Here is a 260,131-nt window from a genome sequence, read left to right on the forward strand (position 1 = left end):
ATAGGTTTTATTAGCCAAAAAAGCCTCCTTCTGTACTCAAGAAGCAATCTCCCAGCCTCCCCCCCGACTTCTTATCTGTGCATTATCAGGCAAACACGTCTTCATTACAGAGAAGCCAGGGAAGACGGGTTCTGCTCTCTCCATTGTAAGCCTATGAAGGGGGGAGGGGCTGAGGGAGATGAGGGAGCAGGAAGAGGTGACATGAAGGTCAGCTGTCTGTAGACTCTCTGGGCAGCTAAAACGCTTAAGGCCCTATTCCACCAACAGATCTGATGACAGATTATCTGCCAAAGATTTGAAGCCAAACCTAGGAGTGGATTTGAAAAGAGGAGAAATCCAGTCTTTCCTTTATGACCTGTTCTCTGATTATAGTCTGTTTCTGGGTTTGGCTTCAAATCTTTGGCAGATAATCTGTCGTCAGATCTGTTGGTGGAATAGGGCCTTTGATTCAGGAGTCAGAAAGGTCAGTGCTTATCTATGAACTTACTGAGAGAAGATTGCAGGGTGTTGTGCTTTGCAAGACTGCTCCGTGCTCAGTCACTCCTCACAGCCCCTCCCCTCTCCATAGCCACATCATGGACACAGAAATCCTGCTTCATCTGAAGTGAGGGGGGAGGCTGGGAGATTGCTTTTTCAGTACAGAAGGAAACTCTTTTAGTACATAAAACCTATTACAGAGTTTCTTAAAATCACTTGTACTGTTGATATTTAATGTTTTCAAAAAAATGACCCTGAAATGACAGTTACGCTTTAAGCTTTCACACTCCACATTATATGGATTTAATTTTTTCCCCTTACAGTCCTTAGCTGACAGGGAGCCCCACCCCGCGAATGTAAACCCCGCCCCCTTTACCGTCCACGGTCCCCCTTCCTTACTGGTGCAGGTGCAGTGCCAGAACAGTCTGACTCCCAGGGGATTAAGTCCCTGGGAGCCAGACTGTAACTCCCATGCCCATGCTGGAGGTCACCCAGCTTTCCCAGCATCCTGTAAGGTTAACCCTTACAGGATCCTGGGAAAGCTGGGTGACCTCCAGCGTGGGCATGGGAGTTACAGTCTGGCTCCCAGGGACTTAACCCCTTACTTGCTGTTTGTTTTTGTGTTTTTTCTTTTTGTTTTTCAGATACTGGTATGCAGAGGGTTACGTTGGATTCGTTTGGACTACGTCGATGCCCAGCCTTCTTTTTCTTTCATTAATTTACAGACTTGGTAGTGGAAGCTGGACAGAATCCATTACTAAGTCGGGACTTAGCCGGTATAAAATGGCTAACACTAACCCCCCCTCCATTATTACCCCAATACCCAATGCCACCAGGGGTACTGGAAAGAGCCGGGTGCCAGTGGTCCGGGAGCGTCACAAATTGGCGCTCCTGGACTGGGCGGTAGCAGGCTGGTATTATTAGGCTGTGGAGGGCCAAAATAAATAGCCCTTTCCACCTTGGCCCTACTAGGCTGCTGCTGCAGCTTGGTTTTTAACCTGGCTGGTTATGGAAAGAGGGGGGATCCTATGAGTTTTTATTTTTTTCTTAATTATTTAAAAAAAAAACAAAAAAAAAACAAAAAAAAAACAACGCATAGGATCCCCCCTCCTTCCATAACCAGCCAGGTTAACAACCAAGCAGCATCTTAGTAGTGCCAAGGTGGAAAGGGCCATTTATTTTGGCCTGCCCCAGCCTAATAATACCAGTCTGCTGCCGCCCAGTCCAGGAGCGGCAATATTTGAAACTCCGGGACAACTGGCATGCGGCTCTTCCCAGTACCCCTGGTGGCATTGGGTACTGGGGTAATAATGGGGGGGGGGTAGTGTTAGCCATTTTTTAACGGCTAACACTATGGGGGACATTTATCAATGGTTTTTTGCGCCTAATTTTTTGTGAATTAATGCATTTTTCACCCATTTTTGGTCTAAGTTCTATTTATGAACCAGTATTCGACAGGTGAATATTTTTTAGATGCGACTTTTCTTTAATCTGCCTGTTTTAAGTATTCACTCAAAAGTTTGCATAATCTGGGATTAGCGCCCAATTTATCATTTGCGAATTTTTAAAAAGTCGCTTAAATAGGCGCAGGCTTACATCTGGTCAGTACCAGGTGAATAAAAATAAAACTGCGCAATTTGTTCATATTTGCGCCTTTTCTGTGCCTTTTTAATTAGATACTATTAGATTTACTATGGCAGTGCTACATTTTAATGAATCAGTCACAAGATATTTTAACAAAATACACACCAATCCTCATTAGAATAGTTGCACACATTAGACTCCTTAATAAATGTCCTCCCAAGTCCCGATCTATCAGATGGCTTCCACTACTAAGTCTGTAAATGAATGAAAGAAAACATAACACACCTAGAAATTTTTGTATTCAAATAAAACCCCCCACACCTTTCGTTGACCATTTTATTGAACATTAAAGTCTGCTGGTCATCAACGTAATCCTCTGCATGTGGGTATCTGAAAAAGAGAGGGACAAGAAAGTTAACATTTATTATGTTAATGTGTTTTCCCTTAGTCCCATTGGCAGCACAACAGATGGGGTGTCTCCGCCCCTGTGAGCTCGCAGGTCGATAGGAATATTTAATAATTAAACTAACATAGCTCCTCCCCATCAGGGCATATTTAGCCTCCCCAGCCCCCGGCTCAGTGAGTTAATACAAAGAAAAAAACAATAAAACAAACCTATTATACGACAGGACGCTTGTGCTGCCAATGGGACTAAGGGAAAACACATTAACATAATAAATGTTAATTTCCCTGTCGTCCCATAGGCAGCACAACAGATGGAGAGTTATCAAGAAGAACTCCCATAGGGAGGGCCCTCCGTTAGTACAGAACTTAGGACTGACCTGCAGAATGCGGTCTGTCTACTTAAAAAAAGAATTAAGCCTATAGTGCTTTACAAAGGTCTGTGGAGTAGACCATGTTGCAGAATGACAAATCTGCACTAAGGGTATATTACATCTTTCAGCCCAAGTCGTGGAAATAGCTCTTGTTGAGTGAGCCCTGGTAAATTCTGGCCTCTGTACTCCTGCCATTGAATAGCAGGTATGAATACAATCACAAATCCATTGAGAGATTGATGGTTTTGATGCCTTCCTTCCACAACTGTTACATTGAAAGCATACAAGAAGATTCTCATCTCTTCTGAACTGCTGGGTTCCCTGAATGTAGATCCTTAGACATCTCACCACATCTAGTATTGTAGAGTTTTCACCATCCACAGAAGTCTCTGGAAGTACAATGGATGTGGGTGATCTCCACTTACCCCCAAAAGACTCCTGGTCTTTTTTCCCTGCTACACTGTTTGGCGTTCCTTCGAACAGTCCGCATCACTGAGGAATGTCACTTCCGGTGCGCCGGGACTCCATTAAGATGGCGGCACCCATGCGCGGGGACACGACATCCCATTCGGGCGCCGACGGCTAAAGCATTCCTGCTTCGCAACTGAGCCCCGTAGCGGATCCATTGTCAGAAGGGGTCCACACCTGACAGCCGAGCAGCGCGGCTCTCAGGGTAAGATACAGAATACACCCTACACCTGACCTAGAGAGCGGGAGGAGGGGGGGGATGACAGTAGGGGGATCAGTAAACGGCACCTCAGAAATACCCTTAGTTACCATGAGTTACCATAACACCAAATCTTCAAGCTAATGAAAAGATTCGGCAACCAAACACCCGTCCTTGGTGCATCATCTGCGGGCCCAAGGACAAAAAAAAACCTCACTGAGCCGGGGGGCTGGGGAGACTACATATGCCCTGACGGGGAGGAGCTATGCTAATTTAAGTATTAAATATTCCTATCGTCCTGCGGGCTCACAGGGGTGCAGACACCCCATCTGTTGTGCTGCCTATGGGACGACAGGGAAATGCTCATTACCCAGGAGGCAAACCAGGGCCAATGAGACTATTTAGAGACAATTCTGAGACAAACAAATCTGCAACACAGAAATTAGACCAGGCTTATCCCTGATAGGAAATTGCACTTTAAATAGACCAGTCTATTCTTTCCAAAGCAGAAATAGACCACATCTAGAAAAATCCCCTGTTGATAAATCTCCCCCAATATATCTTTATGTCTTAGTCACTTCCTAATTTCTGTAAACTAGTTTCCTTTTTATTGTGTTATAAGGCCAGAAAAGGGGGAGATTTAGATCCAATGAAAATGTGTCCAGACATAACAATAATTTTGGTAATATAGGCCATGGAGGTTTTCCTGGTGGAACAGCTCTAGTTAGGACTATACCCTTTAAACAGCATACTATTTTTAACTGTTATCTCCCCCCAAATCTTCAGTGATCCTACTCTGTAAAGGTTGCATGGTTTGAATGTTTTACTACTACTTCTCAGAACCTTATACATCGTATAGTCTATACTTAAATGGGCACTGTCATTACCAATAAATGATGTTAAATCAGCAGGGGAGGTGATAAACTACATCTTTGAAATTTACTTCATAAACTTTTTGCCTGTTTTCTAAATGAAATACATTTCTATAAAGTCGGCCACTAGGTGTCTCACAATTAAAAACTGCAGTCGAGGCTCTGTTACTAAGACCATTTAGACTGGCCCAGTGAAGATGACTGCAGCTCTACGTGCCCCTGTGCACTGCTGCAGCTAAGCAGACTAAGACACTACACTGTAAGCCTTGCTCCCTGAGCCCATACACGGCTTGATTATCATTCCACAAGGGCTGCCCGCTCTTGCTTTGGTGTAGAAATAATAAAGAGATGTAGTTACCTTTCGAGGCTCCCCCGCTGTCCTCCAGCCTTCCCTGAGGTGTTCGCAGATTACCACAGCCAGCTCAGGGACTTCTCATCCCGTCTCTGATTGGCCACTTAGCCAATCACTGGACAATGCTGTGACAAATGATTGGCTAAGCAGCCTGTCACTTCAGAGACAGGTTCGCAGGTCCCATAGGCAGCTACTATGAGTGGAGAACATAGGAACAAGGCTGCAAGACACCAGGGGTGCCTGGACAGGTAAGTATAATCTTAATTTTTCTTCTCAACGCCAGCATTAGCCATCGGGCACCCATCACTATTACACATAGAGATGCGCGGCCAGCAGCTGATGATTTTTAAACATGCTTAGAGTGAAATGCAAAAGCATGAGCAGCACAATGGGGCACTAAACAGACTGGTGGAGCCATGATATTAATATCAAAATGGACAACATACAGTACATAAGGCAGGCATTCATGGGAAACTATATCCCTATAGGGATGAAGGTACTTTTCTTACCTTGATCGAGAGCACCTCAGTTTTTTTGATATTAGTCAGCCCACCCCTTCTAATGAATATTGGGGTGGTGCTCTACAGTGATGTCACTCCGGAGTTCATTACTGCTGCCTGGGGTGGATCGGTGCACTGAGATTGATCCCAGAAAAGTCACTAAGGATCAAGGTAAGAAAATTATCTTTATCCATAGCACCCCCTGCACTATAGGGACACAGCAGGTTAGATGCTATTATCTTCTATGTAAAATCCACATACGAAGTTCTGTGTAAATCACTGTATGGAAATACAAAGGTATGTGTAGTCCAGATGAAATGTATTACCAACATCCGGAATATAATAATACAGATCCCAAATACAGTTCAGTGTAGTAGACTTAACATGTAAAAACTTCAGAAGATTGGCCAATAGTCTCAATTATTCTCTGGTATATGCGGATGCCATAGTAGGTTTATAATTTTTTTTAATGGTATACCTGCCCAGCAGAGGCCAAAAGGTCATTCAGGCTTCCATCAAATGATCGTGGCTTATGGTTATGTTTGACATATATGATATATGATGATGTATATGAGAAGCACAGCACAGCTCTGTAACCTATTATAGTAACCAAGGCACATTATTATAGATTACACATCTGTGTAAATTTACATATAGAAAAATAATCAAACAGGAATATTTGAACACCAGCGCTGGTGGCCGCATCCTGCTGCTCCGTTCCCCGGACACTTCCTAGTGTGAGCAGGGACCCGGGTCGTGATGTGTGAGGTCTGCTTAGCAAGTCAGCGGCCATGATGGGGTCCCACCTCATCCACTCACTGGCTGAGTGGACCTCACACGTCACAACCCGGGCCCCTGCTTAGACCAGGAAGCGGCCACCAGCGCTGGAGCCAGGGGTGGGGTAAGAGCACTTTATTTCTTTTATCCTCCCCCTCCCAACCACTTGCTCGAAAAAATGGGTCTGGTCGGACTTTTGCTTTAATTCTAGGGAAAATTATGACCTTATGTGTTCTTTATAAACAAGAAGAATTAGTAAGTATGTGTCCTGCAATGAATGTCCTATCCCTCCATGGCCTGAGCTATCTCTTGGATGTAGACACTAAAATCAGTAAAACAGAAATCCAGATATTGCGCAAACAGCAGCTTGCTTCCTGGAAGTTCATTCATGTTTCGTGCAGTTAGTAACCATAGAAAACTAAAGACAAACACTGAGTCGGTCAGGACATGAGGCAGATTCTGATGCATAATGCTGTGATACATCATCCCCGAATATAAGACAAATTGCACAATATATCAGACTCAGATTGTGGTCTGCTTGTTAAAACTAGAAATGCCGCATGTACCATGGGTCTTTATTTGCAAAATGTGGCATTACATGATACATGTAATGGGTCTTAGGCAAATCAAGAATGGCACTAACATTACCCTAACTGCTATCTACTATCTACTGCTTAACAATAAGTAGGTAAGCAGATACAGGACCGCCATCAGGAATTTCGGGGCCCCATACAACCAAAGTGTCTGGGCCCCCCACATTAATAAAAAAAAAAAAAAAATTGTGTGTTCGACCCACACCTTGCTGGGAGGTATAATTTGGTTCAGATCAATTCTAGAGAACTGGCTCATATACCCCATTTTTCCCAGTGGCTTAAAATTTAACCTCTGTTATACAGTTATAAAATTGTAGAAACTAAATGTGAACAAGGTGCAATTTAAATATCACCATACAGACACTTACTTGTATAGCTGCCTCTTGTGCTCTGTATGCAGTGCATTATATTCACCCCTGCAACGTACAATTTATAGCGTGTCTACAAGCCCAGCGGGGCTCATTATGATGGAGACTAAAACTTATATAAGAGTGGGGTAGGGGTTCCCCTGTATTCAGAATGAGTACTAGGCAATGCCCCGTTTGGGGTTATTGAATTTCGAGGCTCTGGGGGGCTGTTTTATTTGTATATGTTCACCAATATCCCCCCCCGGTATGCTCACTAACATAGAATATGTTGATAAGGCTAATATAATGAGTCTGTTCCATGTTAGTGAGCATATACAAATCACACAGCCCCCCAGGCAGACTAGTTTAGTTCACCCAAGACAGTGATAGCGAATACATGGCGGTGAAAACGCTTTCTAGGAGATCCTGTTTGTGCAGCAGAGGTGTCTTTATCCTGCTCTGCATAGACCCTCGAAATTCAATAATCCCAGACGGGGCATTGCCTAGCACTCAACAGCATTCTGAATACAGGGGAACCCCTACCCCACTCTTGTATAAGTTTTAGTCTCCATCATAATGAGCCCCGCTGGGCTTGTAGACACGCTATAAATTGTACGTTGCAAGGGTGAATATAATGCACTGCATACAGAGCACAAGAGACAGCTATACAAGTAAGTGTCTATTTGAATTGCACCTTGTTCACATTTAGGTTCTACAATTTAATAACTGTATAACAGAGGTTACATTTTAAGCCACTGGGGAAAATGGGATATATGAGCCAGTTCTCTAGAATTGATCTCACACACAAACACCAGCACACATGTATACAGACACCAGCACACATGTATACAGACACCAGCACACATGTATACAGACACCAGCACACATGTATACACACATACAGACACCAGCACACATGTGTACAGACACCAGCACACCAGGGCACGATGAAGTTTGAACTTCTGCAACCTGGAGAAATCACCTGATATCACCTGCAGTCCTATGTAACACCACATAACACAGTGGTATCTCTGAGTACAGATAATGTAGTAGATTTCACCTGCAGTCCTATGTAACAGCACAGATAACACAGTGATATCCCTCTGAGTACAGATAATGTAGATGTCACCTGCAGTTCTATGTAACACCACAGATAACACAGTGATATATCTGAGTACAGATAATGTAGTAGCTGTCACCTCGGGGCACCCCTACTAAATGATGTTCTACAAAATAAGAAAAGTGTCATACAGTGACTCACAGGTGACGTCTTCTTTGATCTGAGGCGTCACTTTCCCTTTTCCTCTCCATCTGGCCCAGTCCGCCATAATGATTTCTTCCAGATATGTTTCATCTTTTCAGAACCTGCGAGACAAACAATTTAGGCTCCACACATTTCTAGCAACTTCCTTTCCTTTCTCCCTCCTGTCGGCTCCCATAGTAACTGCGCTGTTTGGTGTTATGTGCAGTAAAGCGAGTAGGAATGTGGGATGCCCCCTGTATGTAGGATCCCCTGCTGTGCCCCCTGTAAGTAGGATTCCCTGCTGTGCCCCCATGAGCTAATAATGCCCCTAGAGGTGGCCCCCATGAACTAATAATGCCCCCAGAGGTACCCCCATGAGCTAATAATGCCCCTAGAGGTGGCCCCCATGAACTAATAATGCCCCCAGAGGTGCCCCCATATACTAATAATGCCCCCAGAGGTGCCCCCATATACTAATAATGCCCCCAGGATGCCCCCATGAACTAATAATGCCCCCAGAGGTACCCCCATATACTAATAGTGCCCCCAGAGGTGCCCCCATATACTAATAATGCCCCCAGAAGTGCCCCCATGAACTAATAATGCCCCCAGAGGTGCCCCCATATACTAATAATGCCCGCGGAGGTGCCAGTCCGCCATAATGATTTCTTCCAGATATGTTTCATCTTTTCAGAACCTGCGAGACAAACAATTTAGGCTCCGCACATTTCTAGCAACTTCCTTTCCTTTCTCCCTTCTGTAGGCTCCCATAGTAACTGCGCTGTTTGGTGTTATGTGCAGTAAAGCGAGTAAGAATGTGGGATGCCCTCTGTATGTAGGATCCCCTGCTGTGCCCCCTGTAAGTAGGATTCCCTGCTGTGCCCCCATGAGCTAATAATGCCCCTAGAGGTGGCCCCCGTGAACTAATAATGCCCCCAGAGGTACCCCCATGAGCTAATAATGCCCCTAGAGGTGGCCCCCATGAACTAATAATGCCCCCAGAGGTACCCCCATGAGCTAATAATGCCCCCAGAGGTGCCCCCATGAACTAATAATGCCCCCAGAGGTGGCCCCCATGAACTAATAATGCCCCTAGAGGTACCCCCATACACTAATAATGCCCCCAGAGATGCCCCCATGAGTTAATAATGCCCCCAGAGGTGCCCCATGAACTAATAATGCCCCCAGAGGTGCCCCCATATACTAATAATACCCCCAGAGGTGCCCCCATACACTAATAATGCCCCCAGAGGTGCCCCATATACTAATAATGCCCCCAGAGGTGCCCCCATACACTAATAGTGCCCCCATACACTAATAATGCCCCCAGAGGTGCCCCCATACACTAATAATGCCCCCAGAGGTGCCCCCCATGAACTAATAATGCCCCCAGAGGTGCCCCCCATGAACTAATAATGCCCCCAGAGGTGCCCCCATGAACTAATAATGCCCCCAGAGGTGCCCCCATATACTAATAATGCCCCGAGAGGTGCCCCCATATACTAATAATACCCCCAGAGGTGCCCCCATATACTAATAATGCACCCAGATGTGCCCCCATACACTAATAATGCCCCCAGAGGTTCCCCCATGAACTAATAATGCCCCCAGAGGTGCCCCCCATGAGCTAATAATGCCCCCAGAGGTGCCCCCATATACTAATAATGCCCCCAGAGGTGCCCCCATGAACTAATAATTCTCCCAGAGGTGCCCCCATGAACTAATAATGCCCCCAGATGTGCCCCCATGAACTAATAATGCCCCCAGAGGTGCCCCCATGAACTAATAATGCCCCCAGAGGTGCCCCCATATACTAATAATGCCCCCAGAGGTGCCCCCATACACTAATAATGCCCCCAGAGGTTCCCCCATGAACTAATAATGCCCCCAGAGGTGCCCCCCATAAGCTAATAATGCCCCCAGAGGTTCCCCCATGAACTAATAATGCCCCCAGAGGTGCCCCCCATAAGCTAATAATGCCCCCAGAGGTGCCCCCATATACTAATAATGCCCCCAGAGGTGCCCCCATGAACTAATAATTCTCCCAGAGGTGCCCCCATGAACTAATAATGCCCCCAGAGGTGCCCCCATGAACTAATAATGCCCCCAGAGGTGCCCCCATATACTAATAATGCCCCCAGAGGTGCCCCTATATACTAATAATGCCCCCATACACTAATAATGCCCCCAGAGGTGCCCACATATACTAATAATGCCCCCAAAGGTGCCCACATATACTAATAATTCCCCCAAAGGTGCCCACATATACTAATAATGCCCCCAGAGGTGCCCCCCATGAACTAATAATGCCCCCAGAGGTGCCCCTAAAAAAACAAACATCCTACTCACCTAATCCGCGTTGTGCAGGCAGCAGCTCTTCCTCCTCTTCGGGCTCCATCTTGCGAGCCGCAGGGATGGGACTTCCGGCAGGCGTGATGACGTCACATCATCACGCCTGCCTCTTCGGCCCGGTCACGGCCCGGCCTCCCATAGGCTGCTGGTATGAAGTGCCGGCAGCCTATGGGAGAGAATACAGGAGTAGGACGCTGCCAGGTCCTGCTCCTGTATTCTGATCGCTTTAATGTTCCGCCCGCTCAATGTGCGGGCGGAACATCAAAGCGATCAGTGCATCCCGAGAAGCTGCGCGGCCGCAGCTTCTCGGGATGCTCAAAAACAGGTGGCAAGGGGGGCCGTGCGGGCCCCCCTAGCGTAGCGGAAGGGGGGTGGCGACCGGCGGGCCCCCTCCCCATGTCTCTTAGGGTCCGGGCCCCATACGGCAGTACCAGTTGTACTGCCCTATCGGCGGCCCTGAGCAGATACAATGCATATAATGTATTATCATCATTACTTTCAGCCATCACCGCAAGGAAGCGATTGCACCCTCCAAAAGACAATGAATATTCCAGCCCCTACATGTAAGGAATGGTCACAGCCACTCCACTGGCAAAAAAAAAACACAGCAAGTAGTTGGCAGAATTGGATGGAACTTTATACTGTATGTGTTACCGTTATGATGACCTACATGTATGTTAAAGATAACAACCTTAGAGGGACAGGATAAGTTTATTGAGGAAAAGTGTAAAATTCCAAGGAGGTTCCAATACCCTGTTGGGTTACATAAGGTTGGGCATGGAGGTATACAGGGTCTGTCTGCCATCCTGTGCACATTTGCCCACAGATCCTGATCCTGAACACACTGAGCCATCCCAAGTGGTGCCATAAATGCTCGAAGGAAGTATTGTAATTTGGCGGAGACTTTTCTAGAAACCCTTGCTGTGTGTGGGATAGCATTATCCTGCTGAAACATGCTATATGGAAGCCCTGCCATTAGAAGCAACACATACTGCTGCCTGATGTCCTACACTTATCACTGAGCTGTCAGTGTCCCTCGTATCACTACTGGGGGTAACTGACTGTCTTATGCGATGGCTCCCATATTGTCACACCAACAGTTGGTTAAGCTAAAACTATTCAATAAAAGTTAGCTCTGCCCAACAAATTCCAACATTAGATGCAGATGAAAAAGTTAAAATGTTTATTGTAAAAATGCACAATGTTGATCGATCGATCGATCCTCCGTATGGGTGGTCTGTATGGGCTGTCTATAGCCCATAGTTTGCTGTGTGTGTGTGTCCTCACATAACCACTGCTCCCAACAGTTTAGTCCCAACAGCCGAGATGGTGGGAATTTTGTCAAAATAACCATACTGCATCCTTCAGTTTATTGATGCAACCATTGGCCAAAATGGAGCACTCCAAAGAGGCATATCTAGCAGTCAGTGATCTCTCACTAGGAGGTACACTACCCAAAAATAGCCTGTAAGAGACTTTTTATAGGGCAGCAGGTGCACCTCCTTGTGTCAAGGCCTAGACTGTGAGACAACTTGATAAATCTCCTTCCATATATCTTATCATGCCACACCTATAATCATGTACAGTATATATCTGCCAGAGACATAACTGCATGTCGAGTTTTGCAGCAAGGTGACATTTCTATCTAGGTGGGGGTTTTTTTTGTCAATGAGTGTATTTCTAACGTGAATTAGTACGTGACCTAAAGGGTTCTTTCTTTATTCTAGTAAGACTGGAATGCTAGTTATCACTGACAGTCCCATCTGGGACATTTGTACTGGAAGTTGCATTTTTTTGCAGCTATTCTCTAGCTGGAAGTTACAACGAAAAGCTCAGCCAGATTCATTTACTGTATAGAAAAACTTTGTCATTATAAGGGTCCATTCACACGTACACTGTTCACAGCGGATTTCATGCTGTTAGTCTTGCAGTGAAATCGACTGCAATACCGATTACCGATTAAAGTGTATGACACTCCATTCTCACAGCAGATTTTGATTCCACTGCGAGAATACAGCTCCATAGCCTTGTAAAAGATAACTATTTAGCTGCTGTGATCTTAAAAATAATATATAGGTAGATCATGCTCACCTATCTGCGCTCCCCTGATACCCTCCTACTTGCTTTTCCAGGTTCCCCAATCAGTGACGACCTGCTTAGCCAATCCCTAGCTGTAAATAATAATCCTTATTTTTACACCCTAAATTACAGCTGTTTTTTACATAATTTATGTGCAATTTCCAATTGACTTCAATGGAGCACAATATTACATATGAAAATATGAATATATTTATACCTCTAAATTACAGTGGTATTTTGTTTTTATTTTACTTTGTGTGAAAATAGCCTAAAACTGGTAATATGTGTGGATATATCCTATTCACCAATTGCCATGCGATGTTGCCGGAATTATTGTCAACATTGTGCGGCTATTGGTGAACAAATGGGGAAGGGGGTGTTGTTTTGGTTGCATGTTTTCCTCTGTAATTGGAAGTTTTCAGTGGAAACAATGAATAGGATTATAAAATTCCCAAGGTTATGTTCACACACCATCAAAATAACAGCCGTTTTTATTGGACGGCTGTTATTTAATGACCCATAATGGCCGTTATTTTATGCAATTTTTATAGGGGTCACAACGTGTATAATTGACAATGTATGTTCATATACTAAGATTCATAATGAATAATATAATAATAGATCTGATTATAAGGGAAAGGAGGCAAGACTATTCAGGTGCATGTAGGACTGAATTATAATACAGAGAAATTCAATGGAGGTATTTCTCTCACAGAGCCGTGTAATCCTAACATATGGTTAACATGCCACTTATATGCTCTGGGGACTGATGTTGTATTTGGTTTCCAGAACAGGCAAAACAGTTGGCTCCAATGGAAAGTGGAGACGTCTTGGTATGATTTCCTAAAGGTCTCTTTGTGTAAATCTGGCTGGGCTTGGAAACCCTTTGTTCACAATGAACTGTGCTAGTTTTGTACAAGTGCAAGACCTGAAACTTAGTTTCCAGCTTCAGAAAACCTGGCTTGTTACAGAGTACCTTTATAAATGACATTGTGTTCCACAAGTTAATACTTTTTAGGCCTGTGTTTTAAATACTGTAAGAAACTCCATCCAGAGACTCTATTGGTAGTTCCATCAGATATGATGGGAAGTATAGCACTTTAAGCAGTATAATTCTGTCTGTCAAAGTCATGGACGCTACAGTGGAACCCAGCAAACCCCATTCTAAGTCAAGGGTGTCCATCATGCACCTTTGGTGTATGTTGTTTGAAGGGTCTGGCACTGCTATTGTGTGTTCCTGTCTAACAGTAACCATTACGCAGTGTAACCAGCCTTACATACCATTTATCAATCACATATGTTTTATTGAGAATACCAGAATTACTATCATTATACATGATATTAAAAGTTTTAGTATTTTTTTTTCAATCCTCCTGTATGTATGGGGTCTACTCTATACTATACTGGGTGGTATAATACTGAGGCTCTGAATGGTGCTTTGGGCACTTTACAATGACAACGGACTGGGTGACTGCTGAGGATGGGTTGGGGAATGGGAATTATTTGGGCTTTTTGTTATTGCTATTTCCTTCTTTCTGGATGGCCATGATCTGAAGTCACTTGGTGTGCGTGACCAACTGGGAACTAGGGGCAGGGAGGGCCATGCCCATGAATACCCGTCGTACATTCGGCCCAGGCCAAAGCTCTTAGGACTAATGGTGATTTTGTGATCACTTGTGCCGGGGATTTTTGTGTCTGCCTTATAGCCTGATTGGCCAATAATAATTTCTATGTCTGCATACTACTTTGGAATGTTTCTGTATTTGCCTGGCATTCTTTTAAAAATATATTTTTGAAAAAATATGCTTGAAAAAAAAAAAAAATATATATATATATATTAGTGTAACCAGACAGATTTAGTGTTACAGAGTCTGGAAGGGCAGAATGACAACCCCTGTGTTGTTATGGGACAGAATGTTGTGAAGTGTGTAGCGTGTTCCCTGCCACACAGAGGAACAAATGGGAGAGCTTTAATTTACATTCTTGTTTGGTTTATCTTTCTCCATCTAAAGCTGTAATTTTGGTTTATAGTAGGTCTCCACTTTCATCTTAAAAAAGATGGATTAAGATCAACCAAGGCCTCTGGCAGTGAATATGACTGCACCACCCACAAACATTTGCAGCTGCAATATCCATACTACACATCAGCTGTACAGGAAAAGGATAACAACACAGTATGGCAGATCATTTTAAGGAACAAAAGAAAGAGGAAAATGAGCATAAAGTTCATTGAACTAAGGTCAGCTTTGTATATGTGGACCCTTGGAGTCGTACTGGGAACCTTATGTAACCAATTAAGTACTCATTAAGCATTATGTTACCATAGACTGATGGTGCGTTTACACAGACAGATTTATCTGACAGATCTTTGAAGCCAAAACCAGGAACAGAATATAAACAGGGATCAGGTCATAAAGGAAAGACTGGGATCTATCCTCTTTTCAAATCCATTCCTGGCTTTGGCTTCCAAAATCTGTCAGATAAATCTTTCTGTGTAAACGCACCATAACATAAATGCCAAAACTGACCACAAAACATAATTAGCTTGCCAATGATTGCTACTTCTTCGTTTTTTTATTTTTTTTTTACTGCCCTCCAATTCTGATGAGTTTTTATCTAGCATGCACTGTATGTAAACTAAGGGTAACTAGTCATTGGGGTGGACACCTGCTTACAACTAGTCATGCATTAACCTGTGCACTCCCTGCTATCAGCAGCACTTCACAGGGCGAGCACTGTCCTCTGTATGATCTACTTCTCTGCTTGACAAAGGGCATTCAGACAAAAATGTTTCAGTTGTAGGAAAGAACCAAACAAAGCTTGTGTAAATGTGGCATCACCATACAAGAACAGCATGCCCAGTGGTTTTCAGGTGTTTTTTGGATCTGGCAGTACCTGTATGGCAACCATCCAACAAAGGGATGTGAAGCTTATTTGCTGTTTTCTGATCAGTCACTACTATAATGAATTTTTTTGGGGGGCAGGATCAACAAGCTAGACTGTGCCTACATCATCCTTTATGCCACTTCTCTATTACACTGGGGAAGCTGCCACTAGGAGAGAGAAGGATAAAGTGGGCACAGGCTGACTTTCTAATCATGCATCATTAAGTGTTATTACAGCCGTAACTAGATGACTGGCTCCTGAAAGGTAGTCTAGTGACTCTAGAATCTAGTGACTACCTAAACTTAATGTACATACAGTATAGCACATGGCAGATCAAAACTTCATTTTCTACAAAAATTACAATCAGAAGGCAGTAACAAGAGCAAGCTCGTACCCACTGGCTAACTACTTAATATGTGTTCTATCAGGTTTTAGTGCAATATTCAAGCCACTTTAAAGGAAAGGTCTGGTCAAGATGACAAATCAGCTGCCTTACCAGTGACCAACACATATCGGTCTCAACCTGGGCTTAGGAATGCCAGCTCAGCCAGTCAGTGACTCGGGCAGGACACCACTGGCTGGCTGAGTGCACCCTTCTCGCATGGTTGTGACGACAGTGGGACAAGGGAGCCCAGTGGTGGTCATGGAGCCTGTGACGCAGTGCTGCAGAGGAACAGTGACAGGTAAGCAGAGCTTCTTTATTATGTTTTCACACACCCTTGCTCCACCATTTTGGCTGAAGTTCCTCCTTTAAGGGGTTATCCGGCATTAGACAATTTTTTATATAATGCTGCCCTATTAGGAAACATAATAAACATTGTAGGCTTACCTGTCTACACTCCCCTGGTGTGTTGCTGCAGTGTCTCCTGTTCCTCCCGCTAAATGCAGCCCAACCACTTCTGAGATGGATTCATCTCAGTAGTGACATACTGCTCAACCAATGACTGAATGAGACGGTACAGCATGGTGCACAGTGATTGGCTGAGCGGGCTGTCAATCCCGAGATGAGTCCATCTCGGAAGTGATGGGGCTACATTCAGCGGGGTACACTGCAGACACCGCAGCAGGACAGTTGAGGAATGCAGACAGGTAAGTATAACATATTTGTTATATAAAAAAGTATAACACCAGATAACCTCTTTAAGCTAGATGGGGCCTAACATCTGCTATGGTTTACTTGGTGCTGATGCTGGAAAATTTTAAATATTGAGAAACTCATTTAAGTTGATCAATTGCTATGGACAACAAGGTTTTGGTGGCAACATTTTTCTTTGCTTATCACCCCTTCCAAGAACCATAAATGATTCTGATGACATAACCCAATAACAGTGTGTTTTTTAATGGGATTAAGTATTCTACCATGTAGCTACAACTCACATCTCAGGCACAAGAAGAACCCCTATTAAATCCCAAAAGGAAGCTCAAGCAATGGTTTCTCCTCCTATCTCACTTATTTCTTTGCTAAGGGCAATGCTCTTTCATTTTGGATAAACTTTAAAGGCAAAATAGTTTAAACTATTTGGCTCCATCTCACGCCAAGAATGTATTTACCATGATTTTTAATGAATTGGCAAGCAAAGTGCTATGAAATGTCATTACATAAAGTTTGTTCATATTTTATATAAGTCATTGCCCTGTATTTAAACAGAATATACCAACTAATGATTGTGTTGTTGGACATTAGTCTAAATGTCATAGTTCAAAAGAATCTTATCAAGAATAAGTGTTCTGTAAATGATATTAAATTATAAAAACAATAACTAATCCAAAACATGAACAGTAAGTAACTTAAAGGGAAACGTTCAGTTTTGTTTCCAGAAAAATCATGGCTTTTCAAATTGTTTTCAAAACCACTGCAGCCAGATGGAATATGGGAGTTAAAGGGAACCAATCGTCCCAATTGGTTCCCTGCATCGCTATATAAAGCTGCTGTGCAGCTCGCAGCACGTACCGTCCGCATCTGCAGTAGCAGCTTCATATGGGAGAAAATGAAGGTTTAATCCTCGGGCGTGCTGTAGGCAGAGACCTGCCCGGTTGTCATCTGGGCATCTCCCCGCCACTGTGTAGTCACCGCTCTCTGCCTATCAGCTCACCCGGGATTATTGACAGGCAGAGATCACCACTTAGGTATACTGGTTGTGTTCTAGTGGCCTTTATTGCAATATAATTATGTTCCCTGAATGGTTCCCTCCTATATATTAAGCTATGTGACTATCCTGTGTGTATACATTATTTTAACTTCTTTCTGTGGTATTTTTTATGTATTTGTTTGATTTTATTTTATTTAGACTAATAAATAATTGATTGCGTTTCTGTAGTATTGTGTTGCCTTTAGATAGAACTAGTGTAGATAGGGTGATCTAGCAGGCCTTGGTCATTGCAGGATTATATACCCCCTTATATACATGTCACTGAATTATAAAAATGCAGCCATTTATTTTTAGAATTTACCCCACAGTGTCCATGCAGGGCTTTCTTGGTTCACGGACATCATCAATGTTTCTATCCGAAGAGAAAATTCTCCATGCTTTAATATTATCACATGCAAGAATACTTTTTTACTTGTACACTGAAAAAAGGGATCACAGGAATTGACATATAAAGTGTATGTTAGTAAAAAAAAATTAGTAGTGCCAGGCGACCCCTTTAATGTTAACACATACTATTATTATAATTCATGTTTTCCGAATTTAATTTCTGCTTCAAAATAGGGACACAGAGTTTGTTTGGAAAAGACATGGTAACCTTAAAAAGAATGCAGTGCTACAGTGTTTCCCATGCTAAATATCAGCTTTTCTCATGCTCTATTACAAAACCACAGAGTGATGACCTGCTATAACAGTACAACTTGTAGCAAGTAAGTGAGATAAGTAGCTGGGTAAATAGAGCGGAGAGGACGTCTTAACTAAATTATATGTTTAGTATCAAAATTAATAGAAAATGTGAGTGTTTATTCTTAGACCTTGACACTTATCCTTCAGTGGCAAATAGTTCCCAACTAGGATATTTGGCTAATAGGGTGCCCTCTCTAATAGTTTATGTGGTATTGTAAAAAGTACACTATATGGTCAAATGTACAGTATGTGGTTACTTGATCTTCTTATCTAAAAGGGCTTGTCACAAAACTACAGGCAAAAATGTGGACCTGGGCCCCATTATTTGTAACTGTACAGTTTCAGCTTTTCTGAGTGTGTAAGCGGGAATTTGTGCCATCAGTGATATCAGACACTGAAATGGGAAATGACAGTTTGGCTGGCACTCAGTGTTCCGCTTCACTCTAAAGGTGTTCCGGTAAGTAGCATTCTTGAAGCATCTGACAAATCCCGATCTGTCCATCATAGAGAGAAGCACGTTTCATCACTTCAGAGAGCTTGTTTCCACTATTTCAGAGTTCCCTGGTACTGTGTGTTACACCATCCAATTCAAGTCTCACTTGACATAGCATTCATATAATTTGCACCTGATGGAATCCAATGTGTCCTCTATCAAGTTTCATGGGTAGGTAGGATATGGTTTTGTCTTTATATGGTTAGATGGTCATATTAAATTTGTTTCTCTTTCTCAGTAGTATGCTACATTGGACAACACTGTGTATGGTGACACCAGTTTTCTTATCTAAGATGTTTAATGGACCTGTAGTTAACCTGCATGCCATTTGAGAGGCATAACAAGGAACCATGGGACTCCAGTCCATTATGAAGACAGAAAGTGAGCTCAGGACATGAACACATGTTCACATGGAACTCTTCTCCACTTTGGCCTTCAAAGTTCTCATATGAATATTTACTACTACTATTTTGGTCTCCATTGTGTTTCTAGGTAAAACCTGCTTTTCTGAGATTTATGGGAATTGTTCAGAGGAATTAATAACTACACAGTATCTGGATGCATGCAGTCCCCATAGCAGACGCTTTGTCTTCTACATCAATAGTTACACAAATATTGCCTGTCAACAACGGTTTTTTGAGTCCAAAATGACGTCCGTTATTTTAAGGATTGGCCACCCTTCAGTGCAATGACGGCTGTTGGTACATTATTCTAGTTTGGGTTACTATCCGCTCCTTGAGAAAGGTCTAACAAAACTCGTTGGAGGGTGAGGTGGGGGCGGCGCTGCATTGTTGTCGGACATTTGCTGGTATAGATTCGGTAAGGGCAGACATGCTGGGACAGAGTGGATGATTTCCTCACATGTCCAACCCCTAGAAAATTGGGTATTTGGTAGAGTATGAATTAGCACTTTATATTTATTATGGTGATGAATTACGGGTCATACAGCATTTATGTATTACATATATGAATTGTGAAATTGCCTGACATGATGAATGTGATGTGACATGAAATTTTTGAATAGCCCCTCCACTTTTTGTTTTTTTGCTTTGTTTTAATTGTCTAATGTGTATATGGTTTTTTATGGGTGATTTGGGAAGCGTTTAATAAAGATGACATATGATTGAAAATTATTTACAGTATTTTGGTCTATATGGTTTTTTTTGGTTGATCCATACAATTCTGTAGTGCTAGATTGGTGATTCAGTTTTCATGGCAGCCAGAGGCCTTCTGAGGATCTTTGTGGCTGCTGTGAGAGATCAGCTAATACAACCTGCACTGCTCAATCACTATTTACCTAGAAAAGGCTCCCCTGTATCTCTCTAGAATGATCACTCTCAAAAGCGGCAGCAGCATAGAGGACATTATAACACTTATGCACCTCCCTCCTCTCCTAATTCTATATAGACTTTTATTGGGCATCATGTAACTAAATCTGTCATTGAGGTGATCCATTTTAAGATTTTAGCAGTTTTTCAGAATAAATTATGGGGGGGGGTTAGAAGAGTAGCTCGATAGCTGTCAAAAAATATTTTATGCAAATAAGTTATATTGCACAGTTTTTTATGTCTATATTATTGATTTCTGCATAGTTTAGAAAGTTAGTGACTATTTAAATTTAATAATTGTGCATAGCCTATCATGCAGGGATGGCTCACAACAGTAAATAGTAGGCAGCACCAATGGATATCAATAAGATTTTCCACTTAGTTTACATGTACAAGAACAAAATTGAAATAGATTAACATAACCTATTGCAAACATCTGCTTACATGTTTCAGGCATGCATGCTTCCGATCATGGCATGAGTAGGGCGTTGCTAGGAGTAAATACATTCTGTGTGTGAACACAGCAGCAGACTGTTGTGGTAATTGGATCATGTTGTGGTAACTTGTTTCATTCTTGTGCAATAAAATGGAAGATTTTAATGATGCTGGACTCCTCTATTCTCGTCCATTTCATCCCAATGTCCCTGAACCACCCATGCACAGAGGGTTCAGTGACTGGTAACACAGACTTGTGATTGTAAAGCCATCATATTAGTTCCCAGGGAGAAAAATATTGGATATAATTTTTCGTATTTATAAGGATAATTTATGTTCAATGGAGACTGAAGGGGTGTAAAATAAAATAAGAGAAAGCTAATTCTTTTGAGTTCAGTTTGTGTTTCCAAATGAGCTGTTTATTTATTCTTTTAAAACTGCACATAAACTGTTATAGTCAGAAAATACATACTGCAATTATACATTGAAGCGCTATTATTCTTAGGATTTTTGAGAGAATCTGCAAGGGGAAAAAAAATGTCCAGCACTCCAATACCACTGTTCAGACTATTCAGGTTCTACGCTGCCCGGGCTTATATACAGACAAAAACAGGAAAGTGGGACAGCAACCGACAAGTGCAAGGACATAATCCCTCCTGTCATACATGCAATATTAAACTTCTCTAAAGATTTTTTTTATGAGGTTCTTAGCAAATCATTTGAAATAGAGTGTACCATCTTACCACGTTAAGGTGACCTCAGAGAGATGGTTCCTAACACTGGCCTCTCTTGGGCTTACATTAAGCTTATAAAACTGGGAATGAAGGATCCAACTGAATCTGCAATGGTGACACCTAATACATATGTTAACATAGCCTTAGAAGTGTCATCACCATTAAAAGGTACAGGGCAGATGCATGAGAATTGATAGATTTTGCATAGAGGCCGAGGTGCCTCAAGCTCTAAAATCAGAGTTAAAAACATTAAAAAGAGCATTAAGAACTTTACTTGTCATCTCTCCACCCAACCCTTTGGCAAAGGACAATCATCAGAGTTTAGGAATGAGTTTTCTTCCAAGCTGGCAGGATGCACTTCTTTGGCAGCTCACTTGCACTGCTGGGCTGATATCTTACATATCTTACAGTGTCAGGCTGGGTTCACACTACGTATATTTCAGTCAGTATTGTGGTCCTCATATTGCAACCAAAACCAGGAGTGGATTAAAAACACAGAAAGGATCTGTTCACACAATGTTGAAATTGAGTGGATGGCCGCCATATAACAGTAAATAACTGCCATTATTTCAATATAACAGCCGTTGTTTTAAAATAACAGCAAATATTTGACATTAAATGGCGGCCATCCACTCAATTTCAACATTGTGTGATCAGATCCTTTCTGTGTTTTTAAACCACTCCTGGTTTTGGTTGCAATATGAGGACCACAATATTGACTGAAATATACGTAGTGTGAACCCAGCCTCAGGCTGTGATTCCTTGGATCTAAAAGGGGGAATTATTCTGAGAACTGATCCTCCATCTATATGGAACATGTGCATGTCTATGTTTTATTATATTGTAAACTTTGTTGCTGCCGCACACCAATCATATTTCTTCAATCTAATCAGCTATTTGTGTGTTAACCCATAAGCAATAGTGACAAGTGATTGGCTACTAAGCTGGCTTCAATAGTGTTGTTTTCTGCTAGACCTCTGGGTCTACTGTCATGTCATGATCCTCTATGGGCCAGTATTACACTGTGATACATTGGCAGAATGGAGGCTGGACTGTTACATATGTGCATGCATTGGGACACATAATCCTCAAGCTTTATCCCTGTATAAATGTAATACTATGTAAGAACCTCCAACTTAGTAACAGTATAATGTAACACTAATAATCCAGCATTTAGGCAAACTAGAATATGGCACCAATGGTCATGGCCCAGTCGAGAGGTCCACACAATGCAAAAAAAAATAAGAAACAACAGCAGTCTAATATGAATCAAAAAAGTAAAAACATGACTTCTTCACCCATGCTGAAAATACTCACAAGTGATTTGACATCCTAGAATCAGCGCACATATCTATGCTATGAGTTAATGAATTTCAGCGCAATAGTTTACTAAACAGATGCACATCTTGGAAAGTGACTCACTGTAAGTGAGTGTTCGCTTATACGCAGATATTACCTGTCAACAAGTAATGACTAGATAATAAATAAAGACTTTAGTGAATGACTACAAACTGAGTTTTTTTCTAAGATTGCTTAAAATTATTCATAAGTCTGCAGGAGAGGGTTAATTCTGCATTCCATGGGCATTTCTCAAAAAGGAAGATGCAAGTGGGAGGTTTGGGAGGAGGAAGGAGTAAAGAGTGTGTGTGAGTCATTCTGGCAGGACTCTTAAAGGCTTGCAGAGAGAACCAAGAGCAAAGGAGACTAAGTCACCAGGACTTGTACAAAGAGAACAACTTCAGGATGCTGCTGTTCCCTTTGCTGGGGGCTCTGGCCCTCTCGGCTTATGCTGCTACATTGATTGACCCCACCACTGAAGAAGAAGCTTTGGTAAGACCACTGACATTTCTTGTTTCCACTGATGTAAAGAGTAATGTGGTGCACTAAAATTCTGCAAACACCTTTGGTGTCCCTGAAAAGAGAGAATATCTAATGCTTTATCAAAATTTTTATGTAGGAAAATTGATGCATATGTTAAATATGAAATGTAATCATGTGTACTGTCCCATGTTTTCTTACTATATAAAATTCATTGCAAGTAGAGAGTAAATTGTATGGGGATTTACTCATATATGCACTATATAATGGACTCATATCTACATGGAGCATATCTGCACTGTCCTATATACTATATAAAACTCATTGCAAGTAGAGAGTAAATTGTATGGGGATTTACTCAGATATGCACTATATAACTTGTAGCATATGTGCACTTTCTCATAATTTCTTACTATGTGAATGGCATCTCAAGAAGACAGTAAAATTTGTGCAAATATACTCATTTCTTATGGGATGTAGTAATCACGTTATTCCTGACATGATCATTGTTTGCAGAGGCTTACAGGATATGCTCAATATTAGGCTATTCTATATTAATAGAGGAAGGGGTTTCCTTGTTCTGGATCCTTATTGGTTCACTAAAATGCAGAGTGGCTACAAAGGGAATCTCTCTCTGGGGTACCCAAAACATAAGTGCCTTAGGACACAGATAACCCATTGGCTACAATAGGCACCATGTAATGCTTCATTTATCCTGTGGTGGTGCTGCATGTGAATTGAATACTTGGTTACAGTTAATGGTCGCACAAACTGTAACCAGCTTATTGTTAGAGAACCCTTTTCAACAAAAATGGACTCTATTGTGTATGGCAGTGAGTGATTTCACATTTTGTAGTCTAACTTTAAATTTTACATGGTATATGACAGCACGGCATATGGCAGACAAATACAAATACATGCAATCTCCAACACCTAGTGTAGGTCCACTTCTGAGAGAACTGAGGTGAGAGTTAGTTTTTTATGTGTTACACAATACAATTAATTATAAAAGCGCCTTTTTCCTTCATCAAAAAAATGCAGTGATTTCTTATATATACAGTATGCAGTGTATTGTACTGTATATTTATGTCCAGGGTTGTCCAGAGATGAAGTGTTATAGAAAGGATATACAGCGGGAGATTTATCAAACATGGTGTAAAGTGAAACTGGCTCAGTTGCCCCTAGCAACCAATCAGATTCCACCTTTCATTCCTCACAGACCCTTTGGAAAATGAAAGCTAGAATCTGATTGGTTGCTAGGGGCAACTGAGACGGTTCTATTTTACACCAGTTTCATAAATCTCCCCCAAAGTGTTTTAAAATACAAAATAAAGCATATTTACCTGCCCGATCTTGTTGCTGATGGCTCCAGTCACTGGTGGTTTTTGCTTTTACCTCCTTTCCATTATAGGGTGGGTTCACACTGAGGAATTCTCGCGGATAAATTCCACGGAATTCCGTCGGCTGTACGCGCTCGCGGCCGCGCGCCTCTCTGCCCATGCCATAGACACATTCTATGCATGGGCAGATTCCGCATTCCGCCGAAAGAATTGACACGTCAATTCTTTCCGTGGAATCAGCCGGCCCATAGAATGGTGTCTATTGAGCCAGTGGAAAGGCGCGCGGCCGTGCACACGTACAGCCGACGGAATTCTGCGGAATTTATCCGCAAGAATTCCTCAGTGTGAACCTACCCATATACTGAGCAACCAGCCAATCAGTGGCAGGATCCCAGCTCGGACAGATATTGGCATTTCCTGCAGGGTCATCATGTCAGCAGAGCCGGTAGGAAATGGGCACCAGCGCATGGGAGCAGTAGAACAGCAGCAGCAGAGATTTGGGGCAGAGAAGAATGTTTTATTTTTAATTTTGCAACAGCCAGGGCCTATTTTGCTACAAGTTTTGCTCTATAATATCTTCTGTAGAAGTTTTGTAAAGCTTTAGGCTGCAGTTAGTCTTTAGCTTTAGGTGTAATTATGTCTGAGTGTTTTCTGTGACTCAGGGTACGTTACATCTGGTAAAGGATATATGTTCTCAAAATCAAGTTTATAAAGCTTAAATTAAAAACTATTTTATGTTTATTTCACACCTAACGATTTTGAAAAAAATTTAAAGGGGTACTCTGGTGAAAATCTTTTTCTTACAAATCAACTGGTTTCAGAAAGTTATATAGATTTGTAATTTACTTCTATTAAAAAAAATCTCATGTCTTCCAGTATTTATCAGCTGCTGTATGTACTGCAGGAAGTGGTGTTTTCTTTTCAGTTTGATACTGTGCTCTCTGCTGACATCTCTTTCGGAGACAGGAACTGCCCAGAGCAGTAGAGTTTTTCTATGGGGATTTGCTACTGCTCTGGACAGTTCCTGTCTTAGACAGGGTTGGCAGCAGAAAGCACAGTATGAGACTGAGAAGAAAACACCACTTCCTGTAGGACATATAGCATCTGATAAGTACTGGAAGACTTGAGATTTTTAAATAGAAGTAAATTACAAATCTATTTAACTTTCTGAAACCAGTTGATTTGAAAGAAAAAGATTTTCACCGGAATGCCCCTTTAGTTTTTTGTTGCCTTTTCCCTGGCACTTTCCACTAACAAAAAAAACACAGTGGTAAGATGTTTGTTGAAAGCCAAATGTAAGATCTAAAACACATCACTTTACATTTGTTATTTGTTTATGATGTTTTTTTTTCTTTTTTGGGGGGGATCATACTATTTTTCCCTAAGATTATACATGCTGTAGCTAATAATATAATCACTTAGGGGGCATTCACATGTTCCATAATTACAGTCCTTGTACAGACAATGTGCAAACTCCAATACTGTTTGAATCCTCACAAATAGATCTGCAAAATAGTAGTGCAAGAAAGAAGGCACTCAACATTACATTTTATCTTTATTTTCAACCATTTAAAATCTTCATGCAGGTGAATGCAGCATGTGGGGATGCCAGAATCTAGCTGATTGCAGAACACGTGACAGCTGTTTCACGCGATAGTTGCGCTCTTTCTTGTACTTCTATTTTGCGGATATATATTTTTGCCACTGTTTTTTTTTATAGAGTGAGCAACCTGTATTAAGCAATTTTTTTGCTGTTACTCCTGTCCTTCCGTAATTAAAATATGGTTTTCCAGTAGTGCCGATCGCTGTTCCTTTTTTACACAATGTTTGAATCTTCACACTACTGTACTGACATACTGTGTCAGTACAGTAGCGTGAAGATTTAAACAGTTTCAGAGCTCCTGGAGCTAGGGTTAACATGATCCCTGACTCAACAATTGTGTCAGGGAGCTATGCTAAGTCAATTAGAGTGTTGAGTTAAAGGTGTCATTGTGGTAGAAAATGGCGTTGGCACCTGTAGTTTATGGCTCGCCGCAATAGGATGACATCAGAGGGTTTCTTTATAAAATGGAGATTTATTGCTTCTTCTTTAAAAGTAGTGGAAGTTACAGAAATGAATATAAAAGAATATCAGAGCTTACAGTCTTTAGTGTCTAGTGTCCATAGTTCATATATCCTTTGAAGTGAAGGGTTTGTCTTACAAATCGTCACGAGCTTCAGGCAGCTGTTGCTTCACTCAAGCATCCTGGGAGACATTCCTTCCTTCACGCTTCCATCATGGATTCCTCACGCTTACATCACAACCTTCTCCTTGAAGGCTCTGGATCCTTCTTGTGACATAGGGCTCATACCTTCTGTACAGCCCTGATCCAACCAACCTCCATCTTGGTAACTACCATCTTATATAGGTTCATGACTCACTGTCAATGTCATGTGTGGGTGTGTTCATTATACTTGAGTGTTTGTGTCTGCACATATATGACCATAACAAATATAGAACTCTTTCTCTATACATCAGCATAACCTGTTTCCACTCATGGATGTATAGTTATCGTGCTGTGTACAGCCTTAACACCCTACATAGTCATGGATCCGTGAATAGTGCTGTGTACACTTATGTATCTATTTCCAACTTATACACGTCTCCTTAGTATAGAATATGATATTATGATGTCAGTATTACAATTACTTTATACAGTGAATAGTGTTGTGCTATTATGGTGAGGTCAGCAGTATATATATATGACTTACATTATATTATACCAAGATATTGTTCATTGTAAAACACATCATATTTAACATTTCCCCCTCTTGAGGATGAAATACATTGTATTGACTCCTCAATGTATCAAGACTTTCCAATGAACAATACCTTTTATACATTAGAGATCACGGAATCTTCTTTCTTCATTCTTCTTGTAAACACACAGACAACGTCTATCACTTTAATAACAAGTCTATGGAAATTATCACTTTACCCATAATAGATTTGTAGCATTTAAATTATTATGTTATGAGAAACTGTGATTTGATTTTATAAAAAGATAGAATTCTAGCTAGGCCTAGTCTAAAAAATGTATCTTCTTGTCTTCATCTGGATCCATGGAAACCTGGTAGTTCAGATGACTTTACTCTTCTTGGTGTAGCAAAGTCTTTAGGTTATACATACTTTGTTGTTAATTAATCAGAATTTGATTGCCAAAGTCTTTTGAAAAATAATTCCTTCGCTGAAAAAGTAAACAACAAAATGAATGTCTTGATATTATCCCTCATGCAATAATCCATCTTTTTTCCTTTGCATGGTAAAGAGTCATTGAGTCTTTGTCTCTCTGGAATTGAAGCTGTCAGCTGACACCTGCTAGGCTACTGAAAAAAACACATAAAGAGTTAGCACTTCTTGACCCCCCTTGTTTGTGCAAACGACTTCCTCATTTCATCTGACTTCTGTAGTCTTTACAAGGGTCTTCTTTAACTCTGTAATGTCAGTACCTAGAGCAGACATCTTGTAACATAACACAGTCATTTCTCATCCAGATTGTGGAGATAAAGATTTAGTTTATAGCACAAAGTCCATTGTTCTCAGACTTTAGGAGCAATCTTTTCCCAACAACTCGCTGAGGATGATAGAATCTTGTATAACTTACACTTGATAAAAGCATAGTCCAGCAACCATCACTTATATATGCCATCTTTTGTCCTTTGCCATCATGACCACTGGAGGAGATTTAATGAAATGAACAAAGTCTTTTAAACTCACTTGTAGACTTGCTGCTAGCAGAAGAGGATTGTGCAGACTTTTAAGCTTCCCTCACATTCTGCCCACTCGACTTCCGGTCATGGCATCTGTAGTTGGCTTGACATAGTTAAAAATGTAACAAACAAAAGAATGTCAATCATGAAGATACTTTAGCATAGTCCCAGGATAGATCACCTGAAGAAAGTTCAATAGCCATCTAGAAGCTTGTAGTACTAGAAGCCTCAGCATGCCAGTTGATCAAAGAAAAGAATAGTAAAACAGTCCTTGATTTATCTGTTCCCTTCAAGTGCTTTACTTGGATAAGAATTAAAGCTCAGTCTCTTTCTCTGGCTACTGATCAACGCTGGAAAAAATCAAAAATCTATACAAAAATTCTAGGCTTTGATGTCTTGATTGAAGATCTAGTTTTTCTTCCCTATCCTACACCAAAAACTTGGTGATTATTACTATCCTATGATAATCACAGTGTACCATAGCATATCACTCTATTTTACCTTAACTATTCCCATATCTTTTTTACTCAAAAACCTCATTTACTAGAATGTTCATGTATGTATTCAGTAAGAATAGAATATGGTCTTGCAATAGTTAGATCACTTTAAATTATCTTAAGCATGAAATGACTTAGTGTGCTTATACCCAAAGATGTTTTCAACATTATTCGGATAGAATAAATAACAGAATGTTTCATTCAATGAATATGTCACCAAGATAATACTATCAAAAGTCCAGACTATTGTAACCATATTCAGTGAAGAAGCATTACCACAATTTACCAAAAATATAGTTTGAATGTTTTTACCTTTAAAAAACACAATTCCTAATCAATGAAACAATATTATTGTTATAGACCTTGTTTTGTTAAAAGTCAGTGTGCTTTCACATGTTCTTATATTATATACTACTTCCTTTATTTACTGGAACACTATCACCACATGTATTTGCTATATTTATAAATAATACCGCAATATAATATTATTGACCTTCCATAACCACCATATTTGTATGAGTGAATGAAATATTTTATGTGATATGTCTTGCTATTCTTGGCAGACAGTTATCTTCTTGTAACCTGAGGCAGACATCAGTAGTATCGTAGTTCTAATGAGAACACATTAAAAATAAACATACCCAAATGAAACATAAAATTGTGTGTATATATGTGTGTGTATATATTCATACTGTTATCAAACACATATGCTCATAGATATATGCACACACTGTGTGTTCACACATTTGTATTTGTGTATTGGACTTCTCAACTGAAAGAACTGAAATGACACCATCAAATAGTCCTGTAAGAAACTGAAACAACATTTGTTAAAGAATGAACTTAACCTTCTGATAATAACATATTTATAATGACATGATTAAATATAACCCCTAAACCATAATGTATCGCTGAAAATGTGTCTTTGTATATTATTTGGATAAACATCAAATATATATATATATATATATATCAGTGTTCTTATGATGATACCCAGGATAAAATATTGTACACTTAATATTTCTCCTAATATTATCTCATGTTTAACCTTCTTAACAAATAAGACACTTTACCTTAGTAACATGATACATCCCATCACACACACACGCGCGGTACCATACACATACTGAGCAGCTGCTATAACACATGTCACACATCACTTATACCTGACATGTGTACATTCATTCATCTCAGAGGATTTTCACATTTAGTCTCTTCTTAAAAAATAATGCGCATAAAAACCTTAAGTATATTCCTAGGATACTTCTAAAAAATAGATGTTTAATGGATCCAACAAGTCTTGGTGTATTGGTTGTACCTCAATATACCGATTCTTCCATGTTGAAGAAAAATATAGGCCTTTCTTTAAAATATTGTTTTCACAGACGAAAACATATAGACATGAAACACGAGAGGGAGAGAGAGAAAACATATATCTGTATTTATCTCTTATAACTCTACGGACATTCCAGGCCCTCCTGTTCCCATCAATCACTTATCCAAACACATGCCTATACATGCACTGAATGAGAATAACATGCAACAGTACAATACATTGTTTAATCTTAGCAAATGCAATTCCTCTTATATTAGTGACAGATTCTGTTATGACAAATTAGCTACATCATTAAAAAGCATTGCAGGCTAACACAAAACTATTACTTTACATTCCATCATTAACCACAAAAATGCTCATACTCTTTTTTGTAAAGATTCTATAATGAGAGAAAATATCATTAGAATCACATATCATACATTTAAGAATTTAGCCATTGGGAGTGATTCCTGAAATTAACTACTAAAGTTAATAACAAATGGAAAGGTAATAGGTACAATACAGAATCCCTGTACATACATATCCTGACCTCTGAGAAGTAATCCATACACTTATTAATAGCCTCTGACATTTAAAAAGAATTCCTAGGGGGAGAAAGGTTATTAGCTTAAACCATATACACTGTATATATCTATACCAGTTACACTTTTAAAACTGTCATTAATTCCCTTTCTATGTTCTCAGGATCTAAACTATGATTATAAGTGCTACGGAATCTGCTGGTGCTATAAAAATAAAAATTATTATTCTTATTATTATCCTTATTATGTATTAATTTGCATTACATTATACATATTAATAATATCTCATATATTACTAATAATACATAATTACTACTTTTATTCCGTAATTAAATAACTCAAGTCCTTAGTACAAAGCCGGGTCCGTTACCAGTAATTAATATCTTTCACATATCATATGAAACATCTAGCCAATCCCTATTCCAGGTCTGAACACTTCATGATTTAGAAAATCATTGACTATATGAAATGCATTTCTCAAATATTGAGGTTCTCCTAATTTATGCATTTTCCTGATCTTGTTATTTATGAGTGCAAGCATGTCAGTTTTGGAACCATTTGGTACCAATCTGTCTGTGCTTGACAGCTCTGTGACAGGCCGAGGATCACGTATCCTTGGTCTCTCCCTACTTTTAGGTGTCTGAACAGCTGTCACACTCACTCCTGAATCATTTACTTTTGACATTGTCTCAAAGTAAGATTTGGGTTTTACATGAATCTTTTTACGTCTCTCTAAATAAATTTCATCATTGAAATATGTCTTAGAGATGCATGGCTGTTTTGACATTTTAATCTCTTTTTGTGGGATTTCTCTGTGGGACTTTGACTTACTCTGCCACTCCTGCCGTCTGGCGATATCGATTACCTTGGCAGCTTCCAAAATAGATTCCTTGTCAGATGCCAATACTCTGGTTACAGGATCTAAGAAATTGAACTTCTGTATAAAGTTATCTTTTAAATTGAACAAGTTAGAACAAATTGCTTTATATGCTCTTTGGTAAATAGACATGAATGTAAAAGTACATTCGTTCCAGCCAATTCTTAATTTATTCAAAATGTCCAAAGTAAGAACCTCTGTAGCACTGCAGAGTAACCTTAACCGTCCTACGTCATCAAAATGTAACCATTCATCATTGTCAAAACACTTTTTTACTTCTAGGCATCTACTTATATTTACTGGTAGCCAAAGTCTAAACAATTGGTTTTTTTGCTCATTCGATAGATCAAATTTCTCAGCAAAACTCTCAAAAAGCTCTGAGTTTCTGCATACATGCACTGTTTCATCATATGCAGGTAAATCCTTACTTAGGTTTATCAAGTACCCTTGTAACTTCAGTTTTAAGCTGGCTTCCTTTATATTTAAAAGTTTCTTCTGAAAAGAACTGTATTCAGCATGGCCCATTGACACATTCTCTTTAGAAATACTACACTGCGTAGCTGTGTCTATTTTTGGATCAGTTACAGTCGTTACACTAGGATCCATACATTGTTCAACAAAAGAATGATAAACATTCACCAAATGTGCAATGTTTCTTAATTTTAAATCTTCATCTAAGTTTCTATTCATAGCACTACATTGTGAATACAAATGCATCCATGCTATACTTAAATCTGGCTTATCACTAGACTTTACTGTACATTCTACAGTACATTTCCCAATAGAAGATAAAGTTTCCATACTTACAAACTTGTTTGTGATCATCAGCACAGTCACGTGTCTGGATTCCCGTTGTCCTTCCTACTGTCCTTAGGTTCTCCGTGTTCCGAAAGCTTGAAACGTATGTCTCTGGGGTCTCGACTCTTCCCCCCTGTTCAAGCTAAAGGAGCTTGGTATGGCTGGCACGCCAACTGTAGAAAATGGCGTTGGCACCTGTAGTTTATGGCTCGCCGCAATAGGATGACATCAGAGGGTTTCTTTATAAAATGGAGATTTATTGCTTCTTCTTTAAAAGTAGTGGAAGTTACAGAAATGAATATAAAAGAATATCAGAGCTTACAGTCTTTAGTGTCTAGTGTCCATAGTTCATATATCCTTTGAAGTGAAGGGTTTGTCTTACAAATCGTCACGAGCTTCAGGCAGCTGTTGCTTCACTCAAGCATCCTGGGAGACATTCCTTCCTTCACGCTTCCATCATGGATTCCTCACGCTTACATCACAACCTTCTCCTTGAAGGCTCTGGATCCTTCTTGTGACATAGGACTCATACCTTCTGTACAGCCCTGATCCAACCAACCTCCATCTTGGTAACTACCATCTTATATAGGTTCATGACTCACTGTCAATGTCATGTGTGGGTGTGTTCATTATACTTGAGTGTTTGTGTCTGCACATATATGACCATAACAAATATAGAACTCTTTCTCTATACATCAGCATAACCTGTTTCCACTCATGGATGTATAGTTATCGTGCTGTGTACAGCCTTAACACCCTACATAGTCATGGATCCGTGAATAGTGCTGTGTACACTTATGTATCTATTTCCAACTTATACACGTCTCCTTAGTATAGAATATGATATTATGATGTCAGTATTACAATTACTTTATACAGTGAATAGTGTTGTGCTATTATGGTGAGGTCAGCAGTATATATATATGACTTACATTATATTATACCAAGATATTGTTCATTGTAAAACACATCATATTTAACACCCTGGCTACATCTGTACATGATGATGCCGAGAACTCCAAATTCTGTTCCGTAGTACATCATCCGTGTTTATGGACCATGCACAGGATGTGTGAATGCTTCCTTGAAGATGAGACCTTATCTGTTATGGTATTTCATTGGAACTTTCTGCTCTCTTTACAGAAATACCTAAAGCAGTTTGGATATTTACAGAAGCCACTTGAGAGTGACAGTGAAGAATTCAGTCCAGAGGAAATTAAGGAAGCTGTACGGTATGGTGCCTTATGGAATAAGAAAAACCTGGCTACTTTCTTCCAAAAATAGACTTACTTTTTTCATGGGTTGTATTTAGTATTAGAGCTCAGCACCTTTCATGAGGATTAAAGGGGTTGTCCGGCGATAAAAAAATTATTCACAGCCATCAGCTGCTCAGCCGCGATTGGCTGAGCACAGTTATGCTCAGCCAATCGCGGCTGAGCTTCGGATGACGCTGCAGAGGGCGGCCGGCACTCGGGAAGATCCGCTGGCCTCCCGAAGAAGACGTCACTGCTGAGGATCGGAGACCGTGGTCGGCACGTGACAGGTAATGTATAGCGCACCACACTTCCGGGTACACGGGTGGGGGTGGTGGGACACGGGGAAGGGGGCCATTCACAGACATAACATACATTACAAAGTTGTATAACTTTGTAATGTGTGTTATTCTGTGAATAATTTTTTATTGCCGGACAACCCCTTTAATTGATTAGTTGTAGAGTTGAGCGAACCTCGAGCATGCTCGAGTCCATCTGAACCCGAACTTTCGGCATTTCATTAGCGGTGGCTGCTGAAGTTGGATAAAGCCCTAAGGCTATGTGGAAATCATGGATATAGTCATTGGCTGTATCCATGTATAGTCATTGGCTGTATCCATGTTTTTCAGACAACCTTAGAGCTTTATCCAACTTCAGCAGCCACCGCTAATCAAATGCCGAACGATCGGGTTCGGATGGACTCGAGCATGCTTGAGGTTCGCTCATCTCTAATCAGTTGTGATCATCATAATGCACTAATAATACCATTATACACTTTGAGGCCTCAAGAACATCTGGAGACAGATTAGCTCTCTGAAGTACTGCCCAAATAATGCAACAGGGAAATGGGTGCTAAGGAGTGAAGGAGGACGTGGTTGGAGAGAGACAGAAAGAAAACAGTGACACTGCAGAGCAGTAGTATTATACACTCACCAACCACTTTATTAGGTACACCATGCTAGTAACGGGTGGTTGTCTGCTGCTGTAGCCCATCTGCCTCAAAGTTCGACGTACTGTGCGTTCAGAGATGCTCTTCTGCCTACCTTGGTTGTAACGGTTGGCTATTTGAGTCACTGTTGCCTTTCTATCAGCTCGGACCAGTCTGCCCATTCTCCTCTGACCTCTGGCATCAACAAGGCATTTCCGCCCACAGAACTGCCGCTCACTGGATGTTTTTTCTTTTTCGGACCATTCTCTGTAAACCGTAGAGATGGTTGTGCGTGAAAATCCCAGTAGATCAGCAGTTTCTGAAATACTCAGACCAGCCCTTCTGGCACCAACAACCATGCCACGTTCAAAGGCACTCAAATCACCTTTCTTCCCCATACTGATGCTCGGTTTGAACTGCAGGAGATTGTCTTGACCATGTCTACATGCCTAAATGCACTGAGTTGCCGCCATGTGATTGGCTGATTAGAAATTAAGTGGTAACGTGCAGTTGGACAGGTGTACCTAATAAAGTGGCCGGTGAGTGTATTTCACCCCAGGGTTTGATTTAAAGTTTACACTGCACAGTACTGCTCTAGAATGTCCTCTATGCTGCTAATGCTGCCTCTGTGGGTGTGCTATGCAGATATAGGGGGCAGTATCCCCTCTTCTGTGTGTGTTCATTTATGGAAGCCATCACATCAGCTAGCTATATAGCACTATATAAGCCCACAAAGTAGAAATCCGGTAAAAAATGCTATTAAAAAAAAAAAATAATAATAATAATAAAAAAAAATATATATATATATATATATATATATATATATATATATATAGGCCAGAAATCCTAATGTACACACAACAAACATTTCAACCCAAATTCTATGTTGTTTCTTTTTCTAAATTATCATATAGGGTAGATATACGGTATAATATATTTTCTGTTTTCAATACTAATAATGTTAGAAGAAATTCCTGGTCGAGACTATAAGGAAGGGGGTTGCCTTCTTGTACCTTACCAAACTGAGCATGAAAAACACAAAGGAATTCTTCAATGGTAACAGTAAAGAATATGGTGCTCTTATTACTCCTCTAATTGTGCTCTCAACTTACTTTCTCATACAGAATCTTCCAGCTGGCTTCTCAGCTACCTGGAACAGGGGTCCTGGACAATGAGACACTGGAGAAGATGAAGGAGCCACGGTGTGGATTAGAAGACCCATTTAACCAGAAAACACTGCGATATTTGCTATTAGGTACACTATTCAGGGGATGTTGGAGGAGCGATAAAGGGTGCACATTTGTATAGTTTCCTTTTCTAACACATAATAAACATATATCAATTTGAGGATAAGAAATTACATATCTTGTTAAACTATGTGCTAGTTTGGGCTTTTCTGGTCCATAATATGGACTCTAAAATGTGACCGTGTGAAACTGGCAGCAGGCTGAAAAATTTGGACATGTCAAGAATGAAAATGAAGTTAAAACTTGGGCACTGACTTGGCTTTGATCACAGGATGACTGATAAAGTTTGTGACTACAGTTAATGTTTTAAATATATTATTATCTAAAATATTTCTTCAAGGGTTTAGTGCCTTATACCTTGGACTGTAAAAAATAAGTATGGACAAAAATGTTGGCACACACCACACAAAAGTATTGGCACAGATAACCAAAGGAGTTATACAGCAATAGAAAAAGCACAGCGACTCTCCTGCAGAAAAAGTGCCACCCCTGTCCTTAGGCTGTGTGTGGTATTACAACTGCTGCAACAAGTCAGTTTTGGAAATTTCTTTCTTACTGAATCTTCCACAATCGTCTGTGAGTTGTATTATAAAGTAGAAGCATTTAAAGGGGTAATCGAGCGAAAACTTTTTTCTTTCAACTCAACTGGTGGCAGAAAGTGGCAGAAATTAGTAATTTGTAATTTTAAAAAATCTCAAGTCTTCCAGTACTTATCAGCTGCTGTATTTAATGCAGGAAGTGGTTATTCTTTCCAGTCTGGAGAGCAGGAGAGGTTTTCTATAGGGATGTGTTACTGCTCTAAACAGTTCCTGTCAGACTGGAAAGAACACACCACTTCCTGCAGGACATAGAGTAGCTGATAAGTTCTGGAAGTTAATTACAAATCTCTAGCACTTTCTGTTACCAGTTGATTTGAAAGGAAAACAAATTGCTGGCGTACCCCTCTACGAACCTCAGCTACACAGCCACAAAGTGGAGACCATGTAAAGTTGCAGGATGGGTTGCTGAGTACTGAGGTGCATTGTGCATACAAATCCCCAATGCTCTGCTAACTCAATAATTGCAGAATTCCAACTGTATCTGGCAATAAAGTCACCCCAAAAACTGTGCATTAGGAGCTTCATGGCATGGGTTTCCATGGTTGTGCAGCTACATACCATTCTTACATCACCAAACCTAATATTGTCATATATATCACCTTGACAGTCTACTCCCACTGACAACAAACATGGCACAATCTGTATGGTATCTGTATGTATTGTGTATCTTGGGTAGTAAGTTGCACTAACATGCTTTTCACAACTTATCAGGTCGATGGAGAAAAAAGAACTTGACTTATCGCATATATAATTATACACCGGACATGACAAAAGATGAGGTGAGGACGGCCATTAAATCTGCTTTCAAATACTGGAGTAATGTCACCCCCCTGAAATTCAAGGAAATCACATATGGAAGAGCAGACATAAGAATTTCATTTCACAGAAAAGGCGAGAGCTGTTCACGTCCATTCGATGGCCCGGGTATGCATTATTTTAAACGTGTACTTTCAGATGTATCTTTAAAAATGCTTTTTTTTCCAAAGAGAACATATCGGCAGCAGCCTCTTCGATGTGAAGCTGCTGGCACTGTGATGTTTGTCATTAAATACCCATACTCTACATGTGTGTGATATGTGTGCCTGAGTTACATGTTTTTATATATTTAACCGTGTTAACTTACATGTCACACATGAAACAAAGTACCTGGAGTCATTGGGGTGTTATACAGCATCTATGAATCAGGGAGTCATCTCTCTGCACTCCTCTCTCCCCCTGCTGCAAGCCCATATTCTGCTTCATGAGTGACAGGCCTCTATGATGTGATATCAACTGTCAATCATCTGGCAGGAGGCGTGCTTGCAGCAGAGGGAGAAAGGAGTGCGGGGGGGTGAATCCTTGATTCAGAGATGCTCTGTAACACCCCACTGACTCCAGGTACTTCATTTACATGCCACACATGAAACAAACAAGGTTAAATAAAAACATATAACTCAGGTACACATATAATGCACATGTAGAAAATGGATATTAAATGGCCTACATCACATTGCCACTAGCTTCCCTTTAAAAAGTTGCTTAAAAGTTCCCTCTTAACAGTTAACCTTGATATGTAAAATAAGTCTGTTGTGTAGATTGAGTGTACGATGGTGCTTGGGGTAAGAGTTTGATATTTCTCTTTATAAAGATGGTGCCAAGCACCAGTAGTATCCATTGTACTTTGCAATATGGAAGCACCAAGTAGGGGGGGAACAACTGGCTCTTAGATATATCTATTTTGCTCAATATGTGTTAGAAAGGACATGTATGCATGTGTATGCATAGAAAGGTTTTTGCTGTCAGCTTCCATAAGAATCAGGAAAAAAAGAAGAATATTGTAGTATGCCCCATCTGATGGAATCTTATGGACTTAATGTTATTGGGAAAAAGCGCTTCAAGGGGAGAAAAACCTTGTGATACAGGAATGCCCAGAGCACCATACAAAGCCTAACCACTGAAAAATGATGCACAGTCGTTCCCTATTGTGGTTATTATTGTTATATGGACAACAAGGACCTTTCTCCTGGACACTTTAGCTGCATTAGGTCCTCTGTGTAATTGTAGAGTCATCTATATGTGTGATGGAAGAATACAGTGTTCCTAGTAAATACCATAGTGTGCTAATACTCCAGCCTTAAAAAGGACAAAAACTGTTCTGCCATTGTTCAGAGACCCTGAAACCTGTCTGTACACAGCGCCTTTTCTGGAGACAGCCCAGCATTATCTTTACTCATTCCGGTCAGGCAGCAGCTTGTATATTAACAGTCTAATACAATGGTATGATTGCTAATTGGTGCTGTATGTTACTGGAGGTAAACCAGTACATTCTGTATAACAACAACAGATGAGGTAATACACAGGAAGGGAATATGTGTGGGGCACATAAACTCTTTTTAGATTTTTGGAGGTTACTTAAAAGGGTAATGTCACTTTCCCAGTTTTGTATTTCAGTAGGTTTACCATTATGCTAGATATAATAAATAAATAATAATAATCATAGCAAAGGTATTTTTTATATTGTATGCCCTCTAAGTACCCACTAAAGAATGAAAAGTACAGGTTGCTTTAAAGGAACCTGTCAGCTATAGACATTAGAGATGAGCGAACCTCGAGCTCATCTCTAGAGTTCATCCGAACCCGATCGTTCGGCATTTGATTAGCAGTGGCTGCTGAAGTGTGAAAAAGCCCTTAGGCTATGTAGAAAACATGGATATAGTCATTGGCTGTATCCATGTTTTCCACATAGCCTTAGGGCTTTATCCAAGCTTTAGGGCTTTATTCAGCAGCCGAACGATCGGGTTCGGATAGACTCGAGCATGCTTGAGGTTCGCTCATCTCTAATAGACATCCAAAACGTAGCTGTAATCATCTAAAACAAAATGTTTTATTGACACTCTAATATGTAAAATAGTTTATATTTATAGTATTTATAGTAATATAGTTCAGTGTATAATATAAGTAAATGTTCTCACAGCACTTACTGACAGCAACTCCCTGTATACCTCATAGAGCTAAAATCAGGCTCCTCTCCTCCAGGCTGGTGCCCTGTTCTGTGGTAAGTCTGTCCATAAGATAGCCGACCTAGAGGAGCATGTGACTATGCCCTGCCCCCAGTGTCTTCCATAGGCATATACAGGCTCTGTGGTGGATACTGGGGGGTGGGGCATGGTCACATGCTCCTTCATCTTATGGACAGAATCACCACAGAGCAGGACAGCCCAGCCAGGAGGAGGGAAGTCTGATCTAGCTCTATGCGCTATTGGGATGGGTGCGGCGTTTCAGTAGACAAATAACGTGGTACTTTGTAAGATGGACCTGCTGACATGAGGGAGACTAGACTAAGGGTCCTATTCCACGGGCCGAGGAGGGCCCGATCAACGATGCAAACTGGGCCTATTCCACTGTCCGATGATCGTTGAGCGAGGGCTGCAAGGACATTGTTACCGATGTCCTTGCAGCCCTTGCAGCATCATACATTACCTGTCCAGGCTTCTTCTGCGCACTGTCTTCGTCCCCGGGTCCCGCGCGCTCTATCTTCAAAATGGCCGGTCAGCTGACAGGCCACACTCAGCCAATCACAGGCCGCGGCGGTAGATAGAGCGCGCGGGACTCGGGGATGAAGACAGCGCGGAGAAGAAGCCTGGACAGGTAATGTATGATGCTGCTGCTGCTTGTCAAAACGTCGGTCGCCTGCCACGCACTGCAATTCAACCGTAGCAATGCGCGGTGGGGGAACTATGATTTTAGGTCTGGCCCTAAATGAACAATCAGCCGATGACACGATCATCGGCTGATCGTTGTCTCTATTTCACCGAACGATAATTGGCCGAATCGGGCCAAATGGGGCCGATCCGGACGATTATCGTTACTGTGGAATAGGGCCCTAAAACTGGTAAATTTGGCACTTGGCTTTTTTTTAGGGGGGGTCAAAAACGCTGCAGCCAAATGGTAGCTGAGAGTTAATTCGGAAAAATTAAACATGCTTTACCTGCAGGATTTTTTTCTTCGGTGTCGTTAAGGGCAGTTTGATGTTTTTCATTGCATTTGCAGGTCTGTGAAATCTTTGTAGGCTCTGCATTCTTTGTTCTTCCATAGAAATGTTGGTGTTTTTCCCCTACACTAAAATAAGAGAAATAGGAGAAATAGCTAACAATTTTTGGGGTCTCTTTTTTAGCACAAAGAATGCTGTGCAAAATTTGTGTCTGAGGGAAGCCTAAGCCTGGCACCTTGGTGTCAGGCATTCAAATAATCACGGAGTGTTTCTTTGAGTTAAGCCATTTCATAGGAAAATATTATTAAAAGTACAAAAAAGTTTTTAAATCAAATTTCAAAATGTGTAAACATCTTCTTCTTCTTCTTTTTCATGCTATGAATACTGTGTGTTGGTCTTACAGGGAAAGTCCTAGCACATGCGGATATCCCTGAGCTTGGCACGGTACACTTTGATGAAGATGAGTATTGGACTGAAGGCACATACCTTGGAGTCAATCTACGCATCATTGCTGCACATGAACTAGGACATGCCTTAGGCCTTGGCCACTCTCGCTTTACTAGTGCACTGATGGCACCTGTGTATGCTGGATATAGAGCTAACTTTCGCCTCCATGACGATGATGTAAAAGGGATTCAGGCTTTGTATGGTAAGTAAAAACTGTTCATAAAAAAAAAAGCAACAAAGAATCATATGCAGACCTGACTGTCTGTAATGCTTCTGCGCCTTAAAGGGTTTATCCAGCAAAAATCTTTTTGTTTCAAATCAACTGGTGTCAGAAAGTTATATAGATTTGTAATTTACTTCTATTTAAAAATTCCCATACTTATCAACTGCTGTATGTCCTGCAGGAAATGTTGTTTTCTTTTCAGTCTGACACAGTGCTCTCTGCTGACAACTCTGTCCAAGACAGGAACTGTCCAAAGCAGCAGTAAATCCCCAAAGAAACCCTTTCCTGGTCTGGGCAGTTCCTGTCTCCGCCAGAGATGTCAGCAGAGAGCACTGTGTCAGACTGAAAATAAAACATTTCCTGCAGGACATACAGCAGCTAATAAGTATGGGAAGACTTGACATTTTTAAATAGAAGTAAATTACAAATATATATAACTTTCTCACACCAGTTGATTTGAAAGAAAAAGATTTTCACTGGTTTAAAGGGAACCAATTACACCGAAAATTGCCCTAATGCTAAGGAAACGTGCTGGCACATCACCCCGCAGGCTTCCTAAACATCCCCCTGTACTCTCCGTGACCCCATCTATTAGACCTTATTCTTACTTTTATGAAGTCCTGCGCTGTATGTAAATTACGGGCAAGTAGTCACGGTGTGCGTATCTAGTCAAGGTTCTGGGCGTATCTAGTCACAGTCCTGGGCGGTTGAATTGCTGTAATCACGCCCAGAGGGGCGTGATTCAAAGACCTGTGTTCCGCTGACGTCACCCGGGGCCTGTGTTCCACGTCGGCGGCGTGCCGACGTATTCAGGACGCCGCACATGTGCAGTTCGTCAGCATCTTCTCCCGCCATACAGCACATGCGCGGTGTGCTAAAGATGTCGCCACGCTGCTCACGTGGAACACAGGCCCTGGGTGACATCAGTCCATCTGGACGTGATTACAGCAATTCAACCGCCCAGGACCGTGACTAGATCAGCCCACCGTGACTACTTGCCCGCAATTTACATACAGTGTGGGACATCATAAAAGTTAGAATACAGTCTAATCATTAGGGCAATTTTCGGCGTGATTGGTTCCCTTTAAACATGCTGCACTTTTACATAAATTCAGATGAAACTTACTTCTCAATATGTTCAAAACCATTTTATTGGGCCATGCATGGGCCAGGAACCTGTATGGCAGTACACTGCTCCTGTGTACTGACGTATGGCTTCATTATTTGCATTATGCAGTTATTCTTTTTGAGTAATGCATCTATGGGCTAGACCCTCCATATATTTGGAGTCTGAGGGAGCAGGTTTTATTTTTTTTTTTCAGAACAAAAAGGGATATGGAGCTGTTTCTAATACTTCTACATATAATATATGATACAGCTGTGTCCAAGAACTATTCAATTTTCATCATCATAATTGCAGTGGTCATAGTAATGACCAGGAATTACATGACACATGCTTATTTCGTCTATCAAGTCCATTTTACAAAGCACAACACTGCTACAGTAAAACTTTCTAAGAACTAGCTGTATCCGGATGTTTATAATGAATCCCAGCCTTGCCTACATTTGCTCTGATCACGAAAGAAACTGAAGTTTTAGCTTAGAATTAGAGGAGCAGCAGGGAAATAACTTAACTCTTCCGCTGCCTTGCTTAAAAATAACTTGGTTGCTATTGATGGGCAGCAATACACACATTAATTTCCTGCATGTTTCCTGTCCTGAATCTGAAACAGAAGTGCAGACAATGAAAGGAAGAGATGACTCCCTGAATGGAAATAGAATTTGCACAACAATGTAAAAAAATATAGAGTAAAATATACATATTTTTTAAACTTTAAAGTATCTAAAATCATAGATAAGGAAATTTTTATACAGTAATTATTTAAATGTATGTCTATCCTAATGTAAGAATGTAGAGAACTTACATATCTGAATATATTCCAAGGTAAAAACAGTGAAATAGAAGATGACAAAGAAGAACATGTCACAACGGTTGCACCTACTGTCTCTCCAACTCCCACCAGTCCAATGCCAGACCCATGCCAGGACAATCTAGATGCCATGATACTCGGTGAGTGCTCATCATACTCTACACATGTGCCCATTCTTCATCAAGAATATGCAGCTATATGATTCACATTTCAGTTACTGCAACAGGTCATAACATTTCTTGTCTTCCTTGTAGGTCCTTATGGAAAAACCTATGCCTTTAAAGGAAACTATGTGTGGACGGTCACTGATTATGGCATTGGTCCTCTTATGAAAATACAGTCCCTATGGAAAGGACTACCAGGAAACTTGGATGCCGCTGTTCACTCGAAACGCACCAAGCGAACATATTTCTTTAAAGGTGAGATACGTCTGTTTTCTGAAGTTAGATTGCCATGGTAATAACTACGTTCATGCAACGTTAAGCTGATACAGTGTCAGTAATGTACTGTCTGCATTATAAAGTTTTTGGCAGGTTACAATAAGATATTTTACAAGTATATGTAGAAAGAATATTTTTATATAATCCAGCATGATAACATCAGTTGTGTATTTCCTTTATAGGTGACAAATTATGGAGATACAACGACTTTAAATTGAACTATGGATACCCTAAAGTATTAACTAGGGTCCCACCAAACATAGGAGCAGCCTTATACTGGGAAGGAAACCAGAAGATATTCCTGTTTAAGGTAACTGTCTACCTAATACTACAGTAACATATGTACACAACCTATCATGTAAAAAATAAAGGACCCTTATTATGTGAAAATAAGAGCCCTATTTATTAGGCCAAGAAATCAGCTAACAAACAAGTGCTTGTCATTGGCTGATTACAGCATGTGAAAAAAATCCTCAATTATTGGCCACACATCCCCCTAGGTAAGAGAGGATGTGTGGCTGAGGAATAATAGAAGTAAATGGCCAAATGAACGATTGTTCATTGTTGGCAATTGTTAGTGAGTTCCTGCCCGCCTGCGTTACTATTAACCTGTATTAAGGCTCATTAACCATGCATCGATCAATGAGATCTGTCACCCAGTCACCTCATTCGTCACAAGTCAAGTGGTTAACATTGCAGCCAGTGGCCTACTAAAGGCCTGAGGACCGTCATGTTGCTACTTCTATTACAACCTGGCAGAGGCAGGGTGTAACACGATCATGATTACAGCACTATACATTACCATCCATTAGTGTATAGTACTACCAGCCATTGCAGTGTATTGTACAAGCAATTGTGCTCCCTCCCCAAAAAATGGCAATGCGAGGCAAATAAAAAAAGATTATATCGCAAAACAATGAAAACTATATAAACTGGGTATTGATGTCATCATTCTGAATTGTGCATAGAGACTCTTTTTTTTAGGAGGGAGCCCAAAGGCATGAATAAGATGAATGCACTTTAAGTATGTTCAGGTTTGTCTAAACCTGAACTCTCTGTATTGGATTACTGGTGGCTGAAGAAGTTGGACAAAGCTTTATGGCTGCCTGGAAAACATGAATATAGCCATAGGCATGGATAGAGCCATAGACTCCCTAGGACTGCATCCAACTTCTTTAGCTATCGGTAAGCAAATGCAGAGAGTTCAGGTTCAGAAAAACCCACATGTACTCGGAAGTTCACTAATCTCCAGTTTAAACTCATGGTTATAGTGGTTTCTCAACTTACAATGGCCTCAGGTTGCAATATCTTCAACATAAAATGGTCCTTTCCAGACCATTGTAACTTGAGACCAGACTCAACATACAATGCTACAGACAGTCAGGATCTGCGGAACATGTAAATAACTCGATAATCTACCAATAAAAGTGGCCATTTTACTGGTAGAACCCCAGTATTACTGAAGGGCATGCAGTGACTGGCTGTCTAGTAGCGGCTCGCTATAGTACAGTGTGATACTACACGTCCTGTGCTGCTCTTTACCAGTGCCAGGATGAGTTGCTCCTTTGGGCACCAGGTGAGGGCATCTTCATTTTATTTTTCTGGGACCCTGAACTGTGCAAAATCCTGAAAATGCTCCAGTCCTCTACATAGAAAGTAATTTACAGCTTCCAGTTGTATGTAAGGACTTGCTTTATCCATATTAGTTACGTGCTTATTTTCCTTTAAAGCCATGTTCACACTGGGTAAGAACAGCGGCCGATGTTTGACATGGCCATGTCAAACAACGGCAACTGTCTTACATGTTCACCAGATGAACATCACTTGATTTTAATTGGAATATGGAACTATTAGGTGTGCCCGCACTCCAATTTACCATTGACCAGAGTGGAAAGTACAGCCGGGAGACGTACTCTACTCTGTGTGCACAGCCTATTTTCTATGGCCGCTGTTCAATGAACTGTCAATTATTTTCTGCAGCCGCAGTGAACAACGGCCTTAGTGTATACCTGCAACAATGGCCATATTTTACTACCAAATACATTGTGTGAACTTGGCCTAAATGTTCATTTTCTTTTCTTATTTGGGGATGACATTTTAGGGGGTTCAGAACCAGTTACCAGTTTTTCATAGAGTTTTGGTCTCAAGATACAATATTTTCAACACACAATGGTCGTTCTAAAACCAATTAACATTGTATCTTGAGGGACCACTGTATATTCATTTGCACTGCTATTGCATCTGTATAATCTGTACTCTTTGTTCTCTGCAGGGCGATGAGTACTGGCAGTGGGATGAGTTGGCCTGGAGTCAACTATATCCCAAGAAAATCACTAGTCTGTTCTCTGGTGTCCCTGGTAAGTTGGATGCAGCGCTGACCTGGAAGAATGGAAAAATTTACTTCTTTAAAGGAGACAAGTATTGGAGAGTGAACAAGCAGCTGCGCGTGGATCGTGGCTACCCACTGAGTAAAGCGGAGAGGTGGATGCAGTGCTACCACATGGATTAATGATACCCAGAAGAAAAACAGGCCTAATTCTGTTATACACATTGCCATAAGGAAAAAAGACTACAGATGGATATACCTTCTGCTCTGAGACATGCTCCTGAGTAGTGATCTCATAATCCGTGAGACAGTGATGACATGAAAGACGTTTGTGAAGTATTGTTAAAACCTACAGTGTTAAAAAAAATAACCATTTCTAATGTAAGGACACTTTATTCAGCAAACAGTACTTCTCTCCTTCCCAAGAGATATTGCTGTTACTAATTGCTGGGTCAGATACTGGACCAATAGAATGTGACAACTGCAACACTGCCACCTATGGACAAACATCAATACTGCAATGTACTTCAAGGTTTTGAACTATGTATAGGTCGATATTTCTGCAACTTCAGTTTGTAAAAAATCAGCCATTACTCATAAATATTTATATAAAATATTGTATATTTATCAAATTTCAGGAGGTTTTGCATACAGCTTTTTGTGGCAGTTTTTCATTCTGTTATTTTGGGGGCAAGGCCAGACGTGGATTCAAAAGCAATGCAAAATATAAAGGAAAGAATTATAGTTCACATTCCTACCGAATCCAGTTTAGGGTTTGGCAAAATTTGCCCCCAAAAAGCTGTCTATGCCCCCCCCCCCCATAAATGGTCTGGAGGACTAAGGATGTTACCCCATGAGGGAAACAAACAGCAGATGGTGCTATACTAACATTGGGCAGCTTTAGAGTGTTACTAACATTCCTCAGCCCCATAGTATTATAATGGAGCTGCCTGGATGAAGTTTGCTGCAAGCCGCTTCTCAGTGCTCAATCTCCGAGACTGAGGGGCCTGTGACAAGTCAAAAGTTTTTTGTTTTTTTTTTGTTTTTTTTTTATATAACAGTGCTCATTCAACTATAAAAGATTTTCCTAATGGGGCAAACCCTTTGAACAGGGACACGGTTACATGTTCCCAGCTTGGGTATTAAAAAAGAAAAGAAAAAAAGGCAATAAAGTATATATTTACTTTGGAATCCAGTCAAATTTTAGCAAAAGCAATAAAACCTTCTTGGGCATTTAAAGGAAACTTGTCATCACTTTCATGCTGCATGAACCATGAGTGATTAGGCCACACTAGCCCCAATTGATCACTCCCTGTTTGTGTATAAGGAGAGGTCTATCAGTTTAGGCCAGCAAGGCAGGCAGAAGCCTCCGAGGCTCCAGGACTTGTGGTTCTGGAAGCATGGGGAAAGACAGGTTCAAAGGTTCTTCAGGTTGTCTAGGATTAGATTAAAAAAAAGTGAATCATGTCTATAGGTTGTACAGTATATTGTATTACAGTTTTAGACCATTGTCTATCCTTACAACCCCTTTAAAGGTGGAATATTGGCATCTAAGCTATTTGCCAGACAATTTACATTAAAATTTTGGCTCACATTTAGATGTGTTTGCTGTTCTGCTACTTATACATAAAGATTGCCTTGTAGACTCGCAGCTACATGATCTCTGCTTGTACAATAAGGTGCTTGCTCTGGAAAATCCTCCTTAACAAATGAGGAGGACTGAAGTGCCTCCTGCTGGCAGGTGACACAAATTACATTCAAATAAATCAAAGCTGGTAACATTATTTTCTGTGTGAAGTTATTGTTGAATACAGTGGTCTCTCCATACTCAACCACAATCTGTTCTGGAAGGTTGGTTGAGTACTTAGTAATCTGAGAACCAAGCAGTTTTTTTTCCCTATAAGAAGTAATGTAATATGTTTAATTTGTTCCAGCATCTATCAACAGCTAGCCAACAATAACTACTGTACTTGTATGTTTTATTGATAATTTATCATTTCATCTACAGTACAATACATGTAAAACAAAATAATGCACACAGGGACCTTCACACCTCATTCTTTATAGTGAAGGCATTTGGTGTCAGTGGGAGACTCCAGACAGTACAAACAATACAATAGAGGGGAAGGACTGGAGGAGGTGACTAAGGCGGGTGTCATACAAGAAGCAATAAAGAGACACCAACAGTACCTGCACTGTGTCAGTGTCACTGCAGCAAAAAAACTTTAAGACGCACCTCTGATTTAAACAACTGAGAACAGGGGGAAAAAAAACATTTCATGCTAATTAAATTTTCCTAGTGGTCTAGTGTAGCATAGGAGTCCAAGTTTATTGAAACGATAGAGCCACTTTAACACTCTCCATGGGAGTACATTACCCACACATACAGAGTTTTTGTAGCATGCACAATACACACTCAGCTCTGCTATATCACACACACCCATCTCTGTTACATAAAAAACACAGTTCTGCTACATAAACAAGCAGACACAAAAAGCTACACAACATCCTGCACATAGTGACAAACACACATACAAATTTTGATACGGATTGGGGAAGATTTATAAAACTGGTGTAAAGTGAAACTGGCTCAGTTGCCTCTAGCAACCAATCAGATTCCACCTTTTTTCAAAGAATCTGATTGGTTGCTAGGGGCAACTAAGACAATTCTTATTTACACCAGTTTGATAAATATCCCTCAGTGTCCCTACTTACAGATGGATTTATTAACTGCATTGCTCCCACCGAGCCAGAATCCTGCTCTACACTGATGAGGGGCAACACCTTGAAACAGCTGTATGTGGATGGATACCTGACCTTGGGTTTTCCCTTGCCATTACATTGACTTATGGGGCCACTTAATATGGTGGTTTTGCTGGGTTCCCTACAGGAGCCACCCCTCAGCTGGGTTCTTCCCAGAGGGATATCTGGCTAGTCCTGTGTTTTTGCAGAATAAGTAAAATGTCCAAGTGAAAGTTCCAGTCACCAATGAGCCCCATTGGGTTAATGTGCATCCATGACAGAAAATAAAATGTGTGACAGAAATCTAAACCTATCCTCAGAATTTATATTCTATAGCACACAGCATATTTTTCCCCTTGGGAGAAAGATTGACATACCTTTATGCTTTCTAAATTACATCTGTCTCATGACACGCACATTTGCCTTTATCTAAAAACTGATATTTCCAACCATTTAGTTTTTATACAATGACTTTGAAAAATACCTCACAGTTTTACCTGTTACAGTTTTAGTGGCTTTTGGAGCAGCTGCCTGACACTGATATTAGACCGTTTTAAAGGTTAAAAGTTTATAGTACTCTCCAGTACTTGCTTTATAAATTGGGGAAGTATCAAGGGTGTGTACATCTGGTCTGGATGAGGTCATTTTTAACCTAAAAACTGCTTTGTGTGATTTGAGCCAAGTCCCTTTTCTTACAACTGAAACAAGAATAACTAGGAAATTACCATTTTTTTTAATAATAGGTGGATTTTACTTAAGGTGGCAAACAAAGAACATATTCACAAGAGGCAGATTTTATGTAATAATTTGTATGAATCCAATCAATAAATCTAATATCTATCTATCATCCATCGAAGTATCTACTACATATTTACAGACCGGTAAGCTTGCACATAGCAGATACACTCCTTCAGTCGGTATATGGATATGATACTGATGGATATAGAGACTTTAAATTGAACTGGGGCTGATGTGGACTTGCCAGGAGCATATGCATTTTCTTATTCAGACAAATTATGTTGATAGGATACTTGGAAAATTGAGGGACATTCTATGTTTTTGGATACACCCTTTGACTTATAGAGAAATTATGAGTATCCAAGACGGCTGTGATTTTACAACTACACATCTTGACACTTGGATAACACCATAAAATTGCACCGCATACTTAAGGGGATGAGATCTCATCTCAAACCCAATATGTTGCTTAACCCCTTAAGGTCAAAGCCAATTTTCGTTTTTGCGCTTTTGCTTTTTCCATTTTATGTTTAAAAGTCCATAGCGCTTGCATTTTTTCACCTAGAGACTTATATGAGTGCTTATTTTTTGCGAAACCAATTGTACTTTGCAATTACAGGCATAATTTTTCCATAAAATATGTTGTGAAACCGGAAAAAAATCATTTGCGCTGTCAAATTAAAAAAAAAAACGAATTTGTTTTGATTTCGGGGAGTTTTGCATTTACGCCGTTCGCCCTATGGTAAAACTGACTTGTTATGCATGTTCCTCAAGTCGTTACGATTACTATGATATATAACATGTATAACTTATATTGTATCGGATGGCCTGTAAAAAATTCAAACCGTTGTTAACAAATATATGTCACTTAAAATCGCTCCATTCCCAGGCTTATAGCGCTTTTATCCTTTGGTCTATGGGGCTGTGTGAGGTGTCAGTTTTTGCGCCATGATGTGTTCTTTCTACCGGTACCTTGATTGCGCATATACAACTTTTTGATCGCTTTTTATTACATTTTTTCTGGATTTGATGCGACCAAAAATGCGCAATTTTGCACTTTGGGATTTTTTTGCGCTTACGCCGTTTACCGTGCGAGATCAGGAATGTGATTAATTAATAGTTCGGGCGATTACGCGCGCGGCGATACTAAATATGTTTATTTATTTAATTTATATTTATAAAATGGGAAAAGGGGGGTGATTTGGACTTTTATTAGGGGAGGGGATTTTTTATTAATAAAAACACGTTTTTACTTTTTTTTTTTTACATGGACTAGAAGCACCCCTGGGGGGCTTGTATATACATAGCACTGATCTGTCATAGAGATCAATGCTGTGTATATACACAGCAAAGATCCATGAGATCGGTCATAGATTGCTATGGCCTGCTGCAGGCCATAGCAATCTACTGCCGAGCCGGGATCAGCGTCATTCCGACGCTGAGGCTCGGCACGGCCAGAAGAACGGATCTCCCCCCCCGCGATCGCATCACGGGGGGGAGATCCGTCCCATTAGACACCAGGGATGTTGTGCATAAAGCACTTCAATGCAGCTGTCAGGTTTGACAGCTGCATTGAAGTGCTTAATTAGCCGGCGCGGCAACGGGACCCGCGCCGGCTAACAGAGGCACTGCCCGGCTGCACATGTCAGCCGGGATCAGCGCCGTTCAGAGCGGGGTCCCGGCGGGACCCCGCTCTGAACACCCCCCGCGGCGCCATGACGTATCCGATACGTCATGGGTCGCTAAGGGGTTAAAGGGGTTATCAAGTGCTATAAAAACATGGCTACTTTTCCCCCACTCTTGTCTCCTGATTGGGTGTGGTTTGAAACTCAGCTCCATTGAAGTAAATGGAGCTTAAAGGGGTTATCCAGCGCTACAAAAACATGGCCACTTTTCCCCTACTGTTGTCTCCAGTTTGGGTGGGGTTTTGAAACTCATTTCCATTTAAGTAAATGGAGGTTAATTACAAACCACACCTGAACTGGAGACAACAGTAGGGGGAAAAGTGGCTATGTTTTTGTAGCGCTGGATAACCCCTTTAATTGCAAACCACACCTGACCTGGAGACGAGAGAGGGGGAAAAGGGGCCATGTTTTTGTACCACTGGATAACCTCTTTAACCCTTAGACGACCCTGGACGTACCCGTACGTCCAGGGCCGCCTCCCCGCGTTCAGACACCTCACACAGCCCCATAGACCAAAGGATAAAAACGCTATAAGCCTGGGAATGGAGCGATTTTAAGTGACATATATTTGTTAACAATGGTTTGAATTTTTTACAGGCCATCAGATACAATGAAAGTTATACATGTTATATATCGTTTTAATCGTAACGACTTGAGGAACATATTAACAAGTCAGTTTTACCCCAGGGCGAACGGCGTAAAAACACAAATCCCCCAAATAAAAGAAATGCGTTTTTTTTTTTCAATTTCACCACACTTTGAATTTTTTTCGCAGTGTACTTAATGCAAAAATTTAGCCGGTAATTGCAAAGTACAATTAGTGGCGTAAAAAATAAGGGCTCATGTGGGTTTCTAGGTGAAAAAAATGCAAGTGCTATGACCTTTTAAACACAAGGAGGAAAAAACGAAAATGCAAAAATTTAAATTGGCAGAGTCCTCTAAGGGTTAATGACAGTGAGTTCAGGAAAAAAATTAAACTTATAATCAAATATGAATTGGACTTGATCTTACTTCACACTGAATGCATGCAGAAGCAGAGCCAGGTGTCACAAACCAAATTAGCAGCAGCTGAGACCACATTGAAAGACACTCTGACGGCTGATGAACTTTCTAAGTTTAAGATTAAACTGACCATTTTTTTGGACAAATTAAGATCGGACCTACAGGAGGAGAAGAAGCCCAATTCCCCGGAAGCCAGTACCTGGAGAAAAGGATGGATAGTGACAAATTGGTAAATGTTTCTTCACATTTATTAACTGTAGATCAAATATAACTATGAACTATTTGTTATCTAAGGAACTATATTTCTGTCCCAGTCACTCTGTTGACTGGTTTCAACTAGATTTGGACATTATACAATTTATCATATGGTTAAATCTTAAAATTTGGTTTAAAGGGTTGTCCTGGATAATTTGATACTTGAGGATCCTGCCGGGGACATGTGAGTAATGTATACTTACCTCTCCTTCTCCCCAGTCACTGATGGATCTTGCCGTCCGTTCTCTGATGCTGTTAGTGTTTTGGACACATCTGATGACGTCCTGCTCCCTGAAGGCCGGTCAGCACAGTTCCTATACGATCTATGCTGACTGTCCATTTCTGAAGGGAGCTATACACATTCTGGGCCTGAAACTAAGCTGAGCCTTTCTGTTCTGTTCTGACTGTGATGATAGGGAGATGGCTGCCAAAGTGATCTGTATTGCATTAGAGTAAAAAGGTGGCACCAGTAGACAGAGAAGACAATGTATAATGTTTATAGATCAGCCTCCCACTCTCTCTGGAATGACCTCAGATCACAGATTATGCCCACTAACATTCCCATTCATGTCAATGGGACATGGGATTTGGTCTATTGTTGCCATGGGGCTTGCTGTAATTCATTTCTCTAAATGCAGTTAACACAGCTCTGTCAAGATAGTTGCCTCCATAATAATGTGCATAAAATTAGAGTACATAGAAACGGACAAAAAAGAAAAGAACACATTGCAGTATCTAGTTAAAAAATATCTAGGCAATACTTTCCCTTTAAGAAATAAATAATTGAGCACAACAGAGTCAACAACTGGTGTCAGATACACAATACATATTACAATTATAAAAGGAGAGCAATGTTCTGCAACATCCTAATCCGAGCCACTGTTCTTCTTTTCCATAAATAACAGAAGGCATCTTAATGGAACATAAAACATTTACAATGAAATCATCATATTCACGTTCAGTTCATGTTCAAAAGTGCTTGGGGAATGATAGTTAGACAAGGTCTTTGCAGGGTAATCAGATCAATAGAAGCCTCTGAACATGTCCAGTTCATAATACAGAAATGCTTTCGAAAGGCCAGAGACAATGAATCAGTTATTTATCACTGCATTTGGCCACAGTGTCATCACACAGGCTTTCAAGATGACTGGATGGAGCAGCCATTACCAGAAACAACTGTTAAATGACTAGAAGCAAGTCACTGGGTCACTACAAGTCTAAAAGAGAAGCTCCATTCCTTCCATATGTATCTGAATAATGCTGTTGTCTTCGTATTATTTTTAGACAATACACGTACAATGCATGGCGGTGTGGGTAATCTCCTCCTTACCAAGGGGCTCACATTGCACCATACTTTACATTGCAGCTTTGTTTATTCAAATTGACGAGTAAGACAGAATGATGTAGATTTAAAGTGTACTTGTCCTTTCAAGTTGTGTTTTTTTTTTGTTTTTTTTTTAAACTGAATGTTTTTGTTGAATTACCCCTTCAGAGTGGTGGCAATGTAATTTTAGCCTCTCGCTGCTGTTATTGAACCCCTGGGAATCCCCTGCATGGTAGACAACTTTCTCATTCTCTACATTTAAATATGTATTTAATTTTTTTGGGGTGCACAGCGGAATCTGCCAGAGCATTGAATGGAGCCTATGGGACAATCGCATTTTCAAGGGGAGGGGGGGGGGGGGGGGGTTGGGTGCAGGGTCGAAATTACTCTAATTTCTTAGCTCAGAATCCGTAGAGGGCAGGACCAGAGATGGACTGTTTGTCGGTAGGACACAATTTACCTTACTTATTTTCTGGTGAGAGTCACACACTGTGCTGGGCTGATGATTTACACAATAGACAACTCGATGCTATGTTGTAGGTGAAGGGGTTACTAATGCACTGGGTTTGCAAGGTGCTATGTCAGCAGAAAGAAAAGCAGCAGCGACAGAATCACAGCAAGCTAAGGGCTCGAACGAAGCTAAATGGGGGGAGGTTTAAACTGCAGCTATGTCAGCGTACAGCAGTAGGTACACTGGTATTTGTGCAAGTGACAGCTGCCCACAGCCTTTATGGGTGGTCAGAGATGAGAGAGAACAGTGTGGATTATCTCTAGCAGGCAGGCAGATAGGCTACTAAACTTTCATAGTATGCCCCCATCCCACTCCTTTGTTTTGTCCTGCTCTGTCTGTTACTACAGAAAGATTTCCCCTGCCAACAGGCAGAAGACAAAAGATTTCATATAAGCAAGAGACCTAGTGGCCAAGGCTCCATACTCACCTCGTGTCCTCCTGTGGCATTTCTGGGTGCCATGCTAACCATTGCCACTCCTGCAGACTAACAGCCCGTTCAGTGAATCATTGGCTGTAGCACTATTCCGTCCTACCGAGATGAGTTAGTCTGCAGAAGTGGCAGCGGTCAGTGTGGGACCCAGAGACGCAGCGGGACGACACTGGGGGAGCACGGAAAAAAGGTGTTTATTATGTTTTATATAAGGGCAGCAATATATCAAAAGTTTTTAAGTACTGGATAATCTCGTGTCCCCTTTATTACTTATACAGGCTAAGCAACTGATGCTTCTTGTACTACAGTTTGTCAACCAGCCTTTAAATTGTACCAATTGCCAAGAGTCCTGGAAAATATCCACTCAATGTTATTGTCTTGGAGAATCTGTTGGACAGTTCTAAACAATGTAACTAATCAAAGTGGAAGGTAGAGTTAAAGCACGTTCACAGGAATACGGTACCTCGAGAACTGCTGCTTGTGATCAGAGTATTTAATATATGCAAAGTAACCAGCAATGCCTGCAAGGCACGGAACTTATTCCCTAAGGAGCCCAGCATATCCATATCACTGCTTGCCTCCTTCTACTGCAAGCAACCCACTGGGGAATGAGCTCTGTTGCATTTTTCTACACTCACTGAGTACATAATTATGTCTGTCCAATATTACATTAAATTCTAAAGTTATTCCAGAGAAAGGACAAGATGTTATTACAAAAAAGAATAGCCTCAATAAAAACAGCATCACAAAGTGCGCAGGAGCAGCATCTCTATGCACAAACATTTTACAGTGAATTACCCTATAATCTAGAGCAGTCATGTCACATTGTGGCCTGCAGTGCCATTATTTTTGGCCAGCTGAGCTTTTCCATTGCTGTATTAAATCTGGCCGGCCTGACATTGCAGCAGATTATAATATGGGTGGTCCGGACAGCCGCTCGGAGTGGCTACTATATAAGAGACTATTTGGAGGGCTAGCTTCTACATGAGAGTATTGGGGAGAGCTGGTTACTATATAAGGGCCTATTGGGGAGGGCTGGCTTCTACATAAGACACTATTGGGGAGAGCTGGCTAAATTATAACAACCGCTCGGAGTGGCTACTATATAAAAGACTATTGGGAGATCTGGCTACTATATAAGACTATTGGAGAGAACTGACTATTATATAAAACTATGGGGGAGGCATGGTATTGTATAAGAGACTATTTTAGGGACTGACTTCTAAATAAACTATTGGGGAGGGCTGGCTTCTACATAAGATCGTATTGGGGAGAGCTGGCTAATTTATAGAGACTATTGGAGAGAGCTGGCTATTATATAAAACTATGGGGGAGGGATGGCTACTATATAAGAGACTATTTTAGGGAATGGCTTCTATATGAGACTATTGGGAGGACTGGCTACTAGATAAGAGACTATTTGGAGGGCTGGCTACTAGATAAGACACTATTGGGAGATCTGGCCACTATATAAGACTATTGGAGAGAACTGACTATTATATAAAACTATGGGGGAGGCGTGGTATTGTATAAGAGACTATTTTAGGGACTGACTTCTAAATAAGAGACTATTGGGGAGGGCTGGCTACTATATAAGACACTATTGGGAGGGCTGGCTACTATATAAGACACTATTGGGAGGGCTGGCTACTATATTGGGCACTCTTGGAAGGGCTGACTACTATATAAAACACTATTGGAAGGGCTGGCTACTATATAAAACATTATTGGAAGGGCTGGCTACTATGTGGGGCTCCGATACTAGGCCTGGCTAGTGGGGCACTATGGGGGGGGGGCTACTACATGGGGCACAATTACCTACTGCTTGAGGGATAATAATATAATGGGTATCTACCATGTGGGGACATTTACTGTAGGATACACAGTGCCGGGAACGTTGCACGTTGCTCTGACAGTGCCAGAAACTATGCATGCATTAAATATCATGGTTGGCCCACGACTTTCTCCAATTTTTTAATTTTGGCCCACTGTGCATTTGAGTTTGACACACCTGGTCTAGAGAATCAATACATGAAAACGGACATATTCACATTTCAACACCATTTTGTATATAAAAGTGCTATACCTAATCTTGTACTGATCCAGAGTTTACAGTCCACAGCTGCATTCTACCTTTTACAGGCTTCAGAGCTGAAATCTGCAACTTTTGCATCTGCATAGAGCTTGCTTTGGCATTTTGTATTCTGGATGTATCACTTTTATACCAGGTATTGTATTGTAGTTTCTGACAGAAAAAAAACAACCACTAATAGGATTCTAACTAAATAGTTTTGGATGTGTTTGTCGACTGCTGCAATATCAACCAGCAGAACTGTGAAAATGCGGCTGGAATTTCATATACAACTTTTGATGTTGGCATTTAGCTAAAAAAGAGTGGGTCATAGAGGAAGGAAAAACATTAAGAAAATACTTACATTTTATTTATAATCACCCATAGAAGCTTTGGCTTGGATAAAATAAGAGGAATATACAAATCAAAAGCAAATGTAAAAATGGTGTTCAAACATATGCTTCAGGCAAATACAGTGTGGTACTTCAGAGCAAAAAATGTAAATTAAAGTTTTCAAGATTTAGGCATCAAGCTTAGAGTGAAATACTATGAATTCTGCTATGACCACAAGGGGGAGACAACACAGCTGGTAATAAGCTAGGCTGGGCATCTGGTAAGTATTAACTATATATATCCTCCCAACACAATGGAAAAATAATTAAAACAGAAAGAAGATGTAATCACAGTGTTTCACTATTTGTTCCTGAAGAGTTTCCAATACATTAGTAATCTATTTAGTGGGTCTGTCAAAGAGACACAGCAAATACAGTACATAGGCTTTATTATTTAAAGCACATTTGGAAATGATCATTGAGGACATTAGAAGATTAGGCTAATAGATAACACAGGCCGAGACTGCACATGGATATATAAATGGATCATCGGGCTGGTATTCTACTTTTAAAGAAATGTATTCCTTTAGAGAAAAGCATTGAGAGCTATAAGATTATGAAAAACACAAGTGAGCGAAAAGTGAATATCTTGGCCAGTAACAGGAACCAGACAACCCATTACTGGGGGGTTGATGGTGTACCAGTGAGCTGGCTCCTACTATTCTTATGTGACTGGTTCAGTTATGTCCCCGTAACTTCATCAGGAGTTAGTATAGGCAGGTTATGATGTACAGTACTGCATATTTATATCTGTACAAATGCTGAATACCTTTTGCGGGTTCCAGAGGCCATTGGAACACACTCAGTTGGAACACTGCAGAACCGGAAATGAGGTCACACCCGTCTTGTGCTCAGGTGAACTATGGCAAGTCATAAGAAGCACTAGATTGTGCATGTGCATCTATAATAATAGATGCACACTCTGTGCGCTAAATGCGCATCTGCGCACTCTAGTGCTTTCTATGACTTGCCGAAGTTCACCCAATGTGACCTCATTTCCAGTTTCACTGTGTTCCAACAGCCACCGGGACTTGTAAAAGGTATTCAGTATTTGTGCAATTATAGTCAGATATAAATATGCAGTACATCATAACCTGCTATACTAACTCCTGATGAAGTTATGGGGACATAACAGAACGTGTAGGGTGTACAGTAGGTGATAATACATCAGAATTATATCTGCTACTGTGATTTATTGTGTACAGCATTGGGCACTTTGTGTGTTTGCACATTCTCTGTGTTTTTCATCCAGCATCTCTCTGATGCATTTTTTTATAACCTTTTTTCTGTTTCAAACATTTTTATTGAGTTTATAGATTAACAGTGACAAAACAGATGTCACATAAGAAAATACAAATAGTAAACAACATCCATTATTGTGCCAGTTTTGTTCTGTATTATTGTCATAGTAAGATCCTTTAGGGCATATTGGTAGCCCTTCCCGGTGTTTTTCAGGTCACTCTGCATATTGCAGGAGTACAGTACATGTGGTTACATTATGGTAGTCAGTGGTCTCTAATTTTAAAGGTTTGTATCTTTGTTGTCATGTGCATGCAATAATAAAGATGACAAATTTCTTAATATTTGTGAGTGTGTGGCTCTCTATATAGCTTGGTCACTTTTTTTCTTCTAATCATAATGGTTGGCTAGCTGTTTGCACTTCTCTTTCTTTATTATTTACTGTGCCCACCACCATTCTCTCTTGATCGTAACCAGTGTCGTATACTAAACTAGAACTAACTCTCATACAGGTAACAGTTATTTGCATATATTGGAACTCCGCTTCAGGAACCCAGAAGTGCGTGAAAACCTATATGATCTAAATGCTGGTCAGCAGAGTCTTAACATTCTTTGAGACTTGATATGACAACTGCTATACAGTACTTTACAAGTAGATATGCCACCTGCAAATGTACGCCTAACACTGGAGAGGCGATGACCACCAGAACAAAAGCCTGGATTTTTGTTTTAAAATGGCAGATAATTTGGCAGAAGTTACTGGCAGGGACATGTAGTCATGCTGCCAAATGTCTGTTCTAATAAGCACAGTGTCCATGATTTCTAAATGCTGTAAAACTATGTGGAGAAGAAAAAGTGGACCTGACTGCCTCATTGCAGATGGACAGCGCATGTAATGGATTTAGCTCTAAATGAATGTTCCTGTCAGTCCGTCACCAGGAGCTGACAGAGTTCAGTACAGTGCTCTAGTGCTTCTTCGTGACTTTACCACCCACTTGTATAAATAGCCATTCTGTGTGGAGCCAATAGCCTAGAAATAGCACAGATACATAGACACTATAGACACTGACTCTTTGGATTTCAAAGCATAGTTTCACTCAGTGACCGATGCAGCCTCTTAATCTTTAGGCTTCGGCTAAATGCACACACAGTAAAAATGCTGCAGGATTTCCCATGGACAATCCATATTACGCAAGAGAGGGAAATATGTTAAATGCTGCATATCAGTTATTTCTTTTTTTTGTGTTGTGGTAAAGTAACAGATTTGTAGTCTAAAGATTAAAGACTGAAAGATCACATTGGACTTAGTGGGTCAAATTTATTTGTTGAACAGCAGAAATTTGTGCAATTATGACTTCATGTGCTCCACCCCCCCACCCCCCCACCCCCAAAAAAATATATATATATATACACACACATATCTCATATATTAGACTCCAAATTGAAATGTGGAATAATTTTGCAAAGTAAATAAAGAGTCATCTGAGCTACCTGACCCATTGGAGCAAGGTCTACAATGTTTTAACACATGCTTGGGTTCACCTGGCCAATAGAATTTTGTAGTACCAAGTACTTCTTGTACATAACACACATGGTAGATTAAAGGGAATGTAATCTGTCAGCTCTACATAAGGTTGTTTAGCTGTAAACGGTAAAAAAAAAACCAAAAAAAAAAAAACATAGTACCTTTGCCGGAGCTGACTGTGCTTCCAAAAACTTATCAAATAGCTTTTTCGTCTGTATAAGTGTCGAGAGGGTGCACCAAGCTGCTTAAGTGCTGCAGCCTACCACTCGTCAGCTTACAGTACTGAGCCCTGTTTGCAAATCTCACACCTGTGCCGCTATTTGTACCCACTGCACAAGACTGGCTAACAGGGCGCTGTAAGAAGTACATCAAGAACAGCCAGAAAAGGGGAGGGAAGCGACTTGGTATGCTAGTCTGCAGCACTTCAGTAGTTTGGCACAACTTCTTTGACACTTTAATATAGCTGAAAAATTCTGTTTTATGACCTTTTGAAGCTTGGTCAAATCCAGCAAAGGTAAAACATTTAATTTTTCCCCATAACAATTGTACAACATTGTCTGCACTCTTAACTGACCGCCCTGGCAGTGATAGTTACAAGCTACACATGCCGTTGATATGTAGAGCCAATACTGTGTTCATTGAATGTGGTTTTACTGTGTGTAACAGGGCTCAGCAATGTTTCACGTTGCAGGTGCATCAGTTCCAACGGACATACAGCTGGCTTGTATGAATCCACCAGTCACTATAAAACAGTGCTTGGACTGTTTAATTGTATATATGGTTAAAAGTCAAGCAATATTGCCCTCAGCACTGGTAATACAGTAGCCAAAAGAACTCAATGTCACTACCAGGGCATTTTATAGTCACATTCTATCAAAAATTTAATTTGACACTATCCATTGCAGAGCTGGCAAAGCATTAAACATTTTTTTTTCCACAACAGTGGCTGGAAAACTGAGCTACAATGGGATTGGGTATGTGCGACATAAAGAAGAGCAGACTGCTTGCCTTATGGGTTCATTGTTTGGCAGGATACTAAGCTGGGTTTAGAGAACTCACCTGTTTAACTACAGCTCTATTCAAACAATGACTTCAGTCGTTCCTGCGTGTAGAACTGTTTTTGTCCTTTTTATTCCAAATAATTTGGACAGAAGTCATATGGTGGTCAGGTTGTGTACAATGCATACATAAAACTAAGACATGGCTTATATAGTAGGTTCAATATGTTACATACATACATTTGTACAGAGCTCTTCATATATTAAAGTGCTATAAAACAGTGTAATACATTGCAGTGGTTTCATTTTTTTGCCCTCTCTAAAACTATGTTTATTTCAATTTCACATAAATGTATATAAACTACCCTATATCACAGCTGTTATCATAGGAGTCAATAAGACCCCTAAAAGGTATGACCTGACAGATGTTATGCAGAGGAGCACTAAGCTTAAAGTAAAAAGCATATAAACAAGAATACTTTATAGGACTGGAGATACACAAGGTAAAGTAGTTATCGGCATTGACAGGTATAATATATTATATTGAATAGAGATGAGCGAACCTCAAGCACCCTCGGGTTCTGCTTTTTATTACCGGTTGCAGATGTTGCATGCAGCACTAAGGCTGTATCCATGTTTCTCAGGACTCCCTAAGGCTGCATCAAACTTCTTCAGCCACTGGCAATAAAATGCAGGACGAACCCAAGCATCCTCGAGGTTCGCTCATCGCTACTATTAAAGTGTGCAGCAAAGAAAAAAAGATAAAACTGAGATTTCTTATAATTTCTGCACACCTGACAAATGCAAAGAAAAGCTAAACCAGTTAACAAACCACATTAGAAAATGCAACCATTGGTGACCATAAGTCATCTGCTCTGAATTTCATTGACACTAGATTTCTCGCCACCCTTTTGTGAGACTGTGGGCATGTACCTTACCAATAAATAGGGAAGACTTACAAAATGGATGTCTCATTAGGGGGGGGGGGGGGGGGAGGCACAAATTTAGCACTAGGATTAAAGACTACTGGTCTGTTATGTGTAGATGTTTCTTTATACAATGGTTTAGTCTCCTCTTCTTTTTGCACTAGTACTTTACAGGTAAGTAATGCCCTAGTAGCTTCTGGAGACTCATGTTTGCTCATCCATTGGGCAGAATTACATCTAGTTATAGAAAACTATCCATACCTATCAATGATACAGTATTTAGACAGGTAAAACTCTTCAAACTGCCAACAACTTCTCAGTTCCCTCCGTTCGAGAGTCCACAGCATTAAGGAGATGAGAGTTGTAGCCCGGGCAAATAGAGGTGCGAGATGTACCAGAAGTCAGTACACAAGGCACAACAACTTGGCCTATAAACTTGAATCAGATGCAGATTTATACCCTGGCTGCAAGAGGAGGTTGGAGGACACTTCAAACCCGAATGACAGGAGTAGTGGCAGTAAGGGGAACGGTAGATCCACATTCATAGTCCATGTCTACAATTGTCTGCATGTTGGCGTTTAGGCTGCTCATGGATGTGCCAGTGCCAGTCTGGCGCTCTCGTAAACTCTGCAAGTAACTCTGCAAGAGAAATCCATAAAAGAAAAGTTTAAAAGAAATTGCTATCAGAAAACGTGCAACGCCTTTACTCATCTCTATGTGACTTGTAATGCACTTGTTATAGTAATCGCTATTGATATAGAAGGGAATTGTTTGGGTGAAATGCCACACAAGTAATACAGTAATGAACTATTCAAGACTCTAGTGTTGTAACTAAAGATTTTTTAACAATACTATTTTCATGGACAGCCATAATGACTGTACCTATATCAAAGCAATGTGACCCTATTTACTTACTTCCCAAGCACTCTAATCCTCTATAGCTTAAACCGTATAACTGCTGAATATTAAAGGAATTAACATTCCTACAAAGGAGCAAAAAATACAGACACTATAATGCATTCACTCACCTAACTAGCTGTGATTGTACCATAATCATGTTTGACGACCTTGCTTAAAATCTCACACAAATACCCAAACCACGTTTTTATTTCTAGTGCCTATGTCAAATCTTCAAGCCAAAATCTAAGGTGACAGCTCTAAAGCTTTAACACATGGTGGCATTTTCTACTCATTCAAACAAAATCCTGTGGGCAAAGGACACCTAAACATAAAGTAATAAGTATATAAGGTAAATAGTGGTCTCACTGCCCACAAGAATGATATAAAAGAATCAGACATAGTCCTACAGACTCTTACTGGCGCAAGGATGTCCCCAGTGTATCTCTTTATAGGGTTGGCCTTCCGCCGATAAGTCCCTTCTTGAGCAGCCACACTCTGGCGTTTTTTGGCCTCTTTCTGGCGGATTCTCAGAAGCTGGAGGCGCTTCTGCCGTCTGCTTATGATCACTGTCAAATTATGTAAGAATAACATACACAGAGTGAGCTTTGAAAAAGGTGAAACATAAAGCAGACAAGGTAGAGAAGTTAAGTCACACAATTGTGTCAGGACACATTAAAAAGCACACAATATTGAGCAGGGCAAGTAGTAAGAAATTATGGCAACAATCTTATCTGACAATAAGACGAGGAGTTCATAATACAGGTTAGTATAGTTCTAAAACATTTTCATTCATATCCTAAAGAACACGGAGGAACGTTGATGCAGGGCCTGTCTTTGTAGTCTCACTAATGGCCTGGGCATGTGGAGCTTGCACCTATGACTCCACATTTAGGTTGAGGAGTATATTTTGTTATTTTAGTGCAGTTCGGTATACTGCTGATATGGTGAGGCGGACGGAAGCTTCAGACTATTCCTGACTATGTTCTGTGGTCTGATAATACTATTCATGTTTCTGTTCAATAACTAAATGCAAAGGAGGAAAAAAGAGAAACAAAAAGGTTTTATGTTTAGAAAAGGGAATAGAACAAAAATGGTCTCTTGGTCTCACGACATATACACATGGCCGTAGCTCTGGAGCAGATCTCGCAGTTACAATGTCCTCCTAGTAACAGCTGCATTTTATGCACCGCAAGAATCGCTGCAGACACAGAACTTGTGAGGTCTTCGGTCCACAGTAACCTTAGAGCAGGAAGTCACAATATATTTCCAACCTTTTCCATTAACCTTTGCCCCCTGTTAACCTCAATACACAATCCTGAGCATCACACTGTTGGTAGCAGTCCAGTAAATGGGCTCTATGACTTGAAACTAAATACATGTACACTAATATTCTTCACATTACCCTGTGAAATATTGCTCCACTATGTACATATATCCTCCAGGGAGTCTTTATTTTTATATGGATTTAGTTCTGTAAACATAAAGTTATATGTAAAAAGATAGTTAACCAGTGTACGACATTTATTGACTGTGAAGAAAGTTCCACCTATTATCTCTTACTCAGGACAGATAGGTCTCTACAGGACAGTATTGCAGAATATGAATTCCCTGAGGCTTTATGCTATGTATGCCACGTGCTAGTTATGATGCTCCATCAGATTGCTTCCAAGGCAGAAAACTTGTGTAATATAGCATTTGACACAGCATGTTACAATTTTTTTTTCCAGGATAGGCCATCAATATCTGATCAGCAAGGCATATAAGCTGTGTTTCCAGCATATACACAATGAACAGGGTCGGAAGCACATAATGCCATTCATTGTGTAGGAGCGGTGTGGGCTCCGATTCAGCTCTCATTTTCTAGCTGCGCTGTAGTAACCTGAAATCTAATTATTACATATATTAGTGCTACCTTATAGCTCGGCCATCACTGGAATCAGTCCGTGCACCAATTAGGGCTCTCAATCTTAATTCACATCTCTGACAAACAGCTCTGGTGGGGGTGTGGAGTGTTGGCACCCCTCCGATCAGACATGGATGGCCAACCCTTAGCTAGGCAATTAATGTAAAATGTCTGGAAGACTCTAATAACCTTTTAGGCAAGACACTTAATTTTCTTGTATATATTAAGTTTAGGACTGAGCTCCATTTTGCTCTATAGTCAATATAACTGAGCATCGTGTAATGCTGCTCTCTTCACTTTTTTTACAGTATGGTTAAATTGTAGAGTCAAAACTATAGAAACCATAACAGAATGGTACAACAGATCTGATACAGAGTTGTGGCATTACAAATGAAAGCCCCAATGCAGATGTGAACAGCACTTAAAAGACTAACTATCAGCAGGTAAGACAAATTTGTTCTCCACATCATCCCTAGGCTTTAATGCTGCACATTCAATATATACCTGTATAAAACCTTGGATAGGGGAAAAATTTTCCTGGAATACCTCTGAGGTTTCCATTGCCTTTACGCAAAATAAAACAATGCTAATTTGTTTGAGTTATTGGTTTAAAGCTTACCTGTGCTTAAAGAGACTGTCAGTAGGCTTATGCTGTCCTTACTAAGGGAAGCATAAACTAGTGACAGAAAAGCTGAACAGAACGATGTATCACTTAGATTGTTCTGTGCAGCTGACTCAGAGATATCCTCCTGAATAACATGGACAATAAGTAGTCCTCTCCATTATGTGCATGAGCCCAGTAGTTCTGGTTATTAAAGGGGTACTCCGGGCAAAATTTATTTTTAATGTTATTACCAAAGAAAAAGTTATACAAATCCCTAATATACACTAATTATGGGAAATGCATATATGGTGCCATTTTCCCTCAACTAAGTAAATCAGGCAGGCTCACTTCCTCTAAAAAAAAAGGTGACGTCGCATCTCAAGTGCCGGGTCCAGCAGAGGGCACATGAATGCATCTATGTGGATGTATCAGTGCCTTCTCCCTCTCTGTGCTGGCTGACACTGACCCCGCTGTGGAGGCCCCTCCCCCCAACTAGCTCACCCTGCCGCCCGGTCAGCGCTCCCCCAACTAGCTCTGAGCCCACCCGTCCTGTGCAGGAGCGCTCATCCGCCTCTCGTTCCTGGCAGGGTAAGCGCTCCTGTACCTCCCCATCCAGCCGCCCGTGCTCTGAGCCGCCCGCTCCCTTGCAGGAGCGCTCACATGCCTCTTGTTCCTGGCGGGGTAAGCGCTCCTGTACCTCCCCATCCAGTCGCCCGTGCTCTGAGCCGCCCGCGGTGCTGTGAGCGTTTCTACACCTCCGTATGCATCAACCTGTCCCCTCTCAGATACCCACAGCGCAGGAGCAGGAGTAGGGGTAATCGCTGAGGCGAAGCGAGCACAGCCTCCGTGCCCCACTGTGCCTCAGCGCTCACCCCGACACCCGCGCTGTGGGTATCTGAGAGGGGACAGGTTGATTCATACGGAGGTGCAGGAGCGCTCACAGCACCGCCACCAGGCGGCAGGTGAGCGCTCCTGCAAGGGACCAGGTGGCTAGATGAGGAAGTACAGGAGCGCTCACCTTGCCCGGAAGGAGTGGTTCAGAGCACGGGCGGCTGGATATGGAGGTACAGGAGCGCTCACCCTGCCAGGATTGAGTGGCGGGAGAGCACTCCAGCACAGGACGGGTGGGGTCAGAGCTAGTTGGGGGAACACTGACCAGGCGGCAGGGTGAGCTAGTTGTGGGGAGGGGCCTCCACAGTGGGGTCAGTGTCAGCCAGCACAGAGAGGGAGAAGGCACTGATACATCTACATAGATGCATACATGCGCCCCCTGCTGGACCCGGCACTTGAGACGTGACGTCACCTTTTTTAGAGGAAGTGAGCCTGCCTGATCTACTAAGTTGACGAAAAATAGCACCATATGTGCATTTCCCATAATTAGTGTATATTAGGGATTTGAATAACTTTTCTTTTGAAATAACATTAAAAATAAATTTTGCCCGGAGTACCCCTTTAATTTGAAGCAGATAACTCCGCCCACCAGCTGCTGATTGGCAGTTATCTATCCATGCTGTGTATAGGTAGTCAACTGTCAATCAGCAGCTGGAAGGCGGGGGGAGGGGTGTGGCAAGAATCATATCTTCCTGCATATTAGGAGAACAGCTGAACAGAATGATGTAAGTAATACTCCAATCTGTTCAGCATTTCTGTCACAATTTTATACTGTCTTCATTTAAGGTGGCATAAGCCTAGTGACAGATTACCTTAACACACCCAGAGTGATGACATGATGATTTTAGTTATGTAACTGCTGTTACTGAGCTCATGAGAGCCCCCTCCATGGTGCACAGCTATTTTTATTCTCTCCGTTTCGGGGGTGGAACCAGAGCTGGATTGTTTGCCAGTAATACTTGCATGTATTATGATAAATGGCTAGATGACACGCATGGAGTTTGCACAGCGCTATGTGAGCAGACAATGAAACTTCAGCAGCACAGCAAGGAAGGTGTTACACTGAGCAAAGGACTTCTGCTGCTGATAACACCTGCAACTTTGAAAGGGTACTCCGGCTCTTTCAAATCATCCGGTGTCAGAAAGTTATATAGATTTGATTTTTAGTTCTATTTTAAAATATCATGTCTTTCAGTACTTATCAGCTGCTATATGTCCTGCAGAAAGTGGTGGATTCTTTTCATTCTGACACAGAGCTCTCTTCTACCACCTCTGTCAGTGACAGGAACTGTCCAGATCAGTATCAAGTTTCCATTAGAAAAAAACTGACACCAGTTGATTTGAAAGGATTTTTTTTTTCCCCCAGAGGACTTTAAGAGAGATTACATTCAGGTAGCAGCGCTGTGTACACACATTGGTAAAAGTTGTTGCTTTTTCTGTAACGCTGCAGAAGATTTTACAGCAAGTGTTTACAGCAAGATGGGGAGCCCAGTTTGCTGGGGAAAATGTGTACATACATCTGAACACCCAGACCCTGATTGATTAAAACTTTTGATATCTCTCTATGACAGCAAAAGTTTTTTTCACATGACAAGAAAACTTTAAGTCACTTTTTTTTTTTAATCTAAGTATACTGTAACAACTGTACTCACCGTCAGTATGTGAGAATCCTTCAGCTGTAAGCTTCCACTGGACTATAATCCCCAGAATGCTTAGCACTGGCCAGATGCCAAGAACTACCCAACTGAACCAGCAGAGGGGATGCGACACTTCAAGACGAAGACGGTCATAGACATACTGCACCAGCAGCATCATTTCAATGAAATAATCTGTGCACACACTCAATATAGCAGCTCCAAATGTGGCAGTGGAGATCACAGTGAAAAGCTTTTGCCACTGCAGCGTCAATACAGCAAAGAGCATAGCAGAGCCCATCATTACCCCTATAGGAATCCAGGCTGTGGGTGGATGGTAGAACTGCTCCAAGCCCACAAGACAAGCTATGGCCACCAGAAGTCCAAGAATCAGGCCAGTCATAAACAGGCCCACGCTGTGAACAAGCATAGTGACCAGTCCACAAAGTAGGCCAATGCCCAAGGCAATGCCTGCACTTAACTCCAGGCTCAGCTGAGTTTCCAGGATTCGCTCTTTGTAACAAAGTAAAAAAATGACCGCTGATCCAGCCAGCAGGCCTGATAGAAACATAATGGCTTTGAAGCACCTGTAACCTGCAAAGAAAAATGACAAACTTTTATTAAACAATTTATACACCCACAGGAAATACAGCCTATTTGTCCGAGGTTTCGAATACATCGGCCTTCAGATTTCTGCTGTGGAAATACACCTTTGACTTGAAAGTGACATGAACATACCCTAAAGAAGCTATGTACCAAAATATATTAGATTAAAATAAAAGTATTTTTTTAATGCAGCCCGAAGATGGGAAATAGTTTCCCCTTCCTGTCAGCATAGGCCTAAAGCTGAGGCTACACTACATGTAACCCACCACCCCATGTACTCTGCTGGGACCCTGTTCTGTATAGCACTGTTTGGCAGCACTAGAATGGAGTAGGGGGATCAGGAATTGCAAGCCTTAGAGCCCTATTACACGCAGCAATAATCAACAAAATCAGGACGATTCGTCTGCTCTGTGTAATAGAGAGAACGATCAGCTGATGAAATGATAATCAGCTGTTTCTTAAGGTCCTGACCTAAAATCATCAGACGCGCATCACTACGTGCAACAGCGATGCCACCCAATGGCTGATGACTGTAGAAAAAAAATAATAAAGTAATAACTTACCGTACCAAGTTCCCTGGTGTCCTTGGGCCTTCCCCTGTGTCTGCAGCTTTGCCCTCTCTGCACTGACAGGCTGCCAGCCGCTAAGCCAATCACAGGCTGAGACAGGCCTCTTGGTCAATCATTGAATGGCTCAGCGGCCAGCGGTCTGTCAGTGCAGAGAAGGCAGAGCTGCAGACACAGGGGAAGGCCAAAGGACACTTGGTAAGGAGAGTTATTTTATACTAAAAGCAAGGGCTGCATGGACATCGCTAATGATGTCCATGCAGACCTTGCTGCCCAATAGTTGGCCTGTCTAATTGCTCAGTAAACAAGCACCAATCTAGCAGATCGACACTCATTTACAGTTTATGATCGGGATGTCTAATAGGACCCTTAGTGCACTGAACATCCGAACACAAACGTTGGTGGCAGCAGCAGGGGCCGTGACCCCCTTAGTGCTGTCAGTCACCGGAAGTGTGAACGCACCCTTACATTTACACATACAGGATCCGCAGCAGATTTGATGGCACAGATATCAATGTACAGTAACTAAATAACTGAACACAGCATCAAATCTGCAGCTGATCCTGTAGGTGTGAAAGCACCCTTAGTTAAAAAAATTTTTAAATAAAGTAATACAACTTTATCAAACCAATGTGTTGAAAAAGTATTTAATGGTGTTGGACAGGTCTAATGGAGGACAGTCAGGTGATCCCCATACACATTAGCTAGTTAGGAGATCTAGATGAACTCGCCAGATTAAAGCGTGCCTGTCACTTCCCAAAATATTTGAAGGGTTGTAAAGACATGTCCAATGTTTCCCTGTGTAAGATTGTGGATGTTAAACCCCTAACGATCGCTAGAGCAAGCAGGGAGAAGCTCGTGACAGAGCATTGCTTCCCCACACTGTGTGTGTGTTAGAGAGAAGACAGTCCCATAGACTTACTATTAAAGTATATCTCAGACGCACGTACATAGCAAAGGGAAAATGTACTTAGCACCCATTTTTTTATTCAAGTGATTAATGGGGACCATTTAATACTGGCAATCATCTGCATCTCAATGAAGCCTAAAATTCATATTTAACAGTTCGCTATTATAGAAAACCGAAGTCTATTTCCACTCACATGTGTTGTTTCATTGCCAAGTATAGTACCCTTACTTACCAAAAAATATATATACAAGTCCAAACAGGCAGCACAAGGAACACACCACAGTTGGAACAACATCATAATGCCGTCCATTTTCCAGGCTACATAAGTCCTCAAAGGGATCTTCTTGTCCTGTGTCAACAGTCTGAATATTGAAATGCTGGGAAACACCAGGCAGAACAAAAGGCGATGAATCAAATGCCATTGTGGAGTGTTAGGCACAAACTTAGGTAAGGGTGCCCATCAATGACCAGCCTGCAAGAAAAAACAGACCTATCACATTATCACTGGAAAAACCAACTTGGGTATCAAATACGGAATGGCTTCTACTCACAAACATACCAAAATCTCAATTAAAATCATGTTAGATGCCACAGGTAAAACAGTGAGTTGTCCTAGAAGCAGTAGGCCAAATGGTTGATTGTCTATGATTTGGCAGTCCTACCCCCAAGGTCATCTTTACATATTTATGTAAGACAGATAAACAGACATCCACTGAAGTGAATGGAGCTGAAATGTAGTACCCCACACAACCTGCGGACGTGGTGGTGCTGTTTTTGCAAGAAAAGTAGCTTCTTTTTTCTAATCCTGGATAACCCCTTAAATGACTTCAGACAGCATTGGTACTCATCATCATCACCACCACAGCTATTCTACTAAAGAATGAAGAAATGGGAGAGAGGACAACCACACATATCTAAAATTCTTTCCATATAAAAGCACCAAATGTGGAAGCATGAAATATTTCTCTTAGCGGGTCGCCTAACAAAACGCACACAACAGGAATCTACATTAGCAGGAAACACACCCCGTTGGAACACAGAGGTCCATGGCTGTATTCTAGACATGAAACAGGAGAACAAGGCAGCAGCTGGGAATCCCAACCATTTGTGAGTATGCGCTGCTGAACCCTTCCTAACCCAACATCTGGTGAGCACACAGAACTAGTGGGCTTCCCCTCAGCGTGAAACACGATACAGCATGAAACCTTATACATGCCCTAGAGAGAGCAGCACTTCTATAAAACTCAGGGCAAGCTAATGTGTATCCCTGTTTTCACCTTTTCCACAGTGAAAGGTAAAAAAAAAATCCCCAACTAGAAGAAATACAATCTAGAAAAAAAAGTCATATATAAGAAGTGTCCTCAATTTCATACCCTATACAAAAATATATAGAAACCAGATTTGATAAATCTTCAGTGCGCCAATGAAGAGGAGCTATAAGTAAAATGGCAAACTTAGAAATTGACAGCTGAAAAAAAGACGTCCCAAACTGCTCGTGGATACATAGCTACGTAAAGAGTGCGACTATACAATTGTAGTTGTCCGAGGATGCACTTTTATTGCTGCTGTGAAGTGTCAGCAATAATTAATGTAAATAAGGTACACCCACCAATGGAGAATAGTCAAAACCTTCACCAAATATGCAGATAAAATCAATAATGAGTGTCAGAGGTGTGGCCAGGACATTTCAGAGAACTTTAGTGCCTTGGCAATGCCTCTAGGACACCTTGTGAGTGGCAATAAAAAGGTATAGTCTTGGTGCTTACATGGCTGTGTATTCATGTAAGCGGTTTGCAATGTCTTTCCTAGCTATCAGTTTCCCTTCAAAGGAGCACTCTAGCAGTATAGGTTATTAAAGAATAATGATGAAACTCATGTGTGCCTCGTGCATGCTAATGTTTGGTGATGTGACATTTATAAGTTGTCTGTCATCTCGATTTTTACAGCACAATTACAACAGATAGATCAGCAAGATAGAACTTCTGTCTCAAAACTGACACTATAGTAAGCAACACACTAGAGTATCCTCTGAGATGCAGCTACAGCTGTTTCTCTCCATCAGCTCTTACAAGCAGGAGAAAGGGAAAGCAGTTGAAGCTACATCTCAGACACACAGAGGGAGCAATTATCAAGACCGGCATATGAAATAAAGCCTCAGCTCAATCCACCCCACTGGATTTACTAAGAGCCAGGGGCGTAGCTAATGTCTCCTGGGCCCTGGTGCAAGAGGTCAACTTGCCCCCCCCTTCCTCGACCAAGTGAAGCAACAAATAATACCACCACATACTGACTAACACCACCACATACTGACTAATACCACTGCTGCTACTGACTAAAATACGACGTCTTCTCTGATCAGAGTTCTTCCCTTTTCATCTTCTTCTGCATCCGTCCCGGGCTGTTATTTGAACTTCTCCGAGTCACGAATCCACAGAATCTGCCATACAAATATATTAGGCTCCTCACTCTGTCACCATCCTCATCTCTCTACAAACTGCACATCTGTATTGGCCCCTTTAAGCCCTCATTTAGTGGGTAGGCTGAATCTATGTGATCCCCCTTATTGTATATGACCCCCTCTGTGTGGTCCACTTTAGTACATGCCCTATTGCATACAGCCCCCGTGTAGTCCCCCCCATGATATCTCCCTTATAGATGACCCCCCCATGTTATCTCCCTTATAAACGACCCCCATGTTGTCACCCAGATAGATGGCCCCCATGTTGTCCCCCTTATAGATGGCCCCCCATGTATCCCCCTTATAGAATGGGAGGGGGCAGTGCAGTGGCAAGGGGGGCCCCCCCTTTGGTAGCGGCCTGGCTGCGGCGGCGACTGCGGTAGCTACTCCACTGCTAAAAGCCACACACAGCAGATGCAGAATCAGGATACATGTAGATTTCTGCCATGGTCTAAGGCTGTTTTCTTCCGCCTTGCCATGCCCCCAAATGGGTCCCACAGCATGAGCTGGTGGAGATTTATCAGTGTAAAGACTCTCCTACTATATAAATGCTCTCCTGGGTCTATGGAGATCTTGTCGTGCTACAAGAGAGAGATTACAGGGATCTGGGGGAGAATTGCTTAGCTGTGCACTCCTCCCACCTATGTCTATCGATCAGTGGGGCTAAGAACACCCAGACCAAAACAGGACTCTCAGCAACATTTGAAAAGCTTTTTTTATAATACCATCGCTTTTATGCTAGTGGGTGGGGAGAACCAGAATGACTAAGCCCATTCAAAACTAGGATTCCTCATAAATGGATGTAATAGGGGAGACTGTCTGGTGCACACTGTCCATAGTTAATGGGATTTGTGCCTTTCACCATCTTTGTAGCCCTTCTTCGGACCGGCTCCATTTCATCAATGTCCTTTCATAACGGAGGTCTACAATAGTGAAAACGTTGGGGTACACTAATCCTAAAGTATATACAGTGTGAACAAAAATTAGGAAGTGTTGAAACAAATCTATCAAAGCTGCCCAAATAAGTTTCATATACTCACAGATTGGCGCCACTGGATATGAAATAGTGAAGGAAAAAGGACTATTGTGGTGAGCCCAGCATATTATACAAAAAGCAACTTTATTAGATGATCATAAAGTGCAGAGTACATAGAAAGTGCAATTATTCCATAAGTGTGCAATAGAGGTGTGAATGAGTTATTAAAAAAGGTAGGGTGCTGTCGGGTAAGGTGACCCTGTTATACCCTACCTATACTAGTTGAGGGACCGCTGGGTAAGGCGTCCCTCCGCCAGACTGTTTCTAGCCCTGCACTGATTCGTCATATAGAGGTATGTAGGCTGTCACTAGATATGAGCCATATCATAGCCATTCGAGCTAACAATCTAAATTCATTCCATAAAAACATAGCTCCAGCAGTTTAATAGTGCTTTAAAGGGAATGTGTCGCAAATTAAAAAATTTTTTTGAAAGTCTTAAAACTGAATTTGTTGATTTTTTTGTTAACCCTTTGAGGACCAGGCCCAAAATGACCCAGTGGACCGCGCAAATTTTGATCTTAGTGCTTTCATTTTTCCCTCCTCCCCTTCTAAGAGCTCTAGCACTCTCAGTTTTCTATCTACAAGCCATGTAAGTGCTTGTTTTTTACAGGAATAGTTGTACTGTGTAATGGCGTCATTCATTTTACCATAACATGTATGATGGAATTCCAAATATATTATTTATGAAGATATAAATAGGTGAAATCGTAAATAAGAATGCAATATGGTAACGTTTGGGGGGGTTCCTGTGTCTACGTAATGCACTATATGGTAACAGCGACATGATACTATTATTCTATAGGTCAGTCCGAACACAACCATATGCAGGTTACAGAGATTCTCTAATGTTATATATGTATTTTTTTTATGAAATCCTTTTTTTTGGCAATTAAATATTAATAAAATGGGCCTATTGTGACGCTTATAACGGTTTTATTTTTTCACCTACGGGGCTGTATGGGGTGTCATTTTTTCCGCCATGATCTCTAGTTTTTATTAATATCATATTTGTAAAGATCCGACATTTTGATCACTTTTTATTGATTTTTTTTAATATATAATGTAACATAAAATCGGTAATCTGCGCACTTTTTCCCCTCTTTTCGTGTACGCCGTTTACCGGTCGCAATGACGCTTGTTATATTTTAATAGATCGGACAATTACACACGCTACGGTATATTATATGTTTATCTATTTATTCATTTTTATATGTTTTATTTATATAATGGGAAAGGGGGGTGATTTAGACTTTTATTGGGGGAGGGGTTTTGGGGTAGTGTGTTAGTGTGTTGAACTTTTTTTTTTTTACACTTTTGAAGTCCCGTTGGGGGACTTCTACATACAGTACTTTGATTTCTACACTGATGAATGCTATGCCATAGGCATAGCATTGATCAGTGTTATCGGCGATCTGCTCATTGAGCCTGCCTGTGCAGGCTCAGTGTAGCAGATCGCCGATCGGACCGCACGGAGGCAGGTGAGAGACCTCCGGCAGTCCGTTTCAACGATCGGGACCCCCGCAGTCACACTGCGGGGGTCCCGATCGGTAAGTGACAGGGGACTCCAACTGTCACTTACATTTAAACGCCGCGGTCGTTTAAGGGGTTAATGACACGCGGCAGCGCGATCGCTGCAGCGTGTCATTACCGGTGAGGTCCCGGCTGCTGATTGCAGCCGGTCCCCACCTGCTATGAAGCGCGCTCCGCTCCGGAGCGCGCTTCATAGCGGGAAAAACACCCAGGACGTAAGGTTACGTCATGGGTCGTCTGGGGACAGACTTCCATGACGTAACCCTACGTCCAGGGTCGTCTAGGGGTTAATTTATGTGTTTTTCATTTTTTTTTTACATGTAAGGAAATATGAAAAATTAACGATCTAATTTTTCATATTTCCCAGTGATGGCCACCAGGGGGAGCTCCACCAGTACACTGCTGGTAAAAGCAGCCTGAAAGCCGAATGCTGAAAAAAAGAGGCTGTCCCTGCTCAACTGCTCTGACATCATCACCTCCCTCCTCTTTTCACAGGAGAACAAAGAGGGGAAAGGTGATACTATGTGTACTGCTGGGCAGCACCATTTTGTTGTTGTCTGCACAGCAGTGCAGATAGAAGGAGCATGCCCCTAGCCTTTCATAATGCACCTCAGCTGCTGCAGAACCGTATACAGCTCGCCCACACTCACCTCCCTCACTTCTCACTGCCCATCCCCCGCATGCACATAGGTAGAGGAGGTGTGTGTGCGTATATGTGTGTATATATATATATATATATATATATATATATATATATATATATATATATATATATATAAATAATATGTATGTACAGGCTAATGCTCTGGTGTCAGTAGTGTCACACATTACACACGTAGAGAGAGAGTGTGTGTGTGTGTGTGTGTGTGTGTGTGTGTGTGTGTATATACACACACACACAGTGGTGCCTTGGATTACGAGCATAATTTGTTCCGGGACCGTGCTTGTAATCCAAATCCACTCTTAAACCAAAGCAAATTTTCCCATAAAAAAATCATAGATATGCAGACAATTGGTTCCACACCCCAAATATAATGATTTATTATTCTGAATAACGTGTAAGACTAATGAAACAAACATTCAGAAACAGCAGAATCTGTGATATTGTAAATTACTGTACAGTAATGGAGAGGATGGGAAACACAAGGGCTGAGAGAGACTGCAGGGAGCATGAAGGAATGAGCAGGACAGATGTGGGCACATACATGCAGCACTCTCTGTCCGGGGAGAGAGGGGTTACAGCTATGGAGAGATTACCTCCACAGTCCTGTCCCCTGATGTAAGCCCCAGCCTGAAGAGGATCTGTTATGATTTGGAAGGTGAGGGAGACTCTCTGGGTCAGAGTACAGGGCTGTAGACCCCGCTATGCAGACCATGCCCCTCCCCCTCCCACCCAGTACAGGGAGCTCTTACACCAAAGCAATGCTCTTACACCAAGTCACAATTTTGAAAAACTGAGCTCTTAAACCAAAACGCTCTTAATCCAAGGTATCACACACACATACATACTGGAGAGTACAGGCTATTGTTCTCTGGTATCAGCAGTGCCACACATTACACAGGTAGAGGAGGTATATATAGATACAGAAGAGAACAGGCTATTGTTCTCTGGTGTCCGCAGTGTCACACATTACAAAGGTAGAGGTGGTAAATATATATACACATACACCTCCTCTACCTGTGTGATGTGTGACACTGCAGACACCAGTGATACGAGCGAGCAATATCCTGTACTAATATATATAGACAAACACACACTTACGTACAGGCTATTGCTCTCTGATGTCCGCAGTGTCAGACATTACACAGGTAGGGCTGCGGGAGAAGCCGGCGGTAGGAGGAGCCGCTGGGGTGACAGGGGGGAGAGAGAGGCTGGGGTGACGGGGAGAAGCTGATGTGGCAGGGGGGAGAGAGGCGCTGGAGTGACAGGGGCGGAGAGGCGCTGAATTGACAGGGGCGTAGAGGCGCTGGGGTGACAGGGGCAAAGAGGCGCTGGGGTGACAGGGGCGGAGAGGCGCTGGGGTGACGGGGGGCGGAGAGGCGCTGGGGTGACGGGGGGCGGAGAGGCTCTGGGGTGATGGGGGGGAGAGAGGCGCTGGGGTGATGGGGGGGGAGAGAGGCGCTGGGGTGATGGGGGGGGGAGAGAGGCGCTGGGGTGATGGGGGGGGAGAGAGGCGCTGGGGTGATGGGGGGGGAGAGAGGCGCTGGGGTGATGGGGGGGGAGAGAGGCGCTGGGGTGATGGGGGGGGGGAGAGGCGCTGGGGTGATGGGGGGGGAGAGAGGCGCTGGGGTGATGGGGGGGGAGAGAGGCGCTGGGGTGATGGGGGGGGAGAGAGGCGCTGGGGTGATGGGGGGGAGAGAGGCGCTGGGGTGATGGGGGGGAGAGAGGCGCGGGGGTGATGGGGGGGAGAGAGGCGCTGGGGTGATGGGGGGGAGAGAGGCGCTGGGGTGATGGGGGGGAGAGAGGCGCGGGGGTGATGGGGGGGAGAGAGGCGCTGGGGTGATGGGGGGGAGAGAGGCGCTGGGGTGATGGGGGGGAGAGAGGCGCTGGGGTGATGGGGGGGAGAGAGGCGCTGGGGTGATGGGGGGGAGAGAGGCGCTGGGGTGATGGGGGGGAGAGAGGCGCTGGGGTGATGGGGGGGAGAGAGGCGCTGGGGTGATGGGGGGGAGAGAGGCGCTGGGGTGATGGGGGGGAGAGAGGCGCTGGGGTGATGGGGGGGAGAGAGGCGCTGGGGTGATGGGGGGGAGAGAGGCGCTGGGGTGATGGGGGGGAGAGAGGCGCTGGGGTGGTGGGGGGGAGAGAGGCGCTGGGGTGATGGGGGGGAGAGAGGCGCTGGGGTGAGGGGGGGGGAGAGAGGCGCTGGGGTGATGGGGGGGAGAGAGGCGCTGGGGTGATGGGGGGGGAGAGAGGCTCTGGGGTGATGGGGGGAGAGAGGCGCTGGGGTGATGGGGGGGGAGAGAGGCGCTGGGGTGATGGGGGGGAGAGAGGCGCTGGGGTGATGGGGGGGGAGAGAGGCGCGGGGGTGATGGGGGGGGAGAGAGGCGCTGGGGTGATGGGGGGGGAGAGAGGCGCTGGGGTGATGGGGGGGAGAGAGGCGCTGGGGTGATGGGGGGGGAGAGAGGCGCTGGGGTGAGGGGGGGGAGAGAGGCGCTGGGGTGATGGGGGGGAGAGAGGCGCTGGGGTGATGGGGGGGGGAGAGAGGCGCTGGGGTGATGGGGGGGGAGAGAGGCGCGGGGGTGAGGGGGGGGGAGAGAGGCGCTGGGGTGATGGGGGGGAGAGAGGCGCTGGGGTGATGGGGGGGAGAGAGGCTCTGGGGTGATGGGGGGGGAGAGAGGCGCTGGGGTGATGGGGGGGGAGAGAGGCGCTGGGGTGATGGGGGGGGGGAGAGAGGCGCTGGGGTGATGGGGGGGGGAGAGAGGCGCTGGGGTGATGGCGGGCACGGGGAGAAGACGCGGTAAGGGCAGGCTGGTCCCCCGCAGTACAGTTACGGGGCCGGAATGAGCTTCAGGCACGGACAGGCTGTAATACACCGTCCCGGAAGCTCACAGCTGCAGCCTCTCGGTTACCGGACTTCTCTCCTGCTCTGCAGCGCCGCAATGTCACATGGCCGCCGAGCAGGAGAGAAGTCCGGTAACCGAGAGGCTGCAGCTGTGAGCTTCCGGGACGGTGTATTACAGCCTGTCCGTGCCTGAAGCTCATTCCGGCCCCGTAACTGTACTGGGGGGACCGTACTGGCTGGCTGCTGGCAAGTTCAGTGCGGGCGGGCGTGCGGGCGGGCGGGCGTGCGGGGGCGGGCGGACGCGGGGGGGCGGGGGGAGAGAGCTGCACAGAGTTCTCCTGCCCACTCACTGTGCGGTCTCTCTCCCCCCGTTCTAGTTCCTCTCCTGGACGTCAAAAAAATGGCCACCCCGCCCCAGGTAAGCTGTGTACTGCGCATGTCTATGCACATGCGCAGTACACAGTGACGGAGCCTCCAGTTTGAGTGAACCAGACGGACTCCGTCGGTTCACTCCAATGTTATGGAGGTGCCGTATAGTGTCTGTGTGTGTGTCGTGAAATGACGTCACACACAGACACTATTAAAATGGCAGCCCCCTGTGCATACATTAGTTTAAATAAAAGACACTCAAGCCCAATGTAAAAAAAAAAAAAAAAATACAACACATCTATTTTTTCTTATTACTTTTCATTAAAAAATTTTCAAAAATGTGACACTGTCCCTTTAAAGGGAAAAAACTGCATGGTGGAAAAAGTGACAAGCCTATCTAGGCTCTCTCCACATGGAAAGTATCTTGTTCTCCTTCAAAACATCTGGCACTGTATGTGCAAACAATAGTTGAAAATGCTGATGTAAAAAGAGATGAGCACTTCACTAAGCCGCAGATCTGTACATCTCCTACTGGTTCAGATCCTCCAGGGCCAAGATTCCAGTGTCTGCAACATTGTATTGGACTACATGCAGGCATAAATGACTCACAATATTAAGGGGATTCACATAAGAACATTACTTGGACATGGCTGGACTACAGGAAGGCAATATATACTTTGTCTATGAAAACGGAAGGTAGTCGGCACTCAACCGAAGGTCCCTTCAAATAGGGTGCGGTGTTCTTACTGGGCTGTATGCCACTCTAGGAGCATGTGAGATTCTTCCTCATTTGGATACCTTTGGGTCTGGGGATCAAACACCACAATACTCTCCAGCTCACTTTAAAATTTTTCATAAATTGTTAAAAGGGCGACGCGTTTCGGGCTGGCTTGCCCTTAGTCATGGCTCTATTTCCTTGGGTGTAGAAACGACTACACTATGGGGAATGGACTGATAGTCCCCTACTAGTTATACTCTTGGGTGGTGGTCTCCATATTTGCGAGTCGCTTCTACACCCAGGAAATAGAGCCATGACTAAGGGCAAGCCAGCCCTAAACGCGTAGGCCTTTTAACAATTTCTGAATAAAAGATTGAATATATACTTGGGCCAAATGGTTAGTATGACAAGAGATGGTATGGTTAAGGCCCATGAAAGGCACGCAACTGTTTATAGATTGTAAGCTCTTGCAAGCAGGGCCCTTGCTCCTCATCTCTGACTTGACAATTATATGTGTATCTCTGTAATGTCTGATTATTCAAGGAATATACTGCAATAATTGTAAAGTGCAGTGGAATATGTTGACACTAGATAAATAAATTATTGTGAATGATTAAAGTTGTACTTCACTTAAAGAGTTAACTCTGTTCAATCCCTACCCATAACCTAAGCTTGTTTGAAATAGGTTATTATTACTTGACTTGGGCCGTTAGTCTGCAGCACATCCTGACTTACACCCAGAAGCTGCAGAAAACCCTCACTTCCTGGTCCACTCTGTCTCGGTTCCTCTCTCCTCCCCTTCCGAGACCAAAGTCACATAATCTTTGACTCTTCTGTATCCAGCCAATCTGTAAAACCTCATTAGTAACCCCGCTCTACCGACATCTTCGCTCACAACTAGCGGTAAAACTTACTCTCCTGGTGTCCTCCCAATCTTCAATGAGGCAAGGCCCCGCTGCAGCCATTGGTTGACTGAGCAGAAACTGCAGTAGCCTCTTCTTAGCCAGTCAGCACCTGCAGCTGTGTTGCCGATTGGCTGACATTTAAAGAGCCAGCACACATCAAGCTCAGTGTCCTGGGTCTGTTATGAACTACATAAAGAAACTACATTACAAAAGCCAAGTACTGAACTGCTGTGGAAGACCAGCTACAGTTGGGGGAGAGAATCCTATTTAGGGCTAATGTGCACATCTGCAAAAACCCGTCCTGCGGAGCGAACATCGGAGCTCCCAGCATCATGATTAGTTATGATGTCAATAGCTCGGATACTGTTTGAAAGTTCGCGCTAGTGAAAAAAGTCAGTTTTAGTAAATTAAGTAACTTACAAATACATTAGGAACCACATAGGCTACCAGATTTTTTTGTAAAAAAGAGAGAGTGGCCCTTGAATCATGGTTCACCATAGTATAATGCCATCCACACATGCTGGTTTTGGTGTATTTTCTGTTGTAATATTTGATATGATTTCTTTAAGTTTTTCTGGACAACCAGCTTTATGACATACGTTGTATTACACAGAGGTCTTCAGTCTTTAAAGGGATATTACAGGCAAAATATACTGATGGGTGGGGTGCAGACAATCAGCTGTTCAACGCCAGAAATGGTGAACAGAGCCGGAAGCAGTTGGCCTAGTTCACTGTGTAGTAGTAGCAATCTGAAACCTCAGCTCAGCTCCTGTTTAAGTGAACGCCAAGCAAAGCAAACATAGCCAGGTCTGGCCACTACACTGAAGACAGACAACTGCTTCCGGCCTGGTTCACTACACGTGTGGGCACCGGACAGCTGATTAGGGGGGGGGGGGGGGGTGCCAAGTGACTGATGAACCATCTTGTTGATAGCTCATCATCAGAAAACCCCTTTCATTTGAAACCTAGAGAACTGATATATTTGTGAATGGGGTTCATATATGAATGCTGATTCTCTCTTCATGTATAATACATTGAATTCTCATCCATACACAGACTCATCAACAAGGTGCTCACCCTGTTGATGAATTTTCTAGTTTTCTAAAACAAAAAGGCAATGTGGCCCTTTTTTGGATTTAAGTGCCAGAAAAAGCGGTGCAAGGGCTTTACAAATAATATTATATTTATATATATATATATGTGTATGCGCATTCACAAACACTAGAAATCTTAGTATCATTCTACCTGTAAAAAAAAAAAAAAAAAAAGTTTTGGACAAAAGTAAGAACAGTGCCCAGATTTATGAAAGTGTGTAAAATAAACTGGGGTGAACTGCCTCTGGCAACCAATCACATCTCAGATTTCAGCTCCGGTAGAACAAAAACTGGGCTGTGATTGGTCTCATTGGGCAGTTTACACTAGTATCTATTTTACACACTTTGATAAATCTGAGCCAGTGATATTTTACAGTTCTGCGCCATATTATCTAGGCTGTGCCTCTTAACCCTTTCAGACCCTGACATGAGTCCTCAATTGTACTATTATGATGGCAAAGCCGCTTAATAGGATGCATCTCTCCAGCTCATAACACTGCATATTTCTGAATGGAAAAGCTCTATTAAACGTAAATTTTTGGCAACAATCTCCATCAATGAGGGTTTATACTTGTGCACTTGCCCAGGTATAGACCTCCCTCTTGGTAACCTGTGAAGCCAGTGTGATACAGGAGAACTTATATACCACTACAACAGTACAATACAAATCTGTGGTAACCAGCCTGGGAGGCAGCACAACCCTAATAAAGTTGGAAAGTTGTGAGGAGATTCTTACTCCACTGCAGGGTATAAAGAAAGAATAATGGAGGTCTCAGAACATGGCCAAGACTGATGTGTCAGAGCATGAGAAAAGACTGTGATGTTTATTCATAACAGCGTCATACTCACCCCTTACATTCCAGAAGAACAGAGAGAGGGCTATTGTGCGCCCCTCAGCCGCCTTTACTCCCCCTCTCTGCTGTCCACCCAGAACCCCAACTCTATGCCTCAGTCCGCCTACAAGTGTTCAGCTCTGACCTGCTAGCCCTGGCTGAATGTCAGAATTGTGCTGAGACCGCCAGCAGATCCATTAGCTATTCACATGGAGAACTCCAAGCAGGGATGACAGTTAACCCCATCATCCCAGCAAGAACCAGTCACCATCGCTGACCAGGAGGTTAAATAGTTTCTGAGCTGCACAGGACGGGCTATGGAAGCCGCATCTTATAAAGTGTGCTTAGCCAATGGCAGCATCTGTTCTCCCCTGCGTACGCGGCTCACAATCTGCTATTGTTTGTACATTTAACCGTCTCATCTTCTTTCATAGACATGCTGTTCCTGTCTAGTTGTTGTATTGAACCGTTATTTTATTTCTATATTTTATTTATGCATTTATACTTTGCAAGGCAACTAAGATGACTGGGGGAGGGGAATAATGAATTATATTTTGCCAAAATTAACTGCAAAGCAAACAGGATAGTAAATAAAACGGCAAATACTGCCACATATGCACATTCTATCACTATTCTATTCTATCTTATAGGCACTTAGCTGTTCATATCGTGTTGTGCTCTGAGCAGTTGTCACTTTTTAGCTCTTCAGGTAGATCACACCTTCTTACAATGCATAAAAAGGTCGGGAAACATTGGCAATAAAGTTAAAGGATACGTCCAACAATTTCTAAAATGCAGCAGCTGGCAGGGGGGGAATTTATTACAAGTAGGAACTTACCTCTCCCCTTGTCCACCGTGAGCGTCCGGACTGGCACAACTCTGGGAAAAAGACTTGTTCCGGCTGATGGACTGGCCGCTCAGCCAATCAGTGCCTGGCTGAGTGGCCAGTCCATCAGCCGAGTTGTGGCGTGTCAATGCTAGAAATCCTGGTGCCTGGTTAGAGGCGGGTTTCGCTGCTCACCTCGTGCTCGGGGAGAGGCAAGTTCCTACCTGTAATCAATTCCCCCCTGCCGCATTTCAGAAGTCGACAGAATTCTTCTTTAAAGGGGTTATCCAGTGCTACAAAAACATGGCCACTTTCTTTCAGAGACAACACGACTCGTATTTCCAGTTCAGGTGCGTATTGCAATTAAAGCGAGACTGTACCCACAATCTGACCCCCCAAACCACTTGTACCTTCAGATAGCTGCTTTTAATCAAAGATCTGTTCGGCAGGTGATGCAGTTATTGTCCTAAAAAACAACTTTTAAACTTGCAGCCCCATGCCAAACGGGAGTATCTGTGCTCTAACTTTGTACAACCCCTCCACCCCTCCTCCCCACTCTCTTCATCATTAGGAATGCCACTGAAACATTTTCTCCTGTCTAAATATTGCACAGGTGTCTTAACGATCCAGCCCATGTGCCGGGCTGACACAGGTGGGGAATAGGAGGCAATCTGCCTGCAGCATTCCTAATGATGAAGAGGGTCGGGAGGAGGGACAGAGAGGGTGTGCCGGCCTAATGCATACACAATCTAGGCCACGCCAGTTGGGCACAGGGCTGCAAGTTTAAAAGTTGTTTTTTAGGACAATAACTGCATCACCTGCCGAACGGGATGGGCTATGGAAGCTATGTAGCGCTGGATAACCCCTTTAATGAAATTTTTTTTGTAGTGCTTCCACATTGCTGTGCAGGACCACTGGAAGGCATACGATATAATTTTAACTGTACTTACACAAACTGGGGGTTACAATCAAATGAAGCAAGCCATGTCTGAAAAGATTCATAATAGATATATCATAAATACATAGATAGATAAACTGGAGCCTGCACCTGCTTGGTTACAGGCCTCATAACTGGTGTTTAAAAATCTAATTTTACGTTTTGCCGATACATTTCTGGTATATGTTGAAAAACTATTATTCTGATGTACACAGTGGAATAACAGTGCACCAAAGTGCAGTAGCATACGTTTTTTTTAGTCTTATAAACAAACTGTACATACCAGGGGCGTCAAACTCATGGCCCTACAACTCCCATCATACATGGACAGCCATAGATTTAGCTGTTGTGGCATGATTATAATTGTAGTTTTACACCTGTATTGGGATGTCAGAGACTAATGGTGCGTTTACACAGATTTATCTGACAGATTTTTGAAGCCAAAGCCAGGAATGGATCTGAAAAGAGGCGAGATCTCAGTTTCTCCTTTATGACCTGTTCCCTGTCTATAGTCTGTTACTGGCTTGGGCTTCAAAAATCTGTCAGATACATTTTTCTGTAAACGCACCCTAAGGGGGGAATTTATCATGAATGGCACACCTGTATACCACTTAGTAAATCTGGCATGGGGGCAGAGATTTTTGTAAGCGCATGCCTCTCAGTAAAGAGATGTATGACTGCTTCGGAGCATCATGTGTATTCTAGCTGCCATAAAAATCCATCTAGCCAACTTATGGGCCTGATATTTGAAGTGTACCTAAAGAATAGCTCTCTTACCTGTTCTTACAAGGTTCGGAACTTGTAGAGTACCGTGCTATTGCCTCAGCAACCCATCCACTCAACTGTTAGGTCAAGAAAAAACATGTTACCTCATATCCATCTGGACTTCTGGAACATAGTAAAATGCTTTTATGTTTTTGTGCAAATAGTCCCTAAACTGCTGGTGGCTATAATGGCCCCCTCACTCTTCCTCCCATCCTGGACACTGCTTGCGGATAAGCATGCAAGGTGCATGCAGACGTTCTGGAAGCCCAAGTGTCCCCTAAAAGCATAAAATATCTGGATGGAGTTTTGAAAAACCTCATCTACTTGTTGTGGAAAAGTAGAGTATGTTATGACTTTTCTCACAAACGGAGAACATATCTCATAAGAACAACACATGCTGTTTATAATATATATATATATAAAATTTTATTTTATTTTTTTAATATCAACAAATGCCATACTGGGGGCTAAAGGCACATTATTTTAGGTCACTTTCTGTAGCAAACTAATTTATGACTAGAATTCTTGGAAGCTATAGTTCAAATATCTATCTAAGGCTACGTTCACCTCAGCGTTTGACCATCCGACACCATTCCATCTACCTGGCGAATCTGTTAAAATCCCTATAGATTCCTATGATATATTAGTGTGCTTCGTTTGCATGCAATCCATTCAAGATCCGCAGCCCCGCCATCGTATCCCCCATCCCTGGCACATCCCAACCCCCCCCCCCCCCCATCAGCCCACCCCCAGCCCGCATCCTGCCGCCGAGAGCATACAGTACCTGCTCGGCAGCGTGGCTGCAGTGAGGCTGCTGGCTCCGGTCCCGCTCAGATCAGCTGTGCCGCTGCCGGGGATGGGGGATGCAACGGCGGGGCTGCAGGCACCAGGGAGTTAAAGCACATATTCACAGCGGGATGCCAATCCCGCTGCGAATATGTGCTATCATAGGGGTGAATTGATACCGGATCCGCAGCGGTTCTCGCTTTGAATCCACAGAAGTGAGATCTGCTGTGGATCCGGTAGGTGTGAAGGCACCCTAAAAAAAGATGAACATTTTGCAAACAGTTTGCATCAGTCTGCTCATCAGTTTATGCACATCCGTTAAATTAATATGGATGGATCAGTTAGAAAAAAAGGAAAAACGCTAGTGTGGCCGAGCCCTAACCTATCAATGCATTACAGTGTAGGCTTAAACAGACTCAGAAGTAAAATACTGTGTGTGAGGTCAAAGTAGGGTAACCGATATTCTAGAAAGAAGACAGTGGGTGCAGCAAACTATGACTGAATAGTAACAGGAAAGGGTGGTGAGGGAGGATGAATGACATAGCTAACATGACAATGTGGACAAGCAATGGGATATATAATCACATCCTAGCTGCTTGCACTGACAGACACAGCTCAAGTGTAGAAATGTCAGTAGATTAGGAGACATAAGTTACAAGTATGAAAGCAATGCAGAAGCGGCGTCGCAATTCATCAGTAATGTGGAGTACAGACAGGGCAGAACGGACTAACATAGGAGAGAGTAATGAGAGTCTTCACTCTGAAAAGCCAAGCCTCCTCACCAGCTGCTGCCATTCCCACGCTAACATGGGGATCAGAGAAAGCCAAAACCAAGTCTGGCACAAGTGTGTTATTCTATGGCCAAAAAATTACCAGCCTGACATGGGAAACACATTTGTGTGCCAGGTGAGACAGGATCCCCTGTTACGGTTAGGATGCCAAAGGCCTTAACCCCATTCACTAGCCACAAAAATAGTGTGGTTACATAATTCTAACAAATGCAAAAACACCGCAAAGAATCCTTAAATGCATTTACTCTGACATTGTGTACTTCGAGATCTCAACGGAGAGGAATGATAATCTTGTATCTTGACTTTTAAAAAAAAAAACTTCTGACATGTCAAACCACCACCGGGGAAATAAAAAGGAATCTGTCAGTAGCAATCCAGGTTACATACTGCTGACACTGTTAAATAGTTGTTAGGGGAAGGAGACACATTGTAACTTTTATATATCCATCTGTGATTCCAGAATGTACAATAATGCTTTTATTCTCTGATGCAAAGAGGTTTTCCCAAGCTCCAGAAGTGCAGCAAGCTGGGTTGCCTCCTCGCTCCCCCTCCCATTCCCATTCCTATCCCTGCTTGATTGACAGCCAGCTGGAAGTCGCATCCTAAGCAGGGTAACCCCCTTAGCAGTTCAAGAGCCTGGGGGCCCATTTGACCCTCTGGACTGTAAAATAAAAGCATATTATTATTAAAGCAAATACTAAAATAAATGTAATACGTAAAAATTCTTGACAATGGCTTCTTAAAGTGTACCACCAAAAAGAAAAAAACTAACTAACTTTTGGCATGTCTTAAGACCACACAGGCTGAGGCTACAGACAAACATAATAGTGATTTTATAAAAGCAGTGAATCTGCTTACAAGCCACACACCAATGCTACTTTTATATAGGAAGAATCTTACTACTTTGTGATTGTAAAATCCATGGACAGCGACTGTCATACAACTATAAAGCGGCTGTGATGAAATGTGTGTGTGTCCCTAAACCTCTGTGCTCCTTTTTAATATTTGCTGGTCACTGTGTCCCAATGTCTTGTTAGCAATGATTTTATACAAACCGCACGAACCAAGAGGCCAATATACAACAATATAGGGCTGCAGTTGTTTTTGGAGAAAATTTTGGAATAATGCCAAAAATGCTGCAGATTATACTAAACGGTCATGGCCACAGACAACGCAAGGGCGTATATCCTTCCAATTGTTTGCGGGATGTAGATACACACTGTACAAAAAAATTATAACAAATGGTTGTAAATATTCATTTAAAGCATCTGTCTAACAATTGTATATGTCTTCTGGTGCCGCCAAAACAACTGTTGCCCATTGAGGCAGAGACTCCACACAACCTCTGATAGCGGCCTGTAGCAGCAGATCACACAAATACGTTAAAGTAGAGAGATGCTGACTGTTTGGGGGTGTTATTTTGGATGCATGCATTCTAAAGCACGTGGGAATGCAGCCTAAGTGTCCATTTACACAGAAAGATTATCTGCCAAAGATTTGAAGCCAAAGCCAGGAACAGACTATAAACAGAGATCAGGTCATAATGGAAAGCCTTAGATTTCTCCTCTTTTCAAATCCACTCCTGGCTTTGGCTTTAAATCTTTGGCAGACAATCTGTCAGATAATCTTTCTGTCTAAATGGACCCTTATGCTGAGTTTACACAGAGCAATAATTCGCCCAATTGTACGATTAACGATTTCTAAGTAACGATTTTTCTTTTATAACGATCAGCATTTAGATGGAATGATATATCGTACAGAAAATTCATTTTCCGATCGTTTTGCGATCGCTTAAGCCTATCTCGCACATAGGTAAAATCAGTGACCGACTGTTTACACGGAACTATCGGCGAATTTTTTTCCGAACGACTATTTAAGAACAAGTTAAAAGATCAAAATGAACGATTTCTCGCTCGTCATGCAATCGCTCGCTGCGTTTACACGTACGATTATCGTTCGAATTCGATCATTATCGTGCAAATTCGCACAATAATCGTTCCGTGTAAACCCAGCATTAGTGTCTAATATATTCCACAAGATAATCAAAGTTATCCACTTCACCTGTCAGAGGATTTACTGTTATGGACGATAGGTCAGCCCAGCCCATGTGTGAAAATATAAGATTAACATTGCCGCCCCCAATGAGTAGACATGGACTGTATTAACAGTTTATATATTACACTGATGTTGCATTCATAGCTACATTTTTCGCATTATTGTAACTAAGATAGTTTTGCTCTATAATCTACATAGAAGTGGTCTCTAACCTGTGGCTCTCTAGCTGTAAAAATTACAACTCCAGGCATGTAATGAGAGAATGCTGAAAGTAGTAGTTCTGCAGTAGCTAAAGTAGCACAGGCTAGGGATCACTGCTCTGGAGGATCTACCTACTCCAATGAGTCTCTCCATAATGGTAAAACAGGCACAGACTGTTTAAAAGGGGCTGTCAAGCAGGATAAAATCTTAAAAAAGGAGTCAGATTGGATAAAGGAATTTTTGACGGTGCCTGGATGCTTAATGTCCAATTCCTGGTCCCCATCTCTACACAAAGGATATGTCCATTCATGCAATCACTGGCTCCAATGGTCATGAGATGGGGACAAGGATATGAGGATCAGCAGTGGCTCAGGTTGGAATAGCAAGGGGATCTGGGAGGAGTCTACTGCCTCTTACCTCCATGCCAGACATTAGTCCTAACAGCCCCTTCTACTTTCACTGGCAAATGTCAGGACATAGAAGGCAGCTGCTCTGCTTCAGCCAATGCAAAGTACATTCAGATTAGCATCCTCTAACATTTCCAGATATGCAAACCGCAGGCAGATGGTGGAGACATGTGTCGGACTGTGTCGGCGCCGATTCATTAAGGTATAATAGCCAAAGTGATGTACCTGGTGGTACACTCGCTTTAATATGCGAATGTCCAAATATAATTTTCTTTCTGCTAGAGTACCACTTTAACAGCTCTGTTTGCAGATATGCAATTTGCTACACTACAAATTTTGACTTGCATACTCACTAGTATTTAAAAACAAAACAGTGAATTAAGTATTCTTTACTGTTTCCAATTAAACATACACTTTAGTCAATATAAATAGCTGAAATCTGCAGTGGAGAACATAACCTAATAGGAGCCTATCACATTAAAGGGGTAGTCCGGCTGTGGGCCTTTTTTTAACACATTGCTGCTAGTGCATATGAAAGAATAAACATGTTATCCTTACCTCTCCATGCTCCCTCCACTGAATGCAGAGCCTTTACTTCTGAGACAAACTTGTCTCGGGAGTGACAGCCCGTTCAGCTCAGGCTGACCCCTTTACGGCTATGTTTTTTATGCTACGCTAAATGAAGTCTGTTATTTTCGAACTAACGGACGTTATTTTACAATGACGGCCATCAATAAGGATCATGATTATTATTTATAGTTGTCATTATCAAACAACGACCGTTTTTTGCCTAAAAAAAGATGATGTGGGAACATAGCCTAAAGGTGTTATCAGGAGAGCAGAAAAAGGTCCTACCTGTTCTGCTCTCCAGAGCTCCACTTCCTCCCTCTCGTGCTTCTGAGACAAAAGAAAGAGTAAGCGCATGTTGCAAGCATTGTGTACAAGGAAAACCAAGCCCGCATGCAATGTCCAATAGTTGCCACAAAATCAGCAACATCGGGCAGCAATTGAACATTGCAACATCCTCTCTCTTTCGAAATGGCTAGAGGGAGAAAGTGGAGCACCGGAGAGCAGAATAGGTAGGATATTTTCTGCTCTTTATATAACCTCTTTAGGCCAAGATCACACACTGTATTGGTTGTACAACAGCCGTTGTTTATTATCACTGCTTAAACAACAGCCATAGTGTATACACTACTGCCATTGTTCACTGTGGCCGCAGAGAATAATTAACAGGTTTCTTTTTTCTACGGCCACAGTTCAGTGAACAGCGGCCATAGAAAATAGGCTGTGCTCACAATGTAGAGTATGGCACCTTGCCGTACTTTACATTGTGGCCAATGGTAAATTGGAGTGCAGGCACACCCAAATTTGCCCATATTCCAATTAGACTCAAATATCTTCATATGGCCGATACCGACTGGGTGAACATGTAATTCTGCGTTTACACTGAGCGATAATTCACCCAATCGATCGTTTAACGATTTTGAGGCAACAATTTTGTTTTTATAACGATTAGAGTTTAGATGAATAAATAGTTAGAAAAATCGTTATTGCAATCGTTTTTAAGATCACTTAAAGGGGTTATCCAGTGCTACACAAACATGGCCACTTTTCCCCCTACTGTTGTCTCCAGTTCAGGTGTGGTTTGCAATTAAGTTCAATTTACTTCAATGGAACTGAGTTTCAAAACCCCACCCAAACTGGAGACAACAGTAGGGGAAAAGTGGCTATGTTTTTGTAGCGCTAGTAACCCCTTTAAAGTGACTGTACCACCAGGCCCAGGCAGAAGCAATGGAGGCGGGCTGACCCACCCCCAGTGAGAAGAAACCCCAGCCCCTCCGTGACTTGACTCTATTCCAATTAATGGAAACCTATCAGAGGGGCTAGGGTTTCCTCCCACTAAGGGTGGGTCGGCCCGCCTCCAGTGCTTAAGCCTGGGCCTGGTGGTACAGTCACTTTAAGCCTATCTCACACATAGGGTGAATCTCTGAAAGACAGCGGCAGTTGTTTGACACCAATGTTTTCACAGAACGTGAACTTGGACTTAAAATAAAATCAAATTTGCAGGCAGTTTTGTTGGAAAAGTTCCAGGACAATTCAACATAAACCTCTGGTCATTTTGAGCTGAATAGTTAAGTAGCTGAAGCTATTCAGTGATTGACAGCTCTCTCCATATACACTGATAACTGTCAATCACTGAGGAGAACCGCCCACTTGACTACTTATCCCCAAAGAAGCAGGATTAATATGAATACATGACAAGCTATCCAGGCACTTTCCCCACAAAACTACAAATCAATCTGCTCAGCTCCTCCTGCTATATACAGCATGGTTCCTGCAGATTGCACATTTTTAGGGTACATTCACACTTACCGTATCCGCAGCTGATTTTCTGCTGCGGATCAGCAGCAGAATTCATTTAAATAACTGAACACAGCATCAAATCTGCACCATCAAATCTGCTGCGGATCAGTTGCGAATCCTGTAGGTGTGAACGCACCCTTAACGTAACAGGTTTATTAAACGACGACCAATATGCCATAAATCAGTGCCTCCCCCCAGATGTTGCAAACCACAACTCCCAGCAATGCAGTTTATAACAGCTGAAGAGACACAAGTAGGGGAGCACTGTCATAGATCATCCCATTGAGAAACTTTACATCTATTATGATAGAAACAATAACAACCATCATCCATTCCCCATTTAGGACACATTAAACAACCCTGTAAATCCATATTATCCAGGTAGTACGTATGGCTCGTACACTGATGTCTATGCCACACAACCAGTATATGATGCAGGAGCCTCACCAACCCAGTGACACAACATGAAGGAAGTATCTGAATTGCTACAAAGTAAATGTGGCACAGTTATTCACAACAGCCAATCAGGTTGCAGTTTTCATGGTTTTTTTTGTTTTTTTTTTTTTTTTCAAAAAAACGACCCAATATAAAAGCTGGTCTCTGATTGGTTGCTATGAGCAACGGCTGCACTCTTAGTTGGCGTCAGCTTTCAGACCTGTAACCCCTTCACTGCCAGCTGAGCAATAACCCAGAGCGTATATATAACGTACAGCGTGTATGTACAGAGACTTCGTATATTTTACCAGATGACGGCAGGATAGTGGAAGATGGTCTCCAGGCACAAAGTTGTCACTTCCTCCGATCCCCGAGAGGGCAGGGGGTGGGGAGATGCTGCTGCTGCTGGCGGTTTGTTGTAACTTTTCACTATTGCAGCCTCTTCATCCTCACAGACGCCGGGGCTTGTAGATGGCTGCAGGTTGCCGCTGTGGCCAGTCAGTCAGAGCTCGGTGTAGCGCCCGACCCCGCTGCCACATCTGCCGCCCTCGCACCATCCATGTCCCACTATCTGTGACCACATTCAAACTCGCTACAAGCCTTTCTCCTCAGAACAGCTGAAAGGTGACGTCACCGATCACGACTGCACCATTTTAGTGGAGGGGGGGGGCGCACTAGGGATCATTAGTCGTTTTACCTATGTTTAGTGAATAACCCGGCTGTTGGCTAATAAGGGGAGATGACAGTAACCTGTCTGGGTTCGCATATGGTCTTTACCTAGCGTTTGCGGAGAAAAAAATATATAACCGCCCCCCCCATATGCAAATGGAATAATCTGTAGTTGAATGTAACGTGGTGGGAGAATGAGGTGACTAGTCCGGAGCAGAGGATGTGACTGCGGCTGTTTACATTGGGTTTACATAGGGAGATCGTGGGAAACGCTCATGTGCGTGTACTTGTGGCCGAGCAATCCATAGGGCACTGTTCCCCAACCTGTGGCTGTCCGGCTGCTGAAAAACTGCAACTCCAAGCGTGCTGGCTGTCAGGGCATGCTGGGAGTTGTAGTGCACTCATGGAGCTACACTGTGTGAGTGGCCCATAGATAGTATTCTAGCTTTAACCCTTTCCCCATGCAGCACTGTTTGGGGGACAAGAGTTTCTTTCTCTCCCATCTCCACCCTCCAAGAAACATAACTTTATCTACATAGATGTCCAATAGCTACTTCCTAATGCAGTGATGTCTGCCATTGGGGTGATTTGTATTCTTTTGTATCGCCACCTTCCAAGGACCTTCCGTTTTCACTTTTGTGTCAGCACAACCATGTGAGGCTTGTTTTATTAATCGCCCCATTTGGTGTACAATATTCTGTATAGAAAAACTATTAAATCAGTTGTGGGGTGGAGCGGGAAAACAGCGCAATTCCATTCATTGTGTTTTTGGGGATAGTTTTTAGTGCGGTCACATGGTGGTATATATAGCAGGCCAATATCATTATAGTGCTACCAACTCTATATAGTTTACTACTAGAGTTGAGCAAACTGCATGTTCAAGTTCGTCGAGCGTTCGGCATTTGATTAGAGCTAGCTCCTGAAGTTGGATAAAGCCCTAAGGCTGCCTAGAAAACATGGATCCAGCCATAGGTAGCCTTATGGTTCATTTAAGTCAGAGAGATTTATCTGACAGATTTTTGGAGCCAGAGCCAGGAATGGATTTGAGAAGAGGAGAAATCTCAGTCTTTCCTTTATGACCTGTTCCCTGTTTACAGTCTGTTCCCGGCTTTGGCTTCAAAGATCTGTCAGATAAATCTCTCTGTGTAAACGCACCATTAGGGCTCTACCCAACTTCAGCAGCCACCGCTAATCACATGCAGCACACTCGGGTTCAAATGAACTCGAGCATGCTCTAAGTTCACAGCTCTATTAACTAAAAACATAAAAATAAGTGCTTTGTAGCACCATAGTCTGACACCTATAACCTTTTTTTTTTCTATTAGTAGAAATATTTTTGGTTGTGTAGTCCTGAGAGTGGTGCAACAGACTGGGTAAAGGTGGCCACTATAGTGTCTATGGCGGAGTGAGCTGCTTACAAGTGGCCTTACGTTTAGGCAGTTTTGAAAGTTGTCATTTAAAGAGACATTCAGCCATTTTGTATGGCTTGTTCGTTGTGTTTGGCTTGTTAGTTATAAGGCATGTTTGTTCTGTATTGCTTGTTAGTTGTGTATGGCTTATTACCTTTGTATGCTTTGTTATTTGTGTATAGTCTGTTAAAGTGACTGTACCACCAGGCCCAGGCTGAACCACTGGAGGCGGCCCGAGCCACCCCCAGTGGGAAGAAACCCCAGCCCCTCCATGACATGACTCCATTAGAATCACTGGAACTTTTATCATAGAGGGGCTAGGGTTTCCTCCCACTAAGGGTGGGTCGGCCCGCCTCCAGTGCTTCAGCCTGGGCCTGGTGCTACTGTCACTTAAAGGCTGTATTACAGGGCCTGATGTTCCAGGGAAATAAGCCAGCCTGGAGATGTGGGAGGGGTTGCCCGGCTGAGTGGCCCATAGAAGATAGTGGCGGTCTGCTGTGACCACTCCTATTGTTAGTGGCAAACAAGCAAAATTCAGCAGCACAGGATAGTAATGTATCAGTAAGTGCACGCCTCAACAGAACCAGGTTTGCATCCAATCCAACACAAAATCACAAAAAAACAGCACTTGAAAGTGGGGTGGAGTTTTTCTTCACCGTTGCGCGACATTTCAGCCTTGACTGCTTGAGAAAGGCTGCTATTGTTGAGCCGAAACGTTGCGCACCGGTAAATAAAAACTCTACTCTGCTTTCTAGTGCTGTCTTCTGTGATTTTATGTTAGTTTGTTAGTTGTGTATGGTTTATTAGTTGTGTATAGCTTGTTTTTTTTTTTATCGTTCAAATATTTTATTGAGTTTCACATAATATAACATTGGTACTGAAGAAAAGTATCAGTAGCAGTATAAATTCACAAATATACATAACTAATAAAACAAGGCCGACAACAATAATTAATTCTTACTCCACTTATACATAGAATGTAGATAGTAGATATATGGTGCTATTTATCACAAGAATATAGAGTACAAATACAAAGTAAAGCCTACAAGAATGGATCTAGGGTGCCGGCAGCCGACATTTTATAATACCAGGTGGTTGAGGTAAAGTGAGACATGATAGGACGTCTTTCTGTCTGCGAGAAGCCATGGATAAGGAATAGTTTCCATTTCTTAAAGAAGGAAGCTGTAAAGGCCTCCTTATTGTGTACAGTGTCCATGTATGTTGTTAGTTATGTATGGCTTGTTACTTGTATATAGCTTGTTAGTTGTGTATGGCTTCTGATTCCCGCTGTCTGCAGCCTCCGTGAACAGGGTGGATACAGCCTTACGGACCGCCTGGAAAACTGGGATACAGCCTATGCCAATGTCTGTATCCCAGTTTTCCGGGCGGTCCGTAAGGCTGTATCCACCCTGTTCACGGAGGCTGCAGACAGCGGGAATCAGAAGCCGATAGTTCAGGTTCATACGAATGGCTTATTATGGCTTATTATTTGCATCTGGCACGACAAATTAATTTAGTTTTACAATAGTTGATGATTTGCGGCACAAGCAGACCTTATACAACGCTTGTCTCTGTTTTAAAAGTATTTTGTTTTAGGGGCAATTATCAAGGCACATTTTAAACAATATATTATATCTCAAGCGACACTCCAAAACCCATCTCAGCCTAAATACTAATAAATATAACCCTATATGTGTAAGGAAATTAATGGAGGACTGCAGGGTCATCACTGTAAACATTTGTTCCTCGGCCAGAACAATGTGATCTGTCTCTGTCAGACAATACTTACTTTTGTGGAAATGCACATACATTATTTCTTGTGGCATCTGTAGTTGCTTGTTACATTGTTACACATAGTGTATCTCATAAACAAAGCTTTGCTCTCTAAACCAGGAGGACAGTGTTGCTCATCCTGTAGTAGCCTAATGGTACTTTTACACGGAGCGATAATTCGCCCGATCGCACGATTAACGATTTTGAATGAACAATGTTTTTTTTATAACTATCAGGGTTTAGACGGAACGATACATCGTACGGAAAATTCGCTATGCGATCGTTTTGCGATCGTTTAAGCCTATCTCACACATAGGTGAAATCCTTGAAAGACCGTTTACACTGAACGATCTGCGAATTTTTTGCGAACGATCAACGATGATTTGTGAACATGTTGAAAGATCAAAATTAACGATTTATCGCTTGTCGTTTGATCCTTCACTGCGTTTAAACGTACGATTATCGTTCGAATTCGATCGGTATCGTGCAAATTCGGAGGATAAATCGTTCCGTGTACCATTAGAGATTAGTAAGGGTTACCAAACAAGAACTGTACAAGTATGATTGTTACAAAAACTTGTCTGCATGCTTTAGGTAGCTCTAGGCAAAACGCTTCATATGACAGCTATTCCCCCAGAAGTCCTTTTGCACATGCATGTGTCTGTGTGAGATAAAATACAAGAGCAAGAAAAACAGACACCTCTATCAGTGGCCTATGTTTCCTGAAAACAAAATGATCAGGCACATTGAAATCCAACTGCCCAATTCTTCTATAGCTCAATACAGGAGATTATTCAGAAATCAATCACAACATAAGTCAATCAAAAGTGACTAATTGGGGGAGGGGGGGGGCGCATTCTGACTGCTAGGACCCCCTTTGATCACGATAAGGGGGTTGCTTTGCCCCATTTGAATAAAACATTAGTCAAACAAACTTGTTCAAAGTCAATGGCCATTCATAATAGTGCCATACCAGCTATGTCTGTATGAAAAAGGCAACAGCTCCCCATCCTTTCTGGATGCACCTGTGCACAGTTTGAATCCAGCACCACGATGCATCCAATACAATTTTTTTTTTTTTATTATGGAAATATAATCCACAGGCAGTCTAGGCTTTCATGATAATGTCTGTCATTGTGCAAATAACATCTGTTTTTTCCCCCAAAAAGAACGGACAATATTTGCACACTGATGGCTGTTGTTATGCAAGAAGACTGTTATTTTAACGTAGTGTGAACCTAGCCTTACGTAGAAATCCTACGTGTTTCGGGTATAACCCTTAAAGTTTACCTGTCGTTATAACTTTCAAAGTCTCAATCAACAGTAGATGTGAAATAAATATACACTCTTTTTTGTTGTTGTTATCATGCTGTAAAACAAAGCTGTACTTACCAGAAATCTAGGTCCAATCTCCTGAAGGCAGATTTTCTGACTGGTGCTAGTTGAAAAAAAGAGACTAAACACATGAAGTCCTGGCCAGTACAGAGAGTTACGGCTCAATGTGCCCATGAATCCCATGACGGCCTTCTCTGTGAGCGCTCAGATGGCCTGGGATACACAGTGCTTCCTGTGTTTAAACGCTTAAAAAAAAGTCAGAGAACAGGAAGTGCCATGTTTTCCATTATAACTAAAAAAAATAATAAATGTATATTGCAAATTTGCTTTATATCACATCTACTGTTGATTTCGGTTTTTTAAAGTTATAACGACAGTAACACTTTAATCTTGCCATGATTTCTATGTGTCTGTGGATAATACTCCCATAATAAAGAAGATGAGTATTGGATGCATCGTGGTGCTGGATTCAAACTTTTTTTTAGCATTAGGCTATGTTCACACAACGTATTTTTGGCATTTCTACGGCCGTTGTTGCTGATTGCCACAACGGCCATAGTTAGTACAGTTTTCTGCGCCCGCTATTCAGTGAATAGCGGCCGTAGAAAACCATGTCAGTGCACACTATGAAGCAAATGGCTGCGGCCGCAAGTTTCATAGCATGCAGTGGGGAGTTCTGATGCGGGCGTGCACGGATGCGCCCACATCAAAACTCTGCGGCCTGAAAGATCATCCGGATGGTACTGCAGTACCGGCCGGGATGATCCTTTCAGAGACCATCTGCTCCGTGACCCGAACGGTCTCTTACGCCATGTGAACATGGCCTCAGTCTGTATGAAAATGTTTAAAACTAATGGAAACCCAATTTAAACCTTTCAATATATAGAGAACAGATTAGGGAGATGTTAAGCAGCCATAAAGTATCACCATGGAATTGGTGAATATACAGCCTTTTAGGCAGCTAGACAGAAGTAAATAGGCTGTAGTGTGAGGGCACTTCCTTTTTATATAGCATTTTACTATATCAGCACTCTTATTTGAAATGACCCAGAATTAAATAACTTTTTAGCTAGTGACTAGCTAGCTAGGGACTCTCTTTTGTGAGCCAAAAATGTAAAAATGTAGGCCATTCAGGTTTTATATCTGAATGGCCACCCTGTAATACTGCCTTTTCTCCTGCAGGGAAGACGATGCCTGCAAGTTCCCCTGGATCCAATTGCTGGTACTATCTAAACACACAAGAAGTTTTCTCTCCAGTGCCGCAGTCAGTGAATGGGCACTTTCTGTTTGTTGAGACAGGACCAGCAAATAAAAATCTGCAGGGACTTGGTGAGAATTGAATAGATTTGTGGTGGAGAATTGATGAAAAGAATATGGAGCCTTTACATGACTGAATCATCTTGCAGGTAGGGCACGGTATGGGACAAATGTTTGTGGGGTTGCTCATGCAGCCCTTTTATTCATTAATATAAAGCAACTAATGATTATTTTTTTGGCTAGTGTAAACAATCAGATCAGATGACAAATAAACAATTTCATGTTTATCTGCTGATCAGTTTAAAAGAGGGCAACTATTGGGAATGAACATTCCTATATATGTAAGTTTGGCAGATAACTGGCTTGTGTAAAAAGCCCTCAATGCTTTTTTATTTATTTATTACCTATTAAAAATATTTGTATTTCCAAAGAACCCCCTTTAAGGCCCCATTCACACGTTTTTACTGTCAGGAAATCCTGATCAGGAGGCCTCAAATGGCATCAGGAAAGCATCAGGATTTCCTGACAGTAATCTGTTTTTACCTTCAGGAAACCATCAGGAAACGCCTGCAGGATTTCCTGATCAGAAGAAAAAATAACTGTTTTAAATATGGTCTAGTATGCCAACATACATCACAAGTACCCACATAGCCCTGCCATCATCTCCCCCTCATGTGCCCTGCCACCGTGTTCCCCTTGTGTATGTGCTCCCTTCCCCCCTTGTGTACCGTGCCACCGTGTCCCCCCTCATGCCTGGTGTCATCCTCTAATCTGTTGCGGAACTACAGCCTTCATTATAACCTGCCAATAGGACATGATGGGAGATGTAGTTCTGCAAACTGGATGGTCACAGCTTGCAGAAGCACAACTCCCATGATGGGAGTTATACTTCAGCAGCCTGTGGCCACCCAGGTTGCAGGGCATGATGGGAGTTGTAGTTCTACAGCCTGTGGCCATCCAGGTTGAAGAATTACAAATCCCATCATGCCCTGCTAACAGATCATGATAGGAGTTGTACTTCTGCAGCCTGTGGCCATCCAGGTTGCAGGGCATGATGGGAGTTGTAGTTCTTCAACCTGGATGGCCACAGGCTGCAGAACTACAACTCCCATCATGACCTGTTAGCAGGGTATGATGGGAGTTTTAGTTCTAGGGGGGTGATCTCACCTGTCCTCGTTCCTGGTCTTCTGATCCGGTGTCACCGGGGGTCGAGGATACAGGTGTGCCGGGGGCGCTGCTGAGGTTGGGGGGGGGGGGGAGCCACACCGGTCGCTGTTGAGGTACGAGCTGCATCAGGAGCAGCGGCAGGGCAGAAGGCGGCCGGGGCAGACTGGGAGCCAACTGGCAAGGTATGGGGGGGGGGGGTGTCGTGCCAGGGGGTTTGCTGCCAGGGGGGGGGCAGGAGGAGGCAGCAGGAAGCTGGGGCACACCAGGAGAAGCGGCACAGCAGAAGGTGGCCGAGGCAGACCTGGAGCCGACTGGTGAGGTGAGGTGGGGGGGGGGCATGCCGGGGAGTTTGCTGAGGTCCAGGCAGCGCTGCTGAGGTCCGGGAGGGGGGGGGGCAGGAGGAGGCAGCAGGAGGCTGGGGCACACCTGGAGCAGTGGCAGGGAAAAATCCTAAAGAGTGTCCGTGACTAGTGTATTCCTATGGGTCCGGAAATCCGGATAGATTTTCCAGACGTGTGAAGGGGGCCTAAGGAGTTAAAGGGGTTATCCAGCGCTACCAATACATGGCCACTTTCTTATAGAGATAGCACCACTCTTGTCTCCAGCTTCGGCGGGGTTTTGCTGCTCAGTTCCATTGAAGTGAATGGAGCTTAATTGCAAACCGCACCTGAACTGGAGACAAGAGTCTTGTTGTCTCTGAAAGAAAATGGCCATGTTTTTGTAGCACTGGATAACCCTTTTAAAGCACTTTTTCAAATTGTGTGCTCCCTATTTCCCAGACCCAGACATTCTTTTTATATACAAATATGGCAGAATGTTTTCTAGGTGATGGGGACCTCATACACTGTGCACATGTATGTAAAGGACTTTATTATGTCCTGACTGCTGGTTATTATTCGTCAATTCCTGTAGAAATTGGGCTGTGTCCTTCTCTTTGGATCTGGAAGCTGAAGAGTTCACATGAGGAAAGGCAGCAGCTCTGTAATTGGAATGCACTGGGCACAATACACTTCTGAAAAGTGACAGAACAGAGGATGCAGAGAAGTGCTCATTTATCCATATGTGAAGTAGTCCAGAGCTTTCATCTTGTCTTACTGAATGTTTTTTTTCTTTTTTTAGAGTAAAACTAAATTTTTGACTAGATTTAAAACCAGCGGTATTATCATCTAGAATGTGTTTTAGGTCATATACAAGAATACATGCCCAGCATCTCTATTACATCATTGTGATTAGCAATGTGATGTGCATTTACATGCATTAGGGTGATGCAGGTAACAGTTGTCTGAATAATGTGACTAGCTTGATGGAGCAGACAGGCATTTAACTAGTTTATAGGAATTAATCTGTTATGGGAACATAAATACAACCACTTTTTCCAACACCTACAAAATTCTCCTCATATTGGCACTGCTGGATAACTCTTAATAACTGTACTTGTGTCATATATTTAATTCCTGTGTCTGTGCTTTTATTTCCCCCCCCCCCCCCCCCCAAATGGCATTATTGTGGCTGTAATAATGTCAAAGAGTCAGAGCCTTGGATTTCCCATGCCAAGGCTTGGCTTTACTGTATTCCTCTTATTTCTAAATGTTTTGGTAGTGAACTATGTCAGGTTCAGTGGCAGTGTCCCATAGCTCAGGAATATGGCATACATTACAGATAATTAGACAGTGGTGCACAGTTTGGCTGTACGCCAAAATTCCTATATATGCCCAAGTGTCTCTTCTGTTCGGTCCATACAACACAAGTAGAAAAAGAATGTTATAAATTCCTAAAGCAATAATAATTTAGCTGAAAGTGTAGGTGGGGAGACATCTCTGGTGTTACAAATGTTATTTAGATCCAGCATGGTTTTCTCTGGTGATAGGGTAGGTCACAACTATGAGTGAAGAATAATTGACAGATGAATAGTTACTCACCATTGAACGGAATAGGAATTACAGAAGATTTACAGTGATTTCTGAATAACACAATTGTGCATGCATGTGCCATATCTATACACCACAGTTTTCATGTTCTCTTTTTGGCTCATTATGCATATCCCATTTTCATGGACAAGAAATACAGCTGGGCTCGAAAGTTTACATACGCCGGCCGAGTTTTTGCTTTTTTGTCCTTTTTCCAGATAATATGAATGATAACACAAAAACTTTTTTCCACTCATGGTTAGTGGTTGGGTGAAGCCATTAATTGTTAAATACTGTGTTTTCTCTTTTTAAATCATAATGACAACCAAAAACATCCAAATGACCACAATCAAAAGTTTACGTACCCCAGTTCTTAATACCTTGTATTGCCCCCTCTAACATCAATGACAGCTTGAAGTCTTTTGTGGTAGTTGTGGATGAGGCTCTTTATTTTCTCAGATGGTAAAGCTGCCCATTCTTCTTTGCAAAGAGCCTCCAGTTCCTGTAAATTCCTGGGCTGTCTTACATGAACTGCATACTTGAGATCTCCCCAGAGGTCAGGAGACTCAGATGGCAACTCCAGAACCTTCACTTTGTTCTACTGCAGCCAATGACAGGTCGACTTGTGTTCTGGATTGTTGTCATGTTGGAACGTCCAAGTACGGCCTATGTGCAGCTTCCGGGCTGATGAGTGCAAATTTACCTCCAGTATTTGCTGATAACATGCTGCATTCATCTTTCCTTTATCTTTGACCAAGTTTCCTGTGCATTTATAGCTCACACATCCCCAAAACATCAGTGATCCACCTCTGTGCTTTAAAGTAGGAATGGTGTCCTTTTCATCATAGGCCTTGTTGACATCTCTCCAAATGTAACGTTTATGGTTGTGGCCAAAAAGTAAAATTTTGGTCTCATCACTTCATCACTGAAATTTTTGTTGGTCTACCTGACCGCGGTTTGGTTTTTACAGAGCCCGTAAATTTCCATTTATTAATTACAGTTTAAACACTGCTGCCTGACATTATCAATTCCTTGGATATCAGAACAGAGTGAATGTTCTGGAGTGGCCATCTTAGTCTCCTCATCTTAATATCATTGAGCCACTCTGGGGAGATTTCACGTGCACAGTTCATACAAGACAGCCTCATCCACAACTACCACAAAAAACTTCAAGCTGTCATTGATGTTAGAGGGGCAATACACGGTACTAAGAACTGGAGTATGTAAATTTTTGATCATGGTCATTTGGATGTTTTTGGTGGCCATTATGATTAAAAAAATAGAAAACACAGTAGATTGACAATAAATGGCTTCACCCAACCACTAACCATGAGTGGAATAAAAAAGTTTTTGTGTTATCATTCAGATTATCTGAAAAAAGGACAAGAAAGCAAAAAATCTGCTAGGGTATGTAAACTTATGAGCACAACTGTAAAAAAAAAAAAAAAAATATGCCAATTCTCTGAGATCATTGCAAATTGTGATCCCGTTCCAGAAGCGTTTAGCTGCTATCACCAGGGTATAGCTGGTCATTCTGCCAGTAGCCCATCTGAAAATAAATAGATGCATTATATGCTGGCTATCGAAATGAATGTGTCCATTGTTTTCATTGGATGGCAGCACTCGAGAACGTAAAGCCATGTTGGAGGCATCATGCAGCCTTTGCATATGACAGAAGGCTCAAGAAAACAAATGAGAAGAAGCTGTCAGCTTCAATTGTATAGGATTTCTTTAAAATGTAGTTATCATTCCAAAGAACTGCTATGGATTATGTAGTGTCTACGATTGTAGAGGATACTGCAATTTGTCAAACTGCCAAATGTTTCTCTTAAAGTGGTTCTATAGAATTAGAAAATCATAGCTGTTTCAGTCCACAAACAGCACCACTCTTCTAGTCAGTTTGGCATTGCTGCTCAGTGTCGTTGAAGTGAATTGAGCCAAGTTGTAATACCACACACAACCTGAGGACAGGGGTGGCCCTGCTTTTGGAAGAATTCAGCATTGTCTTGTAATTGTGGATTACACCTTTAAATAAGAAAGCATGCTGCACAATGTGCTCTGTGATGATCTGACAACCTTCAGAGAAGCCTGGTGCCTGACAAGGACAATGACTTTCATGAAGGGTTTAAAAGTTAGTTTGCTCTACATGTCTTCAAGTAGTTATTCAGGGGGTGCTATGTCCTCAGGTCTAGGAACTCCTGAAATTCCTTCCCTTCCAGTTATAGAAGGGAGACAGGAGACATTACTATGTTAAGACACTGTCTGAGCCACTCTGCGCTATTCAGAGAATATGTGGGTTGTGATGTGAGCAGAACTGTTATAAACTTACACATTGCATCTCTCAGTATTAGGTGCCTGATTCAGGAGCATTATTTTACACATATAAATATACAGTGTCAGACAAAATGATAAAAAAAAAATCTCAGTGTAGTTCGTTTAAAGAACATGAACAAAACTTCTCTGCTGCTTTAAAATGTTATGCCTTTATTTAATCTTTACAACATTTTGGAACTCTCAGGTTCTTATTCATAGTTTTAAACAAAAAGTAAGAGTAAAATTCAAAATAGATAATGAAATATATAAGTGAAAGTGAAATGTCCAAACAAACCACTACAAAATGTCACAGTTGCAGTGGCGGCCTCTCACTTTCCTGGCCGCAGCCGCTGCACCCGCTCCCTTTACTGTCTGACTCTGCTGGATGCTGGAGCCCTCCAGGCGCCTCACCTGTCCACTGCTCCTCTGCCTCTTGGGGCGCTTGCATGCTGGGCGCTATACATTTAAAAAGCCGGTGCGTCCTTAATTGGCTGCAGGCTACAGACCCCTGCTATTTAATCCTGCATGCATCTGGCTTCCTTGTTAGAGCCTCTGCATGCTAACCCTTAGCTTGCTGTCCCAGGTCTCCTGCCTGTGGTTCTTGCCCAAAACTGTTTTCTGTGACATCTGCCCTGATTCCTACTGCGATCCTGTCTGCCTTCCAGCCTAGGTGTCTCCAGCCACACTTCGCCCACCTCCGCTAGGAAGTCAAGCTAGGAGTAGCGACCTGGGGGTTGTCTACTGCAGCAAGTCCCACAGACCATGCAGTGGGCTCTGGTGAATACCTGCAGCCCCTTAGACAGTGCTCCCTGGTGTGGCTTTTGTTATCGCTAGTGGTGGCTCAGCGGATCCACAACTCCTGCCATTACACAAACTCAATGTAAATATTGTTATCATAACTGTCATAAAAACTATGTATATGCATTACTCTATGTCCTTGTTCAGACCAGTTGTTTTCAGTAAAAACAATCCTATATATAGGTTTCTTTAGTACACTATTTAACAGGGAAGTCCTATTTAAGCCACAATAAATAAAATACACTGACCTGGACTGGGGCATGTTTGCTACCAGCCTTTCTTGCAGTTAAGAATCATTGTTGCCCACCTATCCCACACTGGTGCTATACCAACTGCTTGTAGCTTCTACTCATCCAGTCATTGGCCCCCTAATGCTGCGTTTACACTTAATGATTATTGTGCAAATTTGCGCGATAACGATCAAATTCAAACGATAATCGTACGTGTAAACACAGCGAACGATCAAACGACAAATCGTTCATTTTGATCTTTGAACATGTTCTCAAATTGTCGTTGATTGTTCGCAAAAAATTTGCAGATCGTTCCGTGTTAACAGTCGTTCGTCGATTTAACCAATGTGTGAGGCTTAAGCGATCGCAAAACGATTTCTTTCCGTACGATATATCATACCGTCTAAACGCTGATTTTTATGAAAAAAAATCATTACTCCGACATTGTTAAACGTGCGATCGGGCCAATTATCGTTTCGTGTAAACGCAGCATAAGGAACTGTTATACCTGACCAACCATCATAGTAGTCCATCCAAACAGGAAACTACCACACAGCCTTTGACAACCCCCTACCACCAATAACGAGAAACCATACCATATAGCTTGTGGTTAGCTCACTGTGGCCCATAAATATTGGGTCCTAGATGAGAAAGACATACTTCACCCTGTAAGTACAAAGAAAAACTTTAAGCCTGTCCTACCTTATATATGCCTAATCCACCCACTCCTATTCCCTTCTTTTAATTTCCTCCCTCACTTTTCTTCAAGTTGAAACACCCCCTAATGTCCGCCTAACTCAACACCTTTCCACAATTACCTTATTTAACTTTTTTCCTATAGAGACGTCCCCTAGTGGTATAGACTACCTGGTGCCACCACCGATGTCACCAATGACAATATCACCCAGCTATTGATAACTGCATGGAGGTGCAGAGAAAAAGAGTACAAAATTACAACATATAAACTGCTACTAAGGGTACAAACCCACACACCGTATATGCAGCGTATTTACTACTGCGATACGCAGCAAATACGCAGCAGATTAGATCTAAATAACTGAACACAGCATCAAATCTTCACCTTCACATCTGCTGCGTATTTGCTGCGTTTTTGCTGCGTATTTGCTGCGTATACGGTGTGTGGGTTTATACCCTTAATGTCATTAAAAAATAATCGAAAAACATGGTGTTTTTAGATGCATTGTGACACACACAACTAAAGGTGTGTATGTGTGAGAGAGGCCTATCTGTCTCCCTAGGAACCCTTTCAAGTGGTTTTCTAAGTAAAGCATTCAAGCAGTAACCATATGCAGTCACTTAGTGGGATCCACACTTCTTTCTGAGTACTGAGCACGGAGTTACTGTCAGTGTTCACATGCAGACATAATCACTAATAGCTTCTGTCAGAAACAACGATATACTGAGTCATGTGATCACAAGGAGAGGCATGAATAGATGTTCAGTGTTATTTTTCCTTCGAACAAACCAATTCCAGGATCTTGCTCTGCCTCTTCCTGTTTTGTAGGAACATATTCTTTCTTTCCAGGATGTGAGACCTTGGTTAAACAGTAATATATTTCAATTCGGGATGATCACTATTTTTTGTTTTAATGTTATCCATTAACAATATAAATTATTTATCATTTGAAGCATTGGAATAAAGTTTATAATTTAAAAAGATGTTAAAAATGATCAGCCAGTATAAAATAATAGTGTTACTAAGACAAATCTCACATCTTTCCCCCTCCCCATTAAAACTTTACCTTTGTTGTTATTATTACTTTAAAATGCAACTAATTCCAGTATTCAATATGATTTTTTTGTAATCTTTATGAATAAACAGAACTTATGAGCCATTGTTTAATTTTGATGTGCAATTGATATATTTTTCACAATTTGATTGCAAGTTTAATTTGCACTCGACTGCAAGAGTGCATGGATTGTATTATCTTATAGCCAGTGATTAAGCAGGAACTTTACTGTATGTCAGGGTGGAGAATTAGGGCTGTATTACAGGGCCTGATGACTTTATGTATGCGAGCACTGATAATCATGTAGCAAGGGCTGCACAGACATTGTTAGTGATATCTGTGCAGCCCTTGCATTAATAAGTAAAAATAATGAAGTTATACATACCTCTCCACACTCCCTAATGTTCTACTAGCTTCGGCCTATGCCCCGCAGTGTCTGAAGTGACAGGCCGCTATGAAGATAAACAGTGGTCAATTTAAAGAAAAAATAAAAAGTCTAGCTTTTTTCCTTATAAAATGTGAAATAAGGTTCAAGGTGCTAAATTTACTATTTGCATTTGTCACAAGTATAGTTTACATGTCTTTTGCATAAGTACTTTGCAACATATATAATTTGATCTGTGATTACTTGATGTTGGAAAGAAGGCGCATTATTTCCGTTTTAGGCTGGTTGCACTGCTGGTGGAGGCCGTGGCCATCGTCGCAGTGCTAGTGGAAGCCTTTGGTTCACTTTCTTCAGCATGCTGTTGGCTGCAGCTCCATCACCTCTGGGTGTTACTTTTCTTTGTTCAATATATGGGCTAACCAGTGATTTTCCCAATTCCTCTAAAAAAAAATTCCCATTATTCTTTTATACAGTTTATTTTTGTTCCAATTTGGATCAATTTCACACCATAACACAAATGCATTGTACAACGACACGTCAAGTATATTGTAAAAAACAACCATTGGCCACCGATTAGTTTTGCGTTTACAGGTGTAAGTGCCTATGAGTTGATCTAGAGTATCAACTGCCCCTTTAGTGGCATTGTAATGTAAAATTATGTCTGGCTTTCTGTTGTCTGATACTGATTGACCAGAATGAGATTATAACTCTTGTTTCTTCAAAAAATGGCTGGAGATTAGTATAAAAGGCTATCGGTCATTTTTGACCAAACAGTACAAGAGAAAAAAAAAGACGTGGAGCAAAAAGTAAACAAAAAATAAATAAATAAAAACTGCTATTAGTAAGAACCCCTCAAATGAGTAAAAGTCAATGAACCACAAGTTTTAGAACCGCACAATGAATATTTTAAAATATATCAAATTTCAAATTCGGTCATCTTTGGCCAAACAGAACAGCTAGGTTAAGAAACATCAATATGTCTGTTTCACAAAAAAAAAAAAAATGGGAGGAGGGAATATGAAAATATATGGAAACTTTGTTGAGCCTTAGCGGGCCCCTCATCCATTATGCACAATCACTTAAAGCACCACTAACTTACACAAACACACATTACTGACACACACTTACTGACGCATATTACTGACTGACTGATACACATTACTGACACAGACAATACTAACACACACACACACACATGACTGACACACACACACACACACACACACACACAGCACTTACAGCTCAGTTTTGTCCCTCTTCCTCTCTGTGTGGCTGATCTGATTTGATTACTGACTGACTGATACACACACTTACTGACACACATGACTGACTGACTTACTGACACACATTACTGACTTACAGACACACAGCACTTACAGCCAAGTCTTCTCCCACTTCCTCTCTGTAGGGTTGAACCCCACCCTGTGAGGTTAGGGGCCTGTGGGTCATGTGATCAGATCCTTCACCATTTTCTCTCTCTGTGCAGGTCCTCCTCCTTTCTCCTGGGTCTTTTGATGCTTAGCGCACACCCTGCACTACAGTGAGGGGGCTGAACATCAGAGCTCTGGGCCCCTAGAGGCGCTGTGGGCCCTCGCACTTGCCCGGGTAAGTCCTGGGCAGACGCCCTGGATATGTGTCTTGTCCTTTAGGAGTAAAATATTTAGACAAATGCCTGCAAACAAATTCTGCACCTGCAATTGTCTACTAATCCTTAAAATGGGAATAAACCAGACTCATGTTTATGGGTCCAGAGTATTCATAAAAAGAGCAGTCCTGTTTCCTCACAAGGGCAGCTCTATGCTCTATTCTCATGACTATATCAGACTTCCTGCAGAAGCAAATACCTCTGCTTGGGTGGGTTGTCATATAGTAATGTAATATTATTATGATGTCATTGGATTCCCTGTGTGAGGTAAACAGATTTTACAGATTATTAGGGATTTGCTTTTAGAGCTAAAGTCTCCAAAGTCTATAAGTAGATTTGCTCTTATTATTGCTGTCATCAGATAGAGACTAATTATTCACACTGCTACAGTATATGCAGCAGATTCATGTGATACACTAGTTGACCTAGTGCAAAGAAAAACAAGGGAAATCATTTTGCGTTAATTCTGCCAAAGAATCTAAAAAGACTTTGTTGTGGAGATGGTGGTTTTTAAGCCTCCAAGACGTGACATCATGGTATCCATGTGCTCTGCATGTGGCACACTACAGAAAGATTATATTTATAAGGCTTCTCTCACGTTCATGTTCTGAACCAGTTAAGTTATATCTTAACTTGCTCCTCTGCCGCAAACAGTGGGATGAGGTAATATAAATCACTAAAAACAAGATAGAGAAGGAAAGAAAACAGAGCAGGAAGTGAGAACACTTAACATAGTCCTTCCCGGGGGAATCCATATCCTGCCCTCTATGGTTTCATGTGTTTTGCTGTTTGGTAAGGAAAGGTAATGCATGACGGCTATCCCTATATATAGTCACACATCAAACACATCTACTTCCGTCACACTGCTGGAAGTATACAGAATCACAAAGCAGAAAAGTTTTACCAACTTTTAGAGAGGTGCCGCTACCATGTGCATGGATGAAATACATAGCACTGTCTAGTGGTATCATTTTTCAGCAGTTTCTAATACTAACATGGGACTTATCCTGTTGAAGAACACAGTGCTCGCTCAGAGAAAAGAACTACTAATATTAATTCCAAAGCACAACTCGGCAAATAGTATTTTGTGTCTGCCTCTCTTATACAAATATGTCTCCATGGCAGTCTAATCTCACAGTCATATTGTGATCCATCAGTCCCATACTTCCCACCAACCTACCAAATGCACATAAGTAAGACGTTATGGACAGATGGAAATAAGTCTAACTGCAGCATCAGACTACACAGGGTTTTTATTTGTAGCCAATCGCTGTGGAGACATTTGAGGGGGTAAACTTTATATGCCCCCTTATGAACTCCTCAAATGTTCCTGTCTCCAATCTCCAGAGAGTGAGGGTAATTTTTTTGCCAATACATAGCGCTGGTAAAGTTATATTACTCTTTAATATTAAAAAAATATATAATTTTTTTATACATATGCATTTCCATTTAGTGGCAGCAGTAAGTGGCTTCCATACCCTGTTCTGTTCTAGCACTGCCTAACAGCGGTATCTCTATACAAAGGAGGGAATTTGTTCCTCAAATACTGTTTATTCTAATATACACTGCGGAATAAATATTATACAGAGGAACAAACCTCCTGCTCTGTATAGGGATAGCGCTGTTTGGCAGTACTGGAACAAAGCTGGGGATTGTGCATCATATAATGTAAAAACAGCCCTCCAGGGACACTGTGTACAAAAGACTTCTCGGAAGGGAGGGGTAGAGAGCAGTTCACACAGTCTTTTGTGTCTTCAGCAAATGCAGAAGCCTCAGAAATTGGGGAAGGAGACTGAAAAAGTAATGACATGTATGGAATGAATTGTTAGTCTCTAGAACAGCGTTTTCCAACCAGGGCGCCGCGGCACAACGGGGCGCCGGGAGAACCCGCCAGGGGTGCAGCGGGATCCCGGTGGGAAATGTGCACTGTCACTTTAAGCATCCCGAGAAGCTGCGGCCGCGCAGCTTCTCGGGATGCACAGAACACTTTGATGTTCCGCCCACACTGTGAGCGGGCGGAACATTAAAGTGAGCATAATGTAGGAGCAGGAAGTGCCAGCATCCTGCTCCTACATTGCTTCCCATAGGCTGCCGGCATTTCATACCAGCAGCCTATGGGAGGCCGGGACGTGACCTCTCCGGCAGGCGTGATGATGTGACATCATCACGCCTGCCGGACGTCCCGTCCCCGCGGCTCGCAAGATGGAGCCAGAAGAGGAGGAGGAAAGCTTCTGCCTGCAGCCACAGCGCGGATTAGGTGAGTAGGATGTTTGGTTTTTTCGGGGCAGAGCATGGGGCATTATTAGTTTATGGAGGCACCTCTGGGGGCATTATTAGTATATGGGGGCACCTCTGGGGGCATTATTACTTCATGGGGGCACCTCTGGGGGCATTATTACTTCATGGGGGAACCTCTGGGGGCATTATTAGTTCATGGGGGGCACCTCTGGGGGCATTATTACTTCATGGGGGCACCTCTGGGGGCATTATTAGTTCATGGGGGGCACCTCTGGGGGCATTATTAGCATATTAGGGCACCTCTGGGGGCATTATTAGTATAAGGGACACCTCTGGGGCATTATTAGCTCATGGGGGCACCTCTGGGGGCATTTATCTCATGGGGGTACCTCTGGGGACATTATTAGTATATGGGGGCACCTCTGGGGGCATTATTAGCTCATGGGGGCACAGCAGGGGGCATTATTAGCTCATGGGGGCACCTCTGGGGACATTATTAGCTCATGGGGGCACAGCAGGGGATCCAACATACAGGTGGCATCCCACATTCCTACTCGCTTTACTGCACATAACACCAAACAGCGCAGTTACTTTGGGAGCATACAGGAGGGAGAAAGGAACGGAAGAAAATGTGCGGAGCCTAAATTTTTTGTCTCGCAGGTTCTGAAAAGATGAAAAGTAGTGGAAGAAATCATCATGGAGTTCTGGGCCGGATGAAGAGGAAAAGGGAAAGTGAAGCCTCAGATCAAAGAAGACGTCACCTGTGAGTCACTGTATGACAGTTTTCTTATTTTGTAGAACATTATTTAGTAGGGGTGCTCCGAGGAAAAAAATTTTTCCAAGGGGTGCCCCGAGGTGGAAAAGGTTGGGAAGCACTGCTCTAGAAGGAGGGATGATTCCACAAGTATTTAACCTTAGGGGAATATCTCTTTAAAAATAAATCAGAAAACTTATAGCAGTTCAGGTTTCATTATATCCGATAAATTTAAGTAAAAAATGGTGAGTTGTGATTGGTTACTATGGGTAACAATTGCAGCTTTTGTCTCAGTTGACAGTTTTAGTAAATCTGGGCTATTGTCTTTACTAATCATAGCTGTGGCAAGGTTAGCATTACAGCTCCAGGCTCCACTCTAGAAAGATAACTGCAGCAGGAGCCCGCACAGTAAATAAGTCTGAAGGGTCCTCCTGCTGGCAAAATTACAGGCGCCAACTGCGAGCGAGGAAGAGCTGGTGAAAGTCGGGTGATCGGGTGATCATTGTCTTCTAGTACATGAAACAATTATCATTATCGGCCGAATATGGCCTTTGGCTTTCCACTGAGTCTGCCTGAGCACGAGCCAGCAGGAGTGGAGACCTAGGTATCGTTGGACTCTAAGTGCCATGGGGGACATCTACAAAGCTTGCAACCCTGGCGTACACCAGAGAGAAGGCGCAGATTCACCCCTTCTTCCTGGCACACGCCAGCTGTATCTTCCGCTTGCAGAGGGGTGCGGCAAGGCAGGGAGGAGGTGCCTGATTTACCATGGTGCCTGATTTACTATGAATTATGAATGATTTCATGGCGGAAATCCACACCTGCTCAGGAAGTGCAGGGCTTCATTTAAGACCGGCGTACTTGTACTTAATTGAGGGCAGGGCTTTAATTAAGACTGTTGTATGGGGGGGGGGGGCAGCAGCTTATGACCGTATGAACAAAAGAAGATATATATATATATATATATATATATATATATATATATATATATATATATTTATTTTTTTATTTTTTATTTTTAATTTCAATACAAAAACTTTCTCCTACCTCTTCCCATGATCCTGCTTGATGTGTTTAATATAGTGTCCACTTCTGTAAAAAGCAAATAAAAAAAACGATGCTCTGAAGATTTGCTGGATTGACAAAAACATGATATGAAAAGTGCCTTATGGACCTTCTACAGGGGCCAAAAAATCTTGACTATGCTTTAAAGGGACAGTGTCACATTTTTGAAAATTTTTTAATGAAAAGTAATAAGAAAAAATAGATGTGTTGTATTTTTTTTTTTTTTTTTTACATTGGGCTTGAGTGTCTTTTATTTAAAGGGAATGTGTCGCAAATTAAAAAATTTTTTTGAAAGTCTTAAAACTGAATTTGTTGATTTTTTTGTTAATTTATGTGTTTTTCATTTTTTTTTTACATGTAAGGAAATATGAAAAATTAACGATCTAATTTTTCATATTTCCCAGTGATGGCCACCAGGGGGAGCTCCACCAGTACACTGCTGGTAAAAGCAGCCTGAAAGCCGAATGCTGAAAAAAAGAGGCTGTCCCTGCTCAACTGCTCTGACATCATCACCTCCCTCCTCTTTTCACAGGAGAACAAAGAGGGGAAAGGTGATACTATGTGTACTGCTGGGCAGCACCATTTTGTTGTTGTCTGCACAGCAGTGCAGATAGAAGGAGCATGCCCCTAGCCTTTCATAATGCACCTCAGCTGCTGCAGAACCGTATACAGCTCGCCCACACTCACCTCCCTCACTTCTCACTGCCCATCCCCCGCATGCACATAGGTAGAGGAGGTGTGTGTGCGTATATGTGTGTATATATATATATATATATATATATATATATATATATATATATATATATATATATAAATAATATGTATGTACAGGCTAATGCTCTGGTGTCAGTAGTGTCACACATTACACACGTAGAGAGAGAGTGTGTGTGTGTGTGTGTGTGTGTGTGTGTATATACACACACACACAGTGGTGCCTTGGATTACGAGCATAATTTGTTCCGGGACCGTGCTTGTAATCCAAATCCACTCTTAAACCAAAGCAAATTTTCCCATAAAAAAATCATAGATATGCAGACAATTGGTTCCACACCCCAAATATAATGATTTATTATTCTGAATAACGTGTAAGACTAATGAAACAAACATTCAGAAACAGCAGAATCTGTGATATTGTAAATTACTGTACAGTAATGGAGAGGATGGGAAACACAAGGGCTGAGAGAGACTGCAGGGAGCATGAAGGAATGAGCAGGACAGATGTGGGCACATACATGCAGCACTCTCTGTCCGGGGAGAGAGGGGTTACAGCTATGGAGAGATTACCTCCACAGTCCTGTCCCCTGATGTAAGCCCCAGCCTGAAGAGGATCTGTTATGATTTGGAAGGTGAGGGAGACTCTCTGGGTCAGAGTACAGGGCTGTAGACCCCGCTATGCAGACCATGCCCCTCCCCCTCCCACCCAGTACAGGGAGCTCTTACACCAAAGCAATGCTCTTACACCAAGTCACAATTTTGAAAAACTGAGCTCTTAAACCAAAACGCTCTTAATCCAAGGTATCACACACACATACATACTGGAGAGTACAGGCTATTGTTCTCTGGTATCAGCAGTGCCACACATTACACAGGTAGAGGAGGTATATATAGATACAGAAGAGAACAGGCTATTGTTCTCTGGTGTCCGCAGTGTCACACATTACAAAGGTAGAGGTGGTAAATATATATACACATACACCTCCTCTACCTGTGTGATGTGTGACACTGCAGACACCAGTGATACGAGCGAGCAATATCCTGTACTAATATATATAGACAAACACACACTTACGTACAGGCTATTGCTCTCTGATGTCCGCAGTGTCAGACATTACACAGGTAGGGCTGCGGGAGAAGCCGGCGGTAGGAGGAGCCGCTGGGGTGACAGGGGGGAGAGAGAGGCTGGGGTGACGGGGAGAAGCTGATGTGGCAGGGGGGAGAGAGGCGCTGGAGTGACAGGGGCGGAGAGGCGCTGAATTGACAGGGGCGTAGAGGCGCTGGGGTGACAGGGGCAAAGAGGCGCTGGGGTGACAGGGGCGGAGAGGCGCTGGGGTGACGGGGGGCGGAGAGGCGCTGGGGTGATGGGGGGGAGAGAGGCTCTGGGGTGATGGGGGGGAGAGAGGCGCTGGGGTGATACGGGGGGAGAGATGCGCTGGGGTGATACGGGGGGAGAGATGCGCTGGGGTGATGGAGAGGGGAGAGAGGTGCTGGGGTGACAGGGGCGGAGAGGCGCTGGGGTGATGGGGGGGAGAGAGGCGCTGGGGTGATGGGGGGGAGAGAGGCGCTGGGGTGATGGGGGGGAGAGAGGCGCTGGGGTGATGGGGGGGGAGAGAGGCGCTGGGGTGATGGGGGGGAGAGAGGCGCTGGGGTGATGGGGGGGAGAGAGGCGCTGGGGTGATGGGGGGGAGAGAGGCGCTGGGGTGATGGGGGGGAGAGAGGCGCTGGGGTGATGGGGGGGGAGAGAGGCTCTGGGGTGATGGGGGGGAGAGAGGCGCTGGGGTGATGGGGGGGGAGAGAGGCGCGGGGGTGATGGGGGGGGAGAGAGGCGCTGGGGTGATGGGGGGGGAGAGAGGCGCTGGGGTGATGGGGGGGAGAGAGGCGCTGGGGTGATGGGGGGGGAGAGAGGCGCTGGGGTGATGGGGGGGAGAGAGGCTCTGGGGTGATGGGGGGGAGAGAGGCGCTGGGGTGGTGGGGGGGGGAGAGAGGCGCTGGGGTGATGGGGGGGGAGAGAGGCGCTGGGGTGATGGGGGGGGAGAGAGGCGCTGGGGTGATGGGGGGGAGAGAGGCGCTGGGGTGATGGGGGGGGGAGAGAGGCGCTGGGGTGATGGGGGGGAGAGAGGCTCTGGGGTGATGGGGGGGAGAGAGGCGCTGGGGTGATGGGGGGGGGGAGAGAGGCGCTGGGGTGATGGGGGGGGGGAGAGAGGCGCTGGGGTGATGGGGGGGGAGAGAGGCGCTGGGGTGATGGCGGGCACGGGGAGAAGACGCGGTAAGGGCAGGCTGGTCCCCCGCAGTACAGTTACGGGGCCGGAATGAGCTTCAGGCACGGACAGGCTGTAATACACCGTCCCGGAAGCTCACAGCTGCAGCCTCTCGGTTACCGGACTTCTCTCCTGCTCTGCAGCGCCGCAATGTCACATGGCCGCCGAGCAGGAGAGAAGTCCGGTAACCGAGAGGCTGCAGCTGTGAGCTTCCGGGACGGTGTATTACAGCCTGTCCGTGCCTGAAGCTCATTCCGGCCCCGTAACTGTACTGGGGGGACCGTACTGGCTGGCTGCTGGCAAGTTCAGTGCGGGCGGGCGTGCGGGCGGGCGGACGCGGGGGGGCGGGGGGAGAGAGCTGCACAGAGTTCTCCTGCCCACTCACTGTGCGGTCTCTCTCCCCCCGTTCTAGTTCCTCTCCTGGACGTCAAAAAAATGGCCACCCCGCCCCAGGTAAGCTGTGTACTGCGCATGTCTATGCACATGCGCAGTACACAGTGACGGAGCCTCCAGTTTGAGTGAACCAGACGGACTCCGTCGGTTCACTCCAATGTTATGGAGGTGCCGTATAGTGTCTGTGTGTGTGTCGTGAAATGACGTCACACACAGACACTATTAAAATGGCAGCCCCCTGTGCATACATTAGTTTAAAGGGACAGTGTCACATTTTTGAAAATTTTTTAATGAAAAGTAATAAGAAAAAATAGATGTGTTGTATTTTTTTTTTTTTTTTTTACATTGGGCTTGAGTGTCTTTTATTTAAACTAATGTATGCACAGGGGGCTGCCATTTTAATAGTGTCTGTGTGTGACGTCATTTCACGACACACACACAGACACTATACGGCACCTCCATAACATTGGAGTGAACCGACGGAGTCCGTCTGGTTCACTCAAACTGGAGGCTCCGTCACTGTGTACTGCGCATGTGCATAGACATGCGCAGTACACAGCTTACCTGGGGCGGGGTGGCCATTTTTTTGACGTCCAGGAGAGGAACTAGAACGGGGGGAGAGAGACCGCACAGTGAGTGGGCAGGAGAACTCTGTGCAGCTCTCTCCCCCCGCCCCCCCGCGTCCGCCCGCCCGCACGCCCGCCCGCCCGCACGCCCGCCCGCACTGAACTTGCCAGCAGCCAGCCAGTACGGTCCCCCCAGTACAGTTACGGGGCCGGAATGAGCTTCGGGCACGGACAGGCTGTAATACACCGTCCCGGAAGCTCACAGCTGCAGCCTCTCGGTTACCGGACTTCTCTCCTGCTCGGCGGCCATGTGACATTGCGGCGCTGCAGAGCAGGAGAGAAGTCCGGTAACCGAGAGGCTGCAGCTGTGAGCTTCCGGGACGGTGTATTACAGCCTGTCCGTGCCTGAAGCTCATTCCGGCCCCGTAACTGTACTGCGGGGGACCAGCCTGCCCTTACCGCGTCTTCTCCCCGTGCCCGCCATCACCCCAGCGCCTCTCTCCCCCCCCATCACCCCAGCGCCTCTCTCCCCCCCCATCACCCCAGCGCCTCTCTCCCCCCCCCATCACCCCAGCGCCTCTCTCCCCCCCCATCACCCCAGAGCCTCTCTCCCCCCCCATCACCCCAGAGGCCTCTCTCCCCCCCTCACCCCAGCGCCTCTCTCCCCCCCATCACCCCAGCGCCTCTCTCCCCCCCATCACCCCAGCGCCTCTCTCCCCCCCCATCACCCCAGCGCCTCTCTCCCCCCCCATCACCCCAGCGCCTCTCTCCCCCCCCCATCACCCCAGCGCCTCTCTCCCCCCCATCACCCCAGAGCCTCTCTCCCCCCCATCACCCCAGCGCCTCTCTCCCCCCCCATCACCCCAGCGCCTCTCTCCCCCCCATCACCCCAGCGCCTCTCTCCCCCCCCATCACCCCAGCGCCTCTCTCCCCCCCCATCACCCCAGCGCCTCTCTCCCCCCCCATCACCCCAGCGCCTCTCTCCCCCCCATCACCCCAGAGCCTCTCTCCCCCCCCCATCACCCCAGCGCCTCTCTCCCCCCCCATCACCCCAGCGCCTCTCTCCCCCCCATCACCCCAGCGCCTCTCTCCCCCCCATCACCCCAGCGCCTCTCTCCCCCCCCATCACCCCAGCGCCTCTCTCCCCCCCATCACCCCAGCGCCTCTCTCCCCCCCATCACCCCAGCGCCTCTCTCCCCCCCATCACCCCAGCGCCTCTCTCCCCCCCATCACCCCAGCGCCTCTCTCCCCCCCATCACCCCAGCGCCTCTCTCCCCCCCATCACCCCAGCGCCTCTCTCCCCCCCATCACCCCAGCGCCTCTCTCCCCCCCATCACCCCCTGGCCTCTCTCCCCCCCATCACCCCAGCGCCTCTCTCCCCCCCATCACCCCAGCGCCTCTCTCCCCCCCATCACCCCAGCGCCTCTCTCCCCCCCATCACCCCAGCGCCTCTCTCCCCCCCCTCACCCCAGCGCCTCTCTCCCCCCCATCACCCCAGCGCCTCTCTCCCCCCCCATCACCCCAGCGCCTCTCTCCCCCCCCATCACCCCAGCGCCTCTCTCCCCCCCATCACCCCAGCGCCTCTCTCCCCCCCCATCACCCCAGCGCCTCTCTCCCCCCCCATCACCCCCAGCGCCTCTCTCCCCCCCATCACCCCAGCGCCTCTCTCCCCCCCCATCACCCCAGCGCCTCTCTCCCCCCCCATCACCCCAGCGCCTCTCTCCCCCCCCATCACCCCAGCGCCTCTCTCCCCCCCATCACCCCAGCGCCTCTCTCCCCCCCATCACCCCAGCGCCTCTCTCCCCCCCATCACCCCAGCGCCTCTCTCCCCCCATCACCCCAGCGCCTCTCTCCCCCCCGTCACCCCAGCGCCTCTCTCCCCCCCGTCACCCCAGCGCCTCTCTCCCCCCCGTCACCCCAGCGCATCTCTCCCCCCCGTCACCCCAGCGCCTCTCTCCCCCCCCGTCACCCCAGCGCCTCTCTCCCCCCCCGTCACCCCAGCGCCTCTCTCCCCCCCCCCGTCACCCCAGCGCCTCTCTCCCCCCCCGTCACCCCAGCGCCTCTCCGCCCCCCGTCACCCCAGCGCCTCTCCGCCCCCCCCGTCACCCCAGCGCCTCTCCGCCCCTGTCACCCCAGCACCTCTCTCCCCTCTCCATCACCCCAGCGCATCTCTCCCCCCGTATCACCCCAGCGCATCTCTCCCCCCGTATCACCCCAGCGCCTCTCTCCCCCCCATCACCCCAGAGCCTCTCTCCCCCCCATCACCCCAGCGCCTCTCTCCCCCCCGTCACCCCAGCGCCTCTCCGCCCCTGTCACCCCAGCGCCTCTTTGCCCCTGTCACCCCAGCGCCTCTACGCCCCTGTCAATTCAGCGCCTCTCCGCCCCTGTCACTCCAGCGCCTCTCTCCCCCCTGCCACATCAGCTTCTCCCCGTCACCCCAGCCTCTCTCTCCCCCCTGTCACCCCAGCGGCTCCTCCTACCGCCGGCTTCTCCCGCAGCCCTACCTGTGTAATGTCTGACACTGCGGACATCAGAGAGCAATAGCCTGTACGTAAGTGTGTGTTTGTCTATATATATTAGTACAGGATATTGCTCGCTCGTATCACTGGTGTCTGCAGTGTCACACATCACACAGGTAGAGGAGGTGTATGTGTATATATATTTACCACCTCTACCTTTGTAATGTGTGACACTGCGGACACCAGAGAACAATAGCCTGTTCTCTTCTGTATCTATATATACCTCCTCTACCTGTGTAATGTGTGGCACTGCTGATACCAGAGAACAATAGCCTGTACTCTCCAGTATGTATGTGTGTGTGATACCTTGGATTAAGAGCGTTTTGGTTTAAGAGCTCAGTTTTTCAAAATTGTGACTTGGTGTAAGAGCATTGCTTTGGTGTAAGAGCTCCCTGTACTGGGTGGGAGGGGGAGGGGCATGGTCTGCATAGCGGGGTCTACAGCCCTGTACTCTGACCCAGAGAGTCTCCCTCACCTTCCAAATCATAACAGATCCTCTTCAGGCTGGGGCTTACATCAGGGGACAGGACTGTGGAGGTAATCTCTCCATAGCTGTAACCCCTCTCTCCCCGGACAGAGAGTGCTGCATGTATGTGCCCACATCTGTCCTGCTCATTCCTTCATGCTCCCTGCAGTCTCTCTCAGCCCTTGTGTTTCCCATCCTCTCCATTACTGTACAGTAATTTACAATATCACAGATTCTGCTGTTTCTGAATGTTTGTTTCATTAGTCTTACACGTTATTCAGAATAATAAATCATTATATTTGGGGTGTGGAACCAATTGTCTGCATATCTATGATTTTTTTATGGGAAAATTTGCTTTGGTTTAAGAGTGGATTTGGATTACAAGCACGGTCCCGGAACAAATTATGCTCGTAATCCAAGGCACCACTGTGTGTGTGTGTATATACACACACACACACACACACACACACACACACACTCTCTCTCTACGTGTGTAATGTGTGACACTACTGACACCAGAGCATTAGCCTGTACATACATATTATTTATATATATATATATATATATATATATATATATATATATATATACACACACATATACGCACACACACCTCCTCTACCTATGTGCATGCGGGGGATGGGCAGTGAGAAGTGAGGGAGGTGAGTGTGGGCGAGCTGTATACGGTTCTGCAGCAGCTGAGGTGCATTATGAAAGGCTAGGGGCATGCTCCTTCTATCTGCACTGCTGTGCAGACAACAACAAAATGGTGCTGCCCAGCAGTACACATAGTATCACCTTTCCCCTCTTTGTTCTCCTGTGAAAAGAGGAGGGAGGTGATGATGTCAGAGCAGTTGAGCAGGGACAGCCTCTTTTTTTCAGCATTCGGCTTTCAGGCTGCTTTTACCAGCAGTGTACTGGTGGAGCTCCCCCTGGTGGCCATCACTGGGAAATATGAAAAATTAGATCGTTAATTTTTCATATTTCCTTACATGTAAAAAAAAAATGAAAAACACATAAATTAACAAAAAAATCAACAAATTCAGTTTTAAGACTTTCAAAAAAATTTTTTAATTTGCGACACATTCCCTTTAAAATGTATCAATATTGGCCACAAATCTAACGATAACGATAAAAAGAAACTAACAGCACGGCTGCTTGAGATCCAGCATTCCTGTTCTTCTATCCTCAGCCGCGGCTTTATCTCCAGGTCATCGCCTTCTCCAGAATGATTGACAGCTCAAGGAGGCGGGGCCTGAAGATACAGCCTGCAGTTGGAGGTCTGGAGAGCTGGATGCCGGATCACAAGCAGCGTGGCTGGTAAGTATAAACTGCTTGTGAACTGGAAACTGACAGCACAAATATATACATATCTGTGCTGCCAGTTTTCAGGGTTGCACGAACGCTACAAGAATAGTTTGTGCAGCCTGTCCACTTTATTTCTTGTGCCATGTAAAGGCACTGCAAGCTAGTGCCGATCTTGACAACCAGTGCCTGTTTGCAGCCACCTGTGGCTGACAAATTGCTGCATGTAAAAGGACCTTTACACAATGATGTATTGGGAGGCACATTAGTGCAAAGCTTGGTTGGACTGCAGTATATAGGACATTCTACAAAAAGTAAACCTCCTTTGTGGCAACTTGTCTTATCACCATGTTTACTATAAAAAGTGCAGGGAGGGAACAGACATATACATTGCACTAGACACATCAATAATCCATTCAGTAAGATAACAACAGGGATTATTGAATGTAATTGTTGTTGGGAAGGTTTTACAAGAGATGACGCAGGAGAACCTGTAGTTATCAGAGCTATGCAATTGTTTTTATGGCTTCTCCATTCTCTAAACAAAAGGTACATTAGATAGATTGAAGTGAATCACTAGACTTGCTATTATTATCCTGCAACACATTTATTTTTAATAGGTTTCCAAGCACGAGCTGAGTTCACTGTTCTGAATCTCTTGTATAAACATACTCAACAATTACAAGAAATTAGAAGGCTTGTCCATAAGTGCAAGTGTACGAAATGAATCAAAAAAATTTAATAATATAAAAAAAAAACAACAAAAAACAAACAAACATTACTGAATGTTTTAAATCACCTGCCGCTCCAATGCTGACGCTTTGATGGTGCCCGTCACTCACTTTTTTTTTGGATATGTGATGTATCCTACCTCTATGTGACCATTGCAGCCAGTCACAGGCAGGTCACTGGTGGCAGTGGTCGTATTGATTTATTATTATTATTTTTTTATCTTAGGACATTCCCTACACCTAGTTTAATTTCTTAAAAGAGCACTCAGTTGCATTTATACATTTCAACCCTTTCTTATGGACAGCTGTGTCAAGTAATCTCTAGTATGGCTACATGGATTGCTCTCCAGTTTAGGCAGGATGTCAGTCTCTCCTGTGTGTAAAGGTGCCCTTACACCCTTTACTTAGTTGGACAAAGTTGTTGTCACCAGGTTTGCCTGACTCTCTAAGGTATATGTTGGCCTTCCATGTCTTCACTGGCAGCATGGCCCAACCCTTATGGGAGAAGCCACTGTCTGAGCAGTCTGGCAGAAGCTTACCCCCTTCCCAAAGGGAACATATGAATGTTCAGCCAAGCTCAAGGGCTCATTCACACAATCCATTCCGCGATCTAGAGGAGGATCGGGCACAGATACCCTAGCATGGACCTCCCCCCCTTCCCTGGCAGCAGAGATGACAGGAGAGTAGATGTGATGACAGGAGAGCACTTCATGCTCTCCTGTCATCTCTGCTGCCGGGTGGGTGATCCGTGCCACAATCCGCACAAGGACATGTCCTATTTTTTCACAGTGCAGATCGCGGCACGAATCATGTGAATGGCTACATTCACTTCAATGGTCCTTAAAATGGTCCGTGGTCGCGGATTCGCGACCACGGACAATTCTATGGCACGTGTGAATGCAGCCTAACAATCGTATATGTCGAGAATGCGCAAAAGATATCTGACTGCAGAATGTAGAGTTTGTGAAATGACATAAGACCCCACCCCATCTGTCAGAAGCATAATGGAACAAAGGAATCAGATTAGCAGACAACCCAGAAATAACACATAGGTAAACACAATGCATATATTATCCAGGGCTGCACAATATAAGCAAAAATAAATAAATAAAAAATGCTGCTACTCTTGGACAACCATTGTGGCGCATAAACTGACATGGTTTTATCAATACAGCAGCAGAAATTTTTGTTGTTATTATTAAAGATCTAAAGTTCTCATACAAGCAAAACATCCCAATGTGCGAAGAGCAAGGCCTCATTTAGATGTTCAGTGATTTTCAAGGTCCCTAGGTGAAGTCTGCTATCTACCTCCGTGATTGCATCCGAGTCCGCATTTTACACGGATCAGTTAAAATTGTACAATTCTAATTATAACAAAGTTAACATCACACCTCTGACATCTCATCCGTTTGATTTCTATGCGGGATCTGTGCCATGATCACGCTTTGAGTTATGACATGACCTATTTCTTTACGGAAAGGATTGCAGATACGTGGAAAAAAAACAGAACGTGTGACTAGCTCAATTGAAAGCAATGGGCTATAAAATTTCACAGGACGTGTAAATAAGGCCCAAGGGACAACTGGAGCAATAATGAATTGATGGTTTGGAAAAATGTTAGGCCCAAAATTCACTAACACATATAGAGACTAAGGGGGAGATTTATCAAAGGGTATAAAATTTAGACTTGTGCAAACTAGCCACAGCAACCAATAAAAGCTCCTCTTTCCTTTGACCAGAGCTGGAAGCTGAGCTGTGATTGGTTGCAGTGGGCAGTTTGCACCAGTCTAAATTTTACACCCTTTGATAAAATCTCCCCCTCTGTCTCTGTACTATGATAGAGCTAATCTCCCCTTTAAAGTGTCATTGTCGTTTTTATTTAACTTTGTAATTGGGTTTATTAGCCGAAAAATGAATTTTTATCATGAAAAAGCAGTTTGAAGCTCTGCCCCTGTCTTCATTGTTTGCCTATGGAGAGAGAAAGTAAAAGTAGCAAAATAGGACAACAAAGAGTTAATTTACATTCACATCACTGGCTCTCTCCTCTGACAGTCACCAAGGACCTCTCTGACCGCTAATTAGGGCTCTGAATAGGTCCCCCGCTGAGCAATCCTTGGTTCGGCTCTCAGCTGCCTGCTAATCTCGCTCCTTCCCCCTCCCCCCTTCCCTCTTCATAGACCAGACAGATCCGACTCATGAAAAAACAGTCGTGATTTCCTGATTCTGAGGAGTGGATGACAGAAAGGAGAGGAGGAGTGACCTGGGAAAAGAATTTTTACATGCAGATAATGGCATATTTGCCTAATAAACCCAATTACAAAGTTTCTTAAAATCGCCTGGACTATTGATTTCTGTAAAAAAAAAATAACGACAGTGACACTTTAAGCTCCATAATTGTGTATAATGTGGCATGCCATGATTTTATCCTAAGATACGGTTTGTCCCCACATAAATCTTTGAGCACTGCATTATCATTATGTAGAAGCCTAAGATGTTCTTGAGTTATAAGGGACTATTATCATGTTGTAGTTGTATCAGGGTTTGGTGCAATTTGCACAAAACTGTGATTGGTAAATACACCCTAATATGTCTATACCATAAGAGACCAGGGTAAAATAAGAAAAAACATGATTAAAGAAAAAGTTCACATTTGTGTCAACACTGACCTTTACCAGTTCTTCCCACATTAGCCATGTAATTGCATTTTGCTTTTCTCATGAATTTTATCTTCTAACCCTTCATACAGTCTTGGTGGCCCTGCTTGTGAGAATACATTCATTAAAAAGAGTGGTGTCTGTGTCAGAACTGGCCTATCTAACATGCCATTCTAGTATTGTCACTGTCTGACTACTACTTATCATGTGCTTGGCTGCCTCAGCTCCAAAGGGAAACACAAAGCACCCACTGTTCTTCTGTCCTTGACCCAATGAAGAGGGAGAGAGGGTAATGATACAAACATTTCAGCTTTATTATCCTTATCACGCCCCCCTCTCTATTCTTCAGCTGCACATAGACTTTTTTCTATGCAGAGGATTATGGGGGATTGTCCTACTTGCACTGTACTACTTTGTCAGAGGAACAGTAGTTAGAGCCTTTAGGGTGTTAGAAAAAGCTGAGAACTGCAAGATAAACCCATTCAGTATGTTACTAGCTATGCATGAATTAATCCATGTATTTTAGGCAATAGCTTTCTTTTTCTAGAGAGCGATAGAGACAGGACTATGCATTAAGCTGGTAACACCCAGAAGATTTCGGACAACTGTTTATAGAAGGACTTGTCATTCTTGGTTAATCACAGATTAAAAAAGCAACAAATTGTCAATTTCTGACCTGTGACCCAGGGTGGGCTTTTGCTATGAACTCTATCCTTGGCTTTATTATTGAGGTATTTATCTGTGGCACAAACAACCTTGTAAGAATCAGGTGACTGACAAAGTCTCATTGCGCGACACAACGCGTTGGGCTGGTTCTCCCTCTCTGTCCGGACGTACATGTTCCATGGTGCAGGTTGTATATTATGCATATACATATATATATATATATATATATATATATATATATATATATATATATGTATATTGTTTCTTTTTCTTGCACCAGGAACAACTGCATGTAGAATTGGGTAGCAGTATGTAATGCATTATTAAATTTGTATTGTTTACTTACCTGCACTTATAGTTCTAGTATACCAGTGTATTCCTTTTACCCACAACAGGGATATAGGCAGTTGGTGGTTACTGCCAAGGACAGTGAGCATAGCACAATCTATTTACCTTGTGCTATATGGTTGTATGTTTTTAAGTGTTTTTATAATTTTTTCTGTGCTTAAATAAAATTACGTACTGATAAAGTTGAGGAGTGCTAATTGTAGTATCTTCTTTTCTTTCTTTTTCTCACCACATTTCGATTTTTGTGTACTACAGCACTCCATTTAATATTATTTTGTGGCGCCCTCCCAATAACCATATTTGAACCACAGTGCTAACAGACTAACAGTGCAGGACCGTTCCCGGCGCTATAGGGGGCTCTCAGCTAAACTACTGATAGTTCCCCTTTAACAAGTGATGTCGTACAGAATGACAACCGAAACAGCAGCCTTTTTTGTTTGCTGATAGTATAAAAATATAGTTCAACCAGCATGCCTTAGGAGGGGCATCTTTGGGGTTAGAATTGTTCTCTACTTACAGTCCTCAATAGTCAGAAAAATGACACCAAAAAACTACAACTGCTCCTGTGGTCTTTGCTGCAATTTGTGAATGATTTTTTTTCCAGCAAGGAAACATTTAAAGAATTCACTGTGTAAATCTGGCATTAAAGGGATTCTCCAGGACTTAACACAGAAACATAGAAGATTGTCGGCAAAAAAAAGACCACTTGGTCAATCTAGTTTGCCCTTTCTTATTATCCTAGGATAGATATATGTTTATTCCAGGCAGGTTTACAGTACACTGTTATTGTGGATTTACCTACCACATGCTTTTGCTTAAAAACACTTCCCTGTTATAACATTCTCACCTCGTGCCGGTCCACCATTGCTCTGTTCCCTGATGTGTGGCCGCTACTGGGTTGTGGGACGTAACGCGGCAAGGCCGCTAAGCCATTCGGCGGCTGTAGTGGTGTCCCGTCTCTGCCACTGAGTGGCTGAGCAGGCCTGCCACGTCATGTTCCAGATCCCAGAAGCGGCTGCACACCAGGGACCGCGAAAACTCACTTACCCCCTCCCGGCCATTCCGCAAAAAGGGGTCCTGGCTAGACAACCCTTTCAAGTGCATTTGTAAAACCTGCATAACTTTGTTAGATTGATGCTTCAAAGTGATAATAAAGTGGTTTTAGTGCTCCTACTGCTGTTACTGAGCCCCTCAATGGTGCACGGCTTATTCTCATTTGCTCAATTTCAGGAGTGGTAACCTTTCTTCTCTGGCCAAACGCAGCACAGCGCCACTCCTTACTAGTATGCCATGACAGACTGCTGGTGAATGTGCGGTGGACTGGCTGGCACTGTGCTGGGGGGGATGATTTACAGTACTGAAGCACTGGCTTTGCAAGGTGCTATATGAGCAGAAAGGAAAGAAACAGCAACAGCACAGCAAGGAGAGGGTAACACATAGCACTAAACTGCTGTTGTTTAAAAAGAAGCCTCAAATTTTACATACAAATGGCGTACTGGAGCACCATAGTAGAGGTAACATGCCCTTTCTCTTTAATATCACATTCTTTAGATTATTCAGCTGTGAACCTACTGGCTGTTCCCTAAATTGTAACCCAATGGCAGGGCCGACATCAGCACATTTTGGAGGTATTACTCTTGTGTTAAGGCTCCTATTACACAAAACGATTATTGGCCGTGCTTGACCGATTACCAGCCTTTCTGGAGAATATTCATTTCGTGTAATAGCTCATGCTGAAAGGCCAACATGCACTATGTGAACTGATCGTTGTCTTCTGGCATGTTCTAGAATTCTGTGTAAAAGGAGTGGCGGCAGCAGACTGACACTCACTTCTATAGGCCACCCGCATAATCTAAAGATCATCCGGGCAACCCCTCCCGCAGCTCCCCATGCCCCCTTCTCCTACACTCTATGTCTGTGCGTGTAATAGCACAGACAGCAAGTGGGGAACAAGGAGGTCAATGCTCGCTTCCTTCTGTAGATTGTTTATTTATTATTTATTTATTTTTATTTTTTATTGTTTCGTCTAAAAAACCCTTTAACTGTAAGCACTCATAATGAGTGCTTACAGTTAAATAGAGCTGTGCTCTCATTGGGTCCCTTTTCTGTCAATCACTCTTGTGACAGCAGGCAGCAAAAGAGGTCGCTATCTCCCACAGCACACAAGTGACGCTTGCACAGCTTGGAGAAAGAGAAAACGCTGTGGAGTGCCCAGAACCTTTTCAGGACATTTTCATATGCAGAAAATAGTCACACATATATGGCTGGGTTCACACTACGTATATTTCAGTCAATATTGTGGTCCTCATATTGCAACCAAAACCAGGAGTGGATTGAAAACACAGAAAGGCTATGTTCACATAATGTTGTAATTGAGTGGATGGCCGCCATTTAATGGCAAATATTTGCAGTTATTTTAAAACAACGGCTGTTATATTGAAATAATAGCAGTTATTTACCGTTATATGGCGGCCATCCACTCAATTTCACCATTGTGTGGACACAGCCTTTCTGTGTTTTTAATCCACTCCTGGTTTTGGTTGCAATATGAGGACCACAATACTGATTGAAATATACGTAGTGTGAACCCAGCCTATCAGATCAGAAAAAAGTAGAGAGAGTGTGCTGAAAATGCTGTAGAATTGATCACTATTCTTTTCAGCACAAATAAGTAGCTGAATATGAAAAAGAATATGTAACCTTTGTCCCATAAGAAGTGGCCCGTATTATAAATCGCACTGGATAGGTGGTGGTTCTGGAAAAGATTTAGCATTTGGACCCAGGAGCTTCAAGTTACACCTCTGAATCTACAGACTTGCTGGTTTAATACAGCAAGTATTCTGTGAAGATAATGAATTATTTGGCTCCCTCTACTGATGAAAATGATTACATGCAGGTACATAGCTGAGCAGGCATTTTCGGTAGACAACCCTTTAAAGGGGAACTTCAGCCAGAGGTAAAAGAAAAAAAACAACAACTGCAGAAGCAAATAGCATTACTGACCTGACTGACCCAGTTCTGAAACTACCAAAAATCCATTTGTTTTGGGGGGCTTAGTTCTGTATTTTGTTTTTGTACTTCCTGGTTAAGCAGTTGTTCACAGTACTACAGGTTCCAGAATGCATTGCTTTCCCTTAGCTGTTCATTAGAGACCTTCACTATGCCCATTCCCCGGCCAAAGCTGTTGTATTACTAAATGATTCAATTGCAGTACTGTATCATTTCATTGTGGTCCCATCCACACAGCGCACTGTATTCTCTACCTGTAACACCACACAGCACGCTGTATTCTCTACCTGTAACACCACACAGCACGCTGTATTCTCTACCTGTAACACCACACAGCACACTGTATTCTCTACCTGTAACACCACACAGCACGCTGTATTCTCTACCTGTAACACCACACAGCACGCTGTATTCTCTACCTGTAACACCACACTGTATTCTCTACCTGTAACACCACACAGCACGCTGTATTCTCTACCTGTAACACCACACTGTATTCTCTACCTATAACACCACACAGCTCGCTGTATTCTCTACCTGTAACACCACACAGCTCGCTGTATTCTCTACCTGTAGCAGCACACAGCACACTGTATTCTCTACCTGTAACACCACACTGTATACTGTATTCTTTACCTGTAACACGACAGAGCGTGCTGTATTCTCTACCTGTAACACCATACAGCGCGCTGTATTCTCTACCTGTAACACCACACAGTATGCTGTATTCTCTACCTGTAACACCACACAGCACACTATATTCTCTACCTGTAACACCACACAGCACGCTGTGTTCTCTACCTGAAACACCACAAAGCACGCTGTGTTCTCTACTTGTAACAGCATACTGTATTCTCTACCTGTAACACCACACAGCACGCTGTATTCTCTACCTGTAACACCACACAGCACACTGCATTCTCTACCTGTAACAGAACACTTAGGCTGTGTCCACACATTGCAGTTTTATTGTATTACTAAATTATTTAATTGCAGTACTGTATTGTTTCATTGTGGTCCCATCCACACAGTGCACTGTATTCTCTACCTGTAACACCACACAGCACGCTGTATTCTCTACCTGTAACACCACACAGCACGCTGTATTCTCCACCTGTAACACCACACAGCACGCTGTATTCTCCACCTGTAACACCACACAGCACACTGCATTCTCTACCTGTAACACCACACAGCACACTGTATTCTCTACCTGTAACACCACACAGCACGCTGTATTCTCTACCTGTAGCACCACACAGCACACTGTATTCTCTGCCTGTAACACCACACAGCATGCTGTATTCTCTACCTGTAACACCACACAGCACACTGTATTCTCTACCTGTAACACCACACAGCACGCTGTATTCTCTACCTGTAACACCACACAGCACGCTGTATTCTCTACCTGTAACACCACACAGCACACTGTATTCTCTACCTGTAACACCACACAGCACGCTGTATTCTCTACCTGTAACACCACACAGCACGCTGTATTCTCCACCTGTAACACCACACAGCACGCTGTATTCTCTACCTGTAACACCACACAGCACGCTGTATTCTCTACCTGTAACACCACACAGCACACTGTATTCTCTACCTGTAACACCACACAGCACCCTGTATTCTCTACCTGTAACACCACACAGCACGCTGTATTCTCTACCTGTAACACCACACAGCACACTGTATTCTCTACCTGTAACACCACACAGCACGCTGTATTCTCTACCTGTAACACCACACTGTATTCTCTACCTATAACACCACACAGCTCGCTGTATTCTTTACCTGTAACACCACACAGCTCGCTGTATTCTCTACCTGTAGCACCACACAGCACACTGTATTCTCTACCTGTAACACCACACTGTATACTGTATTCTTTACCTGTAACACGACAGAGCGTGCTGTATTCTCTACCTGTAACACCATACAGAGCGCTGTATTCTCTACCTGTAACACCACACAGTATGCTGTATTCTCTACCTGTAACACCACACAGCACACTATATTCTCTACCTGTAACACCACACAGCACGCTGTGTTCTCTACCTGAAACACCACAAAGCACGCTGTGTTCTCTACTTGTAACAGCACACTGTATTCTCTACCTGTAACACCACACAGCACGCTGTATTCTCTACCTGTAACACCACACAGCACACTGCATTCTCTACCTGTAACAGAACACTTAGGTTGCTAGTGTGTGTGTGGGTGGGGGGGTTGCTAGTGTGGGGCGGCCGTCTGAGGTTTGCCTCAGGCGGCAGATGCCACAGAAACGGCCCTGCCTGTAACACCACACAACACGCTGTATTCTCTACCTGTAACACCACACAGCACGCTGTATTCTCTACCTGTAACACCACACAGCTCGCTGTATTCTCTACCTGTAACACCACACAGCTTCGCTGTATTCTCTACCTGTAACACCACACAGCTCGCTGTATTCTCTACCTGTAGCACCACACAGCACACTGTATTCTCTACCTGTAAAACCACACTGTATACTGTATTCTTTACCTGTAACACAACAGAGCGCGCTGTATTCTCTACCTGTAACACCATACAGCGCGCTGTATTCTCTACCTGTAACACCACACAGTATGCTGTATTCTCTACCTGTAACACCACACAGCACACTGTATTTACTACCTGTAACACCACACAGCACGCTGTATTCTCTACCTGTAACACCACACAGCACGCTGTATTCTCTACCTGTAACACCATACAGACACAGTATTCTCTACTTGTAACACCACACAGCATGCTGTATTCTCTACCTGTTACACCACACAGCACACTGTATTCTCTACCTGTAACACCACACAGCATGCTGTATTCCCTACCTGTAACACGACACAGCACGCTATATTCTCTACCTGTAACACGACACAGCGTGCTGTATTCTTTACCTGTAACACCACACAGCACGCTGTATTCTCTACCTGTAACACCACACAGCAGAATGTATTCTCTACCTGTAACACCACACAGCACCCTGTATTCTCTACCTGTAACTCCACACTGCACACTATGTTCTATACCTGTAACACTACATAGGACACTGTATTCTCTTCCTGTAACACCACACAGCACACTGTATTCTCTACCTGTAACACCACACAGCACGCTGTATTCTCTACCTGTAACACCACACAGCACACTGTATTCTCTACCTTTAACATCATACAGCGTGTTGTATTCTCTACCTGTAACAACACACAGCACGCTGTATTCTCTCCCTGTAACACCACACAGCATGCTGTATTCTCTACCTGTGACACCACACAGCACACTGTATTGTCTACCTTTAACACCATACAGCGTGCTGTATTCTCTACCTGTAACACCACACAGCACGCTGTATTCTCTACCTGTAACACCACACAGCACACTGTATTCTCTACCTGTTACACCACACAGCACGCTGTGTTCTCTACATGTAACACCACACTGTATTCTCTACCTGTAACACCAAACAGCACGCTGTATTTTCTTCCTGTTACACCAAACAGCGCACTATATTCTCCACCTGGAACACCACACAGCGGGTTGTGTTCTCTACCTGTGGCACCACAGAGCACTCTGTATTCTCTACCTCTAACACCACACAGCACGCTGTATTCTCTACCTGTAACACCACACAGTACGCTGTATTCTCTACCTGTAACACCACACAGCACACTGTATTCTCTACCTGTAACACCACACAGCATGCTGTATTCTCTACCTGTTCCACCACACAGCACACTGTATTCTCTACCTCTAACACCACACAGCACACTGTATTCTCTACCTGTAACACCACACATCACACTGTATTCTCTACCTCTAACACCACACATCACACTGTATTCTCTATCTCTAACACAACACAGCATGCTGTATTCTCTACCTGGAACACCATACAGCGTGCTGTATTCTCTACCTGTAACACCACACAGCATGCTGTATTCTCTACCTGTAACACCACACAGCACGTTGTGTTCTTTACCTGAAACACCACACAGCACGCTGTGATCTCTACCTGTAACACCACACAGGACACTGTACTCTCTACCTGTAACACCACACAGCACACTGTATTCTCTACCTGTAACACCACACAGCACGCTGTGTTCTCTACCTGTTCCACCACACAGCACACTGTATTCTCTACCTGTAACACCACACAGCACGCTGTATTCTCTACCTGTAACACTACACAGCACGCTGTATTTTCTCCCTGTTACACCACACAGCATGCTGTATTCTCTACCTGTAACACCACACAGCACGCTGTGTTCTCTACCTGTAACACCACACTGTATTCTCTACCTGTAACAACACACAGCACGCTGTATTTTCTTCCTGTTACACCAAACCGCACTATATTCTCTACCTGGAACACCACACAGCACGCTGTGTTCTCTACCTGTGGCACCACAGAGCACTCTGTATTCTCTACCTGTTCCACCACACAGCACGCTGTATTATCTACCTGTTCCACCACACAGCACACTGTATTCTCTACGTCTAACACCACACATCACACTGTATTCTCTACCTGTAACACGACACAGCATGCTGTATTCTCTACCTGTAACACCATACAGCTTGCTGTATTCTCTACCTGTAACACCATACAGCGTGCTGTATTCTCTACCTGTAACACCACACACCACACTGTATTCTCTACCTGTAACACCACACAGCACGCTGTATTCTCTACCTGTAACACCACACAGTATGCTGTATTCTCTACCTGTAACACCACACAGGACACTGTATTCTCTACCTGTAACACCCACACACCGCTGTATTCTCTACCTGTAACACCACAACCTGTCAGTCACCAGCCGCAAAAGAAGGAAGTGCCAAAGAAATTAAGACGCCGATGGGAGCTCCCGGGACCTGCAATTGGCAGGAGATTCAAACAGAGATGGACCCAGGAGTGATGGTGAGTATAAAAAATGTGTTTGTGGCTGGAATTATCCTTTAACCCCTTAAGGACGGAGCCCAAAATGGCCTTAAAGGGGTAGTGCGGCGCTAAACATTTATTCACAAAATAACACACATTACAAAGTTAGACAACTTTGTAATGTATGTTATGCATGTGAATGGCCCTCTTCCCCGTGTTCCCCCCCACCCCGGAAGAGTGGTGCATTATACTCGCCGCACTCTTGTCGACCCCCGGCTGCCATCTTGGGACAATGACGACATCTTCGGGAGGCTGGACGAACCGCTTCAGCCATCCCTCATGCCGGCCCCCTTCTGCTGCATCATCAGCTGCTCAGCCTCAGCCTAACTGCTCAGCCAATTGCGGCTGAGCAGCTGATGACGTGACAGAGGGGGGTCAGCATGGGGGACTGCTGGAATGGTCTGGCCGGTCTCCCGGAGATGTCCTTCATTGTCCTAAGATGGCCGCCGGGGGTCGACACAAGTGCGGTGAGTATAATGCACCACACTTCTGGGGTGGGGGGGAACACGGGGAAGGGGGCTAGTCCCATACATCATATACAAACATACATTATAAAGAGCTATCTATAACTCTTTTTTATTTTTCCATCTACAGGGACATAAGAGGGCTTGTTTTTTCAGGAACAGGTGTACTTTGTAATGGCGCCTTTCAATCCACCATAAAACGAATGACGGAACCCCCAAAATATCATTTATGTGGTGAATTTAAGTCATGCACTTTACAGTAAAACTGACAAGATATATTTATTCTGTAGGTCAGTCTGAACACAGCGATATGCGTGTTTACATAGCATATACTCTATCAGAAGATCAGACTGCACAGAGGTAAGCAGTATACCTTCGGCAGTCAGACACACTGCGGGGGTCCCAATCGGTAAATGACAGGAGATGCGGAGGTCGTGGCGTTTAAGGGGTTAATGGCGGTCTGCCGCGCGATTGCGGCAGCCCGCCATTGAGGGTGAGAGCCTGGATGCTGATAGCAGGCAGTCCTTACTCGTTATGACGTGAGCTCAGCTTCTGAGCTCGCTTCATAGTACATGTACGCCCTGATGCATTCAGGCCAAGGCGACGGGGGCGTACATGTACGCCCGCCGTCGTTAAGGGGTTAAAATTGACACATTGTTAGTAAATGAGGCCTGTTGACCCGTTGACTTCTATTGGAGGCCCAATTGCGCAAAACTGTAAGTGCAGGTCCTACTTTTTTTGGAGAAAGTATCAGTGGATGTGGACTAATTTTTGTATTTTGGCATAGATAGGCTTTTTTCTCACTATTTATATTTTTTTCTGAAATGTGATGTGACAAAAAAAAACACATAATTCTGCCAGTTTCAATAACAATATCTTTTAATATTTCAGACATTTACATCCTACATACACACATCCTAGGAAATATGTTTATTTTTATCAAGGGGATATTTGTTCTATAAATTTTTTTAAATGACCTTTTTAGTCCCTTTAACCCTTTAACCCTCTGAACCACCGCGATCCTGGGTGCCTCATATAGCCCGGGATCTCGGCTATTAGCGGGCACGGTCCGATCGCCATGCCCGCTAATTAGATAATCGGAGGCAGCTGTCAAAGATGACAGCTGCCTCTGATTACCGGATTCAGCCGTTCCCTGGTGTCTAGTGGGGAAGATCGCCGTCGAAGGAGCGATCTCCGTTACTGAAGCCGGCCAGGGACCTCTCCAAGATGGCGCCATCCCCGCCTCGGCACTCGTTTGTTTTCGGCTGCAGCAGCTGAAAGCAAACGAGTGCCGATCTCATTGATCTTTGCTGTATAAGTATACAGCAAAGATCTCAATGAGAGATCAAAGTGTATATACGAGAAGTCCCCTAGGGGGGCTTCTAGTATATGTGTAAAAAAATAAAATAAAGTGTTGTCAATAAAAAGCCCCCTCCCCTAATAAAAGTTTGAATCACCCCCCTTTTCCCAGGTTATAAATAAAAGTAAATGAATAAATAAATAAACATGTTTGCTATCGCCGTAATCGCCCAAACTATTAATTAATCACATTCCTGATCTCGCACGGTAAACGGCGTAAGCGCAAAAATATCCGCATTTTTGGTTGCATCAAATCCAGAAAAATTGTAATAAAAAGCAATCAAAAAGTCGCATATGCGCAATCAAGGTACCAATAGAAAGAACACATCATGGCGCGAAAAATGACACCTCAATCAGCCCCATAGACCAAAGGATAAAAGCGTTATTAGCCTGGGAATGGAGCGATTTTAAGGAACATATATTTGTTAACAAAGGTTTGAATTTTTTACAGGCCATCAGATAAAAGAAAAGTTATACATGTTACATATCGTTTTAATCGTAACGACTTGAGGAACATATTAAACATGTCTGTTTTTCCATAGGACACACGGCGTAAAAACACAATCCCCCCAAAGAAAAAGAATTGTGTTTTTTTTTTTATCAATTTCACTGCGCATATAATTTTTTTCTGGTTTCGCAGCATATTTTATGCAAAAGTTCAGCCTGTCATTGCAAAGTACAATTAGTGACGCAAAAAATAAGGGTTCATGTGGGTCTGTAGGTGTAAAAATGCAAGTGCTATGGCCTTTTAAGCACAAGGAGGAAAAAATGAAAACGCAAAAACAAAAATTAGCCTGGTCCCGAAGGGGTTAAGGGTACATTCACGCTTACCGGATCCGCAGCGTATTTTCTGCTGCGGATCCTCAGCAGATCCGCAGCAGATTTCATTTAAATGACTGAACACAGCATCAAATCTGCACCATCAAATCTGCCGCGGATCTGCTGCAGATCTGCTGCGGATCCTGTAGGTGTGAACGCACCCTAAAGGTATAAACACACACACCGTATACGCAGCGTATTTACTGCTGCGATACGCAGCAAATACGCAACAAATACGCAGCAAATTAGATCTAAATCACTTAACACAGCATCAAACCTGCACCATCAAATCTTCTGCAGATCTGCTGCATATTTGTTGCGTATCTGCTGCGTATACGGTGTGTGTGTTTGTACCCTAAGGGGACTTTATTATGAGATCCATAGTATGTTTTACAGTGAACTGCCAGTTTCACAATCTGCAGGCTGTAATAGCAGATCTGTCATGACAGCCATGGAGGCCTAGGGAAGGCATTGACAGGAGAACGGCAGTTGGACATTGCATTTCAATATATTGTTGTGTACTGCAGAAGTGATCACATGTTCACATGTTTAAAGGACAACTCCAGCGCTGATAAAAAAAAAAAAAACTGAAAATGAAGCTCCAGTTAGTGTCTTCATTTTTTCTTCACTTCCTGGTTTGGGCTTTCCCATGATGCACTCTGTCTCCTGTGATGTCTGACTCTGTAGAACAGTTAGATGGCTTACAGCTTGCTCTGCCAATCAGACCAGAGCAACCTGAGTCATCTGACAAAGGGAGGCTGGCCTAAGAGGGCTTAGACCAGTTTCCTTCTTGATGATGTCATTGTCACAAAATGGCTGCCACAGAAAAGCCTGGGGTCAACAATCATTAAGTAAGAATGAGTTCACTTCACTTCCTGGTGGGGGGTTGAGGGGGGAAAAGATAGGGAAGGGGGGCAGATAGGTGATTGAAGTATATTACAAACTTGAAGGACAACTCCAGCGCTGATAAAAAAAAACCTGAACCTGACCCTGTAAAAAGTTCATGCTACAATGATATTATATCATGAAAGTAGGGTGGTTAAAGTGTACCTGTCACTACAAATAACTTTTGACGTATTATCAGACATTAATAACATTTTTAGAGCAGTTTTTCCATTTCAATTACCTATAGCGTGTGTACAACGGGGGGAGTATTTACCTTGAAGCTATGTTCACAATATGTATTTTTTCGTAAAACTACAGCCGTTGTTGCACAGTGCAACCACGGCCGTGATTATTACGAAAAGATATGTTACTTGCCGCCTATGGGATCCCGGACGGAGCATATACACATGGTATACGCTCCGGCCAGGATCCCTAGCAGTGTCGCAAACAACTGACATGTCAGTTTTCTGTGGCCGCTATTCATTGAATAGCGGCTGCAGAAAACCCGCTCAGTGCACACTATGGAGCGAGGGGCCATAGTGTGCAGTTCTGATGCGCCACACAGACCCCGTGCAGCCAGAGCCAGGTAATGTATGGAAACAGAGGTGCGGGAGCCAAAGGGGTTAAGGGGGAGGCTGCATTACATACACGCAGCGGTCTTTCAGACCACTGCTTGTATGTAGTGATAGGGGCCTTCTAGGACCTCGGCTCGTAGCAGAAACTTGCAGCGAGTTTTTTGCTGTCGGTATGTGTGAAGGAACCCTAATGGTGCATTTACACAGAGATTTATCTGACAGATCTTTGAAGCCAAAGCCAGAAACAGACTATAAACAAACTGGTCATAAAGGAAAGATTGGGATTTCTCCTTTTTTAAAATCTATTACTGGCTTTGGCTTCAAAAATCTGTCAGATAATCTCTGTGTAAACGCACTGTTTACTTCCTGACAACCCCTTTAGGAAAGAAACACTAACAAAGTGCCATTCTCCTTTAGCAACTAATCAGCACTGCCCTCCCAAGCCGAAAACTATAATCCCATAGGTTGCTAGGGATGCCCTGAGTAACAGGTCGCTATAGTGACGGGGCTACACGTCACATTTATAGGACACAGGCCACAAAGGTTATCAGCCAAAGAGCCCTCTCTCCGGCCGTTCTATAGCTACACGGCCGTTGGAACGTGATGACGTAATTGCTCACGTTGACATTACCCTCACGTCACTCCCGGAAGTGATGTTGGGCAGAGTGTGTCTGCTCGTAGCAGCGGCTCAGAGCGACCCGGGGGGAGGGGGCCAGCTGTAACCGGTGACCGGAGTGCAGCTAGCAGGGGAGTCGCCCCAACACCGGAGCAGCGCGGCAGGGTAAGGGAGTTACATGCACACTGTCCGGGTGACCCACCCAGTCTCCATATGTTATACACAGCGGCCTGACCCCAGCTTCTCACTGTGTCATGCATCATACGTGACATGTAGCGGTACCGCACATAGGAAGGCTCGTGTGGATGGTACTGACAGCCTTAGAGGGTCAGGGGCTTCTGTACTTCTATCTAGTTGTGCAGTACATAAGAAGTCACTGTAATAATATACAGCAGTAGTCTCCAACCTGTGGACAAACTACAACTCCCAGCATGCCCTGCGTAGATTCTCAGCAGCTGGGAAGCCACAGGTAGGAGACTACTGATAATCAGTATATGTAATATAGATATAATGTGCTAGATGCTGGCTGAGAAGGATGTGGTGCTGAATATATATAAATATTATTGCCTCTATCTCACACACACATCAATCCCTATTTATCTGTTATCTCGATTTGTAGGGGGCCAATGTGATGCCATAGTAACAGCTTGTCACTTCATAAGTGTCCTAGTCGCCCATAGCAACCTCTGTTTTGTTTGACAAGCAGGTCAGACCATGATGTGTAGACAGCATGGCTGCACTCCTGTACATGGGGGTCAGACCATGATGTATAGGCAGCATGGCCGCGCTCCAGTACATGGGGTCAGACCATGATGTACAGGCAGCATGGCCGCGCTCCTGTACTTGGGGTCAGACCATGATGTATAGGCAGCATGGCCGCGCTCCAGTACTTGGGGTCACACCATGATGTATAGGCAGCATGGCCGCGCTCCAGTACTTGGGGTCACACCATGATGTATAGGCAGCATGGCTGCGCTCCAGTACATGGGGTCAGACCATGGTGTATAGGCAGCATGGCTGCACTCCAGTACATGGGGTCACACCATGATGTATAGGCAGCATGGCTGCACTCCTGTACTTGGGGTCACACCATGATGTATAGGCAGCATGGCCGCACTCCTGTACATGGGGTCAGACCACGATGTATAGGCAGCATGGCCGCACTCCTGTACTTGGGGTCAGACCATGATGTATAGGCAGCATGGCCGCACTCCTGTACATGGGGTCAGACCATGATGTATAGGCAGCATGGCTGCACTCCTGTACATGGGGTCAGACCACGATGTATAGGCAGCATGGCCGCACTCCTGTACTTGGGGTCAGACCATGATGTATAGGCAGCATGGCCGCACTCCTGTACTTGGGGTCAGACCATGATGTATAGGCAGCATGGCCGCACTCCTGTACATGGGGTCAGACCATGATGTATAGGCAGCATGGCTGCACTCCTGTACATGGGGTCAGACCACGATGTATAGGCAGCATGGCCGCACTCCTGTACTTGGGGTCAGACCATGATGTATAGGCAGCATGGCCGCACTCCTGTACTTGGGGTCAGACCATGATGTATAGGCAGCATGGCTGCACTCCTGTACATGGGGTCAGGCCATGATGTATAGGCAGCATGGCCGCGCTCCTGTACATGGGGTCAGACCATGGTGTATAGGCAGCATGGCCGCACTCCTGTACTTGGGGTCAGACCACGATGTATAGGCAGCATGGCTGCACTCCAGTACATTGGGCACGGGCTGTTGAAGAAAGTTCTCAATTATGTTTTAGTTGGCTGACATTCTGTGACTGTGGCAGCAATGTGGCATGAACCACAGGTTCAGACCAATGATTTGTATGTTCAGTGGCATGTCAGATGGTCGCACTGAATATGGTGGGATGTGAGCAGTATAAGACAGCAGGCAATTGGCAGTGATGGTACACTGGCAGCGTGTGATCGGCAGTTTGAGCCACGTGACAGTATATCATTGTGTGGCAAAGAGAACTTCTAGAAGAAGGTAAAAATTCACTATAATACTAGTAACAATGTTATGTATCTTCGTAATGTAGTATGTTCTGGGAATAGACTTTTAGGAATTTGTGAAACATTGGTAAAGTCAATTCACAGATTTTCATTTTTTTTTTTTCTTCACTTAGGGTCCTTTTACACATCCCGATATGCGGGTGAGTACGGCTGCAAATTAGCGCCAATCAGTGAGATCAGCACGCACCTGCAGTACCTTTACAAGGCACAAATAATTGTGCGGCCTAGACACACAAATGATCGCTTTTTTGTTTGTGCTGTTAATTGATTTCCCAGTTTTAACAGCGATTTTAGTGGCCACACGAGGTATCAAATCAGCCGACGGCCAGGCGTTTGCTCACTTGTGGGCTAATCGGGTACATAAGCATTCCTAGAAACATTTATTAATGATAATTTGCCTGTTTAAAGGGCCTTAAGAGTCCATTTGCATGTACAGGATCTGCAACAGATTTGATGCCTTGTCCCATCATTTAGTTAGATTGATACCTGCAGGATACACTGCACATCCCTCCTGTATGTGTGAATGGATCCATAAGTGGTATCCTTAGGGCCCTATTAGGCGAAGCGTTTTTGAGTTTTCTCCGGTTAACGTTAAACGATTGCAAGCAACGTGAAATCATTCACCATAATACACAAAATTATAGTCATTACCTACAATCCCAATTATGATTGGATCTGTTCTCTATTACATTAACAAACAATATGTACATACACCAAAAGATTAGTGAACGATTTCATGGTGAGCTCAAAAGATGCGATCAGCAATATATGAACAAATTTTCGTTAGTCCTTTGATCCTTGCCTGCATACACACAGAATATCGCTTAGATTTGAGTGATTTTTCATTTAATGATGGGATCCGACTGCCAGGACCTCCACTGATACAGAGGATGGAGAACAAATGCCCTCTAATTGAATGGAGTGGCAGTGAACATGTGGCTAGAGCACCATTCATTCACTATTGTACTTCCAAGCATTGCAGAGCACTGCAATGCTAGTTATTTCCTATCCCAGGGGTACTCAACAACTTTTAGTGAAGGTCCTTTTACTGGGGTCTATTGTCAGGTGAAGGTCTAAGGTGAACATTTGTAGTTAATGTGGTGTTTTGTTAACGTTTCACAAACGTTGTTGAACTATTGACATACAGAATTGATGCTTATTAGTGGGATAACTGGCATTTTTTTTTCTCTATTACCAGCCATTATATAGTCCCCCTGTGTACTCCCCCAGTAGTATATAGTCCCCCTGTGTACTCCCCCAGTAGTATATAGTCCCCCTGTGTACTCCCCCAGTAGTATATAGTCCCCCTGTGTACTCTCCCAGTAGTATATAGTCCCCCTGTGTACTCCCCCAGTAGTATATAGCCCCCTTGTACGCTCTTCCAGTAGTAAATAGCCCCCCTGTGCGCTCCCCCAGTAGTATATAGCCCTCCTGTGCGCTTCCCCCAGTAGTATATAGCCTCCCTGTGCGCTCCCCCCGTCTTTATAGAGACCCCCTGTGCGCTCCCCCCGTCTGTATAGAGACCCCCTGTGTTCCTCCTCCCATATAACATAAAAAAACAAACACTTATACTCACCTGGGTCCGGGCATCTCCTCTTCATTCTTGTGGCCGCACTCCCCTGTGGAATAGGGCCCTTTGTCCGAGATTACCCACAATACCCTGCACACACCGTTAGCAGAATATATTACATGTGCTATTTACAGCAGCACCACAAATCACAACGTAGTCTGAGGGTCATGAATTCCAGCTATGTTTATTATGAAGTCCACATAAAACATGACATTTCAGCAGGGATACCCGCCATTTTCAAGCATAAAAGGCGGATATTGCTGCCGAAATGTGTTTTATGTGGATTTTATTATAAACACAGCTAGAATTCTCTTTGAGACCCTCTGCCTACGCTGTGATTTGTCGTGCTGCTGTTGTATGGAAGACATTTCCTTTTATCACATGCGGAGCGTAGGTGTGCGGTGCTGACTCTTCTCGTGTTCTTCGGACATGTCTATTTACAGTAGTCTGCGTTAGGTCATGGGGATGGCCATGGCTTGGTGATGTCTCAGCATATCACACCTTGTACAGCTAAAGTTACACCATCTATCTATATAGTTACTGAAGTTGTACCTTATGAACTGCTACTTGTCGAAGTAGCAACTGTGGGAAGTGAAAATACACGTATTACTAAGATCTCTGGCACATAACCTGTGGGTGGTGTGAAACAACATCTTGGGCACCATACAGAGAGAAGTATACATTTTCCCTTCCACTGTGAAAGATGAAGGAAAACAACTGAGAAGAATATGAAACATAAAATACTACTGCAAGTGCAGTTGACACATTTACACAAGAACGTACTATTGAAGTAGGCACGGCCTACAGAAAGTTAGCGTATTAAACATGAAAAAAAGCGTTTTCCTCTGTTTTCCTTCTATAAAAAGTTAATACATCAACCCAATATACAAAGACAAGTCCTCATATTGCTATGTCAACAGAAAAATTAAAAAGTTAACAAGTTTGTTTGTACATGCTTTTATTCAGCAAATAATGTCTACTCTGCCAGCTCTTCACATGACCTGTGACTTCACAAACTCTTCCTTTTCACTGACATCCTGCATACCTGGCTTTGTTGCCATAGGGGGTTGCGACTCTTAGCCTGGTATATGGGACTACACTGATGGAAAAGTGCGTGACATAAGCAACTTGTTGACTGTTTATTTCTTGGTGGAGTAACTTGCTGCTGCTGATTGTTCTCTTCTTGTCTGTTATGCAGGATAAAGGAAGAACAATGAATGCAGTGACTTAGCATCTGTCTTGCCCCCTTGGCGGGACTGAAAAGATGGAGAGGCAGACAAGTACCGAGAGTCGTGGACTTGCCACCCCATTACACCCTTATTGCAATAACTCGCATGAAAGAAGTGATGCACACCTTTCCAGACCAGGAAACAACTGTGGCCTTTCTGCTTTTGGAAATGTAAGACTTGCAGCTGAACACAATCGTGATGGATCACCAGACACGGTATCAGGGGGGTTTAGAAACCATCAGTTTCTTGTGCCTACGAACAGTTGCTTCCATGACTCTGACCGGGCTCCACAAGATTATGAAGTGACTGGAGAGGTGTGGACTAAAGAATATCTCTCCGGTATTACAACAGAAGAATCTAAACCACAGAAACACACTTCAGTGTGTGAGGGTCAAGCATCATCGTTACCTATCGACTCTAGTTGTGGCTGTATTAGTGAGAGTACTGGGTGGGTTAGTGGTAAGTACTCTGATGTTGGCCATCATAACTGTAGCCAGGACTGTCAGCATTTTTCATGTTATCAGCGACAGTCATTGGAAGAGGTAGGTGAAGATGAATTTTCTGGGAGGCTAGGAGAGGATGATTCTTACAAAGGAATAGGTGGAAGAAGAGGTCGTAGAGGAAAGACCCGGAACAATTCAAGGGATGAGTCAAAAAAGGATGGTCGACAAGCGCCTACTTCCAGCGGCAAACATAAAATTGGTCGCAAAAAAAGTCATGGAGAAGGGAAACACCAGCTGAGATCCCTTATTCCTCAGCCATTGCTTCAGTTTTCAAATTATTGTATTCAGGTGCTTATTGATCTGGTGCTGTTGATAGGTGAATGTGTGGAGTCCCTCGGCATGCTGTTATATATCAGGGTCTGGCTTCCTGCTCACGACATGGGCAGTCTAAAAAGTCAATTACTGGCCTTTGGAATATGGGTAAAACTTCGTGCTAAGGATTTTTGGGTCCTTGTTTGCTATTGTGGATCATGGATTTTACGTGTTCTCAAAATGTTGTGTGCTCTGCTCTTCCTGCTGCTCATGCTCTCAGTGCGCTGTGCTCGACTTTGTTGGGAGTATATTAAGAAAACAATGGACAGAGTTGGAGAAGATAGCAACTGGAGATCACGGATTTCTGCTAGGTTACATATGATCTGGGCCTCAGTTAAACAAAACAGGACCTGTAGGCGTGTAGTTAGTCTGTTTAGAAGATGGACAGGGAAATTATGGCCTTCGAAGGTAACAACACAAAAAGAATCTACATGGGCCTCAGCAGGATCACCTAGTCCAGGAGGCCGCTTCCAGCCCAGACAGGAAGTGGAACGATTGCTTTCGATGGTTGATATTCCAGAGGAGGAATTAAATCCATTTCAAGTATTGGGAGTAGAGATGGATGCTAGTGATGTAGAGCTTAAAAAAGCTTACCGGCAGCTGGCAGTATTGGTAAGTACCTTTTTATTTAGATTCCTAAGAGAGTTCATCACTCAGGATTTTGTAAATAATATTTTTTTTAATTTGTAACTTTTTTCCCATATTTACCTTTGGGCTAGGGCTGCATGGCAACAGCAAATCATATTGGCTGCATGCAAACTGCAAGCAAAAATCCATTAGATTTAACTTTAGGCAACGGTTGCATTGCAACACAACGTGACCACACCAACAGCTATTAGCAAGTACAACATTGCACTCTTCATGCCATGTAACCAAAGTCATTCCTTAGCTCTAGCCCTAAACCTCACCACTTCAGTTGATCTGGTCAGTCCCCCATTGGTGCAGCAATGACATGCCCCAAACAAATATATATTTCCTGGGGACAAATGCCCCCTATAATGGGACCCAACTAAAATATAACTTTTAACCTAACATACAGATAAAATCTGTGTATCAGGTAGAAAGAAAATGTTAAAAACACAACATTTGAACTGCTATTGTATAAACCATATGTAGCCGGACCAAAACATGTCCATGTCACTGTATATGGTGGAGCAGTGTGCTGTTACTATATAAAATCTGCCTATCGCCCTTCAACATGTTTCTCAGAGAGCTTTTACACTGGCCATTTGTTAAGCTTCATGGGATTTAGAGAAGCCAAAATGCCCGCACACACAAATTTAGTTTGCAGTGGTTTAGAGGGGTTGTTTTCCACAGGAAAGTAAGCAGCCTGTAACATATAGTAGTACGCTTGAGTTTGTAAGAAGACTTAAAATACATTATAGATATTTGTGAATAAATACATGTGGCCGAGATGTCGTCAGCCGTGTTGGCATTAGGACGTAAGAAAGGAATTGATGCTGACAACTAGGGCTCGGTGATTAATTTACCATTTAAAGGGGTGGTGTCACTAAGCAAAAAAGGTAGAATTAGATATCTAGCACATACAGATGTGTAAAGGAGAACAGATGTGCTATTTTTAGTTAAGAATCTTGCATCACTGTACCATTTTTCTTCTCTATGCATCTGATTTCTTCCTGGTTTCCTCTCTGACATGTGACCCTGTGGTTGCCATGCAACAGTGCAGACACTTTCCCACAATACCTCTTGCTTGTATGGAAAGTGAAAACCAACTGCCAGTACAAATGAGACAGATCATGTGACTGCGATTGAACTGAGCATGTGTGACACAACCTAGTGGATTCCTGGTTGGCTGTTACCAAGGGCAACAGGGTTATGAAACAAGGCAGCACATGGGGGGGGATTACTGAGTCCATATCTCTCAAACAATACATTTTAAGAAATGATTGTAAATTTGAAATGTTTCATTCAACATAATGCATTGGTACAGACCTAGTTTTCTTTGTGACACCACCCCTTTTAAGGATTTTCTGATTCTAAATCAAAATTGTAAATTAGAATTTAGCCCCAGAGGTGCGCTAAAATTGGATGAGGAGAGGACATCGCTACTGCTGCACAGTAGCATCAGCGGAGGATCTTCTTTCACTTCACCGACATGACAAGACCTCATCTGACATATACATCCAGGCTCCTGCCACAGCTGCTAGGACCGGAGTGATAATTTAACCATTCAAATGCTGCTGTCAAAACTGACACCAACGCTTTAACACGCTGTGGTATAGGGGGTCGTACTATTCCCTGTAACAAGATAGAGGGGTGCCAGTCCGTTTTTACAGCTGCCCAAGACCTTCTGAAGGCCCCCTTGGTTGCTGTGACTGGTCTTGTATAGTTAGTCATAGGCCTGTGTGTGAGTGAGTCACAATCAGTGTTGTACATAGGAAACACAGGGCTGTGGTATAGATCAAAATGGCTGTGTTGCTAAAAATGATTGAAGATGCCCCAGCATTCCTGAACAGCACTTTTTAGTTGCCGCATTAAATATCTGATCTTTTACCGTCATGAAGCATCCTTTCCTCTTTGTTGTCAATGGGTATTCTTTATTTTTTCGGACAGGTTCATCCAGACAAGAACAATCATCCTCGCGCAGAAGAAGCTTTTAAGGTTTTACGTGCTGCCTGGGATACAGTCAGTAACCCGGAGAAGAGAAAAGAGTATGAGCTGTAAGTCTAGAGATGAAAGGATCTCTTGCAAGACATTTGTAGTAATGAGTTTCCACTGGAAGACAAAATCTCCTTGGCACATATTGACATTTAAATGTTTCTCAGTCACATCTGCACTAGGCATTCCTCAGTATGAGAGAATGATGTCATGTGATCTAAAGAAGAATCTAAAAGGCTTATCCAGACACTCAAAAGGGGGGGGGGGGGCGCGGGTATGAAAGTTAAAAATAAAATATAACATCCACCGGAGTCCCCTGGGGCTCCCACTACGACGACATCTGGTCCCCTGCAGCTCTGTCGTCTTCTGAGACAAGCTCTCTACTGAAGTGACAGTCCGCTCAGCCAATCATCTACCACAGTGGCGTCTTGCTTGATGTCACAGACTACTGTATGTTATACTAATCATGTATTTAGAGAATTACATGCACCCAGCAGGTATTTAAATAGAACTGATCATGCAATGTGCGTCTGCTGACTCAACAAATATGCCCTGCATGTCCAGTGGGGGAGACTGTGTGTACTTCAGTGTATATGGAGACATTTCCCCCCTAGAAGCTATGTATAAATCCAACAGAAAAATCGCATTGATAACAAACTGTATGATGATGTCACTGTGTGCAAGAGGCCTAAAATAATTTTTTTCTGCTGGTTTCATTAAAATTTCACTGTCCAAGAGATGGCAGAACTTTTCATTGTTTGTGATTTGGGTGTTCAGACCCTCGCCGACTGTTATAATGAGGCAGAAAAAGTGCTTGGCTAGAAAAAGTGCTTGGCTAAGTGCTTCCTCCCCCCCCCCCCCCCCCCCGTTTCTTCGATGCAGTACAAGACGGGATCCATAGACGTATTATTAAGCCCCTTTTGTGCAGTAACAAGCAAGATAGGAGAAGTGCCAAGCTGTTCATCTCCCTAGCTTCATTCTAGTTATTATTGGGGGCTGAACACCCAGTCTCTGGCTGATCAAAACTTTTGACATATCTCTTTGACAGTGACTCCTAAAATATGTTCCAAGGAGAAGCTTACTGAATATAGATTTATAATACAGTTTTGCCTAAATGACTAAATGGATCTTCAGTGAGTTCCAAGTGGTGAAGCCTGCAAACTGCCAAAATTGTATTGCTTAACACTTCAGCTGTTAAAAGGGAAGCAGGGATTTTGTAGCTTGTTTGGCTGCTTCAGACTTTACAAAGAGTGTAAAATTAACCCATCCCCCAATGTTTAATGTACATGTACATCAACATTTCAGCAAGGAGTATGCCCAATAGAGTTCTCTCTATGCATGGTAGGTGCTGGTTGTGTTTATACAGTTGACTCCTACCTGAAGTGACTGGGATCTGAGATCTCTCCGATCCCAGGTGTTGTGCAAAAACAACAAACCCACATGTGGCTAAATTTCATCTCTTGCATGAATGAATGGATGAATTAATGGAATCGATGAATAAAGACATGAATGAGACACAGGCTTGCTCCCGGCATGCTATTGACACATGATGTATGGGGAAACACTTCACATCAGGGATTCCCTATCTTTGCTGTCCGTGTTTGATGGAATGTGGAAATAAGCCCTAAATTTTGGGCCTGTACAAATTATAGATGTTTTACACTGTATCAAGAGATGCTATACCTCTAGTATTGATGTCACAGTACCATTTCGATACTTAATAACGTGTGTGTGTGTATATATATATATGTATGTGTGTGTGTGTGTATATATATATATATATATATATATATATATATATATATATATATATATATATAATCAAATATAATGCCCCCCATGACATGTTATCTATTTTCTTCATGTCCTGCTATTACAGTGATATAGTTTATATTTTATTTTACAATTAAAGTAAAAGACCTGCCTGCCTTTTTAGTGAGAACTTGGGCAGCACATAGACACAAACCCGGGACCATGCTCACCCACTCGGACTCATTCCCGGTGCCTGAGGAGGGTAAAGCTTGTGCCCGGTGCTCACTGCTCCTCTTCTCAGCCCATAGAATGCCATTAATACCGCAGCTGCCCAGCAGTGATGCACGGGTGTCCCTGGGCAGGCCGGAATCGGTGTCCTTCTCCGCATTCCCAGTGCCTGTGGAGGGAGATTCTTGTGCCCGGTGCTTGCCACTCCTCTCCTCTGCCCATAGCACTTTACCAGCACTGCGGCTTCTCAGCCCGGCAGTGAAGCACAGGTGTCTTCACTATGGTATGGCATTCTGGTTGACCTGATGTTCCCAGAGCAACACGCTGGTAGGGATAGCTTAGTGTACTACGGTGTAAAGACGGGAACCAGCTTTACTAGGGGGAACTGGCACACAGAGAAGATGGCAGGTTCTCACGCTGTTGCGCAGCTTAACATAAAGCATCAAATACCAGGGAATCCTGGTACCATTTTTTTTTTATTTTTTTTTATCGATAGTAGTATCAATATTTCGGTGCATTGTGCATCCCTAACCTCTAGGTAATGCTGCTGTTTTCTAATTGGTGAATGTCTGACTGCTGGGACCACCCCAGTCTTTAGAATGAAGGGGCTGCAGTACTAATTAAAGGATGCAGGGAACCACATAATGGCCCCATTCACTTTCAGTAATTTTGTAGTTTACTTTATAGAGGCACGGTTCATGGTTTAGATCTGGGGTGTCAAACTGTGGGTCAAAATTAAAAAATTGGAGAAAGTCGTGGGCCAACCTTATTATTTAATGAAGATTGCACGCGGCGTTTCTGGCACTGTCAGAGCAGCGTGCAACGTTCCTGGCACTGCCTATCCAAAAGTAAATGTCTCCACATGGTAGTTACCCATTATATCCTTCAAGCAGTAGGTAATCCCATAATTGTGCCCCATTTAGTAGCTTCCCCAATAGTGCCCCACATATTAGCCAGCCCTTCCAATAATGTCTTGTATAGTAGCCAGCCCTCCCAATAGTGCTTCATATAGAAGTCAGCCCCTAAAATAGTCTCTTATAAAGTAGCCAGCCCTCCCCAATAGTCTCTTATATATAAGCCAGTCTGTAAAATAGTCTCTTATACAATACCACCCCTCCCCCATAGTTATATATAATAGCCAGCTCTCTCCAATAGTCTTAGAAAGTAGCCAGATCTCCCAAATATCCCTAGCCAGATCTCCCTTATAGAAGCCATTCCCTAAAATAGTCTCCTGTATAGTAGCCAGCCCTCCCACATAGTTTTATATAATAGCCAGCTCTCTACAATACTCTTATGTAGGAGCTAGCCCTCCAAATAGTCTTATATAGTAACCAGTCCAAGCAGCTGTCCACACTACCCATATTATAATCTGCTGCAACGTCAGGCGGGCCAGATTTAATACAGCAATGTAAAAACTCAGTGGGCCAAAAATAATGGCACTGCCGGCCAGAGTTTGACATGACTAATTTAGATCATCACCAGAACTATTAAAGAGATTGTTGGGACCCCTAGTACTCAGCTGTAATTTTTGGTGGGAACCCAAGTGTAAATTTCCCTGCTTCTCCGTCAGAGGAGAAATGGAAAGTAATGTGGATGTAAAGTCCTCCTAGAACACTCCTTGTGGCTATTGTAAATATACTTAAATTGCAGGTAAAAAGCCTACTTTGCTATGCTTGAAGAACAAAATATAGGAAAAGATTTCTGCTAAAGCATTGTTTCTCTTTTTACATCTGTTTCTTTATAGGAAGCGAATGTCGGAAACTGAGCTGGCCAAGTCCATGAATGAATTTCTCACCAAGCTGCAAGATGATCTAAAAGAGGCAATGAACAGCATGATGTGCAGCAAGTGTCAGGGAAAGCACAGGTACAATGCAGTTAAAGTACAAGGGATTTATACGGCCATGATGCCGGGGCTGCAGGGGACATGGCAATAATTTATACTTACCTGCCCCGCCCCCCCAAAGCCGCTGGTTCCCGGGCTGCCCGTTCTGCGCAGCTGTCAGTGTGATGATGTCCCGTTCCTATAGACTCTGCTGACTGTCCATATCTGATGGGAACAGTTTGTTATTGGAAATTTTTAAAACACTGACAGCAGCACTAAGCAAGCTGCAGAGTGGGACAGGTCTACATTACTGACAAGCTCCCCTGCAGCATGGCTAATTGTGAATTTTTCCCAAACAACTCCTTTTAAAGACCTTTTATCACAGGTATAATGTAGACACATTTTTGTAGTTATTGGAAATTACAACAATGTTTCGGGTTGGAAATTACAGGTATAATATGGGCACAGAATTTTGTGACAAAAGATGAATTTACTTGTGTTGTAGCCTAAAATGTTAAATATGTTAAAAACATGAACTAGCAGGTGTAAGTTTGGAGCAAGGGGTTGACCATGTCCTCCTCACTCAAAGCCATTGCCCTTCTGAGCTAAGCCCTCCTATGTGGCGAACATGACACAGATATGCGAAAAAAACTAGATTTTGCTCTTCTGTGGCAGACACAGACTTGTCAAGAACAAGTGCCTTGTTCTTGACAACTGAGCAAATCACACTTCTTAAAGCCCTGTTACACCACAGATATCTGACAGATTTTTACAGCCAAAGCCAGGAATGGATTTAAAAAGAGGAGAAATAGTCTTTCCTTTGACTTATTCTCTGTTTATATTCTGTTCCTGGCTTTGGCTGCAAAAATCTTTCAGATATCTGTTGGTGTAACAGGGCCATTAGATTGACTGGGGAAATCTTTAATATTTTGCTTTGTTTTTCTATCTGTTGCAGGAGATTCGAAATGGATCGGGATCCTGCCAATGCGCGCTATTGTGCTGAATGTGGAAAAATGCATCCAGCAGAAGAGGGTGACTTCTGGGCTGAATCAAGCATGCTGGGACTCAAGATCACCTATTTTGCGATGATGCAGGGCAAAGTTTTTGACATAACAGGTAACAAAATCGAGAAGATATGCAGATATGGAAGGGGTTTCCCATCTTTTGTAGTGCACAACTGAGTGAAAGGGGTCCATTGTGCAGAAGTAAAACAGTGGATGTGGCATTAACCCCTTCCCATCAGCAATACGTAGATATACGTTCCTGCTGCAGGAACGTATATGCACATTCCTTGCACTGAAGGGGCTGTAGATGTGTGCGGGACCCCCGCAGTGAGAGCGGTCCTGCACACATCAGTGTCCGGGGAGCTGAGGGTAATGAGAGGCAGCTGCGATCGCGGAGTTTAAGGTACCCTGTGACAGAACAAGCATCTGTCACTGAGTGATCAGGACCCCCGCTGCCATGCCTCTTACCTCCATCCTGTCGGATCGTCGTTCTATTTATAGAGTCTGCTCTCAGGCAGGCTCTATGCATAGATCTCCGATAACACTGATCTATGCTATGGCATAGCATAGATCAGTGCTTGCAATCTAATGATTGCATGTTTTTACTGCAATTGTCTGATCTATTAAGATATTACATTATTGTTCCTGCACGGTGAATGGCGTAAACAAAAAATAAAAAAACACACCAGGATTGTTTTTTTTTTTTTAATTATATATCAAAAAAAAAAAAAAAAGCGATCAAAATTTTTCTGTTACACCAATTTGATATTAATAAAAACTAGGGATCATGGCGCAAAAAAATGGCACCCCAAACAGCCCTGTAAGTGAAAAAAATAAAAGCGCTATGGCTCTTAGAAGGCAGGGAAGAACATAGCATTAAAGTGACTCTGTACCCACAATCTGTCCCCCCCAAACCACTTGTACCTTCGGATAGCTGCTTTTAATCCAAGATCTGTCCTGGGGTCCGTTCGGCAGGTAATGCAGTTATTGTTTTAAAAACGACTTTTAATCCGGCAGCGCTGTGTCTAACGGCCGGGGCTTACATTAGTATATGCATTAGGCTGGCACCACCTCTCCGTCCTTCCTCCCCACCCTCATGATTAGGAATGCTCCAGGCAGATTGCTTCCTATTCCCCCACCTGTGTGCATAATGAACATAGGCTGGATTGTTAAGACACCTGTGCAAAGCTCAAACAGCAGTAAATGTTCCTGGATCATTCCTAATGCTGAGGAGGGCGGGGAGGAGGGAAGGAGAGGGTGTGCCAGCCTAATGCATATACAAATGTAAGCCTCGGCCGTTAGACACAGCACTGTAGAATTAAAATTAGTTTTTTAGCACAATAACTGCATCACCTGCCGAACGGACCCCAGGACAGATCTTGGATTAAAAGAAGCTATCTGAAGGTACAAGCGGTTTGGGGGGGGGGGGTCAGATTGTGTGTACAGAGTCACTTTAATTTGACCCGGACATCCGTGCATTAAAGGGCTCTTTCTTGAAGGGGTTAAACAAAGGCTACTTTCCTTCATTCTGGGTGGGTGGCTCAAGAGATTGGAGCCAGACCAATAAAAGAGTGATGACATGTCCTAGTGATTTTTCACAACTCTGAGATGGGAATACCCCTTTAACTTTCAGATAATTGACAGTTTACTATATTAAGGCCAGGGCCGTATTTACCAGTAGGCACCCGTGGTCCGGTGCCTAGGGCAGCACCTTGCAGGGGGGCAGCACCAGGGAGCAGGGGGACAGAAAAAACAATTTTTTTTTGTTTTTATTTTTGTAGTTTCCCTCCTCCCTTTCAGACTTGCCAGTAAATCTGGTGTCTTTTCCAGGGGGGTGGGGCGTATGGTGGTATTGGTCAGGTCTGGTATCGCCAATAGGTGCGTGAAGATGGGGCGTCTTCAGGTTTAGTGCCTAGGGCAGCAACAGCTGTTAATACAGCACTGATTAAGGCCCTTTTCATGGGCCGATTATCGTTGGTGAGTGTTCCTAGGAGATTTGTAGGCAATACCTGTGCATTGTAATGGCTGCAGAAACTATACAGTGGTTATTCCTGCAGCCTGGCTGCACGATTACTTGTGCTGTATAAAGGCACTGAAAATGAGCATAGATCTCGCTGATCGACACTTATTTGCAGCTGTAAAAGGGCCCCTAGTTGTTTTTTCTTGTCTTTATGAACAAGTCATATGCAGCAGCTATAGTGAAGTAATAGCAATAACCCTTAGGCTGATTTAATTACAGCTGTTAATGGCACTCCTTTTTTCCGCATTTAGAGTGGGCAGGATGCCAACGTGTGGGAATCTCACCAGACACTCACCGGGTTCCATATCACATTTCATTTGGCTCAAGAAACCCTACAAACACAGGACGACAGAGGTTTGGAATTTTTTTTTATTGTTGGAGGAAAAACCTTTTAAGGTGTTATTGGCTTTGATACCTACCACAATGTAGCCCTTATGGAACACCACTATATTTGTTTGTTCTGTTCATTTTACTTTACCTCCATTTTTTTACATGGCTTTAATACTTAAAGCGTAACTGTCATGTTTTTTTTTTATTGCAGAAATCAGTAGTATAAGCGATTTTAAGAAACTCTGTAATAGGTTTCATCAGCCAAAAAAGCCTCTTTCTGTACTCAAGAAGCAATCTACCAGCCTCCCCCCCCTGACTTCTTATCTGTGCATTATCAGGCAAACACGCCTTTATTACAGAGAAGCCAGTGAAGACGGACTCTGCTCTCTCCATTGTAAGCCTATGAAGGGGGGAGGGGCTGTGGGAGATGAGGGAGCAGGAAGAGGTGACATGAAGGTCAGCTGTTTGTAGACTCTCTGGGCACCTTAAACGCTAAATTCAGGTGTCAGAAAGGTTAGTGCTTATCTATGAACTTGCTGAGAGAAGTTTGCAGGGTGTTGTGCTGTGCAGGACTGCTCCGTGCTCAGTCACTCCTAACAGCCCCTCCCCTCTCCATAGCCACATAATGGACACAGAAATCCTGCTTGAAATTTGATGTGAGGGGGGAGGCTGGGAGATTGCTTTTTCAATCCAGAAGGAAACTCTTTTAGTACATAAAACCTTATTACAGAGTTTCTTAAAATCGCTTGTACTGTTGATATTTAATGTTTTCAGAAAAATGGCCCTGAAATGACAGTTACGCTTTAACATTGAGGCTGAAATAAATTACTCTGTTTTTAAAGGAGAAGTCCAGCAAAAAAAGTGTTGTATTGTACCCCAAAAGTTATACAAATTACCAATAAACACTTATTACGGGAAATGCTTATAAAGGGCTTTTTTCCCTGCACTTACTACTGCAACAAGGCTTCACTTCCTGGATAACATGGTGTTGTCACGACCCGACTCCCAGAGCTGTGCGGGCTGTGGCTCCTGGAGAGGATGATGGCAGGGGGACACTGAGGGACACAGGGCACTGGAGGGACACTGAGCATCCCTCTGCCATCATCCTCTCCAGCAGCCACAGCCCGCACAGCTCTGGGAGTCGGGTCGTTACATCACCATGTTATCCAGGAAGTGAAACCTTGATGCAGTGGTAAGTGCAGGGGGGAAAAAAAATCTCTTTATAAGCATTTTCCGTAATAAGTGTATGTTAGTCATTTGTATAACTTTTGGGGGGCAATACAATACTTTAATAAAAAATTTTCACCAGACTTCTCCATTAAGGGGAAAATGGTCAAAAAAGGAACAAAAATGATATAATTTTTTTTCATGTTTTGTTTTGAGGTAGTTTTGTTCAGTCAGTTTTCATACAAAAAATGATATCCTCTTATTCTCCCCTGCCACATAATGGTGCCACATAAGTATACTGTAAACAGGTTTACTCTTTTATTAGTGGGAGGGGGTGAGAAAATAATAAACATGTAAACTCACCCTCCTGGAGCTGGATGTAATCTTCGGCTGGAAACAGAGTACCTGGTTCTTCTTGCTGCAATGTCACGGCCCAGCTGAGTGATTGCCCCCTCAGCCAGTTGCTGACTGGGAGGGGGACAGTGTCCCCCAGTCTCTGATTGGTTGAGCCAGCAATAACACAGCCACATATGTGACATTGCAACTAGAAGAGCTGCAGGACATCTATGGGGCACAAGAATAGTTAAGTTTACTTTATTATTTTCCACCCCCCCCCCCCAGCACCCAGAGGTGCTAAGTAGAGATGAGCACAACTGGAGCATGCTCTAATCCAGTCATTCTGCGTTTGAGTATCTGTGGCTGAACAAGTGAGATGCAGTTTTAGGGAGTCTTGTAGAAAACAGCCTATGGCAGTATCCATGTTTTCCCACAGTTTACTCATTCTATCAATTCTTTATCCTTATCTCCCTGATGATACCATATACTTGATGGAAGTGTACAATGGAGTGGAATAGTTTTGAGGGTCTAATTTTAAGGGTAAAACCAAGGGGTAGTCTGGGATAGGGGTCACCCCTTTTAAGAATGGGTACTCCAGCGTACCCTGTGCGACTAGGGGTTACCGCTATACTTTCACCTTAGGGCCTTAAATAGGGTTAAAGTTGTCCCTTGTCTGGCCTATAGTAATGAGACAGTTTTGATTGGTCCGGGTCTGAGTGTTCAGACCCGTACCATTCGGGAGAACGAGCTGGGAGAAGACCGTGTTGCAGCATGTCCTCTCCCAGCTGTGTCTCTGCATAATCAGTCGAGCTCCATAGTGATCCATTAAAATCCTTACTGATCATGTGACACTGACCTTGAAGAAGACCGCGCGTAGCAGGGTCTTCTCCCGGATCTTTCTCCTGATTGGTACATGTCGGTAGACGTGTCAAAAGTTTTTATCAGTCTGGCTCTGAGTGTTCAGGCTTTTGAAGTCTCTATGGCATGTCAGAAGTTTTGCAAAACAGTGATGCTATAATTAAAAGAATAAAAAAAAAAAAAAAAAAAGATTTAGCTGTAGCTGTTTCTTCCTTAAAGTAAAAGTTGGTGAGACAGACAATTAATCTAGTATGGTGTTTAATAATATATGGGTCTCACAGGAACTCAAAACAAATATCTGATATTTTAGTTTGATTCCTTTCCCACCTGCAGTAGGAGCACCAATATGATCTTGTACCAGAACCATTGCACAGTAGACGTCAACAGCACCCGATAGAGCCATTAATTTGTGAAGGTTCTGTATTTTGAAAGGCAAAATGCTGCTGCATGCTTCCCTGTTCTCCTCATCAAGTATGATTGTATAGAGACTTTGTCCTCTACATTATGATGATAATAATATGGATCAAGGGTCCATTTACACAGAAAGATTATCTGCCAAAGACTTGAAGCCAAAGCCAGGAACAGACTATAAACAGAGATCAGGTCATAAAGAAAAGCCTGAGATTTCTCCTCCTTTTTAAATCCATTCCTGGCTTTGGCTTCAAATCTTTGGCAGATAATCTTTCTGTTTAATGGACCCTTAGAGTCATGCATGGCGTATCTATGGTTGCTGCCATGTTTGGCTTATGACATCATGATTCACTGCAGTTATTGCCCATATCTTTCATGCAATGTTACATCACATATTATCTAAAACTAAGGGGTGAATTTTTCATTCCCCGCACCCATTAAGAGTGGCAAAGTTGTGTAATTGGGAATAGGGAAAGGGAATGAATAATTCCTCCCAAAGATCAGTGGGTTACCCACCAGACGTATTCACGGTGAATGGAGCAAGACTTCAAAGTTAAGTACTTGAGAAGAGGATACTTTTCTTGATTTATATCCATAAAAAATTTTTTTTTCAAACCCTTAAAAAGAACATTTCAAAGGCTTCTTCGGGCAAGGAGAAATTTAGCATATTTTGTCGGGGTTACAGGAAACATAAAAAATGCTATGCTTACCCGGCCCACTGCCCTGCGCTCGGTCCATACTGTGGTCCTTGTTGTAGTTGTCTACAGGACGGAGGGAAAAGAGGGCAGTGACCTAGGCGGTCTGAAAACTGGCAGTGTCAGGGAATTGAGCACAGTAACTTCTCTGCAGCCCCATTAACAGATTCAAAATTTCTTCTTTGAAGTGTTGCTGACTAATAGTCATTTCTAAATCAGTGGTTAGCACCGGGGTCCTGGGTTGAAATCCCACCAAGGGCAACATCTGCAAAGAGTTTGTATGTTCTCTCCATGTTTGTGTGAGTTTCTTCCCACACCCAAAACATACAATATACAATAGGCAATTTAGATTGTTAGCCCTAATGGGGACAGGGACAATATCACCATATCATTCATGTATTTACAAAGTATGTGAGGTGCTGCGGAATTAGTTGGCAATATACAAATAAAGCATTATTATTATTAATCTTAGATCCATGGAATAACATATTAAGAATTATTTAAATATTCTTATCTAAAGCTTTAAGACTTCTGAAACCATTTAACATTCTATAGAATTTTTCTTGCAAAAATCACTTGCAATTATTGGTGGTTTATTATTAGACAGGGCTATATTCTGGTAGTGAAGGTTTCCTTTTCCTTTCTGTGTGTTCAGTAGTTTTGAGTTATGCTGCATGATAAGTGGTCCAGAATACACTGAATTGTCACAGTTGTACTGTGCCGCACTTGGATAAAAATATTTATCATACCTATGCATTTTTGTCTTATAACCGCATAGACTAGATGGGTCACAGTCTTTGTCTTGCAACATGTCTTCCATTTTATGAACCTGTTCTCTCTTTCTAGAGCACCATCAGAAAGCAGTCCAACCTCTGTTGCTGATTTACAGAATCTCTTGAACAGGATATTCCAAGGCTCTCCTGGTCAGATGCCCAATGGGAACATCTTCACACCTCCCCAGCAGTCGCAGCCGCCGCCACCACCACATGGTTCTCAGTCTCCTGCCCCATCTAAACCTGACACTGCTCCCAAGAGTGAAACAAAGTCCAAGAGAAAGAAGAAAATGAGACGCCCTGTACAGAGATGAGCATCCTCTATCCATTCAAACGCTAAATGTGAACGTGAAGCAGAGAAGAGGGGCAAATACAAGAGATGCACAACTTTCCTCACACTGTTAAGTGTCTAGTGATTTCGAGTCAGACTACAGTACACTGACAGGAACCGAGCTGTCAAGGGCTTTAAACACCACTCAAATGAAAACATATTCTTTAATTTACATCCTAGGATTTTGTCTATTCTCCAATTGCCATGGAGACCAGAGAAGCTTTCCCTTGCAAGTACCTTTCAACAGATCAGTTGTTTTATTTTTTAAATAAAAAGAAACCTTATCTACTCATCATACCAAAGATACCTGGTGTAGATAACCTTCTGGAGAGAGAGGAAGACATCACTGTGCATGTAGTCTATTGGGTGCATGGACTTCAGTAGAATGTATGGACGTGCACCTGCACAGAAATTCCTCTCTCTCCCAGAGAGTCCCATACATAGGAACTGGGACTTTACTATGGTTTTGCTTTGGTTAGCCTTTTACCAGGTTCAAGAAATTGCTTTGAATTATATTACGATCCATAAAAGCAGAAGGAAGTGGACACATCAGTTTTTTTTTTCACTACATCATACAAGGAAGTTACTACAGAGGCAGACATGCAGCCAGTTATTCCATTTTGTTTTCTGTTTCTCTGCACTAGTTTTTTTTTGTTTGTTTGTTTTGCGTGTTACTATTAGAGATGAGCGAACCGGGTTCGAGTCGATCCAAACCCGAACGTTCGGTATTTGATTAGCTGGGGCTGCTGAACTTGGATAAAGCTCAAAGGTTGTCTGGAAAACATGGATACAGCCAATGACTATATCCATGATTTCCACATAGCCTTAGGGCTTTATCCAAGTTCAGCAGCCACCGCTATCAAATGCCGAAAGTTCGGGTGCGGATCGACTCAAGCATGCTCGAGGTTTGCTCATCTCTAGTTACTATGTTTTTATTGCACTGGTCTGTGCACTGCATTAAAAGTCACAATAAGGGTACTATTACACCAACAGATCTGACGACAGATTATCTGCCAAAGATTTGAAGCCAAACCCAGGAGTGGATTTGAAAAGAGGAGAAATCCAGTCTTTCCTTTATGACCTGCTCTCTGATTATAGTCTGTTCCTGGGTTTGGCTTCAAATCTTTGGCAGATAATCTTTCGTCAGATCTGTTGGTGTAATAGTACCCTAAGACCATATAGGTAGAATAAGATTAAATGTGCTTAAGGGTTTTTTTCTGACAAAAGGCTTTTATTACCTCTCTGATGACACATAGATGGGAACTGCAACTAGGATGAGTACTGGCCTTGAGAACAAGAGTATTTCATTTCCCTTATCTTTAATGGAGAGGAGACCACACATCCTAATTGAAATTACTGGCTATTGCAGAAACCAATGTGTTAAAGTATGCATAGCTGGGGGATAGCACATGCACTCCCAGCTCTCCACAGAACACACAGACTTTCTGCTGTGATCCTAGACTTAACATGCAACTCTTGTAAAATGGCAGTGCCTGATATTGCAGCTCGGCTCCATTGACTTGAATGTGGTTAAACTGTAATCGCAGCAGCCCACTGACAGCAGCAGGGCAAAATAAGCAGTTCCTTTTATCTTGGAGAACCCCTTTTAGCTCTTTAATCAGAAAGTCTTTAAAACGAATGATAAGTCAAGAATACTATTGTAGCACAACTTATAATACAATTCCAGAATTCTTCTGGACAAAATAGATTTGAGGGTTTCGTTTTATGGTGGGAAATTTTACAATGTTTTAATTTTTTAATAAATGAGTTTGGGTACTGCAAAAAAAAAAAAAAAAGAATAAATAAAACATACTTGCCTGTCCAGATCCCCTGCTACTTAAATTCCAAGGGTGCTGGTCCCCAATGCTCTTTGCCTTTTTCTTCTTCTTATGGTGTCCCATAAGCTAATTGGCTGATTAGAAAGTTCCTGCACAAACAGGACATCGCAGGAAGAAGTGGCAAGCATTGGGGACTGGGCACCATTGGAACAGCAGTGGCGGGGAACCATGACAGGTGAGTATGCATTTTTTTTTTTTTATAATGCATTATGCAGCACCTAGACTGTTGTATAAAAAATAATCTCACCAGAAAAGCCCTTGTTTACATAAAATAAGAAAGAAAGTGTTTTAATCGTCACCATAAATTTTCTGTTCTAAGCGTTTATTTTCATGGTCATTTTTAAAAATTTGTTACTTGGCCCATCTGCTTTTGTTCCGTTACTCAGGCAAATGACATAAGAAAGCCGTCCCCAAGCTTCTTTGTAACAGTATTTAATATTAGGGATGGAGTTTGTGGCTGCTCTGTCTTCTCATTTTTTGCCTGGGATAGCCATTTATATATTGATCCCACTGTATAGCAAATTTCTGCAGGAACGGTTTCTAGGACAATCAAATTTAACAAGATATGTTTTGTTTCTGAATATTTTATATTTCCTGATTGTACAAGTGTGTAATCTCCCAGCCCAGAGGCTCACCCTCATACTGTAGTGATCGTGCTGAAGGAATTTAATACTGAGGTATAGTCAACCTGTTGTTCACTTGCTGCTGCTGCTGTAAAATTATGTATAGGCATTGTCTAACTCAGGATAATGTTATATGTTACTGTAACAGTTAAAAATACATATATTATACATATATAGCATTGAATTTGATCTTTATATTCTGTGAACGATTAGTGGCAGCCGGATTTATCAAAACTGGTGTGTGTGTATATATATATATATATATATATATATATATATATATATATATATATATATATATATATATATATATATTATAATTTGTGCTGCAGTATATCATAGCAACCAATCAGGTTCCAGTTCTTACTTACTGGAGAGGCACTTCTGTAATGTTTTGATAAACTTCCACCATTGAAATTGCATACATGTGAGAGATCTGCCTTCCAGCCTTTCCTTCCTACTTTTTGCCCCCCCATTACTGACGCATGACATTGTCCTCAATATGCAATGGGAATTGCAACAACCTGACTGCTGCTATGCTGTTGTCTACTTTCTTTGCTATCATTACAATCCCATAATTAGGCTTTGTACTGATAGGCCAGTTTCTGGGCATTGCTTAAAAACTCAGGCAATGTACAACTATCCAGGATTAGAAAAGCACAGCTACTTTCTTGTAAAAACACCACCTCCCCTGTCCTCAGGTTGTGTCTGGTACTGAGCTGCAAAACCACACCTAAACTGAGGACAGGAAAGGTGCTGTTTCTAGAAGAAAGCAGACATCTTATTCTAAGGGTCCTATTACACAGGCCGATGACGACCCGATCAATAATGTAAACGGGCGCCAATCTGCTAGATTGATGCTTGTTTACTGAGCCTATTCTACTGCTTGATGATCATTTAGCAAGGGCTGGACAGACATAGTTAACGATGTCTGTGCAGCCCTTGCCCTAAACTGTTACAACATTACCTCTTCATGCTCCCGGTCTTCTCTTGCCCTCTGCTTGCTTCCCGGCACTGCGAGCTGTAGCTTCTCTGAGCTGACAGGCCACACAGCCATTCATGTTCTGCAGCGGTCCCGGCCAGTGATTGGCTGAGCAGCCTGTCAGCTCAGAGAAGCTGCAGAGGGCAGGAGAAGACCGGGATTATGGAGAGGTAATGGTGGTATAACAGTTTATTCAGTTCTTAGCTGTCAGCCGTGCATCGCTGTTACACGTAGCAATGCATGGTCGGCAGATGATGATTTTAGGTGTGGACCTAAAGAAAGATAAGCAGATGATCATTTCGTCAGCTGATCATTGTCTCTATTGGACTGAATGATAATCGTCCGAAGCGGCCTGATTTGTCTGTAATAGGGCCTTATGCCTGGATAACACCATTTAACAATTTTTTTTTTTTTTATACAACCGTTTGTTTTTTGCCCAGGTCTTCTGTTGAAGGACACATTTCCCTTCAGCAGAGGGTACAGAGACTGCAAGGTACACTGGCAGGACTTTCTTTATCTCTGCTGCGCCTATCATATTCTTTGCAAAAAAAAATTAGATTGAGAACATTTTTTGAAAGGAGCCTTTTGCAACCTTTGAGGTTGCTAAATCACCAGCATTTCCTTATACAGCTGCAGTTTGGCATCTCATAGCTATCTATATCGAGTACAGCTGCCCTATTATTTTATTCCACCAGTAGCTCTTGTGTGTGTGCACATTGTGCCGAAATTTACGCCAGTACAGCTTGCTGTGCACATTGCAGCGATGAAGTAAATGAGTGTAGACCTCGCTGTGCTCTGGTGCAGTATGTTCAGAGCTACATCTGTCCTAGATTTCTCTGGAATTGATATAAGCAGATTTGTGAAGCTAAGTCCCAGCTGGGTAAGGACATGCTTTTTTGCATGTAGGCTTCAAATGTAGTGACAGGCTCTTTTTAATACTTGAAAAAAATCAGGTGTACAGCTTTTTTTTTTCATAGATCTCTCTCTTAGGGTGCGTTCACACCTACAGGATCCGCAGCGGATTTTCATGCTGCAAGTTTGCAGCGAAATCGGCTGCGGATTCTGTACTGTGAAGTTCAATGGGTCCATACACGCAGCGGATCCGCTGCCTGCATTTAACCCCTGCACGCCGGCCGCCCGCAGCTTACAGCCCTGGCCCCCTTAAACCCCTGCACGCCCGATCGCAGCCCCGAGCATACATCACCTGCTCGGGGCCTGGCTGTGTGATGCGTGCAGGGGAGCCGGGAGAATCACACAGCCACAGCCCGAGCAGGTGATGTATGCTCGGGGCCGCGGCTGCGATCGGGCGTGCGGGGGGGCCGGGGCGGCGATCGTGCGGGGGTTTATGGGGGCTGGCGCTGGAAGCCGCGGGTGGCCGGCGGCGGCGCAGGGGTCAAAGGGGCCGGGTCCCAAGCAGGCAGCGGATCCGCTGCGTGTATGGGACCCATTGAGCTTCACAGTACAGGATCCGCAGCTGATTTCGCTGCAAACTCGCAGCATGAAAATCTGCTGCGGATCCGGTAGGTGTGAAGGCACCCCTAGGGTAGCTTCACACGTACCGTATCGCAGCTGATCCACAGCGGATTTTACAGTGCAGATTTAATGCTGTGTTCATTCATTTAGTCAAATCTGCTGCGGATCTGCAGCAGAAAATACGGTACGTGTGAAACTACCCTTACAATGCAGCTTGTTTACAATGTCTTTACTTAAATCTCCAGACTGCATTTCACAGAAGGAACAGTTAAAATGTGCGTGTATTAAAAAATTACAGTATGGGTTGATCTTCAGGATTGAGGGGTTAAAATGGTCTTGTATAATATTTTGTTAAATTAAAACTTTTATGCTTTGAATGATGATCTTTTGGCTTTGTTTCTTGAGTTGTATGAAGGTGACTTGGAAGACAATACTTAGACTCCACTGCATTATATTTCAGCAAGCGGGAAATTCTGTTATCATTGTCCTATTGGATACACAGTACTGTCATTTTGATGGCTATAATTATGAGCTTGAACAGCTCAACAGTTCTGCACTGAAATTACTGATGGCCTCACATTACAGTTTCTGTCATTCCTATTTATCACACTGTAGAGACATTTTAGATGTGCACTCAATAGCATGATAGTTTTGTGAACATTTAGTATTGTAATAGAAGTGTGTCTGGTTAACACAACATTTCTCTTTAGTGAACTTTTAGGCTTTGTTCAAACACAGTAATTTTGGTCAGTATTTTGCAACCAAAACCAGGAGTGGATTGAAAGCACAGAAAGGCTATGTTCACACACTGTTGAAATTGATCGTTAGATGGTCCAGACAGCCCACAGAAGATAGCTGCGGCAGCAGATCGTTGCTATCCGCACCGTTGGTCTTTCACAATGTTAAAAGACAACAATCTGATTGTTGCCTTTTAACATTACTATTACACGAAGTTCAACATATGGTAGTAATATAATATGAAATGTCCTTCACATGAGACGAGGTATACAATGGTCTCCAAGTCTTCTCAAATGCATCTACTGTGTCCCCTCTAATTGCGGTAATTTTTTCAGACAACATATCATTAATACGGTCCTTCACTTTATTCAAGTGAAGAAGAGTTGTTGTTTTTTTTTCCAATAGGAGGCTATGTATATTCTGGCAGCCAGTAGAATGAATTGAGTCAGTTTAAACAATCTATACGGCATACGTGAAGGTTTAACTCCAAACAGACAAGCCTGAGGCGTTTAGGGAAGGAGAAGCCAACTACGTCCACCACCAGCTGAACCACCTGTGACCACATAGTTTGCATCACAGGGCACGACCACCAAATGTGGTGCATGTTGCCAATGGTTTGACAGCCACGAAAGCAAAGTGGAGAAACATCAGGGTATATTATATGCAACTTAGCTGGAACATAGTACGCCCTGTGGAGAACCTTAGGAGCAGTTTCAGCAAGCGCTACTTGGCAGCTTCCTTTGCTAAGCAGTTCACTACTGGTCTGCCACTGAAGGGGGGACATGGTAATATGTAAATCTGACTCCCACTGAGTCATGTAGGGAAGTTTATGGCCAGGGGGGAGTGCATTCAAAAATGAAAGCATTCCCACCCTATCAGGAGTATATAAGGCTAACCTCTCAAAATCAGTCGGGGAGATCTTAACCCCCACTGCTTTAAGTGAAGTGAAAAACTAGTAGATCTGTTGTAATCGGTATGTTTCAGATGGACTAAACTGGCGAACACATTCCTCCGCAGTATATAGACTTTTCCTACTCAAGAAGTCCTGTAGTCTGAACAACTTTTTAGTTTTTCACCAGGTAAACTGGGACCGCAGTAAACCAGGAGGAAAATGAGGATTACCGAACAAGGGAGACAACGGGGAAACAGCAGATTGTAGCTTATATATAAATCGCACCCTTCTCCAAAGTGCAAGAGAATAAAGCACTATTTGGGCCGAGGCATGCAGACTGGGTAAAGTGGGCAGACAAGACCACATTAATGCTGGTAGGGAGTAAGGCGAGACCAGATCCGATTCCAATTGAACCCAACTAGGGGCTGTGCTTGTGGTATTGACCAAAAGTAATTGGGCCAAGCGTGCTGCATTATAATAGTTGCGCAAGTGCGGCACTGAGAGGCCACCTGAACGTTTATGAATATACATCACAGATTTGGCTATTCGTGGCCGTCAACCATTCTAAATGAATCGTTAGAGGGTCACGTTGCAGGCCTGTTAGATCAGAGTTGGCTGTCGGGATGGGTATATATATATATATATATATATATATATATACATATACAGTAAAGAGCCATTTCATAATTCAGCCACTGAGGAAGGAACCCAGGAGTGGTTCTGAAACGCGTTTGGCATATACACAGCACTGGCATACATTTTGTTCATCTATACATCCACCGCATGTAGCCAGGGGCCCTGCTACCAACGATCAGATTGAGAACCCACTGGCATTAGGACCCAGCGACTTATCATCTCAGCTTCCTGCATCTATCTGAGAACAAGGCCATGCTACTGATCAGCTGGTGAGAATGCTCCCCATGAACTTAAACTAAGCCTTACCTGAACTGAACCGGTCTGACGACATCTCCAAGCCGAGGGACGGGTGAGAGGTGCCGCCGTGCACTGTACCTCTATGTTAACACCAATATCACAATATTGTCTGGATTTCTCCTTTAACATCTCTCCCCTATGCTAATGAGCAGAGAGTCCATGGACTAACCAGGAGTCCAGCACCAGCACTCCATTTACTGCCAGCAATCCCAGGGTGGTTTCATTGCTTATCAGTGTGGTTCTACTCTCACTGCAGTGTAGTCCAGCTGGGACTTGTGGTACTACAGTGCAATATCAGCAATTCCAGTCCAGTGTGGCTTTACTCTCGCTGCAGTGTATTCCAGCTGAGACTTGTGACAGTACAGTACCATTCCTGCAATCCCAGTGTGGTTTTATTCCAATTCAGTGTGATTCCTTTTTTTTTTTTTTTTTTTTGCAGCACAGTCCAGCTGAGACTTATAGTTCTAGAGCGCTTAATATATTCCAATGCGCTATTGTTGTGTCTCTTTACCACGGCTGTGACTAGCATAACACCATAAGGGCCCTATGGTTACATGTCACATTTTACATTTTAAACTATGTATTATTGTTTTTTGTTTTTTTTGTTCTTTCTAATATGTGTGTTTGTTAGTAATTATATTTATATCTCGGTTTTTACACTGACGCATTGATTCATGCTTTGAGATTTTCACTATTTTTACTTTTATTACCAATATTAAATTGCTTTTTATTTGGAATATCAAGTAGACATTAGGTATATTGCCTGGACATCCAGGCTCCTCTCTCTCCTTCTTCTTCTTTTTTTTTTTTTGTTACTTAGGGTTGCCATTGCCTGAACTGCTTTTATTCTGTTCTTGTCATTTTGTGGATTTTCACTTATCCATTTTCATTTCACATACCAATTTTTACCCATCTGCGTACCTACACTAGCTTTGAGGTCTAGGCTTCTTTCTTTTATTATATATATATATATATATATATATATTATATGGGAAATAGTATAAGACACGCGGCAACACCACCATACTGGCCGTATTTATCCTGCCTATCCAAGAAAGATGAGGGACATTCCATTTCTTAAGGTCTGCATGTATAGAAGAAAAAAGAGAGGGATAGTTGGATGAACAGAGAGTGGAAAGAGAAGAAGAAAGCTTCACTCCCAGGTAAGACAGAGTACGAGATTGAGGGCAAAAACCAAAATTTAGATTTATCAATTGTAATGGAGGAGGGACATTGCAATATACACTTTTTTAGATTTAGACTGATTGATCCGGAGTCTACAGAGTTTTTTAAAGTCACCAAGGGTAGCTAAAAGATTCGAAAGAGAGGTTTAGGAGGTGAGGGTAAGAAGCAAATCATCAGCAAAGAGATGTATCTTTTATAGAAGCTGTTGGCTATATCCACAACCTTGATATCTGGGTTTAATCGAAGGGAAGTCGCCAGGGGTTCTATAGCAAGCGCAAAGAGAGCAGGAGATAGGGGACACCCCTGGCGAGTTCCACAAGCTATTTGGATAGGTTGAGCAGTGGAAGAAGGAAGTTTAAGGTAAGCAGTAGGAGTAGAGAAGATGAAGCAGATGAGTGAAGGACCCTCCAAACCCCATGCTACGCAAAACCTCAGAGGTAGGCCCAGGATACACTATCAAAGGCCTTCTCAATATCGAGACCTAATAACATCATAGGCCGTGTGCATTAGACCACTGTATAAGGTCCAATACTTTGCGGACATTGTCCGGGGCCTGCCTCCCCGGGATAAAGCCCACCTGATCCCTGCGTACTAGGGAAGGAAGGAGGACATTTAAACGGGAGGAGAGAATAGACGTAAGAAGTTTAGTATCTAGGTTTAAAAGTGAGATCGGGCTATAGTTCACTGTTTGCATAGGGTCCTTATTGGGTTTCAGAATTACTGTGATCAAGGCATCAAGGCAGACAGTTATAAAAAGAAAGGAGGGGGTTAAGGAGCAGTGATAGGATTTTTTTATAATGCAATGCTGAATAACCATCGGGTCATGGGGCCTTCCCCAGTTTAAACGGCTTATAGCCTCAGTCGATTCCTCGGATGTTATGGGGTGATTCAGGGTGTCCTGGGCCTCCTGGGAAACGATAGGAAGCGGAAGGGACTGGAGAAATTCCCGTATCTTTGCCTGCGAGGGGGGAGAAGGTTCAGAGTATAGAGAAGAGTAAAAAGAATAGAATGCCTTATAAATACGGTCAGGATGGGAGAAGTAAATCCCTGGTCGTACCTGCAGTTTATGAATTTGATTCTGACGCTGCTTTTGGGCCAGCATACGAGCCAAGAGACGATCTGGTTTGTTTGCCCACTTATAGTATGTTGCCTGGGTCCAGCGAAGTGCCTTTTCTGTTCTGTGAGAAAGAATAGCATTAAGTTGTAATTTAGTATCAGAGATAGCCTTATGTATGTACATCGTAGGATTAAGTTGATGGGCTATGGTAAGCCTAATAAGCTTGTTTTCTAGCCAGGTGGCTGGGGTCAGCTTCTCCGGGTTCCCTCTCCCTTGGGCCGCGTGATTCTGTGCCTCTCTGGTCTCTTTGGCTGCACGGGGGTTTATGTGGCCTGGAGATCCACGGCGTGATGATCCCTGCCGTTCCCCTCGTCACTTCCGGGTTCCAGGCGGCATGCTCGGCGTCTGACGTCATTGCACCGGGAGATGCCGCCGAGTGGGCATACTGCGGAGGGCGCAGCTCTTTGGTGCCAAATTCAAACGGCTGGTCTTAGGTTTGCTATATAAGCTAAGAGGAGACACTGCTCCTAGCTTCTTTGTACTTGCCATTATGGAAGGACGGTCTGCATCCCGCCCAGATTCTGCAGAGCTCAGCTCTTCCTCCAGCCCAGTGAGTAGCTGTCCCTCAGGGGGTTCACTTACTTATTTAGTCTGGCATCTAATTGGTTTTTCCCTCTCTCCTCAGGGAGACAAGGAAGCCAAGAAGTTGTCTAAATCTCAGAAATCTTGTGCCATTTGTGCTGAAGTTTTACCTGAGAAATATGAAAAATTGCTATGTGATGCCTGCACTACAAGAGTAGTCCAGCAGGAGATTCCTTCTTTAACTGATCAATTGAAAGATGTAATTACTAACTAGGTCCAAGCCTCTATTTCTGCTTCCTTATCTAGAGAGATCCCATTCTTCTTACCACCCTCCTAAAAGGGCCAGAAGAATTATCTCTGATCTTTATTAAAGTATTAAAGGACAAGTGCCATGAAAAACTTTTTTTCCCAGTAATTGAAGCACATTACAAAGTTATATAACTGTGTAATATGCTTCAATCACCTACCTGCCTCCCTTCCCTGTCTTTTCTCCCCTCCACCCCCCACCAGGAAGTGTCCTGACTCACACAGACCTGATTACTGTCGTCACCTTCACCAAGCTCTTCTCTCAGCTCCTCCCCCTCCCCTGCCTTGTCAGGTGACTCAGCTTGGTCAGCTTATCTGTGACATGACTCCTTCACTGAGTCCACGGCAGCAGGAGAGAGGGTATGAGGGGAGGGGGGAGCTGCCTATGTGCCCGAGTCAGTCAGAGGGAAGATAAGCAAGTGAGATGTGACAAGTGATGGCTTGCAGTTGTTCAGCCAATGGGAGCTGAGCAAGCCTGTCACCTGACAAGGCAGGGGAGGGGGGAGGCTAGTGTAACAGGAGAAGGAGCTGAGAGAAGAGCTTGGTGATGGTGACGACAGTAATCAGGTCTGTGTGAGTCAGGACACTTCCTGGTGGGGGGTGGAGGGGGGAAAAGACAGGGAAGGGAGGCAGATAAGTGATTGAAGCATATTACACAGTTATATAACTTTGTAATGTGCTTCAATTACTGGGAAAAAGTTTTTCATGGCACTTGTCCTTTAAAGGGAACCTGTCACCCCCCGAGATGAGTCCAACGCTCATAGAGAATGATGGAGCGCTGGACTCTCCTGTCATTCTCTATGAGCGTTGGACTCATCTCTCAGCGCGAGCGCCGGGCTGCAGCGGCTGAGATCTTCATCACCCGACCACCTCCAGAAGCGGGACCTGGCGGGATTAGGTGAGTATAGGGGGCTCTAACAGGGGGTCGGGAGCCTATCACCCCGGCACGGGGGGTGACAGGTTCCCTTTAAGGGCCTTGTACATGACTAATGGCGTGATCCTGAGAAAAGACTTCTAAATGTAGAGCTAGATTACCATTCGATGAGGAAGAGACTAAACTCTGGACTGAAACCCCAAAAATTGATGTGCAGGTGGCTAAGGCGGTGAAAAAAACTCCTTACCCTTTGAAGATGCCTTACAATAAAAAAATGTGACGGATCGTAAAATGGAAGGCTTACTCAGGAAAACCATGCAGCTGTTGCCTCTTTCAATCCTAATATTGCTGCCACTAGTGAGGCTACAGCTATGTTTATATGGCTTTAACAATTAGAAACTCATCTGAAAGGGAAAACCAATAGAGAGGACATCTTAAACTCTATATTCCCATGTTGAAACTTGCAACCACATTTCTTTCCAAGACCAAGCTGTGCTCCATCCCCAGTCAAGGTAATCTGGTTTTTGGTTCTGTCCTAGATAGCATCCTTGAACATGCCACGTATAAGAAGAAAGATTTTCCGACAGAGAAAAAGGCTACAGGTAAAAAGACTTTTCGTCCCTTCAGTCAGAGACAAAAAGAATATAAAGAGAAAGGCAAGTCTGTTAGATGTAGCTACCCTAAAGGAGGAAAAGGGAGAGAATTCTTACTCAATCCCAATTCCTCAGACAAAAAGCAGTGACGCCATTCCGGTGGGAGGGAGGCTGTCCTATTTTCTTCATCCATGGTCAGCTAATACAAACAACCCCTTTTATTCTGAACATCATAGAAATGGGTTACAAAATAGAATTTTCCAGTTCCCCTCCCTCAAAATGTTGCATCACAAATCTCTGATTAGAACTACTCAATTCCTGGTTATGGTCAGGCATCCTGGAGCTCATTCAGCTGGAGGCCATAGTTCAGGTTCCCCCAGAACATCGAGGGTTAGGACATTATTCAACAATCTTCTTGGTACAGAAGCCAGACGGCTCATACTTTACAAAGTTCAGGGTGTTAATTACATTGTCCTGGATGCCTCTTTTCCTGAGGATTAACCTTTCAGCATCCAAGCAGTCAGATGTAGTTTGCTTGATGCTGGATGCAGGACTGGCCCCTGAGATAAGTTGTGCCATTCTTGAAATATCCATGGTTGTGCCACTGATAGTTGTCTCAGGAGTCTAAACCACGGTCTTCTAGGCCAAAAGGGTGCGATTAGAATTATTGATGCCCCGTCTTTCCTCACCTTCCTGATGACTCTGGGAATTAGTGGAAAGGGGGGGGGAGGCAAACCCCCTCTCTGCCTTCCAATTTTGCGAGAAGGCATCTATAGCTGTAGGGAAGTCTTTTGGCCTCAAAGAATAAAACCTCTTTAGTTTCTTGTTTTTCTTTTGATGCAAACAGATCGATCATCGGAGAGCCAAATCTTTTTACTATTAGGTTGAAAACATAATTGTTCAGAGACCATTCTGTCTGGCTCAGTTCCACTCTGCTCAGGAAGTCGGCCATCTGATTTTCTTTTCCTCACTAATGAATTGCTGAAAGTAAAGAGAGATTCTCTTCTGCAAACAGAAAAATTTGATGTGACAGGCTTGACAGTGAGGGGACCCTCGTGCCTCCCTGTTTGTTTACATATGCCACGGCTGTGGTATTGTCTGAGTATATTTGTACATTCTTGTCTTTGATCAGCGATTTGAGGCTAGCTAGAGATAGTTTTATTGCAAAGAGCTCCTTGTAGTTGGACGATGAATGCATTAGATGGTTTGGCCACTCCCCCTGCAAGTAATTCTGTTGGGAATGTGCTCCCCATCCCCACGTGCTGGCATCTGTGGTGATTCGGATCACCTCCTGAGGGGACCAATGGACCCCTCTGGCTAGATTTTGGGGTTCCAGCCACCATAGTAGGGAAAGCCTGGCCACTGCCGACAGGGCCCTGCTCCTGAACTGTGCCCATTTTACTGCTGGGATGCAAGATGTTAGCAATCCTAGAACAGACATTGCTTGTCTGAACGTGGCCCTGTGGTTTAGAAATAACTCCTGGACCCTTACTTTTAAAGTCTGTTGGGACAAAGGATTTTTGCTGGGTGGAGTCCAGCAGCACTCCTAAAAAAAAACACATTGAGGAGGTGTGATTTTTTTTTGGACTGTAGTAGGGAAGACGATTCTGCGACTGAGGGAGTCGTCTAGGTAGGGCACTAGCAAGACATCTTTTGATCTTATGAATGCTGTCATATCTGCCACTACGTTTGTGAAAACCCTTGGGGCTTGAGAAACCCCTCACGGTAGAGCTCTGTACTGTAGATGCATCAATTGATTCTGGATGAATACTGTTACTCTCAAAAACTTTTGGTGGGATGCATGTATTGGGACGTGATAATAGGCATCCTCCAAATCTATTGATGCCATAAAACAATTTGGATAAAGAAGGGAGATCGCTGACTTTATAGTCTCCATCCTGAACCTTTTGTATAAAAGAAAAGTTTAAACCTTTAAAATTTATTATGGTCCGATAGGACCCATCTGTTTTTTTTTTTTTTTGTTTTTTTTTAACCAGGAAGAGGGGTGAGTACAATCCTCTTCCTTCCTCCGAAGGAGGAACTGATACCAGGACTCTCTTTTTCATTAAAGAAATTACTTTTCACCAATGCTATTTCTTTTTGAGCATCTGACATGCGTCCGGTGGGAAGAAATCTTTCCCCCGGGATACTCTTGAACTCCAAGAGCAGACCCCAGGTCACTGTACTTAGCACCCAAGAAATGTCCCTCCAGGCCTGAGCAAAGTAGGACAGACGTCCCCCACCGGACACCTGTCATTGCTGGGAGGGGGGGGGTTGTTTGTTATCTCTATCGGAATTGAAGAGGAAGCCTCTACCCTTTTCGGGAATTTTTAACTTTTTATTACTTTGGTTTTGAGGATAGGGTCTTCTATACTGTTTTTTGTTACAAAATGAATCTTGAGGCTTTGAAGTTACAGGAAAGCTTTTCTTCCTATCTGACGCCTTCTCTAACGCAGAGTCTAATATTGTCCCAAACAGATGTTCCCCATTACATGGGATTGAGCACAGTTTAGTTTTGGAGGCACTATCACTTCTTGCTGAGTTGGATAAAGCTCCTGCTTCGGCTGACATCTTAATCGCATCTACTGATGCATCTGCAAGAAAATCTGCAGCTTTTGCTAATACTGGGAGATCTTCCTTTATTTTACAGGCTGGTGAGTCATCTGGGATTTGATCCTGTAACTTAGATAACCAAGTGCCCTTACCACATATGTGGATGCTACACTTGTTCTTAGGGCCCCAGTGGCTGCTTCCCAAACCCTTTAATTGTAGTAATCCGCCTTCCTATCCATTGGGTCAGGTAGGGAACCAATATCTTCAAATGGCAAGCAATTTTTCTTGGTCATTTTTGCCACTGGCGCATCAATTGCAGGGGCTCTATCCCATGATTTAGTGTCTGCTTCCGCAAACAATTTAGGGATAAAAAATCTTCTATCAGGATTTTCCCATTCCTTTTTAATTAGATATTTAATATTTTTATGAAGGGAAAAGGTGCGAGCTTTCCTGTCCCCTAATCCTTCATAAAGGGAGTCTTCTACAGAATATGGCTCTTTTATATCTTCAATATTCATGGAAGCCCTTATTGCTTTAATCAGCTGATTAGCTTCATCAGCTGGAAATAAAGATCTTTCTTGGCCTCCCTCTGACTTTTCACCTGAGGAGTATAGGGTGTCAATTTCCCCTTCTTCTAAGCTTGGTCCAGCTAGGGAAAAGCTTTCCTGGTTATCTGGGAGAAACCTTGGGATATTGGGCTGTATTGGAATACTGGGCTGAGGTGGAGCTAGCCCTTTAAGAGACTGCTGGACCTCATCCCTTACTATCTGTTTGATAGTGTCTGCCAGTGCTGAGGATTCCTGGGCCACCAGAATATCTACACACTGTGTGCATATGGACCTAGAGTAACCATCCTCTAGGTGGCACTTAGTCACCACATTCCAATTATGCTTTTTTGAGGAGGATTTCCTACAGGATTTAGATCCCTCCCGGGAATCCTATAATAACATGAATAAGAAACCCCCTATTAGGATATATACAGTGTATAAGAGGGAAATATGCTTACCACCCCCAGGTCAAGCAGATACCGAGGCAGATGTCCCGGATTTAGAGCTTCTATCATCGCGTCTTTTCTCTCTCCCTGCAGAATGAGACATGCTGGCGGGTTTGCAGAGTGCACTCACGGAAACGCAGCTGGAACTGGAGTGCTCTGGCGGCAGCGTGACTGGACGAACTGCAGAGCGCGCTAGCGTGGCTGAAGACCTGCAGATCAATAGCTGGCTGCTGGGATCCTTGATGTCCACCGACGCACATGGACTGGCGGACGCCATCCCCTCCAGCCCCTAAATACACTGCGCACGGAAATGACGCGCTCCGCAAGCCACCGCGGCCCACGCGTTATACATACTGACGTCATCGCGGCCGTGCATGCGCACGGAGCAGGAGCCAGGCAATGACATCAAGGTCATATACCTACACCCCGCAGCTATGCCGCAGAGTATGGGATCTTCAGGGACGGGACTGGGAATCCCAGCCGGCTTACCGGATGCCTCCCCACAGGAAGACTTGTACCGTCAGGGAGTCCCACAAGGTTTTTCCGATGGTGGACCTGCAGCCGCGGAGAGGATATCTTGATTTCACCCCCGAGAGGGAGACCCGTTCCCAGGCTCCCAACGTGGGACAGGAAACCTGAACTGAAGGCATAGAGAGGTGTGCCTTTCTTTTATATGTTCCCAGGTTTCCTCTCCGGCAGTGGGAGGTCCTCTCCAAGGGTGCGGTCACCATGGGCGTAACGGTAAAGTCAGGATTATGACTTACCGATAATACTTCACTTGTAATGTAAATCCGCTCATCGTTAAATTAAGCAGTGCCAAAATAAGTTTTCTATTGTCCCTTTTGGACATAATAAAAACTACTTCAGGTTTGGGGACACATTTTATCTACAGCTACAGGAGACTTTGATAGGGTCCCCTGTGACTCCGTGTCGCCAACCTGTTTATGTCCAATTCTTAAGAGACATTTGTCCGGCCCCCATGAAGATAGAAATTAAAAAGGGTGCAAATATGTGGATGACATCTGTATATTGTGGATGGGGGAAAGGGCACGACTAGATCAGTTCGTAACACATTTAAATACATGCCATCCTTTGAGTTCACTTTTGAATGTAAATAATGTGTAATGAAAGTACACAGAGGAGAAAATAATGGTATAATAACTAACCCCCCCCCCCCAACCCACAGTTACCGCAAACATTTAAAGGGACCCCAAAAGATAGCTTATTAGGACAAAAAGGATATGTAAGACAAATGATAAATATCACAAGAACAAAGATAGAATGATGTCTAAATTTGAACAGAGGGGATATAATAGGAAACAATTTGAAAAAATAGTGGAAGAAGTTGGGAGACTAATATTTGAGGAATTAAATCAGATGAGAAATAAGAGTAAAGAGACCAGTTATATATTCCTCTCTACATATGACAAACATGCTACACTGATACAAAAAAACAGCAGACATTGGAGAATGGTAAGACGTACCAAAATTAAAACCACGTTTTGTGTATAAACAAGGGAAAACATTAGTGAATCATTTAGTATGCATCGATTTAATAAGGAAGAAAAGTACTAGACAAACCTTTTTGAGATCCAGTAAAAATGGAACGTTTTCATGTAACAGCTGTGAGAACTCGATCAGAGGGGGGACAGTGCTATCCTGGTGAGAGGGTGGTTCTCATGTAATACTAAAGGGGTTGTGTACTGAAATGCCCATGTGGCTTAGGCTATGTGGTGCAGACCTCCAGAGCCATTAAAATACGAATAAGAGAGCATAGGGCTACAATTAGAAAGTTTGGGGAGAAAGGTGTTGCCCATTACTTTTCAGAAATTAGACATAATGCTAGTGAACTCAGATAATTGGTATTGGAAGAGGTCGATGGGGTTAATAAGACTGATTTACGATCTAAGCTCATGCAGAGGGAGTTGTATTGGATCCAGCATCTAGACACGCCGAGTCTACACGGACTGAGAGAAAAGTGTGCAAGGTAATGTGTTTTTGTAACTGCATTTGAATTACTAAATGCATACTATGGCATAGTTAGAATAAGTTTGGAATAAGCATATATATGTCTGATATTATGCAATAGTAACTCTGCGATTTTATGCATTGTAGCCTACAAATTCTCACAAGACTTCTTAGGGCCCTATTCCACGGGACGATTATCGTTCACATAATCGTAAACGATAAACGTTCCAAACGACCGCTATTGCGAAAGACCTGAAATCGTTCATCTATTTACATAGAACGACAATCGTTACTCATGATCGTTCTTGCGGTCATCTTGTCGTTTCTATTGCGTTAGTCACTACTGTGAATGACGTTTTATTTAATGCGAACAATTTGCGAACGTGCAACGACAAAAATAGGTCCAGGTCTTATTAAACGATCAACGATTTCTCATTCAGTCGTTAATCGTTCGTTTGAATAGCAGTTAACGAATATCATTTAGATTCAAACGACTAAACGATAATCGTCCCGTGGAATAGGGCCCTTAGGCATTTGAAAGGTGGTGGAATCATGTAAAGGATGCTGGACAAAGAGAGGATACTCCAAACTTTGTAGAAGCGTTTCCCAGCGCTGACACCCTCCATGGACTGTCCCATGTGGAGCGTGTTGGTGAGCTAGAGACATTACACGTTACTCAGATTTCATTTTTAAGCAAGGACTATTGCACTAATAGGTGAATATGTTACCTTTATATGTGAAGTTGAAATCGATCAACGATCGATGGCCCGATCAACGATGTAAACGAGCGCCGATCTGCTAGATCGGCGCTCGTTTACTGGGCCTATTCCACGGCCCGGTAATCGTTAGCGAGGGCTGCAGGGACATCGTTACCGATGTCCTTGCAGCCCTTGTTTCATACATTACCTGTGCAGGCACAGGTCTTCTCCTTCTCCCGGTCCCGCGCCACAGCAGCCTCAGAGCGCCCTGTCTGAACTGATAGACAGACCGCTCAGCCAATCACTGGCCACGGCGTTCCCGTGAGTGCTCTGTCAGCTCAGACAGGCCGCTCCGAAGCTGCTGCTGCCTGGGACCGGGAGAAAACCTGCGCCTGGACAAGTAATGTATGATGTTTTGAAATCGGTCGCCCACCAAGCCTGCTATTCCCGCTGATGTTCTCTTTATCCCACGAGGCGATAATCGGCCGAATCAGGCCGATTATTGCTCCGTGGAATAGGCCCCTAAGGTTTGGCAACCCTGGATTTCATATTCAGCATTCAACATTTTTGTAAACACCCTGTTGAGGAGGAGCAAGGGACCCCCTCCCATTTTCTTTCTATTCTCTCATCTTCACAACTCTCATATGCTATTTCATTATGCTGAGGGTAATTTTCTTGATATGTTGACAAGTTTCACCTTAAGAGTACAGATGTATGCCACTGCTCTTAAGATCTCCAAACATGTTACCTGTATTAAGTAGGTTATCACTTTTTTTTGTTTAAAAATTTTCTTTCCACCAAAGTTACTTGGCTATCATTAAGTTTGAATTAACCTTTGCTTTTATCACATTTAAAACCAAAAATAAAAACTATTGCAGTCATTGTGTTTTGAATTTATTTGCATACAATGTCAGATTATTTCTGAAATATACATTATATACACTTACAGATCAAGCCCCAGAAGTGATAATTAAAAAAAAAAAAAAAGTAAAGCCTTTGGTCTTCATGTATTTCACCCACCCAAATCTAAGGGTAACAAAGTTGCAAGCACTTTTCCACACCATGCATGCAGTTTTTCCTCCAACATGCCTTGCTAGCATATATTGTTCTCTTCCCATAAATTTATTTAAGTTAACAATGACTCCATAGTCATTATTTACATGGGATTATACTTCTTGCCAAAAATGAGTGCTGATTCTCACCAGAGAACAGTAGGAACCTCTCATTTGGAAAATACTTTATTATTTTGCAAAGATGTGTTCCCATTTTTGGCAAGAACTGGTATGTAATTTCACCCAAAGGCTAGTGTCATGCTGCAATAAATGTGAAAATTCAGTTTTTGCAGGTACCTTACAAAAGTACAAAACTGGCCTAACATGCACATAGAATAACACTTGTATTTTTAGATATTCTCTCTTTCATCAGCCCCTTGGAACATGATTAGTTTATATATCCTTTTTTTTCAGGAAGCTGGCAAAGTCATTAAAAATATCCAGAGTATTGTGAATTCAATGATTCTTCCTGCACGGACAGCTAAGTAAATGTCAGCCAAATTCAAGCACACATACAGGATATGTAATCCTCCCCCCTCCCAAAATGGACAATATGGCTGCATTATGCAGCTGGGCAGGAGTCAAATGATCTAATCTTGGCTAGATCGTCATTTGTACAACAGCAATGGAATGCCAAAAACAAAGGATTTTCTCAGCTATAATTTATATTCATGTTGGTAATCTGTGTGTGGTATGCTTAGCTTTCTTCTGTGATATGTGCTATTATTTATACACCATCTAGTCCCACCCTTTTTTTTTTTTTTACACTTTTCAAACCTGGCTAGTGAGGTGTAAAAAGTATTTAAAACACACATCTAATACACAATTTCCATCATGCATGGATAGCCAAAGCTTTAGCTGTTTAGGCATGATGGGGATTTGCAATAACTGGAGGGCTGCATTTTGACACCTGTGCTATAGACACACCATGGGGGGAAATTCATGGGTAAAATATGTAGGAGGGCATGCTGGGTATCTAAAAATCTACACTAAGTGAACAAGGAAACCTAATCCTCAAAAAACTAAAAATACAGCCCAAAAGACACTAAAACTAAAGATGTTTAAAACCTGAAGTCCAGCCATATTGAAATAGCCACTCGTGGTTTCACAGGTTCACTAGATATGTATATTTAGTACTTTGTAATGTACACACTACTGTATTGTGCAATGTATGTGACAACATACAATAACCACATCTAGTCATACAAATAGGGGAGGAATATTCACAGTAGCATTCGTTTTCCTTTGTGAACAACACTTTAGTAAATTGTATATGTGAAGTTTTTGACATTGAGAAATCTGCATATATTTATATCCCTCTGAATGCAATTTATTTACATAGTTCCCTATGTATAGATTCCATAGATATAGGGCCCCTAATGATATCTTGTAAATAGCCAAGTATGCAGTCTGTTCAAGACTAGGGCTGCGTGTAAAAATGTGTCATGCAACAGCAAGTCATGCTATGAAAACATGCAATTTGCTGTTGTGCTATAATACAGTGGTGATTTGGGTGTTAAAAGACAGCCAAATTACAGACAAGTCATAAGCAGGTACAGATGCAGGTTACTTGCACCAAGGTGGCAGTTGCATACGACTTGTGACCAAAAATCCATTAATGCACCAGTCTGGCACTGCCATCTGTGTCATACAACCAAAGTTGCCATGTCGTCTTATATACTAGATGTCATGAGTAACTATAAGAAAAAAATCCCATCCTAGTTATGGGAATGTACGTTTATTATGTCTTTTTTGTCGTCTTTGGTCTTAATTATGTAAACTCTCTGTAGAGTGCTGTACAAATTTCAGCTTTAATCAAAGTTAAAAAGAGAAAACACATACATAATACTTATTAGGAGATTGTTGGTTTACATCTTAATTTAGAGCAATGATCAATCTTCTGCGGGCAAAGCAGCACTCTACATTACTTTGAGCGTCACTGTAGTTGTGGAAACATTACAAAGCTCGCTTAGGGTGCCCAGACGTGTTGCGATCAAGCTATGGAAAACACATGCAGATTACCAACTGCTAGCTTTGCCAAAGTTAAAAGTACAGGATCACAGCTATCAGTGGTCATCCCCATGTGGCAACCACAACATGGACGCAATATTATGAGATCTCTTATCTTACTTAAATTAAACCCCTCCCACCTGTTAAGTCCAGAATGTCATTTTGCAGCTCTAAGTTGTGTCTGATCTTTTGATTATCCTTCTGTTTCAATCTTGAAGAATCACAGTATAAAACACATGTGTAGGATGGATAACTTCTTACACAATATTATACAGCCAGGTATCTTCAGCTATATGAACAAAAATGTTCCCGACATATTTGATCATGCAGAACATGAATCATGTGACAGGCAGCAGGTGGAGATTCTTATGTTATGCCTTCAATATTTATTAATCCCAAAGATCCGTACTCCGTGGAATTGGGGGAGTTTGGGAAGAAGGACACTGAGCAGCGACAATGTGTTGATAAAGAAGTGAGCAGCATCATATTTGGTATAAAAGCTGGCAAGAAGGTATCTAGTGGGAAGAAAACACAAAGAAGGATTACTCATTTTCTACATGTAGCACTAACATCTAGTAATGACAAAATAGTATGAAATAAAAGTAAAGGGAAAAAAGTCAACTTTCCAAGATAGACCCTTTAGTACAATAATAAGGCATTCAGACCTCTAGCTGTTCAACGGAAGAATACAGAAAGATTGCCAGCAGAAGAAGCATCCATGTAGTCTGCCCTCCTTTACTATACTTATAAAATGATAAACATATATCTATCGCAGGCAGGTTTAAAGCAAATGTACTATCAGCTACCATTTTTTATACTTTACCCGTTCTGCGCCGACGCCATGATCTAGGTGGCGCAGTCCTTTCTTTAAAAAGCTGCCCAGCACCGCTCTTTTCTCGTGCACCAGCCCCCCCCCCCCCCCAGTGTGACAATATCCCCTCTGTGATGTACCTCCATTGATTCCAATGAACCAGGCTGTGTTTTGAAAAAGCACTGTGCCTCCGGATTCCCCCATATTAGCACCGACTGGGTAATTATAAGAGGGGGGGGGGGGGGGGTTTGATGTACCTGATGGTAAATCCCCTTTAAATTCTGTTACTGTAGATAACAGACCCTTCAGCTGTTATAAAGGTTAAGCTTTGGCTGACCAGGCATGATGGCAATTGTAGTTTCGCAACAGCTGTAGGGCCTGAGTTTGACACCCCTGCTCTAAATTTGCCAACCACATCTGCTGGAAGTTTGATTCAAGCATCTACTACTCTTTCAGTAAAGTAAAATTTTCTCATGTTGCTTCCGATATTTCCCCCAACTAACCTCAGATTGTGACCCCTTGTTCTTGTGTTCAGGTTTTTTTTTGTTTTGTTTATTAAAAACAATTCATTATTCCTTAGACAAAGAGGAAGTCCCAAAAATGACAGGCAGGCAAGAGGGTGCAGGAACATAATGAAGAAAGTATACTTACCCACTTCCATGCTTCTGTAGCACTGAAAGTATTTACACAATTTACCTTCCTCATTCCTGTTGAATGGCCCTTCTACTGTTTAGGGTTGGGGCATGTGATGCCTGTCCACATGTGCCAATCCAAAACAAAAGCTGTGCTGTCCAACAGGACAGACTCCAGGAATACAGTGGCGGCAGGTATAGGATTTTTTTTTTTATGTTAAGACACCAGGCTGAACTCATTTTTAGAATAATACATCTCAGTATATTCCTTTAAAGTTGTAACCAGGGTTGGTATTGACGAAAAGCAGCGGCTCATACACAGTAGATCGCTCTTCGAAAGCTATAATACCAGCTTGTTGACAACCCCTGATCCTAGAGCATGTATTTGGGCTGGCAAACTTACTTCCACCTTAATCTCTCACCACAGCCGAGAACAAAACTACACGCTTGTCTGTTATGCTGGGCATGTAAATGGGTGACAAATGGATTGCAGGGAGATTTATCCTAAAGCTTGGCAGATACAACTTTTATATATGGATGCTATCAGTACACATGATTGGCTGAAATATACCATGCAAGTAAATTTTTTAAACCTTCATAATGTCAGTTTGTGTTTCAGATTTGTACAGCTGATTTCACAGCTTCAATGTATAGTGTAAAATCTGCACAGACCATACAGATTTGTGGCACATAAATCCACTGTGTGTGGACCTGCCCCCTATAAGTGCACTTTCATTGGCATAGGCAAAGAGAAAACCAAAGTAAACCTAGATGTGAGGAATTGGTTAGTCTGTGGTACTACATATGCGAGAAGAAGTAAGCCACATCTACATAGGTGAGGGGGAGAAGAAGAAAGACAATCTGTGATATAAACAAACAAAGTATATTACTACTAAAGTAGATCATAGATGTAAAGGTGTGGCCATCATATATGTGAGAAGTATTCTGGGATATTCATCAATAACTCAGAATTATAATACAGTTGAATTAATAAACGGATATAAAATACTGTAGCCGTTTCATACCCCTTGCATGGACCATTGCGTTAACCCTTCACCTGCTGTCTCTGCTACCTGCATGACTATACTTACCTCAGAGATTGTAAACAACTGAGTGTTTTAGGAGTAATAAGGGTTCTGTGACTATCTCCCGTTAATCTTGATACATGTAATTATGGGAACAATTTCTTATTAAACAATATTACCAGTTCACCTTGGCCAAATTTATGCACTACATGCTGTTAAAAACATGTTCTGCCATGAGGATAATTACCATTGTAGAACTCGTAGAACCTGCTCCACCTAGGACCTGGAGCCAGGCACACAATCCTGCCACATACTGCATTCAGTGCCTCTACAGGAGGCATAAATTATCATGTTAATGGGTTTAACCAACAACCGTGACTTGTTCGTGGGACAAAGCAAAGCATCAGCCTAAACCAATCAAACCCCTTAGGCCATGTCCATATCTGGCAGATTTTAGCAGTGAATAGAATTTTAAAAATGTAAGGGAAAATGTGGTACACATTGAGGTTACTGCAACTTCAACCCCATGCACTGCAATGAGTGAAATGGATAGTTTGGATCTGTAAACACACAGCATGCTGTCAATCCACTGACATTTGTTCTGCATGTGAATACAGTTTTGTGCAACCAGATTTACTTGCACTGTAAAGGAAATTTGCAGCCAATAATATCCTTGTTAATGTAACCTTAGAGAGAGGCTCCACAGCTAAAGGAATTTCATTCAAAATAAATAGCAGCTATAAAATAGTTCAAAGTGCATAGAAAAGAACTCAGGGAATAAAAATCACGTTGGAAATGTATTAGTCTGCTAGCAGGTGAGTTACATAAGTGGAGAATGGATGGGTATGGGGCAAACTGTGGCAGTAAAACTAAAAGGGAGGACATGCTTCATGCAAAATAAATGACTTTTTATTTTTATTTTTCTAAGAACAAAGACTCGCTTCAGGAAATGATTTCCAGCTGCACTGACTAAATGGAATAAACCAAATGGATAAGCTCAGGGTCCATTTACACAGAAAGATTCTGACAGATTATCTGCAAAAGATTTGAAGCCAAAGCCAGGAATGGATTTGAGAAGAGGAGAAATCTCAGGCTTTCTTTCATGACCTGATCTCTGTTTATAGTCTGTTTCTGGCTTTGGCTTCAAATCTTTGGCACATAATCTGTCAGATAATCTTTCTGGACCCTTAGGGTGGTATTACACGGGCCAAGCAGGGCCCGATAATACCTGTAAACGAGCAGCGATCTGCTAGATCGTTGCTCGTTTACTGGGCCTATTACACGGCCCGATAATCGTTTGACAAGAGCTGCAAGGACATCGTTACCGATGTCCTTGCAGCCCTTGCTAAACTGGCATACATTACCCATCCACGTTCCAGGGCTGCTCCTGCCGTCCGCTTCTCCCGGGGTCCCGCGCGCTCTCTAGCGTCACAGCGGCCTGTCAGCTGGTAGGCCGCTCAGCCAATCACAGGCCGGGACCGCCGCGGCCTGTGATTGGCTAAGCGGCCTATCAGCTGACAGGCCGCTGTGACGCTAAAGAGCGCGCGGGACCCCGGGAGAAGCGGACGGCAGGAGCAGCCCTGGAACGTGGATGGGTAATGTATATCGTTAGTCGCCGGCCACGCACCGCTATTACACGCAGCGGTGCGCAGTCGGCGCCCGACGAAAATAGGTTCTAACCTATATCAACGATCAGCCGATGATCGTTGTCATCGGCTGATCGTTGCATTTATTACACGGAGCGATAATCGGCCGAATCGGGCCAATTTGGCCGATTATCGTTCCGTGTAATACCACCCTTAGGCTCAAAAAGTGCTGGAAATTCCTAATATATTCAATTTTAACCCAGCATTTAATTGTTTCTACAATGGTGGAAATGTTAAGTGATTTTTTTGGAGATTTTTTTGTGTGAAAACAATTAACAAAACAGTTGTGACCTCACTTCAACACCCTTATGTCCAGGCATACAAAGTACAAAGCAATAACACTTTTGTATGAACTTCAGTTTCAGGCTCATATTCCTGTTAGGTTCCGTTCACACACATGATTTTTACGCTTCAATGTCACTAATTTGCCATTTGTCTTTGCAGCGATTTTTGTGGCAAAAAATGGTGCCATTTTACTGCAGTTATACAACTTGCAGTAAATTAGTGGGAAAACCTCAGCAAATGTGCATCAAAGACACTATATACGAACACAGTCTAAATGTAGTCTAGCATTTAATGGGGGTTCCCTGTGGCCAATACCCCATCAGCAAGAGACAGAATATGTTAGGCAATGTTAACATCAGTAAAATGCCATATATTGCACGTACATTTACTGTAGCACAGCTATACAAATAAATGGAGCGCACACAGTATATTTGTGTTTACAGCTGGTCTGCTTCACCTCAGCATATGTTTTATCTATCAGTCAAGAGGGCATAATCCACCACCCTATTCTGTATGGGCAATGGCGCAGTATATGTTGGAAGATAATTCAGAAAATAAAAAAAATATTCTTGAAGGAGAGAGAAGAGTCAGAGGAAGGACTTGTGCTGAATACTCACAAAACAATTGGGGTTATGGTAAGAAACTTGCGAGAAGATGTGAACTGGATGCCATAGTCCATCTGCTCCCAATGAGTAAGGAGTCTTGCTTTTCCCTGGTCAGGGGTCTCGAACGGTGTGCCTTTCACTGTATGCAGGAACAAGTACATTACCTGTCGTGTAAGTTACAAAAGAGGGGATTATACTTAAGAATCTAGCCATTCTGAACATTTATATCACAACACTACTCCTTAATTGTCATAAAAAAAACTTTAATTCCTTTGTTCACCCTAATAGAATGAGCCTTCCAAAACCACTGGCACTGATTATCATACACATCATTATAGTTTGATGGGGTAAGAAACAAGAAGAATGATGGATTTCATTAGGGCTAACAAGTATTAATAGTTCATATTTGGATAAAAACACTCCACCTTTTCCATGTAACTATTAGGGCATGTTCACATAGAAGTTTAAAAAGATGAAAAATCTGCCTCCAAAGCCACGATTTGGATAGGAGTTTAAATCCACATGAGTTCAGATTTGAGCCATGGGAACATGCCCTCACTCCTACTAGTCACAATAAAGAACGCAACATAACTTACAAGATTGTGAATAACATTAGTCAAGGTCCAGACCACAGGAACACTGAAGAAGGGGAAGCTCAGGAGGATGATGTGCAGAAAGCCTACAAGGATAATGTAGGCCAGCCATATTCCTCGGCTATTCAACACCCTTGTATTGGGGTTCACCTCGCTATGTGCCACCCCAACATTCATCCTGGAAGACAAAGATACATTATAACATGGCATAAGAAAATAGAATGGTCTTTTATTTAGTTAAAGAGGCAGGTCGGGAGAGGCCAGAGGTGGGCTGCAATGCAATATCTGTGACACACATTACACATTCAGGCAATACTGACATTATGTATTAGTCTCTGCTCAGCACATACCCCTGACATTAAAAATATATATGTATATATAAACACACACAGTGGTATCTCGGAACTTAAACTGCTCAGAACTCAAACAGTATTTTTTAAGGAAAGTTTGCTTTGGTTCTCAAACACTTTTCAGGCCTCTAGTCTTAAAGTACAGTAATACCGCGGTATTCAAATGAACATTTACCTGGAAGTACCGTTCAGAATCCAAACTTTGCTTGGTATCTGAAAGTTTTTGTGAGTGTGGATGGTGGGTTGTTGAGGTTAGCACTGGTGAGTTGTCACATACAGTACAGTACAGTATAATACTGCTGGAGTGCATATACAGTACAGTAGTAGTACAGTCCGTGCACCACTATCTCCCACCCTGTACTGTATAAGACACTTGGAGTGCATATACAGTACAGTAGTAGTACAGGCAGTGCACCACCATCACCCATCTGTTACAGAGCTGGGATGGGGGGACTCTATACAGTAAAGGATGAGTGAGGAGTTAGTGACTACTGTACTATAATTGCTGGTTTTGCTGAATGTTTCTTGTGTATAATGTACAGTACAGTATATAGTGCTGCTCTGTAATGTCCTGTACAGTATATAAAGCTGCTCTGTAATGTCCTGTACAGTATATAGTGCTGCTCTGTAATGTCCTGTACAGTATATAGAGATGCTCTGTAATGTCCCGTACAGTATATAGATCTGCTCTGTAATGTACCGTACAGTATATAGTGCTGCTCTATAATGTCCTGTACAGTATATAGTGCTGCTCTATAATGTCCTGTACAGTATATAGTGCTGCTTTGTAATGTCCTGTACAGTATATAGTGCTGCTTTGTAATGTCCTGTACAGTATATAAAGATGCTCTGTAATGTCCTGTACAGTATATAGTGCTGCTCTGTAATATCCTGAACAGTATATAGTGCTGTTCTGTAATGTCCTCTACAGTATATAGTGCTGTAATGTCCTCTACAGTATATAGTGCTGTTCTGTAATGTCCTCCACAGTATATAGTGCTGCTCTGTAATATCCTGAACAGTATATAGTGCTGTTCTGTAATGTCCTGTACAGTATATAGAGCTGCTCTGTAATGTCCTGTACAGTATATAGTGCTGCTCTGTAATGTCCTGTACAGTATATAGTGCTGCTCTGTAATGTCCTGTACAGTATATAGTGCTGCTCTGTAATATCCTGAACAGTATATAGAGCTGCTCTGTAATGTCCTGTACAGTATATAGAGCTGCTCTGTAATGTCCTGTACAGTATATAGAGCTGCTCTCTACAGTACTGTACAGTATATAGAGCTGCTCTGTAATGTCCTGTAAGTATATAAAGCTGCTCTGTAATGTCCTGTACAGTATATAGAGCTGCTCTGTAATGTCCTGTAAGTATATAAAGCTGCTCTGTAATGTCCTGTACAGTATATAGTGCTGCTCTGTAATGTCCTGTACAGTATATAGAGCTGCTCTGTACAGTACTGTACAGTATATAGAGCTGCTCTGTAATGTCCTGTACTGTATATAAAGCTGCTCTGTAATGTCCTGTACAGTATATAAAGCTGCTCTGTAATATCCTGAACAGTATATAGTGCTGCTCTGTAATGTCCTGTACAGTATATAGTGCTGCTCTGTAATGTCCTGTACAGTATATGAGCTGCTCTGTACAGTACTGTACAGTATATATAGTGCTGCTCTGTAACGTCCTGTACAGTATATAGAGCTGCTCTGTAACGTACTGTACAGTATATAGAGCTGCTCTGTAACGTACTGTACAGTATATAGAGCTGCTCTGTAACGTACTGTACAGTATATAGAGCTGCTCTGTACAGTCCTGTACAGTATATAGAGCTGCTCTGTACAGTACTGTACAGTATATATAGTGCTGGTCTGTAACGTACTGTACAGTATATAGAGCTGCTCTGTAACGTACTGTACAGTATATAGTGCTGCTCTGTACAGTACTGTACGGCGGTGCTTCTCAAACTTTTTCTACTGGAGCCTCACCCAACAGACCAAGGCAATGCCTGGGCCTCACCAGACTGACCAAGAGGATGCTGGGCCTCACCATCTGTGGTGAAAATCCATTTAAAAGCTGAAAATAATGCTAGGGCTGTCTCCTAAGCTTTATATACTAATAAAGCAATTACAAAAAAAAAATTAATAACGTTGCTTAAATAGAGATTTTTTCAAACAGCAAAAGGACTGTGTAGATTATAGTTACTGTTGTGAAAACTGGCTCCTCAGCTGGGCCTCACCAACAACTAGGGGGCGCCTCACAGTTTGAGAAGCACTGCTGTAGAGATTACACTGGGCACATATCAGTGTAATATATGGGTACTGTAGGTAATTATTGGTGGCTGCTGGAACCAATTAAACACATTTACATTATTTCCTATGGGAAGACACTGCTCGGTTCTCAGACTGCCTTCTGGAACCAATTAAGTTTGAGAACCAAGGTACCACTGTGTGTATATATCTATATTATAGTAAATGTGCTAGATGGTGTGGTAAGATTGGCTTTGTTGTTGCCCACAGTAACCGTTCACAGCTCAGCTTACATTTCCCATTGTGCTGTGGTAAGCTGGGATCGGTTACTATGGGCAACAAAGAGTCTTCTTATGAGAGGATGCATCTGCCACAGTCCACACTGATGGAAGAAATACCATACAACTATATGGAAGATGGAGACACTGCAGGATATACCGGCTGCCTCCAGCGGACAATAGATTGCCAAGCACATGAATACATGATAGATCGCACAGGTGTGAGCCCGCAGCACGTAGGAGAGGCAAGTACCGAGCTATACGGCGGGTGCGGTGTAGCAGGAAGCAGCCATATTGCGCACCCAACCTCCCCGAGAAAACGCATCACTATGAATGAACATCGTAACACGGATCTAGTCAACAACCTGAGACAACTATCGCCTCCAGCCAAACGCAAAACCGCATACCCCTGTACACACCACCCCGCCCCCCGCCTGATCAGGGAGAGCGGCTGCATTGATCACCTGTAGCTAGGGCCTCCGCCTGTCACCGGTCTCCAGGAAACGCCACCACTTCCGTTAGGAGTAAGCGTGGGGCGGAGTCATCGTGGATGATTACAGACAACGCTTGCTCATTGGTTCAGCCCGATGATGCGTATTGTCGGCGCTAGAGTGGTGACGTACATTCTCCGCGCGTCATCCTTGATTGGGTCGTTCCTTTGATGACGTAACGGGACCACACATTGTTGATTGGTCAACACTGCGACGCGCTTGACCTATCACGTTGGCTGGCTTTATCCCATACCGAAGCGTAGTACGTTATGTGCATTTTACCGAGCAGTTGAAGCTGCCGTCTTTAGTTAACCCTAGGTGTTCCGTCTGGCTGTGAAAGAGACGAAGTGCTGTAATTAAAATTCCCGCGCTTTGTTGTTGACGTGACGTCATGCGTGCGCCGAGCCAATAGCAGCTTATCTTGCTCAGGGAAGTTGAACCGAGTGTGAGGTAAAAACATGGCGGACATCGTGGAGATTCACAAGCTAAAGGTAAGACTGTAATAATACGATAAAATGAAAAGTGCTTTCAGTTTAGCTAAACGTGGGGGAGCCCCGTAGTTGTGTGAAGCTCGGGACTTCGGGGACCATCAGTACGCAGGGGAGGAGGAGGAGGATGCCATTCTGCTCGCTAGTAACGTGTCCCCTCAGCTGCACAGGGTGGGTGAGGATTGTCTGCTGAAGCATCATGTAAGATGATAGGCTCTGGAAGTATCATGGGAGCACATTACTACTCAGTGGGCAGGAGATGGATAATCGTCTGATATTTAGTGTTAGAGACCCCTAGATTATCTTTTACTATCAGCTTCCTTCTTTGAGCGGAGGTGGGCGCCCAGGGGCCGAGCGGAGGTGGGCGCCCAGGGGCCGAGCGGAGGTGGGCGCCCAGGGGCCGAGCGGAGGTGGGCGCACATGGGCTGTTTACCAGGCTATGGCCCTGCTGCAAATGGTCCATTTTGTTTCAGATAATGTGTAAATAAATGTAATTGTAACTATTTGTCCAAAGTACTTTGGTATCTAAGCATTTTATAAGAATAATGGAGCTAATCTGATGGCAACAAGAAATCTCCCTCTTACTGTGTTAACAGACCAGTGCCGGTCACTAATGCAGTACTGTCCCTAGCAACGGCTCTGCTGAAAATGAACACAGGAGCAGGCTTTGCTCTCGCCAGTAATCACAGGGCTTGGCACTGGGGGACATCAACCCTTGAGGTGCAGGGATTTAATGCTTTTACTGGGCATAGTGGCTTCAAGCAACGGATGACTGGTTACAGGTGTGTGTGTGTGTGGGGGGGTGTAATTGTGGTGACAACAGGAAAGAGAGCAGCAGGGTTCAGGACTCAGTTCCTCTCACTTCCTTCTCAGCCAATTCCGCTGCGAGTCGCCCTGTTCGAAGGCACCCTTAGTAGAGATTGTGGGGAAAAGTTGGAGAGCATTATTTGGCAGTTTGTTCTTGAGCTGGAAGAGTTCATTGTGTGTGTGTGTGGGGGGGGGGGGGGGTGTATTTGGCTATAAAGGCTGGCTAGCAGGCTACCAAATGACTTTTGAATCAGCAAAGTCTAGAGTTTCACAGAGCAACTTTGCTGTTGGATATAAAACCAACGAATTCCAGCTACACACCAATGTGAACAATGGAACAGAATTTGGAGGCTCAGTATATCAGAAGGTTAATCATAAATTAGAAACTGCCATTAACTTGGCATGGACAGCAGGAAACAGTAACACCCGCTTTGGACTTGCAGCCAAATATCAAATTGACTCAGATGCGTCATTTTCTGCTAAAGTGAATAACTCAAGTCTGATTGGATTAGGATATACCCAAACCCTCAAACCAGGTATCAAATTAACACTGTCCACACTGCTCTACGGCAAGAACATCAACGCAGGAGGTCACAAACTGGGATTAGGACTAGAATTTGAAACATAAGCATGTCACTCCACACAAGATTGTTTTCTGATGTTCTGCACCATAGATATCCTAAGAATCTAGTGTACCTTTGTAATGGGGGGGATCTGTGCTGTTCTCTTCCTAAATAATTGTAAATGAGCAGCAGTGTAATATCAAGATATCCTGTGTAATATAGAGAAGGAGAAGCCATAAGTAGTGTAGCAGTAACCTCTGTCCTCAGTGTAGCGTTTTCTTTCTTAAGGTGCATGCACACTACAGAATAGGCATAGAAAACCTGCTGCAGATTCTGTCGCTCGTTCCTGCTCGTGGTGGCATGCATTTCCCCCCCATCCCATAAACTGTTCTAAAACATGGTGGCTGGAGACTAGCTGCATCCACTGCACCCACAGGAGAATCTTCTTTATTTTTCCCTCAGAAGTCACCCCAGGATCATGTTGGACATTATTAGGAAGAAGCTGCTGAGCCAGATCTATTTTACACCAGCATGATAAATAACTCCCCTGGTGTCTGATTGGCCATTTATGAAGGATCTGGAGTTGGGAGTTGGAGCTGCGGCTTACAGACTCCGCAGCCCTGCTTACTGGAAGATATGGCAAGGCTGGCACCAACATTAGCAGGAGAGTTTGGTGTGCATATTTATGAGGAGGCTTATGACCTAATTTGCATATATGTTTTTCTCACATCCACATAGCCATGGAAAAACATCTGTGTCTTCAGGTTCGCAGCAGCTATTACACCAAACCAAAGAGTCAGTATACAGCCAGATTCCTTTTAAGCTTCAGTCCACAAGATTGCATACAACTCAATGTATTTTTTGCCCTGCAGCTGTCACTCTTTAGTTACAATCAATCAAAAGAAACACTACGAAAAGTCAGTGTACAATCTCAGCAGTCATGTTCCTTCTGCTGTCCTCTCTTTGTGTTATGCTTGCTGAGGATTGCCAACATGTCAAAAAGCACTTTGGAATGTACCTGTCAGCACAGTCATTTCCGGGTCACTGGCAAATTCCTCTGTTAATCCGGAAGTTTGGATCTCTATGGAGCAGATGCTTTATACCGGGGGGAAAAATTATTTTATTCTCCGGGTGCGTGACAGACTGCTCGGTGCGTGACAGACTGCTCGGAGGGGATGAGTGACAGGCAGAGGTCTGTTACTGGCCTCTCTGCCTGCCAATCATCCTGCTGAGCGCGCTGACTGCAGAGCACGGTGACTAGATATGGACTGGGAGCCCCCCAGATGACTACTTCCACGCCCGTGTCTGTCACGCGCCTGGAGAATAAAACTTTCTCTGGTATAAAGATCCTGCTGTGGCCATGGCCGGTACGTGCCATGGCTACTGCAGGAGCTTTATGCAGCGCTCCTGGGAACTATATTAGCCCAATTGGGCTGATTGGTTCCCTTTTAAGGAGGACCTTGGATCACACCCTAAAAGTGTGCATTCCATATCCTTATTCCAAAGTATCCTGTGCTTATAATTTTTGCTTCCTTTGTAACCAGGTTTATTTTTCATATTTCCCCCTCTGGTAACCACTTTGTAAATTTCATCTCAGTGTCTGCAGCTACAGTTATGGCTGCAGACTAGCCTATGTCCTGGCTCCTATACACTATATATATTAATAATGGGGTCCTGCAATCCTACCTTACTGTAGCACACCTTCAGAAGTTCCAAAACCAGTACTGAGCAGTGTGACCTGTGAATCCAGCATGTTCTCCTGGCAGAACTATTACTCACCGGGTGATAGTGGGTGGAAGAAACCCCCACGTCACCAGAAAGCCACATAAAACACAACTATTTGTCGATGACATAAGTGATATCCCATAGGGAGAGCAGGCAGATCCAAACAACCCAAAGCAATCCAAAGTAGACAGTGGTCAGCTCACATATAAAAAGACACAAAGTAAAGATTGCGCTCAGAACTAATAGCGGAATGCTTATAGTTGGAATATCTGGGCAGCTGGCATGCTCACTCCACGTTGGGGGACAGACAAAAGTATTATCTGAGCTCCCCTCCAAGTCGGCATATATTAGGTCCAGCAAGCAGTTTTATTCCATGTACATAGACAATGCGTTTTGGGGATCAAATGTTGCCAAGATACAAAACTTGCTAACCTGAAGGCTGGTCCATCTCTAAACGTTGACTGTCACAGGGGAAGTGACACCAGCGCTGTTGATCTGGAACGAGGTGCGCTCCACCAGGTGAATTGCATCCCACACAAGTCACATGTGCACTCCAACATAGAACACTCATAATCTATGTACCTGCAATAAAACTGCTTGCTGGAGGACACAAGTATGCAAACCTAATACATGCCGATTTGGAGGGGGACTTAGAAAGCTTGTTTTGGCTGGAGTTGGACAAAATGTACCTACTGCGGCTCTTTCAAAATTTTATTATTGACCTTTAATATAAATTTTTTTAAATGTTCCTCATTAATATATTTTATGTTCTATCAATTTAAAGCGTAACTGTCATATATTTTTTTTGTTTATTGCAGAAATCAGTAGTATAAGCGATTTTAAGAAACTCTGTAATAGGTTTTATCAGCCAAAAAAGCCTCCTTCTGTACTCAAGAAGCAATCTCCCAGCCTCCCCCCCTGACTTCTTATCTGTGCATTATCAGGCAAACACGTCTTCATTACAGAGAAGCCAGTGAAGACGGGTTCTGCTCTCTCCATTGTAAGCCTATGGAGGGGGGAGGGGCCGAGGGAGATGAGGGAGCAGGAAGAGGTGACATGAAGGTCAGCTGTTTGTAGACTCTCTGGGCACCTAAAACGCTGGATTCAGGTTTCAGAAAGGTCAGTGCTTATCTATGAACTTACTGAGAGAAGATTGCAGGGTGTTGTGCTTTGCAGAAATCCTCCGTGCTCAGTCACTCCTAACAGCCCCCCCCTCTCCATAGCCACATAATGAACACAGAAATCCTGTTTCATTTGATGTGAGGGGGGAGGCTGGGAGATTGCTTTTTCAGTACAGAAAGAAACTCTTTTAGTACATAAAACCTATTACAGAGTTTCTTAAAATCGCTTGTACTGTTGATATTTAATGTTTTCAGAAAAATGACCCTGAAATGACAGCTACGCTTTAAGGAACCTATTTATAAAAACCCTTTCTCGCATACATTTAGTTTCATCCATATATTGGTAATAAAGCACTGGCCCTTTTAGATGCGTTCGCGGGCTATGGCTGCAGCAGGCTGTGTGTGTGTGTTTGAGCGAGCGAGAGGTAGAAATTAAAGGGGTATTCTGGGCAACAGTGAAACATTCTGGGGGGGGCAGGAGGGGGTAGGATCATAAAAAAGAAATCCTATTTACCCTTTCCAGTGCCCCCATAATGCAGCGTTGCGGCTCATGTCCTCCATCGGGCTCCTGATCCTATGATGTCATGCTCCACTCAGCCAATCAGTGAGTGAGGTGGGACACAGCTCTAGTCAGTGAGTGGCGAGTATTCCTGCTCCCAGTGTCCAGGCCACCTAATACATATTGATTAAACTGAAGATTTAACAAAAATGCCCCTGAAGATGTGGGTAAAAGTTACCTTCATTTTCATCCAGCCCTATGGAAACATAACAGCAAGCTGCTGTTTCCCCTTCACTGCGACCACAATTCACACATTTATTTTTTGTAATCTGTGTTCACACACACACAGTAAAATAAGTCAGGGCTCCAGACTAAAAAATTTACCTAGGAGCCATTGGCTCCTAACCTGAAAAATTTAGGCGCCAAATAGAATATTTGGTCGCCAACATTTTAAAACATGTAAAATTAATGTTATGTTAAATGGGACTTACTGTGTGCAGAGGCCACGGCAGCATCCTCCTACGTTCACACAGAGCAAAAGGAGCGGATTACGCAAGGAAATATTTCCGCCTGAAATCAACTGACGCTGAATTCCGAGCAGAATGTAAGCAGAATCCCTGCGTATTCTGCTAGGAAAGTGTTCAGCTCGTAATCAGCTCTTGACAAATTCAGCGCGGAATACTCGAGGAATCCGCGCTGCATCCGCATGCATTCAGCGCTGAAATTCAGCGAGTATTTGGTGACTAAACTAAACTATACCAGAACATATACTAGAATCCTCCCCCCCCTCCCTTTTCCCCTTTTCCGCGCTGATTCAGCGAGTAATTTCCGCTTGTATTACGCTTGTATTCCGCGCTTAATACGCTTGTATTCCGCGCTGAAACAGAAAATCAGAGCCCCATTGGTTTGTATAGGCTTCCGCTAGCGGAAGAATGAACATGTTCATTCTTCTGACGGAAAGCGGATTAGTTCAGTGCGGAAATTCCACTGTGTGAACTGCAGAGCAGAATTTCCATTCAACACAATGGAAATTAGCTCTGCACCTATTTTAACGGCTGAAATTTCAGCGCTGATTCAGCGCAGAAATTCAGCTGCTTTTGCTCAGTAGGAACAAGCCCTTAGATTCTTTCTTTTCTTAGTTTGAAAACGTTCAACATGGAAACTTGCAACTTGACAACCATATACAGTCTGACTCAGTACTTCAGCTTCACTTGGCTAGCCTTTTAATGAGGCTTACTCTTCTGAACTTGAACTTAAAAGCTTGCAACTTGACAACAATATACAGTCCACTAGAATGTGTGAGGTGGTCTACAAGTCAGGTTCTGAGTCAGTGTATATACATACAGACACTGAGGGAAGTGGTACTGTGCAGTGTATATATACACACATACACTGAGGGAAGTGGTACTGTGCAGTCTATACATACTGACACTGAGGGAAGTGGTACTGTGCAGTGTATACACACACACACACACACACACTGAGGGAAGTGATACTGTGCAGTCTATACATACTGACACTGAGGGAAGTGGTACTGTGCAGTCTATACATACCCCATACGCACTGACTACCGCACCTGGCCGCCATCACAACAGACACTACCAATCAGCCGCCCAGGCCGCAGTCCCCCCACACAGATTAGTGGCCGGTCGCCACCCCTGCCTTCCCTCCGGTTGTACTCACACACTATCCACAAATTGGTGCCGCTGGGGTGCACTTGAAGAACCGCCGGGTGAGGAGAGGCGGGAGAGAGGCGCTGGAGGAGTGTGGCGCCTCTGCGGCCGTCCGTCCAATGAATGACGGACGTGCTGGATGACGTCACTGGAGAAGCGTGTCCCCGCACACGTCATCCAGCACGTCCGTCATTCATTGGACGGACGGCCGCAGAGGCGCCACGTGCTTCGGTGCAGCGTGTGGAAGTCCTTAAAGAGACAGCCGCCGCCGGGGCCAGTCGCAAATGGCGCCCAGATTAATAAATCTGGGCGCCATTTGCAAGATATCAGTCGCATTGGCGACCATTTTGGTCGCCATCTGGAGCCCTGTAAGTAACTATGGCTGTAAGTTTGGCTGTAAGTTTGAGTGAAAGTCAAACAATGTGGGAACAGGTAAAAAAAAAAAAAAAAAAAAAAAAAAGTTTTTCGCAATAGCGTGTAAATAATGAGCATGTTCCTTATTTGGAGGTTCGTAATAAATTAATAGCTGTTATATACAGTGCGAGCACTACCGTCCAATTTCTCATTGACTTCAATGGAATGCATTAATTAATTAAAAGTAGGCGCATGTTTTTAACTGGCAGCTGTATTTTTCTTTTGCTTTGTAATATATTATATAGTGAACTCAAAGGTACCAGTAAAAGTACAATTTGCCCTGCAAAGAAATAAGCACTTATATAGCTTGGTGGTTGGGAAAATAAAAGCATTAAAGATATTGGAGGGTGAGAGGGAGAAAATGGCATAAAAAAGAATTTTGTGGGATGGGGAAAGGGGTTAACTAACAGCAGGTTAGAAGAATCTGCCTTACAAGAAAAAAACAGCAGGTTAGAGCAGTGAGACTATGGAACTCTGCCACGTGATGTTGTCCTGGCTGATTCATTATATAAGTTCAAGGGAGGCCTGGATGCTTTTCTTGAAAATGAAAAATGTGTGATCCAGGGATTATTCTAATTACCATGTTTGGAGTCAGGAAGGAATTTTTCTCCCTGTGATGGGGCAGTTGGCATCTACCTCAGAAGGGCTTTTGTCTTTCTCTGGATAAAAACTAGTGTTTCTGTAGGTTGAATTTGAGGTACTCTAGTACCGTATTAACTATATTACTATGTATACCACTGGTACTGTATAGTCACAGTTGTGCTGTGCAATAAAAAAAAAAAAAAAAAGTGTTTATAGTCTGTGTTTGGCTTTGGCATTAAATCGTTGGCAGATAATCTGTCAGATAATCTTTATGTGTAAATGGACCCTTAGGTCTCGTTATTCTAAAAGATAAATATCTTTTTGGACATTCAGGTCTTGGCTTGTGCTTAATTGCCTAATAATTACAAAAGTTTGGTCAATCCTATTAAAGGGAACCTGTCACCCCCAGTGTCGGGGTGACAGGCTCCCGACCCCCCGTTAGAGCCCCCTATACTCACCTAATCCCGCCGGGTCCCGCTTCTGGATCCGGTCGGGTGACGGAGATCTCAGCCGCTGCAGTCCGGCGCGCGCGCTGAGAGATAAGTCCAACACCCATAGAGAATGACGGGAGAGTCCAGCGCTCCGTCATTCTCTATGAGCGTTGGACTCATCTCTCAGCGCGCGCATCGGGCTGCAGCGGCTGAGATCTTCATCACCCGACCGGATCCAGAAGCGGGACCCGGCGGGATTAAGTGAGTATAGGGGGCTCTAACGGGGGGTCGGGAGCCTGTCACCCCGGCACGGGGGGTGACAGGTTCCCTTTAAGGCTATGTTAACACGCAAAACCATATTAATGTTCTTCATGAAAAACATCAGCACATCTAACCTGCTTATATATCTGTATAGTGTGCATGGGACACTTGAGGATGAAGGTAAGTCTCTTATCTTCATCCTCTGCACCATTTCCGTGCAGTTTGTATTTAAATCCCTACCATCTCCAGGGCACCGGGTCACCTCTTGGCCTTCTCACTCTGTTGATAGTTAATCATTAGAAGGAGTGGGCCTTCTGGGGGGGAATGGTGCACTAAACTGCCTTATTACACAAAATTGGTGCAAATGTTGATGTTAAGAAACCTCATCCTTAGCTCCCCTTGCACTGTAGGACGATAACAGCAGATTAGAAGCATGTTTACCTTTTAAATGGGCCCACTTAGTACAAATAACTTTTTTAACAAATCGGACAGTTGCAGTGCTTTATTGGTTCTGCCGACTGCATAGTGACAGGGATACCTGATGATATTGGGCTATATCTTACCAGCTCTTTCTTTCTTATGACTGGGGATGCTATGGCAGCTCTGAATCAAGAAATGTATGGATTGTAAAAAAAAAAAAAAGGAAAGGAAACTTGTGAGCCCCTTCATGGACATTAGTAGAGGCCACTCCAGATAGTTTGACTCATTAAGTAAAATTTTTTACTTTGTTCCTGAAATTGGTTAAACCATTCTAGTTTACTGATTCACCTACAATAAGATTTTTAATAATCTACTTTTTACATGTTTTTTTTACATTGCAGCTAGCAGAACTTAAGCAGGAATGCCTGGCTCGTGGCTTAGACGTGAAGGGTAACAAGAGCGACCTGGTGAACAGACTTCAGGCTTATCTAGAGGAACATGGTTGGCTAAAGATCAAGTTATACCTTTTTATTGATATACTGAGGGAAGGAGTAGTAGTTTACTCCTTCCATTGTTAGGGTATATACACACACGGAATAATTCTAGTAGAAAATCCTGTGCCGAATCTGCTGCTCCCGCTTCCCTCTCGTTCGGCTCCATAGACTCCATTCTTTGGTCGGGCAGATTCCTCTGTCCGCCCAAAGAATTGACATATAATTTCTTTATGCGGACGACAAAATCAGCCTGAGCATATTATGGAGCCTATGTGACAGACGGATTCGGCACAGATTATTCCGCTAGAATTACTCCGTGTGCATATACCCTAAGAGGTTAAAGAGTTATTCTGGAGAGTTCATTTTATGTTTAAAAGTGCTTATGGTGGAGTGGTAAAGAAAACAGGCTCTTGTTCGAACTTGGGTTTATCCGATCCCAAGCTGAATGTAGCCCTTAGGGCTGTATTACCTGGCCTGATGTTCTCGATTAAAACTTACTATTACACGGCTTGGTTATTGTGCAGCAAGGTCTGAATGGACATCGTTAGCGATGTCCAAGCAGCCCTTACTTCGGTGTAAAATAATAAAGCTATTACTTACCTGAGCACGTTGTATGTGGGATTTCTCCAATCACCGCAGCTGCAGCTCTCCTTTCATGTTCAGTCTCTGAAGTGACAGGCCACTCAGCCAATCACTGGCCAAGAGGGCACAGGTCACTTCGGAGATTGGACCAAAAGTGAGAGCTGCAGCAGCGATGACCGGGGAATCCCACATACAAGGCTGGAGGACATGGGGCAGCCTAGACAGGTAAGTAATAGCTTTGTTATTTTATACACTATCATCAGACATTGGACGCACTGCCCATTACATGTAGTGATGCACAGTCTGCTGCTGATTTTTAAACTTGCCAAAAGAATGATCAGCTGATGTTCGGCACTTTGGCTGATCGTCGTCTTTATTACACGGAGCTATATCGGGCTGATTCAGCCGACTATTACTTTGTGTAATAGGGCTTTAAGGCTGCCTGAAAAACATGGATACAGCCATTTGTTTTTGTTTAGTTTTTTTAACGCTTGGTAATACCACATCAGTTGCCTCTCTGCACCCTTATTATTCTTATAATTATGATTATTATGTAATGTTGGTAAGATAAAGGATTTAACAAGTTGTGATGTAAATTATGTATTCACTGAATGAAGATAGACAATGAATATCAAAATAATAGGTTGCAGTATGTTGTATATTGTGTAACAATGGCTCTTATACCCTTTGGCACAGAATAATAATACTGTAGGTGGGTTTGTTTGTGCATGCATGTCATTGATATTAGTTTTGTAGCGTATGTAGTCACCTTTTCTTTATGAAACATTCCCAGAGATTTGGGCTTAAGGGTGCCTTCACACCTACCGGATCCGCTGCGGATGCAGTGCCATTCATCCCTAGGAGAGCACATACTCACAGCGGGATTGACATTACCTGCTTGGCGCTGTGGCTGCATGTGAGGTTCCTGGCTCCGGTCCCGCTCAGCCAATCAGTGTTGCCGTGCACTGATTGGCTGAGCGGGACCGGACCCCGGAGCCTCACATGCAGCCTGTTGCCGAACAGGTAATGTATGCTCTCGGCTGCGGGTGGCCGGGGGGTTAACTCCCGCTGTCAATCCCGCTGCGAGTATGTGCTCTTATAGGGATGAATGGCATTGGATCCGCAGAGGATTTTGCAGTGTGAAATCCGCTGCGGATCTGGTACGTGTGAAGGCACCCTAAAGAGGTTATCCATGGTTAGAAAAGCTGCTTTCTTACAAGAACAGCATAACTCTTGTCCCCAGTTTGTGTGTGATATTGCAGCTCTACTGAAGTGAATGAAGCCAAATTGTAATACCACACACAACATGAGGACAGCTGTGGTTCTATTATGTTGTTTTTTTTTTTTTTTCTTTTACTTGCACTGAAATAAAACACTTTTATATAATCCAGTGCTACCATCTTTTCAGAGACGACATAACTAAATAATGAATGCTGTTTTCCATGTGCTTCTAAACACCACTGAGTTACACAAGTTTATAGCATGTGAGAGGCTTTTTCAGGGGGCTTCAAAGTAAAGATCATTCCCCTAGTAATTTTTTTTTTTTTTTTTATGTTTTGTACTGAAGCTGAAGAGGAAGCAAACGAAGAAGATGTCCTAGGAGATGACACTGAGGTAATTATGCTGCTAATAGTCATTCTATGGGTATGCATTCTGGCCACTGTTTTTATTTCTTTTTCTTTTATTATTTTTATTTCTCAGAATTTTAAAGCTAATTTATTGTGAGATTTTTTTCACACTGGGAAAATCTTTCACCTTTATTCATGTACAGTGGTACCTCTGCACGTAAACTTCTCTAGCCTCAAACAATTCTGTCCTCAACAAAAATTTTCTAGAAAATATCTCTGTACAAAACCCCTTTGCTTTGTACCTGACTATGTGCAGTTTTGTGTAACACTACAGTGACACTAACACATCACAGGTACTGTCAGCTACTCTGTGTTGTCTCTTTAATGCTACTTGCCTGAGCTTCCAGTTCTCCCCCTACTGTATTGTCTGTAGTGGCCAGCTCCTCCCGTCCACACTGTGCACCTTCAGGTCTCAATAGCTTGAGATGAAGTGCATATGGGTTATTGTCCTGGATCCTGGCAGCGTAAAGTAGCATCCTTACATAAATTGTAGAAATTTTGGCCTCTATTCGAGGTAGAATAAGTCATCCAGAGGTGAGTTTAATTAATAATTTTAGCTTTTGCATGCCTAACAAATTTCATAAGGTGTTTATATGGCATGAGGGGTGGCATCTATGATAAGGGTACACTTTAAGGCTGGGTTCACACTACGTATATTTCAGTCAGTATTGTGGTCCTCATATTGCAACTAAAACCAGGAGTGGATTAAAAACACAGAAAGGATCTGTTCACACAATGTTGAAATTGAGTGGATGGCCGCCATTTAATGGCAAATATTTGCTGTTTTTTTAAAACAACGGCTGTTATATTGAAATAATAGCAGTTACTTACTGTTATATGGCGGCCATCCACTCAATTTCAACATTGTGTGAACAGAGCCTTTCTGTGTTTTTAATCCACTCCTGGTTTTGGTTGCAATATGAGGACCACAATACTGACTGAAATATACATAGTGTGAACCCAGCCTTAAAGTAGGGAAATGTACTAAAGTCAATTTAAAGGACAGGTCCGGCCCTGTAAACGTTTTTATGAAATGCAGAAGCGGGTGGAACATAAAAAAAAAAAATCACAATTTGCCTCTCCACCATTGGATTGCCACTCTGGGAACCCTGCCAGGATCTCCACCAGACCTGAAGTCCCCAATGGCTGAGCGGACAGTCTGTCAGCCGGGGAGCCGGTCACAAGGTGCCTCACAGGCACGGGGAGAGGTAAGCATTGGTTGTTGTGCTCCCCCTTAGCATCTGTCAGATTTTAGGCAAGGCTGGACTTCTCCTTTAAAGTGTACCTGTCATTATAAATAATTTTTAACATGTCATCAGGAATTTCAAAAGTTACTGACCGCAGCATCTCTCGCTGTTGAGACCCACTGCAATCAGGAGACCTTGCCCGGGAGAGAGCGTGGAGGCCTTACAATCAACCCAGGCACTTGCTAATTCTGAATGTTAAGCCTCTTTAAACTGTGTGGTCAGCTTTAGGGGGCAGGCATAACTTTAAAACCTATAAAAAGTTGTGTCTAAGTATCAATTTAGTACCTTTTGGCAAGTAAAAGTTTTCAGTTAGTTTCTAAAACTGATGATTCTAGATCAGTGATGGCTAACCTTGACACTCCAGCTGTTGCAAAACTACAATTCCCATCATACCTGGGCAGCCAAAGCCATATATTTAGCTGCCAAGGCATGATGGGAATTGTACTTTGGCAACAGCAGGAGTGTCAAGGTTAGCCATCACTGTTCTAGATCAAACGTGTCAAACTCTGGCCCTCCAGCTGTTTTAAAACTACAATTCCCATCATGCCTGGACAGCTAAAGCTTTGACTGTCCAGGCATGACGGGACTTGTAGTTTTGCAACAGCTGCAGGGCCTGAGTTTGACATCTCTGTTCTAGATGATATTGTATTTTCAAACACTAGTGTACAGAAGACTTGCATAGTCACTGTGCTCTTGGACCACTTTCATTTGCATCCTTGATATTAGAACACAAGTGTAATACAGGAAATGCATATCTTATTACATATGTCTTTTTTTTTTTTTTTTTTGTAACTGGGATGGCTGAAATTACAAGTTAAATATAAAGCGCTTTTCTTGTCGTTTCAATTTAGGAAGAAGAACAGAAGGCGGTTGAAGCCCCACTTAAGGAGGATGAACCTTTTGCCAAAGAAGATGAAAAGTAGGTTTAATAAACTGGCTTCCTAACAGGAAATTAATAAATATTTGTAGTAAATTTAGTTTAAAAGAGTAATCCGCAAAGAATATAAAAATCCAGGCCAAATTTTTAAAAACATTTTTTTTTTTTTTTGCAATCACTTTGCTGTATTTACCTCAGTAAATGTCAGGAGATGACGAGCAGGCTCAACTGCAATCTCCTGCTCTAGCTAGCAGTTTCAAAGCCTTCTGGCTTACCACTTACCACATCAGGGGAGTCTCCATATTCCTGGAGAAGCAAGTGCCCAGGGACAAAAATATATTTTAAAAGGGCCCTGGGTACTGCAAAAAATATATACTCGAAATATCTAGTGACAGGAGTGTTTTTTTTTGTTTTTTTTTTTAATCATAGTAAATATAAAGACTGTTTAGAATTTGGGGCAGATTTAACTATAAGCGTTTTTTATAGGGCAGCCCTTTGAAAGGAGAAGTACGTACAATATGAAAAAGGTTTACTTACCTGTCCACATGCCCCCACAGCGCTGCATCACTGCTCATGGGCCCCTGTCTGCCTTCTGGATCTCCTGCAGTGTAACAACCTGGGTCAGGAATGCCCGCTCAGCCAGGCAGTGATTGGGGCACGACACCGCTGCAGTCACAGACCCTCCCCACTGGGTCGTAAAGAGACCGGAAACTGGGAGAAAGTAGAGCCCATTGGTGGCCAGTGAGCCAGTGTCATGGCGCTATGGGGGCAAATGTTCCCGCACACTCCTGTCTGCAGATTTTTAATTTTGGCTGGGCTTCTAGTTAAAAATCGATACAGGTTTGTGTTTTTTTGTTTTTTTTATGGGTTCTCTTTTGTAGCCACAGCAGTATAGCTTGTATAAAAAAATATTCTAGCATTGTACTCTTTTGTATTCATTTTGCCTCAAGCGTCATTCCCAGTTGAAAAATCCAACACCATTAGTAAAATTAAAAATATGTGGAGGAATATAGAAGTGAAATCTGATCTAACAAGTTTCTCTGAAAATTAGCACCCAGGCTTGCAGTTTGAATTTTGTTCTTTTCTGAGTATTTTTATGGTCCTATGTTAGGATATAATTGTATTAAAATCTGTTTGACAAGTATCGGGATGCTGTATACCATAAGTAACATAGCTTTGGTACAATGTTCTTATGTAATGAAATGGCATTAACTGTAATGCAGTTATTTTCTTCACAGAAGTATGGGGGGGCAGCCAATTTAAATTTCCTATTTCCTTCAGAAGAATACAGGCCAAGTAAACAGTCACTATGTTTTAAGCATTAACATCATTTGTAGTAAACTTTTGACATGTCAAAAGTTTTGATCTGTTGGGGGCGCTGAGACCCTTACTGATCAGTAGATCAGCCAATACTTTAACTTATTCCTTTTGCAGGCGTGGACCTCCGTTGACTTGCAATGTCTTCAGTCACCTGCAATGCATTTTCTTTTAATGATTGTAATGCTTTAAGTGATCTGAGACAGTAGGACTGTCATGATGGCTTTGGCTCATCCTGTTAACACTCTGACAGAATAGAGATACTATAGGGATTGATCATTGCATAACTAATAACCTTACGCAGAGGACTGTTTTTTGCCTTAAATGATTTATATGGCTGCTGCTGCTATGCCATACCCTTTTTACCACCTGGTTACTGAGATAGACCGAAAATTTTATTGCTTTGCTTATGTCTCATTTTTGGCCTATGCACCGTTCAGTAACTTAGCCAATTTATGCTTATGGTCATGTGACAATACATTCTTGGGAGATGTTATTTCACACTGAGCAAGAACGTTGGAATTCCGTGGCGGAGCTCTCCGCCGTGATCAGTGTGCTGGTTTGAGTGAAGGAGGAGGAGCGAGACACTAAGCAAGGCGGGATTCCGTGGTGGAGCGCTCCGCCAAGGAATTCCGACGTTCTTGCTCAGTGTGAACGGGGCCATGCAGTGCAATGTTGTTCTTTCCTAGGTTTAGGCCACGGTATTAAAAGCTATTTAGAAGGGCTCATACATGTTACACTTTTAATGTTCCTACTAATTTGTCATTCAGTCTGATTTTTAAAAAGAAAAAAAATGTAAGTGCTTCAGCTTTTTAAACTAAGGGGCCCTCTCTTCTAATATATTTTGTAATGTTGACCTGAAAGTTAGAATTTGTGACTCGCAGTTACCGGTGTGCTATTTCAGAAGATCTGAGTTCCACTTGTGGTTTATATCAGAATGTGATCTATTTTTCTTTAAGAACAGTTTCTCCATGAAAATAAACGTGTGCAGAATCCATTTGTAGCACAGGGAAGAAGCTCTCCTATGTAATCCACATCAGCCCATTATTTACTATGTTCTATAAGGCATAACTCTTTCACTGAGAAGATAATAGATTTTTTTTTCTTGTTAGTTGCAGTTTTCTATTCGTCCTTAGATAAACTTGGAGTTTGTGCCGTAGATGTTTGCTTTGTCTTTCTATGTCTTATTTGTATGAAAAGAGCTTAGCTCCTGCAGCAGGGTATCTACCTAACCATTCTTTTTACCCTTTATTCCTCCCTTTTCATGAGGCTGTTTCCCATGCAGATTACAAAGGATCTTTTCAGATAAAGTTTCATCGTAATCTTCTCTGTGTATTCTGATGTCACTGAGAGGATTAGCATGTAAATTCATGTGTTTTTTTTTTTTTTTTTTTTTTTTTTTTATATATCTAGGAATAAAATACTTGTTCATAATGTGAGTTGAATACACATAAATGAAGATGCACAACTCTCTATACTTATAATGAAATCTGTTGAATAAATATTTTTACTGGAGGGGTCCCAGTGTCCCTTTTTTGCAAAAGAAATTGATTAAAATGAATAGAAAGCAGCTGAAGGGGACATTTTGCCACACAAGATGGCAATCTGCTTGCTGACCAGATGCCTCCAGCTGTGTGCATGTAAAAGATGGGTTTAACATCTGTGCGGTTTCACTGCTAGGTCTTAAGCTGGGCTGTCAATGCAGAAAAGGAACCGTTGTTGCCATTGTTTCCATAGTCTTCAGTTTTTGTGTTTTATCAATTGTGTAGAAAGTTTAGGCCTTTTAAAAAGTTTTCTGGCAACTTTAAGCACCCCATCTTAAAGAAAAACGTCCATCAAAAGTAAAAACTTTCACTGTTTGTACATTGTAAGGGATAGTAGTCATAATCATGTTTCCCCTACACCAGGAAATGTGAGTGGCTAATAACAGGGCAGCTTAAAAGAGCAGTGAAATAATGTGACAGTATGGCCACATACCACAGAAAAAAAATCCGAGGCCCTGCTGACATCTCTGTGAGTTTGCCAGTTTTAATAAACTGCATTGTTGCAAAATCCATCCGTTTCGAGTTCCTCCAAAAAATGTGCTGCAAAAGATTAGGCAAACTAGCGGTGCCTATAGGTTTCCCTTGGCTAGAAGTTATTTGACATAATATAAAAAGGGCATTTTTGTGTGGCCTTAAAGAGGATGTACCACCAGGTACATCCTTTTTAATCTGAACTGACCGAACGGCGCCGTCACGGGGAAGTCGGTGCCGCGGTCCTGTTCCCGTGCACGGCGCCGTTCTATGCACCGGAACCAGCCGGTGCTCAAGCACTGGGGGTAGGCCGAGCCGCCCCCAGTGGGAGGGAATTCCCTCCCCTGTATGACACGGCTCTATTAGAATGAATGGAGCCGCGTCATAGAGGGGAGGGAGTTCCCTCCCACTGGGGGCAGCTCTGCCTACCTCCAGTGCTTGAGCATGGGTCGGTTCCGGTGCATAGAACGGCGCCGTGCACGGGAACCGGGCTTTACACTGGCTTCACAGCCACAGCGAGTCTGTACGTGTGAACAGACCCTAAAGAGGATGTACCTGGTGGTACATCCTCTTTAACCTTCTTAGGATTTTTCTTTGCAGAAGTAATAAGGGGCCCTTCTTTTTCCACTTTCTCCAGCAGATGGCAGTATACACTCAGTCTTTTACAATGGCATTCAGTAAAACCGCTGCTATTCTGTACTTTTTCTTTCCAGCCTTCATGTTAGGCAAGCAGAATAAAAGGTGGCACGTATGGGCAGCTGTGCAACGATAATATGAAGGCTGTTTTGTTGACATTTTACAGAGTGACTTAAATCAGATAATCCTTACTCAACATGTAATACTACAAGCAAATGATATAGTTATATAGTTTTCCTATATAACTATCATGTGATGTTTTTGAAGTTTTAGTGAAAAACATTTTGTCAGTGGCTTTTATTGTCTTGCTTCTGTAAGAGAGCAACTACTCATGAATTCTACTTGTCCACAGAGTAGACTATTTTGGCATAAAAAGCATTGTCCTAGTAAATATGTGTATATACAAACACGCTCACACTTTTTTTCCCTTGTCACCTAAGGGCCATAACTTTTATTTTTCACCATATTATCTGCTACAATGTGTAGTTTGTAACAAAAAATTATTTGTGACATGACAGGTTAACTTTATTTTGCTAGTCAGAACAGCAATACCAAATCTATATCCTTTTTGCTGTGTTGCCATTTTTTCACCAGGCTTTATTTGTAGCCTTTTGGGTAATTGGGACTTTTTATTCCATGTTACCAGATAACCTAGGATTGACTAGTTTAGACATTTCCACACATGGCAATACCCCTTTATGTTTTTTTTTTTTTTTTTTCCCCCAGTGTTTTTTTTTTTTTTTCTTGTAATATATTTTGACCTTAGGGGCCTTCTCTATGTAAACTTTGATTGCTGGTACAAGTACACTGCAATACAGAGTGTAACAACTGGCAGCCACAGGGTATAGAGTATGTTCAGCTCCTGAGCCCATCCTATACTTCCTTAGCACCCACATGACTTACATGTACGTTATGTGGCCGTTATCTTATAAAACAGTCTTTAGGTCTCAACATGAACAAGTGTGTAACTCTCCTTCCAGGGACACTGGTGAAGAATCCCAACAGTCTCCTATACCATGTACTGCGGCGGAAAGGTAAATATTGTTGCTGCTTCATAGGGCGAGTTTAAAGGTTCTTGGACTTGTCTTGCACCAATCAACTTGTCTTTAAAGAAATTTATGCTTTGAGAGCCTTCTTTCGTTGCCTGTTCTGTGTGGTGTTAAATTTTTTTTAATTTTTCTATTAGCTGGTTGTTGAAAAAAACTAAAATCTGAAATTTAATTTCATTTTTTGCAAAAGTTAAGCTTGTGTGGGGATTGAAAAGCCTATTATGGTCTTAGCAAGCATGTTACTGCTGTGTCCATTCTGTGCCCTTTTCACTGTATAGGCAATGATTCTAGGATTCTAGCTTTCTGCAGGTGATATTGAGCTGAGAAGGCGATGGACAACATGTCTTTCTAAATTAGCCGGACGTACAAGGTGGTCTCAGTGTAGAATTGCTTGGAGTGGACATATTGTTCTGTGACCTAATGTTACATTGACTAAACTGGAGACATAAAGAAAATTGCATGTTTGCACCTTTTGATGAGCCCTAAAACATACAGCGAGTATTGACTTCTCTGGGGTGTGTGGAATGGCACGTCCTGTCCTCTGACCCCGCTGTGCTTCCTGTGAAAGTTGTTAAACCTTTTACTGCCCCATGGGAAAACCTCTTCCAGGATTTGGGAACAAAAGCATTGCAGCGTTCCCCCTGAGCGAGCACCTCTGTCTTTATGGGGCTCTTAAGATCCACACTTTATGGGAGAAAGCTTTTTAAGGGCTGACACCACTTGACTTTCTTTTCCCTTTAAAGCCTGGGAACTTCCTAGAACGAAAATGTTCTCGTGCCATGGCCACAGGGACAAGTGTCACATTTTCATCCCCCCTACTATAAATAGAGTTATTGCCCATTAAACATGTTTCCTCTGGGAAACAGTGCGGCTTATTTATGAAAACTAGTACAAAAGTGAGAGTAGTTGTCTATAACTAATCACCGCTTTCCATTTCTGAATGACAGGTGAAACCTGATTTCTGGCAACAGAGCCTCCTCTGTCTTGACAAAAATAGTTTTCAATAATATGCCCAATTGATGGAGACCAATGTCAGCATTCATTATGAGGAGAACGGTCTTGCTTAAATATGTTATATCAGTCTTAATACTGATAAGGATGGACTGCTTATGAAGTAGGTGGATAAGTATTAGTCTCTCAACATCCTAAATTCATAGTTATGTAGGCCCCGTGTATTGGTAACAGTTCATCTCTTTTTAAAGTAGTTAACAAGTAATGTCTAGCATTTACATTACTGGGAACAAGTTCAGAGCTCCATTGGTCAATAGAAAGAAGTATTGGAACCAATACATGTTGGTAGGGTATATAAGCACAGTCTGCATTCTGCTTCTTGTATGGAAAGTCCTTTTGCATGTGTTATAGTAATTGCTGCTTTATCTACTACTGCTCTTATTTTGTTTATTTTAATAGCTAGGTACTCATGCTCTTTTAAACATCAGATTTTTCTTGTTTATATTGTCATCCTCCTGTCTCTTTTACAGACAAGAAGCAGAGAAGAAGGTGTTGAAAATGACTAGTTCAGTTTCTCAAGTTGATGTAAGAAATATTTAATGTTCTAGATTAACTCTGCCATTCCAGAAAGAGGTTATTAGTCCTTGCATGTTATAATATACCTTTAGGCTATGTTTGCTCGTGTTTTAAAGTGTGTTCCAAACATGGTTAAAAAAAACAAACAAACCACACACCCCCGTTGGTCCTCCAATAACTGGGCAATGTTCATCAATTGGGGGAGAAATAAGGGCGTTGCTTCTACAGTGTTGGGAATATATATGTGGAAACTCTCATTTATGGTTCATTAATTGAGTGTTTTTATTTAATGCCGAATATAATCCAGCCATTCTTGAATATGCTGCTCAGTGTTTGCAAGTGGTGAAAGGGGTGCAGTAGCTTTTCTCATTCTTTTTAAGAAGTAAAGGATGAAGCTTAAATGTGACAGCTGAAAGTATTGGGTATTTTTCCCTAGTTTATTAGTCGATTTATAAAATTAGGTTATTCTGTTACAGAGACTTCAGAAAAGAGCTGAGCGGTTCGGTGTTCCCGCTAACGCAGACAGTAAGAAAGCAGCCCGTGCCATGCGGTAAATAGTATTACATTTTATGGTAGATTTTTGTTTTATTTTGCATAGGTGGAAGAATATTAACACTGTTACATTGTTAACACTGTACTCCTCTTATTTTAAGATTCGGCCTTCCACCCACTGAGCAGAAAGGTAAGTCATTTGCAGCAGCTTATGTCTGTGATGAAACTTACTGACTTGCTATATATACCCTTTTAAGTGAATTGTTTCAAAGTTTTATTCATTATATTATAAAGGTTGGATTTAATATTCATGCCGGTTTACTAACCTCATCCATGGTCCTTTTTAGGCCAGATCACAGCAGCGAAAACACCGGTAAGCTTACTTTTTTTTTTTTTTCCATTTTAAATAAAAGAAACATAATGGTAATATAATTAAAGGGAAAATGTAAGCAGGGTTTCCAAACGCCGATCACACAAGAATCGCATACTTGCCTTTAGCAATGCTGAGTATTCCGGGCTAGCAGTGTCACATAGGTTGGTCTTTGACACTGTCTGCTCCCGCACTACTCTCCAGATGCTGCTGTGTCTTCCAGCCGACACCCACCTCCTCTGAGTGTGACAGGCAGAGGATACAAGCAATGGCCTTAAAGATACATCTGTGGCAGGAAAGCAGGGCTTGAGCTGACAGTGTCACACACCTGCCTCTGTGGCACTGTCGGCCCAGGATAAAAGTCCCCCCCCCCCCCCCCCCCCCCCTGAAGATGCCAGATCACACAGCATCGCTAAAGGTATGTATGCAATGCTTGTGTGATAGGCATCTGCAAACTGGCAGCTTGGATATATGGTTTTCCATGCTGTTGGCTTCTCTTTTTAAGAATTGAGTGTTATATCTTCTCCTTGTCTTCAACCCTCATTCTTGTTTTCTTTTCTTCCTCCTTGTGTCTTAAAAGGCCAATGCGCTTGCATATTTCCCCCTACAGACCCACATGAGCCCTTATTTTTTTTGTGACATCAATTATACTTTGCTAATACAGACTTAATTTTTCTATAAAATATGCTGCAAAACCAGAAATTTTTATATGTGCAGTGAAATTGGGAAAAAAAGGTGCAATTCCTTTTTTTTTTTTTTTTTTGAAGGATTTCGTGTTTGCGCTGTTCGCCCTATGGTAAAACTGACATGTTATCTATGTTCCGCAAGTCAGTAAGATTACGATAGGTGACTTGTATAACTTTTACATTAGTTGACGGCTTTTAAAAAATTAAAACCTTAAAAAAAAGTGTTTAAAACTGCTCTATTCCCATCCTTATAACACTTTTATTGGGCTATGGGGCTGTGTGAGGTGTAATTTCTTTGTGCCACGATCTGTTCTTTCTTTCGGTACCTTGTTTGCGTATATTCGACTTTTTGATCACTTTTTCTGGATTTGATGTAAACAAAAATGTGCAATTTTGCACTTGCGCTGTTTATCGTGTGAGATCAGGAATGTGATAATTTAATAGTTCAGGCGATTACGCACGCGGTGATACCAAATATATTTTATTAGGGGAGGGAATTAATTTTTTTATTAACACTTTTTTTCCCCATATACATTAATTAGAAGCCCCTTGACTTCTATATACACAGCACTGATCTCCCATTGAAATCAATGCTGTGTATATCATTGCTCTATTATACTAGTCTGCAGCAGACCAGATTCACTGATTGCTGAGCCGGAATCAGCGTCATTCCCGGCTCAGTACAAGTGATCTCCCCTCTGCGATCCTTACGCCGGGAGCCCTCTCTGCTTACCTTTAACAGCTGCATGACAGGTAAACCCGTCATGTGTTGTTAAGAGGTTAATAAGGTTTGTAGGGACTGTGGCGTGGTAATGTTGCTAGTCATGTCTTCAAATTTTTAGATTTCTCTCTAAGAGCAGATGAAATCATAGTTAATAAATTGCACAAATACTTTTATTTTTCAGTAAAAGGTTTTATTTCCACACGGAACAGATTATCCCTATGACTTTTTTTTTTATTCCCCCCCCCCCCCCCCCCCTCCCTCTATACCATTCTATCTGACAGCTGCCCAGAATGAATTTTTATTTATGTCTATCATTTTATCTAGGTAAACATGGATAAGCTGAAAGAGAGAGCTCAAAGATTTGGGGTCAGTGTTTCTCCTGTCACAAAGAAGGTAAGATGTTTTGCAAACATCTAAAAGTACATGTTCAGGGTTGGGTTAACATGTCAGCACTGTGCAGCATGTCTGCAGGTACTAATGTAATGTTGTTTATGAAAGAAAATGATGCAGTAGAATCTACCTTGCAAATAATTGACGACAGAACAGAATTGAGAAAATAAATTTCATGATACTGTAGGAAAGAGAGATTTAATCAGACAACAGTTGCAAGATTCTACATAGTACCATTTAAATCAATGATTGCAGTTAAAACATTCTCCTTTATTTTATGATTCCTGCCTTTGCTACAAATGCAGAGACGTTTTGTGGCCTATAGATTCTATTGATGCACTCCTTGCCACTCCTTGCTGTACCGTGGTAAACCGCATTGTTTTACGAACGGAAGGGGGACCCTGCCTCGGCATTTACAACTTAATAGCACCATGGTATTCCCATTTTATGTAGCATAAAATAACTTCATGTAAGCTTGCTATATTGCTTGCTTCTTTAGTGAAGGGTTCTTTTATTATTTAATCAAATGGTCTTTAGTTGTGAGCAATCACTTGTGGTGTGTGTGTGTATATCTGACCCTCCCAGGTGTGCGCTCATCTGTCACGCATTCAGCCTATCGCCAACTCAAACAATTCCACCTCAAGCAAAGTAAACTTCGCACTGAAGTGTTAGCCTGCAATAAGCTTAATTTATGAGGGTCCTTAACTGCTTTTGTCCTGCACTGTGCATGGCATATTCACACCTCCCTGTTGGAAAGGTTATTGCTGCTTTTTAATAAATGTTAGGGGCCCTTCCCCCCTCTTATTTATGGTTCTTTTTTGCCTTCTACTATTTTACTTCAAAATTTTCTTTGAGTACTTTGAACAGTTTACCTTTTCAGGAGGACATGAGTCTTCATTGAGGGGGGGGGAATCATCCTTCCTTGGAATAATACATTTTAAATGCAACATATAATGCAAATTTCTGAACATTTTCAAAATAACATTTTTTTTTTCTGTTTATACTGATATCTACTATAAAACTACTATAAAAAAGGGGTGTTTTTTTTTGTTTTGTTTAATATTTAAAAATCCAACCTATGCTCAGTACCTACATTACATATAACTTCTGTTTTTGAAAGCTGCACTCTCTTATCATATATAGCTATCTACTTTTGCCTCTTACTGCTCTTAATAATTTGTTGCAGCACAGTCTTAGCCCATTGCATCATTTATGTCGTTTATACGAAACCAATTTGGTATAGGCCAGTTTTACACCATTATAGTAGGGGTCTATGATGCTTCTAACTTGGTTCTTGAGAACTGCAGTTGGACTTTTTTTTTTTTTTTTTTTTTTTCATTGTAATAGATATACACAATCATACATTTACTAATTGCTAGATGTATTTAAAACATAACTTTTACAGTAAAAGTGAACTCTGGATGAAACTGAAAATTCCAGTGCTGTCAGGCCGGTATAGGAACATAATGAAGACATTGTACTTACCTGCCCCCACAGCACACCAGCCTGTCAGCCTCCAGTTCCTGTGTCATTACGACCACATGCTTGGCCAGTCAGCAACTGTGGTGGCGTCCGACCTCAGTCACTTACTGTCTCAGCCGGCATTTCTCAGCCGAGTTGTGACCTCATTAGGAGATCCAGAAGGCCAGCAGAGGACTGTGAGTGGTGCCACTTGAAGGACACTAGGACTTTATTATGTTTCCACTTCACCATGCGCGCCCCCCCCCCCCCCCCCCCCCCTGGATTTTTAGGTTTCGCCTGGAGTTCTTTTAAAGCTAATATTTGAGGGACAAAAATGAAAATGCCTACAGGGAGGTATGTTCCATTAAAAAGAGAAGTCTGCCAAAAATCATTTTCCAGCACGCAGGGGCATGGATAATCAAGCTGTACTTACCTCTGCATCCTCCGCAGTGCCACATTACCGCTCCTTGATCTCTCCCTTCAAGGTCACGACTCGGCTGATTGCCCGTTCAGCCAGTCAGTCTCTGGGTGATGGACACCACTGCAGTCACTGATTGGCTGAGCAGGCAATCAGTCAGCCTGGTCAAGTGTTTTTTTTTTCCCTGTGAATTGTGATCACATTGGAACGAGTTGTGACTAGAGATGAGCGAACCTTGAGCATGCTCGAGTCGATCCGAACCTGAACTTTTGGCATTTGATTAGCGGTGGCTGCTGAAGTTGGATAAATCACTAAGGCTATGTGGAAAACATGGATATAGTCATTGGCTGCATCCATGTTTTCCAGACAACCTTAGAGCTTTATCCAAGTTCAGCAGCCCCCGCTAATCGAATGCTGATCGTTTGGGTTCTGAACGACTCAAACCCGAACCCGGTTCGCTCATCTCTAGTTGTGACGACATTAGGCATTTTGTGGATATCAGGAGAGTTAAGTAGTGATAGTTATATTTCCCCACTTCCTGCTGGCAAATAACATTTTTGCTGGACTTCTCCTTTAGAGGGATATTCTTAAAATACTCTCTCACTGTCCACAGTGTAGAAGAATATAATGGTAGAGGAATAAGTGTCAAATTATCAAAAGTCAGACTGCTGGGACACCCTGCAATCTCAAGAAATCTTGAGAACATGTCCTGAGTCCCCCTGTGATCTTGACAACTATCATTTGTGGATAGGACAAGAAGTGTTTTAACTATATTTTCCACACTTTAAAAATTTGAGAGGATTTTTTTTTTAATTTTAGTAGCATATTCAAGTGTTCACCATGGTAAATAGACATATATTTAATTGCTAAGTAGTAAGCTTGGTGTCATCTGACTGCCCGTTTTACCATTTAGGGAAGCATATAACTTTTTATCAGTGGCCTCATGTTACAGGCCTAGGATTGTAACAGGTGGAAAGTGGTGTTGGGAGTAGCAGCACTAAGGGCACAAGTCTAGAATGGCTTGTTGAAACTTATAAAGACTCTGTGTACTACTGTATGTATAAGTGAGTGGACCCTTTACCATATTTTGGGGTAACTTGAGTGTCTTTAGGGTAAGGGACCATTCAAGTGGTTATCCAGGATTTAAAAAAAAGAACAGCTACTTTCTTGCAAAAACAGTACCATGCCTATTGAATGCATGTTTGTTTAAATATGAAGTGTAAATTTTTTTTTTTTTTTTTTACTATTGCTTTGAAAAACATTGCTGCTTTCTTCCAGAAATTTCACCACTCTTGTCTTGAATGTAGTTGAATTGTAAAACCACACACAACTTGCAGACAAGTTTGGTGCTGTATTTACAGGAAAGAAACCTAATCTTGGATAACACCTTTAAGAGACATTTACATCTACATTTCGTATGTGTTTTAACAGGTTGTACTTTTGTGATAAAGCACAGCAGTCTCTAAGGCATAATGTGCACCAGCAATACCACCTACTACAGTATATAATTATGGAGAGAGTTTCCTTATCAGTGCAGTGAGCTACTGCATACCTAGAAATCTGGTTTTGAGCAGCCCTTTCTAACCTGAAAGGCTCTAACCTCATCACCCCTCCATCTCACCCCCTTTTTAATTCTTCTTAATGAGGGCATATTTTAAATGTGGTCCCTGCGGAATTGTGGTCACTCATTGCGGAAGATTAGCTGCCCCAAGCTGGCAGGCAAAATATTTGATGACGTTTTTTTGTGGCAGGCGAGAGGCAGAGGTCAGCAGTCCTGTGGGGATAATGTGTGTGTACAAAATATCTAAAGAAGCGGGTGGGGGATAGAGAAGAATGGGTATGATTGTTTCAGGTTCACATACGTGCTTAATTCTCATTTTTATGATTATTTTTTTTACCTGCTTCATTTCTGCAGCACTAGGAAATTAAGACTCTTAGATCTGGTAGTGTGTTACTTCATTCTATTTAGTTAATAATTCTTACAACCAGGTGTAGGCATAAAATGCACTTTTGTAATATTTCCATTAGCCTTACACCTTTTAGTAGGAACTGTAATATTTTGTCCAAAATGCACTGAGAAACAGATCTTCATTCATTTTGTTTAGTGATGTATATGTGTCATATACGTGTATAAATTATCTACATTTAAATCTTTTGAAAGTAGCAATTAGTAATTTAGTTTCGCCAAGGATGGTAATATAAACATGCCCTTCATGTATGTTTATACGCTACTTGGAGAGAAAAGCTCAGCTGAGAACTTGCCTGGTCTTCACTGCTGGAGACGGTCAAATGTTTTCTGTAGAAACTCTTGCAGCTAGGAGAGACCGATGGAGAAGTGCTCAGTCAAGCACTTCTCTCTGTTTTTTTCTAGTGACACGTGGGGGGTTTAGCACCCAGACCCCAACTGATCAAAGCTTAGGACATCTCTGCAATGAAGTTAACACTTTAAACCTAAAGAACAACTGTGAAAATTGTATTTAAAGTGTCACTATCACCTAAAGGACAAACTTTTGATATGTCAAAGGTTTTAGTTTTTCAAGGTCTGGGTGCTCAGACCCACACTGATCATTATGGCCAGTTCAAACAGAGTAAAACTTTGCTTGCTGCCTTTAAACACTTAGTTAAGCACTTCTCTCAGCTCTAGGCCAGTTGACATGAAGTAAAACTGGCTGAATTCTGCAGCGGAACTCTCCACCACGGAATCCCCCCAGCCTCTGTGTCATACTCAGTCTATGCGAGGGCTTGCGCACCTCCACTCCGCTGTCAATTCTTCCAAGCGGAGAGGCACGGAGAGAAGAGTCGTGCGAGCCGTCCCATAGACTGTCAATATGACACGGAGGCTAGCGGGATTCCGTGGTGGAGAGTTCAGCTGCAGAATTCCACCAGTTTTACTTCATGTCAACTGACCCTTCGAGCTGGGAGAAGTGATCAACTAAGTGTTTCAAGACTCACTGTTAACCCTGGTATCTGGTGGGGTAGAATCATAGTTACTTCCAATACTATCTACTGCAGATAGCAGCTGCCACCCACTGTGCATGGCTAAGCTGGGCCTACTCCATACACAGACCCAGCATTTGACATACAGTACATGGAGGACAGATGTCAGAGAAGGGTCAAAGGGGTTGTCTGAGTTACACAGAGTGTATGTCACATTTTCTACTGACTGTACAATTGCTCTTATTTTCCCTCCCATTTGGCAAATAAATGAATTGTACCAAGTAGTAGTATTCAAATAGCTTTAATGTTAATGATTTTACATTTATTTATTTATTTATTTTAAGGTTAAATTAGCCACTTTTTAGCCACCTAAATAGATGGTGTAGAGGCAGCCTTCACTAACATAACTCATGTTTTGTTTGGTTACCAAGATACTCTTGTCTATTTTGCTTTAAAGCTTTACCTGCATTTGCAAGTTCATTGCATCTGATAGAAAGGCATTCAGAGATTTTTGTGTAAACTTTTACCCCAAAATCTTGGGATGAGGAGACTGACCTTATTGTGAAAGGTCACCTGTTTTTTCTTTATCTATCCCTGCTGTGAGACAAAACTCGCCTTTGTGGCAGGCACACATACATTTTATCTCATCAACCTCCCCCCTCTATTCTGGTTCATTGAGTGTTTTGATGAACCATTCAGCCTATTCTCCAGCCACCAACCCCGCTTGTCAGCGCATAGTGGTGTAAATAAAACATAGAGGTGCACAGCATTACATGTAGCTAGCCCTTTACTTCCAAGCCTTTTTACCACCACCATGGAAACAATCCAAAGCTTGCTTCCTATAAAGCTACTCCCCCAAAGATCAGTCACTGCTGTCATCTAGTGACATGTGTCCAGCATATGCCGCGCGGTATGTAGAACAATGCTTTGCAGAAGCAGTCATGCACGCTGCATATCAAACGGAAAGAGCAACTAAGGTGAACTGTGCCACCTCTGCCATCAATGGCTAGATCTCTCCTCAGCTAAACCAGTGTGGAACAAAACCTCACCATTTTAGCACTCTCTCTTTTTTAACCAATGCTGGTTATTTGCTTTTCAACGCATTTTCTATAGTTACACAATAAACCTACAGGAATGTTAATGGACTTTTCTGCTGTGTTCTGTAGGAGTGGTAATCTTTGCCCAGTGTGTCATTTATTTATTTTTAAATGCATAGTTTGTAACCTATTTTTTAAATCCAGTTTTTATGTTAAACCTATTTTTAAAGAAATTTATATATATTTCCATTTTGCTCTCTAGATTTCAAAATAATCCTTAAATCTTGCAATTTTTATTCTGGCCACTAGGCTTAAAACCAAGCTGATACTTCCTGTTTTGTACTGATAATTTCCCAGCAGTGCCCTCCTTATCAACATAGACAGAAGCACATTTCAAAGGTGACACCAGTACATAGATAACAGACATACACACTAGTGCACACCTCTGCACCCTCTGACCTCCAGAATGACTTATTTAAAGGTCACTGAGCACACCGAGAAGCCTTTCTCAGTCATCTGAAAGGGACAGGTCCTGTCTACTGTTACTGTGTATGTGTGTGTTTTTTTTTTTTTTTTTTTAAAGCAACTTTTTTTTGGGCCAGGTCTGTACCAAGTGCAGCCTTGAAAAAGTCCTCCAAAAGTCTTTGTGATGTTCCTCATAATTATTAGGACCTTTCATTCCAGAGACATATACAAGCCATAAGGGTTATACAAGCGATATAACCATTTCTGAACATTCTTTTTTGTCCTGTGATAATGTGCTTTCTTTGCAGGCCACCACCTTTCATTGTTCTGTAATGCCAGTTTTGATGGTACTTTGCCCATATTAGGCACTTTGGGTTGTGGATAGGGGTAAACATGGGCAGTCTCACCAGGCTTCGGATTCACAGCCCCATACACAGTAAGGTGTGATGCGCAATATGTTGTGATACCTTTTTCATTAAATTGTAGCTGGCGGGCAAGGCTGTAGACTATCCTCACAGACTCTCTAACTTTTCATTGCCATTTTGTTTGTATAAAAATCCCAAAGATTTACTTTTCATGGTTGTTAGTGAATCATTTGTTTTAGCTTTGTAGAAAAAAAAGTTTTAAAATAATTGTATTGGTCCTATGTATGCACTATTAGTTGTCATAATTCTACTGTATTGAAAAAAATGCCCTTGCCAGTCTTGTTAGGGTGAAAGTAATTTATATAAATGCAAATTTTCCGCCCCACCCTACCAACAAAGGCAGATATTTTTCGGTCGACTAGACATCTCTGCAGCTCTAATCGCAGGGTCTAATGTGGCTTTCAAATGGCTCTCACTCCACGCTCCGTTGCCTCTTTTCTCCTACATGCAGAAGCCTAATCCAGAATAAGTTTTTTCCCTTTCCTTAAGCACCCTTGGTACCTAAAAGTTCACTATGGCCTTCTCTGTATTATAAACAAACTATGCCTTTTTGTTAATTGAATTGCTTGTCATATGTTGACTATAAAGCACTGCATATTCTGCTATAAATCTTCATTTAAAATGTGTGTTTTTACCCTGAATTGGCCATCGACTTTCTTTATGGGCATGTAAGGAGGAGTTATTTTGTTCAATATGACAATATATTCTGTCAGACTGACATCTCAACTACATGATTCTTGCTCCTTATTCTTTATAGACTTTATTTTTTATTATTGTGAGGTTTTTTTTCCTGTAAAATTGTATGGTTAACGTATTAGGTAATACCATTTCAGCTACTAATTTGTACATTATAAATTTTTAAATATTTGGCAATTTTTCCTTACGTACCGGCTAGAGTTGGGGTAAAAAGTTCTTAAAGACTGCAAATATATTGTGTTAGTAAATATTTTTATACCAAAGGCTTTGATTGTATTTTTTTGTTTGGGTTAAGAGAGAAATGGGTAAAATAGACCCATGTTATATAGTTATACCCATTGGAACGTGTGTTTCTAATGTGTTTAGGTTTGGCCAAGAGATAATGTTACATTTCTTCTGTGTCAAAGTAAGTACGATAAAGTCCAAGGCAGGGCTTCCAACCAAATAAACGCCCTGTGATTCTTCATTTTGAGCTCTGGCAATCACCTACTGTGAATGGCCAGATCCTGTTTTATCTTCATACTGATATTCCCTTTCACTGTAAATCCTGTCTGTGATAGGGACACTGCTAAAAAGTTCTCTACATTCTGGCCACTAGAACTAATATTAACCCCTTAAGATCGGGGCCAATTTTCATTTTTGCGTTTTCGTTTTTTCCATCTTGTGTTTAAAAGGCTATAGCAATTGCATTTTTTCACCTATAAACCCACATGAGCCCTTATTTTTTGCGTCACTAACTGTACTTTGCAATGACAGGCTAAATTTTTGCATAAAGTACACTGCGAAACCAGGTAAAAAATTCAATGTGTGGTGAAATTGAACAAAAAAAACTTTTCTTTTATTTTGGGGGGTATTTGTTATTACGCCATTCACCCTGGGGTAAGACTGACTTGTTATGCATCTTTCTCAAGTCATTATGATTACAACGATATATAACATAACTTTTCTTTTATCTGCTGGCCTGTAAAAAATTCAAACCATTGTTAACAAATATATGTTCCTTTAAATCAGTGCCTCTCAAACTGTGAGGCGGGCCTCACCAGTGAGGCGCCCCCTAGTTGTTGGTGAGGCCCAGCTGGGAAGCCAGTTTTTACAAAAGTAACTATAATCTGCACAGTCCTCCAAAATCTCCATTTTAACAACCTTATTAATTTATTTTGTACTTGCTTTATTAGTAAATAGAGCTTGAGAAATGGGTGAAAGGTAGCTCTAGCATTGTTTTCAGCTTTTAAATGGACTTTCACCACAGATCGTGAGGCCCAGGCATCCTCTTGGTCAGTTTGGTGAGGCCCAGGCATTGTCTTAGTCTGTTGGGTGAGGCTCCATTAGAAAAAGTTTGAGAAGCACTGCTTTAAATCTCTCCATTCCCATACTTATAACTAGAGATAAGCGAACCTCGAGCATACTTTAGTCGATCCGAACCCAAACTTTCGGCATTTGATTAGCGGTGGCTGCTGAACTTGGATAAAGCCCTAAGGCTATGTGGAAATCATGGATATAGTCATTGGCTGTATCCATGTTTTTCAGACAACCTTAGAGCTTTAATAGAGCTTATAAGTTCAGCAGCCCCAGCTAATGAAATACCGAACGTTCGGGTTCTGATCGACTCGAACCCGGACCCGGTTCGCTCATCTCTACTTATCTTTTGGTCTATGGGGCTGTGTGAGGTGTCATTTTCTTTTCTTTTTTTTTACCGCCATGATGTGTTCTTTCGATCGGTACCTTGATTGCGCATATACGACTTTTTGATCACTTTGTTACATTTTTTCAGGATTTGATGCGACCAAAAATGCGCAATTTTGCACTTTGGGATTTTTACACCGTTTACCGTGCAAGATCAGGAATGTGATTAATAGTTCGGGCGATTACGCACGCGGCGCTACCAAGCATGTTTGTTTGTTTATTTTTAACATGGGGTGATTCAAACTTTTATTAGGGGAGGGGGCTTTTTTTAACAACTTTCTTTTATTTACACATATATTAGAAGCCCCCTTGGGGGACTTCTAGTATATGCACTCTGATCTCCCATTGGTCTATGCTGTATATATTTATACAGCATAGATCGATGAGATCGGCACTTGATTGCTTTCGGCTGCTGCAGCCGAAAACAACCAAGTGCCGAGCCTGGGTCAGCGTCCCGGAGGAGCGATCTCCGCCACTAGACACCAGGGAACGGCTGCATACGGTAATCTGAGGCAGCTGTCAACTTTGACAGCTGCCTCCGATTACCTGATTAGCGGGCACAGCGATCGGACCGTGCCCGCTAATAGCTGCGGTCCTAGGCTACACGCGGCACCCGGGACCGCGGCGGTTCAGAGCGGGGTAGCCGCGCGACCCCGCTCTGAACATCCCTTGGGGACATATGACGTGTATGTCCCTAAGAGGTTAAGCTGACACTTTCCATTTTGTAAAGTGTTTTCAGAATTATTTTAAAATTATACATAGTGTTTTGTGTTTTTCTTTTTCACAAATTTTTCGTTTAGCAAATGGTAAAGTTTAACATAACTTCATTTAAAGAATAGTTTTTTTTTTTTTTTATTGTAAGTATGTTTTGTTATTTTCATCACCCTCATTCAAGTTAAGTTGAGAAAGACAGTGCTTTTTCTCCACTTCCACGGTGAATGTAGTGTGGCCATCATACTTGACTCGGGTCAAAGCTCCACCATTTTTCTTTCATAACTTTAAAGAAGTATTCTGATATATTGTTGCATGCACATTGTGCCCAGCAAATCAGTGGCCCCAGCTGTGTCCCACATCAGCTGACTATGTGCATGCTAATGTACATTAAATTAATAAAAATACATTAAATACATAAATATATACAAATTTAGGTATAGCTTTTTAAGGTTATGTAAGGAAAGGACAATGCCTTTTAAGTTGCATCTGAAAAACATAGGGGGGGGGGGAGGGTGCTGAGCTGCAGATGTGGTGCGGTTTCTGGAAGAAAGTAGCTGTATTTATAGTAATCCTAAGAACCACACATGCCCAGTATTTTAGTAGGGAGCCATATAAGCAGTCCATGAACTAGCAAAGTCCTGTACTACATTTTTAAGTGTTCTCTGGGATGCAACAATGGCACGCTCCACGGAGCTGTGGCCGTTTCAGGCTAACAGCCCTTCTTCCTGGCTGGACTATCATAGAATAAAGTTTGAGCCTTCTACAGTTAGGCAGTGAGTGCTGGATTTTTTTTGTTCTTTATTTATAATATATTTATTTTGTCTCATGGCACCACTTGCAGACCTCCATATTGAGCAGGCTAAGTGTATTTGAGGTATTGTCATACTGTAGCCTGGGTACCGGTCTGCTTTTTGTTGAGCTTAGCTGTTTTTCTGTGCCAGTATCTCCATTCATTAAACAGGAATGTGACTGAAACTTATAAATATAACCCCCATTGATATTTGTTTTTAGTTTTTGTGATGGGGAAACTGATGGGTTTCCTTAATTTTATTTTTTCATAAACATCCGCAGCAAAACATGTTTCTCTGCAAGATCTTTATGTGCAAGTAATTGTTTCTGATTTCTGTAAATCTTTTTTTTACATTCTATAATAAGAATAAGAATAATAATTGGTTAACCCCTTTGCGCCTGCTGTAATATTAAAATATATATAATATGTATTTGTGTTCCTACTGTTGATGCCCTGTGCGGTAGGAACGTGTATATACATTTCTTACTGTGAAGGGGTTCTAATGTGAGCAGCCCCACACACACTAGTGTCCCAGTAGCTGGGAATAATGACATACAGCTGCAATTACGCAGTTGCCTATCATTAACCCCTTAACACTGCATTCCTGGCATTTAAGGGAGTCATTGACAGGAGAAGTAACTGACCCTGACCGGGATCCTCTCAGTGTGAACTGGGGGTTCTGATAATTTTCTCTTGACAGGCGGGTGTATAATACTTACCGCTGTCCTGTTGGATCAACTATCTTCTCATAGAGTCTGCTCTCAGGAAGACTGTGCAGATCACCGGTAATACTGATCAGTGTTATGCAATGGAATAGCATTAATCAGTATGTGCAATCTGATGATTGCATATATAAGTCCACTAAGGTGTTTTTTTTTTTTTTTTTTTTTTTTTTTTTTTAAAGAAAGATGAAAAAAACCTGACTGCCGAGCTAACAGTGATTTGGTTAGTTATTACTGTACAGGAATGTTAGGGGCGGGGGAATTGTATCTTAAAGAAATGGATCTCAGTAACTCCACCGGATATTAAAGATTGGGAGAGAAATGAAGAGAATAATGATAATGGAGTATTTTAGGGCACAAAAAAAACGATAAGATCGAAAAGTTCCGCAAAGCATGGGCAAAATGGCCACAAAGCCAAGATCTGATGATATAATAGAACTGAGTATAGAGAAGTGGGGGAGGGAGAATCTTTATATTATGTGTTTTTGTTTTGTTTTTTTTGTTTTGCGTGTGTTTCCTTTTTTTTTTTTTTTTTTCTTTTTTTCTTTTTTTTGAGGGTTGGACAGGTAGGAGAGGGGGTAAGGAGAAAGGTAGTAGAGTGAAGATAAGAGATTACCTGAGATGAGTGCAAAAGATACTATGTAGCACTCAAAAAGGAGATAGAAGATTGATATAAATAATAAAATGTATGTGATTGTAAACGTGGGGTGCCCTCCCCGAGAACCGAGGATATTACGTAATAACAAAGAAAAGGGGATGATAGTATGGAGGGGGCGGGGGTGACTCTGGGAACTGGGGCAGGCTCCTGGTGTCGATTCTTCCTACTGTGGGGTGCTTGCCAACCAAGGGGACTGATCTCATCTGGAAGGGGTAAATACTGGAGATAAAAAGGAATTAAATATTGAGTAAAAACAATAACAAATGTAATATAACACATGACTGTACCTTGGGAGAAGTGGTTGGATGGTTACTAGGATAGGCGGGGAAGACATGGTGTACAAATACTGTTGACTCATAGCCACCCCAGGAAGATGCCCCTAGGCTACATTATAAATGTGGTCTGGAGTATCGGAGTGAATGAAGAGTATTTGGGAATAGGGAGAGGGGCTTCTATAAGGTCTGGATCGCTCGAAGACTCCTCTATACATGGAAGTTGTAATATATGGAGCAGTCTATTAAGATTGAATAATTTATTTCATTTTCTTTTTTTCTACAAATATATAACAAAGTATATGTAATAAGGTTATTAAAATTAAATAGGTATTTTCCCTCCGGGTGGGTATTGGGCTACTGGTTGTTGGAGGTGCCCCATAGGGGGATGTGGAGAGAGATGGGGGGGGGTCTTAACCAGGTTCTTAGTCAGAGCCCTCCAAACCATTCCTTAGTAAGGAGAGATATGAGAATAGAACATAGATATAATTATAAAAGAAATATCTAGAGGTATATGGGTCGGAACTCGGGGAGGTGCATCCCATGGTAAAGAATTAATGTATTCTTCAGGAACAATAGATAAGCAAGAGAAACAAAGACATTTTCTTTCACAAATGATGGAAAACTCTCATCTCTGTATTTTAGGAATTTTGGAGCTTTGATAAAATGTGAGATCTGAATATAGTAGCAATATACTATGTATCTTCTGTGAACAGGGTATGTGTGTGTTTGTATAAATGCTAAGTAGATCGCTTTCAGAGAGAAAAGGGACTGCTCTTCTGTCTAGTTCCATCTTTTTGATGCTGTATCCATACAAGTGCTTGACTCCTGTACCCACAATCTGCCCCCCCCCCAAACCGCTTGTACCTTCGGATAGCTGCTGTTAATCCAAGATCTGTCTCCTGGGGTCCGTTCAGCAGGTGATGCAGTTAATGTCCTTAAAACAACTTTTCTTGTGCCTGTCATTGGGGGACACAGCACCAGTGGATATAGGCTACTGCCACTAGGAGGCGACACTAGACAGAAGTGACTCCGCCTGGCAGGCTATACCTCTCCTACAGGCACCAGGCTAACTCAGTTTTAGTCTAGTGTCCGTAGGAGGTAGACACAGGTGCCATGCACCTCCCATTTTTTATTTTAGTTTTATTTCTTTTCCTTTTCTTTTAGGTTATCAGGGGGACCGTCGGCGTGGGCTGCCACATCAGACGCAGTTCCACCTGAGGGTGCATGGAAAGTTTCTTTTCCCTGCACCGGTCTCCCGTCCCCCAACGCCCGCTCCCTGCGGCAGGATACCGGTGCCCCACCAAGGTGCGAGGTGACCGAAGGGGTGACCCTGTGCACACCTGAAGACGCCGGACAGGTGAGCATTCCTGTCCTTAGCCTCCTTTGGGTCTGGGGGGGGGGGGCATCCTACCAGGGCACCCAAGTATCCTGGCATCCCTTTTTTTACAGCACAGCTCACCTCCCTGCCTCTCTCCCTCCCTGCCTTCCCTCTCAGGCAGCTTGAGTGCAAGCCCCTCTTTCTTCAGGGAGAGGGGGTGGAGGGTGTCTCTGTGAGCTCCTGCACGCAGGCAGAAGCTCCATAGGGGACGGCCGGGGGGTTTACTGGGCTCTTCCTTTCTTCCGGCGGCCGCGTATTTCTGCGCTCCGCGCCGCCGTCTCGCTGCCGCCGGCCTGCCCATAAATTTAGCCCCCGGCTTCTGCCGGAGCTAGGCTGCGTCGGCGCGCGCGAATGAAGTCTCGGGGGCGGAGAGCCCGCCCGTTTTCGGCCCTTTCCGCCCGCTGGCTTGCCTCTTATTGGCTACTCCTGTAGCCCCCATCTGCTCCTTCCTGTGGCCACCTGCTGGTCTCACTGCCTGCCATTACAGTAGCCTCAGCTCCCTGTGCACAGCAGCAACTCAGCATCCAGTGCAGCTCCAGCATCCAGTGCAGCTCCAGCATCCAGGGTGGCAGCAGCTCCAGGGTCGGGTAGGCTCACCCAGTGGGTGATATCCCCCTCCTCCACTCCCCAGGCTAACAGCCCTAGCTACCATGTCTGGTCCCTGGGACGACCCTCCTAGGCAGCTCGCTCCTGCGGCTGTGGCGACACACTTTGCGTGTGCTCGTTGCAATAAGAGGTTCCCCTGCGGTCAGCCTGGCCCCCTCTGTCTGCTATGCCTTAACCCTAGTGCCACCTCCCAGGAGGCCCCCCCTCCAGGTTCAGATGTAGCCTCCCCTGAGTGGGCTAGGTCCCTGTCCCAAGCGATCGGTGACCTCTCTAAGCTGTCCCAGGTCATGATCCATGCCATTGAGCGGTTGCCTTCCCAGGCGCCTCCAGCAGCGGGACCCTCCAGGGTATCTCCTGACTCCCCTTCCAGAGGACGGTCTCATAAGAGATCTAGACTCTCTCACGGTCACCCTCTAGGTGTTCCTCAGACTCCTCTCCGGACAGATCCACTGCAGGCGGTTCCGCTTCCCAGCAACCCCTCTCCGCCACCTCGGGGGACCCCTCTGACTCTGCCTCAGAGTCCGACAGGGAAGATCAGCTGGCCTCTGCAGTGCAAGCCTTGATCTGTGCAGTGCGGGACACCTTACATATTGAGGAAGAGTCCCCTTCTACTTTCAGGAGTGAGTCTCTTTCAGTCGCCATAAGAGACAGCCCTTGGCTTTTCCCAGCCATAAGGATTTTGAGGATCTTCTAGCCAAGGAGTAGAATCACCCTGACTGGCGGATTCCATCCTCTAAGCGTGCCGAGGCTTTGTTTCCCTTCTCCCCTGACTTGGTCACTACATGGACGATGCCCCTATCTGTGGACCCTCCGGTTTCACGACTTTCTAAGTCTACTACTCTGCCTCTGGCAGATGGGGCTTCACTCACTAACCCAGTGGTCAAGAAAATCGACGCTTTTTCGAAGTCTGTCTTTATTGCAGCTGGTTCGGCCCTACGTCCTACCTTTGCTGCATCCTGGGTCAGCAAGGCTTGTTCCTCTTGGGCCAGGCAGTTAGTCCATGACCTCTCCAAGGACACCACACGTGAGGATCACCTGTCTCTGGCCTCGCAGATTCTGCATGCGTCCAAATACTTGTGCAACGCTTCTCAAAAAGCCGCTCGTTTGTCTGCGCGGGCCCTGGCTAACTCTGTAGCCATCCGACGATCTGTCTGGTTAAAATGCTGGTCAGCTGACGCCGCCTCCAAGAAGGCTTTGACTTTTCTCTCCCCTTTGCAGGGAACAGACTTTTTGGGGAGCGACTAGATAAAATAATCTCGGACGCTACAGGGGGGGGGGAAGAGTTCCTTGCTCCCTCAAAACCAGTCCCGGCGCCCTCAGCCTCCCAGGCGGTCCAGCCGTTTCCGCTCTTTTAAACCTCCAGCGTGTCGTCGCCCGGCTAAGGATACGCCTCCAGCTCCTTCTAGGAAGCCTTCTTTCAAACCCCGCCCCTCCTGGCAGCCCCGTTCTCGCCCTTCTAAGGGTCCTGCCCCCAAGTCTTCTTCCTGAGGGTCCTTCCCCGCTCGGGTCTCTCCCTCTAGTAGGGCGTCGTCTGCTCTCCTTCAAGGAGACTTGGCTCGCCCATGTGCCCGATGTGTGGGTACGGGAGGTGGTGTCTTCAGGATACCAAATAGAGTTCGTGTCCATGCCGCCTCCTCGCTTTTTTCCATCAAATCTCCCACGCTCTTCGGGACGGCTTTCCGAGCTTTTTCGGGCGGTTCAGAATCTCCTAGCTCAAGGAGTTGTGGTCCCCGTCCCTCCCTCCGAGCGCTTCCAGGGATTCTATTCCAACCTGTTCAGTCCCCAAAAAGGACTGCTCGGTTCGTCCTATCCTGGATTTGAAACGGCTGAACAGGTTTGTTCGCCTTCGGCGTTTTCGCATGGAATCCTTGCGATCGGTGGTCGCGTCTCTAGAGCAGAACGAATTTCTTGCCTCTATAGACATCCGCGACGCCTATCGCAGCCAGTCATCAACGTTTCCTAATGTTTCGCCGTCGGTTCTGGACATTTCCAGTTCGTGGCCCTGCCCTTCGGGCTCGCCATGGCGCCTCGGGTCTTTACCAAGATCCTTGCACCCTTGATGGCTCTGCTTCGATCAAAGGGGGTGGCTATCCTGCCATACCTGGACGACCTCTTGGTAAAGGGCCGCTCCAAACAGAAAACTTTGTCCAACCTCCAGATCACACTCGATCTCCTGACCAATTTCGGTTGGGTGATCAACTACCAAAAATCTTCCCTATTCCCCTCCCGCTCTATGGAGTTTCTCGGGATGCTGTTAAACACAGAGACGGCCCGCATTCTCCTTCCTCCCAACAAGGTTGCCTCCCTACGCTCGGCTTTCGCTCTGCTCCGCTCGGGCTCCCCCTGTTCAATTTGCCTTTGCATGCAGGTCCTGGGCAGGATGGTCTCCTCTTTCGTGGCAATCCCCTTCGCTCAGTTTCATTCGCGCCCTCTACAGCGCGCGATTCTGTCTCAGTGGGACAGGTCCCCTCTGTCTCTCCACAAGAAGATCCTCATGTCCCCTGCTGTTCGCAGGGAGCTTCTTTGGTTGACATCTCCGGTGGTCCTCGGCCGCTCGTTCCTCCCCCTCAATTGGCTGGTCGTCTCTACAGATGCCAGCCTGTCCGTGTGGTGGGCGGTCTTTGGGAGCCACACGGCTCAGGGCTCTTGGTCGCCTATGGAGGCTCTGCTTCACATCAATATCCTGGGGCTCCGGGCCATCTTCCTCGCCCTGTCTCAGTGGACCGATCTCCTGAGGGGTTACCCGGTCCGTGTTCAGACCGACCTGTCTGTAAGGCCGCCACCTGGTCTTCAGTTCACACTTTTTCAAAGTTTTATCAGGTCCATATCCTGGCTTCCTCTGACGCCAGTCTGGGCCGCAAGGTTCTGCAGGCCGCCGTGCGTTAGGCAGGCCGCATGGGGATTGTCATCTTCTTTCCCTACCCTCTGGGACTGCTTTTGTACAACCCACTGGTGCTGTGTCCCCCAATGACAGGCACAAGAGGTTTTTTTGTACTCACCTTTAAAATCCCTTTCTTGTGGCTTTATTGGGGGAAACAGCTCCCACCCTGTTTGAGGTTCTGCTCCCGGGGCTTGTTCTGTTTTCGGGTTTTTCGTTCCCGGGACCAGCCTGTTTTGTTTACTACTTTCTACTGCTTGTGACTAAACTGAGTTAGCCTGGTGCCTGTAGGAGGGGTATAGCCTGCCAGGCGGAGTCACTTCTTCTGTCTAGTGTCGCCTCCTAGTGGCAGTAGCCTATACCCACTGGTGCTGTGTCCCCCAATGAAGCCACAAGAAAGGGATTTTACGGTGAGTACAAAAAAATCCTCGTGCTCATCCTGCTCTCCCTCCAATAACAAGGATTTGTCCAACAATAGTGGAGTTTTCTGACCTCATTCCTTAATGTGAGCTGCAGTGTTAATGATCCTGCAGATCGGCACTTGTTTACAGAGCCTGTTACACAGCTCCGTAATCTTTCAGGGCTGCACAAACAAGATCACTAGTTGCATGTCCCTTATTACACAGAGAAATGTATGGCTGATGACCAATGATTTTTCATTTGTTTGTTCTTTGGCAGATTGCCGGCCATATTCAGCTGATAAACACCCCATGTAATAGGGCTCTTACTTATAGCATTTATGTGACTAATTGTAAACAATAAGTTGCCCTGGGGGCAACTGAGGAAATTGAACCTCCAAATAGAAGCGACTTCCAGGCTTAGGCCATTTTCACACATCGTATATTTTCGTAAAAATACGGCAGTTGCTGACGATTGCAACAAGGGCCATGATTAATACAAAAATATGTTACCAGGCCTCTATGAAATCCCGGCTGGAGGGTATACACATAGTATACGCTCCTGCTGGGATCCCTCGCGACGCCATAGAAAACTGACATGTCAGTTTTCTGCGGCCACTATTTGGTTTATTGCAGCAGCAGAAAACACTGTGTGCCGCTCGCTCCATAGTGTGAAGTGGGGAGTTCTGATATGGACGCGCACGGATGCACCCGCATCAGAACTCTGCGGCCCTAAAAATCTTTTCAGAGACCGGCTGTTCCATGGCCCGGCTGAGTAATGGAACGGCCGGTCTCTTACAGTGTGGGAACATAGCCTTAGGCTTCATTTACACACACAGATTGACCAATTTATCTGACAGATTATTGAAGCAAAAACCAGGAACAGACATAAACAGAGAAAATGTCATAAAGGAAAAACTGAGATTTCTTTACATTTTAAATCCATTCCTGGCTTTGGCTTCAAAAATCTTTCTTCCAGGAACAGCGCCTCTTCTTCTTTCCCCCCCCCCCCCCCCCCCCCCCCTCAGTGCAGCTCAGTGAATATAGCTGAATTGTAGTACCACACCCAATTTGAGGACAGGAGTGATGCTGTTTTTACAAGATAATAGCGCTGATTTTTTTTTTCCCCCCACTCTAAGCCTGAATGAAAACCCATTTAATCTTTATAAATAAAGCGTTTTGACTGTAGGTTAGTCCATAATGAAATTTGGCATATTTTTTAGATTCCTTTTGTTTGTTAAAGAGGCTGCTGTTTGAGTGTATTCATCTCCTATTTAGGTTTCTATTTGAAGTAGGTTAAAAAAACATTAGTAGCATTAAAAAAAATTTTATACTGAAAGTGTGTGTGTGTGTGTGTGTGTGTGTGTGTGTGTGTGTGTGTGTAAACAAAGCAACCCAAATGAGTCTAATCTGACCACAGTGAGACTTCCTTCATTCGACAAGGCTCGTGGTTGGTGGTACAGAGGTACTGACTTGGTATACACCTCGGCAGGGGAAGGAAAGCAACAGGAATTTGAATCTTTGCCATCTTGCATATTCCTTGGGCCAAGATATCTTCACACCCTGTTGTGTGGGTCAAAAAGATGGTTCATCTGTCTGTGCAGTCCTGCCTGTAACTAATTAAAGTGCATTGAAACAACAAAAAAGCAACCATACTTACGTGGTCTGATCTCCCACCACTTCTGTTCCAACAACAGCCAGTCTTTGCTACTCTCCATTGTCTTTTGTTTCTTCTTACATGTTGCCCCTGCAAAAAGTGCCAGAAAGATGAGGTTGATCCAACACTGCAGTCAGTTATTGGAAAAGGAAGTACAAAAAATCAGGTGTAGTCAGATCAGCAGTGGCATTGGGGCAGATAAGTGTAGTTGCTGTTTTTATTTAAAAAAAATAAAAATAAAAAATGATCACTGGAATAACCCCTTAGACCTGTAATACAATTCTGTTCATTTAGATTTCAAACTGGGCAGATAGGATACAAATATCTATTTCTAGTACCCACAGGACATGGGTGGAGTGCAAGCCAACAGGAGGTAGCTTCACCCCTACATACAACAGAAAAAGCAAAAGTCGGCAGCACTCCAATGCCTCTGTTCACATTGTAGGTTGCATGCAGCATTTGGCTTAAGTGCAGACAAAAAAACAAAACAAAGTGCAACAGCAACTGAAAGATGCAAGTGCATACTGTACACACAACCTCTATAGATACAAAAAAATTAGGATCTTGGCAAACCATTTGATCAAACAGTGTACCATGTAGCCACGTTAAGGTGTCCTCAGAGACATGTTTTTTGTTTTGTCTGTACTTCAGTCACATGCAGCGTGCAACCTACAGTGTGAACAGAGGCATTTGAGTGCTGCCGACTTTTGCTTTTTTATGTCATAGAAACATGTTGAAAGTTTTGATCAGTTGTGGGTCTGAGTGTTTAGACCATGACTGCTCAGGAGAATATCCATGCAGCATCGCCTCCACTGACAAAATTGCCAAAGGTAACTTGCTCACTAGTGTACCACCTACTGCTCACTATCATCCCCTCGGGTCAGGTCCGGGTGCTGGCAGATTTCCCTTTGCAGAATCTAAATACACATTAGAGAAGGTTAATAATGTCACAGTGCTACTGATTTATGTTCCACAGTCAGATCTGGCAGTGTTTGATAAAGAATTTGATACTTTTGATTTCCGTGCTGGTCAGTGGTACACCAACTTTAATAAATGTGTTTCTAATTGCTGTCTTTTCAGTCTGATGTAAAAATTAATAAAATAGAATTGAATTAAATTAATGCTTTACAGCAACCTATAGTTTTTTAATAAAAATCTGTGATATTGCTATATCTACATGTGACAGGGTTCAATCACATTACCGAGTTGCAATACATCACACACTCCTATACTGTTAGCAAAAGTGTATACTCTTGACTACCTTTTTTATTTTCTTTTTCTGTTTGGGGTGGGGGGGGGGGGGTTACAAAAGCGTAGTACAGTCAGTGAAAAAGGCTTAGGGTCCTTCTTAAACGTATTGATCTTCTAGCCTTGCAAACAACACTGTCTTTGTCTGCCCATTTACCGTTTTTTTTTTTTGCTTAATAAGACACACTTTTTACCAAGAAAATATCTTGCTAAAAAGTGCCTGCGTCTTATATTCAGGAGACAGGGCAGCCGGACACTGTCAGACCACCCTGACTCCTTCCCTGATGGTCCGGAAGGCTGCATTTAGCTGTGCAGTCCTCTGCCTTCTCCTACTGATCAGTGCTGGCAGAAGAGAAATCGGGAGGGGATATGCACTGCAACCTGCTAAGGGACCTTCGGAAGCTGAAGGACCTTCGGTGATGTCAGTCATGTGAAGGTCCTTCAGCTCACATTCCCGCAGGTCCTTCACTAAATGGTCGCGTCTAAGTACAGAGCAGCAGAGGTATGTGTGTTACCCTGTGTGTGTGTTGATATAACATTGTGTGTGCTTGTGGATATGTTTGTACAGCTGAGTGTAGCTGAGCTGAGTGTGTTGTGCATGCAGCAGCTGTGTATGTGTAGATACAAGACACTTTTATTTTAATAAACTTTGACCCCTTCACTGCATTATCCCCTTCATAACCTTAGACCACCAGGGAAGTTTAATTAGCATAAAATATTTTTTTCCTGTTTTCAGTGGTCCAAATCAGGTGTGCTGCATGTTGGCTGATTGTAAACATATTTAGTATCGCGTGTAATCGTCTGAACTATTAATTAATCACATTACTGATCTCGCACGGTAAACGGCGTAAGCGCAAAAAATCCCAAAGTGCAAAATTGCGCATTTTTGGTTGCATCAAATCCAGAAAAATTTTAATAAGTGATCAAAAAGTCGTATATGCGCAATCAAGGTAACGATAGAAAGATCACATCATGGCGGAAAAAATGACACCTCACACAGCCCCATAGACCAAAGGATAAAAGCGCTGTAAGCCTGGGAATAGAGTGATTTTAAGCAACATATATCTGTTAACAATGGTTTGAATTTTTTACAAGACATCAGATAATATAAAAGTTATACATGATATATATCGTTTTAATCGTAACGACTTGAGGAACATGCATAACCAGTCCGTTTTACCATAGGGCGAACGGCGTAAATGCAAAACTCCCCGAAATCAAAACAAATTCCTTTTTTTTTTTTTTTTTTTTTTTTTTTTTTTTTTTTTTTTTTAATTTGACAGCGCAAAAGATTTTTTGCCGGTTTCGCAGCATATGTTATGGAAAAATAATGCCTGTCATTGCAAAGTACAATTGGTTTAGCAAAAAATAAGCACTCGTATACGTCTCTAGGTGAAAAAATGCAAGCACTATGGACTTTTAAACATAAAGTGGAAAAAGCAAAAGTGCAAAAATGAAAATTGGCTTTGACCTTAAGGGGTTAAAGAAAATATACCAGCTAAAAAGAAAAGTAACTTTTTATTGTCATATGTAACTATTTGCACAAAGGTCTGCTGTTTACAAAGCTCGTTTGTACTATGGAGCACACAAAAAAGTAGCACTGGGATAGTGCATATAGGAGCTGCTAAAAGACTGAGAGACTGTTGCAATATATGAACTACTGTTTACATGATGCGTTAATTGTACAGAGGACAGGATATGTAGGAATATGATGGTGGTTGGTTTAGTATAGTAAGAGGAGGTGTATCAGGTGTGTAAAAGTTTTTTTTATTTTAAATTAACCAAATAAAGATTGAAGTTTTAAAGTTTTCTATAATTCAGTGACTTATACATAACAGAAGAAAATCTAATTTATTTATACAAATTCATATATTTTATTTATTTATTTTTTCACACTCGCCCAAAAAAACAAGGCAGTTCTTTGTTCATATACATTTAACATGTTCATAGCCAAGCTGTGGCCATTGATCCCAGCTTACCTGGATTTCTGTTTACTCGGTTACATATATATCGTCATGTATATTTAATGAGTTGACATGTAACTGTTTTTGATCTAGCCAGGCTGTGACACATGCTTCTTAACTAGTCATTGTTTTTTTTGTTTTTTTTTTATATCTCTGCTGTATGCACTTGCTGTATTACCTTTCAAAGTAATCAAAGGTTTTGTTAAGCAAGTGTACATAGCAGAAAAAGCAACCCAATGTTTGCATAAAATGGTTGCGACCAGCAGGACAAATAGGGAGTAGAGAAGGCACTTAAAAAAAATAAAGCCATCTGACACTTCAGTGGAGAAGGTCACTGTCCTGAGCAGCTGCATGGTGCCCATGGGTGCACTTGAGCATGGCCTGGGGCAGTAACAAGTTTAGGTGGGGAGAGGTTTGATAAATGCCTGGCCTGCTGGCTTTTGGTTAGCGGTAATTTGGCTCAGATGGGCTCCAGCAGCCCATGAATCAAAATCTGTCAGCATAAGGCTAAAGATGGAGTGAGGAGCATTGTAAGTGTGCCTCTTTGTGACCCCTGCTGGCCTACAGGTCAAATGGTTTGATAATTCAGAATAGTTGATTTAGTGGAGTAGTTAGGAGTGCATGCTATAAGGTGCAGAGAAGTATTAAAAGTAGTGTTCAGTAAGGTGCAGCATGTAATGAACTTGTCAGTACTGAATATGTTAACATATTAGTGTTTCCCGTCTCTAAAAACTTAAGTGATTTTCTAATTTGCTGTGATGGCACATTAACTTGCTGAATGACATGAGCATTACAAGACTGTTTCATGTGTTCTGCTAAACACTTGTTAAACAGCAAGAAGTGGGCATTTAATTCAATAGTTTCTAGATTATCAGGTTTTTATGAGAGTAATGATAAACCTGTTTTCACATAAAAAATGTATTCAAAGCATGGTAATGGTATAAAGCTACTTTCTGTGCAGAGCTGGTGTATTGCTTAGTGCTATGTTAATAAACTCCAGTTCTCAAGGACACCTGGAAGGTTGCCTCCCATGTATTCTGTAACTCTGTACAGGTAATTTAGAGGACATCCTCTTTAATCTGACCCAGCGATAGAACGGTGCAGCCACGGGCAAGCCGGTGCCGCGTTTTTTTTGTTTTTTTTTGAACCGCGGGCCGATTCCCGTGTACAGCGTCGTCCTATCCACTGGTACCGGGCTGGGGCTCAAGCACAGGAGGCAGGCCGTTCCGCCCCCAGTGGGTGGAATCCCCCGCCCCTGTATGACGCAGTTCCATTGATTCTAATGGAGCCGCGTCATAGAGGGGAGAGAATTCCCTCCCACTGTGGGCGGGCCTGCCTGCCTCCTGTGCTTCAGCCCCAGCCCGGTACCCATGGATAGAACAACGCCGTACACAGGAACCAGGCCGCGGTTCAAAAACGGACCGCGGCACCGGGTTGCCCGTGACTGCGCCGATCTATTCCTGGGTCAGATTAAAGAGGATGTACCTGATGGTACATCCTCTTTAAAGGGGTTGTCCAGCAAAATCTTTTTCGTTCAAATTAACTGGTGTCAGAAAGTTATATAAATTTGTAATTTACTTCTATTAAAAATTCTCACGTTTTCCCTTATCAGCTGCTGTATGTCCTACAGGAAATGTTTTATTTTCAGTCGGACACAGTGCTCTCTGCTGACATCTCTGTCAGAGACAGTCTCGGTTTTCTATGAATCCCCATAGAAAACCTCTCCTGTTCGTTTCTCCCTTTTCTTCCTCCCTTTTGAGACAGCTCATGTAAACAGCATCTCTGGCTGCCTTCAACATCACTCTGTGATGCTTTGAGTGTTAATCACAGTAAGGTCATCAGCAAAATTTAACCCTTTCGTCATAACAGAGTGCAAAATTAGCTGCCTGGGGATGCTGCTTACATGAGCGGTTTTGGAAGGGGGGGGGGGAGAGAAAGACAGAGAGCAGCTCACAAACAAGTTTCTGTGTCTTCAGCCCTAAGCAACAGCCTCAGAACTGGGGGAAGGAGACTAATTAAAGAATAACAAGTGTGGAACAATTTGTTAGTCTCCAGCAGGGAGAATGATTTAGCATGTATTTTTAACTAACTGGATAACCCCTTTAATTAGAAAAAAAAAATTGAACATGAATTTCAGTTTTTTGTAACAGTTTCATTAGTTTTTTTTTTAAATGTTTGTTCATGTTCAGTAGTATACAGTTATGTTTTCCATTAAAAGCGTTATTTGGCCTTAGGTAAGCGGCCACAGTTTTCTTCTAGAAATGGCAATACTCTTGTCCCTCAGTTTTGGTGTGGTTTTGCAGCTCGGTTTCACAGAAGTGAGTGGAGCTAAATTGCAATACGGATAGGCAAAACCTGGGGAAGGGGTGGTGCTCTTCATGCAAGAAAGTAGTTGTGCTTTTTCTAATCCTGCTTAACCCCTTTTAACATTTTTATTAATACTTTTGAACCCCTTGTTAACCCTTTTTAAGGATTTCATACTACAGATTTTCTTGTCCTCAATATGCATCTTTTCTGGCCTTTTTAACAGGGTGAAGATGATGAGAAACTTAAGAAGAGAAAAGAACGTTTTGGCATAGTTACTAGCTCTGCTTCCGTAACTGATGATGTTGAGGTAAGACTATCATGGTGCCTCTGTTTATGTAACGGAAAGTGTTTTGTCACATTTACAGCTATAATCTTAGCATTTAATGCTTATTAACCTCACATGCAACAAAGTGACCAACGTGTTAATAAATCTAGGAGTGCATCCAGTACTCAGAATTATGATTTTTTTTTTTTATTGTTGTAGTATAAAAGAATGAGAATATGCCTTTTGAAGTCATTGTTCTGGACACCAAATAAAATAAAATTAAAATACAATTTACCTATGCACACCTGTTTTATAGCTAGCAATTCCACAGAACAATACACAGGGTAAACAGTCACTCTAAATCATGTAGTAACCAGGGCTGTGGCGTCTTGAGTCGGAGCTAGTTTTGGCTGGAGTCGGGAAAAAATGTACCGACACCAGCTTTAAAAAAAAATAAAAAAATCTAAAGTTTTGCTCGTCAATATATATTATGAGCAACATTCTAATAGGACACTGGCCATATTAGATAAGGGTGGTCGAGGAAAAGTTGTCGGTCACTATTTGGCAGCTTGTTTTTGAGCTGGAATAGTCCATTGTGTGGAATGCTGGATGACTGTATATGAGCAGCAGTGTAATATGAAGATATCCTGTGTAATATAGAGGAGGATAAGACATAAGTAGAGTAGCAGTAACCTCTGTCCTCAATGTGGTGTTTTTCTTCAGTGTTCTATAGCTGCAGCAGGCTGCACGCGTGTGTGTGTGCATGCTATGGCTGCAGCAGGCTGTGTCTGCATGCTATGGCTGCAGCAGGCTGTGTGTGCGTGCTATGGCTGCAGCAGGCTGTGTGTGCGTGCTATGGCTGCAGCAGGCTGTGTGTGCGTGCTATGGCTGCAGCAGGCTGTGTGTGCGTGCTATGGCTGCAGCAGGCTGTGTGTGCGTGCTATGGCTGCAGCAGGCTGTGTGTGCGTGCTATGGCTGCAGCAGGCTGTGTGTGCGTGCTATGGCTGCAGCAGGCTGTGTGTGCGTGCTATGGCTGCAGCAGGCTGTGTGTGCGTGCTATGGCTGCAGCAGGCTGTGTGTGCGTGCTATGGCTGCAGCAGGCTGTGTGTGCGTGCTATGGCTGCAGCAGGCTGTGTGTGCGTGCTATGGCTGCAGCAGGCTGTGTGTGCGTGCTATGGCTGCAGCAGGCTGTGTGTGCGTGCTATGGCTGCAGCAGGCTGTGTGTGCGTGCTATGGCTGCAGCAGGCTGTGTGTGCGTGCTATGGCTGCAGCAGGCTGTGTGTGCGTGCTATGGCTGCAGCAGGCTGTGTGTGCGTGCTATGGCTGCAGCAGGCTGTGTGTGCGTGCTATGGCTGCAGCAGGCTGTGTGTGCGTGCTATGGCTGCAGCAGGCTGTGTGTGCGTGCTATGGCTGCAGCAGGCTGTGTGTGCGTGCTATGGCTGCAGCAGGCTGTGTGTGCGTGCTATGGCTGCAGCAGGCTGTGTGTGCGTGCTATGGCTGCAGCAGGCTGTGTGTGCGTGCTATGGCTGCAGCAGGCTGTGTGTGCGTGCTATGGCTGCAGCAGGCTGTGTGTGCGTGCTATGGCTGCAGCAGGCTGTGTGTGCGTGCTATGGCTGCAGCAGGCTGTGTGTGCGTGCTATGGCTGCAGCAGGCTGTGTGTGCGTGCTATGGCTGCAGCAGGCTGTGTGTGCGTGCTATGGCTGCAGCAGGCTGTGTGTGCGTGCTATGGCTGCAGCAGGCTGTGTGTGCGTGCTATGGCTGCAGCAGGCTGTGTGTGCGTGCTATGGCTGCAGCAGGCTGTGTGTGCGTGCTATGGCTGCAGCAGGCTGTGTGTGCGTGTATGTACTATGGCTGCAGCAGGCTGTGTGTGCGTGTGTGTACTATGGCTGCAGCAGGCTGTGTGTGCGTGTGTGTACTATGGCTGCAGCAGGCTGTGTGTGTGTGTGCGCGTACTATGGCTGCAGCAGGCTGTGTGTGTGTGTGCGCGCGCGCTATGGCTGACCCCCCTCTATATCACTATGGCTGACCTCTATATTACAGTTATCTGGCATGGTTAGCAGTGTTTCTGTGTGTGTGGTGAATATTTAGTTAGAAACTAAAAGACCACCTGCTCCTTCTAGTCTAGTTGTGAGTTGTGAGGCTGGAGACTGGCTGCATCCACTGCACACACAGGAGAAGCAGCTTTATATCTTTCCTTATTCCCTCAGAAATTGCCCCAGGATCATGTAGGACATTAGGGAGAAGCTGCTGAGCCAGTGTGATAACTCCCTTGGTATATGACTGGCCATTTATGAAGGAGCAGGAGTCTGAGTTGGTTCCTGATAAAATTCAGGAGTCTGAGCCGGAGCTGCGGCTTACCGACTCCACAGCCCTGGCAGTAACTAACAGTTCAAAGAGGAGGAGAAAGGCCCTAATTACAAGAGCCTAAAACTAGTGTTGAGTGGCCATACAGTAAGTGCAGAGGAATATGAATCTGCTGGCATGGCCCTTAATTGCTTTAGTTTTAGTAGGTGCCACTTTTAAAGTTCTCCAATGCCAGGGTAACATAAATGCAATTGTAGGAGACTTTAGAGTATTATCCTGGACTTTTTCAGAGCGACTTTGAAAGTTGCACTGTTTATGGAGACTAAACAATCAACACACAAGTCAACTGGTCTGCCTAATATATCCCACCTAGGCGATGAGCGTAACTCAAGCGAGCTTGAGTAAGATCATTCTGTGTTTGAATACCATTGGCTGAAGAAGTTGGATGCAGCCCTAGGGAGTCCTGGAAAAGATGGATACAGACTATGTATCTATGTTTTCCTAGATCCCCTGGGGCTACATCCAATTATTTTAGCCACCGGTATTCAAATGCTAAATAATTGGGCACTGGCATGCTCAAGTTGCTCTCATCTCTAGTCCCACCCCATGGCAGGTGTCGTCGTAGGAAGTAGATCAAGGTTATTCACTTCACCTGTCAGGAGTTCTAGGTAGATTAGTGTATTTTTTTTTATTTACCATTTGGGCTGTACATTTTCATGTGCAGCTTAGCACAGCTGGAAGTAGAGTATGTGTTGGCAATGTAACTCATTCATTGGCTTGTAAAACTTTGGAATGTGGGGTCAAATATGCACATTTGATGGTTACCTTACACAAAAATGTGAGGGCTTCTGTCAGAAGTGTGAACTCGGTGCCACAGAGAACATGTGCCTCCTAACAGCCTCAGGTGGGGGGAAGGCTGGCCAATTAGCCCCTTTCATCGGTCAAAGGGCACAGTAGTGGGAGCTGCTAAAGGTGGGGGATGTGAGAACAGGAAGCAGTGTCCATAAAGCTCTGTATGCCATCTGTGTATTACCTCGTTCAGCTTCTTTACTGCTTCTTTCAAATGGTCTGTGTGCATTAGTGTTTTTCTTTTTCTACGAAGTACACAGATAACCAGCACTTACTCTACAAAATGTAGAAATGTAAGTTAAGCACCATGTGAACAGGCAACAGTTGTATTTAGGTCTTTGAATTTCACATTCTCTTCTTTCTGCTTTTCATTCTAGGCAAAGAAGAGGAAAAGATCAGAACGGTTCGGCAATGTCTAGAACATCCATTTCCGCTTACAAATTTGTTTTTGCTTCTCGAAGTATTGTAAAGAATGTTCATTTGCTTTAATTTTTTTTTAAAACTTTTTAGGATGGGGGGACATGGTGAATTTAATAAACAAAACACAAGATGATTTTATTATTTTTGTGTGTGTGTTTTTTGTTTTTTGTTTTTTTTTTGTGTGTGTATAGAATATTATGGGATTGTCTTTTTAGCCTAAATTTACTTGCATATTTGGCCGTTTAGCGACTATCTCTGTACAGAGTGGTTGAGGTACTTTGCTGTGTTTTTCTTTGAGTATATGATTGAATTCAAGAGGAGGATATTAACAATGCTTTTCTATTTCGGTGTTGGAAGTAGGCTGGCACTAATTACAAATGGACTTTTTATACATCTGGGAATTCATTACTTTACAACACTGACCTCATTCAAGCTTTATTCCACATTCTTCCCCTTCATCCACACACCCCTAGGCTTAATGTTGAATGCTTTATTGCTTCAACTCCCGTTTGTCACAACTACAGGTTTCTTTCTCCTGAAGGTTCCTGACATTTTGTTGTTAAAAATAATGCATCTAAATAGCCCTAATACATGGTCAGATTCTATCCTTTTTAGCTAGCCCATACAAAATAAACTGGGAAGGCTTAACTTTTGACTTTTGAAATAAAATATATATTTAAATAAAGCATGTCTTTTTAGGTCCTCCACTTAAGACAGCACCTGGAGGTTGACCCCTCCTTGGTCCTAATAGGAACAGGAAGCACAAAGAGGTTAAAAAAGGCCCCTCCCCAATAACCCCTTGGTATTTTCCTGTTCCTATCAGGAACATGCACAGAGGTTTAATACCTCATTGAGCCTGTGGCAAGCATTGGGGTCATTGTGTAGTCCTGCCAGGTGGGTGAGGTTGGGCCATGGTGGTTCCCTCCACCATCTTTCCCGCATCCGGTCATGTGGATCTCCCATGTGTCCTGATCCCATTAACCCCTGTCCGGCATTGGTCTGTTGTTCAGCCAGATCTCGGGCTTGTGTGCCCTTGCTATCAGAATGCTGTTGCACGCTGGAGGCGGCAGGAGGTCGGGGTAACATCATCCTTGTGTCATATTTGAAATGCTAATCTAGGGTCTAATATAAATTAGGTAACTATCTCTCTACCTGTGTCATGGAAGGTACACCTGTTCTCTACTCTGACTCTGCAGAGCAAGCATCCACCATTAGTGCCGGGAGTATCTGGCCCATTGTGGATACTTACTTTTTGTTACAATGTTTACAATGTTACTTTGAACAATGGATCTTCCTTCTCTCCTTTTAGGGAGACAGAAATAGGTTATAACTTAGAACTGTGGCATCTGCATGGACAAACCAAATCATATGCAGCAGAAATCGCTGTCTATAAAGGGGAACTCCTTAACTCTACTCAGTCCCCACCCATAATCTAAGCTTGTTTGTAATTGGTTTCCCCCCCTCCCCCTAAAGCTGCTGAGAATCCTCAATTTCTGGTCAACTTTATCTGAGCTCCTTTCCTTCCCCTTCCTTTATGAAACAGAGGTCACATGGCCTTACCTGTTGCCAGGCAGGCTGTAACGCCTCACCTGGTAACCCCGCCCACCACTGACATCACACATTGAGACACTGTTTCTCTCTTTTTCTAATCCATGTTTATGAATAGATAGATATCAAACAAAGCAAAATCAGCAGCCCAGGACAAAGTCAGTGTAAAGCAGTGCACACCTCACCAAGCTGGATGCAGGTGTGTGTCCAATCCAAGAAGACAACACTGGAGTTTATTCCAGGGCTGTGGAGTCGGTAAGCCGCAGCTCCGACTCCAACTCTGATTTCTGATTTTATCGGGGTCAGACTCCTGCTCCTTCATAAATTGCCAGTCAGCCACCAGGGAAGTTATTTATCACACTGGTATAAAGTAGAATTGGCTCAGCAGCTTCTCCCTGATGTCCTACATGATTCTGGGGCGATTTCTGAGTGAATAATAGTGCGTTTACACAGAGATTTATCTGACAGATTTTTTTAAGCCAAAGCCAGGAATGGATTTGAAAAGAGGATAGATCAGTCTTTCCTTTTTGACTTGTTCTCTGTTTATGTTCTGTTCCTGGCTTTGGCCTTAAAGATCTGTCAGATAAATCTCTGTGTAAATGCAACATAAGGCAAAGATATAAAGCAGATTCTCCTGTGTGCGTGCGCAGTGGATGCAGCCAGCCTCCAGCCACCATGTCCTGAACAACTCTTAACTAGACTAGATGGAGCAGGTGGTCTTTTCTGCTTACAATCTTCTGTTTCTAACTAAATATTCACCATACATTAAGAAACACTGCTAACAATGCCAGATCCATGTGATTAAGAGGGATCAGCCATAGTAATATAGAGGAGTCAGCCAAAGGCCCAGATATATTAGCTCGCTGTCAGCGTCCACGCTCCTAAATCATTGCAACCCCACAGGGACTGTAATTTAGCCCCGCCTCACTCACTGATTGGCTGAGCAGGCATTGCTGTGTCATCACAGGATCGGGAGCCTGCCGGGGACCATGAGCCGTGACACTGCACTATGAGGACCGGTAAATAGGACTTCTTCTTTATGATCCCACCACCCCTTTCCCCCCTGGATTTTTCACTGTTGCCCAGAATACCACTTTAATTTCTGACTGACTCTCTCTCTAACCCACACACACAGCCTGTTTCAGCTATAGCACACTAAAGAAAAACACCTACCAGAGAGAAAACCATATTGACTGCAGTAGTTTTCTGCTACACTACGTATAGATGCTGCTCCTTCTCCTCTGTTACACACGATATATTCATATTACACTGCTGCTAGAATACAATCATCCAGGAGGAGAACAGCACAGATCTTCCCCCACAAAATGGACTCTTCCAGCTCAGAAACAAACTGCCAATTAGTGACCGACAACTTTTTTTCCTGACCATCCTTATGTAATAGGGCCAGTGCTTTATCTATATCATAAAAATGAAAGTCAGTCTGTCCCCTATAGACTTCCAAACGCCTTGGGTGCCCGGGAAGGTTAGAGCAAAGGTCCCGTCCTTGCCAGATGTACAGGAGAGGATATACATAGAAATGATATACATAGAAATGAATGGGAAAATCTTCACACTGCACACACAGGTGACATAATTAGCTGCAGCTCTGCCCAGCAGTAAACGGCAGTTGTTGGAGCCTTAGCAACCGATAGGATTACTCCTTTCATTTTCACAGGGAGCTGAGGTTGCTAGGGCAGCTGCCTCACAACAACCACAGAAATAACTGGTAGACCCCCTACTCCATCTATACAGTACATGTATACAGGTTTCCTACTCCATCTATACAGTACATGTATAAAGGACCTCCTACTCCATCTATACAGTACATGTATACAGGGCCCCCTAATCCATCTATACATTACATGTATACAGGACAGTATTACCAGCTGCTGCTGCCCTAAGCACTAAACCTGAGGACACCCCATCTTTACTCACTAATTAGCATCATGATAGATTGGTAGGTAATGGCTCCAGAGGTCACATTTAATGCCACCATATCAGACCTGACCAATACCGCCATACTGTGACTGGATAACACTGCCAGACCTGACCAATACCGCCATACTGTGACTGGATAACACCACCACACCAGACCCAACCAATGCCGCCATACTGTGACTGGATAACACCGCCAGACCTGACCAATACCACCACACTGTGACTGGATAACACCGCCTGACCTGACAAATATGGCCACACTGTGACTGGATAACACCGCCAGACCTGACCAATGCCGCCATACTGTGACTGGATAACACCACCAGACCTGACCAATACCACCACACTGACTGAATAACACCGCCATACCAGACCTGACCAATACCGCCATACTGTGAATGGATAACACTGCCAGACCTGACCAATACCGCCATACTGTGACTGGATAACATCGCTATACCAGACCTGACCAATACTACAATATGCCCCCCCCCCCCCCTTCAAAAAGACACTAGATTTTCTGGCAAGTCTGAAAAGGAGGTGGAATACTAGAAAAATAAGAAAAATTTAAAAGTTGTTTCCTTCCCCCTGCTCCCCGGTGCTGCCCCCATGCAAGGTGCTGCCCTAGGCAGACCACGAGTGCCTAATGGTAAATACGACCCTGCAGGTATAAAGGACACTACAGGTATACAGGATGCCAAAACTATACACTACAGGTGCACAGGACCTCCACCAACTATATATATGACAGGTATACAGGACCCCAAACTATACACTACAGGTATTCAGGACCTCCACCAACTCTATACTACAGGTATACAGCACCCCCACCAACTCTATACTACAGGTATACAGGACCTTAAACTATACACTACAGGTATACAGGAACTCCACCAACTATATACTACAGGTATACAGGACCCCAAAACTATACACTACAGGTATACAGGACCTCCACTAACTCTATACTACAGGTATACAGGACCCTCAAACTATACAGTACAGGTATACAGGATGCCCAAACTATATACTACAGAACACTACAGGTATACAGGACCCCACAACTATACACTACAGGTATACAGGACCTCCACCAACTATACACTACAGGTATACAGGACCCCAAAAGTATACACTACAGGTATACAGGAACTTCACCAACTATATACTACAGGTATACAGGACCCCCGAACTATATACTTCAGGTATACAAGATCTCCACCAACTCTATACTACAGGTATACAGCACCTCCACCAACTCTATACTACAGGTATACGGGACCCCAAACTATACACTACAGGTATACAGGACCCTAAAACTATACACTACAGGTATACAGGACCTTCACCAACTATATACTACAGGTATACAGGACCCCAAACTCTACACTACAGGTATACGGGACCCCAAAACTATACACTATAGGTATACAGGACCTCCACCAACTATACACTACAGGTATACAGGACCTCCATCAACTATATAGTACAGGTATACAGCACCCCCACCAACTCTATACTACATATTTAAAGGATCCCAAACTATACACTACAGGTATACAGGACCTCCACCAACTATATACTACAGGTATACAGCACCTCCACCAACTTTATACTACAGGTATACAGGACCCGCAAACTTTACACTACAGGTATACAAGACCTCTACCAACCATAAAATACAGGTACACAGGACCCCCAAACTATACACTACAGGTATACAGGACCCCCGAACTATATACTACAGGTATACAAGACCACCAACTATACACTACAGGTATCCAGGACCCTCAAACTATGAACTACAGGTATAGAAGACCCCCACCAACTATACATTACAGGTATACAGCACCTTCACCAACTATATATTACAGGTATACAGGACCTCTACCAGCTATACACTGCAGGTATACAGTACTTCCCAAACTATACAGTACAGGTATACAGCCCCCCAATTAAACACTACTGGTATACAGGACGTCCCTCAACTATACACTACAGGTATACAGCCCCCTCAACTACACACTACAGGTATCCAGGACCCCTTCAACTATATACTACAGATATACAGCCCCCCCACCCCCCAACTATACACTACAGGTATACAGGATGGATGTTTGAAGTTTTTAGTTTATTTCTAATGTGCATAAGCTACAATTTACATAAACAGTGCAGAACTGTCAGGTATATAGGGGAATATAGGGCTACTGGCGATTTCTCCTTAAACAAAATAAACAAGGACATAGATTAGCCTCCTGGGAACTTTAGAATAAATCTAATTAACACACTGACACTTTATACCCGGGCAGCGCCGGGTACATTTTCTAGTTACTAATATATGGAGATAAGGTCCTTAGATTGATAGAACATATAATATATTGATGAGTAACATTTATAAAAAAAAATTCCACTATGTCACGGAATATGGGAGCTTTCTGTAGATGCAGATGATTTCTTTATTTTGCATGGATACATTTATATTACTGCTCTAATACCCTACTGATTTGTCGTGTCATGAACACCCCTACTTAACATTATAACCCCCCTAGTAATTTACGGCTACACACAAGTCTATGTTCCGTAACATAGTGGCATTTTCCCACTTCCCATGCACCTCTTTACCCATTGGATGTGGATTGGCGGGTTGCCGGGCTCACATGTGGCGTGTGATGCCACCAGTAAGAGATTCTGCTGCATGTGCTCTGATATAGACAGTCCCCGGCCAGAGTATGAACCAGGGGTGGGATTATTGGTATGCTTATGATTGCTTTATATTAATTAGCTGCACCTAATTTGATAATGATGTATTACGGTTTCCTTTCACATTGTTGATGCACTAGTTTGAAGTTATGATGATTACATGCAGATGATTATGCAGATATATGAAGTTTATTACTCAGTTAACACTAGATTGTATCTATACACGTTTATGCTGAATATGATTATGAATGAATTATGATCAGCTAACTGAACTTCAAAGCAGAACTGTCATTTAAATGTCTTTAAAAAAAAAATCAATAAGTATGAATAGTACAAGCAATTTTAAGAAACTCTGTAATAGGTTTTATTAAGCAAAAGAGTTTCTTTCTGTAGTCGAAAAGCTGTTTTAGCAGATTCCCCCCCCCCCCCCTTAGAAGAAGCAGGATTTCTGTTTCCATGATGCTCTATGAAGGGGCGAGAGGAGTGAGTGAGCACAGAGAGGAGAATAGGCAGCCCTGCAGAGGATATCATCCTGTAAACATAACTCATCAAGTTTTCAGATGTGACCTTTTTGACCTGTGAATGCAGTGTTTTGTGTGCCCAGACAGTCTCCAAACAGCAGAGGTTTTTGACTGCTCTTTCTGCTCACTCATCCCCCCACAGTCCCTCCCCCTCCGTAAGTTATAATGGACTCAATAAACCTGTCTTCACTTTGCTCCTCTGTAATGAAGATGGCTTTGCCTGATAATAAACAGATAAGAAGGGGGGGGCTGTACAACAGCTTTTTGAGTACAGAAAGAGGCTTTTTTTGCCTAATAAAACCTATTACAGAGGTTCTTAAAATTGCTTGTACTATTGATTTCTGCAAAAAATGAAATGACAGTTACACTTTAATGTAACAGATTTCCCCATATGAAGACCTCTTCATGTTAAAGGCCTTAGAATTAAGGTTACAGAATAGAATTTTCAAATCTCCAAGTGTACCAAGTGTCTGTTCAGACACTGTAAACAAACAATTATCGGTAGGCATCTTTGAACTCCCTATAGCAGAGCAAAGTCTAGGAAGTTTGTTCAAACTGTCCCTACTACAAAAACCAAACTGTTAATACAGAATTACCATAGATGTAAGCCCTCTAAATCAAGCTATAGTATAGAAAAGGTTAAAGGTGGAAACCTGCTATTCCTCTGATTCAAAAAGGGGCCTGTTTAATGGACTTTCATCATATATGTTAAACAAAAAAAGTGGCAGCACTAGGCATTCTTTTTTTCTTACTCTCCTATAGCTGACCACAGATGGGTCAGAAGGTTCTTTCGGGTAGTAGCTAAAATGAAGTCGAAGATTACCAAACTGTCCCCACCTTAAGATTTAAATCTACTACTTACAAACTCAAAAACCATTTGAGCCATTGTATGGACCCTCTATGAAATACCTTACCTTTACCTTCCTGATTGCCATTACTGCAGCTAGGTGAGTGAGTAAAATTCAGGCCTTATCTCACCATCTTGGAAGATCCCGAAAGATTCTTAAACTGAATCTTTGTGCCACTAAGTGGCGTTGTGCCTGCGAAGCCTTGCCCAGGTAGCACAATCCTTGTGATAAAAGATCACTTTTTACTGGAACAAGCAACATGACATATGATATAAAATAAGGTATGAAAACTGCACCTGTGTAGAGAAGTCCTAATGCAAAAAGGTGGTGAAAGTGTCACTTTAAATTTGCTAGTTTAATTCCAAGGCCCTAATAAGGTTAAAAAAAAGACTGCTAAAGGTTTAGTAGCCAGATGGATGAAATAAGCTATTGCTGAATTATATATATCATCCAAGAAAGAAATCCCTGGTAATATACTAAGGCTCACTCCACTAAAGCCATATCATGTCTCCTGGACTAAAAAGGCTGCGGCGTCCCTTCATCAGATATGTCAAGTGGTAACATAGTCTATGCCTCACACCATATTTTAGGCACAGCAAGCTGGATGTGGCATCATCACAGGACCTTGTGTTTGGATGCAAAGTGCTACAAGCTGTGGTCCCTCCTTAAAATTGATAATTTGGTATGTGTCCATGTGCTGTCATGAGTAGATGACCTGAAATTATTAGTTATTACAATCAGCTAAATCCTCACTGTCCCTTCTTCAATCTCTCTCCCTGACTACCTTCAAGATGGCATCTGACGATGAACAGGAAAATCAAATTTCTTATACTCTGGAGGTCACATGAGTAAGCCAGACAATGAATGTAGATGCTGTTCTTGTGATGCCATCGTGCTCCTAGGGCCTGTCACACCCCCCTGCATAGTTATTGGCTAGAAAAAGGTGCAAGGCAAGGTAGGAAGAGAAACAACTTTTTACTGCGTTTTCTGTCTGATGGTCGATTGAAAACCAAGTATTTTTCGAACAGTGTAGTATTCGATAAAATAGCTGCGCGGTTGAGTACTACTCTCTCATCTCTAGTAATGTGCTAAAACTAATACATAGTCTTCCATTGCATATTATGCCAATTGCCATTACGCCTCCAACCTGTTCCAAGAAATGCTTTTTCCATGAATTCTGTGTGTTTAGTGTATTTTTATTTAATTTGACTCCATTAAATTAGACATGTAAGGGTAAAATCTTTTCTGGCTGGACTAAACAAACTAATAAATGAGCTAAATAAACCAACATCCTTCTAAATTAATGCTTTTCATTAAGTTTTTTTTATTGGCAAGCAGCAGTTCGGTCTATGAAAGTACATATGAGATCTTATTTTACCATGTACATTATTATCATCATCACTAGATTTTTATCAAGGCTGTCTGAGATTTGAAGAAAGAGCCGCTTTATTGAATGCTGCCGCTCTTGTATATTCTTATCAATGGGGTTGCTTTAATTAGTAGCAATCCCCCTTTTTTGTTTTATTTTGTTGCAACCCCTTTTTAAAGATAACTTGTAGTGATACAGCCGTGCATGCAGCAGGCCAGCTCTAGGAAATCAATTGATTTCCTAGGCGGGCCAAAAATAAGGGGGCCGCGGGCCGGAGTTTGACATGACTGATCTATACACTGGTGTCACCTGTCACTGTACTTCTGGAAGTGTTTATAAGGGCACTGCTGGAAAAACATCTGCATGGAACAGAAAATCTAAGCTTCGTGGTGAGAATAAAAACGGCAAGATTTTAGAATTATTTTAAAATATAGATAGTATGCAGGTAATGTATGCTCCGGGCCAGGGGGTGGTAAAAGGGGCCAGATTACATATCCGCAGTGGAATTAAAATCCCACTGCGGATATGTAACCCATAGAACTTCACACTACCAGGATTCACGGCGGATTTCGCTGCAAACCTGCAGTGTTAAATCCGCTACGGATCCGGTATGTGTGAAGCTACCCTAAAGGTCAAAACGATAGTAACAGTCTTGTACAAAATCAATTTTGAAACAACCGTGAAAATTAAAAAATTGGGTGTTAGCGACTTTTTCATTTAAAAATAAAGACACAGTAAACATACTCTTTTCTAGTCTCTATACCTTTACCTACCATTCCGTTTTATGAGGCTTGCCTAGAGAGAACCCATGTAAACATGGCGAGATTATACAAACTACATTTGGATGTTACCTTGGTTTGACTTATGCCCAGAATTCTAGTGCTGCAAGGCAACCATGTTAACTAGATATGAGTGAACCAAACTTGTAGAATACAGGTTTGGTCCTAACTTTGTTAAAAGTTATGTTTGAGAAAACTCAAACTTCAGGCAGTATATTTCGTCCAAACCTTCTAAAATAGCATCAGCCTTGTGGCATAAAGGACAAGGAGGAAGGATTAAATGACCTTAAAGGGAATCTGTCAACTCCCTGGCCCTACCTGAGGTGCTGACAGTGTGCTGTAGCTGGCTTTCCCCTAGTAGTGCCTTTCGGTAATTTTCTGTGCAGAGAAGTTGTTTGCGCGACACTCTGGCACGCCTCAGCACTCCTTCCTCCTCCCTCCTCTTCATAAATAATCAATGCTGCCCTGCCTCCTGCTTGCTCAGCTGTCAGCCAGTGTCTCTGATTGCAGATCGGTCCTCTGTAGGCAGTTTTTATCTGAAAACACTCAGATATAGTTGAATCTCTGAGCTCTTATGTGTTGGAGCTGTGGTCTAGGGGTAACTCACCTGTCTAGTGACCTGCCTGCGGTTCATTCTCTGGTTTATATCCACTGATGGAGATGAAATAGAGGTCTTTATTTTTTTTTTCCTCATCATTTAAGGATCTTTACTAGTGATGAGCGAGCATGCTCGTCCGAGCTTGGTACTCGATCGAGTATTAGGGTACTCGATGGTACTCGTTACTCGGACGAGTATCTCGCGATACTCGAGAAAATCTCATCATCCGTTTCCTGTAAGTTTGGGCGTTATTTCTCAGCCAATAAACATGCAGGAGACTCTTTGGTACATCCTGCGATCACGTGGGACCCATACATGTCGATAGCGATTGGTTGGCCAGATCAGATGACCCTGCCATATAAAAAGCGCAGCCGGTAGTGCTCGTTTCAGACGTATGCTGTGAGAGATTAGGGACAGAGCTGCTGCTGGTCAGGGAGAGTGTCAGTGTAGGATTTAGCGTTCCAGTAAGTAGGGAATACTAGCAATACAAACAAACAGCCCTTTCAGGGCTTCAAATCATTTTTTAATAGTATTACTACAGTCTGCTGGCTGGGACCTGCAGTGCTGCTACCACGATTTAACCAGCACACTGTGGTGATCGGCTGCTGGCAGAAAGGGGACATTAGGTGTTGCATACAGACCCCTAAGAAGTGCTCAGTACTCTTTTGATTTTGTGGCTGGTGGTGCTGCTGTACTACATTGTGTTGCTGGGATTTGTAATACACCTGCATAGAACTTCACTGCTTATTGGAAGGGGGTGTCAGAGAGTGTGTATAGGTCCAGCCACTACCAGATTGTATAGCACAGCCCCCCAAAACTAGTGGGTACTACATTTTATTGCTGGGATTTGTAATACACCTGCATAGAACTTCACTGCTCATTGTAAGGGGGTATGACAGAGTGTGTATAGGTCCAGCCACTACCAGATTGTATAGCACAGCCCCCCAAAACTAGTGGGTACTACATTGTACTACATTGTATTGCTGGGATTTGTAGTACACCTGCATAGAACTTCACTGCTCATTGTAAGGGGGTATGACAGAGTGTGTATAGGTCCAGCCACTACCAGATTGTATAGCACAGCCCCCCAAAACTAGTGGGTACTACATTGTACTACATTGTATTGCTGGGATTTGTAGTACACCTACATAGAACTTCACTGCTCATTGTAAGGGGGTGTCACAGAGTGTGTATAGGTGCAGCCACTACTGGATTGTATCCCACAGACCCCCAAAACTAGTGGGACCACAAGTATTTTTCCTGATTTCTGTATTTCATACGCAAGGCCTATCTAAGTTCACAACTGCTTGCACAGAGCCACTACTGGATTGTATCCCACAAACTCACGGGGTCTCATGGTAGACCAATATTAAAACCGCAGCAGTGTGAACAGGTGATCACATGGATAGCCGATAATGTGTCCAGTAACTTATCCACCACCCAGTCTTCCATGCAGTCCACCCACACTACCCAAGGGAGTGGAACCCATGCTCCAGCAGCTCAGCCTCCTTCCCCACAGCCTGGCCCCTCCAGGGAAAGAAGGGATACAGATCCACCACCACCACCATGCTCCCAGGAACTCTTTTCTGGACCCTTCCCTGACTCTGAGCAAATGTATTACAAATTTATTATAAAATCATAACAAAGACTGCACAGTGTTTTGCTCATTCTGGAAAGATGAAGCTCGGTGATACACAACTCTGAAAATTGTCCAAAGGTTGCGGCAATATCTTTCTCCTTAAGAGTGGATTATTGGTTTTGTCTGCCCATTCCCTGCCACAGGGGTCTGCAGATCCTTGCACTGTAAGGAGATACATACTCCTCTGGCTGTGAAAGGGCAGAACATGGCAGAAAATTGCCTTTCAAAAACAGGGGAAATAAAATGAAGGAAGCTGACCTTGCCCATCTTTCCAAATGAAATATGAGAAGGATCTTCAAAAATGCACAAACATGTTTCTTTTATTACTAAATAGTGCTACAATGAACAATGCAAACTTTGCTGTCTAATTCTGTGTTTGTCTCTCTCATTCTTTTAAGAATTTCTTACAATTTTTAAACCGAGTGGTAAACTTTGTCAGTATTCTGTTCTTAAGTGTGTGTCTGTATACAGACCTGTGTCTGTCTGCTGGTATAAAATGATAACAAAACAAAAGAGGAAAAAGGAAAAAAAATCAGACCCTGCTCAAACTAAAGAAACAAATAACAATTCTAGTTGTTGGGCAGCACATAATTTAGTGCGGCAGGACCTCAAGTGATAATCCCTTTGCATGAGACAATTGCCAGATCCTCAAGGAATTAAAACCAGGATGCCAGAGCCACATCACTACAGTCAAAGTCAAATTGAAAATCAAAACAGCGGTGGGGGGAGAGGTGCAGGGAATGTTACTCCAACTGCTACAGTCAAAGTCAAATTGAAAATCAAAACAGCGGGCCTTCACTGGCATCCATGTTGACTACTGCTGTGCCTGCCCTTGCCTCCATGTTGGCTACTGCTGGGCCTTAACTGGCATCCATGTTGACTACTGCTGGGCCTTAACTGGCATCCATGTTGACTACTGGTGTGCCTGCCCTTGCCTCCATGTTGGCTACTGCTGGGCCTTAACTGGCATCCATGTTGACTACTGCTTTCATTTTTTATTCCTCGTGTTTAAAAGGCCATAGAGCTTGCATTTTTTCACCTACAGACCCACATGAGCCCTTATTTTTTGCGCCACTAATTGTACTTTGCAATGACAGACTTCCAGAAAAAAAATATTTGTGTGGTGAAATTAAAAATAATCCCCCTTTTTATTTGGGGAGGGTTGTGTTCATGCCATTTGCCCTATGATAAAACTAACATGTTATCTATGTTCCTAAAGGCGGTAGGATTACAATGATTGGTAAATTATATAACTTTTAATTTGAGGCTTTTATTTGATAGCTTTTAAAAAAAAATTCCCTTAAATTTTCTCTTTTACAATTTGCATTCTTTTAACGCTTTTATTTTGGTCTATGGGGTGTAATTTTTTACACCATAATCTGTTCTTTCCATTGGTACCATGTTTGCTTATATGTGACTTTTTAATCCCTTTTTATTACAATTTTTCTGGATTTGATGTGACCAACAATCAGCAATTTTGTGCTTTGGCATTTTTTGTGCTTACGCCATTTATCGTGTGAGGAATGTGATAATTTAATAGTTTGGGCAATTACGTATGTGGTGATACCAAATATGTATGTATGTTTATTTATTTATTTGTATTTATAAAATGGGAAAAGGAAGGTGATTCAAACTTTTATTCGGTGAGATTTTTTTTTATTTATTAAAAAAAAAAAAAAAAAGATTAGTGGCGTATTACTCTGTGGTGATTGGGCCGCGCCTGCTAATAGCCATGGTCTCGGGCTGCTGATGGCAGCCAGGAGCGCGGCAGTTCAGAGCAGGGTCATACAACATGTCAGTAGTAAAGATAGGTTTATATTAATAATCTTTTGTAATAAATTGTGGGGGTGGGGATTGATAGGTGTCATCCAACTCATAACTGAATTCATAGATGCTGATCAGATTAGTTTGGCAGGACTGATCCCTCATTAACCCATGCTGTTGCTATGTGATAAGGTTATTTTCTTTAAAGGGAAACTATCAGCAGGTTAGAAGCATCTAACCTGCTGATATGCCCCTATTGGGCATAGGGTGCTGAGGGTGAAAGTGAGTCTCTTACCTTCATCCTTGGTGCCATTTTCATAATATTAGGAGTTGCTAATTAGACATTTTGAGTCAGGAAGGCCTCCCCCCAGTGCACTAAACCCCTAACTAGGATAAAGATTTAAACTCCTAATAGCACAGAAACAGCACAGGGGATTCTTCTTACCTGCTGGCCCCAATGACCAGGGTGACCATGCCTGACTGGACATTGCTGCAGGGTGCCTGTACACTCAGGTCCTGAGTAGTTTTGTCATGACCTGGCCAGTAATCTGTACAGTGAATGATTCAATTGCAACTGAGATTTTAAAAATAGAAAAAAGGCTTTGCTATCATGAATCAAATAGTAAAAGGTGGCAATAGTTTAAAGACGTGTATGTATATGTATGTGTATAGATAGATAGATAGATAGATAGATAGATAGGATAGAAGTCTGGCGAAAATTTTTATTGTATTGCCCCCCAAAAGTTATACAAATCAACAATATACACTTATTACGGGAAATGCTTATAAAGTGCTTTTTCCCAGCACTTACTACTACATCAAGGCGTCACTTCCTGGATAACACGGTGATGTCACGCCGCGACTCCCAGAGCTGTGCAGGCTGTGGCTGCTCGAGAGGATGATGGCAGAGGGATGCTCAGTGTCCCCCCCAGAGCCCTGTGTCCCTCAGTGTCCCCCTGCCATCACCCTCTCCAGCAGCCACAGCCCGCACAGCTCTGGGAGTCGGGTCGTGACATCACCATGTTATCCAGGAAGTAATGCAGTTGCAGTTACAAGTGCAGGGAAGAAAGCACTTTAAAAGCATTTCTCATAATAAGTGTATATTGGGGATTTGTATAACTATTGGAGGGGGCAATACAATACTTTACAAAAAAAAATTCACCGGACTTCTTTAACATGTCACATGCATCATTCTCATGAATTTAATGCTAAAAGCTCAATTTTCCATGACTACTAAATGCATTCAATTTATGGCACTGTTAAGAGATCTCATTCAACAAAATTGAGGGAATCTTATAGATGACCTCAGATCTCTAAACTTCTAAGCTACCTTTTTCTTTTTCATCTATAACAGAAACTCCATTTTATTGCTTTGCCAATGATGTATCTACTGTGTACAAATGGTGTAACACTTCTAAATATTGTGCTGGGCACAACTGTCTGGGGTAACTGGCTCTTTAGTGCACCCGGGTCAGACTGTGTTTTTCTCTGCCAGGCCTACAGCACTTCATATTTGCAGATTATATCTTAATTTGTAAATCCCTGTGAATAATCCCTAGACACATTCTGTCTCAAGAATAAAGTGGCAATGTTTTTCTAACACTGAATAACACCTTTACCCAGGTGCAAAAAATGAACCACAACACAGCTTTCTGTAGGCAGAAAATTAAAAATGTTACCTCACAAACCAATTATTTTTTTTGTTTTGCAGTATAATTTATGGGAAAATTATGTCACAAAGTACATATGGTGCCCCCACAAAAACAAGTCTTATATGGCCTGGTGGTCCCTATGCGAAGTCAGTGGTGCCCGGGGTTACAGGTAGAGATGAGCGAACCGGCCAAGGTTCGGATTCGTACGAACCTGAGCTCTCGGCTTCTGATTCCCGCTGCCTGCCCGCTCTTTGGAAAGGGTGGATACAACCTTGAGGACCGCCTGGAAAACTGGGATATAGCCATAGCCATAGGCTGTATCCCAGTTTTCTAGGCGGTCCTCAGGCTGTATACACCCTCTCCACAGAGCGGGCAGACAGCGGGAATCAGAAGCCGAGAGTTCAGGTTCATACGAACCCAAACCTTGGCCGGTTCGCTCATCCCTAGTTACAGGTGAGGTGTTACAACTTGCCTGGCAACAGAGGAGACTGATCATTTGACCTCTGTCTCAGAGGGTTCGAGGCAGACTGGATCAAGCAGTGGGGATTTTCACTAGCTTCAGGGTTTAAGTCAGGATGTGCTTCAGACAAATGGACCTATTCATGTAAAAGAAACCTATTACAAACAAGCTTAGTTTATGGGTGGAGATTGAACAAGGTTAAATATTTCTTAACCAGAGTTCCCCTTTAAAATTAAGGATACTTCCCAATAATCTTGAGCTTTTCCCAATGTTGATAGAAGTTAAGTGATTTTTTTCAGAAAGGCCTACCTATGTTCCCACTGCGCTCTTTATGCAGCCGTGTTCTTGAAAGGCCATCATTTTAACAGCAAAATATGGTAGTCTTTTGATAATGAAAGCGGCAATCATAAACAATATTTGCGTCCGTCATTACCGCAAATATGCAAAATTAAGTTAAAGGATAGCTATCATCATGTTCGAACATGCAAACCTGATGATAGGTACCTGTGGCTGGATAGGTGGTGATTCCGCTGCTGATTTTTTCATTTTGCTCCTTAGAAAAATTTTCCAGTAATTTAATAAGAAGAAAATATGCAAACAAACCAATTTGGTGCTCCTGGGGGTGTTTCTCTGCCCCTCAGTGCACCGCCCTGCCTGCCCGCTGGCACGTACATTGGGCTGTTGCTGCACATGCGTGAGATCTGGAGAGCACAAAAGGACATCATTACTAATGCACATATGTATGTGCATAAGTAGGAGGATTTACGAGTCAGTGGGTGAGTCAGAGGGGTGCACTGAGGGGCCAAGGAATGCCCCCAGTGCACCAAGCTTTTTCATTTGCATATTTTGTTATGAAATTAATAAAAAATGGCACCAAGGAGCAAAATAGGAGCAGCACTAGATTTGTAGGTTTAAAGCTGTGTGTGTATGTGTTTTTTTTTAATCATGAGCCTAAAGGAACCCTTTATGTGGTAGAGTTTCAAAGCATTGTAATTGTTTTTTTTTTATTTGGAAAAAGACTAAATCAAAATGTCTTGCCTGATTTGAGGTGCCCTGTATGAGTCACTTGGTGTTTTCATTGGCCATTCAGAGAACTGACAAACTAAGAAAATTATTGGAAAATGAACTTTTCCGTTGTTTGCCACAGACTTGCAAATCTGTTAATCAGGACTGATAGTTTAATCTGGAAATTCCAAATATTTACAGGGTCAGATGTGAGAGATCCTAATCTTAAAGGGCTGTGGAATATGTGGGTGCTATACAATTCAATAAAATAGAGCATTTTGGAAAATGCAAGAATTAAGCCAGTACCTAAATAATTATTGATTTAAATGCATACACGCCTATTTGCTAAAATCTTTCCTTTGTGTTCTTGTTGAATTTGACAATGGACAGGTGATTTTGGCTCTGATGAGTATATTCCTCCATTTTCGGGTTAAAATTAAACTTTGTAGGTTGGCTTCTTGTTCTACCTTCAGAGTTGGTATTACTGTACTCTTAATAGATCACTGCAATGATGTATACAATCTATACAATCACAACTGTAAATATGTAATGCTTGCCCAATGCCATGACAAACATTAATCAGAAGTTTTTTAAAGGGTCACTTCCATGACACAGCTCAAGTTTCATGCACAAATAATTAGAATAGGGCTCCTACATGGAACTCGCCTGGTGTGGAACAGTTTCCTAAGCAACTGACCGCCCATCAGGAGCCGTGTCATGTAAGTGACCATTTAACCAGCTTCAGATAAATGTTTGTGATTGCACTGGGCAGATTTGTACATCGTATTGCAGATTTCCATTCAATATTTATAGGCAAGCGTTACAGATTTAGGGGGAGATTTATCAAAGGGTGTAAAATTTAGACTGGTGCAAATTGCCCACAGCAACCAATCACAGTTCCTCTTTCCTTTCAGCACTGCCTAAAGCTGAGCTGTGATTGGTTGCTGTGGCCAGTTTGCACCAGTCTAAATTTTACACCCTTTGATAAATCTCCCCCTTAGAGTTGTGATTATTACTAATAGTACAGAGGTTTTTCACTGCTAGTAACAGAAGGAACATATGAACAATCTTGCTATAATTCCACTTGCACCAAAAGTATGCCAGATGGGAAAAAGTATCACAGCCTATTCCTATAAATAGGAAAAGCATCAGCACCAGACTAATGGCATTATATCAGGACAGGAATCTAAACATTGTAAAGATCTATTTTTTATGCCATTCTTGTAAACAAATCCTAAATTTACATTAGTCAGCCACTTCAGAAATTATTGCAATCAATTTTGATAGCTATGACACGTGAAGAAAGGGAGATTGCCTTGGGTCAAATGAGGTCACCTCCAATTTTTTTTTACAGCACAGTGTCTTTACCACAAGTACAGTCCCCTATCAGGGGTTAACCACAGCTATCCTTCACTATGGGGGCAAGGGGGGGGGGGGGGGTGAAGGAAGGGTACGTAATGGTAACAAGGGTAAACGGGATTTAGAAAGAAGAAAAAACTCCACCTAATTTATTTTTGTCTCTAGGCTGGGGCCATTCGTGACTAATTTGGGCTGAATAGAAGCAGAAAAAAAATCTAAGGGCTGACAAAGAGCATAGGAAAGTGTGGGAAAGGGCCAGGGAGAAAAGGCAAGCTGTGCCCTGCGGTGTGTGAGAGTTGGTTCCACCGCCGAGAGCACAAATTTGGCATGACTTGACTTCTCGGGGACGCATTGCAAAGGGCCGGCATAGGGTCAGAGAGCTGGGAGAGAGAGAGAACAAGACAAGAATCACAGAGAATAGCCAGCAACACAATGTGAGAGAAGGGGGCGTGTGTGCCTTGTATGACAAAGAAATACCCACACTTGTTCAGCAAAATTACAGCCCCCCTCTTATCCACTTCTTTCTCTCGCTCTCCTTCTATCTCTGTTTCTCTCTCTCCCCCAGTTGGCACTTTATCACTCGGAATGGAGGGCGGTAGCCGAGACCCTTTATTTCTTTTCACTAAATTTCACAATGTAATTTTAATTTCATACAGTGTCTTTCAGGAGAAATACACGTCCTGCTCTACTGTAAGCATGAACGCCGAAAGGACAAAGAGAGGATCTCAGAGGCTGCACTGTATAGTTTGCTACAGTGTTCAGGTTCTAAAGAGCCTAAGTAACTCCTTCTATGCCGAGAAGATCTGATATGTTCTGCTATGCTGATCATTTCAACCTTTTACTTTTTGTTAAAATGTAAGCGTCATTTTTATTAACGATACTAGTTCTTTAAAGAGTTTTTTTTGGCTGTACAGAATCTTTTTACTTACAGGTTGATGTGTTTGTTATAATGTCATTCTTAAATTGTCAAAATTAAATCTGCACTGTACAAATCCTGTAGACCATCAGATATTTGGTCTATTTGCGTCTTATCACCTTAAGAAAGGTCAAGCACCTTTTTTCCCCCCTGTAGATTGATTTTCCTGGAAACATTTCACTGGAAGTTGATACTGCTGTCCCTTTATGATCTGTAGTCTTGGAGTTTCGACCTTTTCTAAATTGGACCTTGTAGCTTCAAATATTCTATTGCAATGTGTCCTGATTTTTACATTTTCTGAAAATGTTTATGTATACTAATTGTCCACCTTGCTAGTGAGCATTTATAATTTGTTTCACATTTTAAGTTATGGTTTATAAGCAATTGCATCGAATTACTGAAAACAGTTCTGTTTTGGCCCTATCAAGGGTCTAGAAATATTTCAAGCTAATTCACAGCCCATTGGAGTACAGAATACCCTGGTCACTGCTCCAGGTCATTTCCTGGAACAGCAGACATTTTGGTGCTACAGCTAATCAATAAATTCCAATAATCCCCTACCCTCTAGATATCCCTTAAAACTGATTTGTCAGTAGCCTGTATGTTAATATAAAAATGAGGATAAAGTGCCCAGGGAACATGCCCCAGAATTGCAGGAGCCATTGGTTAGCCAGCCCATCTCTTTCTATTCACCAGAGTGAGCAGGCATATGTCTGGTCTCTTGTTGTGCTGGGGCAAGACCCCGGGTACTTAAGTGTCATAACATATCAACTAGAGATGAGCAAATTTACAGCAATAACGCTCCTCCCTTGTCTCCAGCTTGGGCGGGTTTTTGCTACACAGTTTCATCGAAATGAATAGAGCTTAATTGCAAACCACACCTGAACTGCAGACAAGAGTCGTGTACTCTCTGAAAGAAAGTGGTCATGTTTTTGTAGTACTGGAAATTCCCTTTAACTTCGACTAATTATATTAACTTTATTAACTTTTGCTAATGATATAATCCACTATACATGCTTAGCAACACTTGCTAATGCAACAATTCAGTCTGCATAATGTCATTTTGTGGTTACAGAGGTTTGGGTGCTGTGTAACAAAAGATCTGACCATAAAACTTACCACTCATTACTACTATCTTCATATATGAATATCTTGGAAAGGGTTGAACCAGAATGGTCATGCACCTGAACCCATTTTTCACTCCAGAATGGAAGTAATACACCACTTTCTGCAGGACATACAGCAGCTGTTAAGTAATGGAAAACAGGAGATTTCTTAATAGAAGTAATTTATAAGAATCTCTGACATTATCTGCCGCAAGCTGATTTGAAAGAAAACATTTTTTTGCTAAACTAACCCTCTAATTTCTTTAGGAGTCAGTAGTTCGGCCTGTACTAAAACTCCATATTTTTTTTTTAAATAAATAAATAAAAAAAAAATCCTTTTCCCATTTGTTCTTCCATTTGTCTCCAGTTCACCCAAGAATGATCCATAACAACCATTACATGTATATACTGTATGTTTATTCCACTTATCCCTCTTTTAACCACATCTGCTGGGAGTTTGTTCCAACCATCTACTACGCTTTAGGTAAATCAATATTTTTTCTTATGTTGCTTCTGATCTTTTCCAAATCACC

General features: G+C 43.0%; 5 protein-coding genes and 1 long non-coding RNA gene across 11 annotated transcripts; 3 read left to right on the forward strand and 3 right to left on the reverse strand.

The window, feature by feature from the left end:
- The first annotated feature begins 22,982 nt into the window (after window positions 1-22,982).
- Window positions 22,983-47,414, forward strand: MMP19 (matrix metallopeptidase 19). Its single transcript, XM_069970471.1, has 9 exons — window positions 22,983-23,159; window positions 33,410-33,498; window positions 35,572-35,702; window positions 37,005-37,217; window positions 40,667-40,912; window positions 42,879-43,004; window positions 43,119-43,283; window positions 43,487-43,614; window positions 45,577-47,414. The coding sequence occupies exons 1-9, from the start codon at window positions 23,073-23,075 to the stop codon at window positions 45,811-45,813; spliced, it is 1,422 nt and encodes a 473-aa protein (XP_069826572.1). The 5' UTR covers window positions 22,983-23,072; the 3' UTR covers window positions 45,814-47,414.
- Window positions 47,415-59,412: 11,998 nt separating this feature from the next.
- LOC138792723 (transmembrane protein 198) lies at window positions 59,413-92,105 on the reverse strand. Of its 3 annotated transcripts, XM_069970474.1 has the most exons (6): window positions 91,805-92,105; window positions 84,467-84,531; window positions 69,715-69,954; window positions 67,419-67,994; window positions 62,786-62,934; window positions 59,413-62,107 (listed from the first exon to the last, which is right to left on the reverse strand). In XM_069970474.1, exons 3-6 carry the CDS (start codon window positions 69,902-69,904, stop codon window positions 61,958-61,960), a joined length of 1,065 nt encoding a protein of 354 aa, XP_069826575.1. In that variant the 5' UTR covers window positions 69,905-69,954; window positions 84,467-84,531; window positions 91,805-92,105; the 3' UTR covers window positions 59,413-61,957. The 3 variants fall into 3 exon arrangements, with proteins under 3 accessions (XP_069826575.1, XP_069826573.1, XP_069826574.1); XM_069970472.1 differs by lacking the exon at window positions 84,467-84,531; XM_069970473.1 differs by lacking the exon at window positions 84,467-84,531 and having other exon boundaries at window positions 91,772-92,105.
- A 20,068-nt stretch (window positions 92,106-112,173) lies between these two features.
- Window positions 112,174-144,879, reverse strand: LOC138792726 (uncharacterized). The gene is made up of 3 exons (XR_011363178.1): window positions 144,770-144,879; window positions 123,814-123,904; window positions 112,174-112,219 (listed from the first exon to the last, which is right to left on the reverse strand). It is a non-coding gene; the product is annotated as an uncharacterized lncRNA (long non-coding RNA).
- On the forward strand, window positions 137,509-162,801 carry DNAJC14 (DnaJ heat shock protein family (Hsp40) member C14). Of its 3 annotated transcripts, XM_069970476.1 has the most exons (8): window positions 137,509-137,682; window positions 139,663-139,689; window positions 142,318-143,775; window positions 145,738-145,844; window positions 149,507-149,626; window positions 150,540-150,700; window positions 152,860-152,962; window positions 157,252-162,801. In XM_069970476.1, exons 3-8 carry the CDS (start codon window positions 142,384-142,386, stop codon window positions 157,490-157,492), a joined length of 2,124 nt encoding a protein of 707 aa, XP_069826577.1. In that variant the 5' UTR covers window positions 137,509-137,682; window positions 139,663-139,689; window positions 142,318-142,383; the 3' UTR covers window positions 157,493-162,801. The 3 variants fall into 3 exon arrangements, with proteins under 3 accessions (XP_069826577.1, XP_069826576.1, XP_069826578.1); XM_069970475.1 differs by lacking the exon at window positions 139,663-139,689; XM_069970477.1 differs by lacking the exons at window positions 137,509-137,682; window positions 139,663-139,689 and adding an exon at window positions 139,504-139,523.
- A 13,875-nt stretch (window positions 162,802-176,676) lies between these two features.
- ORMDL2 (ORMDL sphingolipid biosynthesis regulator 2) lies at window positions 176,677-187,938 on the reverse strand. The gene is made up of 4 exons (XM_069970481.1): window positions 187,797-187,938; window positions 184,461-184,635; window positions 183,877-184,028; window positions 176,677-179,375 (listed from the first exon to the last, which is right to left on the reverse strand). Exons 2-4 carry the CDS (start codon window positions 184,632-184,634, stop codon window positions 179,240-179,242), a joined length of 462 nt encoding a protein of 153 aa, XP_069826582.1. The 5' UTR covers window position 184,635; window positions 187,797-187,938; the 3' UTR covers window positions 176,677-179,239.
- A 77-nt stretch (window positions 187,939-188,015) lies between these two features.
- Window positions 188,016-239,534, forward strand: SARNP (SAP domain containing ribonucleoprotein). 2 transcript variants are annotated; one of them, XM_069970479.1, is made up of 12 exons: window positions 188,016-188,314; window positions 197,209-197,308; window positions 199,451-199,497; window positions 201,610-201,677; window positions 206,584-206,637; window positions 208,134-208,188; window positions 208,656-208,729; window positions 208,833-208,861; window positions 209,019-209,044; window positions 210,776-210,844; window positions 235,782-235,865; window positions 239,354-239,534. In XM_069970479.1, the coding sequence occupies exons 1-12, from the start codon at window positions 188,282-188,284 to the stop codon at window positions 239,393-239,395; spliced, it is 681 nt and encodes a 226-aa protein (XP_069826580.1). In that variant the 5' UTR covers window positions 188,016-188,281; the 3' UTR covers window positions 239,396-239,534. The 2 variants fall into 2 exon arrangements, with proteins under 2 accessions (XP_069826580.1, XP_069826581.1); XM_069970480.1 differs by lacking the exon at window positions 206,584-206,637 and having other exon boundaries at window positions 188,017-188,314.
- Window positions 239,535-260,131: the final 20,597 nt, after the last annotated feature.

Source organism: Dendropsophus ebraccatus, chromosome 5, assembly GCF_027789765.1.
Source record: "Dendropsophus ebraccatus isolate aDenEbr1 chromosome 5, aDenEbr1.pat, whole genome shotgun sequence".
NCBI lineage: Eukaryota > Metazoa > Chordata > Amphibia > Anura > Hylidae > Dendropsophus > Dendropsophus ebraccatus.

Bases quoted from the DNA above. Each gene is read 5' to 3' on its own strand.
- MMP19 (XM_069970471.1), top strand. From the start codon at position 23,073: ATGCTGCTGTTCCCTTTGCTGGGGGCTCTGGCCCTCTCGGCTTATGCT. The intron at 37,218-40,666 runs GTATGCATTATT...TTGGTCTTACAG, and splicing joins ACGTCCATTCGATGGCCCGG to GGAAAGTCCTAGCACATGCG. The intron at 43,615-45,576 runs GTAACTGTCTAC...TGTTCTCTGCAG, and splicing joins AGAAGATATTCCTGTTTAAG to GGCGATGAGTACTGGCAGTG.
- LOC138792723 (XM_069970472.1), bottom strand. From the start codon at position 69,904: ATGGCATTTGATTCATCGCCTTTTGTTCTGCCTGGTGTTTCCCAGCAT. The intron at 67,995-69,714 runs GTAAGTAAGGGT...TTTTCTTTGCAG, and splicing joins ACTTGTATATATATTTTTTG to GTTACAGGTGCTTCAAAGCC. The intron at 62,935-67,418 runs GTGAGTACAGTT...ATAATTTGACAG, and splicing joins AGGATTCTCACATACTGACG to TGATCATAAGCAGACGGCAG.
- DNAJC14 (XM_069970476.1), top strand. From the start codon at position 142,384: ATGGAGAGGCAGACAAGTACCGAGAGTCGTGGACTTGCCACCCCATTA. The intron at 150,701-152,859 runs GTAACAAAATCG...TTCCGCATTTAG, and splicing joins CAAAGTTTTTGACATAACAG to AGTGGGCAGGATGCCAACGT. The intron at 152,963-157,251 runs GTTTGGAATTTT...CTCTCTTTCTAG, and splicing joins ACAAACACAGGACGACAGAG to AGCACCATCAGAAAGCAGTC.
- ORMDL2 (XM_069970481.1), bottom strand. From the start codon at position 184,634: ATGAATGTTGGGGTGGCACATAGCGAGGTGAACCCCAATACAAGGGTG. The intron at 184,029-184,460 runs GTAAGTTATGTT...CTTACACGACAG, and splicing joins CTAATGTTATTCACAATCTT to GTAATGTACTTGTTCCTGCA. The intron at 179,376-183,876 runs GTGAGTATTCAG...TCTTCCCACTAG, and splicing joins ACCATAACCCCAATTGTTTT to ATACCTTCTTGCCAGCTTTT.
- SARNP (XM_069970479.1), top strand. From the start codon at position 188,282: ATGGCGGACATCGTGGAGATTCACAAGCTAAAG. The intron at 199,498-201,609 runs GTAATTATGCTG...GTTTCAATTTAG, and splicing joins TCCTAGGAGATGACACTGAG to GAAGAAGAACAGAAGGCGGT. The intron at 209,045-210,775 runs GTAAGCTTACTT...CATTTTATCTAG, and splicing joins TCACAGCAGCGAAAACACCG to GTAAACATGGATAAGCTGAA.